General features: G+C 36.6%; 8 protein-coding genes and 2 long non-coding RNA genes across 15 annotated transcripts in view; 4 read left to right on the forward strand and 6 right to left on the reverse strand.

Annotated features, from left to right (window-relative positions):
* The first annotated feature begins 22,470 nt into the window (after positions 1-22,470).
* LOC140135615 (uncharacterized) lies at positions 22,471-58,108 on the forward strand. Its single transcript, XM_072157173.1, has 4 exons — positions 22,471-22,488; positions 32,174-32,316; positions 54,622-54,763; positions 57,767-58,108. Exons 2-4 carry the CDS (start codon positions 32,174-32,176, stop codon positions 57,947-57,949), a joined length of 468 nt encoding a protein of 155 aa, XP_072013274.1. The 5' UTR covers positions 22,471-22,488; the 3' UTR covers positions 57,950-58,108.
* A 5,810-nt stretch (positions 58,109-63,918) lies between these two features.
* LOC140145984 (tetratricopeptide repeat protein 4-like) lies at positions 63,919-96,852 on the reverse strand. Its single transcript, XM_072167719.1, has 10 exons — positions 96,676-96,852; positions 95,524-95,641; positions 94,220-94,381; positions 93,111-93,256; positions 82,115-82,171; positions 81,479-81,565; positions 79,665-79,903; positions 75,520-75,607; positions 69,746-69,828; positions 63,919-66,179 (listed from the first exon to the last, which is right to left on the reverse strand). The coding sequence occupies exons 1-10, from the start codon at positions 96,805-96,807 to the stop codon at positions 66,089-66,091; spliced, it is 1,203 nt and encodes a 400-aa protein (XP_072023820.1). The 5' UTR covers positions 96,808-96,852; the 3' UTR covers positions 63,919-66,088.
* A 2,804-nt stretch (positions 96,853-99,656) lies between these two features.
* On the forward strand, positions 99,657-111,796 carry LOC140145986 (peroxiredoxin-like 2C). The gene is made up of 7 exons (XM_072167720.1): positions 99,657-99,860; positions 102,695-102,731; positions 102,981-103,012; positions 104,676-104,729; positions 107,381-107,483; positions 108,211-108,333; positions 110,055-111,796. Exons 1-7 carry the CDS (start codon positions 99,675-99,677, stop codon positions 110,180-110,182), a joined length of 663 nt encoding a protein of 220 aa, XP_072023821.1. The 5' UTR covers positions 99,657-99,674; the 3' UTR covers positions 110,183-111,796.
* Positions 111,797-113,144: 1,348 nt separating this feature from the next.
* LOC140145987 (uncharacterized) lies at positions 113,145-174,564 on the reverse strand. Of its 2 annotated transcripts, none has more exons than XM_072167721.1 (20): positions 138,807-138,921; positions 138,274-138,418; positions 134,700-134,849; positions 133,791-134,081; positions 133,114-133,217; positions 131,719-131,941; positions 131,212-131,317; positions 129,693-129,845; positions 129,119-129,314; positions 128,765-128,819; positions 128,155-128,345; positions 126,396-126,735; positions 125,182-125,307; positions 123,961-124,130; positions 123,497-123,613; positions 120,903-120,973; positions 120,288-120,328; positions 118,501-118,597; positions 116,733-116,832; positions 113,145-116,345 (listed from the first exon to the last, which is right to left on the reverse strand). In XM_072167721.1, the coding sequence occupies exons 2-20, from the start codon at positions 138,338-138,340 to the stop codon at positions 116,283-116,285; spliced, it is 2,661 nt and encodes an 886-aa protein (XP_072023822.1). In that variant the 5' UTR covers positions 138,341-138,418; positions 138,807-138,921; the 3' UTR covers positions 113,145-116,282. The 2 variants fall into 2 exon arrangements, with proteins under 2 accessions (XP_072023822.1, XP_072023823.1); XM_072167722.1 differs by lacking the exons at positions 113,145-116,345; positions 116,733-116,832; positions 118,501-118,597; ... (12 more) ...; positions 133,114-133,217; positions 133,791-134,081 and adding exons at positions 139,116-139,229; positions 140,234-140,344; positions 140,685-140,798; ... (12 more) ...; positions 172,507-172,620; positions 174,460-174,564 and having other exon boundaries at positions 134,721-134,849; positions 138,807-138,941.
* Positions 174,565-174,805: 241 nt separating this feature from the next.
* On the reverse strand, positions 174,806-218,414 carry LOC140138976 (uncharacterized). The gene is made up of 25 exons (XM_072160760.1): positions 218,127-218,414; positions 211,040-211,327; positions 209,023-209,310; positions 207,106-207,225; positions 206,334-206,450; positions 206,010-206,132; positions 204,218-204,334; positions 203,196-203,309; positions 202,086-202,199; positions 201,332-201,445; positions 199,746-199,868; positions 197,663-197,779; positions 197,094-197,207; positions 187,684-187,800; positions 186,740-186,853; positions 185,998-186,102; positions 184,653-184,772; positions 183,993-184,121; positions 183,736-183,852; positions 182,788-182,910; positions 182,175-182,297; positions 178,232-178,357; positions 176,895-177,008; positions 176,604-176,717; positions 174,806-174,810 (listed from the first exon to the last, which is right to left on the reverse strand). Exons 1-25 carry the CDS (start codon positions 218,200-218,202, stop codon positions 174,806-174,808), a joined length of 3,132 nt encoding a protein of 1,043 aa, XP_072016861.1. The 5' UTR covers positions 218,203-218,414.
* Positions 193,145-195,609, reverse strand: LOC140145989 (uncharacterized). The gene is made up of 2 exons (XR_011858164.1): positions 195,153-195,609; positions 193,145-193,454 (listed from the first exon to the last, which is right to left on the reverse strand). It is a non-coding gene; the product is annotated as an uncharacterized lncRNA (long non-coding RNA).
* Positions 218,415-218,454: 40 nt separating the features above from the next.
* On the reverse strand, positions 218,455-228,537 carry LOC140138987 (neogenin-like). Its single transcript, XM_072160770.1, has 5 exons — positions 228,223-228,537; positions 227,206-227,280; positions 222,453-222,767; positions 219,274-219,564; positions 218,455-218,480 (listed from the first exon to the last, which is right to left on the reverse strand). Exons 2-5 carry the CDS (start codon positions 227,267-227,269, stop codon positions 218,455-218,457), a joined length of 696 nt encoding a protein of 231 aa, XP_072016871.1. The 5' UTR covers positions 227,270-227,280; positions 228,223-228,537.
* Positions 228,538-234,958: 6,421 nt separating this feature from the next.
* On the forward strand, positions 234,959-263,613 carry LOC140145990 (extracellular tyrosine-protein kinase PKDCC-like). Of its 4 annotated transcripts, none has more exons than XM_072167723.1 (7): positions 234,959-235,093; positions 250,462-250,514; positions 251,391-251,620; positions 251,909-252,159; positions 259,603-259,737; positions 260,390-260,591; positions 262,680-263,613. In XM_072167723.1, the coding sequence occupies exons 3-7, from the start codon at positions 251,452-251,454 to the stop codon at positions 262,904-262,906; spliced, it is 984 nt and encodes a 327-aa protein (XP_072023824.1). In that variant the 5' UTR covers positions 234,959-235,093; positions 250,462-250,514; positions 251,391-251,451; the 3' UTR covers positions 262,907-263,613. The 4 variants fall into 4 exon arrangements, with proteins under 4 accessions (XP_072023824.1, XP_072023825.1, XP_072023827.1 ...); XM_072167724.1 differs by lacking the exon at positions 234,959-235,093 and adding an exon at positions 249,380-249,646; XM_072167726.1 differs by lacking the exon at positions 234,959-235,093 and adding an exon at positions 249,683-249,705.
* Positions 263,614-267,021: 3,408 nt separating this feature from the next.
* Positions 267,022-285,137, reverse strand: LOC140145991 (protein SpAN-like). Of its 2 annotated transcripts, none has more exons than XM_072167729.1 (8): positions 284,993-285,137; positions 283,616-283,835; positions 278,885-279,014; positions 274,518-274,584; positions 271,693-271,896; positions 270,726-270,882; positions 269,685-269,794; positions 267,022-268,842 (listed from the first exon to the last, which is right to left on the reverse strand). In XM_072167729.1, the coding sequence occupies exons 1-7, from the start codon at positions 285,065-285,067 to the stop codon at positions 269,688-269,690; spliced, it is 960 nt and encodes a 319-aa protein (XP_072023830.1). In that variant the 5' UTR covers positions 285,068-285,137; the 3' UTR covers positions 267,022-268,842; positions 269,685-269,687. The 2 variants fall into 2 exon arrangements, with proteins under 2 accessions (XP_072023830.1, XP_072023829.1); XM_072167728.1 differs by having other exon boundaries at positions 267,022-268,847; positions 284,993-285,136.
* A 3,160-nt stretch (positions 285,138-288,297) lies between these two features.
* The window catches only part of LOC140135616 (uncharacterized), a 14,453-nt gene continuing 14,392 nt past the window's right edge, over positions 288,298-288,358 (forward strand). The window contains exon 1 of the long non-coding RNA XR_011856547.1: positions 288,298-288,312. This is a non-coding gene — a long non-coding RNA (uncharacterized lncRNA). The remainder of the gene's footprint in view (positions 288,313-288,358) is intronic.

Consider the following 288,358-nt stretch of genomic DNA (forward strand, 5'->3'; position numbering starts at 1 on the left):
AGATGGTGTCAAATAATTGTTTGACAGAAATTTGCTTTCCATTAGTTTACATTATGGCTCTCATAATGTAGTGAATTAGCCTAAAATGGCGGATTTAAGGATACTGAATTTGATTTTTGTGGGGGGAAAATTTTTGAATTTGAGCAACTTTATTCTGATATTATCAACTTTATTAAGGTTTGAGGTGATATTTACTGAAGCTAAATACCAATAAGCGTTCATCAGAACAGAAGTGTACTTGTAATCTACAATTTCTGAAAGTGGGAGGAGCTTTAAAAATATTGCTCTTAAAAGTGGTACGCACTCAAATCAAAAATTTTGAATGCTCCCCTGTGGCCAAATGTTATAAACTTACTGTACACAAAGAAACATCGTGAGTTCATTGGACAACCAGGAATCCGAGCAGTTTGTTTTTATACCATAAGTTTGTACCATTTGACCCCAGGGGGCCATTAAAATGTTCTGAGTACGTATCATTTTAAGAGCCATATTTGAAGCTCCTCCCATGTTCAAAAAATTGGTACATTGCAAGTGTATTTCAGCTGTGATTAATGCCAATTGCTGACGAAGTTTAGGAAATATCACCTCAAACTCCTATAAACTTGATTATAACAGAATAATATTGCATAAAGTCCGAAATTGTGTCCCCAACAAAGCTCAAATTTAGCCTCCCTAAATCCGCCATTTTAGGCAAATTCACTCCATTATGAGCACCATAATCTAAACTAATGGAAAGCACGTTTTATATCAAAAAATTATTTTACACCATCTCCCGACACACCCCAACTAATATTTAGCCCGCACGGTTTATGCAGACCCCTTCCAGACCGGTCTTGGAATTTTGCGAAAAAATATTCCATATTAAATGTCAAGTCTGTAAATGCATTGCATGGATATAGTTATTGCTATCTTCAGTAGATAGCATTATGTCATTATGATGTGTTAAATACATGGATATAATTTATTGCTATCTTCAGTAGAAGATAGCATTATGTCATTATGCTGTGTTAAATACATGAATATTATTGCTATCTTCAGTTGATAGCATTATGTCATTATGTTGTGTTAAATACATAGATATAATTATTGCTATCTTCAGTAGATAGCATTATGTCATTATGCTATGTTAAATGCATGGATATAGGTATTTCTATCTTCAGTAGATAGCATTATGTCATTATGCGGTGTTAAATATATGGATATAATTATTGCTATCTTCAGTGGATAGCATTATGTCATTATGCTGTGTTAAATATATGGATACAATTATTGATATATTCAGTAGATAGCATTATGTTATTATGCTGTGTTAAATACATGGATATAATTATTGATATCTTCAGTAGATATCATAACTTCATTATGCTGTGTTAAATATATGGATATAACTATTGATATCTTCAGTAGATAGCATTATGTTATTATGCTGTGTTAAATACATGAATATAGTTATTGCTATCTTCAGTAGATAGCATTATGTCATTATGCTGTGTTAAATACATAGATACAATTATTGATATCTTCAGTAGATAGCATTATGTTATTATGCTGTGTTAAATACATGGATATAATTATTGATATCTTCAGTAGATAGCATTATGTCATTATGCTGTGTTAAATACATGGATATAACTATCGATATCTTCAGTAGATAACATTATGTCATTATGCGGTGTTAAATATGTGGATATAATTATTGCTATCTTCAGTAGATAGCATTATGTCATTATGCTGTGTTAAATATATGGATACAATTATTGATATCTTCAGTAGATAGCATTATGTTATTATGCTGTGTTAAATACATGGATATAATTATTGATATCTTCAGTAGATAGTATTATGTCATTATGCTATGTTAAATGCATTAATATAATTATTGATATCTTCAGTAGATAGCATTATGTCATTATGCTGTGTTAAATACATGGATATAATTATTGATATCTTCAGTAGATAGCATTATGTCATTATGCTGTGTTAAATACATGGATGTAACTATTGATATTTTCAGTAGATAGCATTATGTCATTATGCTGTGTGTGTATGGATATAATTATTGATATCTTCAGTAGATAGTATTATGTCATTATGCTGTGTGTGTTAAATACATGGATATAATTATTGATATCTTCAGTAGATAGTATTATGTCATTATGCTGTGTTAAATACATGGATATAATTATTGATCTTCAGTAGATAGCATTTTGTCATTATGCTTTGTTAAATACGTGGATATAGTTATTGCTATCTTCAGTAGATATCATTATGTCATTATGCTGTGTTAAATACATGGATATAATTATTGATCTTCAGTAGATAGCATTATATAGGCCTAATTATGCTGTGTTAAATACATGGATATAATTATTGATATCTTCAGTAGATAGCATTTTGTTATTATGCTGTGTTAAATACATGGATATAATTATTGATATCTTCAGTAGATAGCATTTTGTCATTATGATGTCACTGAACAGGCCTTTAAAGTAAAAATTTGGTACCTATTTTTTGATTTACTTGTAGATACTTAAGTTTTACTATAGGATCAAAATAGACTGAGTTGCATTCCCTTCTATAAACAACCACACCAATTAGGCCTATGCCAACCCATAAAAACGAACACATCCACAATGACCACTCGTTCTGCTTTTTTCGGATGGGGCGGTTCTCGTTCTGAACGTGTAAGCATTGTGAGATGAGTTGATATTGAAGTATGAATTTAAAAAGGGCTATGAAGTAGACTAGGATCAAAAGTGGTGTAATGCAACACAAGTCATATTCCCATATAAACAAAAATCAGTAGGACAATATTTCTATTGACGAACATATATCGGACAAAGAGGACAAAATGTGTTTTGGTCCAAAACTTAAATGCACTAAAAGTACTTGGGTTTGTTCAAATTAAATTAGACCAGTTATTTTTAAACGAAGAAAGTTTCCCTGTATGAAGTCATCTATATATAGGCCCACGTCTTCTATTTTGCAATTATTTACCGGCTGCATATTCTTTTGTCTTATTCACTATGTAGTGTAGGTTACTATGTCTAAAAGTCGCGTGCTTTGCATGTATATGTAAGGAATATACGAGCAGTCATGGTCGCTCAACTAAAAAAAAATCAAGTTTCATTGTTTAGATTAGGGGATAATGAAAAAGTTAAACCTTGAAGATTGGAATGGGTATGAATTGCAAACATTACTAAGTTACTAATGAGCCAATATAGTCTCATATCAAATGGCATATTACAATAACCCCTATTCAATTATCATAGCTCGAAAGTTGACCTCAACATACATCAGAGATTCCAATTTTAGGTATGACGTAATGTCTGGAAGTTCAAACACTAAATTCCAGATCGAGTAAAAAAAATGTAATAATTTGTTTTTTATGCAGCAATGTGTGACAGGTACCCGTAAACAATAACAAGATCACGATACTTATCGTATCACCTGATCGATTGATTGGGCCTATACAAAAAGGAACACGCGAGACTGAAATATGTCATTTTGTATTTGCTAATTGTATAGAGTAAACCTACCGTGAAGAAGGCTGAAACAGCAGAATCAGAATTGCGTTTACAGGTAGGAATTTAATTCACTTAATATATTGTAACATCACCAATTTTCTGTACAGCTCCCCAAATTCCATTGGGTGAAGGAAGCTTTTGATAACCAAACAACTGATCACCGATTTTTGAAATGCCATGTGCATTAAATATATATTTTTAGTGTGTTTTATATTCATAGATGTAAATTCAGCAACCGGTTCCTATTTTTTTGCTTTGTTTGAATCAACAAAACTGTAAATAATTTTAATATTCCTAATAATCAAAATAAACGTTGTGGTGTTGTCAATCGTTTAAAACATCGGGCCATTTGACACCACCTATATGGAAGACATCACCTTATCCCCCACACTGACAGATGGGTGACTCCATTTGAAATCTACACACCCTGTGTATGTGGGACATTAACGACACATCTTCCACAGGGGATGAGGTGTATGTATTTCAACTGGAACAGCACAGGAATTTGATCTTGAATCTCTCTTTATAATTTGTAGCGTTTATTTTTAATCATTTATTTATTTATTATGCTTCATCACTGGCTCATATACAATTACCATGATTACATATACAAATATATTAAATATAAATATTGCACATACTAAGTTAATAGAATAAAATGCCAGCGAAAAGAATGAGACAAACAGGTACAAAATCACCTCTAGGACCATCCCGCCTTTAGATTTTTGAAAACAATTTATGGAAAAAAAACAAGCCCCATCCCAAGTTGAATTAATAATAATCTAGTCCCATTCTATTTCCAGTAATGTTGAAGTTCTAACGTAGATATGTTACATCAAATAGCCTATTTTACGGCGAATAACAAGTCTGTAGGGTCACTATAATATTCGTACGTTCAAACTTCGAGTTTTTTACTACTTCACGCTGCCATGTCATGGTTTCGATAGTTTTTTCTTCATTGTTTTGTTTTTATTGTTAATAATTTTGGTCAAATTTTGTAGTATTGCTCTCTGCTTTGCTCTCTGTGTTTGAGTTTTACACATAAACACACTTAAAACATACATACATTACATACATTATAAATATTTATATAGCGCTGCTACATTTAGAACGTAGCGCTCAAAACAAAAAACACAAAACAAAGCAAAAGAAGAACATGAAGAAAAAATAAAAATAAATGAGAACTGCCTGTGAAGGCTACAAAATCTATGGAAAACACCTTGTTATACTTCTGAATTATAAAGATATCAATACAAAATTTAATTTTCGTAAATAGGTACCGTATAGTTTCTTTCAAATTCAATCATAACCATAGTACATGTATTTGTTTAAATGTTACCCTGTAGAATGGGTAATACGTGTTGTATCAATATAATCGTATCTCTTTAAACGTATATCGAGGCTCTGAAATCGAACTGTTTTAACCATCCGTGTATTTTCAGATTTATATTTACTCTGTCTTTGTATGTTGTTTTTCATTTTTTTCTTTTCATCCATCAAGGGTTAATACGTAGACATACACTAAAACTATTGAAATTCATAGCATTTATTCCAAAATGATTTGAATTGATTTGATTGTAAAACTCACCAGTGCGTGAATTCAATATGCTTTGCTGATGATGTTTTTCTGTTACCCTTAGAGATTTAGTTCAAATCCTGAACGGTATAGAAATATTGAAGTAAGTTACCAATTTTCAATACATAACACGAGCATTGTGTTATATGCTGAATGCAGTTAAACCTACGTACCAAGACTATTTAATTATTATTGCAATTGTTAGTAAGATCAAAGCAGTTCGGGTGGTTCTTAACTTAACCTTCTTTCCACGGTGACAGAAAGTATGACTCACGAACAGCCAATTATTCTTATGCCAATAGTTTCCATGTCAGAATATTCTTAATCACAAATTTACAAAATGTCAGTAATATATTTTCACGCAGTAGTCTTGTTAAAATCAATAATACTGACGAGGATCGCATCATTCGCAGGTAAAAAAAAAGGGGGGGCTCAACCTACCGGCTTCGGGAAGGGGCCTATCGCCTGTAAATGACGTCATTCGGTATAAACAGATGAGAAACGGGTTATTTGGGTATAAAATTCATAAACAATGGGGCCATTTGTGAAAAATTGGTTATTTAGGTCGAACATTTTGAGCCAAATTATACTATTTTTCCAAATTTACAGGGCGTCCCAAAAAAAGAGGTCCCTCATTGCGCCCTCTTTTTCTCCTATTTTCTAAAAAGTTGATCAAATGTATTTTGGTATGTGAAGAAATCTTAAATCGTTAGCTTTAATAAACCAAAACAATTATTTCAATTGGCTCACATTTTTTGAAGATATGCCCTCTTTGAGAAATGTACCCGTTTTTCACTCTGTCCACAGATGAGGTTTGGCTACATCAAATATTTAAATGAAAAACACGGTTAATGACATGGATAGATAATAGCATTAGGTTTGGGAAAGCATTCACTATAAGCGAGGATCACCAGCTAGCTTCAAACATCTTTGCAACCCCGTATTACTGCTGCATTCGCAAGGATGGTACGCAACGCAAAATTATTGATACAATGAGGACTAGGGCTGAAACCTGTATTCGTCAAGGAGACAACCAGGTAGAGGGCAGAGCAGCAGAGTAAATTCACTTCAAAAGAAACAAAGACAAACTAAACAGCCCTTTTCAGGGCTACCTTTTATTCTAAAAAGAGAAATGACTTATGTTGTCAATAAAAAGAAAGCAAGAAACAATAAAGTAGGAATTAATAAAACAAAAAGGCATACAATAACCGAGAAAAAAAGAAGTCCAATCCCACAACAGTTTCGCCCAAATTATAATGACACCTAACAAAATCCATAACCCATAAGCCCACCGGTAAAGCCCATTCCCTAAAATAAAGTTGTTATTTTATAAAGTTATCATCGAGTATTGAGTAATGTTTTATATTCATGCATGGTATGTGCACCTTTCAATCTTTGAAGTAGCCAAACCTCCTCCGTGGACAGAGTCAAACACGGATACATTTCTTAAAAAGGGCATATCTTCAAAAGTTATGAGCCAATTAAAATAATTGTTTCGTTTATTAAAGCTAACGGGCAAAGGCTTCTTTACATACCAACATAATTATACTTGATCATCTTTTCTAAAATAAGAGAAAAAGAGGGCGCAATGAGGGGCCTCTGTTTTGGGACACCCTGTACTATACAAATTTACTGGAATAAGAGAATTTGAAAGTTTTTACATTATGTTATCGCATTTTGATGAAAAAATTCTAAAAAGGGGGTCATTGGGTGGCTGAAAATGAAAGATGGGGGTCAACGGGTAGGACTTTAAAAAGGGGATCAGGTATATTCGACTTCGACATATTGACAGGCACAAACCGGTCACTTTATAATGTGAGTGCCCCCGGGTTTTAACCATTATATTTTAGTTTTTCAATATTGTCACAATCCAGGAAAAATAAATTAAAAATTGCACTGAGTTTTTAGTACTGAACAGACTATATTTTTTTAAGGTAGAAAACCCCAGAAAAAAATGGCATATTTTGACCAATTTGACATATTTTTATATAATAAAGCTGCAAATCTGAGCTTTCCTTTTTACCCCATGTGTATATGTTGTTCTTAAATCTTATCAAAAGTTATCACATATTTGGTGAGCAAAGATTCGGTCAAATTTGAAAAGACTTCATTCAATTCCAATACGCTTATGTTATTAGAACTTCTTTGTATTTTATTGTGTTTCAACCAGCTATTTTGAATAAATTTGACTTAAAAATAAAAACTGAGAACTGTAATTATTAGTTTTGATAATTATATAACATATCTAAATATTTTGATACATTATCGGGTGGATAATGGGAATTTGAAGGGGACTATTTGATAGAATGAAAGTAAGTTTTTGCGTTTTTCTCGAGATTGAATTTTGCACGACATGACTAACTGTTAGACATCATTTTGTGTACACTGTTTATTCAAATGTCATGAAATTTAGCGTGATGACTGTATTGTTTCTGAACCCATCTATTTTTGGGCCACCGGCCAATCTCTGATTGACCATATTTACACCAACGATTCCAGCTTAATTTGTGATGTTAACAACCTTTCCCCCCTTGGTGCCTGCCACCATAGTGTAATATTAGGTGTATGCCAACTTCACCTTATCAGATCCTAAAGCTGCTGTGGGCAGATCCTTTTGGTTATATAACAAAGCCAACTGGAATGCTGTCAACACCAAGTTAGCTATGTATAGATTTGATGACAGTGTCAATGTTGACACTGCTTGGGATAATTTTCTCAAATTTTTCATGGAAACCATGTCTGAATGTATTCCTCAAAAGTTTGTCCGTTGTAAGTCTAAGGATCCTCCATGGCTAAATTCTGACCTCAGGTATCTAATTAAGAAAAACCATGCCTTGTTTAATAAGTGGAAGAAAACATCTAAAGCCGACATTTATACCAAATATAAAGCTGCTAGGAATGCCCTTTCAAATCAGTTGAAATTTGCCAAGCAATATTTCTTTGCTGGCCTTTTGAACAATAACTCTCCCACTAAATCCTTCTATGTCAAGTCTCGGTCTGGCCAATCCTCCATTCCCGATACCATTAATTACAAGGGAACCTGCACCTCTACTCCTCTTGAGATTGCCAATACTAATAACCAGGTGATTGAAAGAGTTTCCTCTATCAAGTTCCTTGGTATTCATATTTCTGACAACTTATCTTGGAATGAGCATGTCAATTTTATCTCTAAGAAAGCCAGAAAAACCATATAGGCTACATTCACAGAGCATTCAATTGTGCCTCACCAACTATCCGGCGTTTGCTCTACTTAGCCCTTGTCCAACCAATTCTGGAATATGGCAGCATCACCTTCCATCCATTAAATGTCACATTAACCAACAGGCTCGAGTCCACTCAGAGATTTGCTTGCAGAGTCATTCTCCAATCCTGGAATCTCTCACGCAGACCTTCTCTGTAAATGCAATCTCCCAAGCCTGTCTAAGCGTCGTGACATTGCTGCCCTTTAGCCATCTTTTTAAGATCCTCAACCAGCTTTGCTCTTCTCCCAACCCATTCAAGCCCCACCCCAAGACCACTCTCCGCAATCTCAATAGCCTCTCTCTCTTGATACACCTTTCCGAAGGCTCACACTCTGCCAAAGGTCTTTTTACCCATATGTTCCCACTTTGTGGAACTACCTGCCCGAGGATGTTGTCAAAAGCACCTCCCTACCAGCCTTTATATCTGCTGTTTGTCTCCACCTCGTGTAGCCATTTCGTTTGGTCTCCTTTTATTTCTCCATTCCACCTGTCCTTGTCGTAATTATGTTTTTTTATTTTGTTTTTGTTTTTGATGTAATGGGCATCCCTTTAATTTAGTGTTTTCACTATTGGGTTTGTCCAGGCTTTCTAGCCTACCGTAAAACCCCGTCTACAAGCATATAGTGTGCTTCTGATGAAAGCTACATTAATCAGTCGCCATTATGGAGTTTGTGTAAATAAATTACGGATCCAAGCATATACAAACAAGTGTTATTTTAAGACCGATCTATTGTATTGGTATATTAACGCTTGCTTCGAATAAATTAAGGTTTTATAAAAAACACTATATATGCTTGTAGACGGGGTTTTACGGTATTGTTATAAATAAATAAATAAATAAATGATGTTGATGTAAGCATCATGTCACAACGGAATTTTCTTATTGCCAAAGCTGGCGCTTTCCACATGCAAAATCTCTTTTGAGACAGACTGTATGTGTGTACTACTTGTGCATGGTGAAGAAACAAGTATTATGTTGCCCCAATCTGCCTGTTGACGTTGCCACTATTGTTAGTAGTATATAAACATGCGTTGGCAATTTTAAATTTGCCCCGCAAAACCACCCCACCTACCACACACACAACAATCCCCATTATAAGATTTCTGCGCGCACTGGGGCCAAATAAATGGGGTCAACAATTAACAACTTCCGTCGGTCAAAAATAATATTTACGAAGGTACATTAGTAAACCGGGGCTACGCCACTGGTCCCCTGGCAATTCTTTATGAACTGTTGATATCAAACTGGTTAAAGGAGTATCATTTTCCAAAAATCCTTAGATTCAGGTGAGATTCCTTCATCATGGCTTGGCGCTGGCGCTAATATAAGACCTCTTTTCAAAATATGGGGAACGTACCTGCGCTTCCAATTATCGCCATATTTCGCTTACATGCATTATGTTCCTAATTATGTGAACATGTTATTCATTCTAGTGTCATGGCTCATTTGGATAAATATGCAATTCTCACGGACAAACAGCGCGGTTTTGTGAAAGTCAACTCATCCTTACCGTTCATGATTTAGCTCAAGGTTTGAATTAGAAATCCCAAATTGACGTGGCAATAATGGACTTTTCAAAAGCTTTCGATAGCGTATCCCACAACCGGCTTTTAGTTAAACTCAAAAGATATAGTATCCATAACAATACACATAGATGAATCGGCAACTTTCTCAAACGCCGTGTCCAGAGGGTCGTCGCCGGTGGCGAACACTCGACCTGGGCTGATGTTGTTTCAGGCGTCCCTCAGGGCACGGTGCTTGGTCCGTTGCTGTTCCTCATTTACATAAATGATTTGCCCGACAACTTGCATTCATCTGTTCGTCTATTTGCAGACGACTGCTTCTTGTATTATGAAATTCAAAACGATCTTGACGCTGAGGAGCTCCAAGAAGAATTAGACACCCTGGTTAAATGTGAAAAAGACTGAGAGTTGTGTTTTAACCCCTCAAAGTGTTTCATCATGCGTCTAACTCATGTTAGATTCCCCACACACGTTGATTATAAACTTTGAGACACAATACTGTACTAAGTGAAGCTGATAGCCACCCCTATACATCACAAACAAACTCGCATGGAATAGTCATGTCCGGGGGTCACTCCCATTGTGGCCTGTACACCATCCGCGATAATGAAAACGCGTAAAAGGGTAGTTTTTCGTGGGTAAGCACGATACGCGCGTAACGCGTTTAGGGTGTCAAAAACATGAAATATTGGGAAAAAGGGTAGCAAAATTGCAATTGCTAATATACGCGGAAATGAAATTTAGGGTATGAAATTTGATGCAAGGAATAAAATCCCTGTTTAGGGTATTGTTTTAGCCAAGGGTTAAATCCTTGTTTAGGGTGCTTTTCATGTTAACCAAAGCTAACCGTACTCTCGGGTTCATAAAGAGGAATTTATATTCGTGCCCACAATCCACCAAGGAAGCAGCTTATAAAAGTCTTATGAGACCATTGTTAAAATACTCATCTGCCGTATGGGACCCGTATACCAAAGATCTTTCCAACAAGATCGAAATGAAACTGGATATCACTGAGCGACAGACGCATTAAGGTACACAGACTCACCACCCTACAACAAGCACGTCTAGTTCACTTTTTCCCGTCAATCGGAAAACTCCTACAGCCCGTCAAGCGTCAATCACGGCATCTTCATTCAAACGCCTTCACAATAATATCAACAAACAAAGACTGTATGAAATACTCATACTTTCCACGCACAGTAATCGACTGGAACTCACTACAAGAACATAACCAACATATCATCCATACCTCAATTCAAAGAAGCCGTAACCATCTACATCCAAGAATCAGCCAAGCAACAACAACAACAACAGAATACATGCACACACACTTCCTGACCGTCTGACTCCATCAGGAGTGTTGGCCAGTATTCGAACAAAGACAAAGACAAAGTATTTCTTGATCCTAGCATCCTCTTTTTATGACATTTTTCAGTAGATATCCACAAAAAAAGATTATTCCAAAAATGTCAGTTGATTCCGATTTTGCGTTTGCGAGTTATGCATGATTTATGTATAATGTGTTGTAATTTTATTTTGGTGTACCAGAACGTAATTCAAATTTGACGATATTTTTGCTAAAATCTGTAAAAGATTTGGTTTGTACATAAACATTATGTAGCCAAAGGTTTCCAGTGGTATAAAAATCTCAACAAGTGGGGGATGATGCATGATGTTGTGGATCACGAAATGCCCTTTTAATACATTGGTGGCCGTGCATTAATGCTTTCTTACAGAGCGTTCCATACAGACGTATTTTTCGGGATCATACCGTGCAGCAGTAGGAAACCTCTTAATTCTTTGAGTGCTGAATCTGATATACGATGAAAATGAAGATTACAGGGAGTTTGGTGATACTGCTATGCAGCATTGTATTGCATATTCATGCCTTCGGTAAGAATATTTCTATAATTGTGTTATGTAAAAATTGAATATATGAATACAAAAGCCACCTAAGTCCATACTTAAACCAAATTGAGTTAAGCATGGGAAAGTGTTCCTTTACATAGGCCTGTCATATGTATGAAAGAACAACTCAAATTCATCCTCTGTGTCTATTGAGCATGTGAAAAATAGCATGTATGAAAGAATCACCCAATTCCATGATTTGAGTCTTGTAACACATTGATTAAAATCCAGTATGTATAAAAGTCCACTTGTAACACATTCATTGCTAGAGAGTGACTTTTGAAAAAAAAAAATGGGTTTAATAAAGGAAAGTGTGTGGTTTATATTACATGGCAGAATGCTTATCAACATTATACATACCTGTGCGCTTTATTTTGTATTATCTTACTAGTGGTAATCTCATTCTAACATTGTTGTCTTTGTATATGATTCAAACAACCACCTAAGTCCAAAATTTAAAATGAACCCCACGAAGTCCCTGAAATGCTAATCGTCATACCTAATACAGGTTAATCCACTCATTTGCACGTAAAACTTACCATATTGACCAGGTAAATCTAACTGAAGGAATTAAAATGATACACAGGTTTTTCTCTCAAAATCACTTCCCATGGACTTAGGTGGCTTTTGTATTCATGTATTCAATTGTTAAAATCATTATACGTTTATGGGACTTATGTCGTCACCACCACACAAAAATATATAACCCATCCTATCATTCCTATGGGAAAGTCTCGAAAAAGATTTTCACTCTATCTTGAATGATACAGCTGGCACAGTATTTTGTAAGACATGAGAGCACATCAGACATATTGGATTGCATTCAGAATACGAGGAATGTCCTGATATCAAATACATGTAATTTACATTTTTTGAAATTCGCGATATAATACACATTTTATGGCAGATTATTAAAAATTGAAATTTTTGACATTTAACAATTGAATTTAATTTTTGAACTTTCGTGTTGAAGATATAGACGACTAAACAATTTTAGGGTTTTTTTTGGAAAAAATGTGTATCTTCAACGCAAAATGTCAAAATTGTCAAATGATCGTCGGCCTTTCCTCCCAGCTACATACACTTTAAGTACATATCATTAGATTTATACATTTTACTTTGAGGCCTCTTAAATATGAAAAATATATAAAAAATTAACAATTTGCCATAACATTTATATAATATCGCCAATTTCAAAAATTTGATAATCTTCACAATCGTGATATCAGAAGGACATTTCTCGTATTCAGAATACAATTCGATATGTCTGATGTGCTCTCATGCCTACACAAATACTGTGGAAACGTTGCTACCATAGCCCTTCAATTCTAAACATAATTTTGGTTTGAATAAGTTGTACCAGGTGGTCTAAAACAACTTCATGACTTAACCCAATTTCAAATGTTAATTTCTCTGAGTTTAGAATAGCTTTTCACAATTTTGTTACATTATTCTAACGATATATCTTTCTAAAAATATGTAGTGAAAAAGCGAATAAAAATAAATTAACATAATGGTGCTATGATGCTATTTTTAAGTCAGCGGGTCCACAGGTTCAATGTTTCGATTACCATCAGTATTGCGTTAGGCACGCATATAATTGGTAAACACCCTCGGCCTGTCCTTCGAGTAAAGTACTCGTACATATATGGCATGAAAATAATCATGCATGTAAAATATTTATCGCTTTCGAATGCCATCTATATCTATAATAATACTGGTAGTCTGTCTGTCTGTCTGTCTGTCTGTGACTCTGTCTGTCTGTCCGCCTATTTTTATCGGAGACTAGGGGTCGCACGTTCCTCAAACTTGGTGGGTGGGTGCAGCTTGACCCCACATAGAACAAGTTTGATTGGTTAGTGGGTCAAAGTCACCCAAGGTCATCCAGGGGTCAAATTAGTAAAAACTGTTTTTCTCAGGGACTGTGGTCGCAAACTTGACGGGTGGGTGCGTCTTGACCCGGGACAGAACAAGTTTGTATTGGTTAGTGGGTCAAGGTCACCAGAGGTCATCTAAGGGTCAAATTAGTAAAAACTGTCATATGGTCATGCAACTTGGTGGGTAGGTGCATCTTGACCCAAGACGGAACAAGTTTGTATTGGTTAGTGGGTCAAGCTCACCCAGGGGTCATCTGAGGTCAAATTAGTAAAAACTGTTTTCCGCCTATTTTCTCGGAGACTAGGGGTCGCACGTTCCTCAAACTTGGTGGGTGGGTGCATCTGGACCTCAGACAGAACAAATTTGTTTCGGTTAGTGGGTCAAGATCACCCGAGGTCATTTAGGGGTCATCTGAGGTCAAATTAGTAAAAACTGTCGTATGGGCATGAAACTTGGTGGGTATAATCAACTTTTAGAGTTAAATTTTTGGACGACCATTTTGGGGTCATCCAGGGGTCATCTGAGGTCAAATTAGCAAAACCTGTCATATGGGCATGAAACTGGATGGGTACAGTCAACTTTTAGAGTCAAATTTTTGGACGGTCATTTTGGGGTCATTAAAGGTCAAATTACTAAAACTGTCGTATGGGCATTGTTACGAGTCGTACTTGACTCAAGGCCAAAATCACCTTTTACCCGAACTCACACGAATGCACAACACAAATACACTGTTCGTTTAAGCTAACAAAATCTAAGTCTTTAATTGAAAGCAAGTTTCGTTTGGTACAATATAATGACTACAAATGCACATATACATTAATCAAATATAATCACTCTTTATCTATTTTGTACTTAGCCAGCATTCTTCTTCTTGGTGATCATAAAGTTCTTGTAATGTTCTGGACGACTGATGTAATATATCCCTATTCACTTGTCCTGCGACAATCAGCGAAGTCCTTTGTACACTTGCATTGATAACTCCTTGCGTATAAAATCCTTACACGAAAATGGTGTTCTCCAAACACGTTTACAACTCCTTGTGCAATTCTCCTATACTAAACTCCTTGCGCCGTCCTCCTATGCTAAACTCCTTGCGCCGTTCTCCTATGCTAAACTCCTTGCGCAGTTCTCCAAATTTAACTCCTTGCGCTGCTTTCTCCAAACTTGGTGCTATTTCCACCTTTCACACAATATCTTCAGGAAGCAGGACTGCGATGCAGTTGTCCCCACTTATTTTGACAGTTGCGTTGAATCAAAATACCAGACTTCAGCAAGTCGACAGAAGAACATATTTCCTTTCTTGGAAGAATAACGTTCTTTGACGTATTCTAGATCTTCTCCGACAACACTGGTAAATAGTAGTACTTTGACTACATGAAATATTTCTGGTTTGTAATTTCCTTTCTTTCAAGGAATTGGACTGTAAGCATAGCCCAGATCAACACTATCAACTGTGACAATAATTGTGTTTACATTTCTTATATATCAAGCATGGGAAAAACCCCATTCTATTATGGGCCATTTACTACCTTCACATTATGCTCAATCTGGGAAATTCCAAAGTCTTAATTATAACATTAACCTTTCACATGACATCACTTCCTGAGGGGAAATCCCATTACATCACTTCCTGGGGGGGAATCCCATATATGATGTCATCTCTTTACAATCTGAAGGGGTTTCCAAATATTCCAAATTAGATATGATTCAACTTGTTTTGCTCAATTTGAGAGGGAATTCCCTAAAATGTCATCACTCATGTAACTTTGTAAACAAAGATAAATCATCAAATTAAATTACTCAGGGCACATCACAGCATGAAACGTGGTTGGTATAGTCAACATTTAGAGCCAAATTTTAGAAGGTCATTTCAAGGTCACAAGGGGTCATCTGAGGTCAAATTAGTAAAAACTGTCCTATGGGCATCAGTCACCATCAGCCAGGTAACCGCGACAGCCGAGAACCGCCAAATACGGGTTACCGCCTAGTATATAATAATGTACGAGTACTTTACTCCCGTCATTGACAATGAATTATTAAAATTAACATAACAATTACATTTTATTTTTAAATATTTTTTTTCATCAAACACTCTCAAGGTTAGACGATCCTGTGTCATATACTGGGGTACCTTGTTACATTTTGATGTGCAGCTTGGATTTCAAAACATTGTCTCTTGATTATTCCTTCACTTTAGGTCTTAAATTGAGATAAATTTAATCTATATTACTCATGTTTTTAACCTGTTTTAAAATAATTCTAAATTATTTTCTCATGCGCGTATTTTGGCGGGGGGGGGGCTTTGGGGGCGCCAGCCCCCCTGGGGTAAAAGCATGGGGCGGCCAAAATGAAGGGGCGGCGGAAGAAGAAGGACAAAAACGAAGGGGCGGCAAAAAGAATTAGTAAATAAAAAGGGCGGAAAATTTGATAAAGCATAAAATTTTTGAACAACTGGTACTATACGTCGTACATCAAAATTTGCTGCTTTTAGGGCGCTAGCGCCTGAAACCGTTTTTTTTGTTGTTTTTTTTTTGTTTGTTTTTTTTTGCTCTTCACTTTTTCAAACGACCGAGAACAAAATTGGGTCAACCTTTTCGGGCTGTTGAGGAAGGGGACGGCCAAATTGAATTTTCTTCAGCCCCCCAGGGGTTGGGGCGGCCACGGTACGCCCACTGTTTCTTATGACGTTTGGCATGAAATGTGCCAAGGGTGGTTGAGGATTAGGAGGAGGAGGATTAGGGGAGAGATTCGTATCGTAAATTTGACCCAAACCCCCATTAAAAATTTGAATCTAGTAAAAAATGTCTAAATGAACTCCCAGACATCTAAACCAAGTAAATAAATACAGAAGGTCATTTCAAAGATTAATACTTGCTCAGAATGATTGTTAATGTGAAAAAAATCCCACCTACTTTGTGATTGTTTTTGCCCGCACTTTCTCATTTTTTAACCGATTTCCATTTAAAAAAAGGTGTCAAAATGCTCAGGAGGATGAACCACTTCAAATGAGACGTGTAGGTAAAATGTTTGAAACATTTAATTTTTTTTACTATGTAACACAAAGGTACCCCAGGTCCAGACACTATTTTATACTGGTAGTTTACAGTATCTTTCGGATGGTAGTGAGCTTTGGCGAAAATTGCATTGAATATTGACCATTTCATAGCGAGCGTGTAGAAGAATTGAAATATCACAAGCGTACGGCGTGTAGCGTGTAGAAGAATTCAAATATCACAGATATTCTTTTGTAAGTCCTGTCGTTCTTGAGTTAATGTCGTAAAGAAGGCTGAAACAACAACACTTTTGTAAAACGTACATATAAACTCATTTACAACAATAAATCAAGTAAGTTTTCAAAGTATATGATTAATGTAGAACGACCTTTTGTAAAACATCAATGTGTTCTTTTTCAATAATATATTGATTTATATAATGAAAATCGATTTTTTTTTTTTCTGCTTCGACCAACAATACCTAGTCTACCCTTAAAGAGATGTTCTTCAAAAATTATGTAAAAACAAACGTCACGCGTCATTCGTGGTATGTGAGGCAAACTGTTGCATCCATACGAGGGGGTATCCAAAAGTTTTTGACATCACCCAGAAGCGAAGGAGCTATATCGATGAAATTTGGTCAGTGTAATTACTGATCCTTCTCTACATTATGGTCCAAAAATGGTCTCATAAGTATGTTTACTTTTTTTACAGGTGGCGCTAGATGGGCAGTAGGCGCATAACCTGTAAAATGAAAAAGATGATTAAGTTCCTGAGGGTTACCACTTGATTGAAGTTCCTGCATTTGAAGGCACTGTTGGCCTACAATGTCTCAGAAAATCTATGATGAAATGAAATTCAAGAAAGCTATCTGCAGTGATGATTGTCATCATATGGCACTGTTGTTTACTTTTTTACAGGTGGCGCTAAAGTCGCAAACCTTTCATGATAAGATCCTCCACTTTCTTGAATTTCTTCACTGTGGCCAAATGATGGACGTCCACTTCTCATTTGTGAGGGACATGTGGCCAGTTTGAAATTCCTTTTACAAAAAGCAACAGCCATATGATGAGCAATCATCACCGTAGCGGATAGCTTTCATTTCATCATAGATTTTCTGAGCATTGTAGGCCTAACTCTTCAATGCAGGAACTTAATCACGCTGCGTGCCTCAATTTTCACCATTTTACAGGTTATGCGCCTACTGCCCATCTAGCGCCACCTGTAAAAAGTAAACATACTTATGAGACCATTTTTGGACCATAATGTAGAGAAGGACCAGTAATTGCACTGACAAAATTTCATCGATATAGCTCCTTCTTTCTTGGTGATGTCAAAACTTTTGGATACCCCTCGTAACTGACTCTGGGGTTGGCAGGTGTTTGGCCAGTTCTATGACATCCAGTCCGCTCCGTCCTTTACATCAGTATTCAATATTGGACTTCTACCGTAGACTTATGGTTTGGGCGCGGGATTCTTACATTCTGACGAATTTGAATTCTCCCAAAGAGGCTCCAAAGCTCCCGGTTCTTAAATATTTACGCCGAAACAAAACTTCTTGTCTTGTGTTATAAATTGCCTTATCTTGACACATTAAAATCCTGTCTAGAAATCCACGCGAAAAAGAAACATTTCAAATTCAACAAGAATTGTCTTTAAAAAAGACAAAGTTCACGGACCAGGTGTATTTGTTCAACTTTAAATTTTCACATCATAACCTACTCTGCACTTATTTGACAATATTGATTTGAGGCATAATGATACCTACATCCTGACTCTGGAAATACCTACAACAATAAATTTTTTAAGTCATTTTGTATTTAGGTTTTTAAGCCATCTGCAGGGAACAAATTTTACATTACTCATGGTGTGCTACAGGTCCAGATTGATACATTATGTATCTATATTACACCAATGATGCACATAAAGCTTAAGTTATATAACTCGCCAGCCAGAAACTTTAGAAATATGCAGTAGCCTAAGTATGCAAAAGGTATCCTTCAAACAAGATAAGCTTTAAAACAAATACCACTACAATATTCGATTAGCAAGTAGACTTCTCCGTAGTTCACTTGCCAATTGTGCCTACTCTGGCTATTGCATTTAAGCTTAAAACTCTGATTCAATTAATTTGTGCACAATTGATAGATTTTCACATCTGATCTTTTCAGTCACCGTACTCCCTCTGTTTGTTAGCTTCCCAAGTGGACTACTTACTTTGGGTTGCGGTTAAAATTCTTAACACGGGACTCTATGGAGATATAGGCCAATTTCTGGCCTACTGAACTAAAATTGGCCATGATGTAATGCATCTTTAAATGGATCTGGCTTGTGATTGGTCGCCCAGATCTCGTTAGGGCTTAAATCCTCCGGGCACCTGCCATTACCATTAATAACTACATGGTACACAACTATGCCGCCCTTTGTGTTGGCGGGAACATTAAACTCTCAGTAGGTGCATGAGCGCGTCTTGTACTTGCTAGCGGTTTAACATGTTTAATTGGATTGATAAACAAGTATGATTGACAGTGTGTGTGTTAGGGGACTTTGCCCGTTCAAAGTCCCGTTTAAAATTCAAAGTACATAGTCGATTTTTAACTCGGGCTTTCGCGATTAATAAACTGGCAGATTCTAAAATTAGAATTGTTCAGTATTGAAGTACCATTATAGTTATGCCATTATGATATGTCGCATTCACTAATATAAGCCTACGTATACTTCACTTTTGCTGTCACAAACCATTTTAACTAGTATTTTGATGTAATAAATACCAGTATAATTTCGAGTTCAACTGAATGCGTTCATCATGATTAATAACATATTTTTGGGCGGGTGCGGCGTGCCGCACCCGCCCTGTATTCTCTGACTATTGACCTACTTTCTCACATGCCGCAGTGTTGAGAAAATATTCGTGCCGGTCATATCCCAAACACCCACAGAGGTAATAGTTTACGGCGAGTTTTGTAATTATTACTTGATATTGATATTTAAGTAATACGATAAAGTCATCATAAAAAATAGGCAGTAATGTGTTTGTATTAAAAGAAATAACAAAAATAATTATTTAAGTAATAGAAATACTATTTGGAAATTGCAGCAAGATTTGCAGATGTTTTTATTTGAACAGTACCAGTTCACCAGTTTTGCTAGTTTTCCTAATCTTTGGGCTAAATTAATAGCATCGTGAAGGTCATATATATATCATTTTATACTGATAGCTTCGGCATGTACTTTTAAAATACAGCTTGTATGTGCATTGTATTCAGTGTGTACATAGGCTCTTTACTTTTCAAATCTTGTGACAAATAGTGCTTGCTGATGCTTGTATAAGGTATTATAGACAAATTATTAGAATGCATGTGCACCAGTAGAAATGGCCCAGGTTGAATAAAATAAATAAACATATGAATGAATATTTTATTCCCTGGATTATTTTTGTTGGGACAAAATAATGATATAGTTTGACGCTTTGAAATACAGTTATGTTAATCATAATAAAGTTACAAAGTTAAAAAATAATATCGAAATATTGTACAATCAAACTTTTCCCCTCATATGTTGTTGAGGAAATTGATATGACAGATTTTTAAACTTTGATATGGAAAGATACCCCAGCTCTGTTGTCTCACCAGAGAAGATGAGCAGAAGTCTTTCTATGTGATGATAAAAAAAACTCTAGGTATGATTACGAAAATGTTTTAAATAACTATTATCTACAAAAGTTTTATAACAATGTTTTATATAAAATGTTAACATAAAACGTCTTCTGTTATGATGTGAAGAGTTAATATAAAAACAGGGAAAATCTGTTCCAACTGATCAGCAGAGAACAAAGGATAAGCAATAGATAAGATTAAAATCAAGGAAAATATGACACAACCTCCAATGGGGGAATAACAAACGTATAAACGTATAATGTTAAAAACTCTTTTAACTTTGTTTATACGTTTTGTGTTATTCCCCCATTGGAAATCGATGTTGTGTCATATTTTCCCTGTTTTTAATTGTGAACTTGACTTACTCATTCTTTCCTTTCTCTTGACAATTTTTCATTTGCCCGCCTTATTCCTTTTAAAGGAATTTTTATTATTTATCAAAATTTATCAAAAATCGACCATGGCATAGTCTAGCAGGTAAAATCTTGATAAGATAATTAATAAATTCACCAGGAACACAGTGGACATCAGGAGCAGTAAATCGGCTCTTTGAAATATCCAGTGTATTTTTCCTATGCTCAGCGACCTCATCACTATGTAAACAATTGTAATAATCTTACTCACCAATCAGTGAAGCATAATTATTATAATCATGTGATGGCTGGTAGCCAACTGTAAACATGCTTAGAAAAAAGGCTAAAAAAGTCCCGGCAGCCACTGTCTCATTACAAGATTAGATGTGCTAAATAGTCATTGTTATGTAGGGCAGGGTTAGGAAAAGGCATACAAACGAAGGTATGAGATATAATGAATACTTCCTGGCCTCTTAACCACGGGGTTGGTGGGCTACATAAGCTATTCTAGACACAGGGAATGTAAGGGATAAACTAAGCATTTGAGATGTGTTTACATGCGTGAACAAAAATCGCACCAGGTGAAACCAATGTAATTGTGTAATTTACTAATTAGCTCTAAATGTTATATAAATTACTGTTAATTTCTGGTACATTGATTCATCTGGTATGACAAGTGAGGATAAAGATCCTAGATTGTAATTCATTCATGCATGTAAATTTTGAATGACACGCCGAAAGGGTGTTTCTGTTTACCAATATGCATGCCTAAATAAATACTGTTGGAGATAGGATACAAAGTACGTGTGGACAAAGTAATTTTTGGCCCTCTGGCGTAAAACTACTGCTATTTTCGTTAATTTAGCTTCTTTTCTTTCATATTTTCACCACATATTCCTAGAAAGCTGTATATTTAGAACATGTAACAATGTCGGGAATAGATGCTCTAAACTCCGAGTTAGGTAAAGTCCTTTTTGGACTACCTTGTATGTTGTGCATCTTCCTTTGGCCCAGTTTTAGGCCACAATTGTCCTAATTTTGTCCCATTTTAGCACCAAATGCTTCTCACGCATTTTTATTTGAGGACACTCAAGCAACTCAAGTTGAAGAACTAGTGATGACCTTCCTAGGAACTTGTAAGTTATGTGCAGAATCTCTGCCTTTCTACCATTTCGAGATGTCTTTCTACCATTTCGAGTTGTGAAATGGCGGCAGCTCTTTCAGAGGTACACCCTAATGCACGGGGTAACAACCCGGGGTAACAAGAACTGGTCACTAAAAGTAGTGGCGTAGCGTGAGTCATCCTACTGGGGGCACCGACAGTGGCGTAGCGACGGGGGCAGTATGGGCACCACCTTAGGGGGCCGGCGAATTGACCGATTCAGCATCGACTCTGCGCCTCCTCCAAGGGTCAAAAGTCTAATTGTTCGTGCGTTTTGCGCGCATTTCAGCACAATAGTCATTTGAAAGAACGACTTCATTATAATCAAAATTAATTAGTGGTGTTTGTGCAAATTTTAATTTGATGAAGGGGGGGGGTGGCATTATGTATTCTTTGCCCCGGGCACCAAAACCCCGACCTACGCCACTGGGCACCGCACCTGATGGGGGTAGGTCATGTAGGTTGGAGCACAACCCGTTTTTCGGCAATTGTCCGACAGGATTTTCTAAATTTTCAAATCGATTGGGGGTACGTGCCCACATGCCCGTATGACGCTACGCCACTAACTAGAAGTATAATTATATTGGAAAAAGTCCAGCAGTTTTACTCATCATTTTATATGTCACATTATTGTTGTATTTTACAGAGTTACAACTGAACTCTTTGCAGGTAAACTATCGGCCAAAGTGCCATTAATAATTAATAGCTTGTTTTGGTGGTAGGGCCTACTCTCAGCTAATAAAGGATGCACAGTGTTATCGCCCCGATATCTTCATGGCAGAAATCGCCATGGTAGGCCCCTAGGTTGAATCCACCCTGAAATTCACTTTGCCCCCCCCCTGAAAAAAATCCTGGTGCCGCCACTGCATGTGTATGCCCATTGCGCTTCCAGGATAACATTTCTAGGGGTGGCGGGTGCCGGGTTCCTTGTATTCCAAAAGGAGCGTTATTCCGATTTTAGCAGAAATGGTCGTCAGTTATTCCGGATTGCCCAAATTAAACCCTGAGCACAACTCTACCCGCGTAAGCTACCCGTACTCCAAATCCATTCTTTTTTTTATCAACGTCCCTTCGGAATAAACGGGTCAACCCTGGTGGTGACACCCACCATGCCCACTGTGTTGCTTTTATAAGCTTTTATATTCATAGGGAGCTTTAATTAATGCTTTGGTGAAAGGGTGGGCTGCTGGTCTTTCTCAATGTTTTTGCTCTAAACTGTATCCACCTCTAAACTTTGAATGTAATTCTGGTGGTTCTGGTAGAAACATACCCAGCAGTTCTCTAGAGGCTTGCTTTCAATAGAGTCTCAATCATACAATGTCAAAGCCTAGTTTTAGGCCTAGGCCTAGCCTAGGTGCCTGTGAGCTGTGTCAGTCTCTAGACTCTACTGCTAGCATGGGTAAGTCCTTCAAATCCCGTGGTTAAAATACAAAATCTGGTGTCATGTCCAATTGCAACAATTTAATATTATGTTTTGATGAATCCAAATGTGGGACAATATTGGATCCAAAACATAATAATGATAAAAGTGGATGCTTTCTCTATGAGTTTTAGAATACTCGACTACTCGAAAAACGGGTCAACGAGTACCTATTGTACTCGACTACGTCTCGTCTCATATATATCGACCAATAAATATGGGCTCAAGTGTTCCAATTTTATATCAAACTTGAGCTAAATCTGCAATATGGGAACTTTCATGTAATGGTGGTGTTCAATTAAGGTTACTTACTAAGGTTAAGGGTCATTTGAGGCTGAAAGGCTAAAATGCTGATAGGCTGAAATGCAAAACCTGGTCTCGCATGAATAGTTGACATACAATTGCAACAATATATTTATTTCTAGTGCTGTGGTCGGCACCGTTTTTTAATGTCGACATGTCGATATAATTCGAATACCGACGTCGACAGTATGTCGACATAAAAAAATTCTTAAAAAAAAAAAAAAAAAAAAAAAAATTTAAAAAAGGTCAATTATTAGCCAGAAAAGCAAAATAGGCCCAAAATGACTTGTTATTATTGCAGGAGAAATGGCTAATCAAAAAAAAAAAAAAAAAAAAAAATACAGTTGTATATTTTAATTACTTTTTGCTTCTATTGAACAGCTAGCAATGCATACTAATTCAATGTGTCCCTGACTGTTCAATAGAAGCAAAGGTAATCAAAATATGATGTCGACATGTCGGGATACGTGCCGACGTCGACATTAATGTCGACATAAGGCATGTCGACCACAGCACTATTTATTTCACAAATTTTCGGGCATCGCCCTTCATGTGATTGTATAGGGGAGAGCGCGGAGTGTTCGCCCTAGGGACAGGTTCGCCCACCATGCGATTCTCAGCATTACGGCCATCGGCGGATTTTTTTCTTGCATTAATAATGTTACTATTATCATTGATACATAAAAACAGATGGTTTTAATGGAAATCTGTATTGGGATTATAGGCCTATGGGATTTGCAATGCAGTTATAAACTCCGCATTCGATTTGTATTTTGAATACCCTGAAGAAAATACAAAAATGTTTACAAGGGGCACATTCGCCCTTTTGAGGATGGGGCATGTTCGCCTTATATCTTCCCCAGGCGAACTTACCCCAACCTGGAGGGCGGACCTGTCTCATCAGCGTATTTTACCCTGACCCGACCCCTGCAATAAATTTAGTGACTCCCCAGAAGAAAATGAATGCCCTGTATCAAGGGGGTGACACTAAACTCACGGTTGTTCTATTAAACACGCAAAGCAATGACAAATCCCGCTGGTTTGCTTGGTAGAAAATGAGTCCAGTTATTGATCGGTTATGAATATTCATGTTCGACCCTTTGATCATGTTAAATTACGGCTGACAAATAAAGCCGCCATTCAGTATGCGAACTTTGTCTGTTCAATGCGAGTACCAAGCTTGAAAGTGCGCCCGCTATACGGTCTGAGACCACTGACCTCTGCACCCGTAATGGCGGATTGGTATTTCCATTAGGCACCAGAGATATGTTTTTATTGAAAGTCTGCTAATTTGAGAAGGAATGACTTTTTACAATAGCAATGTCGAAATTAGGACCTGCTGTCAATAATGCGATGGAAATTCGAGAAGGTATGAAATACAAGTAGTATTTTAAGTCAAAATCTTTTACACCACATCTGACCGATCAGAAATGAAGACCACTTCATCCCTTATTCATATTTCTATCACCAAACGCCGTGTGGAAATTACGTAACCAGGGTCCTTGAACATTTTAAGCTCTACGGCTGTTTTGACATAATATAATGACATTGTTATACTCGATTATATATCTTTGGGAATTAACATTTCTTTTCAAGAGCAGACCAATGGTGTTTGCTTGAAATGAATCTGATATAATTCAATATTATTGGAATTGAATTCTACATATGCAGCCAGGGACGGCCACGCTGGCACCATCTATAGCTTCAAGCTGCTTCAGTCGGCGGAGCTCTGCACTACAGACAATAAAAAAGCACGTAAATGTCACATTTGATAAACTTAATACATTTAATATCACCCCCATTGTTGTATAAAGAAATCGTGTACAAAATATACCTATATACAGAACGGTGATTTATGCATCAATTAAACATGCCTGTACACTTCCACTGGTTCGAACAGGCTCCGTCTGCATGCCATGACTAGCGCCATCTATACGGTCTGAGGCCAAATTTAAATAACAATACGCTATTTAAATAACAGTGCAGCTCATGCTAATGAGATAGTGCCGTTTCCTACCAATTATTCCATGCCTGTATACTCTTGCGAAATGTTTGCATTGAATATGTTATTGTTATGCAATGTTTTAACCTTTTTTGTGATTAGGGCGAGCCAAAAGGGGGGGCAAGCAATTTTGGCAAGCTGAGAGAGGGGGGCAAGCGATTTTTGGCACACATTCATGGGGCGCCTTTTTAATAAAATGCTCTAAAAAGGCTTAGGAAAACAGTACGGAAACGCTTAAATATGCAAATTTTCCTGCTCGCTGCGCTCGCAACAGGTATAGGGCCTATAGACCATTTAAGGTTTGTAAATTGGGATCCCAAAAATTTGGCATGCGCAAGGGGGGGGGGGCAAAGGATTTTTGGCGGGCCGAGAGGGGGGGGGGCAAGCGATTTTTGGCAGGCCGAGAGGGGGGGGGGGCAAGCGACTTTTTGTGAGCCATTTGGAAATTTTACTACCCCCGGGGCTCATAATTATTGCACAGCCCCTAATATGGGGCAAGTTCGCCACTTTGCAAAACTTTTTTTGTTTGCTCTATCCTGTTGCTACTGTAAGGCCTATAGTTCTGGGATTGTGGTCGTATATAGCCAAGACATTGGGCTTTCACATGGGCTAATCAGGTCATCCCTAACCTTAAAATTGACATCGCTAGGCGAACAAAAATAGGGCGAACACTCCCCGCTTTCCCCTACGTAAATGTTAAAACATACATCAAACGCGAACGCACGGATTGTTCAGAAATAATTTGGTGTTGGGGGGGGGGGCGGGGGGCTTGGCCATAAGAAATATTGGCGTTATAAAATTACCGGAAGTAAATTGTTTTCCTTTGTTTATGGTCACGGCCACAATGCTTTGTGGGTAAAATGACGTCATTCTGCTTAGAAGTCGCGATAACGGTGGTTCATAACCGGCCAAGCTCAATAGATAAGAAGCTTAGCAAATCGATAGTGCACCATTCATACCTGATTGCTCAGTATCGACTCATAACGATCATAGTGCAAAGGGAACTGCATGGGTTCGTGAATTCTCCTTTGATAATACCTACCATGGTTAAACTTTTCTGTAGTCAACAAAAGACTAGAATAAAAGGATTGTTCACACGTACCATGCTAACACTTCAAAATAACAATGAGATCCGAAACCGAAACCGGAAACCGAAACAGAAACAGAAAAGATAAAACGAGGGCTAGTTTACAGGCCCCTATGGAACGCCTATTAATTTTGAATAGCACCATACATCAGATAAATAGGCCCATGGAGCTCAACGCACTGAATGGTCTATTGTTCTATTGTGTCCGATTTGAGCGCTGACATATTGGAAAATGATGCCAATCAATATTCATGAGAGTGTACATTCAACGTCCAATTTTCGAAATTGGATGACTTGTGCTTGGCAGGTGTAAAATACATCTGATTGGGCGTTTTAAATACGTAACGCATAAAGGAATTGGCATTATCGAATGGCTGCCTATAGTGCTGTTAGTGTTAGGCCGGGGTGTGTGTGTGTGTGTGTGTGTGTGGGCGGGGGGCTGTGTTTAGTTTCTATAATAATTATTATAAGGCCTACATTTATTTGTCATTCATTTCTTTTCCTTTCTCTGTACTTGCTAAAGTATCACTCCCTCTTCTTATCTCCCTTCCCTTCTCCATCCCCTCTTACCTTTTGTCTCCTCTCATTCCTATCATTTTCCTTACCTTTCTATTTATTTGCGTCTATTTATTTATTTCTCTTTATTTCTTCCTCTTTCTCTCTTCCTCCAGTCCCCTCTCATTCTTCATATCCCCTCCTTCAACCTCATCCCCTCCCAAGACCTCTCACAGAAGAGCTGCCCCCCCTCAGTACGCCACTGATTATGACATTCTCCTTCTTAAAATAAAATAAAATAAAATCTCAATTTGTAAAACAACTTTTATATAGGCCTATACCGGTATACTTATCATATGTTACATGTATACGTAGCTCCCGGGACGTGGCTATTTAATACCATTATAGACATGGCAGCCATGATGTGTAATCATTCAGCAGGCGCATTCAATTTATTTAAATGAAGCACCTAATGTCAGTGGGGTGACAACGAACTATGCATTAGCGGCTAATGTGTGCCTTTTGTGCTTACGGCTACTCAATCACACCCTTGGGTTTCATCGTAACAATAGGTACTTTTCGTTCCATTGGGCGCTTTCACGCGACTTTCGTTTGATCACTTATTGACAGTGCTCTGCTAGGTAAAGCGTTAATACACTGTCGGGTCAGCTTACCGATTTAATGGCGGAAGCCCTTTGTCCCAAACAAAAGGTACCTTTCGATGAATAGCTTGTCAGATTTCAAATCGGCACAAGGTTTCAATGCGTTACGTAATCTCTTTCTTCTCCATCTTTTAATAGCTCCATCATGGAGCTATTATAACCCCACTGACATTAGGTGCTTCATTTAAATAAATTGAATGCGCTTGCTGAATGATTACATATCAAGGCTGCCATGTAGGCATTTCTATATATAGTACAATAATGGTATTAAATAGCTACGTATACATGTAACATATAATAAGTATACCGGTATAGGCCTATATAAAAGTTGTTTCACAAATTGACATTTTATTATATTTTATTTTAAGAAGGAGAATGTCATAAACAGTGGCGTACTGAAGGGGGGCAGCTCTTCTGTGAGAGGTCTTGGGAGGGGATGAGGGTGGACGAGGGGATACGAAGAATGAGAGGGGACTGGAGGATGAGAGAAAGAGGAAGAAATAAAGAGAAATAAATAAATCGACGTAAATAAATAGAAAGGTAAGGAAAATGATAGGAATGAGAGGGGACAAAACGTAAGAGGGGATGGAGAAGGGAAGGGAGATAAGAAGAGGGAGTGATACTTTAGCAAGTACAGAGAAAGGAAAAGAAAGGAATGACAAATAAATGTAGGCCTTATAATAATTATTATAGAAACTAAACACCCCCCCCACACACACACACACATAGGCCTAACACTAGCAGCACTATAGGCAGCCATTCGATGATGTCAATGCCTTTATGCGTTACGTATTTAAAACGCAAAGTCAGATGTATTTCACACCTGCCAAGCACACCCCACCCAATTTCGAAAATTGGACGTTGAATGCACACTCTCATGAATATTGATTGGCAACATTTTCCAATATGTCAGCGCTCAAATCGGACACAGTAGAACAATAGACCATTCAGTGCGTTGAATTGGCCTATTAGTATTGATTTATTCTATATATTCAGCAATATCAAGGATTACTTTCAAACTGCTCATAGCTAATTATCAGTTGGCTCAGTGGTAACGCACTAGGTTTTACAACACGGAGGTCCCGGGTTCGATCCCCAGCTCTGCCTATTTTTTTCAAGGCTGAGAAAAAAATTAGATTTCTCGACTGCAAACTTATTTTGCGCGCGATCTGAGCTGGTTCTTTTCTGGTGGCTGTGTCTGTTACAGGCACACCCCCTGTGGAATCCAAAAACCAGCTTCACGCTCATTACACCTCCCTTAATAAACCATACATTTATGATTGGAATCAGTGGCGACGGAAGCATTACAATTTAGGGGGGGGGGGTCGGGGGACGAGTATTGGTTCTAGTTTTGGACTTTTTGTTGCGGCGAAGCGCGCAAAAATCTTAGACTCTATTTTAGCCCCAAATACAGGGGCGTAGCCAGTTTTCTTGGTCAGGGGGGAATAAAATTTCGGGGGCACAAACGAGAAAAGATATTGCAGTTGCAAATACATATACCGGTGGTTTTTTTTACAGAGATTGTACATGTATTTGAGCTTCCAAAAAGGCATTATTGGGACAAATAGCGTGCAAAAAGTGTGTATTTCGCCCATGATGGGTTGAAAATGCCTTTGTGTGTCAATATGCGCACACAGCGTGCAAACATTTTGTATTTTACACTATTTTGGCCCATGATCGGGGTGAATTTGGATGGAAAATGCGTTCCTTGCTCATTTCTTTGCCCTCCAGATATTCTCATTTTTGTCAGAGGGGCACTTTTTTCTTTCATTTTGTGTCAGGGGGACATTCCGCCCCCTATCTACGCTACTGCTGAAATAGTGTGTTTTGATAATTGATGGGCCAGTTCGCGTGATCGTTTGCATGATTTTTTCTTCTATTAGGCATTTTAGGGAATGTCCCCCATGGAAAAATTAGGGGGGGGGGGCGTGTATCCCGGTTCTCCGAGCTTTATACGCCTATTCCAATGCAACATGATTTAGTTACTATATATCAGTGATAATAAATTAATAATCTGTGCTACATGAAACGTTATTGTAAAAATTGTCAAAAGAAGGGCAAAGATATTGCAGCTTTTAATGTTTTAAAGAGCTGACCAGAAAGAACTGACACAAACCTCAAAATTAAGTTATAGACAAGACAATTTTTCACACTGGATCAAATGTACTTTCGTTCTGTTTTAATACTGTAACATTTGCGCGCGCAGCGAGTGAAAAGTTTTTACCCCCCTACGTGCCGAAAAACTTTTTACCCCCCATGTTCATACACCCAAAACCTTTTACCTCCCCTATTCAGAACTCCTAATATTTTATGACCCCCTTACATATTTTCCACCGCCCACCCCACCAGAGTATTTCTGAACACTCCCTAAGGCATTACGAAAGCAAGCGCTTTGTTGTACATGCTTTACCAAGTTTAGTTTTTCGGGTTAATTTTCTGTTTTTGCCACCGAGTAACACTAAAGGTTCGTTCATACTACCACCGCATTTGCGATGCGTGGCTTTGCGATGCCGATATATAGATTACTTTTTGCCGCAACTCGACGCAACTCGTCGCAATTAAAAGTTAAAATGTATTTAACTTCATTGCGATATATCGCAATGCAGTAGTTTGCAGTAGGCCTACGATTCAGTGCGGCACCGCACCGCATCGCAAAGCAACGCATCGCAAATGCGGTGGTAGTATGAACGAACCTTAAGGTTTGAGCACAGCCCCGGGGGGGCACTTACATTACGTGATGGACACCATGCTCATGTATGGACTCTCGAAACGCACCCTAAACGAGTATTACTCAGCGCATGCAAAACATACCCTAAACAAAATTCATGTTCAGGTTCTTGTTTAATATAAGTAGTTTGATGTTTCTTAATGTTTTACCCTACGATTTGTTCTGATAGAACACATAGCCTATTTCACCCTTTTTTATTTTGCCATTAAACTTTGGTAGGCCCTACCCTAAAAAGGCCCAAGCAAGTATTTTACTTGGAAAAATATACCCTTTTTCCTGATTTTTGGCGTTTTTGACACCCTAAACAGGTGCAGCGCTGTACTTGCCCAATGCAGAAAAACAACGTTACCCTTTTTACTTGTTTTTTTACACGAGCATGGTGTCCACCTTGAAATACAAGTGCCCACCCCCGGGAGCACAGCACTTTCCCATGTTGGTACACTACATTAGCTAACGTACCAACATGGGAATCTGCGCAAAAACCTTAAGCTGAATTTATACTCGATCGCCGAGCGATGCGATTAATCGCTTTTGAAAAAGCGATTTGCAATCGCCGGATTTTGCAATACCGCTCGTCGCTTTTGCACTTAAGCTGAATTTATACTCGATCGCCGAGCGATGCGATTAATCGCTTTTGAAAAAGCGATTTGCAATCGCTGAATTTTGCGATGCATCGCCCGTCGCTTTTGCATTTATACTTATCACGGCGATAGCGATTGCAGACGACAATTAAAATATTCTAAATGCCACAAAATACATTTTTAAAACATGAGTTGCTGTCAATAATTATTGCTTTGAATTAATTTATCACCAAAAGTTAAAAATCGAGAAAGGTAAATTAATTAGCAAAATAATAGATCCAGATGGTTGTATATGATTGGTCGACACATTCACATGTCAAGCGATATCGCAGGGAAGTTGAGATTTCTTGAATTTATACTCGATCGCTTTTGCAGAAAAGCGATTTTCACGCATGCTCAATGTTTACTTGCATTTCCAGAGCGTCAAGCCGATCAATCGATTCAAATCGCGGAGGCAAAAACGACGTCGCTTTTGCAAGTTGAAGAAATTTCAACTTCCCAGCGATATCGCTTGACACGTGAATGCGTCAACCAATCATATATACAACCAACTGGATCTATTATTTGGCTAATTAATTTACCTTTCTCGATTTTTAACTTTTGGTGATGAATTAATTCAAAGCAATAATTATTGACAGCAACTGATATTTTTAAAATGTATTTTGTGGCATTTAGAATATTTTAATTGTCGTCTGCAATCGCTATCGCCGTGATAAGCATAAATGCAAAAGCGACGGGCGATGCATCGCAAAATTCGGCGATTGCAAATCGCTTTTTCAAAAGCGATTAATCGCATCGCTCGGCGATCGAGTATAAATTCAGCTTTAGTGTTGCTCGGTGACAAAAACAGAAAAAATCAATCCGAAAAACAAAACTCGGTAAAGCGCGTATATATACGTACGTGTACATAAACAAAGCGCGAGCTCAAAGCGCAATTGATAGGTAAAACTCGCAAAATCAGTTGATTGTAGCACGCAAAACATAAATAATCAAAATATAAGCGGGACTCGAATCAGTGACCCTGCGCAGTGCTGTGACCAACTGATGAGCAATATTATTATATGGACTTTCAACAGATGATGGAGCTGGATAGAAACCGCAATCAGTTGATTGCTGATATGGGAAATACATACGATCCAGACAAATTAAAAGAAGAAGGGTTTTACAGCCGAACTTTGGTCACCTTGACGGAAGATCAAGTGGGTCTTATTTTAAACAGGTAGGTCTAAATTGTTAAAGCAATTACGTGTTCTAAATTGTGCTATCTAATTCATGATAAGAGGGTCATTCAAAATATCTGCTTCCACCCTCATATTTCATCTTTTGCAAAATAGGCCTAGTCGCCCTTTCACATTTTCCATGATCATAACCAGGGTCAAATCTAGCCTATTTGAAAATCTTGTTTTAATATCTTTTTCATTTGTTGTAGACGAAGTAAAAACGAAAACGGTGTCAGGGAAATGGAGATTATCTCCATACCCAGCTAACAATTTTTCGTTGCAACAACATCGTATAAGAGCTATAAAGTCGTATAAACGTAATATATAGACGTTGTAAGTACGTAAATCTGTGAACTCGTGTTGTGACAACGTTATTCCCGAACGTTTATGCAACGTCATTATGTGGCGTTGTTTCGACGTCAAGTTGTGAACGTCGAAACATCGTCACTATGACGTTATATCAACGTCCGAAAATAACGTTGTCACAACACGAATAGGCCTGCTAGTTCACAAATTAACGTAATTACGATGTCCGTAGATTACGTTGTATCGGGGTCAGACCATGACATTTATACGGCGTTGTAAACAACGTCATAAATTTGCATACTAACGACGTCGTATCTGGGTCAGTTTATGACTTTTAAACCACGTTTTAACAACGTGCTTTATACGTCGAGACAACGTGATTATGATATATATAGTATGGCAAGCCACATCATTCATAAATGCGAGTTTTGCCCGCTATACTGGTCGAGAAGCCCGCTATACTGGTCGAGGAGCCCGCTATACTGGTCGAGCAGCACGCTGTACTGGTCGAGCAGCACGCTATACTGGTCGAGTTTCACCACGCCGAATGGCGAGTTTCACAACGCCGAACGGCGAGTTTTCACCACGCCGAACGGCGAGTTTTTCTGACGTCGATCTAAAATACTTATAGTTCACGAAAAAATACTACATGTAGGATTATAATAATGTTTAAAAACAATTTTGGTAAACTTTTTTCGGGGTGGGTCTTTTATCTAGTTTTTTCGGTATATATCTCTCTCAATGTGCCCGGAAGTTTTAAAAGCGGGGTTCTCTTGCTCTCGTTTCTGATTGGACTTAAGCCGTTAAGTCTACACAGGGCATTTAAACAAGCTGCGTCACGCAGAGTTTTAACCCAATTAACGCGATCCACGATTTGCTAGTTTTGCGTAGGCCTACACGCGCATGTATTATTTGTATTGCTACTTGAACAATGTTCAGAATGTTGTATGAACGGGGTTCATTCATAGGATTCCGGGCATGATCGTTGATTTATACGAGTGTTTAAGCGATCATGCCCGAAATCCTATGAATGAACCCCTAATTCAATGTTAGTTGCAAATTCAATCAGTCAGGTTATTTATTAATGTTATTTATTGAAGATCGGGTTAAGTGTCAACCGGTATTCTCTGAAATTTGTTCATTTTTCGTGCGCACTCTTTTGCCCTTTAAACACCCCCCCCCCCCGGGTACTCACATGTATACGGGGATGTGCCGCCCATGGTTTTAATCTTTTCCCCGGATAGTACTGCAGCATTATAAAGAAAGCCGCATTCAAAGACCACAAAAAAATGTTTGGTTGTAGGCTACTTGTAGGGCCTACTCCACCGACCGATCCTAATGTGCAGGGCCGACCCATAACAGGCCTATACGTAGGCCCATTACGCCTATTTTTTTTAATCCAAAAATTAAAAGAGTCTATTTTTCTTTTCAAAAAAGAAAAATCCAGATTTCCCACAAAATTAGTTTTCCTTCAATAATTCAAAGCACATTCCTGACAAGCACTTTTTATTGTGTAATAAACATTTAGACCATATCAGAGAGGATGCCAACAATTAAGAATTAAAAATAAAATAATGAAACATCGTAAAAAAGTGAAATGTATATGATGATATTATATGATGTTATATAGGCCTACACTTAAAACCAAAATAAAGAAATACTTAAAGGGCCACATAAATAAAAATCACGAGCTATCTGGTCAAGAATGATAAGAGGAATACCGGTAACTAGAAAAGAGCGGGAACATGTTTACGTTAATTTATAGGCCTAATACGAAAAAGAAGAGATCAGATCCTTTAAACACAATTTTCCTTTAATTTCATTTATGATATTTCCAATTTATTTTCCATTTTTACACATTAAACAGAACTTTTTCAAAGGGCAACACCTGATATATATACATGTAGGGCCTGTCATTTTTCATAGAGCGACCAATTTTCAGTAAGCTAGTGAGTCCAACTTTGGAGCCAAAAACAGTGGATTGTAAAACACGATATTGCAAAATTGTTTTTAAACATTATTATACTACGTGTAGGCCTATTATTATTATACTACGTGAATATTTTAGATTGACGTCAGAAAAACTCGCCGTTCGGCGTGGTGAAAACTCGCCGTTCGGCGTTGTGAAACTCGCCGTTCGGCGTGGTGAAACTCGACCAGTATAGCGTGCTGCTCGACCAGTATAGCGTGTTGCTCGACCAGTATAGCGTGCTCCTCGACCAGTATAGCGGGCTCCTCGACCAGTATAGCGGGCTCCTCGACCAGTATAGCGGGCAAAACTCGCATTTATGAATGATGTGGCTTGCCATAATATAGGTTTTCCTGGCCAATTTCGCAACTTGTTCGATTTAATAAAAGTGTCATTCGTTTTCGCGCAAGATTGAATGATCGCAACGAATCCCGATTTCTTTTTCGCATTATGAGCAATCGATTTCATTTTAGTTCAATCAAATTAATGTATGATCAGAACAATTCATTATTGTGAATTCAATTTCGTTCTCGAATGTTTCAATTTCACCATTAGACGTCTAATTTAAAGAAATAGACAATCAATTTCGCCAAAGATGCACGGGGGACTGCGAAACGTTGTTAATCCTATTTTCAATTTCATGCATTGAAAATCTAATTAGCGAAAAGGAATTCAATTTGAAATTATGCGCATTTTCAAGTTTACTGACATAGGCCTATTATATTATAGGCCCTACGTCTACCTTGCAGCAGAAAAAAGTGAGTAGGCTTATAGCCCTATGTAACACAGAATAAACACACAAATGTTTTAATGGGTAATGCTTGTAGTATACTTTAGGTACAGTGTTCGTTTACAAACAATTCGAATACGAATGTAACATGTTAATATTGTTTTAAACACACGAACGCATTAAAATATGTTTAAAACGTCGCTGCACGTTCCGGTGTTAGGAATACCCGTATTAACACTTTAACATGTCAGTTAATCCAGTAGGCGTAAGGGATCTAAAATGAGCGTTTATTGCGTTTCGACAGTATTTTTGGTGGGACATGAGAGCACCTCAGACCTATCGAATTGCATTCTGAATACGACGCATGTCTTTCTGATATCAAATAATTTTCATTTTTGAAAATCACAATATAATACAAATTTTATGACAAATTATAAAAATTTGATATTTTTCAAATTTTTGATATATAACAGTCCTCGAAGTAAATTATATAAATCTAATGACATATTCTTAAAGTGTATGTAGCAGGGAGGAAAAGCCGACGGTCAATTGAACATTTTGACCTTTCATATTGAAGATATGGATTTTTTCCCAAAAAGACCTAATTTTTTTTGGTGTTTTGGGAAAAAAATCCATATCTTCAATACGAAAGTCAAAATTTTCAATTGATCGTCGGCTTTTCATCCCACCTACATACACTTTAAGTATAAATCATCAGATTTATAAAGTTTACTTCAAGTACTGTTAAATATCAAAAATATCAATTTTAATGATTTGCCATAAAATGTGTATTACATTGCAAATTTCAAAAATCAAAATTATTTGATATCAGAATGACATTCTTCGTATTCAGAATGCAATTCGATATGTCTGATGTGCTCTAATGTCCCATAATAAATACTGTCCATACGTTCATACCCCAGCCCTTAAAGGAAGAGTTTCATTATATTTTTATAATTTATATGATTAACTAGACTGAGCTTGATTGAACTTTGGGACATACATCACTTTGGTTTCTGAACTAAACCGGGGAAAATGCTTTTAAATATATTATAATTAGTTATAATTCATTTTCTTTTTTACTACTACTAGGCCTATGCATACGGCAATTTTAAACATTACTTAAAAATATGTTTTCCTTCACATTTAATATAGCAACGTGCTTGTTTGAACAATGTTGACGATACATGTATCTAATGTTCAATATAAACACGATAAATAGCATTTTTATATTTGACCATTGTAAAATATTTAAGAACTTTTGGATTTTGCGAATTCGATTGAACATTTTTCCATTTTGTTTCCGCGTAATGAATTTGAATTTCCAAATAGGCTCTGAATTCAAGGCCACGTGAATTTGGTTGCGCAATTTGCAAAATTTGCTGCACAATGTGCGAAATTGGGTGCACTATTTAGAATTTTAAATGCGTATTAAATGAAATAGATTGCACATTTGCTAAATTGAAATCGAGAAATTATGTAAGCGTTCATTCAATTTCGCGCGAAAAGGAATGACACTTATACTAAACTGAACGACCAAAGTTTGAAATTGGACGGGAAACCTATATTATATTAACATCCGGCAACAATGTTGCTCAATCCCAAAAAGGGAGAGCATAATCTTAATACTAATTATGGCGTGTCCGTCCGTCCGTCCCTCTGTCCGCGCGGTGCGTTATCGCGGTGCGAAATCGCGTACGCGCGGTGTGCTATCGCGTATCGGAAAGCATTACAGTGTACAGGTGCATAGTCTCATCGGACCAATATAGGCCTTTTTTCAAGACATGATTAACATAAAATCATCAGTTATGGTAAGGCCTATATAACCCGTTTGCGTTCACATTTCTCCCGATTGAATTGACGGCCTACATCCAGATACTATTAGAATCTCTGGGTATTTTTGGGTCCTCCAATGTGGTAGCAGGACAGGGCTTGAAAGAGGCGAACGATGGGTTTTCAGATTATGGGTACCGAAGTAAAGCGCCACAGCTACAAAACAGAGTTGATTAAGTTGTGAGAGACGTATATCGTAGTTTGAAAGGTCAGGACGACGATTATGGCAAGCCAAGGGGTCCAAAAGCGTGGACTTGCTACGCGTAGCTTCTTTCTCGTTACGTGCAGCGTGCGATCAGGCGTGACAGGCAATTCCCGATATCATGTTAAGTTCCCTGTGTGTATATAACTAGATTTCGCGGTTCTCGGGTTGGGCGGTTCTCCCGCCAACACTCCGCGTTGATACTACGCAATAGCGCCCCGCGAGCACGCGATTGTGCACCGCGCGAACGCGAACCGCGCGGACGCACGGAGAGAGACGGACGGACGGACGGACACGCCATAATTAGTATTATGATGATGGTAACAAATATTCTCTAGCAAATTGGTTATACGATCGAACTGGTAGGCATAGTATAAATTCTAGATATTAAATAGGCCCTATCTTCCTGACCAGCCAGATCTGCGCATGGTTAAAGACGATTCCTTACTAGCCACAGACCGACCGCTGGAATTAGTTAGAACATGAACAATTCGTTATAATAAACAAAATGGCTGTTGGTCAGACCCACAGAATTAGTTCTGTGGTCAGACCTCATCTCTTCGCATCGACTGTGACGTCATGACCTTTAGTCTCCGACATTGCCCTTATGAACTCACATCCTCCTAATACAAATTCAAAGTTTGGACTTAGGAATAGAAGTCATATACTCTGAGTTACACGCCTAAAAGGCGATCGTCAGACGACTAGACACCATGGACAGAAAATTGGCTGGATATCTCCTTGGAATGGGAGAATTTACATTCTATGGTTTCAACATCCCAACTATTCCATGTCGTTTCAGATATGTATTTGTGTGACGTTTTCTGATCGTATTATTCAAACGTTGTCACCAGATTTGGTCAAACAATGCTTCAACTTCGAAACAACGTCACAATGACGTCATATCAACTTCCAAAAATCTACGTCGAAAGTAACGTTGTCACAACACGAATACGAGTTCACAGATTTACGTGTTTACAACGTAAATGACAACACAAGTCCAACGTAAGCGAACGTCGTGAAAAGTAGTGTGTTACTTAAAGGAGTATTTCGTGATCCTAGCATCCTCTTTTTATGACATTTTTCAGTACATATCCACGAAAAAAGCATATTCCCAAAATTTCAGTTGATTCCGATTTTGTGTTTGCGAGTTATGCATGATCATGTGTATTACACTGCTCCATAGAAAATACGTTGTAATTTCGTTCTGGTCCAGAACGAAATTCAAATTTCGCGATATCTTTGCTAAACGAATTAATCTGCAAGAAATATTTTGTACATAAACATGATGTAGCCAGAGTATTCCAGTGATATAAAAATCTCAACTTTTTTTGAGAAAAGTGGGGGGGGGGGATGAGGCTGTGGATCACGAAATGCCCTTTTAAATAGCTGGGTATATTATGCAGAAGACATAATTAGACCAAATTAAAGTGACTATAAAATACCATGTGGTTACTTCAGATGGCTTAAATTTTGCAAATTAATGTAAAATGAAAAACAAAACTACTTTACTAAAAAAAAACCCTAAAAACCCCCCCAAAAAAACACCAAAACACCACACAACCAACAAAAAAACAAAACTGTACTGTTGCTTTTTAGCAAAGAAAAGATAAGAACAGATAAGAAATGTGATCAAATTTTTTTCCGTTTTCCGTTAAAATGCCTAAAAGGCATTAATGCAGAAATTGTTTCAATTAGATAAAAAGGTCTAACTGGAAACATTTTAAATCTGCTATGGAAATTGCACTTGGTAACTGAACACCAAGGAAACTAATTTGAAAATAGCAAGTGTTTTTATTTTTAACTTTCAGTTCTGAGACGGTACTTAAAAGTCATTTCATACAGCCTACGATGGCTCTAAGCAGATTATCATGGTCTGAAAGCCCATGAGACATACTAGTAAAAATTGGATGCTGGTATAAATTTTTTTAAAGTTAAAATGCATTTTTATTACTAGTCATGTAAACTCAACCCAGAAAGTATCGAAACGATTATAGGTGGTCAGATATATCCGTCGGTAACTGAAAAATATAGCAAAAACTTATTTAATGAATATAGCCTAAAGCGCAGCTTTCTCAGGCGATATCATTTGGATGAGTTATGGGCGCTTGAGTGGCTTCAAGTCGGATTTTGAAAGTTACAATTAGCACAAAATTAATAGCCAGGTGCCTAAGCACTTTTTACAAATTGCATAAATAGCCACAGATAGTTGCAATTTATGTTGGACAAGTTGTTTAAATAGCCACAGGTGTTGCAATATGTGCCATTTATGTCAGTCAATTGCACGAATAGCCTACAGTTGCAAGAAAGTGTGCAATTTGTACAAATAGCACAAACAGCCACGTACGTAAGCACGTACTGCCCCATTGCTGTCAAGAACCGCCTTGTTACAAACCGAGAAAACTTAAGTTAGAATGATACGGGCGAGGATGTTTAGAAAGAAAAAACAAGCATGATGCAGTCATGTCTACAGTAGAATTCAATTCGACCTTTGCAGGACTTAAACCCCATTAAAAGCTATTAAACCAAGATAACACTCATTGAAAACAGCTCAACTGATTAAATCATATCTTCTCTGGTTAAATACATACATCATATGTTTCTGCTTTTACACGTACAATGGAGCAATGCGCTGGGATTATAGTTTCAGTTGGGTGAACGATTATAAAGCGAGCGCTAGAGAACAATTGTGTGTGGTCTTTGTTTACGAAATGAGACAATACGTGCTTATTGTTAACCAGCGTTCTTGAAAATGAGAAACATGGTGGTTTGCAGACTTAACACGGTTTGGAAATAATTTCTTCATATTTTTTGGTGTTATCTGTCGTTTACATATCCTTCCTAAAACTCCAAAGTACGCATATTTCCAAACATCTAAATTAGCTAAAAATTTAGCACATGTTACAAAACTATATTGTCTAGAATATTAGAAGAGTACTTTTAATATTGGCCGGTTATTTTTCACACAGCGACGTTAACTAGGCAATGTACTATTACCTATAACATTAACTAAAACACCAAAGTGCGAATATTTCCAAACATCTAAATTAGCTAAAAATTTAGGACATGTTACAAAACTATATTTTCTAGAACTCTAGAAGAGTACTTTTAATATTGGCCGGTTATTTTTCACACAGCGACGTTAACTAGGCATATCCCCATACTTTTAACGTAGGCTATTTGTAGAGGTCACGCGGAAATGGGAAAGAGCACTGTGTATTATGTATAGGAAAACGGACAGTAACTGCAGTATGGTCCGAAAACCGCCCTAACTATAAGGAACTTGGTAAACTATGCGGGCCGCCCGATTTTGTAGGCGTTGTAGACGAGCAAGATATTTAACGTTGCATCCAAACAGGAGCGCATTCAGAGCTCTCTGGGAGCGCATTGCCATAGTCTAATTTAGATAAGATAAGTGCCCGCATAGCATTCGAGGAAGCATCTTGGTCGATAAATCTGCGTATCTTAGCCAAGTTCAACAGTAAGTTAATTGATTTGCACATGGATGTGATTTGGTTTGACACGGTCATAGCAGAGTCAGAAGTGACTGAGCCAGTCTCAAGAACCTTGTCAAACGGAAGAACTTCCGTCCATGTTGCAGTCCATGTTTGGAATGGACTCCCAGACAGTGTAGTTGGAGAGACCACTGATTATGGAGCTCAATCCTTCAAGAGCCGTGTACATCAACATCTTTCGAGATTATGATTTAGCAGAGGGTTCTTGTCACTCTCCTAAGCTGCTGTGAACCATTGATTAGCCCATAAAGATTACTAATATAGTGCCCTGTTGCCTATATAAGTGCTTGACATGGTCATTCCTATTGGGCTATTGTTCACCTTGCATTTTATAAAAAAAAAAAAGAAAGACGGATATGTATTGGTTTCAGCAAGATTTTCCTTCTGTTGTCATCTGTTCCCATAAGCATGGTTGTCTGAAGACCAAGAACCATAAGGACCATAACATCTGTATCCCGGTCATGATATGGACATTCCAGCTTCAGAGATCTCTGCTGCATGTAGCATGATTAAAGTGTCTACTTGCTCTTGTGTGCTAACACCTGTCGATGGCTGAACATCATTCATGTTGCTTTTCACATGCAGACGTACGTGTTACAGTGACTATGAAGGTTGCCGTGTCATCTTTGATAATTATGGAAGAGAAAACTCAATCAAAGATATAATGAGACGCCGCAAGTTAGGAGTCCAATCATCAGCGAGAGCCTACATTGTTGCTGACACAACCCACATCCATGACTCAAAGCTATTTTGGCTAACAGTGAAACTAAGGAGTCAGGCTCCCTCACAATCTACCAGGCAAACAATGTTTTGCAGCTTTTTTTTTTAAATTTTATTTGATTTGTTCGGGTTTTGACAACCCTGGATAACCCAAGAAAGCCTCTATTGAAGCTTATTTCCATTGGGGTCCATCTGAACACCGGGACGGGTTGAGAACAGTCAGGGGTTAACACCCTACTCTTTTCGAAACTGGCTGCGAGATACATGTACAGGTATGACTCTCTGCACACGGGACCGACAGCTTAACGTCCCCTACGAAGGACGGAGTACTTTCATGATTCATTTACCCAATTCTAAATGAACCATGGGGAGAGCGGAAGTCTGAATTTAATCTACAGATGTTGCCAATTAATTTCAGACTTTTTTCCAAGTCAATATCCCAGCAAATCGCCAATATCCCAGCAAATCGCCACCGCCGGGAATCGAACCCGGACCTCATGCACTAAAGGCAAGTACCCTAACCATTGCGCCACGCTCTCCCAGCTGAAGATTCCAGTAGTCACTGTAACACGTCTGCATGTCAAAAGCAACATGAATGATGTTCAGCCATCGATAGGTGTTAGTACACAAGAGGAAGTAGACACTCTAATCATGCTACATGCAGCAGAGATCCCTGAAGCTGAAAAGAATGTCCATATCATGACACAAGATACAGATGTTGTGGTCCTTGTGCTTCGAAGACTCAGGGTTCTAGGTCTTCAGACAACCATACATACATACATATACAATTTATACCGCGCATATTATCTAATTAAAGGTCAAAGCGCCAACCATGCTTTATGGGAACAGGTGACAAAATGATAATCTTGCTGAAACCAATACATATCCATCTTTGGGACATAAAAAGCAGCAGCGCTTCCGGGATTTCATTGTTTAGCAGGATGCGACACATGTGGAAATATCAGAGGTATAGGCATTCATTGAAACAACACCTGAAGAACTCACAGCACTGAGTCAACTTGGTGATGCAAAAATGCCTTCTCAAAGTGTTGTTTCAGGCTTTGAGAGGTTTTTGTGCAGGCTCATGGGCACAAAAAATGACCTACAGGCCAACACAGCTGAAAAACTGAGATGGAAACGCTTCAAGGGCCAACCAGAGGGGATTCATAAAATCCCTCCAACTTCTGGTGCGTGGCATCAAAACATTCTGTGGGCGCATATGTGTGGAGTCCTAGACCTTGTGGTAAATCCAAATATTGCAGACCCATTCAAGCTAGGATGGTCGAGTGATACAGATAACATTCCAGTACCTATCCTGTCAGACATTGCAATAGCTCCTGAGTCTGTTGTCGAGCTTGTTAGGTGCGGGTGTGGAATAAGCAAATGCTCCAGAAGATGTTCTTGTGGAGTAGATGAAGACTGTACCAATACAAATGTGCACCAAACTGAGGAACTTGAAAATGCTGATAACATAGATGATGACAACTAGGTATTTAAATACCTCAATGTCAGCTCTATCATAAATGTCTTAAGTTGAAATACAATATTGAAATTTCAACTTTTAAAAACACGATTTACTTAAATAATAGAAAGGATGGAATTACATTATAAACTGAAAAATAGGAATTTCCAATGAGACGTCTCCCAGATCTACTAACAGAATGGGTTTGCTAAAATAAATGCATTTTAATACTAAATATTCTTAGACCAAATAGAAGATGCACATTTTGCCACAACATTTCAGTAGAATGAGCAGGGGGAGCAGGGGAGGGGACTTACTTGCCACCCTGCCCTGTAGATTTCTTTTTAACATGAGGGTGGGGTTGGAAAATATTTCTTGAAGTAAATTCAGCATAGCACCTTTTGGGGACAAAATCAGTCCCCTCCCGGGGGGGTGCACTCACATGTTAAGGTGGTACGGGTATGTGCGGCGCTCAAGGGTCCCTTTTTCAGGCTCTCCGGCAGTTCCTTAAGCCCCACATTTGGATCTGCTCCAGTTCTTTGAGCCTCAAACTCTTGACAATTGTAGCTCTTTAAGCTCAAATTTGGAAATAATTTAGAAATTTTTAGCTCAACAGCCTATAATTTGGACCTAATTTCAGTTCTTCAAGGCCCTATTTTGCCCGAAAATCAGTTCTTAGTTCCCAAAGTTCGAGCGCCGCGCCGCACACCCCTACCAAAATTTAAGTTGAGTGCCCCCCGGGGGTAGCCTACAAATGTGCGCGTCTATGGTAGCCTACAAATGTGCGCGAAGCGTGCGAAAAATTTAGCATGGTACAAAAGTTGAATAAATTTGCGCACTTACAAATAACAAGGCGGTTCTCGAACCACGAGTCTCGCCTCCTTCGCGATCGCCTGCTTTTACGATTACTTTTGGTAGAAGTAAATGAACCTGCAACAACCCATGGTGATTTGCCTGTTCAATTTGAGCTTGATTGGACCAATATTGGAATTTGACCTTTGATCCCTAAATTTTGGTGGGTCTCGGCTGGGCACAATTACCTGGCTGATGGTGACTGTACCCACCAAGTCTCATGCCCATCCGACAATTTTTACTAATTTGACCTCAAATGATCCCTACTGACCCCAAAATGACCTTCCAAAAATTGGGCTCTAAATGTTGACTGTACCAATCAAGTTTCATGCCCATACAACAGTTTTTAGTCATTTGACTGCAGATGACCTCTGAGTGACCTCAGATGACCTTGCAATGACTGTCCAAAAATTTGGCTCTAAATGATGACTGTACCCACCAAGTTTCATGCCCCTGTGACAGTTTTTAGAAATTTGACCACAGATGACCCAAGGGTGACCTCAGATGTCCCTAAATTGACCTTCCAAAAATTTGACTTTAAATGTTGACTGTAACCACCAGGTGTCATGTCCATATAACAGGTTTTAGTAATTTGACCTCAGATGACCCCTGGGTGACCCCGAAATGCGCTTCCAAAAATTGGACTCTTAATGTTGACTGTAACCACTAAGTGTCATGCCCATACGACAGTTTTAGTAATTTGACCTCAGATGACCCCTGGGTGACCTTGGATGACCCTAAATTACCTTCCGAAACTTTGACTATAAATGTTGACTGTACCCACCAAGTTTCATGCCCATCCGATAGTATTTAGTAATGTGACCTCAGATGACCCCTGTGTGACCTTGGATGACCCCGACATTACCTTCCGAAACTTTGACTCTAAATGTTGACTGTACCCACCAAGTTTCATGCCCATATGACAGTTTTTAGTAATTTGACCTCAGATGACCCTTGGGTGACCTCGGATGAACCCGAAATGACCTTCCGAAAATTTTACTCGAAATTTTGACTGTACCCACCAAGTGTCATGCCCATACAACTGTTTTTAGTGATTTGCCCTCAGATGACCCCTGGGTGACCTTGGATGACCCTGAAATAAACGTCCGAACATTTGACTCTAAATGTTGACTGTACCCACCAAGTTTCATGCCCATACGACAGTTTTAGTAGTTTGACCTTAGATGACCCCTGGGTGAACTCGGATGACCCCGAAATAATCTTCCGAACATTTGACTCTAAATGTTGATTGTACCCACCAAGTTTCATGCCCATAGGACAGTTTTTAGTAATTTGACCTTAGATGAACCCTGGGTGACCTCGGATGACCCCGAAATAATCTTCTGAACATTTGACTCGATGTAGCACCCCAAGAGACCATTTTTGACATAAAAACCCGTTTTAGACATTTTTTGAAAAAATGCTTCCTTCACCCTAAAAAGGTGGTTTTAAGTGGCATATTTTCTTAGCACCATGTGGCCTGTACACAAAGCTGAAAGATGAAGGTCAGCCAAATCCAATGGTATTTGGTACTTAGTCTAGTTAGGTCAGATGGTTCACAACTATGATAGTAAAAAATCAGGTGACCCCCTGGGGAAATTCCATGACCCCCTAAAATTGGTCCTCTTTTGACCTGCCTCAGAATTGATATAGCTTAAAAATGCCCAACATTTGACATCATGAAAATGTACTTTGAAATAACCTGGGTCTGACAGAAAGTTGAACATATTGGAATTGAACCATGCTTTATTTCAGTAGAATGAGCAGGGGGAGCAGGGGAGGGGACTTACTTGCCACCCTGCCCTGTAGATTTCTTTTTAACATGAGGGTGGGGTTGGAAAATATTTCTTGAAGTAAATTCAGCATAGCACCTTTTGGGGACAAATCAGTCCCCTCCCGGGGGGGTGCACTCACATGTTAAGGTGGTACGGGTATGTGCGGCGCTCAAGGGTCCCTTTTTCAGGCTCTCCGGCAGTTCCTTAAGCCCCACATTTGGATCTGCTCCAGTTCTTTGAGCCTCAAACTCTTGACAATTGTAGCTCTTTAAGCTCAAATTTGGAAATAATTTAGAAATTTTAGCTCAACAGCCTATAATTTGGACCTAATTTCAGTTCTTCAAGGCCCTATTTTGCCCGAAAATCAGTTCTTAGTTCCCAAAGTTCGGCGCTCCGCGCCGCACACCCCTACCAAAATTTAAGTTGAGTGCCCCCCGGGGGTAGCCTACAAATGTGCGCGTCTATGGTAGCCTACAAATGTGCGCGAAGCGTGCGAAAAATTTAGCATGGTACAAAAGTTGAATAAATTTGCGCACTTACAAATAACAAGGCGGTTCTCGAACCACGAGTCTCGCCTCCTTCGCGATCGCCTGCTTTTACGATTACTTTTGGTAGAAGTAAATGAACCTGCAACAACCCATGGTGATTTGCCTGTTCAATTTGAGCTTGATTGGACCAATATTGGAATTTGACCTTTGATCCCTAAATTTTGGTGGGTCTCGGCTGGGCACAATTACCTGGCTGATGGTGACTGTACCCACCAAGTCTCATGCCCATCCGACAATTTTTACTAATTTGACCTCAAATGATCCCTACTGACCCCAAAATGACCTTCCAAAAATTGGGCTCTAAATGTTGACTGTACCAATCAAGTTTCATGCCCATACAACAGTTTTTAGTCATTTGACTGCAGATGACCTCTGAGTGACCTCAGATGACCTTGCAATGACTGTCCAAAAATTTGGCTCTAAATGATGACTGTACCCACCAAGTTTCATGCCCCTGTGACAGTTTTTAGAAATTTGACCACAGATGACCCAAGGGTGACCTCAGATGTCCCTAAATTGACCTTCCAAAAATTTGACTTTAAATGTTGACTGTAACCACCAGGTGTCATGTCCATATAACAGGTTTTAGTAATTTGACCTCAGATGACCCCTGGGTGACCCCGAAATGCGCTTCCAAAAATTGGACTCTTAATGTTGACTGTAACCACTAAGTGTCATGCCCATACGACAGTTTTTAGTAATTTGACCTCAGATGACCCCTGGGTGACCTTGGATGACCCCTAAATTACCTTCCGAAACTTTGACTATAAATGTTGACTGTACCCACCAAGTTTCATGCCCATATGACAGTTTTTAGTAATGTGACCTCAGATGACCCCTGTGTGACCTTGGATGACCCCGACATTACCTTCCGAAACTTTGACTCTAAATGTTGACTGTACCCACCAAGTTTCATGCCCATATGACAGTTTTTAGTAATTTGACCTCAGATGACCCTTGGGTGACCTCGGATGAACCCGAAATGACCTTCCGAAAATTTTACTCGAAATGTTGACTGTACCCACCAAGTGTCATGCCCATACGACAGTTTTAGTAATTTGACCTCAGATGACCCCTGGGTGACCTTGGATGACCCTGAAATAATCTTCCGAACATTTGACTCTAAATGTTGACTGTACCCACCAAGTTTCATGCCCATACGACAGTTTTAGTAGTTTGACCTTAGATGACCCCTGGGTGAACTCGGATGACCCTGAAATAATCTTCCGAACATTTGACTCTAAATGTTGATTGTACCTACCAAGTTTCATGCCCATAGGACAGTTTTTAGTAATTTGACCTTAGATGGACCCTGGGGGACCTCGGATGACCAAGCAATAATCTTCTGCACATGTCCCTCGATGTAGCACCCCAAGAGACCATTTTGACATAAAAACCTGTTTTAGACATTTTTGAAAAATGCTTCCTTCACCCTAAAAAGGTGGTTTTAAGTGGCATATTTTCTTAGCACCATGTGGCCTGTACACAAAGCTGAAAGATGAAGGTCAGCCAAATCCAATGGTATTTGGTACTTAGTCTAGTTAGGTCAGATGGTTCACAACTATGATAGTAAAAAAATCAGGTGACCCCCCTGGGGGAAATTCCATGACCCCCCTAAAATTGGCCCTCTTTTGACCTGCCTCAGAATTGATATAGCTTAAAAATGCCCAACATTTGACATCATGAAAATGTACTTTGAAATAACCTGGGTCTGACAGAAAGTTGAACATATTGGAATTGAACCATGCTTTATAAGATGATCTATTCAGAAAAAAATAATTCTTTTGATATAATTACGTAAAATCATGGTGGAATTTGGGCAAAAACGGGATGTTTCATAATTTTGAAAGTAGCGAAAAAGAACATTTTCAAATCACATTTTCTGCTATATTCAGGCTAACATTGGATCAAACCTTTTGGATAATATAACCAACATGTTGTACTTCTGAAATATGTTTAAATTAGCGTGGTACTTTTTTCCTATACTGCAGGGGAGTTTGTTGATTTTGGTGGATTTTCCGTTTTTTGCTTGTTTTTTTGTAGACTTAATTAACGTTTTCCAATGTATAAACATACTAATTATTTTACATTCACAATACGGCTTCAATTCTCAACCAAGGTTATTATTGATTTGAGTTTGATAACTATTTTCATGTGGATTTTGCTCTTTTATTATAGTGGAATTTGTTAATTTTCATGGAATTTGCATATGAATCTCCCTGCAAACTAATGATATGAAACTTGGGTTTCCTAGATTGATATGATAATTATTTTGATTGCTGATTTTAGAAATATGTTTCCAATAACACAATGTGTTTGTTTTGTGTTAATGGAATTTGTTTTTTCCAAGGAATTTGTGTCTTTTAACATATTTTCAAAAGTGGAATTTGCAACCAACATTACACTGTTTAGGTAATAAATCATATTTTAAATAAAATAGACTAATCTTTAGTTACAAAAACATTTATAACAAAACAAAACAAACACCACACCATACTTCATATTATCTACTATCAATGCAATGGAATTTTCATTTCTTTTCAAAGGTGAATTTACCAAATAACAAGTACAGGTACTTTAAGCATGGTCTAAAATTGAATGTGAATATGTACATGTAATGATGTACGTTTACAATATCTCAACATCTCATTGAGCGTGAAACTCACGCATTCAGGGACTTTATCAGGTATCAGGTCTATTGCCATTTGGTCTAATACCATTTGGTCTAATACCCATTTTATCTACAGACTTGACATTTAGTACCGTATGGAATATTTTCTCACAAAATTCAAGGACTGGGCTGGAATTTCGGACTTTATGCAAAATTGTTCTGTTATTGTCCAATGAACTCACGCTGCTTCTTTGTGTACAGTAAGATTATAACATTTCATCTGGCCCCAGAGGGCCATTCAAACTTTCTGAGTGCGTACCACTTTTAAGAGCTCCTCCCAATTTCAAAACGGGTAAATTACAAGTGCATTTCAGTTCTGATGAACACTTATTGGTATTAAATTTCAGTAAACATCACCTTAAACCTCAATAAATTTGACAATAATGTTGCTCAAATTCAGAAATTTTACCCCCACAAAAATCCAATTCAGTCTCCTTAAACCGCCATTTTAGACTAATTCACTACATTATGAGCGGATTGAGCGCCATAATGTAAACAAATGGAATTTGGAAAGCACATTTTCTGTCAAAAAAAATATGTTACGAGGGGCAGTCAGTATGTTTAAAGAGTTGACTCGTGACGTCATTTGTGGATCGTTTTCATGGCATTTCTCAATGATTACATAAACACTGTACCTTTGTCTTTCAAACAACACATGTAAAAATTCTATCACACACATGATTACGTAACAGCATTAGCATAAAATCAATGGTCTAGAGTCACCTGGTGAAATTGAGGCGTTTTTGTTAAGGGAAATAAGAGGCTGAAATGAGGTATTGTTGTATTTTCTATATTTTCTCGGGAATTAAAGAATGGAGAATGCTGCCTTTTGGAACAGTAATAGAACACAAACTACCAGTTCATTAAACCATGTTTGTTGGGCTGTAAAGGTTTTAATTTATTTAAAATGCGTGGTCAAATATGTCTTATTTTTGACAAAAACAAGGCTCTTTCTTTAAAAATCTTGATATTGCCAAAAATAGCAAACGTGGAAATTTAAATTTTTTTGCCAGTTCTGTTGACTAATCTCCAAACATTTAAACGGGAGTCTCCCTAGAAAATATTTGAATCCGTGATTAAAATGTAACTGTTATTGTACCATTGTTACATTTATACAAAAAGTAGTGGTACAAAAAGAGATACCATCGTTTGAATGAGAAATAAATTATTAAAACTTTTCTGTTCATTTCAGGTTGAGATCATCCATAAAAATTCATATGAATATTTAAATTACAATTTTCATAGCATTTTGTAATATTTATCATCGCACTGAGTACCAGCTCTCACACGTGACCAGTCATTATATTTTAGTCTGTTTCATTTTGGAGATAATTAATGTCATTTGTAATAACTGCTTTTTCATTTTCGCCATTTTTGCAGAATAATTTTGCTTGCATTCAAGCCCTAAAGTTGTTGAAGTTTCCAGACGTCCCATTTCCACCAAAGTTTAATAGCCATATGCACCTTGTACTTTTGCTGTTTTCGGACATTGTAAACACGTGTTTTTTCTGTAATTTAAAAGGCCCGCCTTTTTGCGTGATTTGGCAGTGTCCCTAGTATATTGATTATATGCTAATGCTGTTACGTAATCATGCGTATGATATCATTTTTACATGTGTTGTTTGAAAGACAAAGGTACAGTGTTTATGTAATCATAGAGAAATGCCATGAAAACAATCCACATATGACGTCACGAGTCAACTCTTAAAACATACTGACTGCCCCTCGTACACCATCTCCCGACACACCCCGATTAATATTTAGTCTGTGCGGTTTATGCATACCCCTTCCAGACCAGTCTTGGAATTTTGCAAAAAAATATTCCATATGCCTACTAAATATCAATTCTGTATTATACAAAAGGTAGAGTACCAGAAAGGCTAATTACCACGTCTAATAATCATATAGTCTATAGTCATTTAGTATAATATTGTTTGGTCCAATAACCAGTAGGTCTACTGACAATATAGACTAATAACCATTTGGTCTAATATTTTATTATGAACAATTTGGCCTAATTACCTTCTGATCTAATAACTGTTTGGTCTATTAACCGTATGGTCTAATAACCAGTTAGTCTAATACTATGTCGTGCATTTGCCAAAACATTCGTCTACAACTGGTTACGGGCTGTAAATATATGTAAATGAGACGAGCATGTGTATAAACATACTACATTCATCAAAACTTATGCATTATTCCTCGGAATTCTCAGAATTAATATTGTTTATTATTGTTTATAATGTACCAAAAAAATTAAGAAGAAGACATGCGGTCTGCATGTATTGAAAGTGACATTTTGCCGGGCTATTTGTTCTTCTTTTCCGGTCTTTACAAGGTATATAAATAATATAACCGACACTAGGCTCATCATGCATCACCGGGGGTGCCACAGGCATGGGACATGGGCCAGTACGAGTTACCTGCAACTCCAAACATTAAAACGAAATAGGTTTGGCTGTTTATGTCATTTGCATAGAGTTGGAATACTACATGTATTATAGGCCTGTTTATATAATCCCTGTTTATGAAACAAGCAAAGGCATCCTGCTTTTTTATACGACCACGGTAACCCCGGTCTATGACCTCATCATGTGTAGTAGCATCATTGCGCCTACATAGCCTCATACGTGCTATTAGACCAATCGGTTAGTAGACCAATTAATTAGTAGACTAAATGCTTGTTAGACCAAATGGTTTATACCAAAAGGGTAATATTAGACCAAATGGCTATTAGACTTAATGGTTATAGACCAGATGGGTATTAGACCAAATGGTTCATTGGAATAAATGGTTTTAGACTTTTTGGTTATTAGGGACCGTTCACAAACACTTGAAGTTGGGCGGGTGGGCTGATGCAAAAAGGGTGGGGGCCTGAAAATTTTGATCCTCCTGGGGGGGGCTTGAAACAATGACCACAAATTTTCCCGGAAAATTGAATTTATATGCTTTTCTATGGGGTTGACCCATAATTTTCATGTCAAAAGGGGGAGGGAGGGCTGAAATTTGTGAGGTCTGTAAAGGCGGGCCTCTACTATTGGGTTTTGGTCGAAATGGTAAATAGGACCAAATGGTTATTGTACCAAATGATAATGGGACCAAGTGGATGTAGTAAAATCTAACAAATGCTCACACATCAAATTTAATTTATTAGGGATTCATTCATGAAAACCACGCTTATACCAGAACATTTTGTGATACTATACTATTTCTTCATCATATACCATTATTTCTCCAACTGAAATCCTCACGCAAATCAGCCGGTCCTAAACGCTGGGCCATCGCCGTTGTTTAGTCTCAAACAATCAAGCGCGCCGTTAGGTAGCGCGTATGTATGTACTAGTATATATGAATGTAAATTATTGACCAAATACAGCCAAAAATGGGATATTTGGACATTAAAAAGTCACTTCTAGGTAAAAACTTGTAGTACTCAATTGTTATTAATAATCTACATACTGATGTTATATAATATTTTCTTTCTGAATAATACAGATTGTAAATAGTATTAGACAATATTAATATGCTCCTTTTGAGTTTTGTTGATTTACGAACTAATGCAAAATGCAATATTTTAAAGACCCCTGGCTTCTGCAAATTTGTGAGGAGATTCACCAATATATGTATTTTCAATACCAATTTGTTTGGGACCTGTTGAATTATGGAGTTTCCTACAATATTTCCTGGAAATTCGATGAAAAACTGCTTTTAAAAACATATTTTAGGTGATTTTGGAGCGATTTTTAGGGGGTGGTCATATATTTTAACGGGGGGCGCCAGAGAAATTTTTAGTGTTGTGATTGAAAAGTGTTATCAAAACCTATCCATGTCCCAAAATATTATTAATGGCGGCCGACCTTCATCTTTCACGTCTGCAGGAAATTAGAAAATATGCCACTTAAATGTTCAGTTTCCTATCCTTTTGTACATGAGAGACATTCTTCAAAGTCTTTTTTTGGCCTAATAACTTGGCCTACATGACCGAAATTGATATATGTAATGCGCAATATAAAACAATATTTCATTAAATTTTGACCCCCTCAACTTCGAGTGTGTGGGAGGGGGGCCACATGGGGGGGGTACTAGTGTGCATGAAGACTACATTGTATGATAGACCATGTTTGACATAAAAACCTGTTTTAGACATTTTTTTGAAAAAATGCTTCCTTCACCCTAAAAAGGTGGTTTTAAATGTTCAGTTTCCTATACTTTTGTACATGAGAGACATTCTTCAAAGTCTTTTTTTGGCCTAATAACTTGGCCTACTATTCTACGTTTTTACAATTTGCGCATAATAAGTTCCCCATATGATGTTGCTATTACAAGAAAATTCGATTTGTTTTCAGGTAAAACCCAGGTTTTGTTTTCAATACACTAACTGGAAATTCAATACACTAATAGGCGATTGCTGTTGTCGTTATACGCATATAGTTTACTGCATTTTATACATTAACATTTTGAAATCGTACATTAAAATTGTGATATATTCAACTGTTTGAGAATTAAAATCATATAAAGCTCAGATCCACCTGCTCTATAAAATATTAAATCACAAGTCTATAATACAATGCACTATATCGAGACACTGTGCAAGTCTCTTTATCTGCGTCAATAATAGAATTATATTGATTTTTATCGAATTAAATACATCTCTACATTTTGACTTTGTACTTCAGCACTGAGCGATCTAGCGATCGATTCCTAGCCAATCAAGATATGACTCCTTTTCTTGAGTTCGGTGAAATACCAATCGCCCGTCGCTCACCAACGGAGTATTAAGTTGCAGGGAAAAAATCTTTATAATACAGGGTGTCGACACTGCGTCGTTGATAAGGGGATTAAAAGAATCATCGATGGTATAAAGGCACCGTCTGAACATGACTAATTAAGTAATACTGTTTCATTGCTTGAGGTATAATAAATAGATAATTCAGTGATCGGATTCCAGACTACAGGCACATGATCTTCAGACAGATTATAGGACATAAGTCTTAGGTCAACATCATTTTATTGTGTTGGTGTGAAAATATTTAGTTTGCAGAAAACATTCAGTGCATTTGAAATTAATTAACGTAATTTCACACCCATAACGTAAACAAAAACAAAATTTGATGTTTTATTGGGGTGCGGACAACCTTATTCTTCGCATCGCAGAAATCCGTTTTCAAAAATAATGTATAAACCGTAGAAGTTTTTAGTGTTATAAATTTGCCAAACTGCCAAATTTATAATATACAGATGATGGGTCGCCGCTATCCAGTGATACAAAGTAACTACCAACAATCCCCACATAATGTCAGTATTGGGGTTTCAAACCCCCTAAATTTCAATATTAAGGGACCGTTCACAAACACTTGTTAGGGGGGTCTGATGCAAAAACATTTCATCACAAATTTTTTTGAGCCCCCCCTCCCTTTTTGACATGAAAATTATGGGTCAACCCCATAGAAAAGCATATAAACCCAGGAAATTGTGGTCATTTTTTTCAGGCCCCCCTATGAGAGTCAAAACTTTTTAGGGTTCCCCTTTTTCCATCAGCCCCCCTAACAATAGTTTGCGAATGGTCCCTAAACTGTTAGGAAATATACCGTTATCGTATAATATACCTTTATATGTATAGCTATGGGTCTCCTCTATCCAGTGATTGCCCCAGGTGATTGCACCCATGGCTTTGATAGAAAGTCACACCAAAAATCAGGAGCCATATCTGCTTTTTTACAGTTGCATCGGTGCCGCTGTCGTCGGGTCAAATGAGTTGGAGGAGCCTGGTCGCAAAAGACGAAGTACTTCCAGCTTATGCCCGCTTAAGACACCCCATCCGCAGACTTCTTTGGTGATGTTTACAGGAGGTTACGGGCAGCTAGTAAGTCTAAACTCAATTAAGCACTGAGGGAAAACATCTACATTGTAGTTTAGTTAAAAACATAGTTTATCACAGAGATAAACTATGTTGACCACAGAAAAACATTGTATTTCACTAGAGAAAAAAACTACAATTTTTATCTGAGAGTTAGTTTTTCACCTGTTTTTGATCAGAAAACTAGGTTTATCTGAAAAACAGGGTTCATTAGTGTTTATCAGATAAGCAGTGTACTTCCAGATTGCCCTGTTTTCTGATGAACCATGTTTATCTATGGTTTATATGATAATAATAATAAAAATATTAATGTACATTTATAAAGCGCACTCACGGAGCAAGAACAGCTCAAGCAAAGAGCAATGAAACCAAACAACAACATTAGGGTGGTTCTTATTTTACAAAAGTCTGAAATACCATGCTCCTAACCCCTAGAATGGTTCAGTTGGTTGAAAAACTTATCCTGTAAAATTTTCAGAAATATTGAACAATATTTACTGGTAGCTCAAGAGCCTCCAATATGGTCGTGACTATCCGGAACATTGGCCGTCGGACATTTTGGAGCATTTTTAGGGGGGTATATTTTCAAATACTCAATCTTTGTAATTACATTAACAGTAACTAGTTTAATATATATATAACAAAAAGTTTCATGTATTTACTTCCATTGTTGTTTTAAGCTCAACCAGATATGGCACTTTGTGCCGCGAATACTCCAGATACTGGTCGTCAGCCATTTTTGAGCAATTGTAAATGGTTCTAATTTCAAAATAGGGTGTCTCTTAATACTCAATCTTTGTAATTGCATTAACAGTAACTAGTTTAATAAATATATAACAAAAGATGTCTTGTATTCACTTCCATTGCTGTTTTAAACTCAACCAAATATGGTAGTTTGTGCCGTGAGTAGTTCTAAATACCGGTCGTCAGCCATTATGAGCATGCACTTATAAGGGGGTCTATTTTCAAAATAGAGTGTCTTTTGATACTTTATCTTTGTAATTGCATTAACAACAACTGGTTTAACATTTATATAACAAAAGATGTATTGTATTCACTTCCTTTGTTGTTTTATTCTCAATCAGATATATGGTAGTTTGCGGCGGCGAATATGCCTAAATATGGCCAGTTGTCAGCCATTTTGGAGCAATTATAAAGGGGTCTATTTTCAAAACAGAGTGTCTCTTGATACTCAATCTTTGTAGTGGCATTAACAGCAACTAGTTTAACATACATTATAAAAATATCTTGTTTTCACTTGCATTGTTGTCTTCAACTCATCCAAATATGGTAGTATGTGCTATGCTGTGAGTACTCCTAAATACCGGTCGTCAGCAATTTTTGAGCAATTTTAGGGCGGTATATTTTCAAAATAGAGTGTCTCTTGATACTCAATTGTTGTATTTGCATTAACAGTAACTAGTTTAACACATATATAACTAAAGATGTCCTGTATTCACTTCCATTGTTGTTTTTTTAAATCTCAACCAGAGATAGAAAGACATTCAGGAATTTTCTGTGGCTGTAGGCCTTTATTCATTGCACTGCTAACACCAGCCTGTGCTCCACATAATGACCTCCAGTTGCTTAAAGGACCTGGTCTTATCAAGACAGCCATGCAATTGTCTAGAAGGCAACATCCCCCCGGCCCATCTGCCAAGTTTTAACTTGAGTATAAGTAGACCCTCTTAATTATAATTGCTTGAAAATGGTCGACGACCGGTATTTGCGCAAACTACCATATTTGGTTGAGTTCAAAACAACAATAGAAGTGAATACAAGACATCTTTTGTTATATATCTGTACTTAAACTAGTTACTGAAATGCAATTACAAAGATTGAATGTCAATTAGAGATTCTCTATTTTGAAATTAGACCACCTTAAATATTACAATTGCTCGAAAATGGCTGATGATGACCGGTATTTTGTGTACCCATATCATGTTCAGTTAAAACATCACTGGAAGTAAATACAAGACACCTTTTGTTATATTATATGTTTTAAAACTAGTTACTGTTAATGTAATTGCAAAGATATGAGTATCAAGAGACACTCTATTTTGAAAATAGACCCCTTTGCTCGAAAATGGCTGACGACCGATATTTAGGAGTACTTCGCACAAACTAGTGAAACTACCATATTTGGTTAAGTTCAAAACAGCAATGGAAGTGAATACAAGACATCTTTTGTTATATATCTGTTAAACTAGTTACTGTTAATGCAATTACAAAGATAGAGTATCAGGAGGTACTCTATTTTGAAATTAGACCCCTTACAATTGCTCAAAAATGGCTGACGACCAGTATTTAGGAGTATTCACGGCACGAAATGCCATATCTGGTTGAGCTTAAAACAACAATGGAAGTAAATACATGAAAACTTATTGTTATATATATATTAAACTAGTTACTGTTAATGTAATTACAAAGATTGAGTATCAAGAGACACTCTATTTTGAAAATATACCTCCCTAAAAATGCTCCAAAATGTCCGACGACCAATGTTCCGGATAGTCACGACAATATTGGAGGCTCTTGAGCTACCAGTAAATATTGTTCAATATTTATGAAAATTTTACAGGATAAGTTTTTCAACCAACTGAACCATTCTAGGGGTTAGGAGCAGGGTATTTCAGACTTTTGTAAAATAAGAACCACCCTAAACAACATATATGCAAACAAGTAATAACTAAACAAGAACTTAACTATAGGCAACAAACAAAATAATGATACAAGCACGAGAATACATTTCAATGAAAAGACATGAAAATTCCGAACAAAAATGTAGAGAAGTGCGTAAAATCTGGAAAAATGCTCCAAAATGGGCTAAAAATAAATAAAAACACAAAATTATGGCAACTGAATGATAATCTTTTACAGGTTTTTCTGATTGTATAGAAAGGTAGTGTACTGCTTTTATTAAAGGTGAATACATGTATGTATAAAGTTTGTAGGCAAATTCAAAGTTTGTTTCTTCTTTTTCTTCTTATAACTGCTTTTTTATTTTAGCCAATCCAATGGGAGTTCAACGAGGAATGCAAGAACAATAATTGTAATGCGTGTCCAGGTTGCAAATGTTGCGAGGTATCCCGTACAGTTCCAGCCACGGTGCTGGTCATTCCACAGAGTGGTTACATTACAAACGTGGCAATTCAGAATGTTAAGATCAACAGTTGCACATGCTGCAAGTAAGATTGGTGACAGACTCCCTTCAGAATATCCTTGTGTCTGAAGGGCCATACATACATGTACGAATATTTGACATAGAATATTCGTTCAACAAGTATTTGTTATTCAAATTTTTTTTCAGATTATGTTTATCTTCTAACGAATGTGTGCTGAAAATATATTATGTCATCGATATCTGTTCTAAAGAAGTTAAACATTACTGGAAATAGAATAGATTTAAAAATAACAGAGACATGTTGCATCAAATATTCTATGTCCATTAAAAAGTATGTAACAGGCTTTATACTCAGTTTTGAAATTATAAAATATATATGTACATAACCTAGTATAGCGGTTGGCATTAAGCTTTGTATGTGTGAGGTAGAACGAGTTGTCGGGCGATTCATGCAGCCCCGGGCATAATGTTTTGGTCATGCATGTGTACATGTCTTTTATAGTATGTCTCAAAGATTTTCAAATCCATTGAGGAACGTTTTTCCCCGGACTAAATAGCTTGAGATGTTTGAAACTTTCAAAATAAACATTCTTATACATATTATGAAAATTTTTACTAATTTACAGTGTTAATCAAAACATTCTTCGACCAAATGCAATTTATTTTCAACATAATTGTACTGATATATATATTTTTTTAACAATTAGGGAATTGAAACTAATAAATTAGCCAATTTATTGGCGCACAGAGCAGCTTTGATGCATACAATTTTATGTTTTGCCTATCAGGTCAAAAAAATTAACAAAACAATATTTGCGAATGAGGAAAAACATTTGTTTTAATTTAAAAAAAATCAACGAACTCTCAGTAAAAACTTTTTGTTTGTTTGTTTGTATGACACCTAGTCTATAATTGACTTTACCATCAATATACAGGGTGTCCCAAAAAAAAGAGGCCCCACATTGCGCCCTCTTTTTCTCCTATTTCTGAAAAAGTTGATCAAATATATTTTGGTATGTAAAGAAACCTTCAATCGTTAGCTTTAATAAACCAAAACAATTATTTCAATCGGCTCATAACTTTTGAAGATATGTTCTTTTGAAGAAATGTATCCGTTTTTCACTCTGTCCACGGAGGAGGTTTGGCTACTTCAAAGATTGAAAAGTGCATATACCATGCATAAATATAAAACATTCCTCGATGATAACTTTATAAAATAACAACTTTATTTAAAGGCATGGGCTTTACCGGTGGGCCTATGGGTTATGGATTTTGTTAAGTGTCATTAATTTGGGCGAAATTGATGTGGGATGGGACCTGTCCCTGGTCATGGATGAATTTTACATTTGTAAGCAAAGATAAGTCAAAAGTGGGTTAACCCATTTATTTTTCAGAGTGTATTATATGGGACTTTCAAATTCACAATTTTAGGCTCTCAAATCAAAACAAATTATACCTACGGTATGAAACTGTACGCAAAGTGAGGGTCAAGGCCATGCATGTTAAAGGAAATCTGTACCATAAACCAATCAATGGCTAATATAGTTATATACCCCTAAATTAAACATACCAGATAGATCCTTTCTGCCACAAGCGGTTAACCTTTCACACAGACCCGCGACGAGCGTGTGTTGCTATGGCATTCGCGACCCCCACAGTGAATATTGGTTTTTAGTGCTGTTTTTACTTTTCGTTCTCAAAAGACATTGTTGATCATAAATATTACTTAAAATACATTTTTTTATGTTCTTCTGTAGTTTTATGGGTAAAAATTGTCGCGTTTTCTTTTGAACGAATGTTGAATCTGAATTTTGGTAGTATTCGCTTTGTGTCACCAAAGTTCACGAGGGACGAGGCTGGTGGCACGGATTTCGCTGGTTTCAAAATCGGGGTACCGTTACAGCGTAATAAAATATATCAGGTATCAATATGGCCACCACCATGGATTACAAAATGATCGCTGATTGTCGTAAGGAATTAAGAATTTCTCCTTTATTTGGACGCATATAAGCTTGGGACTTTTACTGTTTGTCGTTTTCATTATTACTGCAACTATATAGCCATTGATTAGTTTATGGTACAGATTTCCTTTAAGTGATGAAATCGAATCATCCCCCTTTAAGTTCACATTGTCTTTATCACTATCAGTTATAGTTCTTTTAATTCATTTGAACACAAATTTGTGCTACACCCCGTGATAAATTTGTGACTATTTTTGCATTTTTCTCAAAAAATAATAACACATGGTAACAAAAGTTACATGTAATATAGGGCAAGGAATCCAGTTACTACACTGGAATTTCAGTGACTGAAGACAAGTGGTACATTATTTATGATAAGAAAAGAGGTACCACTAGAATGTACCTCATTTCTTAACATATATAATGAACCACTTGTCTTGAATCATTGGAATTTCAGTGAAGTTCCTTGCCCCTATAATATACATAACTTTTGTTCCCAGTGTGTAGTTATTTTTGAGAAAATGCACAATTAGTCAAAATTGATCAGGGGTGTAGTACCCCTAAGCAGATGTTTTGGTCATATGAGATGGTATTTAAATCATGATACCGTAGAACGATCTGTTGGTCAGCATAGATATTGAATAAAATTGAATCCCATCACATCAAACTACATCAATTCAAAGCTACGCCCTTTTTTGAAATACTGGTTACCCTCGACTTAAAACTTGGTTTTTGGCTAAAAGGGACTTTCAAGAAATTGCACTTTTACTAGTTGGTTAAGAAACAAATATGTTGGTAGTTTAAGGAAAACTACATGCATATGCCAGCAAACACAAAATGTTTAACAGAAAAAGTTTAAATTTCTGGTTTTAAAAAGGGTATAAAACATTTTAATAACATTCAAAAACTTTTTTTTTAACTTGCTGCAAAAACATTCTAACATAATGTTATTTAAAGGAGTATTTTGTGATCCTAGCATCCTCTATTTATGTCATTTTTCATTAGATATCCACGAAAAAAACCTATTCCCAAAATTTCAGTTGATTCCGATTTTGCGTTCACGAGTTATGCTTGATTATGTGTATTACACTGCTCCATAGACAATGCGTTGTAATTTCGTTCTGGTGCACCAGAATGAAATTCAAATTTCACGATATCTTTGCTAAACGAATTAATCTGCAAGAAATATTTTGTATATAAAGATTATGTAGCCAGAGGTTTCCAGTGATATAAAAATCTCAACTTGTTTTGAGAAAAGTGGGGGGATGAGGCTGTGGATCACGAAATGCCCTTTAAGTGTCGACCGGTAAGAAATCGATGAACATATACAATTATTCTTAAATGGCATGTTCGCTTTTAAACTGCTGACAAATCTGTAAGGGCTCGGATAGCAACGTTTTCACATATTTATTGTGGGACCTGAGAGCACATCTGACATATCGAATTGCATTTTGAAAACGAGGAATGTCCTTCTGATATCAAATAATAATTGTGATTTTTTTTTAATGTCGTGATATATATAATACAAATTGTTTTTATTAAAATTTGATATTTTTGATATTGAACCATCCTAGAAGTAAACTTTATTAATCTAATGATATGTACTTAAAGGGCATATAGCTGGGATGAAAAACCGACCGTCAATTGAAAATTTTTACCCTTTCATATTGAAGATATACATTTCTTCCCCAAAAGACCTATTTTTTGGTGTTTTGGGGGAAAAATCTACATCTTCAATACAAAAGCTCAAAACATTCATATGATGGACGGCTTTTAATCCCAGATACATACACTTTAAGGGGGTACTACACCCCTCCATAAATTTGTGTCTATTTTTGCATTTTTCTCAAAAACTAATAACACAGTGGTAACAAAAGTTATGTATATTATAGGGGCAAGGAATCCAATTACTACACTGGAATTTCAGTGACTCAAGACAAGCGGTTTGTTATTTATGATAAAAAATAAGGTACCGTTAGGATGTACCTCATTTCCTATCATATAAACTGAACCGCTTGTCTTGAGTCACTGAAATTTCAGTGTAGTAATTGGATTCCTTGCCCCAATAATATAAATACTTTTTGTTACCAGTGTGTTATTTTTTTTTTGAGAAAATGCAAAAATAGTCACAAATTTACCACAGGGGTGTTAGTAGTACCCCTTAAAGACCCATTCAGTGATTTGCTCATCCGGACGATCGTAAAAATCATCAAAATTCAGATTTTGGTACCTTTGTAATTGGCATAGATGTGCTAACATAGCCTGCTAGTGGTTCAGTCGAAAGTCGTGTATTTTAGACAAAATAAAGCATTTGCATGATTCTGGACTTTTGATACTGACAGTACAAAAAGTCCGACTCGAGATCGAAAGAAGCTCACTCTCCACGTACCAACACGCGTTGCGTATTGTTTCTACTACTTATTACTTCAGTAGCTACTATTTTAAACAAAATACACAATTTTAACTGTTTTTCATATTTGAATTGACCGTTAGTTTGCCTCGGTGACCTTTAATTGCTTATTTTGTTTTCTACTACAAAAATTAAGCGCCTGTTTTAAATCAATTTAGACTCTACTTCCCCGTGTTAGAAACACTGGACTAGGAAGTTTTTCCAGTCGATTGGTGGCGAACTGTAGGAAAATCTCGATTTTCTTGAGTTTGTCTGAGTTGAAGTAGAAAACCTTTCTAAAACTTCTGTTTTTTTGACTAATTTGTCGATGTATTCAGGGGAAAAGTGGTTGAATGAAATTCTGTAGACTTATTCTTTATTTCTAAGCAACTCTGACAAATTTCCATTTTTTTTAATGTTCCTGTGAAATCACTGAAAGGGCCTTTAAGTACATATCATTAGATTTATACAATTTACTTTGAGGACATTCCTCGCTTTCAAAATGCAATTCGATATGTCTGATGTGCTCTCAGGTTCCACAATAAATATGTGAAAACGTCGCTATCACAGCATTATTATATTAATTGGCAATTGTCACTTGTTTGATCAAAATAGTTTGTGAAAAGACTGACATGAATCTGAGACGAAAATATCTTTTTGTCTCAGCATGATGAAGAAAAATAAATGCTTATATATCTTTTGCAAAAAATTTAGTAGTTTTTTTTTTGTTTTTTTTTTGAGCACATCTACATTTTGTTTTCACCTTGTGTTTGATACTGCAGTGTTGTCCGTGCTTTTGTCCATCCGATTGTTCTGCAAGTACGCAGACAGACCCCACCTTTTGTTTGTATACCATAAAGATGGCGCAATAGGCTCCCTTGACATTACTGGAATTCTAGGCAGAAGCTGAAAGTGTTCTGCCAGAGAAATCTCAGCTTCAAATAAGGGCACAGACCCTGAATTCTAGTGGAGATTTTCTGAGGAATTTTCTCTGTGTATGCATGTACCTGAAGGCAAAGCACCCATGTGCGCCATTAGGCGAATCTTTACGGTATATGTGACACAATCTAGTCCATGGGGGCCAAAGGAGGCAAATTTGAAAATGAGATAAAGGTAAAAATATGGAGTAAAAAACAATGTAACACTTAAGAAAATAGACATCAAAAAACTACATAACTTTAGAACCAAGTGTGCTAGACCTTTGGTGTTTTTCAGTAAATGATAGCCTATTGTATGTATAATCTAATAATTACAGTAACTCAATTTTCAAAAATACCTCCTTTGGCCCCATGGACCAGATCGTGTGACGGTGTCACATATATAGCCTTATGGGCATTTTCAATTGTGACAGACGCAGTGACTTATTGTCTGCAGCTTTTTTCCTCAGCCAGAAACATCGAGAGGAAAAAAGCCCAAAACGAAGTTACAATCATTTGAGCGGAAAATCACAGCCGAAAACAAAAACGTGCTGCGCGGAGAACCCAAAACGCAATGTCTGTCGCAGCAGAACAACATCTGGAAATACTTAGGACTATACACTGGCCTGAATGTGCTCTGTTCATTGAGGTATATTTCGTCACTATCGACACATGTTGCACTAGATAGCAAATCAGTGTAAGCACAGATATTGTTCCAATATCTGTGGTGTAAGAAACTGAAATGGGAGAAATCACAGATATTGGAACACATATGTGTTCCAATATCTGTGGAGAAATGCAATATGGGAAGTGTAAGATGTCTGGATTGAACAAATTCATCAGGATCGGTATAGTAAACTGGTTAACAAAGTTCTTTTAATCTGATCCAGAATGTTCACTTACTTGTGTACATTTCAACAACACCTGTTGTCTTTATCAACACTTGGTACTGTCCTTCGTCTCTGTTCATGGTGGTGCCCCTCCTCTTTCTTATTTCTAAGACTAAGATGAAGGACAGTACCAACTATCTCACATATTTGATGAGTTTCTGAAACAGGGATCTAAAAAATCCCTTGGAGGAAAACTAAGTGGCAACTCTAAGATCAACGCTGGAACTACTTCTAGCGTCGGTTGTCAGTAGCAGTCACTACCCATCAAGTGTTGATAAAGACAACAGGTGTTGTTGAAACGTACACAAGTAAGTGAACATATCTTCTCTGCCTTCACATCATGCATTATTTTAGTGCCTTTAAAAATTGCACATAGTTTGTAATTTCAATAATCTATGACAATTCTTGGAATAAGAGTTTTTACCTAAGCTAATAGTTTCAAAACCTAAAACTGACCTTGTTGATGTACAATGAGAAATGAGTAATAAGTGACTTATGTTCGAATGTGTGAACACAACTTAATTCAGCAGCAACAAAGTGATTGTCTTGTTCGTGCCTTGAACTGCCACTATTACAATGCTGTTCAACAAAGCCATCCTCCCATGGATGAACGAACAGTAAGAAATTGATGAACAATTATTCTTAAATGGCGTGTTTGTTTTTATGCTGCTGAAAAATCTTTAAGGGCACAGATAGCGTATTTATTGTGGGACCTGGGAGCACATCAGACATATCAAATTGCATTTTAGAAACGAGGAATGTCCTTCTGAAGTCAAATAATTTTGAATTTTTGAAAAATATATAATACAAATTTTATGGCTCTATTTTACCACTCTATGAAGCAAAGTGTATCATGGTTCTTGAGCCCTAAACAAGAATTGCCTGGTTCCTACGATTTCCGGGTATGCGATTAAGATCATCAAGCACGGAAAATAGTAAAAGTCTCCGCCACTTCTGCAGTTGATGACCAATTAAAGAATGTCTCCGGCAATCACACCATTATGCCTATGTTAGAAAATTAATTATCAAGCACGAATCACATGGTTTTACTTGAATCAAACTCATGTTGACCATAAAAACGAATTAATACAACCGTATCTCAACACGCTATATTCAAAATTCCCGGGCGCCGAAATTGTCCAATGCAAATGATGTTACAGTAATACAATGAAGGCTGACAACAATTGAGTACAAAGAACCATGATGTCACTGCACTTGACAATTTCAGCATGTGAATTTTGAATATCGCATGTTGAGAGCTGACTGTTTTTATTTGTTTTTATGGTCAATATGAGCTTGTTTTGAATAAAACCATGTGATTCATGCATAATGTTGTGATTGCTGGAGACACCCTTTTAAAAATGGGTAAACCTTCATGTTGTCATGACTGTTGATCAGCCAATCGGCGTGACTGGTTATGACTTCTGCGTTCACACTTAAAAAATTTTGACGCACGTTACATAACTCTGAAGAACTAGTAATTTAGTTTTTGAGTAATCTAGTTCAATTTCATGCTGTTGTCGAGACCTACATGGTATATGATTCCTTACTATCCCGAGGACTCAGAAATACAATGACTCATTACATGTCCAAGTTGTTCAAAAATTAAATTTTGGTATCTTATAATTATCAGAATAAAATTCTCTTTCCATAACAAAGCTTTTTCAAAGTTATTAGCATAACAAGCTCTCATCATGATGTGGTAATGTAATACGACTATACCTCAATCGCCTTTTTCTCATAATGGACAAAATGGACATAAGGCCTTGTGTTTCTGAGCCCTCAATCTCTTTACAGAGTCATTTGGCTGGTGCTGATCTATAGTTTACCCCACATATTTGTTCATACAATGAGAATCAATTATGAACCTTTCATCATTATGGTTATAAAGTATGGCCAAATATAGTATGACCAAATCGTCAAACGCCTTTTTGCTCAAAATGAACATACGGCCTTGTGTTTCTGAGCTGGGGTGATTCATGGGTTATCTCACATATTTGTTCATACGACCGTACAACAAGAGTAAATTCTGAAGTTGATGATCCACATGCTACCTGCCATATCGCTTCAAATAGTCATCAGAAAATGGTGATCCTTTTGATAAAATGAGAAAGGTCGGTGTATTGCCTACTACCTGATACCTGTAGAAATAAAATTAAAAAAGGATATTTAAGAGTCAGAATAAAGCATGTGCATATATACATGTACCCTAATGTTACAGGATTTGACCTAAGGTGCTTGAAGAATATACATTCATTTTGCCAGCAAAACAGATTTAAATTTTGACATCCATTTAATGAATACCAAACCTTAGTCCAAAACAAGTTCAACGGAAGGAGAAAGCCAGAAAGGTGAACAAATAATTGGTCATTTATGATCAAAGCCCTATAGGACTAAAGGGTATTCTATTTCACCTATAGAATATATGAAAAAAACAGTGGACACAAGCAACACCCATCAACTATGTTTCGAATCATGACACTCCCGGCAAATCATGGACTGACCCTGTACAACCCCCATATCATCACCCTGCTACAATAACTTTTTTTTGGTAATTTTAAGAACAAGTACAAAACATGGTTGAATGATACATTTAAACATATTTATTCACCAATCTTTGCACACAAACAAACAACAATGAGACAAATTAAATGGAATAATCAGAAATAATTAGGGTGATCAGCCCTTGAATTAACCCATGGCACCCATGGCATTTTGCCGTGGGTGCCCATCCCCACTGCCCACTAAATTCGAGGGCTGAGGGTGATTATGTAACTGATGCATGCTTGAACCATATTTTGTACTTATTCTCAAAATTACAAATAAATGAGTTATAAAATTTTTATAGCAGGGTAACGGTATGGTATATCACAGGGAGGTTGTGAAAATCCCCCCAAACACATGAAACATAAAACTGACATCACACACAAAATTAAACCTTCTGTTTTAACAGGAATCAGCAGCCATTCATCACAGATTTCAATGTTAACTTTCAAGTTAAGAGAGTCAAGTTACCCTGATACTACACCAGCTTGCAAAGTTGCAGTTATATTTTAACGGTTTGTGTGTGACATCACTTTCACATCTTGCCTCTCCCGGAGACAATTTGCGAAACCTCTTATGCTCGATGCATTGTTAGCCTACTTGAGATTTCTTGAGGTAAGTGCCACACCGTGAGTGGACATCGTCGTCCAGAATTAGTTGTGTGTACACAGTTTATTAGAATGTAACAGGAAAAAATCCATGTCTTACCAACTCACCAATTCACTTTCTTTCAAAAGATGTACTCCCTATTGCAGAAAAATGCAGCACTAATTTCTTTGAATTAAAAAGATTAATTACACTGTTTTGCAATATGAAACATGATACATCCTAATCTTTTAGTTAATTCTAACTGGCAAATTTAATATTTTTGCAATTTATATTTTTTTTTTACAATTGACTCATCTTCAAAGTGGAGGTCACTTCAAATCATCCCAAGTCACATGGTTTAGGAATACAGAGAACATTCCTTACACAATTTCACTTAGGGATGATTTGAAGTGACCTACACTTGATATGAGTCTGGTATTTACAATGTATTCCTAGCTATTATGTGAAATGAGACACATGTAGCAGCCGACAAGTGCATCGTTTTGATATGGATGTACACATATTGAGTATAGGCTAAGAGTTAGAACATGCTTTGAATATTTTATGTTATATTCTTGATTAATATATTCTCATTTCATTAATCGGTTAAACGAGTATCATGTGACCAAAAATAGTTTTAACCATTTTGCAAAGTAGTCAAAAAGCTGATTGATGAAGGGACAGGGTACTTATTGGAAGTACTATTTCCCCGGGAAATAGTACTACTATTTCCCTCTGAGCATGTACCCTCATTGCCGTGTCGCCTGTCGCAGTTCCTAGTGGTCGGTGCAACTCGCCACGTACGCGGAATTTCAGTACCGGTTTCTGAGTATTCATGTGTAGCAGGTCATGTTGTCCGTGAGCCTACTATTTTCCCTCGACCTGGTGGTCTCTGAAAAATAGTAGGCCCACGGTCTCCAATTCACCTCGGGGACCAATAGATTTTACCATATCCCACATGAGCAGTAAATATTTTTATATTATATTTGATAATTGGTTCTTAAAAAGATATGAAAATGCGTTTTCCTTATTTACAAAAATTGACCAAATTTGACTTTGATTGGCAGTTAAAACTAACTACAGTGGAAACTCAATATAACGAAGTTGTCAAGGACAGAGAAATTAGTTCTTTATATCCAAATTTCGTTATATCAGTGTTGTAAAAACAATGAATAACAAAAGAATTTTGTATCTTGGTTCTGGAAAAATACTTCTTTATAACAGGGTTTTTCTTGTATCAGATTTCGTTATAATGAGGTTTTACTGTAACAGATTAGGATTTAGCTACATGTTTTATTTGGCAAAACAGAATAATACTTTTTTATCCCAAAAAATTAGTGCTGTATTTTTCTGGTTTAGGGAGGTGAACAGTGGCATGTTTTCGAAACGATGAAATTGCGGACATCAATAATCTTCATCATAGGTACACCTACCCCCAACCCACTCACCATTCACATGCCATCCTTGGATGCGTAGAATTCATATTTAGTTTGTATGTGCTTACTATATAATAGCTGATAATGCCTCTAGCATCATCTTTATAATTATTTGATACTGTTGTCAAATGGGGATATTTTGCGGGAGTATCCCTGATTTTAAAGTTACAATGTAGTAAATAAATGTGTATTCTCGCATATTAAAGCTTCCCTGCTAGTTTTAAAACAAAATCATTGTTCCTTTAATGCCGGAAATACCCTAGTACCCTTATTTTCAAGCATGCGAACGCCACTGTCACGATATGCATGTGTGTGACCATTGTTTTAACCATGTTTACAGTATTCCATTTTGTTTGTGAGCACCACTGTTGACTGCCAGGCAGTAATACAGATGGGATTTATCATTGCAAAAAATAGATTCAATTAACGACCCTGTTTTGGAAAATGCGACCCAGGGGGGTTAATTAGAGAGAATATGGCAAATAAATTCTATGATCTCTCCATCTCTGTGACGTTCAAGAGGAGCTTATCATGCAGATTATCAAACTGTGAAAACCGTGCGTACATGTATCCCTGTTTTACATACTTTATGCACACATACATGTACTACATAGTAGAAATTTCATTTGAATGAACACAGCTGCTAAACACCATGACAATTGTCCACGTACAATGTGTGATGAAAGCTTGCATGTGCATAACGTGGAAGTGAATTCAACCATGCCAACTCACTTATGATTGGTTAGTATTTGCGACACGATCTGGTCCATAGACCAAAGGCGGCAAATTTGAAATTGAGATTAAAGCAAAAGTATGAAGTAAAAAACAATAAAATACAGAAGAAAATAAACATCACAACACTTTAGAACTTCAGAACTAAGTATGTTAGGCCATTAGTGTTTTCAGTATATGATAGCCTAATGCTTGTATACGGTACATTTGTAATGATTAGAGACCTCCTTTGGCCTCTATGGACCAGATTGTGTCACATTTTTATTATTGTATCCAAAACCATGTGTTCCCATTGTATTTTGAAATAAATATGTGGCATATGTTCATGGTCGGAACACATACAGCTGCTGTAATGTTGGCAACTGTGTTCATTCAAATGAAACATTTACTACAAGCTATACCTTTACCTTTCATTCTGTAAAACTTTTTTCACAGTCATTTTGGGGTTCACTCTAACCAGCTCTCGTTTGGCTATATCTTCAAAGTACACCTGCAACAGAATAAGAACACATAAAAATTACTTTATGTTTATTTATGCTCCTAAATGAGATAGTGAAACTGGAAATCACACTGAAACTGCAGAGTAACACTGAAAAAGTATACATTAGATAATGTACCACTAAAAAGCACTTCAAAGGTTTCTGTTGATTCAGATCATTCCTCGATCACACTGAAAAATGGACTGAACACTTCTGAAAACGAGTGGCTATTTATCCCACTGAAATGGTGCTAATCGTACTGAAATATATTGCACAATACTATTGTTATGGAGATGAATACCCTGGTCTATGCTCATTGCGCAGAAAATAGCCATACTGAAAATTGCCAAGAGTAATGATGAAAATGGTTTTCACTTTCAGTGTGATTTTCTGTCTCAAAACACAATAGTGTGCTATACCAGACTGCTGAGGGCTATGCATAATGTCTACTGGAAACAACATATGACAAACAAAGAGCTGTATGGTGACCTTCCAAAGTTATCAGAAAAATCGTCGGCTGTATTCCATAGTGGCGTATAGTGATTTTTGGTCATTTTTTTGAAAATCAGTCATAATTAGCTAATTAATTAATTAAATGTGGCGTATGGTTACAAAGTGACATTTTTTGTATTCCATAGTGGCGTATCGACTATACGCCACTTTTTACACACATTTTATAATTATGAAATATCGGCAAAAATGAAAAACATCGTATGTCATAGTGGCGTACGCGTATCGGACCTATACGCCACTATGGAATACTGAACGACGAAAAAGTAACGCCATAGGGATTACACGGCGACCGAGGTGGCGTCACGGTTAACGTAAGGTTAGGGTATTGCGTTTTGTTCGCTTTTCCATAGTGACGATAGTTTTATTGTCAGTTTGCCAGCAATAGTATGTATTTATTTCTTTTGAAAATATATAACAATAAAATCTATTTAGTTTACTACAGAAATTTCACATCATTTACAAAATATAATGAATGTCTGATTTACACAACTCGATTTTAAATTGGCATTTCTTCAAACCCGATTTTCTCGAAAAGTTGTTTATTCGCGGCGCCCACACTATACGCCACTATGGAATACGGACGACGAAATGTTGTTGGCCAAATTTAGCTTTGAAATGAAATTTAGACACAGAAAAAGTAATAACTAGACTTAGCTGTGGTCTAAGACCACGAACACAGCCGTGTTGTGGCCCTTTAATGACCTTTGACCCCAAAATATATGAAAACCCCATATGTGTGCACGTGGCATCTATTTGCCATGTTACTTGTGGCAGAAGGGGCATTTTGAAGGTACCGGAAGTGACCCCTTAATGACATTTGACCCCAAATAAAAAATACCACACATGAATTGGGTAACCACAATTCATGTGTGAGCATACCGTTACTTTCCTATGTTTTTCTTAGGAAATAAAAAAACTGAAAGTTTTTCATTTTATACCGGAAGTGACCCCTTAATGACCTTTGACCCGAAATCTGTGTACACCCCATAGACACTGGGTAATAAAAATACATGTGTGCAAGTGTCATCACTGTCCTCACGTAATTTGTGGGAGAAGATGCATTTTAAAGGTATTTCATTTTATACGGAAATGACCCCTTAATGACCTTTGACCACAAATAAAAAATGTCATATATACATTGGGTAAACACAATTCATGTGTGAACATACCATCACTCTCCTATGTTTTTCTTAGCTAAGAAATTTTCTTGAAGATATTTCGATTTATACCGGAAGTGACCCAGAGATGCCAATGGGTTGTGAAAAAAAATCTGAAAGTTGCGAACGTAGGGAGCGAAGCGACCGAAGTCTCGCCCCCACGGCCGGGGGTCCAGGGGCCCGCTTAAGGGGCCCCTGGTGGGGTCCAGGGGCAAAGCCCCGGTGGGGGTCGAGGGGGCGAAGCCCGTGGAAGCCAGAGGGTTTGTACACATTTTACACTGCAGGAGACACCATTTCTGAGGGTAAAATTACATTCAAATGGATTAAAAAATAAGGTTATTTTGAGAAAACAAGCCTAGATAACAAGCCTTGAAGACTATCTATTATACATGTAATATTCTTCAAGGCTCGTTTTCTCATTATTATGTTTTGATGGATCCAAGTTGTGATAATATTGGATCCAAAACATAATAATGATAAAATTGATGCTTTACGCCCAATATTTATTGGTCTAAGCTATGAGTTTTAAAATATTGGACTCGACTACGCCTCGTCCCAATATTTTAAAACTCATAGCTCGACTCAATAAATATGGGCTCAACCGATCCAATTTTATATCAAAATTATACCATGAAATATGCAAATTAGGTACTTAGGCCCAGGCAATTTTAGCAGAATTAGCACCCCAAAAGGCCATTTCTAACATAAAAAACTGTTTTAGACTTTTTTGAAAAAATGCTTCCTTCATCCCAAAAAAGTGGTTTTAAATGTTCAGTTTCCTATACTTTTGTACATGAGAGACATTCTCCTAAGTATGTTTTTGGCCTAATAACATGGCCTACATGGCTGAAATGGATATATATAATGCGCAATATAAAAACGATGATTCATCAAATTTTTGACCCCCCCCCCTATTTTTTTTTTAAATTTTCAAAAAAACATTTTTGGCCAAAAAAGAAGTTTATGCCTAAATTACTTGTTATTTAATGTTGAAACCATAGAAATACTGCTACTTAAAATAAATTGCCAATTTATGTTTACAAAGTTGGATCAAGTTGTACATTTTAATTACTTTTACTTCTACTGAACAGCTAGCAATGTATACTAATTCAATGTGTTCCTGACTGTTCAATAGAAGCAAAAGTAATCAAAATGTACAACTTTATCCAACTTTGTAAAATAAAATTGGCAATTTTTTTTAAGTAGCAGTATTTCTATGGTTTTCAACCTTGAATAACAAGTAATTTAGAACCTATAACTTTATAAGCTTTTTTGGCCAAAGATATTTTTGAAAATTAAAAAAAAAACAAAAAACAATTTTTTTTTTTTTTTTTTAGAAAATCTGATTTTTTGGGAAAAATACAAAAAAAATCGGAGGATTGGCATCTCTGTGACCCCTTAATGACCTTTGACCCCAAATCTGTGTACACCCCGTAGACACTGGGTAATGACAATGCATGTGTGCAAGTGGCGTCACTGTCCTACGTAATTTGTGGGAGAAGATGCATTTTAAAGGTATTTCGTTTTATACCGGAAGTGACCCCTTAATGACCTTTGACCCAAAATTTTTAAAAATACCACATATACACTGGGTAACCACAATTAATGTGTGAGCATACCGTTACTGTCCTGTTTTGTTTAGCTAATAAAAATTTTTGAACGTATTTCGTTTTATACCGGAAGTGACCCCTTAATGACCTTTGACCCCAAATCTGTGTACACCACATAGACACTGGGTAATAACAATGCATGTGTGCAAGTGGCGTCGCTGTCATACGTAAGTTGTGGGAGAAGATGCATTTTTAGTTGAAATCACGTTTTTGACCCCTATGACCCCTGCGTCACCTTCGAGTTACATGTGATATGTAGGGGCACGGTCAATGATCATTGTGGCCAAGATAGGTCAAAATCGATGTAAGCATGTGAGTGCTAGAGCAAATGTAATGGTTGACAGAAGAAAGAAAGAAAGAAAGAAAGAACTAGACTTAGCTGTGGTCTAAGACCACGAACACAGCCGTGTTGTGACCCCTTAATGACCTTTGAACCCAAAATATATGAAAACCCCATAGACATTGGCTAATGTCAATGTATGTGTGCATGTGGCATCACTTTGCCATGTTATTTGTGGCAGAAGGGGCATTTTGAAGGTTTTTCGTCTCAGACCGGAAGTGACCCCTTAATGACATTTGACCCCAAATAAAAAATACCACATATGAATTGGGTAACCACAATTCATGTGTGAACATACTGTTACTGTCCTATGTTTTTCTTATCAAATAAAAAATTGTGAAGGTTTTTCGTTTTATACCGGAAGTGACCCCTTAATGACCTTTGACCCCAAATCTGTGTACACCCCATAGACACTGGGTAATAACAATGCATGTGTGCAAGTGGCGTCACTGTCGTACAGAATCTGTGGAAGAAGATGCATTTTAAAGGTATTTCGTTTTATACCGGAAGTGACCCCTTAAAATACCACATATACATTGGGTGACTGCAGATCACGTGTGAACATACCGTTACTGTCCGTGTTTTACTTAGCTTATAATTTTTTTAAAGATATTTCGTTTTTTACCGGAAATGACCCCTTAATGACCTTTGACCCCAAATCTGTGTACACCCCATAGACACTGGGTAATAACAATACATGTGTGCAAGTGGTGTTTCTGTCCCACATAATTTGTGGAAGAAGATGCATTTTTAAAAGTATGTCTTTTTATACCGGAAGTGACCCCTTAATGAGCTTTGACCCCAAGTAAAAAAAATACCACATATACATTGGGTGACTGCAGATCATATGTGAACATACCGTTACTGTGCTATGTTTTAAAGCTAATAAAAATTTTTGAAGGTTTTTCGTTTTATACCGGAAGTGACCCCTTAATGACCTTTGACCCCCAATCTGTGTACACCACATAGACTCTGGGTAATATCAATGCATGTGTGCAAGTGGGGTCGCTTGTCCCACGAAGTTGTGGGAGAAGATGCATTTTAATTGGAATCACATTTTGACCCCTGTGACCCCTATGTGACCTTTGACCCCATGAGTTTCATGTGACATGTAGGGGCATGGTCAATAATTATTGTGACCAAGTTAGGTCAAAATCGATGTAAGCATGTGAGTGCTAGAGCAAATGTAATGGTTGACAGAAGAAAGAAAGAAGAAAGAACCTGTAAGAAAAAAGACACAGCTGTGACTAACGTCACGGCTGTGTAAAGAACCTGTAAGAAAAAAGACACAGCCGTGACTAACGTCACGGCTTCACGGCTGTGTAAAAAACCATTAAAATTATAAACTAAAACTAAAAAAATGTTTTTAAAAAGGGCCAATTTTGGGTCGGTTGATGGAGTACAAGTAAACAATTTGTTTTTGGCCTAACCCAACATTTCTTTAAATATTTCAACATCTTTACCAAAACCAAAACCCAAAATATTTAATATGTTTAAAACGTTTTAATATTGTCTTGTGTTTGCTGGTTAAATAGAGTTCTTGTTTTTCATGTTGGCACTGGCATAGACCAGAGGATGATTTAAGGAAGCCCCATCATGCACTGTAAAAGTATTATCACTAGAGTTTCAACTGCTACTTTACTTTCCAAATCCTATTGAATTCTGTGCAAAAGATGTTGTTTTAGAATTGTGTGTGTGGCATTATTACTTGGTCGATTTCAGATCTAAAGTGATGTATGCATAAAGGATAATTCACACCTTCTGTAGATAACATAAAATGTGAAATCGACCAACTTTTTGAAGGTGTTTTTATTGTAAATATATCTGCCCAAATTCAAATTTAAGCATGCACTTGTGTATGCAGTGGGCCGGCAGTGGTGTCATGTTCACTCACACAGCTGTGCTAACCGCAAGACTTGCTGGGAAGTGCTTAAATCATCCTTTGGGCATAGACACAGTTGAAAATAAAGTTGGCCTATAGGTCCATAATGCAAGTATGATGTAAGTAACAGTGTGCATCGATGGGAAATTGAACATGCATAATCAAACAATCACACAATACTAGGACCTAATTAGTCATACCTGTAAATTCTCTAGAGTGTAGACCTTATCTTCATCCCATGGCACAGATTCATCCACCCCAAACATTATTTCAAAATGATCTAAAAACCTATAAATAAAGAAAGATAAAGTTCTTGGAATTACTGCATAAGCTGCATAAACAAAGAAAGAAAACAACAAATATAAATAAACAAAGGGAACAAAATAAAACAAAACAAAACAAACCTACGACAAATAGAGAGCAGCAACAACAGTTACACAACTGTTAAAGATAATGACAAACAAAATCTGCTATTCCAATTGAAATCCATACACTCGTATTGAAGACTTGACCTTACTGATACTCTTTCACACATGGAGTTTGTATTATAAATAGCCAATGACTCCATTTCAAGTCTACACTCCTTGCGGGAAAGATTAAGGTCATGTCTTTCATAGGGGGTGTATGGATTTCTACTGGAATAGCACATTTAGAGATGTAACACTCAGTAACTTTTAGTGAACCATTTTTGCACATACCTGTACTTTGTTTTATGAAGACCCATAACATAGTTTGTAACTCATTTTTGAGGCAAAATCATGTTACATACAGACAGCTACATCACATTGCCTCATATACACCAGGCACAAAAAGAAACTCGTCAGTTATATTCATCCTTGCTGTTCAATAACATTGTTGTCTTCAATGGGAAACATTCCTCCACCAATACCATCCATTGTGGAGTTCCACAGGGTTCGATCCTGGGTCCCTTACTTTTCCTCCTTTACATAAATGATTTGCCCAATTGCTCCTCTAAACTTAAATTTATTTTATTCGCAGATGATACTAATATAATTTGTACCAATAAAGACCCGAATACCCTTGAAACCCTGCTAAATAAAGATCTTGAAATAATTTCTAACTGGTTTAAATTAAACAAGCTGTCATTAAATGTAAATAAAACTAATTACATGATATTTAAAAGTAAATATAGTCGGAATCCTAACATTGATATTAAAGTTAAGATTGATAATAAACAATTAGATCAAGTTAATACTACTAAATTCTTAGGGATCCTAATTGATGATAATTTAAGTTGGAAGTCCCACACTACTCACGTCTGTAGTATCATCTCTAAATATAATGGCATCATCAGAAAAGTTAAGCCATTTCTTCCAATTGAGTCCTTGCCAACCTTATACAACTCGTTGGTTTATCCTTACTTAAACTATTGTGCAATTATCTGGGCTGATAATAATAATTCACACCGTGACTCTGTTCTCCTGTTGCAAAAGAAACTCGTCAGAACCTGCACTAACTCACTCTGGTTAGCACATTCTGACCCACTTTTTTCATCACTTAAAACATTAAAAATTCATGATTTGTACATCCTTCAAATTGTAATTTTTATGTATCAATTTTATCATTGTCTCCTTCCTAACGACCTACTTGATCAAAATTATTTTACTATCAACAGTGATGTGCATAAATACAACACTCGTCATGCAGGTGATATCCATATTGAGCAAACTAACACATGCCTTGCATATAACACCATCAGAATCCAAGGTGCATTACTTTGGAATAATTTACCACCAATTCTGAAAAGCGCACCTTCGGTAGCTGTTTTAAACAACACATGAAAAAACATCTCCTTGGAAAATATTTGCCAAGTTAATCGTAATTACATTCATGTTTCATTGCTACTTTAAAACGGTTTCTCATTTTTTGCTATCAGATCAGCTTTATGTCGGCACCCTAATTTTTGGTACATTATTTAGTTTACCATCAATTTTATATTTTCCAATTATGTATCACTTCACTCCAATTTGTGTGCTCAGTGCATGGACAGCCTTGTGGCCATAACTGCTTGCTTTCTCTATCTCGTCCATAGGCACTCAGTGCACGATTTTTAGTGAAAACTGTTAACTGTACCGAGTGTATTTTATTTTTTGGTAATGTTGTTTATGTATGTTGTAACTTTAGGCCGAGGGCACTGCACCTCACGCTCTGCGTTTAGCAGTGTCCTCATCCATCTCATTGACGTTTTTCATAAAAAAATTAGTTGCTTTTTTCCATTATATTATTGTATATAAATACATCATTTTTGTAACTCACTGTATCATAATTATATTGTTGTATATGAATGGATGGATGAAATAAAAATTGATTGAAATAACGTGATAATTTTGGATTATTCTGAAATATACATTTTGTTAATTGGACTTTGCTTTCTCATCTGACACCCTGTTCGTGAACATTGAGCAAGAATTGACCAAGATATGCGCCTCCAAACTCTCAAACCCCAAAATGAAAAGTTGCAATTTTAACGATTCAATTGTGCCTGTTACACTGTGTGCTTTATTGATTGGCCTGTGGTGCTTGTGTGCAATTCATTTGACACCCTGTTCATGAAAAACAAACAAGAATTGACCAAGATATGTGCTTCCAAAGCCTCAAACCCCAAAATCAAAAGTTGCATTTTCAACGATTTTCAATGGGAACGCATCGTTGAATTGCACACAAGCACCACAGGCCAATCAATAAAGCACACAGTGTAACAGGCACAATTGAATCGTTAAAATTGCAACTTTTCATTTTGGGGTTTGAGAGTTTGGAGGCGCATATCTTGGTCAATTCTTGCTCAATGTTCACGAACAGGGTGTCAGATGAGAAAGAAAAGTCCAATTAACAAAATGTATATTTCAGAATAATCCAAAATTATCAAGTTATTGAACAGCAAGGATGAATATAACTGACGAGTTTCTTTTTGTGCCTGGTGTAGTAGTCATATTACACCTCAAGAATATTCATGAGCAAATCATGTCAATTTATTGGTCAATCGCAAACGATATAACCTATTTCACCATGCGGTAGTTAACATCTACATGACAAACGCCTATGTTTGATGTAATAAAACAAATACTACATGGTTTATATCGGGAAATAGGGCAACTATTTTCCCTCGTTTGACAGTATTGTATACTGTCAAAATGTATTTCAGCATTCAATTTACCTGGTTTCGCATCACAAAATGCTCCTCATTTTTTAATTGCAACACAAATTTACGTACCCATGTGATGTAAAACTAAATGGTTTAAAGTCATGTTATAACATTTCCATATTTCTTTTCCACAAAATGTTAGTTTTCATAGTCAGATATGTCCATTTTTAATTTTGACTCTAATAGATGAGGCAAAACAAAGAAAATTGCTATAAAAATATGTATAGCCCTATTTGGTTTCCACATGTGGATCAATTTATAGCATCACAGATCATTGCATTCAGTCACAATGGTTGATTGTATAAGAAAAGAGGCTGTTTTAAAAGTTGCACCCGAGTCCATAGCAGTCAGGTTTTCCTTAACAAACACATGAATAAGCCTGGCCTACTGTATTGTTTGAGAGTTGACTCCGATGGACTCAGATGCAAGTACGTTAACACTGTTTAAAACTGTCTCTTTTTTACATATTGAACCATTGTGACTAAACACAATAATGTGTGACACTATAATTTAGTCCATATGTGTAAAACAAATAAGGCTACCTATACCTTTTTACATTTCGTAAAATATTTTTCGACTTATTTTAAAAAGTATTAGGGGGGAACTTATAACTTGTAGACCTTATATTTAATACCAGCATAAATGTTGCCAATGTACGTTACTCAGTCTATCGTGACTGAGTTCAGTTCTTTTGATGTGTTAAGGCCTGTGAATTAGGTTAATAAATGCGTATCACTTATTGTTCGAGAAATTATACAAAACACTGCACTTGAACTGAGATGTTGATGTGTCTAATGCACTCCCCTTGCTTATATTGTACAATTTCACTCCCAACAAGTGATACACAATTTTATTAACCCTAACCCGCCAGGGGCTTTTTGGCGACAGGAAAGGAAAGAAGGAAGGAATAAAGAGAGAAAAGAAAGAAAGAAGTTGTTTGCTCTGGGTGGGATTCGAACCCGAGACCCCTTGCATGCCAAGCACGGGATCGGCGACACTTTGCCACGGGTCTATCGAAACTGTGTGATGCGTGCACGAACAGCGCATTTATCAAGTAGTATTTTGTAGTACTTGGGCAGGTTAGGGTTATAGTTTTAACCTACAAGCTGGACAAGGATTTTGGTCTGAGTGGATCAAATCATGTCACATAAACGGTCCCCACAACTTCTCCCTGCTACAAACCTTGAATTTTCATGAAATGCTTCAATCAAATCACTCTGACTGTACTCTGGATACAAGAATCTTACTGGCCAACTGAGGGCGCCCTCTTCATCCAACTCAACTGATGCCCCAGATACATGGTTGGTTGCTAAGGCAGCCATTATGCGAGCCTCATATAATTTCTCTTCACTTGTGGGTCCTTCTTCGTCAACATTGTCCCCATCTTCAGTCGGCAATGCAGCAAATCTGATGTTTCTTTCCTGAGAATAGTTAAGATTTAATTCCAGTCAATTCAAGAAACATTCATTTTTTAGTTCATAGATAAGAAACAAGTACTGTAATTTGAAGTTTCATTTAAGGGGGTACTACACCCCTCAATAAATTTGTGACTATTTTTGCATTTTTCTCAAAAACTAATAACACCCTGGTAACAAAAGTTATGTATATTATAGGGGCAAGGAATCCGATTACTACACTGGAAGTTCAGTGACCCAAGACAAGCGGTTCGACACTTCTGATAGAAAATGAGGTACCGCTAGGATGTACCTCATTTCCTATCATATTTACTGAACCGCTTGTCTTGATTCACTGAAATTTCAGTGTAGTAATTGGATTCCTTGCCCCAATAATATACATAACTTTTGTTACCAGTGTAGTATTAGTTTTTGAGAAAAATGTAAAAATAGTCACAAATTTACCACAGGGGTGTAGTACCCCTTAATAGAGGTAAATGCTTTTGATTGCTATTGTCTGTATAATTAATTTTTGGACAGAAACTATACATTTGAATGCAACAAGTACATATCCCAAAAGCATGGTGCTGTAATATTATGCACACACAACATGGCTATTCCAGTTGAAATTGATACAGCCTCTATGGAAGACACGACCTTAATCTCCCACACAGGAAGTGTAGATCTCAAACGGAGTCACCCATTCAGGTAACCCACTTGAAATTTGCACTCCGTGTGGAAGATTAAGGTCATGTCTTCCATAAGGGGTGTATGGATTTCAACTGGAATAGCTCAATCTGTGATATTGACCAATCACATAACATCATGTTGTATCCAGGCAGTGGGTGTACGCTTTTGCAAAGCAACCCAACTCATTGCTAGCAGCCCTACAAATCTGTCCAACAATTAAATACACCAACAGTAGTATTTGTGAGACAGTTCCTGATAAACTGATCTGAATAGAGTTAAAATGGATGTTTTTATGATATGGTGAACTGGGCACTCATGTTTTGAAAGATTTCAGTTTTCTCCTCCAAAATTCACAGCAGCAGTGCCAAATCAGTACTGATATAGAACCACAGCACACTGCATACATCCCACATGATGGAATGATGCAATCACTTTAAGTACAGGGCAGCGACATACCAGTGACTACTGGTAGGCGATGCACTGTTTGGCATGTGAGAGGTCGAAACACGGGGATACCAAACAACTTCTTTTTTGTTCATCTCCTCTGCTTTTTCAATTCCTTCTTTCTTTTTCAATAGCCAAAAACAACTTGAAGGGTTAGGGTTAAGGTGGCAAAAATTTCTTTTCCGAAAATATGACTGAACGTCACAAATTTTTGCTTTTGCACAAGAGGAGAATTCTCTGTGATTCTAAATCACAAATGCATCAAAAATATTAATATTACACACATTGATTTGGGAGGCAAATATTTGTATCGGTCTGCCACCAAAATTAAAGGCAGTATCTGATTGCATCAAACAGAGCAGATCCTGTGCAGATATGGTTTAACCATGGTTTGAGCCATATTAATCCTGGTTTAAACCAGGTTAACCCTTGTTTTTTTACTTGGGAGGGCAGACATATGTAAATTACCTTTATAGCCATCATAATCTTCTCCAGTCTGGCGAGTTCTTTCTTCTCAGAAGCTTTCTTTTTCCTTCGGTCTTTCTCCAACGTTTTCTGTGTGATGAAAGAGAAAGACATAAAGAGACAAAGAAATCAGATTTTAAAATAATTTAGGTTCAACATGGATGGGATGATGATCATAATAATGATGATGTCACTAATCATATTGATACAAGGGTTCTAGGCTTTATAATGTGTAGCAGGGTGTTTTAACTCGCTTCTGGTTCAAACAAAATTGACCTCAACCAGGCTAACTGAGTAATTACCGAGTATTTCTACCTCAGCTTCGCTACATGCAGATGTCTTTTTACTGACTTGGAACTTTTGCTGTGTTATGTCTGACAGCATTATATTTCAAGGCCTATGGCCTTATTTTGCGGTATGTCTCCAAATCAGTGGAATAAACTCTATTCGAAACCTTACTAATTTAACTTTTCATGCCGACAATGCGTAGCCCCCTCTACTTTACGGGATCTAACATTGCAATTTACTCTTGCATTGTTAATGATAATGATACTAATGATAATGATGATGATGACATTGACAATGACCATTATGACAATGATGATGAGTTTACTATTGGAGACAGCTGCTAATACCAACCTTTTCTTTGACTGCTTGTGCTCTGACATCCAGGAACTTCTTATCATTGGAATCTATGTGTAAGGCATTAAGGAAAAACAAAATTTACAAAACAGACTAGCAATTGAATTCCGTACACCTCTCTATGGAAGACATGACCTTAATCTTCTACACACAGAATATGAATTTCAAATAGCTTACCTGAATGGGGCGACTTCATTTGAAATCAACACCCCCTGTGTGGTAGATTAAGGTCATATGTCTTCTATAGAAGGTGTATGGATTTCAACTGGAACAGCCAAATATGTCTTTATCAACTTAATATTAATTTATGCTTCAGTGTAAATACTGTACAGTGTAACATTTTACCAATATTAGGGCAATCAGGTTTTGTCTCCGGAAGCTAGCATATAGCTTTTAAATCTTGCCTTTCATGTTCACACAAAAGTGACCAAAAATAAAACAAGGAGGTTGTCAACCAATAGTCTCACCTGCTTTTATGACCACTTGCTTTTGATAACAGAGGTAAAACAAAGGGGATTCTCTAACTACAAAGCTGCACCCTGGGGCTTTGAGACACAAATTAAAACTTACCCCCATGCAAAAGAAAATCTGATAAGGTCGAGAACCTCTCCCAACCATGTTATGTCACTGTAACCCAGTACTGATCTCCAGGTAATCTGTTCACAAGGTTATTTTCCTTGATATTCATAATGCAAATAACCTACTTAATTATCATATTTGGCACTCAAAATCTAAATAACCTCTGGTAATGCTACCCCCCACCAAGTTTTCTTCCCGTAGCCCTTACAATTTTCAAGATACCTTGTTCACAAGTTTTCAACACAAACACCCTGGACACACAACTCAGTATGGATGGACACCCCCATACCATATTGACCTCAACGCCAATAAAAGGATTAGGGATTAATCTAATGTGATAATCACAACCAGGCACATGTAGCTTCCACGAGTGCAGAGACAGAGAGAGAGAGCCCATCCAGGCTCAGTGCACCTTAAGGGCACACAACTATGAATCAACTGGCGTAACTACCTCTTTCTCTCTTTTTTTTTTTTTTTTTTAAAAACAAAATCACTTTCCTCACAAGGAAGTGAGGATAACACTGCTAAACAACTACTACTAACAACTGACTTGCAGAAACCAATCTAACAGCTTATGTGAATGAAGACACTGTTGGTTAGAACACTCAAAATAGGCAATGTGCCAACAGTCAATAACATCAACAGTTCAAGAGTCTTTTTGTCTGCAATGACAAACTGACATTCAACATGAATGTAAAATGGTTCAAAGTTCAATGAAGTAAACGTCAGTTCCAGAGTTTTCTTTTAGAATTCCAAATGACATACGTAAATCAGTTCAAAGTTCAATGAAGTGACCATAGGAGGACACCGGTGATGGATTAAAATGTGATAGTACACAGTGACCTGTCCATTTAGTTTAACACATAGTCTTTCAGGTGCTCAGGAAGTTTGTGAGGGCGCGCGGAACGCCTTTGTGTGAGCAATTGTGGCATGATCTCAGGGCCAACCATACTAGCTTGGGGGATACTTTCACTAACCTCACTGCTGTTACCGGTACATGGATTAGACTGTGCAACCAAACCGGAGGTATTGCTGGAGCTATGACCGCTATCGCGCAAGGATCGCGAGGATCTGACTCAGAACTGGGTTGCGAGTGATTAGCATTCCTGGGCAGGGGGTCACAAGTAGCAGGTGTGGACAACTCGCCAGGTATGAAAGGAGGCTCTGGAGGAGTACATTCAGGGACCACTTCAACAAACGCGGAAGCCTCGGGGGGTGGAGACGACTTGGGAAAGGGACGAGAATCCAGGTCAGGATAATACTGGACCTTAAAGCACTCAGATTTCTTGATACGGTAAGAAGTATTCCGAAGCTGGGAACCCACAAATTTGCGGATGTTGCACCATGGGCCTTCGATACATGTAGTAGTGACTAAGTAGCGATCTCTAGCATGAGATTTCTTGCGATCTAAGTAGAGGTAGACAAGATCACCAACCTCCAACTCTGCTGCTGGGGAGGCAGAGGCTAATGGGGCCTTTGAATGAGCACTGTGTGGGTGGTTGGCTTTTCATAAGGCATGCTGGGCCTGAATCATTTGACAATCAGTGAAAGGAACCTGCTCATTGGTAAACTGGTCTCGCTGAAACCACATCACACGGGCTGAAAGACCTCGGGATCTGATGCGAGTATTAAGGGCTGCAGTAGCAATGGCAAGTGATAATGCTGTAGCCGTACCACCTGTAGAATCTTGTCTGAGCAACTCATCTTCAAGCTCACGAATGGCTTTCTCAGCAACAGGATTCTTGTTATTATTTTTAATATGACCGATCTCAACCGATAGATGGTAACGTGTGAGAAGTTTGTCATTGGCGAGTCGAACAAACCCTGGTGCTGGGTCAGTACGAATGACTGCAGGGGGGCCATCAAGTGGACGAAGTTCAATGCACAATTGAATCAGGGCATCACGCAATGTGCCATGTTGTTCATTCTCGACAATGCAAGAAGCTGTGTAGGACGTTGAGGTTTCGCGCAGCACAAGGACTAGCTGGCGGCTACGCTTCAGGATATCAGCTGCAAAAGAAATGCCAACTGCATCGGGAGGGTCACTTGAGGACTGCTCGATCAATGCCTTAGGGGCATTGGACAGAGAAGCACACTGGTGACAAGTTGATGTCACTTGATCAATGGCCTTGTCCATATCAAGAGCATAAAAGTAACGCTGGGTCACCAAACTGAGCTGATGTTTGGAGGGATGGTCAAGTTGGATGTGCAGGGCAGTGAGAAGACCATTTAATTGTCCATGCCAGAGAGATCCAGGTGATATGACAAAATCTGGGAACATGAAGGTTGGCCAAATCGGTTCATACTTTGTAAGATTGATGTACTGGATGACATATTTCCACATGCCAGACTAGACCCACCTGACCCCCCTGGGTAGGGAGATATGGGTACCCCCTAATTTGGAGCTTTTGACACAGGAAAATTGCTGTGAAAACAATTGAAAAATTGCAAAGTTTATGAAGTTATTTTTCTATCAGCAACTTCTCGATTGGATTTTATTTTGAAATATTTGTCAAGAGCATAGTTTATTTGTAATACAGAACTTAACATTGCAATGATTGGGGTCTTAGGTTTTCAGGAGGGGGTCATCAATGTTACCCCTCTTTAGCACTTTTAAAAAATGTAAAAAAAGGGCAATTTTTAAAGCCCTTTTATGAAAATATACATCTTAAATATTGATTTTTTTTAATGTCAACATTTTGAGGCTATATTGGTCTACTCCAAACAATAAATAGTAGATTCGGGCGGTGTAACGAATTTGCATAAAATTGGTGTTTCTAGAGAGTATTTTCGCCTAATAAATTTCTTTAAAATGATATTGTAAGTCTAAAAAGTGGAGGAAACTGACTGTGACAATTCTATTTTTAGTCTTAAAATGCTTAAAATGTTTTCATATGGTGACATTGTTTTATATTTTTCTAAACAGAATCATGTCAAGTCTGCAGAAGTGTTTCTAAATACAAAACAATTCATATTTAGCTATCTGAGTAAAATGCAAAACAGAAATACTGAATACAAGACTACCTTGTGATAAACCATGATGAACAAAATTGCAATATAAATGTAGGTCCATTATGTAGGCCTATTGTGTATGCATTTTTTAATTATGTCATATATATTGTTTTTATATATTAATAAAATTATGCCTAAAAGCCCTCAATGTTTATGAGTAAGAAACTAGGATATTAGTTGGCTACTGTGATAATAGCTGGTAACTAACATAAATCACAAGAGTCTATAAAGGAGTAAGTTAATCATTTCAAATAAATTGGATCACAGTTTACATTCACAAATAAATATTCTAGAAACACTATACTGCAAGTGCCCAAGAATCTTAGCCATAGGATGTAGTTCCAGTAGGCCTTTCTAGTAGCTGGGGCAGATAATGGTCTTTTATTTTATGATCGTCAATTCCATGCTATACTGCTTGAACTGCAACTGCCTTATAAATCCTGAAGTATTCGCTAAATCAAACCATGATTTTATTCAATTACTACAATCGCAAATTTCCAATTTGCGATTGTACTGTTTTTGGTCAGTTCTTCTTTCTTTCTTCTGTCAAACTTGTAACGAGCCATCATAGCAATATGCCTTAGGTCAATGTAATCATATTTGGTCACAAGGACCAATGGGTGGGGGCACAAATGTTACATGACCAACTCGGGGTCAAAGGTCATCCAAAGGTCATTATGGCCAAAATGTGATTTTCACTAAAAATGCTTCTTCCACAAATTACATGACACAATGACGTCACTTGCATACCTGCATCGGATTTAGCCAATGTCTAAAGGTTGTACAAAGAATTGGGGTCAAAGGTCATTAAGGGGGTAAAATCTTACAATTGCATTATGTCGACATCCGTATGGGGTATAGGGCTCAAACTCGTTGACAACAAATCTCATGACCAGGGGAACAATTTACAGGGGTCAGGTCAAAGGTCATGCAGAGGTCAAATTTTAGAAATGCATTTTCTGGACATCTGTTAGGGGTAAAGGGCTGAAACTCTGTGACAACAAACTTAATGACCAGGGAATATTTTGGAACACTTTGCAAGGGTCAGGTCAAAGGTTATCTGGGGTCAAATCTTATAATTGCTTTTTCTGGACATCTATAAGGGGTATGGGGCTCAAACTCAGTGAAAACAAATCTCATGACCAGGGGAACATTGTGCACGGGTCAGGTCAAAGGTCATGCAGAGGTCAAATGTTAGAAATGTATTTTTTGGACATCTGTCTGGAATGTAATTCATAGGCCCTACGTTTATATCACGAGATATACAGGCTGTATCAAAGCGATTGGTACCAATACATATTTTGTTTATTAAAAAGCAAACTTCTTGGAACATCATGATATCAGACATGTTGTGTTATTTGTTCCTGAGAATAAAACAACCTATAGATAACTTGCACAGTCATAAAGTGATCTTTGAATGCTTTTGCATGCATCTTTGAACTGGAAATAATATTACAGCAAGCCATCATAAATACTTTAGAAGTCAAACATGTTTGATGTATATATGATTGAATCAAAGTATCTATTCTGGCTGGAATACTTAGATTGTGCTTGAAATATGTGAGTTATAAAATGGTATACTTTTCAATAACATATTGGATAAGTTGGGATGAGTTGTTCTATATTATCATGATTATCAGTATCAGAAATATCAATGGACGATTGAGAGTAAAATCCAAGAATCTTGTCTTATTTGCAATGTCCAACAAAAAGTGACAGATTTCCATTTGAGATACCCAAATATTGCGAGTATCCTGCTTTGTTATTTTCTTTAGTGGTTACTTTGTAACTTGTTAATAGACATTTTCAACAATGCCACGATAATTGTATTTCAAACACCAGTATGAGGTAACAATATGTATTCTTACATTATAATTATTATCTATAGGCTGATTGTGATATTTTGAAACAAAGCAAATAAGTGCACAGCCAATCTACGTTGTGACAATATGTAGATGGCTTAGAGGAATGTAACTTTGTACTTTCAGCTCCAAACAAGATCTTTAGATGTCAAGTCAACTTGAAAATAATGTTGACACTTGTTGCTGAAGCAAATGAACCTCAAGATCTACATAAGAATATTTATTCTTATGATACTATTCTTGCATAAGATTCTGGCATACATCATGTTCATTCGATTTTAGTATGCATGCAACATGGCATAATGCATGAAAGACATACGATATCTTTCAGCTTTATGATTGTTTAATCAAATGAGATATAGAAACATCTACATTTTAAAGGTTTAGTATAATGTTTATATTCCATTTATTATCAGCTTGGTAACTTTAGTCAACTTTATAATGAAGAAATACCTTAAAAGACATGTGCTTCCTTAACAGAGATTTTCAGTTTTGTGATCTTGCTAAAATACCATATAGAAACACTGAATTTTCTATTAAACCAAGCAACACCATCCAAAGATAATCCGATTTGTTTCCCACAGACTAGGCCTACAGCCTAAGGTTGGTTCATTTGGAGGAAGATCAAAACAAAACAAAATTAGGATGTATATTCAATATATAGAATGCTTGTGAATTCATTTAATAAAAATGAAAATTTTAAAGAAGTTCTGAGGGAGGCCAAATGATAGGGATTACTTGAATTATTATTTGTTAGCTATAATGTTCACTAGAATGAATGAGGTATAATGAGGTAATAATTTTTGTATTACAATTATTGTATATTACAATCGTTAAAAACAAAGCAAATAAGGCATGGTCTACATTGTGACAATTTGAGAAGGCTCCGATCGTTATCAATATTTCCAAAAGCAGCGTGAAATCAACAATACATGGATCTTAATGTAGTGATTCCTCAAAGCAATGTAAAACATTGCAATTTCAGTTCAATATAACTTCTTATGTGTAAGCTAGAATATCATTTTGACACTTGTCTGTCCTCAGCTACATGTAGTACAATTAGGCGTCGAAAAGAACGGTAACATGCAAAGTGTCACCATGTGTACTAATAAAAAAAACTGAATTGCTAGGTCTATAATAACTCATATTTATATGTTGATGCTAAGTAATGTTGTATGATCATGATTTAAATCCTAAGGGAGTGCTGCTTGAGTGTTTGACCAAGTATTTTAGGTTTTTCTCATTTTAGATCAAATAAAATCTAGAAACACTTAAATTTTAGTAACATTTTGCTTTTGTTATCCATGATATTAAAGTTTAAAACCTTACACAACTTAATAACCAGCTCTAAATAAAGTATTTAGTTGAAATAATCACATATTTCATTAATATTACAATATTTTCAGTTTGTAATATTGCTAAAAATACCACATAGAAACACTGTATTTTCTAAAAAAAGCAACACCGCCCCAAGATATTCTAATTTGTTTCTCACAGCCACATGTTGGGTCACTCTAGGGACACCAACAAAAATTTAAAATTTTGATGTACATTTTTTATATTTGCATTTGAATTCATCAACTAAAAATTCCATTTTTTAAGACATTTTGAGGGGGGTATGTTTAGACACCCCCTAGAGCCAAATGATAGGGGTTGGTTGAATGTCAATTGTTCCCTGTAATGCCCAGGGTAGATGTTTCCTACAAATACTTAATTTACTTAAATAACTTCAACCACTTGTGAAAAAATGAGAATACAAAATTGGCTTAAATTCAGGAAAAATTCATCCATTTTTAAGGGTGTAGATTGTACCAAAACATATAAGGGCTATAAACCCTTAACAAGGGGGGTCAGAATCCTGAAAAAGTTTCAGTGAGAATGTTTCATCAAACACCCCTACTACACTAAATATGGGCAAATTCGGACAACCTTGATGTTCCTGCCACTGCCTGGCTTTCTCCGGCATGATCAATTAAGACCTGTCTGGGAACAACAATACAATCGCGAGTTGGGGACAATGGTTGATTACGACGAACAACAAGTAGGCCATCTCTAGCGATAGATGCAACCTGCAAATAGCGCTTCACATCTTTGACAGAAGTAGCTTTCTTTGAAGGGCGAATGCCCTGAACTAGATGAGCATGTGTTCGTCGCAGATCCGGGCATTCCTGCTGAATAGCATGCCAGGCTGCTTTGCTGGCAAAGGGAGCTTAGCTTTCCCGGACAGAATGTCATGTCGGAAACACGAAGGACAGTTGCTTCCTCTTCACGTTTGATAAAGGAGCATATTTGACAAGTGGGCTCAGTGCAGTCAGGGGCATTATTACGACTAGCAAAGTCTGAGGGGGAGTTAGCTGATCCTGCAAGATGACGAACAGATGCTTGGAAACGACTGACAGTGGAGAGGAATGTGGATACTGCCGAGGACTGGCTGAAAACTCACCCGGCAGAGCTTTTCATATGCCTGAACACAAGGTTTGCTGTCAGTGAGGATACATGTCTTGTGTTTGGACTGGATAACATAGGGACTGAAGTGCTTGGTGGAGGCAGAAATAGACAGCGCCTCAATTTCACAGGGTAACCATGTTGGCTGTCAATCACGCAATTTAGCACTGAAGAACCCGGCGAGGAAGAGTTTGTCATTGCGGGAAATATACAATGTCGACCCAATGCTATGTTTCATCACGGATCCATCAGTAATGATCCAAAGCTGATCATTGGGATGGGGAAGTGTGACTGCCCTAGCGGAAGACAGTGCTGCTTGAGCCTTGTGAAAAGCAGTATGCAGACTATCAGACCATGTAAGCTCTTCAGTTGATTGGTGCCCTGCAATAGCATCATCTAATGGGGCTACCAGACTGGCACAATTCTGAATGACACGGGCCAGAACCTTGTATGCACCGATGAAGGACCGCATGCCACCAACTTTGCTTGGAGGCGAGCAGCTGGAAAGTGTGGCGATGCTATGGGGGCTAGCACAAAGGGTTCCATTTGACCAAATCCAACCCAGAATTACTGTCTTTTGGGGGCAAATGACTGTTTTGGAAGCAGAAAGACGTAACCCAGACTTAGACAAAGCTTGCAAAACTTGGCGCCAATTCTCAACAAGTTCATCCACAGTATTACCACCACAGTACAAGTCATCAGCGAGTTTCGCTTTCGACACCTTTCTCTAAGAGGTCACCAAGGACACGACACATCAGTTCCTCAAGGGCTGTTTCAGAACCTGGCATACCCATGGCACACCGTGTATACACACGCACCCCACGAAAGGGAGTTGCAACACCACAGTATTTCATGGACTCATGGGATAAAGGGATTTGGTAGAAAGCACTAGTCAAGTCAGTGGCAATCAAATACTTCCATTTGGCAATTGAGCATAATGTTGAGTCCACATTGGGCATTAGAGAGGGTTGTGGCTTGCTATATCTACCGACATCAGCAAATGCAGTAACCAGACGAAAGCCTCCATTAGGCTTCTTGACAAGAAAGGACGGGTTAAGGTATTCGCCACACACACCGACAGCTGCAGGTCTAGCAAAGGACGCCTGCTTTGTCAAGCTGATCAAACTTTGATTGCAACCCTTGGAGTTTATCCTGTGCATACAATGGGAGACGACCTTTGCGTTGGGGGGGTTGGACCGGTCCCATATTAACCACAGATTTGAAAGGGCCGACAGCACCATTGTAACCTGGGAAACTAGGGTCAAAAACCTCATCGTACTCATCGAGAAGACTGCGGAAGTTGGATTGCTCACAAGTGCCAAGTATACCATCTGGGTCAAGGGCAACAGCAGCTGAGTAGTTAACCGGTGAACTGGGCTTTGGGACATTGACTGATGCTGCTGCAGCAGTGTGTGATGGCTTAGAAGTTAGTGATGGTGAATACACAGTGTGTATCTGGCCAAGATGTTCATGCTTTCTGATGACAAGTGGCACACCAGTATTGTTGGGAATGTGAACCCTGCCTGCAATACTTGTGATTACATCAGGCTTGGGCCAGGCTTGTTTGGGCGGTAGGAACCTACCGAGCGGGGTATCAACACGGGGCTCAATGGCAAAAGTAGCATCTGATTCAACAATGTCTGCAGGGAGATTTACCTCAACGTATGAGCCTGGCCATATGGTAGTGTTTTGAGAAGGTCCACGAAGTATATGGGCACGACGAACAGTGTGCTGGGATTTGGGGCTCTTGTTGGCGCCATAAGTGATAATTGTACCATCTTTCAAGATGATTTGGTTCTTAGCAGGGCGAATTGCGACATCATTGCATTTCATGAAGGGAATACCTGCAAGGATTTCTTCGTCAAGGTCTCTAACAACTAGACCTTTAAAGACAAAGGAGTGTCTGTCACGAGTAAAAGTGAGGGTTGTTTCCCCAACTACCTTAAGAGGGGATGGCCCATCAGCTTGACGGGCAGACTGCGAACTCTGATGAATGGGGCATCCTAATCGTTGGACAGTGTTTTCGCGAATGAGATTACCAGTGGACCCACTGTCAATGGTGATGCGGAACGCATGGTGCTTGTGGAATGCATCTACATAAGGAGACTGATCGACGGGAATTCGTAGCGCTGTCTGAACATTGGGCTGCGCACTAAGGTCAGATTGGTCAACAAAGGCACATGCTAAATCTGAGTCGCTGTCACAATCATCAAGGATGTTAAGCTGACCAGCGCGGGCCAGGTAGTTTCTGTCCTTTTCAGGGAGGTACGAGCACTCGCTTAAGAAATGCGCATGGTCATGCCGACCAGCTTGCTCACACAGAGGGCAGGATTTACCAAATGATTTCTTAGCTTTCAATTTAGGCATCGGTCTACGTTGACTACAAGTGCGCATGCTGCGAGCAGCATCGTTTGAGCTCAGCTCATCCAGGAAGCGAATCAGAGCTTGAGAAATTTCGGCTTTGATAGAAGCCAAGGTGCGGATCTTAGCTCTGTACCGTGCCGCTGCTTTACTAATCGGGGCAGCTCAGGGTTTATAAGGCGCCTAACCACGTTAACACTACAAAGTTTTCTAGTGTAGGCGTAATCTCCTCATCTTCATCGATGACTTGGTCATGGTGACTGATGCCGCCTCCTTCACGCATGAGGTTGTCTTCGGTGAATGCTACTAGACGCTGGTACAAGTCCTCGGGGCGTTCATCAGGGCCAAGGCTAATATTGTTGAACTCCAGGAAGTGGCCACCTGTTGTTTGGAAGCCAAAATGGAGACGGATGGCTTGCCATATCTTGTTCAGGCTGGTGCAGTTTTTGAGTATTGTATTTCCGCCAATAAAAGGATTAGGGATTAATCTAATGTGATAATCACAACCAGGCACATGTAGCTTCCACGAGTGCAGAGACAGAGAGAGAGAGCCCATCCAGGCTCAGTGCACCTTAAGGGCACACAACTATGAATCAACTGGCGCAAAGTCCCCATTTGAACATAGTTCAGGTGATACATAACTCTGCATTTTGATTCACCATTTTCTAATTTATAATATTAAGGTGAAAGGAAGTGTATGAATCAACTGACTACACATACAAGTAAAAGGATATTTTCAAGCCTTTATCACACCATTGTATACATTGTGTGTATTCCTGTAGCTTCAGACAGCATTGTGCAGCACGTAATAAAGCCTTGACGTGAGATGGTTTGAGTTTTATAGCTTCTGTTGCATCATTTAAAGATGACCGATGATTGCCTGCGGAAAAAAAAAAGGTGGTATGAAATTAAGTTCGTTATTTTTCCCCAATTTAAAGTATTTAATTGTCCAATTGTCAGAGTTCCAAATACATGTATGATCACCAGATCATCAAGCATGTACAAATTCTCTGCCCAGACTTGCTCGATCATCAATGGGCCAACCGTCTTGATGTCATGCTTGCTGATAATTTTTGAGTAAAACAAGTGTTATTCTGTATTAAGCACTGGACCATTCCAATTCAAATCTACACCCCAATGGAAGACGTGACGAAGACATGACTTCAATCTTCCACACATGGAGTGTGAATTTCAAATGGGTTTACCTGAATGGATGACTCCATTTGAAATCTACACCTCCTGTGTGGGAGATTAAGATCATGTCTTCCATTTAAAGGGTGTATGGATCTCAACTGACTTGTTTCATTCGCCACAAGGGATAGTACTTTTTAAAATCGAAAATTTCTTCTCTACTTTTCTGACATTACGAGTACATCATGCAGTCAAGCAAAGTATGTATACAGTGCATAAATAAACAGTGTATACATAAAAATAAATGAAAAAAAAACCACATTATATGGGCTGCCAGATCTTACAAATAAGATCGGTCAGGCATTTTTTCTGGAGGCTAAATTACCCAAAATATCACCAAAAATCTTAAAAAAGATTTTTTGTAAACATATTTTCTAGAAATATTCAGCCAAAAATAATAAAACAGGCTATTCTTGATCAGCCGGGTCCGTAGAATAGGCTTTACAGTTGTCACTTGAAAAATGTTGTATGGGTTGCATCATGCCATGAAAAAATTAGGTGAAAACAAAAAATTAAGCTCATTCCCAGGAAATCTGGCGGGAAATTTTACTTCTCTTAAAATATAGAAATATGTAAGAAATGTTGGAAATTTGTTTCCGTTGCAGGAAAATATTTAATAGGGGTACTGATGCTGTACCCATACCTAACTTACCTAAGTGAAAGTTTGCTGCAGCCCTATTTGTATACAACACTGTGTTAAGATCCACATTGTCACATTTCTGTTGTAAACCCTCTGTGTAGGCCATGATTGCTCTCTTGTAGAGTTTTCTTTTAAAGTGTGCATTACCATCATCCTTGTGGGATACGGCCAGTTCTGAAATCAAAGGTGAAGATGCAAAGCAGTGTAGAATTAAAGGTGCTACATGTATCAGTGAGTTGTTATGACAGAAAATCTAAAATCATTAATAGCCATTGAAATTTGCTTTGATTGCACCCCATGATTACTTTGCTAAATATGGGTTGGGCATAACTGCTGGTTGGCTAATTTCTGCATTGCTAATAATGCAACAGAAATACCTTTTGGTTTGTTATCTTTTGCATATTTGTTCAGAGCCTAAACAGCTTGGAAATCTGATGTCATTGTTATGTTTAGGAGATATTGTTACCGTTACCAAGATTATGCAGGCCTTGCCGTTGCTCGCCACCCCTCGGCCAAACTCAATTTCAAGCGAGTGATTTTCCACTTGCCATATATACACTATATATCACTCCCTGCGAATTGCCCAAAATGGAATCCAATAATAGTTTACGAACAAGTTTCAGCACTTGCAGCAATATAGGCCTATTCGATGTAGGGCATATCGTAATACATTATTCTTATTCCCTGAATACGAAAAAGAGGGTGTCAACAGTGTGTAATGATTTTTCAGACTTATATTCGATTGTAAAAAATCTGGAAGTTACTCGGAGACAATCCAAACAACCACTGGGGTCAAGAGGCCCACCTTAATTTAAATTATAAAATACATAATTTTGTTGTTTTTGTTTTATTTTGTTTTAGGAAAATGTTTTGTATTGTATCACTTGGAACCGGAAGTAAGTTTATAATTATAATGGCAAAATAAAGCTCTGAGAATTAGGACTGAGCTTTTTGGGTGTCAAAAATGCTCTTTTGGTTGTTCCTCTAAATTGTTAACAGTTTTTTTTCTATTCCACTTGACCTATCTCAACATGAAATGACAAAATTTTTGGATATAGACAGAACAAAAAAGTGTGCAGCGCCAATGAATTATGGGGCACTTGAGGGCGCTGCAAACTTTTTTGTTGGGTCTATATCCAAATATTCTGTCATTTCATGGTGAGATTGGCCAAATGGAATACAAAAAAACTGTTAACGGAGCAAAACTAAATTAGACCCACCCAGGCTATATAGCTCACTCCTAATGTAATGAAATTGAAAACTGAATTTTGATTTTGATCGACATCAGATTTGAACTTGATCGCGTATATGCCTACCTTCTGGTGTGTCATCTTCTGCAAACTTGAGAGCTTGTAGAGCTTGAAGATCTGGTGATGCTGCAATGTCTTCTTCTGTTGGAGGTTTGGTCATAAAAATTGGGATCTTCTCTATCTCCTGTAAAATATTTTTTTAAATATGTACATGTATGTATACCGTAAAATTTTCAAAATTTTGTGATGAAACAAAAATTGTGACCCATTCCAACAAAACCTGGAACAAGTTGCCAGACATGTTTTTGAGTTGAAGGACTCTCAAATAAAAATAAAAAATCAATTTTTTAATTTGTAATTTCATGGTACTTTTAAAATTAACTGTGGGACTAAGTGACATTTTAATCCTTGAAAGTAATTATTATGGATTATATTTAATCAATAGTTGAATTAGGATAATCCCTAATGATTCAATCTTGTGTAGGCCTAAAGTGGAAAACTAACTGGCACATTTCTCATTCCCATAGCAGTAAAGGTAAGGTATCAAATTATCCCTATCTTGAAATTTTCTGACTTTCAATGCTTATAATTTTCCCCATAGAGCTGAAAATTGAAATCTAGGCTTACTCTAAAGTTGTCATATTTTCAGAATCTAATATCAAATTTGAGCTAGTTATCTCCTTTACTTTTAATGCTATATGGGCACCCAAATTAGCTATTTTGTTCAACCGATTCAGGTTTCAATTGTCAACACAGTGAGTCACTCATGAGATGGAGAAAATATCAGAAAATATCACTGTCATGACTCGTGATTGTCAAAGAGGGGGGCACAGGGTCACGGTCCATTTCTCGGAAACGACGTGGAGTAAAAGACTAGTTTTTTTTAAGCGTATTGCTTGCCGTCCAGCGCGTATTATTTTCCACAACAATGCAACGTCCAACAATGAAATGCACATGCTTGACGTCGCGCGCAGGATAATACGCGATGGTAAAATGCTGTCAAAGTGACCTTGGAAAAAATTATATGAACAGTGGCTGGAGGACAACCCACCAACCAATTCAGGAGTTTGTTGATTGTGGCAACATCATCAGATTCATGACATGGACAAGTGCAAGGCTGCTGAATTTTGATCCCATGCCATGTAAGCTTACATTACATGCATTACGAAGAAAATCACTTCCAAAATATTACAATCCGAAGATGCAGACACCACCTACCTCTCTCCAATTATCAGGATCTAGACCACCTTTGTACGGTTTCCTTGGTAACGAGTCAATATGTTTATCTATCTTTTCGTCCAGTTCCTTCGCAAGGTCCGAAACATCTTTCTCGATTTGCCGTTCTGCCATTTTCGGGGATGCCCATGTGGATTTGGTTGTTTGCACATGTAGCCAAAAACTCCAGTAAGGGATTTCCCATGTTAAATTGTAAACAATCATCAAAAGTACCAAGTTTTCTTGAATTTTATGTGTGATACATTGCTTTTTCTAGTTGAGTATGCCCTTAGTACAAAAAAAAATATTCTAATACTATCATAATGATCATAATTATAATTAAAGTTTTTGACATAAGGCCAAGTAAAAAATAAAACATGTTTCACGTCCGGGTTTTCAAAAAAAAGGAGGAGGAGGGGGCTTTTTATTTTCTATTTTTTATCACAAAATTGGTGTAAATACCCATACTTAGTGCTGTTTTTAGCGTATACAATAATGCCTGGAAAAAGGAGGAGGCCCTTTTTATTTGTTGTTCTGAGAGTTACACCCCCCTCCAATGATCACAAACCCTCCTAAAATGTTTCTTGTATCTTAACAAGGCTATAGAAAGCATTCCAGCTTCCTAGACATATTGTTTGAAAAGTTATAACTGAATTTCAAAAATAAAAATATATTTGAGGAAACCTCAAAAAAGGAAGCGGGAGGGGACGTGAAACATGTTTATTTTTTTATTTTGCCTAATATGATGATCCAATCAATTATAAATGACCTTTGACCCAGCATCAACAACAAACAAAGTCTCTGCATGCAGTGCACTGATCTGATGATGGCTGCTCATGTGGTTTCAAGAAAGTGATTCATGATTTGCCATTTCAACAGTATTTACATGCATAGTGAACTTGAATTTGAAGTAGTATTGGTGAGTGAGTGTAAAGGTAAATAAACAGACTTTACAGAGAGTGTAACAATAAAAATAAAATTTATACAATTGCATTTTAACTTCTCACAGGAAAAAAACTAAAAGACTAAAGAGTTACATGTACGTCTATGTCTGGTTCCATACAGCAATACGCAGAAAAATGTCATAAAAAGAGGATGCTAGGATCACGAAATACTCCTTTAACATAAACTTTATAATAATTATGATATTTCTTTAAAAGCTTAATAAAATGAAGAACATGAAATTTCTTTCAAATTCAATTAATCTGATAAATAAAGTAATTTCTCATAACCCTGAGATATCATTGGTAAAATTGAGAACAGTTTTGCATCCATAAGTACAAAACAATAAAATTTTAAAATTAGTTCTGCTGGGCTTCTGGCTGTTCTAGGGCGACCACTATTGCCAGCATTTCTGTTAATAAATTCTACATACTTCTCATGTAATTGTATGTCCTGAATCTGATGGAAGACGTAAGTTTGGAAAATGAGCTTTAAACAATCGTATGGTTTCTGGTTGACTCCACGTGCTACCGAATGTCACAACCATAAAGATACCGTATGCTCTTCCAACGTGAATTGGGGTTGAAGTTGTTGAGCTTCAGCTACGATTTTAAGTAAATGAGGTTGTTATGTCAGTGGCAGTGCTTATAGTTGTGACTTTCGTCCAACTGGTCCATGGTTCAACTCTATTCAGTCACTTTTGTCACACTTAGACAAAAGTGGCCCAAGCAGTTTTAAGACTAGGTTACGTAATTGGCCATATCTTGAATTATCTTCACATGTATTCCATCGATTTAATTGGAACAAAGCTTATCTGATGGCCAAAAAAATTATCTTGATAGATGTAAATTCAAACCAAAACATAAGCGGCATACTTGTGTCATTTTATTTTCAAAATTTTACAAATTTTATTGTTACACCCTGTACATGTATATACTTTCAAAAATTCTGTTAAAAAAATAGAAATGTCTAGTTTACTCACTGCAAAATGATATTGGAATTATCATCATGCAGATACGAAATACATATGTACGCACATTCGATCAGGCTGAGTTCACAAGTATACCATGACATGTGTGAACTCAGTCTGATCGAATGAGCGTATTTCGTATAGCGAATAGTCCGAATACCTAATACCGTATACCGTATACTTCTATGTGTATGTGATCGCAGCCTTAGGCAGCGCAGTTTTAACTTGACAACAAATTTCGAACGTTTGAGGACTTTTTCTCAAGTTGTAAAACCTCCGGGACAGTGTCTCCCGGGGTCCACTAAAAACTTTTAACCGTTCGGATAAACTCAAGTGTTTGTATGAAAAGTTACGAATACCCTGACAAATACCCAATACTAGATGTACCGGTACCTTTACGAATGATTCCTGTGTATACATGTATGTAGTAAATCCATATTTGTATATTAATAAATTTATAAAAATAAATTTGTTTTAAAAACTATAGCATAATTCAAATTCAAAACCTCAATATTGACAGTCTAGATATACATTACTTTACATAAAGCATGTTTAGAGCAATTTTAAAATTGAAATGTTTTGAGTTCCTAAATATCTTTACAATTATTATTGTAGGCCTACTTATACATGTATGTATTAGGAGGGGTTGATTCATATATTTTCATGACTAAATTAGGGGTTCATTCATATAATACATTACTAAATGGTTGTTTATACCCGAGGGGCCGCTTGCGGCCCGAAGGATAAAGAACCGGTTTTTTTTCATTATATACCAGAATATTTTGTGATTTTTATTTCATCAAATCAATAACAAAAATTACGAGTAATATTATTAAAAAGCATCATGATTTTCCTTGCATTTTCCCTACTCGGCGATCTCACATTTGGGACTCCGGGTATAAACGCTGGTTACAACCTACCGACCCTTCAAATTTTTGTCTTGGAAGAGCAACCAAACTATTTTTTTTTTTGGCCAAAAGTAAAGATTTTGATTTGTATGAGCTGAAAGGTTTAAAATGCAATCGAGACACTCTATAATATTAAATCATCATTTTATTTTTTTGCAGTAATACATAGTCATACTTGTCTGATGGCATCAATGGACAGAGGCCTGCATGGACCACTAGTACCTCAACCAGATGTTTACATTCCAAGTCCAGACCAAGGTTTTGATTTTGATGCAGTCAAAGACCTCGTAATATGGGATCAATTTGGTAACAGGAAAAGGTTTCACACTTTATATCAAGAAACTAAGACAATCATTATATTTGTTAGGGTGAGTTTGTATGTTTTGTCAGTAAAATTCTTCATCTTGACTACAGTGAAAACCTCCTTCAGAGATGAAATGGTGGTGTATTCTTCTCAAAAAGCTCGTCCCACAGAAAAAAAAATTAGAGTAAAAAAACTCTAGTAAAAAACCAACTGGTTTCCGCATTAGGTTTTTAATTGGGAAAGAGCTTTGAGACAAACTATTAAATTAAGATGGCCGTTTTTAGCAATTATTATTAGCCTTAAGGGTAGACGAGGTATTGTTGGTCGAAGCAACTAAAAAATCAATTTTCATTATCTAGATCCATATATTATTGAAAAATAACACCTTGATGTTTTGCAAAACTTCATTCTACAAATCCTATACCTTGAAAACTTGCTTAATTTATTGTTCTTAATGAGTTATGTACGTTTTACAAAAGTGTTGTTGTTTCAGCCCTCTTTACAACATAACTCAAGAACCACAGGACCTACCAAATATATCTGTGATATTTGAATTCTTTTACACGTTCGCTATGAAATGAGCAATGCAGTTTTTGCCAAAGCTCACTACCATTGGCAAGATGCTGTGAATGACCAAATCGCAACAGTTTAAAATAATTAATAACCTTAAATTAGCAGTGAATTTTAACCTGTATTTACCAGTCAAAATAAGCTTATAAATTATCATTACTTTTGGGGCATTTCGTGATCCACAGCCTCATCCCCCCATTTTTACACCACTGGATAGTGGATACCTCTGGCTACATAATGTTTATGTACCAAATATTTCTTGCAGATTAATTCGCTTTAGCAAAAATATCGCTAAATTTGAATTTCGTTCTGGTGCACCAGAACGAAATTACAACACATTGTCTATGGAGCAGTGTAATACACTCATGCATAACTCGCAAACGCAAAATCAACTGAAATTTTGGAGTTAAGCTTTTTTCGTGGATATCTACTGAAAAATGTCATAAAAAGAGGATGCTAGGATCACGAAATCCTCCTTTAACCTGGAAAAAAAAAGCCCAAAAGATAACCATTCATTATTATTAAACTGTTAAAAATTAATTAAAGTTTAGCCTTTGTCATAATGGATGCAATTTTGAAATATGCACTTTGGTCTATAATGATGCTCTCGCAAAGAATGTAAGTTTGTCAACAATTAACTTTTTGATTTATTTGAAACTTTGAACATGTGAACCCTTTACATGCTGTATCAAAATGACTAATTGGTACTAGAGTTTATGACTTGTTAATGTTATGTATACAATAAATCTACAGATTGTTTGGATCTTATGTTAATTCTATTAATTCTGTCAGACTCATCCATTTTCAATGAAAACTGATGGGTACCGGGGTACTCAAGTTTGGTTTTGATAGGGGTGTGCCGCTGAGAATTTTAAAGTGGACCGATAACTATACCAATTTTTAAAGAAATTTGGACCCATTAATATATTAATATACCAAAAGTCAAAATTTTTGGCCAAATTTAACCAAAATTGTCTTAGTTTATACAAATTTTCCCCAAAATTTCAAAAATGTTGGCTAGATTGAGGCAAAATTGGGCTATTTTCTGAAAAAATTGAGAACATTTTGAAAAAGGACCCATTCATATATCAAAATTGGCCTAGAAAAAGGGGTCATTGATATACCAAAAGGCTGAAAATGCTACCCATATTTGCGGCACGTCCCTGTATGGTCGTTTGCACTGAGTCCCCCCCCCCCCTGGGTGGGTACCAATCATTTTGATACAGCTTGTATGATCTGAGGCATTTCAAATTGAATGTTTTTTTCCTTCCTGGTTCTTTGAAGTTTTTGTTTGAGGTATAGTCAGATGGATCTAATTTTTAACCTTACCAAATGTGATCTAGATGTGCTATGATATTAGGGTGGCCACAATGCTAGCTATTGTGTGTACCCCTGCCTACATACACAAATGTATGGTGGAAATTGTAACAGATTCTGCAGCAGTTGGAAAACTTTTGGGCATTTTGAATTCCATATAATTTGTCTCCTAGTAACTTCTGTGCAAACCTGACTACCTAATTAGATAGAAAATTTTCTGCTCAGTAATGAAGGTGAATATAGCATTTTGTATGCGTCACGCATAAAAAAGTTACGCACAAAATAAATTTTTGTCATCAAATAAAACTATTTTCCCAAAGATGTACAATTATGCTATATTCAGTTTTACAATCTAGACCCTCAGAGCAAAATCCTGTGCAAAAATCAGACAATTTGGTTGTGTAGTTTAGTAAATACAGGCCTTTGAAGGTCATAATTGGCACATAATAGCGCCCTCAATGGTGAAAATCACACATATTTACCTTAAAAGTCCTGGCAAAAGAGTTATTTTTGTGATTTCAGCCGTTTTAAAAATGTTGTAAAGAAGCAAATATAGCAATTATGACCCTGGATTTTTAATATTTGCATAAATGAACATTAAATAAACAAAAACAATACATCGCATGCCTTCTTTGGCTTTATTCCCACAATTATCGCTTCATGAATATGCAAATTTATGACAAAATCAGGATTTAACAAAAAATGGGGTAAAATGGCCAATTTTGTGAATCTTTAAAAGGCTGTATCTTCAAGAACGGATTGTCCGATTGAGTTGATTCAAAAGCTTTTTTAAATCATTTTGCAGAAGGAACAATCCTGACAGAAAAAGTAATTCCAGGGGTGGGTTTGAAATTTTCATGTGACCACCCTATTTTTTTGATAGGCCCCTAGTACTCATAATTTTTATTGCTTTGATATCAAAGTCTTAACATATTTCTCATTTTTGGCATTGATCAGTCTCCATTTGGGTCATCAATAACAGTTAGTTTTTATCTTCATTTTTATCCACAGCATTTTCTGTGCTATGTCTGCAAGGAATATGTTGAAGGTAATGCATTTTGTTTATTCTGTCAGCAACTTGTGTCACTAGAGCACAGTACACTACTATGTAGTCCAATTGTTAATTGTTTTTTGGTGTTTTTCTTCCTTAAATACTCAGTGCTATTAAAGAGGGCACTGTTCATACTATGATACTTATCAAGAGAGGACTCTCTTTATGTTACTGTAAGATTTAATTTGTGGCAATGCTTCCCAATGTAAATTTTAATAGTTCTTTTCCTCCTAATTTTCCCCTCAGATCTTGCCAAGATACCTAGAGATTACCTCCAGGTAAGCTAGCTGCATTGGATCCCTGGGGGCCACTCATGTATAAAATTTGTAAGCATCCACATGAATTGACTTTAAAAATTGACCATAAGCGAGGATGTCAAAATCTTGTCAACCTAAACGAGGATTTACTCAAATAAAAAAACACCATACGTGAGGAATTGGCTTGAAATTTGCCCCTAAACAAGGATAGACATTGCGTGTGTCGGTATGAGTGTCATTCAGTGATGATGATCGGGTATTCAAGCCGCAATTGAAGTCGGCTCCGAATTGTTTTAAATCATTTAGAAACCACACTTTTGTGCTTAATAACTTGATAAATATGTCACCACTAATGGCCGTTAATTGAGTAATTAAAAAAAATACCCTAAGTGAGGGTCGTTCTTTAAAAAAACACCCCTTCTTCCAATAAAATGAGTGTTTTGAGACCCTAATCGCGGATCCGTGTGGATCCTCGTTTTGCTTTTCAAAACCACCCTAAATCCATGTTTTCTTTCACGCGGATGCTTACCAGTATAATTCTGAGTGGCTCCCCCGGGCAATGGAGTGTTCCATTTGATATACACACTCCCTATGTGGAAGAACTAGCTTTTAGCTTATAAGGAATTTTCAACATTTCACATATGTGATGCGATCAAGCCAAATCAGTTGAGAACTTGGAAATATTGATTTTGAGATATAGCCAAACAAAGGAAGTATTTCTTTTTGTTTCCTCTTGTTTTGGAAACTCTTTAATTGCTCATATCTTTAGAACTGGTTTTTCAATTTCAATACAGATTTTTGCAAAATCCAGCTTTGTAAAGGCTTTTTACTTTCCTATAAGAAACTGAACATTTTATATAACCGAGTTCCGACTGATTTTGCTTGATCACATCACATATATTAGGGAGGGAGGGGCCCAGCAAAAACAAAAACGTTTATAATAAGTTATATTTTGGCTTTTTGTTTACATAAAAACGTTTTAGTAACATTAAAATGTCGGGTTATAGAAAGGTCATGAAAACGTTTTAAAACGTTTTGTATGAAAACACACTACAACAATATTTTTAAATGTTTTCAAAAATGTTATTATAAACTATTTTTGCAAACATTTTTTGCCAAATATATTGTCAACACTTTTAACATTATGTTAAAATATTTGCACCCAGCAAACACAGAAATGTTCTTAAAATGTTTTTGTTTTTTTCAAAACGTTTTAAGGTCATGAAAACGTTTTTAAAACGTTATTGCAAATATTTTGGGCAAACATTTTTCGCAAAATATTTTTTCAACCCAAAAATAACATTCTGTTTAGTATCAAGTTTTCAAAAATGTTTTTGGAATGCTATTAAAACGTTTTTATACCCTTTATATAGCCCGACATTTAAACGTTTTTTTGTAAAACATTTTTTGTTTGCTGAGCAGTAGATTATCAAAAAATGATTTTTAATGTTATGAAAACGTTTTATACCCTTAATATACCCTTTATTTAACTCGACATTTAAACGTTTTCTGACAACCTTTTATAACCTTTTGCGAATGATGTCAAAAACGTTTTGTGTTTGCTGGGGGAGGGTTAGCCTCTTACATTTATAGGATGTCATTGAAAGTTTGCATTGCTCCCCCTTTGCAACATGAATGATCTAAAATGTGTTTATGGTATCTATGTCATTTATCTCCTTGACAGGAAGCAAAGGTCAGACTAGTAGTTATTGGATGTGCACCACACACATACATCAGAGTAAGTTTGGTACCAGATGTCTAATGCTGGTTTCATTTGATTCTTTACTACCGCTTTCCGCTTTGCCGCTCTGACAACGATTTTGCTTCACTGCGCAGTCGCACCAGGATATATCAATCACTCCACTGTTTTGCCTAAAGCGGTTAACCGCTTGGAGTTAACTCGAGAGCTTTGCTTTGACGTATGAGAACAGGATATGATTTTTGGCCAATGAGCACAGAGCAGTGCTGGTGAGCGGCAACATTGGCTTTCAGAGTCATGCCGTTGTTGCTCAGCGATGTTGCATGATGAAGCATCACTCCACTCAATGGCAAGCGGCAGAAAGTATGAAACCAGCATAAAACTAAATATTAATGTGCCTAATACAAAATGTGCATGAGGAATGTTGATTGATGCAAATTATCATCATTGTTGTATACTCATAGTCATGTTTGTTGCAACCATACTGGCTGGCATTCTTTAATATGATGATGATAGCATGATGACGATCTTGGATGGCCTCCAACTACCTCAAATTGAATGATTCCAAAACAGAATTCTTCGTTGCCGGCTCTGTCTACAGCCTCACATAAACCACCTCCGCCAAACTATCAATTTTCATATCAAGAATCTGTGGCGCATCCGTAGTTTCATCGACTTTAACACCTGTCATCATGTTGCACGAGCCTTAATAACATCAAGGCTTGACTACTGTAATGCTCTCTTTACTCATCTATCTGCCACAGACATTTGTCGACTTCAGCGTCTCCAAAATGCCGCCGCAAGAGCCATCTTTGCTGTCGGTCGGAGAGTTGACGCTGCCTCACTGCTGGTCAAATTACACTGGCTCCCCATCTCCAACCGCATTACTTTCAAGCTTCTGCTATATGTTTACAAATCTATGCATAAACTCGCTCCAGTGTACTTATCTGACTGTTTCACTCAATATGTTCCTGGCCGGCCTCTCAGATCATTGGGTGATACCACTTGCTTGGCAATTTCCAAAGCAAGTATCACTGCCTTTGGTGAAAAGCGATTTCACATCATTGCTGCCCAAGCCTGGAATGAACTCCCCATTGCCATCAGATCGGCTCCATCCATTGATTCTTTCAAGAGACTGTTGAAATCATATTTATTCTGATGTATTTTGTATTATGTATTATGTTTTATGATATTTTTGTACACGCTATGGTACTTTTGTGTATAGCGTTCTAAATGCAGTGTATTATTATTATTATGATATATGATAATGATGATGATGATGATGATGACATCAACAATGACAATGATTATTTAAATGACAATGACATTATATTTGTGATGATAACAACTATATTGATGCTACATGTATATTGACAGTGGTAATTATATTGCTGATAATGATATTGACAATTGAATATATGACAAAACCACTTAAGTCCATACTTTGGCCAAATTGAGATAAGCATGGGAAAGTGTTGCTATACATAGGCCTGTCATATGTATGAAAGAACAACTCAAATTCATCCTCTGTGTCTATTGAGCATGTGAAAAATAGCATATGTATGAAAGAATCAACCCAAGTCCATGATTTGAGTCTTGTAACACATTGATTGAAATCCAGTATGTATAAAAGTCCACTTGTAACATCTGCATTGCGGGAGAGTGACTTTTGAAAAAAAAAAGGGTTTAATCAAGGAAAGTGTGTGGTTTATATTACATGGCAGAATGCTTATCAACATTATACATAACTGTGTGCTTTATTTTGTATTATCTTACTAGTGGTAATATCATTCCAACATTATTGTCTTTGAATATGATTCAAAAAACCACCCAAGTCCAGAATTTAAAATGGACCCCACAAAGTCCCTGAAATGCTAATCGGCATACCTAATACAGTTTAACCAACCATATTGACCAGGTAAATCTAACTGAAGGAATTAAAATGATACACAGGTTTTTTTTCTCAAAATCACTTCCCATGGACTTGGGTGGGTTTTGGATTCATGTATTCAATGATGAGTTTGATATAGGTGATGATGATGATAACATTGATGATGATGATGATGACAGTGGCGGTGGTGATGATGATGTGATGATAACGGTTGTTGCCACTGATGACAATGACAACATCAATGATTATTTAAATGATTTATGATATCAGTTATTGTCAGTTGATACCCACTAACTTTGAATATTACTGTTGGCAAAGAACTACCACCTGGTGCAGATGCAAGTTGGGTTGAATGGAAATACCTCAATAGGTTAAGGTCTGGTGTAGGAAGATGTAAAGTCAACCTCAGCAAATTGGGGATATCAAAAGAATACAGATGTAACCTGCGATTGTGGAACAGAACCACAAACAATGGATCACCTGCTGTGCTGCCCTCAACTGGAACAAACATGCACAACTGCTAACTTAGCAGTTTACAAAATATGAGAATGCCGAAAAGTGTGTTCAGCACTGGCTGAAACACATTTAATCATGTGCCATGGACATGCTATAAGAAGAAGAATATGCTGATGCTTTTGATGCTGCTGATTTTGATAATGATGGTGGTGGTGGTAGTGGTAACTTTAAAGATGATGATGATGACAAGGACAACAACATTGATACTGGTGATGATGAGAATGATATAATTAATTTAATGATAATAACATTAACCATAATTTCTCTTTATTTCCTTTGGCAGGAATTTCGTCAAGAAACCCGCTTTCCTCATGAATTTTATTGTGATCCAGACAGGGATTTGCATAAAGCACTTGGTCTAAGGTTGGACGGAACACATGGAAAAGGTTAGTGTATTGTGTAACCCTATCAGTGGCACACAATAATCAGTCCCAGAACGATATTAATATATACTGACATAATCATGTTCTGGGTCTGAACCGGTTTGCTTTGAAATCTTGATGGCAAACTGGGCAAAAGAAGCACATGTTAACACTTCACACAGCTTTTTAGCCCCTTATTCGTGCTGCGTGAATCATTGTATTGTGGACCATCCTTCTGATACTTGAGTGTTTGGACAACTGGAACACTTACAATTTTGACAGGTCTTTTGTCTACCTCTGTGTCTTTAAACAGACAAGGATGATAAAATTGTAATCTTCGCAAAATATGAAAGTACCAGGGACTGTAAACCCACTAGCATGCATATTGCCTCTTGGATAAAAAGGAACATCTATCAAACCAAAATTCACCTTGATTATGGGCCAAAATAGTACTTTATTGAATGGGTCCACTTTCAAATTATCATTGGCAAATCTCTACCCAAACCAAATTTATGAGTACCCCTGGGCCCAAGCCATCCACAACTAAGGGCCCATATACCTATTTATGTACCAGTGCGTAGTCTTCCCCAGCCAAGCTTCAACACACTGCTGTCACAATGCTCACATTGCCAAGCTGGGAAAAGCTAGTCTGCGCATCAGTTTTTAGGTATGGGCCTTTTTTTAAACAAGTTTTGCCTGTGTTATGTATCTTCTAATAATGCTTTTGAATTTTGTCTTCTGGATTTTACAGCCAGCCCACATGTGAAGTCATCCGTTATATCTGGTGTGTTACAAAGCACATGGCGAGCTGTTAAAAGTATGCATTATCAAGGCGATATGATGCAGCAAGGAGGACAGTTTATTGTAGGCCCAGGTAAGATGATGTAGACTCTATAGTTACATGTCTTTGGTCAGGTCAGTATGATACAGACTATAGCATGGCATGCCCATAAAATTAGTAAATTAGTATACATTACCAAGGCAATATGGTGCAACAAGGAGGACAGTTTATTGTAGGTCCATGTAATAAGCTATATAACTGAAGAGGTTCATCGATCGGGTCTGTTGATTAATCAGCTATTAAAGTTCTTTGTCAAGACCAAAGGTATGACTTATGATTTCTGCTAATAGTTTTGTCTGAAACCTCTGGCTTTCTCAAAGTGATTGATGTTGTTATTGTCGGATCCATCTGCTTGAATTGAGGATTCGAGGAAGAAAACCGCCTGGCAAGATGGGTCAAGGAATCAGTATGGATTCGCAAGACAGGAGTCAACACCATAAACAGAAACAAGGGGACAGTCTGTATAAATCACATCCTCTACTCAAGAACAAAGTTGGAGATAGGAGTACTTCTGATAAAACAATAACATTTGGTCAGGATTCAATCCCTTTCAAAGTAGATGGATGAATAACAACATTACTTGCTTTGAGAAAGCCAGAATGTATCTGGCGAAACGGTCAGCAGAAAATCTTTGGTCTTGACAATAAATATAGCTAAGCTACATGTAGGTCCTTGGTCAGGTCAGTATGATATACAGATTATAGCATTGTGTGCTGTTAAAAGTATTCATTACCAAGGCGATATGATGCAAAAAAAGAGGACAGTTTATTTGCTTTTATTGAAAGCCCAAGGAAAGATGGTATAGACTGTCATAATATGTAGCCTCTTGGTCATGTTAGTGTAATACAGACTATAGCTGGGGTCGCTTTATGGTAATAACTAATATATAGCTAGATCCTTACTCAGGTCTGTGGGTTGCACACTATATAGGCTGGTAGCATTCACAGTGTTTTTGTTCCACACAGGTTTTCAAAAGCACATTTTGGAACTATTTTTCTTTCTCCAAGGTCTTTAAATAAGGAACTACAATTTAGCTTGAGAATTGATCCCCTTAAAAAACTGATGCATGTTTTAAGGTTAATAAATGTGTATCACTTCTAAGGGGGACCATCCCCGGTTCTGATATCTGCAATCAATCCTAGGTTCCAGGATCGTGCATAGGTAAAAAACTGTGCACGTTAAGCCTGTGCGACAATACTCAATTTGAGGTATGCACGTATATAGGAAGAAGAAGAAGAAAAAGAAGAGTGAAATTGTAGAAAATAATGCACACATGCTGAGATGTTGATGCGTCTAATGCATGAACCCCACATCTAATGTATGTGGTCTGAAAGGGGGAGTGCATTAAACGCATCAACATCTTGATAGAAGTGCATTACTTGGGGCAATATCTCGAGCAACAAGTGATATGCATTTATTAACCTAATTCATACACAAGAAAAAAAACATGATTTTTGCTGTTTTTGTAACAAAATTATCACTAAAAATGTTGAAAAATAGAACCAAATATAAATGCAGCAACCGGCCCCAACAAGAAATCCTCAGTGTTTCCCATAGTAGGTGTTTAGAATTGTTTACACTGTAGGAGCTACATGTAATGCACCACCCAGTGCATTCAAAATTACAAATTGCAACTGGTGGTGTAATTGCACATGTTTTTTATGCCAATAGCCCATATCTATGAGTTGGGGACTGAAGTATGAAGTATCTATCCGTGCATGTTCTTTATTACTCTTTCTATATATTGATTTCAGGTAAGAAACTCCACTATGCATGGAGGGATAGAAATAGTCAGGACCATACCTCAGTCAATCAGCTGCTAGCAGAAGCTGGTGTTCAACAGATTAATCTTCCAAATGATCCCAGGATTATCCAAGTATGATGTTCCTAATGTGATGAAAGGGGTTCTATAAGAGACTTTATTTTGCATGGAGAGATGGGAAAAGTCAGGGCCACACATCAGTCAACCACTGAGTTGCTAGCAGAAGGTGGTGTCCAACAGATTAATCTACCAAGTCGCATATCCCAGGATTATCCAAGTATGATCAGGGCCTTGACAGCCGCTTCAGAAGTACTTTACAGCGTGGCAAGCGGTCATTGATCCTGTCATTGAGTATCCCGGAACTACCGGTCACATACGGCGCACGAGAATGTGCACTAGCTATATATACGCGCTGCTAACCGTGTAGTACGCTAGTGCAGGCCACAAGTTACCAGCGTCTGTTAGCACCCCATTAGTACCCCATGGCAATGCCCATACATGTGTCAAATTTGTGATTTGCTGCACTTTATTGTCAGACTCCGTAGCGTTCAAATTTGGCTGGTCCAAGTTTTACAGTGGGGGGGGGAGCTGGTATGATGTGCATATTATGGTGAAAGGGTGGATCTATTCCACATTATGCATGCAGAGATAGGAATAGTCAAGACAAAGTTCACCTGTATTGAAATACTGTAGCGAGTCCACAGTGTTTATCTCCCAAGCAAGGAATTTTGCGTACACGCAATCAAAATTGCAAAAGGGCTTATTGCAATACCAAAATATAGTTTGATGGCAATCTTGCAGAGACTAAAATGTAATATGTGCAATATTTTATTATGCGGTTTGTAATAATAGGTGATCATGTGCAAAATTATCTTAGTTACAAAGTTTAATATAATTTTGTTTATGAAACCCAATGTGCCTATTTCGTAAGTGCCTTAAATATTCTATGAACCATTGAAATGGATTCAATGCCTCTATGCACTTTTTTGATCAAATCTGACCATCTACTTTTACACCCGACCATGCATGTAAAGCATTGTATAGACTTTACAGCACACTTGTTGCATGATAAGAGTAATCCTTCAAGAAGCACCTCAGCTATTTTTTGGAGGGGGGGGGGAGCTTGGCGAAGCTGAGCAGCGAGGCCAAAGGCTGATTCACTTCGGCTCACTATATAGATTTTAATCTCAGCCGAGAGTCATTCTTGAAGGACTAGATAAGAGCTATGTATTCATTTTTCTAACTGTAAGATACTGGATATTTTAATATATCATTATTTAAAAGCTTTGTGTAAAACTTATACAGGCCCTGTTTTATGTACTTTTGCACTGTAAAACTTCTGTAATGGCATATAAATGCCATCAATCATTACTTACTCTACACTAGAGAACAATATTTTTGGGGCAAAAAAAAAAATGGTTTCATAATTTTGACCCGGTATTAACGGTGGGATACATATGATTTTTTTTCACAGAATTAGAGAAGGAGAACCGGGACTCGACCGCCATCCTGATAGAGCAAAAATTGGGGGTATTTGGTTTCCCTTGGAATGCGCTAGAGGCAATCGTAATTGTCATGCAAGTGCGACATGGCCGGATGATGGGCGCATTTGAGACACACACTTGATGCGTCTTAAAGATGACACACAGAATTGTTTTCGTTCATCTCCGTGCACCATTGGCAAGGACCTGAATACCTCCAATTTTCTCCCCATAGCTGATGACGCGATTGTATGTGGCGGTATAGGGAATCCTGGTTCTTCTTCTCTAATTCTGTGGGTGTTTTTAGAGAGATTGTATAATGTAAAGTATTTGAGCTTCCAGAAAAGAGCTTTATTGGGACAATGTATGCATGTAGCACACACAAGCATTTTATATTTTACAATATTTTGGCTCATGATCTTGGTTAATTTTGGTGGCAAACAGGCTCTTTAGCCCTTTTCTTTTCCTTTGCCTTCCTTATTTTCTCTTTAAATTTTTGTTAGGGGATACTTTTCTCTTTCATTTTTTATGGGGGGCACTCTCTCAGGCCAGACGTGTGTTGCAAATCTTGGCAATAAAGCCTAAAACAAAATTGTTTTATTGGCTTACCCTAAAATAAAGCCCAACCCTATACTTTTTTTTGCAAAAAAAAAAATTTAGGCCTAATTAGAAACTGTCTCTTTAAAGCCTGAAAAGCTTGGAAGGGGCGCTTAAATTTGGCAAATGCATGGTCATCTCAAAACGAAGTTCTACACACAAAGTGCATGTTTGCGTGTACTTACTTATGTCAAATGCATGCTTTAACTGCTGCATATGCTTTGCAAAAGCCTTCTGGCGCATTGCTGGAAAAGCGTGAGAAATAAAAATGCACTTTTTACACATGCATTTGCAGGGAGAACCTCGTTTTGGTAGCAAGATGGCAAATCCGACTAGGTCGAATTCTGTAAATGAGTATTAATACCTGTATATAGTATGTCTAGATGTTATTGATCTATGCAAAAGGAACCAGTGCAGTATTCGGAATAAATTATTCATGTATTGTTTTGATAATGGACTACCAAATCAATGAATTTGAATTGAAATTAGTCAAGAAATTTGTTATTACTGAAGAATGGGAAATATAACTAAGATTTACTTTTAAAATTTCTTAGCTTTACTCATAAAGTTTGACCATCCTTTGCAATGGGGCAAACACCATCATACAAATCACAGGGGGCTGTTTGCGGTGGGAGGGTTGGAATGTCATGTTTTTACAGTAAAACATACTCATTTTTTCATGTTCATAAAGTTAACAGTGTGTACATGCAAAAACATCTGACAGTGGGGGTGGTCTCTCATTTCTGAATGTTTCCTCAAGTTCATTTTAGCAAATAGCAGTCATAAGTTGCACATTGGGATATTCCAAGGGAAATCCATACACCCCCTATGGAAGACACAACCTTAATCTCCCACACAGGGGGTGTAGATTTCAAATGGAGTCACCCATCCTGGCAACCTCCATTTGAAATTCATTCTCTCAGTGTGGAAGAGTAAGGTCATATCTGTCAGGGGTTGTGTGGATTTCAAGTGGAATAACACATTGTTTTAAAATTGTATTCAATACAAAAAGCAAGAAACATCGGTACCAACTATTATCATTGCTGCAATATTTCTTTATTAAATCTGCATAAAAATGAATTCATATAATTGGTTATAATAAACCATGCCTGCATGGTATTTCAGTTGTATATGATGAAAGACAATAAAATGTATAAAATCAAAGCAGTTTGCTGTACATAGAAAGTCAATAATTATTTACAGTAATCTAGAGCCGGTGACCATTATTTATAATTAACATTAAAGGAAGTCTCAGTGATTTTCTAAAATAGAAAATCCAAAAGATCACAATTCAAATATATTTATTGTTGTATGATGTACGTTGAGCGCAAATTAGTAATGAGGTCAAAAGAAACTTTAGAGGATACTGTAAAAACGCCAAAAAATCCCAAACAACTTTATTATGAAAATTTGGAGTTATACACTCCCAAGTAAAAATGCCAAAAAAGTTTAGATTTTTTATTTGGTAAAGTTCTTTGATCAAACTGACAACGTCTAAAATCCTTTAATGATTTGGTATACAATCATCATTTAATGCATTGGGCTATTCTAGATGAAAACCTGTCACTCCTATTATAGTAGACATGACCTCTTAATCTTCCACATAGGGAGTATGAATTTCAAATGGGGTTACCTAAATGAGTGACTCCATGTGAAACTTACACCCCTATTGTGGGAGATTAAGGTTATGTCTTCCATAGGGGGTGTATGGATTTCAACTTGAATAGCCCATTTTTGCACCTTTATCATTATTTGTGTGATCAGCTGAAACTACCTTTTGCATGAATTCAAGTCAAAAAAGACCCTGATTTTAAAATAATTGGTGTTGACACCCTTAAAACGTTTTTAATTGTACTTTAAAGAAGTACACCATACATTTGTACTGTGTCGGTGCTAAAATTATGGATTTCACTTGACAAAAAAAAAAAGAAAAGTTATTTGGTTGTACTCGTCCGACCGACCCTAATCATGGAAATCTGCAAAAAAGTTTTTACTGTTCAATACCACACGCCCTCCACCACCTGTCCAAGGACCAGATGGATTTTCAGGAAATGGATATGTTGCCCACCCTTGCCCATTTACATCCCTGCGCCACTTAACAAAAGGAATGGTTTATACCTGGGGCTCATAATGAGAATAGAAAAAAAGTGACATGTATTACCCATTTCATTTGAATTTAAGATACATGTATTGTACAAAATATTATAGTACTCTTTAATATCATGATATTGAATAATATTTAACATCTATAATGAAACAATATTGCATTCTAGATTTCTGCAGCTCAAATAATTAGAAGCACTGACTGAATTTATTTCTTTATACTTGCCATATTGTATAGTAATTTAGCAAACACAAAAATGCTATCTTAAATGTTATAAATGTGCTTAAAATTTGTTTTAGGCAAAGCGTTTTAATGACGGAAATGTTGGGTTATAGATAAGTCATGAAAACATTTTTAAAACATTTTATATAAAAAAGACACTGTAACAACATTTTAAAAATGTCAAAATGTTATTGCAAAATATTTTTAGCAATAATTCAAAGATGTTTTCTGAATGTTAAAATGTTTTATACCCTTTGAAGAACCTGATATTTAAACTATTTCTGTAAAAAAAATGTTTTACAAAAAATAATGTTAATGTTGTGGTGTTGCAAAACCTTCCCACAAAATGTTATTTAACTGTTGACAATATTTTACAATTATGTTTTAAAAACGTATTCATGACCTTTATATAACCAGACATTGAAATTTGATTACAACATTTTAAGAACATTTTTGTGTTTCATGGGAATCAGCTGCCTTGTTTTTACTGTTTTGAAAAGATCAGCCCATTTCATGGGTCAAAACCTCATCACTTGTCTCTAGCATTGGAGTGATGTCTATTTCTGTGGCGCAGTAATCAACTGTGTATAAGATTCAAGATTCAACCTTTTTTATAGGGTTGTAATTAAAAGGTCATGTCTTCCATAGGGAGTGTATGGATTTCAATGTTACCTTAATGAGTGTGCACAAGTTTGCAATTTTAATGCTAAGATGGCTCAGGGGAACTTGCTGCACTGCCTGGACATCTCAACATGGCCATTCGATCCAAAATGTTTGGTCATTAAAAACTACATCGAAAATTGGTTATTCCAATTGAAATCCATATGCCTCCTGGAAGACATGACCTTAATCATGTTAATCTCCCACACAGGGGTGTTGATCTCAAATGGCGTCACCAATTAATAGGTAACCTCATTTGAGATGCACACTCCGTGTGTGAAAGATTAAGGACATGTACAAATGTATACAAGCAAATATTTACATCTCAGGAGTAATAAAAAATATTTTGTTTTCAGATATAGGCTACACGTTTAAAACATGAGTTATAATAAAATACATAAAAATACTCTAAAAAAGCACCATTTTGTGGTGGTGAATCCTCTTAAAGATATGTTACAAGAAAAGCTTTTAAAATGGTAATCCCCCCACACACACTTAGTTGCCCCACCACCCCATGCTCAAAGCAAAAAAAATCATAAAAGAGTGTGTATGTTGTGGGGAGGGGAGTAAATGCCGGGAGTAAATGTTACACATGCACTCACAGTCAAAATAATAATCATTCTACCTTTTGAGACAAAACTTGCGGTCAGTTTTAAGCAAAATGTCAGCTGATTCATTACAGCCATTCCTGGTGCTGCCATGTGGATATGGGTTATTCCAGTTGATATCCATACACCCAATATGAAAGATAGAGATCTCATCAGTAACCCCATTTAAAACTCGCGCTTCCTGTATGGAAGATTAAAGTCATTATCTTCCAGGAGGTGTATGTATTTTTAATGGAATGGCCCAATTCTAAACTACAGCATCAGTTATTTTGTCATTTTTAAGCTTTAAGGGTCCAGATGCAAGAAAAGATATATCCATTTTCTCTTATTTCAGATGTTGGTAAATATAACTGGTCAAATATGAAGAAAATTATGTGCTACTTTTGATCATATTTTCAAAAAAAAAAAATAATTTAAGGTATAAAGCCAGCATTATAGGGCACAAGTTGGTGGCAATATCCCGATTCTGTTTAAAGTACACATATCTTTTTTTTGCATCTGAATTACTCTTCACTTGTACCACCAAGTTTTGTTCTTGATATGTCCATTTATTCTAGCTCAACGATTGGTTCAAAGGTGAATCCCACGTTTGGTATTGTGCTCAGGTATGTCTGTAGAATTAAAGAACATAATGAAGAAAATATTGGTTACAAAAACTTATTGTGATTAACAGCTATTTTTCACTATAATACTCTGACTGTAATTGACAGGAGTTATAGGAGTTAATGTTTTTTTGCTGTTTTAGTATGCACTCATCATTGATGGTTTGGTGTACTGTCATTTAACATGGATGTAAAGCGTGATCCTAAAAATGCCTTTCACAGTGACCCAAACTAATTACAAGACCTCTTCTACATCGAGGCTGGCTTTCTCTTTTAAAGGGAAATTTTATTCACTATTATACTCTGATTATAACAGTTTGGTCAATTTTGAGTGATCTCACATTTCCCTCATGTGAGATAGGGCTTCCTGAACTCTTCCCCCATGAATAGACTTACTTCTTCATCCTCAAGCATTCTGTAGAGCTTGGGAGTGAGTTCATCAAATGGCGGTCTCTCTTCAGGGTCTTTGTGCCAGCACTGTGTCATGATTGCATACCTGGGAAATAAAAGAAATAAAAGCATTCTTTTATTTTGGGATAAAACAAGAATACATCCTGGGAAACACAAAATGCTTTTATAACATTTTGATTGTTTAAATTATTAAAATTAATATTTTATGTAAAGCCACAAATAGTTGTCCGTATGATACGTATTACATACTGACGTATTTGCAAAATACGCTTTTCGAGAAAATCAAACTTGGAAAAATCTAGCGATTTTCTTTTGCTGCATAATCTTGATTAAAACATCATTGTCAATTAAAACCAGGTTAACGGTATCGCAAATATACCATATTTTCAATATAATTCACTTATCACAATCAGAACATAACTTAATCTGCAAAAAATCAATATGAAATAAAATACGTCACTATGTGAAAAGGACTAATGACAATTCTGCCATTCAAATGTAACACGATCTGGTCCATGGGGGCCAAAGGAGGCATTTTTGAAAATTGAGTTACAGTAATTATTACATTATACAAACAATTGGCTATCATTTACTGAAAACACCAAAGGCCTAGCATACTGGGTTCCAAAGTTATGAAGTTTTTTGATGCCTATTTTCTTATGTATTTTATTGTTTTTTACTCCATATTTTTACCTTTATTTCAGTTTCAAATTTGCCACCTTTGGCCAGATTGTGTCACAAATGACAAATACGTCGTGCAAATACGTCACTATGTGAAACAGTTGTGCAAATATGTCAGTATGTGAAAAGGACAAAACATCAATTTTACCGTGCAATGACAAAGATGCGCAAATACGTCACTATGTGAAACAGACATTTCCAGGTTTTGCAAATACGACATAATAACATTTCAACAGCAGGTTATATAAAGGTTCTGAAAATGTTTCTAACATGTTTATATGAACAATAACCACTACAACATTTTGCAAATGTCAAAATGTATTGCAAAATGCTTTTAGTAAACAATTTTGCAAAATATTTTGTCAACACTTTGGTCTCAGTAATAGAATCCTGTCTAATGGATACTTATATTTCACTGAGATTTATGTGGCCTAGACATGTATCCTGATCGCAGTGATGGAATCATCCCTAATTCAGACAGTTTTGTAATGTTGCTTAGAAATCCTGTATCCGGATATCAGTAATGGAATCGTGTTGGGCATGTGGCTTAGACATCCTGTATCCTGATCTCAGTAATGGAACCATGGGCGTAGTAGCTAGGGGGTGGGGGCAAATCCCCCACAATTTTTTCAGGGAGAAAATGAGGACAGCAAAGAGTAAAGTGTCCTTAAAATCGGACAAAAAATGGACAAATGGGACGAAAATTTGGCTTTCCACCCTCAAACTAATATCCTGGCTATGTTTCTGAGTGGTACCATGTCTAATAATAATAATAATAATAAACAAGCATTTACTATAGCGCCCAATACCCGAAGGCTTCTAGGCGCTTTATTACAAAACAACTATAAGAAAAAAACATATTAAAAACTACCAATACCTTAAACATGCATACAAGTATATACAGCCATGGTAAAGAACAAGAATAAAAGTTAAAAACACATTCATTCAAAAACAATGTCATTATAAAAAGTCACAGAATTGCATTAGTCACTAGGATTATTAAAAAGATGGGTTTTGAGCTGACGTTTAAAACTATACATTTGCAGTTAGACCATAACTAATGGATACTTACATTTCATTGAGACAGTTGTTTGGCTTAGACATCCTGTATCCAGATCTCAGTAATGGAATCATGTACTTCGGGTCTTCATTCGGATATGGAGTACCACCTATTAAATAGGTCCCAATAATAAGATTAATAACCACAAGATCAGAAGGGTGTTATAAACTGTGTTCATCAAGTCATTCAAAGCGAGGACAAGATATAGTTTCCCACATTCAAAGTGAGGACATTTTGGCATAGCGAGGACAAAATCCCAGTCCTCACTTTGTGAACAGGTGCACAGGATGACACTCTTTCTGTAGGGGGTATAGGGGGGTATGGGTGAATTCCTCTCTTTGTATGTGCTATTCGGAGATGTCCTCGCTGTGAAAAATGTCCTCACTTTGAATGTGTGAAACTCACTCTTGTCCTCGCTTTGAATGCTGGGACAGACACATTTTTATACCTATACACACACTTTTACACACACATCCTCTCTTTGAATGCCCGCGTACGTAGGGGTGCGCACATAAGTGTTTGAACACTTAAAACAAAAGCAAGATCTTAAGAAACTTAACCTAAATCACATAAAGTAATCAATAGATGGATAATTCTGCATATTTCGAAACCTGATTTGAAATAATGCAACTTTATTTCCCCACGGTTTACCAATTGAATGGAAAAGGGCATTTCAAAAGTGACCGATTTGGGCTATTTCCACTTTCAGGGCAATTCCTACCAGTTATATTCTAATAGAGGCCTTGCATGTGACGTATCTTCCCGTAAATTTGGCAGATTACTCAAATCCATTCAACAAAAGCATGATTGCAATCTACCGTGACAGTTCGTCTCACACACATAACCCTGCACTACGATCAAATAGGTTGATGACAACATTTGATTGAATGGACTGCACTCCGCCATAACTACGGTGAAGGACACTGGCTCAAATCCTTTGTTTGGAGCCAATCGATAATTTCATGCAGGGCCTTTATATGGGCTCATTTTTAGCATGAGAGATCAGCACTCACTCACGGTACACATAATTAGCGTGTTTCAAGAGATAAGTCTATGTAAATTTTGTCAAACAGTGTGAAAATGACCAGAATGGCCCTAAAACGGGCTGAAAATAAAAGAAATTGCATAAATCTGGACAACAAAAAACCTGAACACTTGCATCACTGTATTGGTATAACTTGGAAAATAAAGTCGCATCGTGCCAAGTTAGGTATCACAAAATGCAGAACAAAATTCTCCATCGACTAATTCTTTTTTGTAAATTAGGTCAGTGTCTTTATGATATTGCTTTTGTTTTTGTGCACAGCATAGTGACTTTAAATATGTTAAAACTGGACTGTTCTGTTATCTACCCGTCTCCTCCTTGTAGTCCTCTTTATTCTCCTCCACCACTACCTATTTTTGTTCTGCTTCTCTTCTTCTACCTTTGCATCTTCTTCCTCTCATACTCTGCCTCCTCCTCCTCTTCTTTTTCTTCAACAACAATTTATGTCCATCTGTAAGGGCACAATTGTTTTGTTTTCTTTTGTCTTTCATTTTCTTCTTGTTCTTTTCCTTCTATTTCTTGTTCTTTTTCTCCATCTTCATAATTTTTGCTCATAAGTCAGGGTAGTTCTTTACCCTTAATGTTTGTACATTCACATAACAAAAGTTTGATATGTCGGGTTCAAAAACTCATACTCAGGGCTCATTCTACAGAATTGCACAACTTGAGGTCAAAGTTTGAGATATGATTGTCAAGTGAAGGTCAATGAACTGTGCCATTAGAGATGAGATTTTGTTTGGCTCATAATACTTACCCAGTGTGGCTATTTCCCACAGCAAGATGCCAAAAGACCATCTATAAAAGAAGGAAACAAGACTGGTGTTATTTTTTAGCTTAGAATAGGCTATTATTTGAAATCCCTACACTCCTGTGGCTTGGCATTGAAAATATTTGCGACCACTGCATGTCATCATGCTGACAATAAAAGGGGTGATAATAGGGCCTATGTCCAGAAGAATTTTCATTATTGACAATCGTCAAATCTCAAGATCCGACGTCTGCAAGTTGTCGAGAAAGCAATACATCAATAAGGTCCACACCCGGGGTCCACATATTAAGTTCAGAGACCACGTTATGGGTTGTTTATTACTGTCAATTACATATTATCATATCGGTAACTTTAATACCATTACAAAATGAAGTCTATTAATCCACCCTATCATTGTCATCTTGTGCTCAATTATTACTTTTTTTTTTATTTCATGATAAATAATTGTGATCTTAAGTTTATCTCTAATATTTTTAATGACTAGCCTTTGTTGACAATTGGTCCATGTTTGTTGGAAAGTTGCTTTGTCGACAATGTTGTCCTAGCTAGATCTAGATGATAATGGAATTATAATGATGATAAATTTGAAATATTTCTTACACGTCAGATTTTGTAGTGTAGACTTTCCGTTCCAATGATTCTGGGGCCATCCATCGAACTGGAACCCGCGCCTGCAAGAAATTGAGAAATTTTATATCAGGCCACTGTCCTTCAACCACAGTAAGTGTGTATGAACTTCTTATAACTGAATGAATAAACTTCGTTGACCACAAATTCAGGTCACTTTTGGCTTTGTCATTGTCAATTTGAGTGTATTTTTAACACATTTGGGTGTATTCCTAATACATTGGCTGTATTCCTAATACACTTGGGTGTATTCCTAATACATTTTGAGTGTATTCCTAATACATTTGGGTGTATATGCCTAATACATTTGGGTGTATTCTTAATACATTTAGGTGTATTCCTAATTTATTTTTGTGTATTCCTAATTTATTTTTGTGTATTACTAATACATCCCGAGTATTGGTAATACATTTGGGTGTATTCCCATAACGTTTGGGCATGATTCCTAATACATGTGGATGTATCCCTAATACATTAGGGTATATTGCTAATACATGTGGATGTATTCCCATTAAGCTACTTGCAGTTCAAGCCATTATGCACTATGTGCGGGAGAGCCTCGAACTGGCAGCATACATGAAAGGAAGACTTATGTAACCCCACACAGAACGTTATGACTAGTTCAATTCCCATTCATGTATGCTGCCAGTTCGAGACTCTCCCCGCACATAGTGCATAATGGCGGAACCGTGCAAGTAGCGAATTACATTTGGGTGTATTACCAGGGCCGTGACACGCGTATTCAATGCCTGTATAAAAAATGAAGTCACTTTGCCGGCAGTTTGAGTGACAGTTGCTATGCCGGTTGCTATGCATCCAAGTGCGCAGCCTAAAACTTACATACTTGTGAACGGCTATGATGCTTTATTGGTCAAAAGGACTTATCCTGTATTTGATTGACAGTTGCTAGGGCATCCGAGTGCGCAAAATTTGATTGATTAATTTAATTAGTCTTAGTTCCTCAATCTTGAACGACTGTCAAGGAAGTCTATTTCGAGCTATTTTTCCAAGATGGCGCACATCGACTGCCAATTATTCGGACCCTTTCCGGCAAAAATATAGCTTATTTAGCCAGTCTCATCATGGGGTCATCGCAGAGAATATTTTTCTAGCATATTGATCTAACTCCTCAGTTATTTGGGTTTTCACAATGTCATAGGAATGGAAAGAAACAAGCAATTGTTCGTTGTTTTTCGCCATTTAATTTTTTTTGAAACAATGATGTAAACATGCATCGCCTCTTCCACAGGTAATACACTCCTACACAACACAAGCCATCACATGCATGATCGTGCATTGGGTGTGTGACTGATTTCATTTGCACAAACATGTGGTTTATCCTATAGTATATTATTACTCGAGAATCCTTAGTATTAGGATATTGTCAAATTGGTCCACTTTTATTGACACTTTTGTTATTTAATATGTTGCTCCTATGATAAGCAATACGTTCCTCGTACTAGTCAATATACATTGAATTTTATGTATTTGGAATACACCCACAATGTATCAGGAAATACACTCAAATGTATTAGGAATACACCCAAATGTAATAAGCATACACCCAGATGTATTAGGAATACACGTCTATTAAGACTAATAATAATAATAATAAAATGACACTTATTAGGCGCCTTATCAAACAAGCGCCTTATCAAGCAGACTACATCCAAATGTATGAGAAACACACCCAAAATGTATTAGGAATACACCCAAATTGTATGAGGAATACACCCAAATATATTGGAAATATATCCAAGTGTTCGTGCACTTGTTACATCTCGCCTGGACTATGGCAACTCACTTTTAACTGGAACTACAGAAACTAATCTTAACAAGCTTCAACGCATTCAAAATCGGGCCGTCCGTCTTATTTGTGGTTTGAAGCGACGTGATCATATTTCTCCTCATCTTACTGAGCTTCATTGGCTTCCAGTTAAAGAACGCATAAAGTTTAAACTTCTCACCATCATATTTCAGTGTGTGCATGGGTTAGCTCCAACTTATTTGCAGGATTATGTTCACCTTTATTCATCTGTTAACACCAGACATCATTTGCTTCGTTCCTCTCTTGATACAACCAAACTCCACATTCCATATACAAACCGCTGCCTAGGGGATCAGGCTTTCCATGTTGCTGGCCCACGGATATGGAATACTCTTCCACAGCATATCCGTGAGGCCCCCACCCTAAACCGGTTCAAAGAACTCCTCAAATCACATTTATTTCCTGTTGCATAATATTGTTTTTGTTTATATTCCATGTTTTTGTAGCGTAAGTCTTTTGTAGTTTAAGTTTACTGTAATGCGCCTTGATATTTGATGATATGGCGCAATATAAATTCGTATGTATGTAAATGTATTTAGAAATACACCCATATGTATTAGAAATATTGTTCTATTGATTCACTGCATATACTCTTCCATCATTGTCCATGGGGCCTCAAACAGAACAGGTGATACATTGTGTTTTTAACTGATTTAGTTTTCCAGGTTAAAGAACAAATAAAATAAACAAACAGACTCTATTATTCCCTTCAACAAACTCTTATCAATGGTGCTCTTACCTTTGATGTCTTCACATAGGTATCCTCACCCTCCTTCGCCATACCAAAATCTGATATTTTAGCCCTCAATGCTTCATTTAATAAGATGTTCCTGGCTGCTAAGTCCCGGTGAATAATCTAGCAAAAGATGAACAGATTGCAGAAATTCTTTACTAATTTCCCCTGTAATATACGTTTTTTTGAAGTATTTAATATAATTAAATAGAAAAACCCAAATTAAAAAAGTGAATATAATGACCCATTTTCGGTCTATATACTTCACTAGAATACTGCAAAAACCAATACCATTTCTATGTAAATTATGTTTAAGTTTTAACCACTTTATGGCTATGCAAAATGACAAAATCATTGCATATAAGGTTTCGTTATTGGACATTTTTTCCTACATAGGTTTCTTTCTTCCCAGTGACTATAGGAATAAAATCTTAGATTATAGGAATAAAAACTCTGCCACAATCCCTCACCCCTTTGCTCGCTAGATGCTCCATCCCTGCAGCTATATCCGTTGCGAATCGAAACAGTTGCTGAGATGGAATAGTAGACGAGTTCTGACCATTAAGTGAACGACGACTCTTACGTAGAAACGCCCGTAAGTTGCCATTGGCGGCTAGTTCGGTGGCTACATACATGAATCCTGAAAGTATGAAATGTTTGAAAATATTAAATAGTTTCTTTATAAAAAAATATTACGACCTCTGCTATTAATCGCAAGTTAGATTAGGTTATAAATCTTTTCAACTGGACTTACTGTTTTTGTTGACTACAGTTTCACGTCATATCTCAGCGTGATACCATGTGATACTGTAGTCAACAAAAACAGTAAGTCCAGTTGAAAAGATTTATAACCTAATCTAACTTTATTCAACTACTTGGATGATTGAGAATATTCATAGATATATTAATCGCAAGGTTGGGTTCGTACCAAGATTCGACAGATCCAAGGGTTACTAGTAAACCAGCGCTGGCACCCCAGCAAACACAGAACATTGGGTTAAACTTTGGGTTTTGGTTTTGATAAAAATGTTTTTATAACATTAAATATCCGGTTTTATAAAGGTCATGAAAACGTTTAAAAACGTTTTGTTTGAAAACACATACTGCAAAAATATTTTTACAATATCAAAATGTTATTGTAAAAAATATTGTGCAAACACTTCCAAAATATTTCAACAGAACATTATGTTAGACTATTTTGCAATAGGTTTTCAGAAAATGTTTTTGTTAGGGAGTATTCATAAATACTTTGGTGGGGAACGCAAAAAGTTTGAAGTTGCACAATTCAGTGGACTACTAAAGTAGAATGGGTCAGAAAAGTTTTAACAAGAAAATAACAAAATAGCAAGAAATACAAGAACATACAAAATCTTGCACACTACGTGCTCACATTGTACCAATAAAGCCTTTTTACCCAGATCATGGACAAATATAGTGTAAAATACAATTTTTTGTGAATATTATTCCAATGAAGCCATTTTTGAAGCTTGAAGACTTTACACAATAAAAAGTGTATATGTATGTATCCCAGGTCAAATACCGGGTCAAAATGATGCAACTTACATTTTTTTTGCACCCCCCCCCCTGCACCCACCCACCAAGAAAGCTGGCTACACGCCTGATAAACAAGTCTTAAGCTTTAAAAATCTTGGGTCATACTTAAATCAAATACATACAATTATGTGACATACCGTCATGATTGCATGTTCCAACTAGTCCTATAATATTTGGATGATAGCCTATTTTCTTCATGACTTCAAATTCTGCAATGAAGTCCTTCCTCATTGCTGCTAATGGAGCTGTATCAGCTTCAGAAACTGCAAATATAAGAAAATAATTAAGTTTTAATTTAATGACATTGATAGCTAATACACAACTTATTGACCTTTCTTGATATCTGTGGACAAAATAAGTCTTCTTGCAAGGTAAATTGAAATAAGTCTTCTTGCCAGGTATATTGATCTTTCTGGATATATATGAAATAAAATTTTATCAAATATCTATTGATCTTTCTGGATATTGAGGACAAAACAAACATTTGCTTTATGGACATTTATTGATCTGTCTGGATATTAAAAGACAAAACATTAGTTTTATGGACATTTATTGATCTTTCTGGATATTACGGGACAAAACATTAGTTTTATGGACATTTATTGATCTTTCTGGATATTAAGGATAAAACATTAGTTTTATGGACATTTATAGACCTTTCTGGACATTTAAGGACAAAACATTAGTTTTATAGACATTTATTGATCTTTCTGGATATTAAGGACAAAACATTAGTTTTATGGACATTTATTGATCTTTCTGGACATTAAAAGACAAAACATTAGTTTTATGGACATTTATAGACCTTTCTGGACATTTAACGACACAACATTAGTTTTATAGACATTTATTGATCTTTCTGGATATTAAGGACAAAACATTAGTTTTATGGACATTTATTGATCTTTCTGGCTATTAAGGACAAAACATTAGTTTTATGGACATTTATTGATCTGTCTGGATATTAAAGGAAAAAACATTTGTTTTATAGACATTTATTAATTTTTCTGGATACTAACATTTGTAGGATTTAATTTGATTAAAATTTCTAATACTTATGATATTTTATTTGAAGTGAATTCTTTTTAAAAGAATGAGAATAACGTTATTGTTTTTAGCTGCTGTCGTGCATATATCGTCTCATATAACACGGGCAACATCATTATTTTGGCGTAAAAATGAATCTTGCTTAAAATAACGGCGTCGTTCCTGTTATATGATACAATATATGCACTCCAGCAGCTAAAAACAATACCCTCATTCTATAAATGCATTTCCATCATGGGAGTGTTACATTTGTATTCATCACAATGTGAATGTTGTTCTACAAAACACTTTCCCATCAACTTACTCTTCCATTTTCTCACAGCAACTTTCGACGTGTCTTTATTTTTCTTAAAGACAACTCCTTGAATAACATCACCAAACACACCAGTGCCTAACACAGTCTGGCCTAGCATAAGCTGATCCCACATGATCCGATAATCCGTCGCTTCATCAGTAATATAAGTGTAATCCTGATCTGGATCGAATCCTTCATTAATGGTTTGCATGTGGACATCAGGTTGATATCGTACACTAGATTGAGAAATCTGACTTTGTATGCTTTGTAAACTTGCTGCTGATCTTCGTTTCTCACTGTCTTCGACACTATGTATTAATTTTGATTTGCTGCCAGTCCTGCGAATATGCTGTGTATGGAGATTTGGACAAAAACAAGGACTATGTCAGACTTTATGACGTGGGGACCTGTGGTTTAGTCAGTCTGATTTGTGTGGGTCACTTCTTGTTCATAATAGCAGGCTCATTACACCAACATTTAAGAGCAATATATTATACCCAGATTATTTTAAAGTGGATGATTGGAATGTCATCTTTTCCAGGGAAAGATCAGCCAGCAGTCCAGACCGTGGCCAGGTAGTAATATGAGTAGGTTTATTTTACCTTGAAGGCATGGATAGTCTTTCAAATATGGGCTAACTTTCCCTAGCCCCCCCCCCCATTATACTACAACTAGTAGGACTACAACTGGTATCTGGTATATACTGGTTAGTTTATACTATTATTTCCACATCTGTTTTTTAAGGTGTAGCTGTAAAGCAGATGTGGAAACGAGAGAATAAACTGACTATACCAGTTCAAATAGTTCATGGCATATTGGATGGCCTGGGGAAAGTTAGCCCATATTTGTAAGAATATCCATGCCTTCATGTTGAAATAAACCTACTCATGTTACCGTGTGGCCATGGTCTGGCCTGCTCTCTGATATTTCCAAGGGCACAGTATCAGGAAATCTTTGTATTTGAAGGGGCATTAAAGAAAATGTTTGGTACATTTCATCTTATTATTGGTTAGAATGTGCTTCAATTTGTGAAGATCACAACTCGTTTTACAAACAATGTGAAAAGATAATGTTAACATGATTTATTTCATAGGGCCACATCTAAAGCTTGATTAAAGAAAAACAAAACTAGCTAGAAAATTATGAGAGCTACCATGGCTCTCTTTACGTTGATGTGTAAGAGGATAACCTTATTGATAGTATGCTGGAAATTTATTCACGCGATTGGTAGGCCTACCATCAGCTTATTCTGTTGCCAAAAGTTGCTGCAGTCAATTAACTTCAAGAAAATGTTCCTAACCCCATCCCTCCATGTCAAAAAGAAATCTGTCACTGTAAAATACTGTGCAGATGTCTTCGAAAACCATTTTGGTGTTATCATGGTTATCTGGAAAGTTAATGGGTTATTACAGTTGAAATTCAGACTACCCCTGTGAAAGATTTAGCTAAAGTCGTCCACAGAGGGAGTATGAGTTTGGAATAGAATAGAGAGTAATGAGAGTTGGGTAACTTCCATTTGAAATACTTACACCTGTGGAAGATATAGGTAAAGCCATAATATAGGGGGATTATGCGTTTAAAATGATTAACCCTGACCAATTACATTTGAAAAAAATACTCCCCATGTGGAAGATATTTCCAAAATCTTCCACAGGGGTAGTGTGGATTTTATCTGGAATAGCCCAATCATTGTATTCAAGCCTGACACTATGGCAACCAAGAGTTTCTAATCCCTTCATTATTTTGATCCCAGTTTATAGATACATACCATTTCATAATCAGGCCCCATAAGTGACGCTTGTCCACGGCTCTTAAAAGGCACATTCTTTTTTCGCCTATGTCTACAGCTGATGCACACAGCAATGAAACACACACAAAAGAGGACTGCTACAACTGCACCAACGGCTACGTAAATTACGAGTGGGTCTAAGGAACTTTGGTTTGGTTGTTGTTCAGGAGCTGGAAATTTCAAACATCCAAAACATAGACAGAAATGTGTGAGCATGCATATGAAGAGTACAGATGAAGAAATATGATCTAAAATAATGGCATTGCTGCATTGAGATTATTACTGAGAGTTTTACTTTATATTTGTATATATATGTAAATGTTTCTTAGTGTATTTAGCCTGTCGAATTAGTCGCCTATTTCCCTATCTTTATTATTTTCCAATATAATCTTTTTACACAACCTGTTAAAAGAATATTTTAGACCAATACTCACATTCCCTTAACCAAGACAATAGTGATAATAAATTTCCAATATTGTCTATTCCTAACTCTGTTTCACTTTCACTGACCTGGAACGAATAACGATTAAGGCCTTATAGTGGAGTTACTAAAACGTTCTTTAAAATAAAGATTAACATGAATACTTACGTTCTGCAGTTGGTATCAAGACAGGATCCATGAAGGAGCTTGACGAATACTGCACCTGTCACGTAAGAGGGGAAACTAAAACATGAATGAGACTCTGAGGTAAAAAGAGAAGAATGGGAGTAAGAAAGAACGAAAGAAAGAAAGAAAAATTAACACAGGAAAGGAAGAAATTATAGAAAGAAAAGAACGAAAGGAAGAAAGAAAGTATCGAAGGAAAGACAGAAAAAAGAAAGAAAAGAAAAATTAATAAAAGAAAGAAAGACAAGCCAGTACATAGATATAAAAAAGAGACATCGGGAAAAAACATGTAACGTGACGATAACAAAACCTTGAGATGAAAGTAAAACCACCAACCTGATTCTCATCCACCATTGCATACGCCCGTATAAACGCTGTAAACGTAAGTCCTGGTGTCAAGGCTCCATTTTCAGCCGTCTTCACTCCTGACTCAAACTGTCTTTTCCTTCTTGCTGTTTCTATAGCGTTCTGGTTACATTGAGATGTGCTTCCATCTCCTATGGTCACTCTCGTTTGCTCAGTAATGGATGACCTGATTCCATGGATTATAAGACATTAGGGATAGGTCAATATTAATAACTGTTTCTATGACGTTTTCTTTGAGATGCGATTCCATCTCCTATGGTCACTCTCTTTGGTGCTTTGGCGCCATATAAGGCATTTGCAAATCGATCAATATTCAAGAGGCAGGTAGAGAGGCTGGATTTTACAGCTTTTCATATGGAAAACTTCTCATCCTCGACGCCCCTTGATTCTTAAATTTCTGCCGACTAAAACAAGGCTTAAAACTTATTCTTTCATGGATTCAATCATGTTATGCACTTAGAACAAAGAAATATCCAAGCAATTTGACATAATGGGCACACAGACACCACCTCGCTCACGAAGACAACCCTACAACCACACTTACCCATCAACAATGAAGGCTGTATATGGTGATCCTGCTACTCCTCCAGACTGTGCGTAAGAGTTGACACGTTCTGGCGGAAATACGTCATCCGGGTGATTTCCAAATTTGACTCCTGATTCTGCATCATACGGGAACAGGACTACTTCGTAACACCTGAAAGAAGTTTTGGCAGCAAACGTTTTTCGCATTGAGAAGATGACAGTATGGCAGCATTTAAGCCATTATTATTACATTTCCATACATACATTTTCCTCTTTTAATTTGGGCCCAAACGGAAAAGGCAACATAAAGAAAATTGCTTTTCAATACCAACGCATATGTTAGTCTTGGTCCCAGCCGATTTGTGCTCCTTCGTCACTTAAACAAACCGTCTGGCGACAACCTCATAGTACGTCTTTTCTGATTGGCTGAAAATCAACGCCATAAATACTGGCGTTAAATTGTGCTGTCAATCAACGCAGGGCTTCGGCGCATGCAGTGGTTGATGGACAGATATGCGGTTACATAAATCCACACAATGTACGTGAGTACGCGCTGCAAGTCGCGTACATGAAAGGCGATATCGGACGATCGGCGCCTCAGTGGCTGCTATTAGCGAGCGTACATTTTTCGTTTGCGGTATCTACAAAGACTACAAATAGTGGAGGGTCTATGATGTTTAGTGTCAATTACACAAGTCACGTCCTATAGCCAATTGAAAACAGTTTTATTTGGAAATCCATTAACCAATCAGCGATTGTCATTTCAGGGTTGTCGCCAGACTGTTTTAGTGACGGAGGAACACAAAGCGGCTGGGACCGAGACAACGCATATGTCGCCAATGCGAGCCACTTATTCAAACGGGAGTCGTGTCGGCTCTTTTGATATGTCACTACTGCCCGCATGCCATGTACGTACTATGTTATGTACATCGTGTACGCGTTCATAATAATAAAACGACGGTTCTTGCGGTTTATTCAAAATTTCGAATTTCGACAAAACTAAGGTACCTAAAGTCTTGATTTTTGCAGGGTATGTTAGTTCACTAAAGTACATAACAATCGTGTAAAAAACAAAATCTAGAGTACAATGAGCAGCTAATGTACAATTTCCACTCCTAGAATCTCCATGTAGCAATGAATACTACTGTTTCGCACTCCCGGATCTATATGCAATGAACACTACAATTATGCAAGGTGGTTTTCCAGAGGGGTTTTCCATGCACAGGATCGTCACATACTGAACCCTTAATGACCATACGGCCATTTGGTATATCAATGACTCCTTTTTATAGTTCAATTTGGGTATATGGGTGTATGATTTCAAAATAATCCTAATTGTGCCTAACTGCAGCAAATATATAAAATTTTGTAAAACATTTCACAATTTGCAATCTCAGCGCCGCGGCACACCCCTCAATGCCCCTAAATGTAGTCTTGCTTTTTAGTATGGAGAGGGATGTGGTTTTAATGTGTTTGTGTGCAATTGACAGTTTGTGTACATATACATTTAATTTTGTAAATGAATCCATTTTACTTACGAGATGGGCCCATTCCGCTTAGATGCTGGTACTAACTCTATCATAAATGTATTTGTTGCTTTGTCAACACCTCCAACTGCTTTAGGAGTAGACACTTCAGATGGAGCTGAAAAAAAAGAAAATGTAGGTACCAGCCAAAGTGACAATAATTCGCACTACACTCATTGCCTCATTAAATTATTGTATTATTATGAAGATTCACATTCACGTGAATCTTCATTAGTATATCATAAAATATCATATCATAAAAAATAATAATCACTTTGGATTGGATATGCTTCATTCAATGACGTCAAATATATTCTTTCTAAACAGAGTTAGCAATGAAAAAAAACCCGTTACTTAGAAAAACGAGAGGGGAATTATTCGTAGGCACTACTTCCACTACGGTCCTCTACAGCTATCGGTGCCCCGATATTATACTGATGGGAATATAGAGCATACTTATGAACATTTGTGTAGTGCACTCTTTTCTTATTTAAACAATAGGACCAAACTCTACTTTACCTGATGGGTTTGTCGTACAGAAAACCTCAACACAGTCGCATGTTTCTCCTTCCCCTACCGATGTACTCGCACTAACAGTAAACACGTATCTTGAATATGGTACCATGTCACTTTTTGTAAAGTTATAGCTCAAGCCATTGGCATTGCTTATAACAACCTGTGACGTTGTCTTGTCGTTGGGATTAACACCATCGGGAGTACGGGCGAGAATCGTAAAGTATAACTACAAGAAACAAAGTACAGTTTGATCAGCTCGTAATCGGCGGGCCTCGTAACATCGCGTATTAATATCAATATATTCTATTTCAAGAATAGCCTTGTGACATATCTCGCCAGAAACATCACAAATTATTCATTCAAGTACTATACTTTTTCTACTTTCTTCAACACACACATTGACACCCACATTATAGACTGTACAGATTAACTAAATTTATATCATTCTTCGCGGGGGTCTATTTTTCGGCGTAGGTGGTAAAAACCTTACAATTCCCGGCGATTATGAGCTGATCAAACTATAGTACGTAATTTAAAAACATATATTTATATCAAGGTCGCAACCAGGGGTTTACCTGGGGTTAATATCTGCTTTACATTGTTGGAAATTGATATATCATCTTAATAATCTTATCTTGTAGAAGTTTCAGATCAGCAGAAATATATAACTGCAAAATTACCTAATAACACTTATAAAAACTTCAATGCGTTTATACTTTACAAATAAAAACTTAGGAGGCGTTGCATAGAAACTACACATGTTATAGATGTATTTATTATTGATGGTATACCGTAAAATCCCCGGTAAAATCCTCGTCTACAAGCATTATAGAGTGTTTTTTGATAAAAACTAAATTGATACTAAACAGCCGTAAATATGCCGATACAATAGTTTGGTCTTACAAAGGTACTAGTTTGTATATGCCTGTATCGGTAATATATTTGCTCAAACTCCACAATGTTAAAATTTTGTCGATGGATGGCACTTGGATTAATTTAGCTTTCATAAAGGCACAATTTATGCGTGTAGACGAGGTTTTGTGGTAATTTATTTACATTTTCAGTGATATGAACACATTGGTCTAGCTCGGTTTATATTCTTATCACAAAAATCCCCTGTGTTATAGTATTAATGGCATGCAACGCCTCCTATACTTTAACGTGTTGAGTATAAAAATTGAAGTGTTTATGAAAATATTATTATTATTTTTTTGCTGTGATGACCACAGTTTGTTACAAAACACGAGGATGCATACATTGAAAAAAAACCTGAATTATTACAATGAGGATATTTTGATATTGGAAAACATTTATAGCCATAAAAACAACGACATTTTTAAGACTGAAAAGCAGAATTATAACAAATATATTTTAATATATTATTATTTGATATCATACCGTATATGACGTAATAATCCCATTCTGCTCTAGTGGTGAATCCCACGATATCTCACAGGTCGACGGCAGATCATTTGAAACAACATTAATAGGTTTGGACGGTGCTGAAAAATAAAAGCGCCTCCTTATGTAAATAACTGATTACAATAATAGTAATAATAATAATAACAATATCAACAACAACAACAATAATAATAACAATAAATAATAATACTAATCACTATGATAGTACCTCATCAAGCTCATATCCACAACATAAATAATTTAATTTGGTCATAATACATTTACTTCATAATGAAAATAGCAAAACCTTAATCTTTTTTTTGTTTTGTTTTGTTTTGAAAATCATTGACTAACCCCTGCATTACCCATCCAAGTTACCTCATACTGTAGATCTGTATGTATATTGAATATTTAATTATGGATTACTTAAAATTATATGGCATTCAACCAACCAACCAACCGTCCGACATATCAATCAACCAAATTACTATATCAATGGCTAATTCATCGTCCACTCGATTTTATATCATTTAATTAAAAATGCATTAGTGAATGTATGAATAAATACACAAAAAAATAGTCAATAAATCAAACAAGTTAAACGAGCAATATATAATCAAGAAAGTAAGCAATATGTCAATTAATAAATCAATCAATCAATCAATCATACTTACGGGCTTCTTTGGTTTGAACTGGTCCTGCTATATTAGGGATATCCCCAAATTGCGATGTGCAAATTAACTGTATGTAATAATCTGTGTTTGGCTCCAGTCCTGTTACAGTGTAACTTAGTACTTCCGGGTCAATGTCAGCCGAGGATTTGAACCAAGGACCTGTTCGTTGAGTCCCATACAGCATCTGGCACTTGTCGAACGGTATTTGCTCATCATACGGTAGCGTCCAAATCACGACGATAGATGTAGGGTCTGGAGATTCAATGTTAGTAATCTCTAGTGCTGGTCGATCTGTGTACAACAAAGACGATCGCAAATTGTTGAATAAGTGAACATTGCCAAGTTGTGCTGTAGTTGCTAGTTCATTGATCAAATTGACCTACTTCTAAGTTCCACTCGTTCATACATAATATAGTATAAGGTTTGAATTAAAATTCTAAAATTTGAGAAAAAAGTTAATAGTGTTGTGTCTTTAGAACATATTAATACTTTCAGTATGCAGTTCTCATCGATTTGGATATTTTAGGTAAGTTGTTTGATGGAAAATCAAATTTGGCACTTTTCTTAAAGACTTATTTTTTTAGATATCTACTGTGCTATTTATATCATTTGGGAAGGGGTTGTGTTTTTTGTCTCTATTTTCATAAATTCAAAAATCGAAAGGTGGGATGGTCCTAGAGGTGATTTTCCACCTGTTTGTCCCATTATTTTCGCTGGCATTTTATTCTATTTACTTTGACTTGATTAGTATGTGGAATATTCATATATAATATATTTGTCTTTGTAATTGTATATGAGCTAGTGATGAAGCATAATAAATAAATAAATAAATAAACACCAAATAAATCTTTATTTTTGGTTGAAAATAATTGATAAACCCTTTCATTACACAAACAAGTTACGTCTTACCATAAATTTGAATATTGATGCTGTCAGTTCGCGTTATGCGGTTATCAGGTGTTAGTTGCGTTTCCGCTTTACACCGATATCTACCGTTGTCGCTAGATGATACATCGTCTAAGACCATTGAATAAGAAAATCCGTCAGTGAGGTCACTTTCTGTAAAAAAACGGTTAATACTATAGGTAAGACACATGTCTAATTTAGTCGTATTTATCTGTGACATGATAAGTACCGATGGTTCTTTCTATTATACCCTGTGAACCGATACTACCGTTTATTGCTAGAAGATACATTTTCTAGGAGCATTGAATAAATTAACCCATCTGCTTGGACGCTACTCTCTACAAAAACATGAATGTAAAATGTATTAGGAATCCACCCAAATGTATTAGGAATACTGAGTACACTCAAATGTACAGACTTGACAATATTATGGAATATTATTTCGTAAAATTCTAAGACTAGTCTGGAAGGAGTCTGCATAAACTGCAGGGGCTAAATATTAATTGGCGTGTGTCGGGAGGTGGTGTAAAATAATTGTTTGATAGAAAATTTGCTTTTCATGAGTTTACATTATGGTGCTCATAATGTAGTGAATTGGCTTAAAATGGCGGATTTAAGGAGACTGAATTTGAGTTATGTGGGGGTACAATTTCCTAAGTTTAGCAAGATTATTGTGATATTGTCAAATTTATCGAGGTTTGAGGTGATATTTTCTGAATCCTAATACCAATAAGTGTTCGTAAGAACTGAAATGCACTTATAATCTACCAGTTTTGAAAGTGGGAGGAGCTTTAAAAATATGTCTCTTAAAGATGGTACGCACTCAGAAAGTTTCAATGACTGTATACAAAGAAATAGTGTGAGTTCATTGGACAACCAGAAATCCGCGCAGTTGTATTTGTACCGCAAGTTTATCGCATTTGGCCCCAGGGGGCTCTTCAAACTTTCTGAGTACGTATCATGTTTAAGCTCCTCCCATTTTCTAAAAATTGGTATATTGAAAGTGTATTTCAGCTGTGACGAATGCCAATTGCTGACAAAGTCTACAAAATATCACTTCAATCCCCCATAAATTTGATAATAACAAAAAATGTTGCATGACGTCCGAAAGTGTGTCTCCCATAAAGCTCAAATGTAGCCTCCCTAAAACCGCCATTTTAGATAAATTCACTACATTATGAGCACCATAAAGTAAACTCATGAAAAGCACATTTTCTATCAAACAATTATTTTGCCCCATCTCCCGACACGCCCCAATTAATATTTAGCCCGTGCGGTTTATGCAGACCCCTTCCAAACCAGTCATGGCATTTTGCGAAAAATTATTCCATACTTAATGTCAAGTCCGTATTAGGTGTTCAAAATGCCCCTTCCCTTGTCATGCTTGTAGTCAATATGTAGAAATGTTAAAAGCCTGAACATTGTCGTCAAATTACCCAAAATGACGTGTTGAATATTATTCCTATTCACAAACTATGGAGAAACTAAATACGTCCAAGTTAATATAAGTACACTTGTTTCTCCTGTGATATATTTGAATGAGTTATTAACCCTTTTCCAGTTAAAGGAGGATTTCGTGGTCCTAGCAACCTCCTTTTATGACATTTTTCAGACAGTAGATATCCACGATAAAAGCCTATTCCCAAAATTTCAGTTGATTCCGATTTGGCGTATGTGTATTGCACTGCTCCATAGACATTGTGTTGTAATTTCGTTCTGGTATACCAGAACGTAATTCAAATTTCACGATATCTTTGCTTAACGAATTCATCTGCAAGAAATTTTTTGTATATACACTTCTAGTGACCGTTTCTATTCATCGTTATGTATTCTTCTCCCGTGCATTATTTTCGCGAACTACCCTTCACAGCCCAAATTATATAAACCTGCACGCTAAACAATGCATTATCTAAAACCTGCACGCTAAACAATAGATTCTAGATAATACGTGCACGCTCAAATACTAGAAATACTACTTTCACATAACCATAAAGTAGAGTTAGGTGGCGCTTTAGACACAGAGATCACATAACTATATAATTGTCTGTTCGATATATATACCAACAAAAAGTACGAATATACATTCTGTGGTGTTAAAATGGTATAGTTACAAACGGTGTTCTATAATAGTGTACAATTACCGAATAAGGTGCAACTCGCTAGACTTGAGTCCAGTCCTCGTTTACGGAGTTTAGGATTAGGGTTTAGGGTTGGGATAGGGCAGTCTTGTAATAAGACTAGTAGAGTTGCACCCTTGCAAATATCATTGTCATAAATTATGATTAATGACCTCAAATAAATCAAACATCAAATGAGAATAATCGAGCTTCTATTAATTAAAAAGGGCCAAAAACATGTGGATCATAATTATACAAGATGACACCATTGCAAAATATTCAGCATTTTACAAATGAAATACATGTAGGCCTATATCTAAAATAACATAGCCGGGCCCGGGAACCGGGAAACACACACTAGCGCATAATATCATGATCATGGTTTATAATACCATAGGCCTTCAAACACATGTGTTTGAAGGCCTATGATAATACTGAACAAATTGTTAAATCCCAATGTCGTGTGTTTTAATATAAGTAGTTCAAATTATAGAGCTATAAAGTCCAGTTGATATTCACCGTAGTACTAGTCTGACATCTAAATCGATCGTTTCCAACTGGTTCAGTGCTCTCTGTGTTCGAAACCACGATATTAAATGATCGCAACATAAAGTCAAGTCAATTAAACCATGCGTGAATAAGTTACCTAAGTATGAAGTATGGCGCAATCGATACCATTGATTACAGGGATTGATTTTCTTTACCAGTTAAATGCTACGTAGCTGGTCAATGTCCTGACGGTGTTTTTAAAATGTATGATATTTTCCCTAATATTAAAACTAATATAATGAATGCAGCAATTAATATTGCCTATTGTTTTAATAGGCCTACACTCAAAGTGTATGACGGATAATGTACTCGTGCAAATGCATTCGTCAAGATAATTGCACTTGCCATGGAGTTATTGCATTTAGCTTTCGAGCCTATCGGCTCTCAAGCTAAATGCAATAACTCCACGGCGCGTGCGATTATCTTGACGAATGCATTGCACTCAGTTCATTATCCTTATCATAAACATTATGTAGCGAGAGGTTTCCAGTGATATAAAATTCCCAACTTTTTTTGAGTAAAGTGAGGTGATGAGGTTGTTTATCACGAAATGCCCTTTTAACACGGATTTGTTCAAGGATCCAATACTGTTATATAGTAATGGCATTTGACGTTTAAACAGGGTAAAATGAAATAATGGGTGAAAGAGGATAACACACTTATTTTATGTTTTTACCAAACAAAAGGGGCTTGAAAATTTGATAACAAAGACATGACCTATGGAAGACAGTGTGGATTTGCGTGTATTTCTAATATATGTTGAGATGTATTCCCAACATATTTGGGTGTATTCGTACTACTTCTTGGTGTATTCCTTATATGTTCGGGTGAATGTATTTCTAATACAGCTGGGTGTATTCCTAATACATTTAGGTGTATTCCAACAGGGTAAACTAAACAATCTATCGTACCTATTTCAACTCCATTCGGCGCAGTCCATATAACCTTACTATTCACAAAGATCTTCTGCTGGCACATTCACCCTACAGGTTAGCTCCAATGTATCACCGGTAACAATTGCACCACTAGGCTCATCAATTGCTACATCTAGGTCACCTAATAAACGAGAAGCAATCATACTATCAGCAAAAAGGTTTGCCTACTAGCTATAGGCCTAGGCTTAGATAGGACTGTATCTTGCAAAGAGCACAAAATAATTGCCTCATTGTCAGTGACAGAGTTCACAAAACGTTCATTTCACAGTAAAGATATATTCAAAAAGTTATTTTAATTTGAACTGTTGCCTGATTATCGTGATGTTCTTACATTGTTCTTACAAGTGGCCATTCTTGAGCACGAGAAAGCAGACTTTCTTGCCCAAAAGTGTGCGGGGTGTGGCAGGGGTGAGGATGTAATGTGGGGGCTGTTTGGGTGTGTACATGTGGTGGGGTGGGATGTTAGAATATCTTCCAGAAATTGTTAATATTCCAAATGGTTTTCTTACGTTTATCACATACAACTTCAGCTGGCAATGTTGCGCATGTACAGTCTCCTCTGACATGATGACAGGAGCTTCCCAAACCCGATACACACGTGCACATATCAGTACACATGTCCCCATAATGCTGTGCATCACATTCTGAAGGAAAAAACAGGTAAATAATATGTTTCACGGTGTTATATACAAATTGGTGAAAAATAAAGCAATAATTACAGTCATTTATACACACAACTACGCGAAAAACGTTTCTTTAGCATTTTTATCTTTCCCTCTCTTAATTTTCTCTCTTGCAATTCTCTCTAAGCTGCTTACCTTGATCGCAGTTTGCTCCTATAAACCCACTGAGACATGTGCATCTATAGCTGTTCACCATGTCTTGACAACGCCCACCATTTTGGCATGGGGAATTGGCACACTCATCGATATCTGGCAAAAGTAGCATTATTTTTTAAAATCATATTAGATATAAAATAATGTATACATACAATAATAAAAAAATTCCCGCCAAGACACATTCAGAGAGTAGGAAATGATATCTTCTCGAGATTATCCGAGTACCAGATGTGACTCACCTGGCAAACGCGTTTTTTTAAACGTTATAAATGTGTCAAAACGTGTTCATAATATTTAAATAACTGGTTATATAAAGGTCATGAAAACATTTTTAAAACGTTATATGTAAAAAAGAACACTACAAACACATTTTTAAAATGTTGTCGAGATTTATTTTGCTAAACATTTTGTCAAAACTTAGTAAATTATGTTAGAATGGTTTGTCTCAAGGTTTCAAAAATGTCTTCTAAATGCTTGCTGTAAATGAAAAATTTTCCCGCCGAATCCTGATTTTGCCACTCGAACAATTTATTATGTCACTTTGTTCGAGTGTAAAGATGTGAAATATCGACACCAATGCATGTGTTGGAGAGCATATTTTCTCACAGAAATGTAAAGTTACATACATAATCATTAAAATACAAATAAAAAACTTGGGCTTTTCCAGCTGAAATCACATCATCCTCTATGTAAGCATGGTAAGACATGTCATTAATCTCCCATTAATCATAGTGGGTGTATATTTAAGGATATGGAGTCCCCCATTTAGGAAAACCCATTTGAAATTCACACTCTCTGTGTGGAAGACTATGGTATAGATATCATTTGGAATGGCCTATTGAGCTATTACAGTTGAAATCCACACTACCCATGTGGAAGATTTTGGAAATATCTTCCACAGGGGGGGGGGTATGAATTTTAAATGGAAATAACACATTAGCAGCTCCATTTGAAACTCACACTCCCTCGGGGGGAAGAGTCGGGTTGAATCAATCTCAAATTCAAATAGAGCCGCCTTATGTTCTCATTCCATTTGAATTTTATACTTCCACAGTAGTAGTGTGGATTTTAAATGGAATAGCCCATTACAGACTCACCCTGATCACAAAGTGTTCCTTCATATCCAGCAGAGCATATACATCGGTATCCATCAATCAGGTCTTCACACTGACCATTGTGACAAGGTGAATTTTCACAGTCGTCTATATCTATATCAACAAGAGCATATTAAATACAAACCAGTTGATCAAAAGTGTAATCTTAACAAGATTTATCATTGTGGATGTTAGATTTAACAATAAAACCGTACTTCGTATAGGAGACTAAGCTTTGCGATCGTTCCGACATATTATCATAATCTGAAAAAGTATGATAATATGTCGGACCAACAGAAAATCATCCCGTTTTACTACAAATAAGACGAATTTGACAGTTAGCTCATATATATTAGCTGGAACATGTATTACAAATATGCCAAAAAATCGGTTTCGAAAAATAAAGGTATAGACCTATTCTGGGAAAAGATCGTACATTAAAGCTTTAACTTACTTGTTTGGCAGCGATCCCCAGAGAAACCCGCTCGACATGTACATGTAAATTCATTCACCAGATTGTTACACGTGCCTTGATTTAAACAAGGGGAACTTCTGCATTCGTTTACATCTGTAAAACATAGCATCAAAATGGTGGTCAATGTGGACAGTAAGGGTTACTATAAAAGATCTAAAAATAACATGATAGGCATATCACACACAATATCACATTTGATCTAACAAAATACGGAGATACATAAAACACTCCCTAGAAACACACCCCATACACCACAAAAACACCCTACACACCCTGGCCTCGTCCCCCATACATCCCTACCACCTACACACCCCACCAATATTGCACCAATATTTTTCTGTTTGTTACACGATTGTAATGTATTAAACTAAAATACCCTGCAAAAATCAAGACTCTAGGGGTGGTACTTTTTTAAAAATCCGAGATTTCGAATAAAACGAACGAACCTTCGTTTAACACGCATATTGCATTGCGGGAAGGAATTTCGTCACAAATTGACTTCCGGTAGAGAAACCCTAAATCCGCGTATTATTAGTCGAACACGTACGCGATGTTCAAAAACACATAGTACGTACATGGCGTGCGGGATGAACGATGATGCATACATATCAAAGAATCGTATGCCTTAGCAGGATCGACGGAGTGACACGTATTGGCGTAATTTGCGCTAGTAGTAAATTCGGGAGTAAATTCCAATTTTCTTTGCTTTGCCTCAGTTGTTCGGCTCAAAATTAAAACAGGACATATCTGACATTAGAAATACTTTCTAATCTATTTTTATAAAAATGTTACAATATGGCTACTTGTGGCGCTAAAGATACACGGAGAGAGCAGCGAGGCGAAGAAGGCAGTGGGATCCACACATGATTTAAAAAGTATACTTCAACATCTTCATAGTGCAGGGACGGTGAGAAAAAATGGACATTTGTATGCCTCGATTTGCTCTTATTTTCTCTACTAAACAAGAGTAGCGGATATGCACAGGTAAAATAAACGGAGCCATAGGAAAGTTTCATATACTAGTGATACTTGTGATTTTAGTATACAACACATACCAATTTCGCAGTTTGATCCTGTGTATCCAGGTGAACAAAGACACTCGTATCTACCCACATCTTCATCGCATGTTCCCCCATTTACGCAAGGGTTAGAATCACACTCATTGATTTCTGAAATAAGTTAGAAAATATCTCAAGGTCACAATAATGCTGCTTTGAAGAAATCAAAACAATTTTTAACTATGTTCAAAGGGTGTTTATTCTCATCCACTGAATGTTTTGTGAAGTTTATGGTTATATTCGTGGCTATAGATTATTAGTGTTAAACTTACAGCTTGTAAAGTATTGCATTTAAGTATCAGAGGACAGACTTATTTTCTATATTGAAGATGTTTGTCTCTAATTATTATTGCTTGGTGTAGGCTCTTTGAGAATTAAATCTATCAAAATATGGCAATGTTTATTAACTAACCTTGTTCGCAGTTTGTTCCATTATACCCAGCCAGACATTGACATGTGTACCCATTGATATTTTCTAAACAGGCTGCTCCATTGAAACAAGGCAGGCTTCTGCACTCTTTTGTTTCTATGACAATTGATTAATATAAAGCATAAATAAAATAAATGATATATCATGATGAAATGATAACATATCATGTTTTGAAAAAAGGGTAAAGTGTGCCGAGCTTGTGAATCAACGTCTAGGCGTTGTGCCTTTTTAAATATTCAGGCATAGCCAAGCACGATTACCCGGTTGATTAAGTTATTGTTAACTTGAAACGCATGGATTGATAAAAATAATGTGTTACCGCTGTATGAAAGTGGATGATGCGATCTATTTTACCAGCAGTCGTTTCGTGCTATTTCGTGGTCACGCTCTTCGATTCACCTCTACAGCTCTGCGTGCTCTTATTTAATTGGGAACTTTTACAAATGTAACAAATTTCATTATACATGGTATCGATCTTTGTCAATTCAGAGCTTTTGGTAGCAAATGTGGTAACAAAATAGAACAAGATGCAGCATTGTGTCAGTCAAATTGTTAAAGCATTTGACATAACATACCGTAAAAACTCGATAGTTAGCATATGTGCTTACTATCGAGCGCTTTTGAAAACATGAAATTATACCAAAGTCCGGCGCTTTACCAACTGAGCTAATGGGTTTGAAACACACATTTGCAGATTTACTTGTTCGTATATAACTATGTATTTCAATAATTTGCTCAAAACCCTTTACACTTTTGTGGATGGGGCTCTTCATGTTTGCATGTTTTAAAAGCGCTCGATAGTTTTTACGGTATGACGGATTATGTGAGGACATTCTTTTTGTGTTGTGTTTATTTTACTCAGGACGTATCTGTTATAATGTGCATTTTTGGTTTTGATAAATATTTTTCTTATTCTTTTCCCTATTTTTTTTCCCTCAAGATAAAGTGGTAGTAGGCCTATCGGGCACACACATTGATACAAAGAATTTTATGTGGAGTAATAAATGATTGCATTTAATATATTATTAAAACATCATATCTTCAAAATTGTCTGCAAACAATGACCTTTATTGCTTTAAATTACTGTAGAAGTTTCCATTTTGCATGCATGTTTCTCCTTCTTTGAATACCATCGCTGCTTTCTTTCCTCTTTGTGCCTAGTTTTTAGTGCCTCAGTGCAAAACGTTCTATAAATGCCAATGATTGATTGATATTACCATAATTATGTAAGTGATATGATTAGAATAAATTTACATACCGTCACATATAATACCCGTTCCTGTATATCCCTCATTGCAAAAGCACGCGTAGCTTCCCTCACCGTTTGCACAGTAGGCATTCATGCTGCAATTGTTCAAGTTGGTAGATTCACACTCATTGATATCTATGGAAAGTATAAGAAGTAGCAAAATGTTGGAAGTGTGGCAGTGTTACTTACAGCATGGAAGTAATATGTATTACTTCCATGCTTACAGATACCCCAATCATCTTCATCAGCTTTCATCATTGAACTGGTGAGCGCAATATTATGTACTTGTATATTAGGAACTTGTGACCATGCATTTACTTACATTTACTCAAAGAAACACAAACCAGAAAAGCACAAAACACACACCTTCACACACCCCCAAACACCCGCATCCACATCACACACACGCTTACCATTGCAATAAGTTCCATCCCCTGTAAATCCAGGTTTACATGAGCATGCGTAGCTCCCACGTGTATTATCACAATTTGCATTCAGGTGACAGGCATGCTGATTAGTTGAGCATTCGTCGATGTCTAAATCATAGTGTGATGTGAAAATGTTAAAATCATTCAAATACTACCAACGGAGATGCTGTACAAATTAATATATAACTTGCAACAACATTAGTCTACTTGATTTCAATATAACATGATAATAACCCTCCAGGGGAGGGGCATTTGGATTTGAAATACTGGCAAAACTAATGATAAATATAAGATAAGAAGCATTTAAAACCAATATATTGAACTTCACAATCACCTTGCTACGCCTTCTCATTTTCTTCTTCTTGCTGTTGCTTCTTATTTTTCTATTTCTTCTTCCTCCTCTTCGTCTTCTTCTTCTTCTTCTTTAAGATTATAAACATTTGTTATAACGTTTTACATACATTTTTTTGTATTTGCTGGGTATGATGCAAGAACAAAAAGAGATATCCACCTTTCGATTAACCTGACTACCCATATTTTATAAGATGATGTGAAATGGGGGCCACCTTACCAATACATATATCAACATCTTTTGTAAACCCATTGTTGCAGATGCATTCATAACTTCCTAGTAGATTATTACATCTAGCATTGGGATCACAAGCTCCCACAAGATCGCACTCATCTATATCTGAAATTCAAGAAAAAGCTTAAGCCACTGTATCAAGTGATATTGAACAAGAACGCGTTCTTTTTAGGCAGTGGCTAGACTATTGTATAGTTTCTGAGCTGAATAGTAATGTAGGTGTAGTTGTTAGTTTGGAATTGTATTGCGCTTTGATGTTTCTGAGAAGACTCTTCAAACCATCAAATTGCCTTGTTTATGTACATGTTCAAAAAAGTAGTTATTTCCGATATTGTACATTGTAAAACGACCTGCCTTGATCACATAGCGTCTAGTTGAATCATTTTCTTACGATCCGTGACCATTCATAGCATACCTTTGTTTCTCTGTGGATTTGACTAGATGGACATATTCTAAGAAAATATAGCTCCTATGTCCCTCCCCAAAATGGCGGGAAAATATATTTAAAACTCATTTTTCAAAATGGCCGCCGGTGACATTTTGAAAAACATGAATATCTATATACCATGTTCTGGATAGGCTATAATGACAAATAATATGCCGTTTTCCACTATCTTTGGCATTCCCAACCTTTTAAGATAAAATTCAAAGTGTTGAGTCGTTTTCAACTATATTTGGCATGCAAAACCGTTTAATATAATATTCAAAGAGTTTGGGGTCACATTGACCCCTAAATCCAAGATGGCTGCCAGCGCCATATTGACAAAAACATGAAAATCTATATACCATGAAGTGGATAGGCTATACTAAAAAACAATGTGTCGTTTTCCACTATTTTTGGCATGCCAGCTCTTTTTTTGCCATATTCAAAGTGTTTGGGGGTCATCTTGAACCCTAAATCCAGGATGGCCGCCAGCGCCATATTGAAAAACATGGAAATCGATATATCATGAAGTGGATTTACTATAATAACCAACAATGTGTCGTTTTTAACTATTTTGGCATGCAAAACTATTTAAGATCATATTCAAAGAGTTTGGGGCCACCTTGACTCCTATATCCAAGATGGCCGCCAGCACCATATTGACAAAAACATGAAGTGGAAAGGCTATACTGACAAATATTCAACTATGCCAAGCCTTTTCATGTCGTATTCAAAATGTTTGGGGGCATCTTGACCCCTAAATCCAAGATGACTGACTAAGCCATGTCGAAAAACATGAACATCGATATTTAAGATGTGACACACATGAGGCCAATACTTATCTTTACTCAATTACTTATACTATAGATTTTGAAAGTGGTACCTTTGTTCTTTCAGGGAAGTTGCACGTTAAGAGCATGTGATGGAGAACAGAACAGAACAGACACTGAAGAGCTATAGAGCAACCAAGAGACTGATACACTAGAATGCATGCTGAAAGATCATTGCCATGTAAAAGACAGTTTAGAAAAAGTAGAGAAATGGGAGAACATTAAGGACATTTTTTTACAATGGAAGGGCCTTGATAAATTTCAACATGTCAATACAACAGTGGAATGGGATAAAGGACCTAAGGGTTATCATATGCGTGCTACTTGTTGTACCACGATGTCTAACACACACGCTCACTGCCAAGCCACAAAACGCAAGCACAAATCTGAGGAATAACAAAAAAAGGCTGGGATGTCCGGTCAGCAATCATCTTTCTCAGGACCTCCTCCCAAGAAACTTCGTTCAAGTACAGGTGTTCTTCATGATAAGGCATTGTGCGTCCACAAAAGTCTGGTAACCGGGACAAAAACACTTTTATTACTTTTGACACAAGATGCATGGAAAAGGGTCAAGGCACACACTATCTTCATTGCAGATGAGAATACAAGGGAGCGGTTAGATATGTTAATACCGTCAATCCCAGACAGGCAAACAGCATTTGGCTTGGAAATCAGATACCACCGTTATTGCTGGCGTCAATATATCAGCAATCATGCGAGGGATAACCTCAGTGAAAATGCAGAGCATCTACAGCATGTTAACCTTCGGGAGGCTCAAGCTTTGTTCTTTCAACATATCCAACAAGTCGTATTTAAAGATCGTGAAATACGCACCCTTGAAGGACTGCTCCAAGATTACATTCGCATTACTTCAAACTACGGGCACTTTTCCCAAGTAAGGTCCAGCTACCTCAAGGAACTTCTGATCAAAGAATTTGGAAAAGTCATAGGATTTCACGAACGTATTCAGAAGAATGTTAGTGAGCTTGTGTATGATACAAGAGCTGCCGGTACATACATTGAGGCCGCGCTGTTATCACTGGGAGTAACGGATGACCAGTTGGTCACGAATGTCGCAACACGACTTAGAGAACAGGTCATCAAAAGAACCACTATTCCTTGGCCCACGTACATGCATGAGTTGGAGCAAGATGAAAACTTTAGTGAGCTCCTACTAAAGCTCATTACCTAGTTGAAAAATCTAACACAGGTTCAGCTGATGACAACCCAAAGGCCTGATCAATTTCGTCAATCTTAGAGAGCAATCGTTATTTACGACAGGGGTTGGCATTTTGAAGGGGGGCCGATTTTTTTTATGGGGGGTCGATTTTTTGTTGAATCAGGAGGGGGATTGTTAAGTTTTAAATAGAGAAATTCGTGAAAACAAGGGAGAAATTTGAAAATTTGCTTTCCCCCCCTCGCATCCCCTCAAAATTCGTCGGCTGTATTCCATAGTGGCGTATAGTGATTTTTGGTCATTTTTTTGAAAATTGGCACATTATGTTTTTAATGATGTTCTCTTTCATTTTTCTAAGTCTCATCAGTCATAATTAGCTAATTAATTAGTAATTAATTAATTAAATGTGGCGTATAGTTACAAAGTGACATTTTTGTATTCCATAGTGGCGTATCGACCATACGCCACTTTTTATACACATTTTATAATTATGAAATATCGGCAAAATGAAAAACATCGTATGTCATAGTGGCGTACGCGTATCGGACCTATACGCCACTATGGAATACGAACGACGAAAAAAAGTAACGCCATAGGGATTACACGGCGACCGAGGTGGCGTACGGTTAACGTAAGGTTAGGGTATTGCGTTTTGTTCGTTTTCCATAGTGACGTATAGTTTTATTGTCAGTTTGCCAGCAATAGTATGTATTTATTTATTTTGAAAATATATAACAATAAAATCTATTTAGTTTACTACAGAAATTTCACATCATTTACAAAATATAATGAATGTCTGATTTACACAACTCGATTTTAAATTGGCATTTCTTCAAACCCGATTTTCTCGAAAAGTTGTTTATTCGCGGCGCCCCACTATACGCCACTATGGAATACGGACGACGAATTGTCAGATTACCCCTTTTAAACTTAACAATCCCCCTCCTGGTTCCACCTCAAGATCAAATAAAAAATTCGGGTTCCACCCTCAAAATGCCCATTCCTCCCTGTCGTAAATTACGATCTCTCCCTAAGATTGACGCAATTGATCGGACCTTTGGGTTGTCATCAGTTTTTTCAACCAGGTAAGGAACTTTAGTAGGAGCTCACTCAAGTTTTCAGCTTGCTCCACCTCATGTATATACGGGGGCCAAGGAACAGTGGTTGTTTCGATGACCTGTTCGCTGAGTCGTGTTGCGACATTCTTGACCAACTGGTCATCCGTTATTCCCAGTGATAACAGCGCGGCCTCGATGTATGTATCGGAAGTGCATGTATCATACACAAGCTCACTAACTTTCTTCTGAATACGTACGTGAAATCCTATGCCCGTAGTTTGAAGTAATGCGAATGTAATCTTGGAGCAGTCCTGCAAGGGTGCGTATTTCACGATCTTTAAATACGACTTGTTGGATATGTTGAAAGAATTAAGCATTTTCACTGATAGTATCTCTCGCTTGATTACTGACATATTGACGCCAGCAATGACGGTGGTTTCTGATTTCCAAGCCAAATGCTGTTTGCCCGTCTGGGATTGACGGTATTAACATATCTAACCGCTCTCTTGTATCCTCATCTGCAATGTAGATAGTGTGTGCCTTGAACCTTTTCCATGCATCTTGTGTCAAAAGTAACAAAAGTGTTTTTGTCCCGGTTACCAGACCTTTGTCCCGGTTACCAGACTTTTATGGACGCTCAATGCCTTATCATGCAGAACACCTATACTTGAACGAAGTTTCTTGGGAGGAGGTCTTGAGAAAGATGATTGCTGACCGGACATCCCAGCCTTTTTTTTTATTTCTCAGATGTGTGCTTGCGTTTTGTGGCTTGGCAGTGAGCGTGTGTGTTAGACATCGTGGTACAACAAGTAGCATGCATATGATCACCTTTAGGTCCTTTATTCCATTACACTGCTGTATTGACATGTTGAAATTTATCAAGGCCCTTCCATTTGTCCTTAATGTTCTCCCATTTCTCTACTTTTTTCAAACTGTCTTTTACAGGGCAATGATCTTTCAGCATGCATACTAGTTTATCAGTCTCACTTTCAAAAGTAACACTTTCAAAATCTATAGTATAAGTAATTGAATAAAAATAAGTATTGGCCTCATGTGTGTCACACCTTAAATATCGATGTTCAAGTTTTTCGACATGGCTTAGACAGTCATCTTGGATTTAGGGGTCAAGATGCCACCAAACACTTTGAATACGACATGAAAAGGCTTGGCATGCCAAAAATAGTGGAATATTTGTCAGTATAGCCTATTCACTTCATTTTTTTGTCAATATGGTGCTGGCGGCCATCTTGGATTTAGGGGTCAAGGAGACCCCAAACTCTTTGAATATGATCTTAAATGGTTTTGCATGCCAAAAATAGTTGAAAACGACATATTGTTGGTTATTATAGTCAATCCACTTCATGATATCTCGATTTTCATGTTTTTCAATATGGCGCTGGCGGCCATCTTGGACTTAGGGTTCATGATGACCCCCAAACACTTTGAATAATGACAAAAAAGATTTGGCATGCCAAAAATAGTGGAAAACGACACATTGTTTGTCAGTATAGCCTATCCACTTCATGGTATATAGATTTTCATGTTTTTGTCAATATGGCGCTGGCGGCCATCTTGGATTTAGGGGTCAATGTGACCCCAAACTCTTTGAATATGATCTTAAACGGTTTTGCATGCCAAATATAGTTGAAAACGACACATTGTTTGTTATTATAGCCTATCCACTTCATGATATATCGATTTTCATGTTTTTCAATATGGAACTGGCGGCCATCTTGGATTTAGGGGTCAAGATAACCTCTCAACACTTTGAATTTTATCTTAAAAGGTTGGGCATGCCAAAGATAATGGAAAACGGCATATTATTTGTCATTATAGCCTATCCAGAACATGGTATACAGATATTCATGTTTTTCAAAATGTCACCGGCGGCCATTTTGAAAAATGAGCTATAAATAGATTTTCCCGCCATTTTTGGGAGGGACATAGGAGCTATTTTTTCTTAGAATATGTCCATCTAGTCAAATCCACAGAGAAACAAAGGTATGCTATGAATGGTCACGGATCGTAAGAAAATGATTCAACTAGTCCCTGCTTATCCTGTTGGACACCGGTATACAATTCATTGATACAATTTGTTACACGAAGTGGAAGCACATTGGTCGATATCTCTAAGTTATAAAGCCTTCTATTTTGATTTTCTTCTAAAAAGTTATGGTGATTATAGAAATGTTTTCATTTAATATGCTTGAAATAAGGTTTTGAATAATAATAATAATTAAAACAATCTAACAAATACTTTTCGATTTTGGTGAAATTAGATCAAGTTTTCAATAAGAGCAAAACTGTTCATATTTGGGACTATAAATCGGGCTTTTATATGACTTTTTTTTTCAAAATTTCTCTCAACGTTTACTAGGCTCAGTTTGTGGCGTATACACAATAGCGGAAGTGTAGTTCTAATTGGCTAATTGAAATACGTCATCATCACATCGGCATCTCATTCGCTGGTCAAGCTATGTAGTAACGCGTGACCAAGTTCTTTTTAGTCACGCGATAATCAGACAGAGCAAACGAAAAAAAAATTATTTAAAAGAATCGTTTTGGATGACTTCCTCACAGGTGGATTTGTAAAGTCTTTGCTATTATTATGTAAACTACAGTAAAATTTAGTATTTCTTGTCCAAACTGGAACATGCGCGTTGCGTCCATATAACGTACTAAGCGTGTACGCAATGTACGGCGCGTGTATGCTTTCTTTTGTACCGCGCTATGTGTGCGTGTGTTTATCGCGGAGCCACTAGCGTTCATAGTGTTCCAGTTTGGCCAAGAAATACTTCATTTACCTGTATTATATACTTTAGCCCAACAATTTAGCATCCATAATTCCAGGGTAAGCAGAATAAATGAAAACATTTTTGTAGCCGCCTTAACTTTTTAGATTAAAGGCAAAACAAACAGGTTATGACCATGACTAACAGATATTGACAGATGTGCTTCTAATTCGTGCAGCAACGGATGTACCAGCGAAGATAGTATCAATGGATTTGTATATCGGTGTCCAGATTGGATATAAAGGAACACGCGCGCGTGTTCATGTGATCAAGGTAGGTCCTCTTTTAATGTAGAATACCGGAAACAACTACTTGAAGAATACTTGGTACATAACATAAACATATCCTACTTACGGACACTCCCGGGTGGGGGCGTACTCAAGTTTGGTTTTTGTAGGGTGTACCGCTGGGAATTTGAAAGTGGACCCATCAATATACCAATTTTTCAAGACATTTGGTCCCATCGATATACAAATTGCCAAAATTTTCGGCCAAATTTAATTCAAATTGTCTTGGTTTTTAACAATTTTCCCCCGAATTTGGGGGAAATTTCAAAAATTTTAGCTAGATTGGGGCAAAATTTGGCTAGATTGAGTGAAAATTGGACTATTTCTGAAAAAATCTGAGAACATTGGAAAGAAACCCTTTCATATACCAACATTGGCCTACAAAAAGGGGTCATTGATATACCAAAAGACAAAGACATCACACACGCTTACCATTACAATACGTTCCGTCTCCCGTAAACCCTCGTCTACATGAGCATGTATAGCTGCCAAATGTATTATCACAAGTAGCATACTGGTGACAGGTATGCCGATTAGTTGAGCATTCATCAGTGTCTAAATCATAGTAGGTAAAATGTTAAAATCATTAATCTGATACCGAAAGTCGGAGATGCTGTAACAAACAAAAATATACAACATGCTACAAAATTAGTTTCCGAAACTTTATCAATAAACAATAACCCTAATTCGTCCAGGGGATGGGCAGTTTTGGATTTGAAACACTTGCAAAATCAAGGATAAATATCAGATAAGGAGTATTTTAAACCAATATAACTTCTTTTTCTTCTTTAACTTTACCAAAAATGGTTGACATTTCTAGATAAAAATTTCTCAAAGTTCGTCAAATCTTTGCAATCTTAATACCTTCATATACTTTAGACCAATAATTTAGTAGTTATGAAGGCCAATATAAGTTTCCATTATACCAGGGTTAAGATATACGTAGGTCTTTATTTGATCAGTACATGTAAATCAGCCAGGTATTGCCATATCAGGTAAGACACCGATAAACATATTCCTCGACTATAGTCATTAGACCTACCGTGATTACAAAATTGCCCTGCATATCCTTCCAGACACTGACATACAAATCTGTTCGTGCCATCATAACAGGCCCCTCCGTTCGTACATGGATCACTGGCACATTCGTCGGTATCTGGATAATTGGATTATAAGAATGGTTATGATGTCAGAATCATGAGCTCATTGAAATGATCTCTTATCAAAAAAAGGTGTTTACAGAATGTTTCTCATTCAATCTGCTTGACAAACACCCACTTGTAGAATTGATTACTGGAAGTATATAAAATATATATGGACTGTATAATAGAGTGCCTGGCAAGCAACTTTATGCTCGTCTTGTGGGAGCTGATCATTGTGAGTTAAAGCTTTCTTGCTCTCAACCCTCAATGTTTTGTTTACTAATAATGATATAGAAATTCGTTGGGCTATTCCAGTTGAAATCCATATACCCTATATGCAAGACATACCCTTTATCTTCCACACAGAGAGTGTGAATTTCATATGAGGTTACCTGCATGGGTGACTCCATAAGGGACATTAAGGTCCACTCTTGCATAGAGGGTGTATGGATTTCAACTAGAACAGCCCACTGCCTATGGTCATAAGACCTACCTTGTTCACAGTGTGTCCCTTCATATCCTGCCGGACACCGACAGGCAAATCCAGCAATATCATCATCGCATGAACCTCCGTTAATACATGGATCACTAGCGCATTCATCGATATCTAGATACATTATTGAACAATAAAAAATGAATGACAGCTAATTAAAGGAATGCTGTGCTTATACCCTTTGACTTCTAATGTTCACACTGGCTACATAGTGAATCCACTTCACACACTGTACATTGCCCTTTACTACAGTGCCTGTAATTGGATAATTACCTGGTTCATCTTAGTCATGTTAGTAGCCAATAACAATAGAACTTTTCCCGCTGATATCTGCATAAAATCTTTATGAAGAGCTTAGTTTCAAAACCCCTTACATCCACTTGAGCAATTTTGAGAACACATCAAAAATCATCAAAAAATCACTGATATAAGGGGTTTTCAACAAAAACCGTTTTTAGCGGGTTGCTTATCCTACCCAAGCATCCCGCCAAAAACTGCTTTTGTTGAAAACCCCCTTATACCAGTGATTTTTTGATGATTTTTTGATGTGTTCTCAAAACTGCTTAAGTAGATGTAAGGGGTTTTGAAACTAAGCTCTTCATATGTTTAGGTGGACATAATTGTTGGCCCCCACAACGTGCTGGCATTAATAATAATAATAATAATAATAATAATAATAATAATAATAATAATAATAACACTAATAATAATAATAATAATAATAATAATAATAAATAAATAAGTATTTATAATGCGCCATTTATCTAGAAAATTAAATCTAATCCAAGGCGCAAAAAACAAGATACACATACAAGTAAACATGAAAACAGAGTTAACAAAAAAGTATAGCTGATTAAAACAAATCAGCTATCCAAATTGTTAGCTCAATATAGTTTCATACAAAATGCAATCAACACGAAACCAACTAATCCTTAATACATGTGAAACAAAAATACCGAACAGTATAAAAGCATGATAAATCAAACACTGACATTATACGCAGCATTGAATAAGAAAGTCTTGAGTCCAGATTTGAACTGATCAACAGAAATTGATTGTCTCAGATTATAGGGAAGCGAGTTCCAAAGTTTTGGTGCAACAGTAGAAAAAGCACGGTCTCCCAGAGAATAATAAGATCGTGGAATTTTTAATAGACATTTGTCTGACGATCTTAGAGTGCGTGCAGGTGTGTATGGAACAAGAAGGTCCGTGATGTAAGAAGGTGCAATGTTGTTCAATCCTTTTCCATTTGAGAAGAGTTTTAAATACAATTCTTTCACGTACGGGGAAGCCAGTGCAGATTCATAATGGGTGTGATATGATCATATTTGCGAGTGTTTGTCAAAACGCGTGCGGCAGAGTTCTGTATAAGTTGAAGTTTTCTAAGCTGTTGTTCAGTAATTCCATTTAGTAGAACATTTCCATTGTCTAAGCGCGAGGTAATGAAGGCGTGGAGCAGATGGCGGCAGTCTGTGCGACTCATCTGGTTCGTTCGCTGGCTTGGTGGAAGCAAAATCATTAATCCACTGTGCAGCTTAAACGCATTAACGGCTCAACTTAGTATGGGTCCGGTGATATGATATGGTGGCTTGGTGTACTGCATTGTTTGTGTCGTTTTGCACATTCATGACTATAAAAACGAGCTTATTTTCATAGGCCTAATTTGCTAAATTTTCAATTATCCACTATGCAGCTTAAACGCAATGACCGATCAACTTGGTATGGTGATAGGATATTGTGGCCTAATGTGCTATATAGTTTTGTGTCACATGACCTTAATTACGAACGGTATAAATTCTAGTTGCACTTTGAACTCGAATGCTTACACCGGTTACAAAGGGTTAGGCATTTGCCCGCTCAGTGTATCCACTTCACGTAGTAGACACTGCTGTCTTTCTTACAGTGCAGCTGATTGATTAATTGTATGATATAATCATCTGAGTAAGCAATCAAAGTACAGATTTTAGATCTTTTGGCACTTACAGGCCTCTTTGTAACCAACTTTGACCTGTAGTGTGCATTAGGTTACTGAAACTCGTAATTGCGCATGTATTTCGGAGCGTGTACGCGCCGTTCACATTCAGGATTGCTCTGTGTCTTATGCACATATCAAATGCATCCCCGGCCCCTGGGGACCCGGGGATGGCCGGGTCGTGGGCCGTGGATTTTGGGTTTAAAAGTTCAAGTCCCGGGTAAACACCCGGCCAGCCCCGGACCCACCCGGGCACCCCTCTCAGCCACTCCCCGGCCCCGGGGGCGAATATCCGATGCAAACCGATGCAAACCGATGCAAACCCCGGGTATTCCTCGGCCCAAGTTCCCGGCCCTGAGCATCGGATATAGGCCTGGATCTTAATATGGTTTTTATTTCGCGGCAATCTTGTCATACGGGTTCAAAATTCGGCGCGGCAGGTATATGTCTCTAATGGACTGCCGAACTCTGGACATGCTGGGTGGATTCAAACGCTTCAAATATAGGCATATGTGTGTTCCATTGCAAATACGTCAGTTACTCACCTTAACAATCTAAAAACGATAACAAAATTAGGCTACCTAGATTCTCGTTACTAGCGCAGAGCAGCGTAATTCTTTCCTTCCTATATATATTTGGTGTAGGCCTACTTGCTTACTTGAGTATCAACGCGCGGGCTTAAACGTTGACAGTTTACATATAGGCATTGAATCAGAAAATTGTTATATATCCCTTTATTGTTGCCACAGTTTCGGGGTACATTTCAGTGATTTTGGTGTATCAATTGGTGGGTTTTCAGTGGAGACTAATGCGCCCAACTGGATGCCCATTTGAGACCAAAATATTGCTGAGTATGTAAGGAACTTAGAAAGGCAAATAATATAGGCTGAAACCATTTCATGGTTCGGCAAAAACGCTGCTTTACAGTGGGAACGGGGCAAGAGAGGATCCCTGTGTGCCATTACTATATAAAATATGCATGCTTGTTTTAAATATATTACGAGGCATGAATGGCGGGTAGGAAAATGCCAGGAATAAACCAGGAATATCGTACATGTAGGTCTATATGATTAAACCATCAAAGATTTGAAAGAAACAGATCACTGCATTTACATCTGTCCAGGATACGGGAGTGGCGAATGTTCGATCTTTGCATAAACATTTTAAGCACGTAATTTTATTTTATTTTTTTATATCAATCCAAAATGCAACTTCAATTATAATGAGGCTATTCTGTAAAGGCCCATACCTCATCCAAATAGGGCTACCTTGTATCCTGTTCAAAATAAAATGATCATCTATCACTATCACTATCTATAACTTTTGGCGCACAAGTTATCAATATTTTGTTTCACGAGGTTGTCATTTTGGATATTATTTAAAATATCCTTTCAACGATTTCTGATTAATGATATTGTTAAACGCTCCAACATGAAAATACAATATAGTTTTGAAAAACATGTATATTAACACAAGACATTGAATTCAATTTTTCTATCACACACCCATAATTATATTCTTAAAGAAGAAAAATACAGCTCGACTGAGAATTTATAAAGAACATGGACACTACTAAGTATTATGGCCATGTAGCAGTCAATCGCAGATGTCACAAAAGTATCATGGATTCTTTTATTGTCACGTTCAGTTTTGTTTTTGAATGTAGGCCTAATAATTTAAAACTTTACTCTCGGCGGGTGGATAAAACTTTTAAAAAATAACGTTAAAAAATAAAAACCAATACATTTGGCATAAGTAAGCGTATAGCAGGCTCTCGTTTGCACGTGCATGTCAAGAAGCCAGTGTGGTCTGGTTTAACATGCTAACTGTAGAGCCCGCGTAATAGCAGATACATGGCCTACTGCAAAATTTGGAAACAACAGACCCCGGGCAACAGCCAAGATTTTGTTTTTTATGAATGGATTTATATCATGTATATGAAAAGTAACATTAATGTGGTGACTTAGTAGATTATTAATATACATCCGCGGCTCAAGTACGGCCAAGTGATAGGATTCCCCGGCCTATAAATGCGGGCATCCTTAGGCCTACTAGTAAACCACGACCATATTCACGGCCCATTTTACTGGTTGGAAAACCCCGGGTAAGTTGCGACATAATCCCGGCCCTCGCCCGGTAAATTTCCCGGGTTTTGGCCGATGTCAAGTCTTATACCAGTCCCGGCCAATACCCGGCTCCCCCCGGGACACATTATGAGTCAAATCCCGGGTCACATGATGTCAAGTCCCGGACCATCCCCGGGTCCCCAGGGGCCGGGGATGCATTTGATATGTGCATTAATGAGTAGTTTACGTCTATCGTGCAAAAATAATTTGCTAGCTGCACATTCATTGTGCGTAACAATAACAGATGTATAAAATAAATAAATTAAGAGTTCACTCAGTAAACAAATATGAACTGTCTAATTTATGTGTTAGTACTTTAAATGGATGACCATATAACAAAAACTACGTGTAAAAGTATATAGAATGGGCTATTCCATTTAAAATCTACTATACCCCTGCAGAAGTCTTCCACAGAAGTATGTTTTAGAAATTCCAGCCAGGTAAATCAGAAAGATGATTTAAACCCGGCTGGTAGATACGGCACGATTTAGGGTCGAAAAAAAACCCGGACATGTTTTGAAAAGAAACCCTAATACCGCATATTCATTTGAGACACTAAACAATATACCGCATATAGGCCTATAGGATAATGCGGGATAAAGTGTATCACAATATACAAAACATAATATAAAGATCTAACTTTTCAATAAATTTTCAATTCTCAATAAAACAAAGTCAAACATAAGAATAACTTTTTAGATGCTTATTTTCAATTCTCATAATTTTCCTCATAATACAATAAAAAACAAAAGAAATATATTTACAAACCCTAATAAAACAAAGTCAAACATAAGAATACCTTTTTATAGATTCTTATTTTCAGTTCTTATAATTTTCCTCATAATACAATGAAAAACGAAAATAAATAGATTTACAAATCCTAATAAAACAAAGTCAAACATAAGAATAACTTTTTTCTAAATGCTAATTTTCGATTCTCATAATATTCCTCATAATACAATGTTAAACAAAATAAATAAATTTGATTTTCAAACCCTAATGAAATAAAGTCAAACATAAGAAAAACTTTTGTAAATGCTTCTTTTCAATTCTCATAAATCCCTCATAATACAATGAAAAACAAAAGAAATAGATTTTTATTCTTTTAAAATTATTCTAATGTTTGACTTTGTTTCATTAGTGTTTCTATTAAGTCTATTGCTTTTGTTTTTCATTGTATTATGAGGGATTTATGAGAATTGAAAAGAAGCATCTAGAAAGAAGTAATTCTTATGTTTGACTTTGTTTTATATGCGGTTGTAAATCTAAATTCTCATTATTTTCCTCATAATACAATGAAAAACAAAAGAAATAGATTTTCAAACCCTAATAAAACAAAGTCAAACATAAGAATTTTTTTTCTAGACTTGACATATATTTCTTCCCAAAATTCCAAGAATAACTTTTTAGATGCTTATTTACAATGAAAAACAAAAGCAATAGATTTGCAGATCCTAATAAAACAAACTCAAGCATAAGAAAAACATTTTTTCTACATGCTTATTTTCAATTCTCATAATTTTCCTCATAATACAATAAAAAACAAAAGAAATATATTTGCAAAGCCTAATGAAACAAAGTCAAACATAAGATTTTTTTCTAAATGGTTATTTTCAATTCTCATAATTTTCCTCATAATACAATGAAAAACAAAAGAAATAGATTTACAGATCCTAATAAAACAAAGTCAAACATAAGAATAACTTTTTTCTAGATGCCTATTTTCAATTCTCATAATTTTCCTCATAATACAATGAAAACAAAAGAAACATATTTACAGATCCTAATAAAAACAAAGTTAAACATAAGAATTTTTTTTCTAGATGCTTATTTTCAATTCTCATAATTTTCCTCATAATACAATGAAAAACAAAAGAAATAGATTTTAAAACCCTAAAATTTTAAGGAATTCAATAGAGGGCGTGAATGTTAGTGAGGCCTGAAAACCACATACTAAATACCCCCTAAATCGTGCCATAGCTGCCGGCTGGCACCTTTGTCTAAAAATGATGCACGGAAACCCCCACTAAAGCAGATAGACCGATGTGGCCTCAGTACTACAAGGGTTAAGAGGAACTATCTGTTATTTTTGAGAATAGAGTTGCCACGGTCAAAAATAGATTTTCTTTATACTTTCATATTTGATGCACCTTGACCTCAAACTAACACACATGGGAAAAATTTCGGGAAAATATCCCCGTTGCCATGGTAACAGGCAAATTTCAATTTTAGGCCTATTTTCACAATTTTTGCATTTTTCAGCAGTCAAATTGTCAAATTTTAAAGCCAGTGTTACTAATATACACAATATATATATACTGTTTTCTTTATAAAGTATGAATAGGTCAAACCTTAGATGCCGCAATGAAAGTATAAAAATAATCACCAGGTGTCAGGGTGGGTTATACCATTTATTTGAAATAGGGGTGTTTTTCAATTTTTTCAAAGTATGAAAATATACCAACTTTGTATAGCTCATAACCCCTATGGTAGTGTTCCAATTTCAACATCGACCACAGCATGTTGAGATGATACATTGGTCTTATGAAAAAGTTACATTTGAGCTTGGGGAAAAAACATCTGTATATACAGTGTTGCCAGACATTTTCCTATTTTTCGAAATTCTACACAAATCTCACCTTAAGTTAAATGATGTGAAAATGAACCATCATCCTTTCAAGGAACATTTATTAGAAAGAGAGTTTTTATTCATATCAAATTTGATCAGTTATAATGGTCAGTGTTGTTTTAAACCACATGGGTGTTGCCATAATTGGGTTTAATTGTGATTTGTGGATATTTTCAACTTTTTACAAGTCATAAAAATACCAAAATGCATTTCTATAATAAAGAAAGAAACATCGACCTTGTCATGTTGAGATGATATATTGGCCTTATGAAAAAGTTATTTTGATGTGGGGGGGGGCGGGGTAAGACATCAGTTTATACAGTGTTGCCAGATAAACCACATGGGTGTTGCCATAACTGGGGTTTAATTGTGAGGTGTGGATATTTTCAACTTTTTACAAGTCATAAAAATACCAAAATGCATTTCTATAATAAAGAAAAAACATCGACCTCGTCATGTTGAGATGATACATTGGCCTTATGAAAAGTTATTTTGATCTGGGGGTAAAACGTCAGTTTATACAGTGTTGCCAGATATTTTCCTATTTTTTAAAAATTCAACACAAGTCTCGCCCTAAGTTAAAAGATATGAAAATGAAACTTCACCTTCATACGGAACATATCTTTTTATAGAAAGAAAGTTAATTTCATATTCAATTTGATCATCTGGGATGGTCAGTGTTATTCTAAGCCATATGGGTGTTGCCATAGCTGGCGTTTAATATGACAATTTAGATATTTCCAGCTTTTTACAAGTCTTAAACATAGTACACATCCTTAAAATTATTGTGGCATGAACACAATATTAAGGTTAAAATTACCCTAAGAACACTTAGTATGTGAATTTAAATTTTAAATATTTCCTTCTATACAGTATTGCCAGTTATTATCACATATATTCAAAATTCAACGTATGTCTCACTTTAGGATTTATATTGTTGAAATCGCTGCCATGAATAAACCACATGGATGATGCCACTATAAATGGAGTTAATAGTGAAAGTTATAGCTATAGTATTTCACTTTTTCACAAAAAACACCCAAAAAGCACACAAATTTGTCCTAATTTGGCGCTTTTATAGGCACTTTGCCTTAATGCACCCAATTTGGCGTATTGTCTCCACTGCAAACCCAGCAAAATTGCTAAGGTACCCCCAAAACCGTGGCACATCCCCGTATACGTTTAACCAGGGAGAACCCCCTCCGGGGTCATGTCATAGGTATACTGTGCCCAGTAGTCCTCTTTTTCTACTTGAAACGGATATTTCCTCAGACAACTCTTATCAACATTTGGTGATTTTTTATTTTGCTTTAACCCTGCAAGTATCTGCAAAAGTGTTCATATAAATCTCCTTCAGTCTTGAAAGCTTAATTTTAGTTAGCTGCTTCCTTTTTACAAGCTCATACAAATTCATGTCATCAATGAATCAATGCTTGAATGATAGAGAATTAGCAACAATATCATGCAACATTTCAATGGTCATTTCTTCTTCAGCATGACTTTAAATGTCATACTTTCGACTCTCCTGCAAGCTCCTCTCGGGAAAAGTAACTGGACATTAATTTGTCTAGCTGTGAAAAGGTTCTGTGCATTATTGTTTTTGACTAGTTTCATATCTTTCGAAACATTTGCTGGATCTATATAGTTTTTTGCCCATTTCTTCCCCATATCTTTTTTGCAAGTATAGTTGGGATGTGTGCTTTAATAATATGGGGTAGGCGTAATTTAAACATTATCTTATACTCTTATATGCATCTTTTTGCAATGTAACAATCTTATGTTATTTTAATTTATTTTAGCCTAGCTAGTATGTGTATATTGTTAAAAAAATTACGGCTTTTATGTATATTTTAAAGTATACATGTTTGATGTTTTCTGTGTTGTATTTTAAGGGGTTGGTCACCCACCTTTGCACAGTATTGTTGTCGGACCTGAGAGCACATCAGACATACCAAATTGCATTTTGAATACGAGGAATGTCCTTCTGATATCAAATAATTTTGATTTTTTTTTAAATTCGCGATACAATACAAATTTTAGGGTAAATTATGTATATTGATTTTTTTGACATATTACAGTCCTCAAAGTTAACTTAATAAATCTAATGATGTGTATTTAAAGTGTATGTAGCCGGGATGAAAAGCCGACCACTAATCAATTAATTAATGTTAATTGAAAAATTTGACCTTCATACTGAAGATGTAGATTTTTTCCCAAAAGACCTACATTTTTAGGTGTTTTGGTGAAAAAATCTATATCTTCAATACGAAAGGTCAAATTTTCATATGGACGGCTTTTCATTCCAGCTACATACACTTTAAGTACATATCACTAGATTTATACAATTTACTTTTGAGATCTGTTAAATTTCAAAAATATCAATTTTTAATCATTTGCCATAAATTTGTATTATATCGCAAATTTCAATATATGTCTGTGTGCTCTCAGGTCCACAAAAAATATGCGAAAACGTCGCTATTTGAACCCTTATGACTCACATCTCACTATTAAACCCTAATTATGGCAACACCCATGTGGTTTGGAACAACACTGACCATTTATACAACTGATCAAATTTAATATGAAAGTAAATTTCATTTAATAAACTTTCCTTGTGAAGGTGAAGTTTCATTTTCGCATCATTTAACTTACGGTGAGACTTGTGTTAAATTTCGAAAAAAAAGGAAAATATCTGGCAACACTGTATAAACATATGTTTTCCCCAAGCTTAAGTGTAAATTTTCCATAAGACCAAATATGTATCATTTCAACATGGTGAAGTTGATGTTTTTCTTTCACATATTTTTTAAGGAATGCATACCATGGTATTTTGGTATTTTTAAAACTTGTACAAAGTTCAAAATATCCACACCTCGCTATTTAACCCTAATTATGGCAACACCCATGTGGTTTGGAACAACATTGACCATTTATACAACTGATCAAATTTAATATGAAAGTACATTTCTTTCTAATAAACTTTCATTTTCAACCTAAGGTGAAACTAGTGCTGAATTTCGAAAAAATAGGAAAATATCTGGCAACACTGTATAAACAGATGTTTTTCCCCAAGCGCAAATGTACATTTTTCATAAAACCAATGTATCATCTCAACATGATGAGGTCGATGATTCATTTTCACATCTTTATTTTAGGAATGCATGCCATTGTATTTTGGCATTTTTAAGACTGAAAAATAGCTGAAAAAGCTGGAAAAAAAAGCTCAACATACGTTGAATTTTGAACATATGTGGCAATACTGTATAGAAGGAAATATTTTCCGAACTCAAATTTAAAATTTAAATTCACATACTAAGTGTTCTTAGGTTAATTTTTAACCTTAATTTTGCGTTTATACATACACGCTATGTAACAGCGCGCGTGATTGGTCGAGAGCCGGGCATAAACAGCGTTTATGCCCGGTATCCCGGATGTTAGATCGCCGGGTAGGGAAAGTGCAGGAAAATCGCGTATTTTAGTAACTTTTTTGTTATTATTTTGATGAAATAAGAATCACAAAATGTTTTGGTATGTATGAACGGGGTTCATTCATATATTTTCATGAGTAAACGGTTGTTTATGCCCTGAAAATATATGAATGAACCCCTAATTCATTCCACAATAATTTTAAGGATGTGTACTATTTTTAAGACTTGTAAAAAGCTGGAAATATCTAAATTGTCATATTAAACGCCAGCTATGGCAACACCCATATGGCTTAGAATAACACTGACCATCCCAGATGATCAAATTGAATAGGAAATTATCTTTCTTTCTAAAAAGATGTTCCGTATGAAGGTGAAGTTTCATTTTCATATCTTTTAACTTAGGGCGAGACTTGTGTTGAATTTTGAAAAAGTAGGAAAATATCTGGCAACACTGTATAAACTGATGCTTTACCCCCCCAGATCAAAATAACTTTTTCATAAGGACAATGTATCATCTCAACATGACGAGGTTGATGTTTCTTTCTTTATTACAGAAATGCATTATGGTATTTTTATGACTTGTATGTAAAAAGTTGAAAATATCCACAAATCACAATTAAACCCCAATTATGGCAACACCCATGTGGTTTAGAACAACACTGACCCTTATAACTGATCAAATTTGATATGAATAAACACTCTCTTTCTAATAAATGTTCCTTGAAAGGATGATGTTTCATTTTCACATCATTTAATTTAAGGTGAGATTTGTGTTGAATTTCGAAAAATAGGAAAATGTCTGGCAACACTGTATATACAGATGTGTTTTCCCCAAGCTCAAATGTAACTTTTTCATAAGACCAATGTATCATCTCAACATGCTGTGGTCGATGTTGAAATCGGAGCACTACCATATGGTTTATGAGCTATACAAAGTTGTTATATTTTCATACTTTGAAAAAATTTAAAAACACCCCTATTTCAAATAAATGGTATAACCCACCCTGACATCTGGTGATTATTTTTATACTTTCAATGCGGCATCTAAGGTTTGACCTATTCATACCTTATACAGAAAATAGTATATATATATTGTGTATATTAGTAACATTGGCTTCAAAACTTGATAAATTGACTGCTGAAAAGTGCAAAAATTGTGAAAATAGGCCTAAAATGAAAATTTGGCTGTTACCATGGCAACGGGGATATTTTTCCCAAATTTATTTCATGTGTGTTTGTTTCAGGTCAAGGTGCATCAAATATGAAAGTTTAAAGGAAATCCATTTTTTGACCGTGGCAAACATTTTAAAAAAATTCTCCAAAATAACAGATAATGCCTCTTAAATATTTTGAGACTAATACTCCACATGTATATTGCTTCTAAAACTTGCTGTATTTTAGATGAACGTTACACAAAATCTATTCTATTCGTAACCCTTATTCCCTCTAAAGGAAGGCTTTATATTTATAAATCAACTACAGGGAATACCACAATAGAAGCACCTACTGTGTTCACATAATATTCCTGTGAATCCTGGTAAGCAAACACAGTCATAACTATTGGTCTTATCTACACATTCAGCTCCGTTTTGGCAGAAATGATTCAAACATTCGTCTATATCTACAACAATACAAGAAACATTATAATGCAAAATTACTCATATTTCAACATTATAAAAGGATTTGCTTTTTAGAAGAAGGGAGTTTAAACTTGTATTATCTATGTGACTTGTGGATATTGCAATATTTGCAATAATATATACAATAATAATGTACCTTAGTGGAAGGTAAAAGGTCGCGGGCAAGAAATTCTTCGCGGTTCAAAGGGGTAGGGTGACAAGCATTTTTCAATCCGGGCAAATTGCCAGATTCGGAAATGTGACAAATCTGGTAATACATTTTCCTGATCTGGAAATAGGTCCTTGTGCATGTATGTAGAATTCGACAACCTTAGGTGGGCCTTATTTTCTTTGATGGAAAGCGCCCACGGGGTTAAGAAGCCATTCAACTTTCACATTATATTTTGGGTTATAGGTGCAGAGATATTTCATCTTCATACGTTAACTATTTACATGTATGGTGGGGTTGATAATGCATATTTCTTACTTGTTTCACATAAGGATCCCGTAAAACCTAGCAGACAGTAACAGATGAATGTGTTCTGGCCGTCAAGACATGCAGCCCCATTCAAACATGGTGAGATTGCACATTCGTTGATATCTAAAACAAATTAGAAGTATTTGTCAGATAACAGAATCCACAGCCAGGGGATGCGTGGCGCGACGCCCCTCCGCCCCACCCCCTCCATGCCAATCCTAATAAAACGTCAACATTTTACTGTAAAAAGCGTTGAAATCAGCCTTTTTTGAGGGAAATCTCCACCAAAGGTCCACTTTTTTCGGATTTGTTTTTTTTTAAATTGCCCTTTATATGGATGCAAAATTCGCAAAAGGTCCCCTTTGAGCCCGCTGCACCCCCCCACCCAATAAAAAAGAAAAATGGATTCCACGTGTGGCGGGTGTGCCGTCAGATTGAACAGGTGTGAATCCTAAAGGTCGATAAAAGCGAGAGCGAGAGAGATCACACACAAGCATAGGGTGTACGGAATAATATATACGTTGTGTGTTTTAGTAATATTTTACTAGTAATTGGTTATGCCATAGTATTAGTACGCACACATGTCATATTAAAGGCTAAAAAACTGCTATGCGGTGTTTTATTTTAAAGATTTGTGTTTATTTTGGTCTAAGATTTCTTTAAAACTTAATTTTTAGTGTAAAAATATGTAATTATCGGGTGTTCAAAAGTACACAGCATAAGATTACGGTTGATATCAATAATGTTTTATACTTAAACAACTCGGGTATCGAATCAAGTAAGTTTTCTACAAAATATGTATCAGAATTTCATAATACTGCAAAAACTAAAAAACTAAAATAAAAAAAAACTTTAAAAAAAAAAAGAAAAAAGAAAAAAAAAAACGAATAAAAAATGGCGGCTTTGAGACAAAGCATATACGTACTGATTTCACACTGGACACCTGTAAATCCTGGAGGGCAGATGCAGCGGAAACCATTGGCACCATCAATACACGTACCACCGTTGTGACATGGTAGGCTCTGGCATTCATCGATATCTATTAGAGGCAAAATATTTAATATAATAGTAGGGGTAGATAGATGTTGATGCTATATTGAAATAAAGCCAATAGTGTAAGAAAGTCATGAATGACTTGATATTTTTGCAGGAAAATTTTTTTGTGTCGTGTCATTTTCTAAAAATGATTTAATTGGAAATTATTCAATTGGTTTTCAGAATGGTCAAAAAGCTTAAAATATGCGCATTTACGAATGTAAACGGGAGCACGGTGGCCCGGAACGGGCTCCGACTCATAATCGGAAGGTAGCGGGTTCGATCCCCGGCGACGCCATCGTGTTGTGTCCTTGAGTAATAATAATAATAATAATAAACAAAGATTTAATATAGCGCCCTATGCAGAAAAGCCTCAAGGCGCTTTACACAGAAAATAATGCAAAACCTAAAACAGCCATATATAACTTAAACGTACACATGATTCAACATAATATAATACACACAAAATATAATAATATTACTAATACATGATAATATAGAAAGCAATTAAATATAGGCACATTTTAAAATCAGTACAACATACTGCAGTTACTGTCCGTTTTCCTATACACAATACACAGTGCTCTTTCCCATTGACGCGTGACCTTTACAAATAGCCCTACGTTAACAGTATGGGGATATGACTAGTTAACGTCGCTGTGTGAAAAATAACCGGCCAATATTAAAAGTACTCTTCTAAAGTTCTAGAAAATATAGTTTTTTAACATGTCCTAAATTTTTAGCTAATTTAGATGTTTGGAAATATTCGTACTTTGGTGTTTTAGTTAATGTTATAGGTAATAGTACATTGCCTAGTTAACGTCGCTGTGTGAAAAATAACCGGCCAATATTAAAAGTACTCTTCTAAAATTCTAGACAATATAGTTTTGTAACATGTCCTAAATTTTTAGCTAATTTAGGTGTTTGGAGAGGGTCGTACTTTTGTGTTTTAGGAAGGACATGTAAACGACAGATAACACCAAAAATATGAAGAAATTATTTCCAAACCGTGTTAAGTCAAAAATCATTATGTTGCTCATTTTCAAGAATGCTGGTTTACAAAAAGCACGACATTGTCTGATTTCGTGAACAAAGCCACACATAACATTGTTTCCTTTCGTTTCCTTTATAATCGGTTACTCAACTGAAGCTATGAATACCAGCTTTATTGCGATATCGCACATGAAAACAGTCACTTGTGCACAACCAGAGAAGATCCGATTTAATCAGTTGAGCTGTTTCAATGAGTGTTATCTTGGTTTAATAGCTTTTAATGGGGTTAAGTCCTGCAAAGGTCGAGATGAATTCTACTGCAGACATGACTGCATCATGAGTAGCAAGTATATATAATTAATACAATGTACAAAGTAAAATACAAAATAAGATATCATGAAAACACAATTGGTGATGTGACCGGCACAATAACATGAAAAGCGTGATAACCCAGGAGAGGAGAGGTTGCCAGCACTTACACTCTCAGCGAAGATCAACAGCATCTTGCTCCCATTGAATGGTAAGTTGGGCTGGGTGTTAATTGAAGTAACATATGAATTAAACAATAATATAAAGTATGAAAGTTAAGCGAATGTGACCGGCACATGAGGCGAAGAAATAACCCAGGAGAGGAGAGGTTACTAGCACGTGCACTCTCAGCAAGATAAAGGCAACAGCATCTTGCTCCCATTGAATGGTAAAGTTGGGCTGGGTGTTAATTGCACATTATGAAGTAACAATAAAGCACGAGGGTTAAGCGAATGTGACCGGCACATAGGCCTACAAGCGAGAAAATAACCCAGGAGAGGAGAGGTTACTAGCACGTGCACTCTTCAGCAAGATGAAGGCAACAGCATCTTGCTCCCAAGGATGGTAAAGTGGGCTGGGTTTAAATAATTGCACAAAGCGAATGGATACACAAAAATACAGCATTACTGATCCTGATGAAAATACATGGTAAAAAGATGCGTCTTGAGCTTGGACTTGAAAACGTCGACGGATGATGATTGACGGATTGCATCTGGAATCTGGTTCCATAAATTAGCAGCAGCGAATGAGAAAGACCTAGCACCGTATGATTTTGTAGATGGATTCGTTGTTACCAAACGACATTCAGAAGCTGATCTTAGCGTTCTGGTGGGTACGTAATGGTGGACAAGATCTGAGATAAACTCAGGGGCCAAACCGTGCAGGGCCTTGTAGCAGAGAAGCAATATCTTGAACGCTATCCGCTGTTGAATTGGTAGCCAGTGTAACTTTTCAAGCACAGGTGTGATATGCTCACGACGAGGTAGTCGAACAACAAGACGCGCGGCCGTATTCTGCACTCGCTGAATTTTCGCGATTTCCCGTTCTGGTAATCCGAAGAGCAGTGAGTTGCAGCAATCTAGCCTAGATGTAACAAACGCATGGATTAGTTTGACTGTTGAATCCTGATCAACATAATGGCGGATTTACCGATCTTTCTTATGCCATGAAGAGCGGATTTACACAGGTTGTCGACGTGCTGGCTCATAATCAGCGATGAATCAAAAGTGACACCAAGATTGCGAGCTTTGTTGGAGGGATAGACGACAGAATCTCCAATCCGTACAGAAGGTACCCAAGTAGTGTTGACAAACCTTGAAGAGAAGTATAACAACTCTGTTTTGCTGTCATTTAGCACCAGCGCATTGCCTCTACACCATGATCTAATATCGGCAATGCAATTTTCGATCTTCCGCACAGCACTTTCGCGATCTTTGGGCGAGAAAGTAACATACAGCTGGGTGTCATCAGCGTAAATTACTGTGGAAATACCATGTGCAGTGATGATATCTTGCAGGGGTGCACTGAATAATATAAATGCGATGGGTCCTGCAACCGAGCCCTGGGGAACTCCACATTTAAGATCAACAGGATCAGAAAGCACATCATTTATCGCGACTGACTGTGTTCTACTTCCAAGATACGACGAAAACCACTGGAGTGCATTTCCTTGGATTCCATAACGAACAGAGAGACGATTGAGCAGTTGACTATGATCAATTAAATCAAAAGCCGCGCTGAAGTCGAGTAAAATCAGTGAAGCTTCTTTCCGTTGGTCGAGCGATGTCAAAATATCATTTTGAACCTTTAAAAGTGCAGACTCAGTACTATGGCACGGTCTGTATGCGGACTGCATAGGTGCATGGAGATGATTCTGGCTAAGATAGGTCTGCAGTTGATTCACGGCGATTCGTTCGATGATCTTGCCAAGAAAGGCCAAATTAGAAATAGGACGATAATTAGACAAGACATCAGCATCCAAGGATGGTTTCTTTAGGAGTGGAATGATGCGAGCATGTTTAAGATGTGATGGAAACATGCCAGATGACAGTGAAAGGTTAACAATCTTTGTTATCACAGGAAGTAAGTCACCCAAACAGGTCTTGAACAGGTTGACAGGCAGCGGATCAAGTGCACATGATGTCACAGACGCCGACTTGATGGATTTAAGAACTTCCTCTTCAGAAACTTCACAAAATTCGCTGAAAGTATTGCTACATGTTTCAGAAGGCGATACAGATGCGGGTGGTGTGATGTTGATTTTCAGACCATCACAAGCATCGTTACTTTCTCGTCGAAGAATGTTGCAGAAGAATCAGCTAAAGCTTTGGGACTATCGTTGTGAGGAAGAACTTTTGCAGACGTTTGAGATGACAACTTTTCTACAATGCGAAAGAGATCACGATCATTTGATCCTGCTATTTGGTGGCTGTGATATTCGGTCTTACTCTTATCAAGAAGCGACTTGTATTTCTCACAGTGATGTTTATAAGATTCCTTATCCACTGTGAGTCCAGAATGCAACCACCTGCGCTCGCTCTGGCGACGTTCTTGTTTAGCTCTTCGGAGGGATTCATTGTACCAAGGAGCGTGTGGGCGAAGCACAATATTCTTCTCTAGTAAAGGCGCATGTTTATCAAGTGTCTTTTTCAGAGCCTCGTTATAACCATTGGTTAGGGAATCTAAATCACCAGTTGTTGCCAACGGCTCCAACGCAGACTGAATGTCATCGGAGAAAACCGCGTGATCAATGGACCGAATCATGCGAGTTTTAATGCGCTTTATTGACGGTCCAGGACGGAAGATATTCACCAAACATTTAACTGCGAAGTGATCAGATGGTAAACCGGTCTGTACCGAGGTACGACTAACAAGATCATCATCTTTTCTTGATATCAGCAGATCAAGTGTATGACCGCTAATATGGGTAGGTTCATGAACATGTTGTTGTAAATTATGACGATCCAGAATATTGCGCAACATTGAACTGTCGTGGTCTTCGTCATCATCTACATGAACATTGAAATCACCAGCTAGTAATATATGATTGGCGCCAAGTGTCAAAGTTTCCAAAAGAGAAGAGAACTCTTCAAAGAACATAGGTGAGGTGAGTTTCTTTTTGCTGTCTTTTGAGGGCGGTATATGGTTACAAGTTCAAATGATGTAGGCCCTGAAGAAACAGAAATAATCATATGTTCCATGGACTTGAACTCGAAGCTGTCCTTCATGCGTATACGGAGGCCATCGCGAACGAGAACGGCGACACCACCTCCTGTACGTTGTTGACGATGAATATGATGAAGCTGATAGTTAGGTAATGTATTTTTGATATTTGCCATCGCATGGTTGTCTCTATCATCTCCTGTTAGCCACGTTTCAGTAACAGCAAGAATATCCAACTTATTATTGATCACGTAGTCGCAAAGGGCAGTTGACTTCCCCTTTTTGTTAACGGATCTGGCGTTCCAAGTGGCGAAACGAATACCCAGGGCATTATGGTTTGAATTTATGTTGCTCCGAGGAACGTAGATAAGATTACTCTTATTGATGGCAGGTTTGACAATTGACGCATTGCATTTCGGGATTCTGATTGTGTTCACTGTTGATATCAGTTTCTTCTTATGTCGTCCCGCTCGACATCCTCTTGGAGGATCATAATCAGAAAGTTTTATTGATGTTGCATTCGTGAAGTACTTGTTTATCACACCTTTCCATTTAGTTTGAAAGGGAGCTGATTTAATCGAGAGTAAGGTACTTTATCTCGATTACTCCTCTCCACCCAGGTGTATTTATGTACTGGTCGACCAGTGATATTTGCTCCTCGTTAAAATGTTCATGGCATGAAGTAAATGAAACTTTTTCCATGATTTATAATAAGTGGTCTCTATTATGTTCAGTTCACAATCTACAAGCACGTGAAAAATTCCTCCCGATCTCAAACACTTAGCCTATAATTTAGACTATGCAAAACGAGCAGCTGAATTTAGGCTCGCTACCAATTTTAATTCAAAAGGGTATTTGTTAATAAATGTTCGCAAATTTTAGATCGTTGAAATGTCCCATTTTAATTTCAAGAGGGCTAAGGGACCTTTCAAACATATCTAGATCGAGAAAGCAGAATTAAAATGCATTCGTAAAATGGCAGCTTTACCAGAGCAAGGATTTAGTGCCTATAGAATAAATATTTTGCGCTTAGCCTATCGGTTACTCACACCGTTCGCGCCATTTGCTACGTTATTAACCATAAAATACGTAACAAGACACGAAGTCAATTTTCGCCGGCACAGCAGAGGAAGACCTGCGAGATACAATAATTTTGTAGGAGATGCAAATGCATTATATTCCGCCTGGGAGGAGCTGATGAGATTCGAACCCGCTACTTCTTTCAGTTCATTGGACAGAACTACCACGCTAAACCACTCTCCCATATTGATGAACAATATTAAAAGCAAAAAATTCATCTTACCCATATCACAACGGGTACCAGTATATCCAGGCGCGCATGTGCAGTAGTGTCCATTAACAGTATCTGTACACGTGCCTCCATGTTGACATGGCAAACTTTCACATTCATTTATATCTGTAAATAAACACCATGATGACAAAATAATTGATTATAGGTTGGGATAAAGGATAGCAGGCTATAACTCACCCGATTACTGATATCGGAATATTTAAGTAAATAATATTAAATAAATACATAATTATAAGAAGGAAACAATAAACAAACAAATAAATAAATAAATAAATAAATAAATAAATAAATAAATAAATAAATAAATAAATAAATAAATAAATAAATAAATAAGTATATAATCATCGGTTTAGAAAATATGGGACGCAGTGGTCAACCACTAGTAATGAGAATTCTTTCAGAGCGATGAGAATTGGACAAAAAGGATGAGAATTAAAATTGTCTCGTACTATGGACCTTTCTCATCCAAATGAAGGAGAAATGCCAATTAACGTTTCAACCACCTGTCGCATTGTTTTAAATGACGAAATTATTCATTGTTTTAAAATGTGTATATGTTTGCTCCAACATTGGTTGGGGAGGGTGGGAGTTGATTCGAAATTGGTTGGAAACTATACAAATAAAAAAAATCAATTCTCATAGTTTTGTCCAATTCTCATCGGTTTGAAAGAATTCTAATTTTAAATTTCCACTAATGAACGAAGCCGCGCCTAAAATAGGAATACAATATAATTGTTTGAATTTATTTCCGTAGAAGGAATAAAAAACACAAAATAATACTTACCCACGTCACAAAACTTCCCAGTATATCCACTGACACATGTACACTGAACATCGTTGATACCGTCAATGCACATTGCTCCATTTTGACATGGAGAGCTCTCGCATTCGTTCGTGTCTGTTGAAATGATATATAAAAGCAATTAACACATATAATACTGGTATATATATATATATATATTTAATTTATTTTTAAAATCTAGCACTTAAGCTTCGTACTCCATGTTACCATGTATAAAACAGGGAACAAGATTTTCTACATAATTATATTAGCATACTGCCTTTATTACAAAAAAACACATCAAAAACAAACAGACACCAGACAACGATTTACACACTCAGTACAGAACCCCAAGCATATCAGTACAAAAAGCAATGCAACATTCTTTATTATACATTATGAGTAATCTAAATAGCATGTAGGTCTACATAAAGTACACACAAGGCGTTTTCCATAAAACTATTCAAACTTCAACCAGTCAACATCATTTAATTTATTGATTAATATTTGGGGAACAAATTGTCAAAAATAGAACTCTTTCACTTTTCTGAGAAGAACTCATAATCTGTTTACTCTAAAGTTAAGCTGAATTTATACTCAATCGCTTTTGCAGAAAAGTGATTTTCGCGCATGCTAAATGTTTACTTACATTTCCAGAGCGTCAAGCCGATCAATCGATTCAAATCGTCGAGGCAAAAACGACGTCGCTTTTGCAAGTTGAAGAAATTTCAACTTCCCAGCGATATCGCTTGACACGTGAATGCGTCAACCAATCATATACAACCATCTGAATATATTATTTTGCTAATTAATTTACCTTTCTCGATTATTAATTTTTGGTGATGAATTAATTCAAAGCAATAATTATTGACAGCAACTGATGTTTTAAAAATGTATTTTGTGGCATTTGGAATATTTTAATTGCCAATCGAAACCAAAATCAAGCTGTTTGAGACAACTTGTGTTACTGTCTTTCTGTACGGGTGTGAGTCATGGGTTATCACCAAGGACATGGAAAACAAAATCAATGCCATTGCAACAATTTGCTACAGAGTCATGTTAAACATCAAGCGTGTGGATCGGATTCTAAATGAAACCATCTACAATCTGACCAACACCACTTCACTGGTTGCCAGAGTCAAGATTCATCAACTCAAATTTCTCGGCCATATACTGCGTCTTGAAGACGACGAGCCTGTGAAAGAATATGCCCTTTATATTCCAATACATGGGAAGAGGAAACAGGGACGGCCGCGCACACTGTACTTAAAGTATGTCCAGTACCTCCTGGGATATACTGAAGGGATGTTGCAGCCAAACAAAATTGTTTCGCTTGCCCAAGATCGCAATAGTTGGAGAAAGCTTGTAGTCGCCTGCTCCGCAGCCGACTGATGATGATGATGATGATGATTGTCGTTTGCAATCGCTATCGCCGTGATAAGTATAAATGCAAAAGCGACGAGCGATGCATCGTAAAATTCGGCGATTGCCCGTCGCTTTCCAAAAGCGTTTCATCGTAATCGCTCGGCGATTAAGTATAAATTCAGCTTTAATCTTTTATCTCTAATGTCTTAAGATATTTTGGTAACTATCTGTGTCATTTTTTTCTTCTCATTTTTAAAAATTTTTATCAACTAGGTGAAATTTACAGCCAAAAGGGTTAAAAAATGTGTTAATTTTTCGTGAAGTTGATCAAAATTAAAAGCATTTCTTAAATATTTATATCTATTTTTTTAAATAAATAAAAACATGTTTGTTTTTTAATTTGGGTAAAAACAAGGAGTTTCTTTGGATTTTTTTCCAAACCTAAGCATTATTGGTGAATTCGTCAAGCTTTTGCCTGTACATTTTTATACTTTAGACCAACAATTCAGCAGTTATGATGCCCAAAAGTTTCCATAATTCCATGTTTGGGCCACCCTTAATTATGACTTTTAGCATGATTTATACGCTTACTTTGATTACATGTAGATCCTTCAAAACCATCTCTGCAGTCGCAATAGTACATGTTGATAGAATCATGACATGTTCCACCAAACGCACATGGGCTACTTGAACACTCATCTAGGGGAGAGCGGGGAGTGTTCGCCCTATTTTTTTCTGACCAGCCTAGCGATGCCAATTTTAAGGTTAGGGTTGACCTGATTAGCCCATGTGAAAGCCCTATGTCTTAGCTATATACGGCCACAATCCCAGAACTATAGACCTTACAATAGCAACAGGATAGATCAAACAAAAAAGTTTTGCAAAGTGGCGCACTTGCCCCATATTGGGGCAGGTTCACCCATAGGGTGGGGTAAGTTCACCCTAATCACAAAAAAGGTTTAAACATTGCATAACAATAACATATTAATGCAAACATTTAGCAAGAGTATACAGGGCATTCATTCTCTTCTGGGGAGTAACTAAATTTGTTGCAGGGGTCGGGTCAGGGTAAAATGTAGGGGTCCAAAGTGAGCTTAAACGTATCATGTTTACAACTTCGGGGAGATTATGGATTAGGACATAAAAGGTGGTATGAGTAAGACTGATACCACATAACTTTAAAAAACATGCTTTTCAGTAGTTTTACCTTGTTTAATGGTATAATTATAAATATTTTGCATAATACGCCGATGGGGCAGGTCCGCCCTCCAGTTTGGGGTAAGTCCGCCCGGGAAAGATATAGGGTGAACATGCCCCATTCTCAAAAGGGCGAACGTGCCCCTTGTGCATATTTTTGTATTTTCTTCAGAGTATGCAAAATACAAATTGAATAAGGAGTTTATAACTGCATTAAATCTTTGACAAATCCCATATGTTCCCAATACAGATTTCCATTAAAACCATCTGTATTTATGTATCAATGATAATACAACATTATTAATGCAAGAAAAAATTACGTTTTGGTGTAATTTTTTTGTTTTGGCTGCAGTTCGATGAACACGTCCCTATATGTTGCGTAGCTAACATGAGAAGTTTATAATGACCTATGTCACCTAAATTTGCCATCACCAAATTCCCCAATAGCCGTAGTGCTGAGAAACAAGGGGTGGGCGAACCTACCCCTAGGGCGAACACTCCCCGCTCTCCCCCTACATCTAATTCGGTTTAAACAAAAATTGTAGATTTAAAGTAATAATGTACGACCTTTATATAACATGAAATTGGTAATTTTTTTCCAGAACAACTGGAGCTCGACATACAGTCATGTTTTTTATTACGACTTTATGTTCTCCCATAGAACTGCATGTTAATTGGCCAAAATAACTAGTGGGATTTCTTTCACTTTACATTGTTATTTCAACATTTTGAATAAAGAATAGCAAAATTAAAATTGGAAGAAAATCGTACCTTACGGGGTCCATCGCATGTCTTTCGCATTATGTGTTAATGTTGCGCTAGTCATGGGTAGGACAACTAAGGGATGTTATAAACCCTTATCCTTACCCCACCCTTACCTTAAACTATAACCTATAACCCTAATCTATAACCTGCATATAAGCATAATTCTTAAACACTTGAGAACGTTCCTGCAATCTTATTGTTTCTTACCCGTGTAATATGACACGATATCACACGGGTCAGCGTGTGTGCATCAATGCGATACGAGTACTCGCTATTTGAACCAACCGGAGGCGCATAGCAGCAACGCGACTGATCGATTTTAAGCCCAAGGTAGTTGATTTTAAGCCCTAGGTTGTTAAATGTAGGATTTAATTTGATTATAATTTGTAATACTTATGATATTTCTATTTGAATTGAAGTGTTGTTTTACTTACAATAATGATGTCGCCCGTGTTATATGAGACGATAGATGCATTCTAGTGGCTAAAACCAATACCTTTATTCTCTTACTCTAACTTAAAATGCCCTAATCCCTAACTTAATGGACCAATGACTCTTCGAAATATGGCTATTGCAGTTCCATACACTTCCTATGTAAGACAAGTATATGACCTTCTACAAAGAGAGTCGCAATTTCAAATGGGGTTATCTGAATGGGTGTTTCCATTTGAAATCTACACCCCTGTGTGGAAGATTAAGGCCATGTCTTCCATATGGGATGTATGGATTTCAACTGCAATAACCCAATAGTCTATAATAATTGCATGTCTTACTTGTTTCGCAACGTATCCCTATAAATCCAGGTGCGCATGTGCATTGATATCTGCTAACCTGATCACTGCAAGTTCCATCATTTAGACACGGTGAACTAGAGCATTCGTTGATTTCTATTTGAGAAACAAAACCCAATAAAAGTATAGTCAACGTATGGTTAGCTAATTTATGATATTGATAGTTTAGCCAATATGTACACATACAATAATTGCTATCATTTTTATGGATGTTACAACGTGGTTTTAATTGCAATACGGGAATTTACAGAATATACACCACTATACTGTTACCTAGTTCGCAATTAGTTCCCATGAAGCCATCGGCACATTCGCATTCATAGTAGCCTATTTGCTCAAGACATGAACCACCATTCATGCACGGCATATTAGCACATTCTGCTATTTCTATACAAGTAAAAAGAGTAACAAATTACTGTAATTTCTACAGACTTTGAATTGGGCTATTCCAGTTGAACTTCATACACTGACCCCTATGAAATAACATTTATCTCCCAGAGGGGGTGTAGATTTAAAATCGAGTTACCCTTGCAGGCAATTCACACTCCTTTTGTGGAAGATTAAGGTCGTCTCACGGTTGTTTGATGTGATCCTGTGATCATTTATTAATGTTTTTAACAAAAAAAGTATAATTTTAAATTCTAGACCTTCATAGTACCAACAGCTATCACACTAGTAATATACGCTCGTACATACATATTTTAGCTCTTTGTAGTTTTCTTAATCATTTTTTAAATATTTTTCTGCTTTTTGTAGTAAATTTTATTCAATAAATTGTATATTTGTATGCAAATTGAGAGGGCTATACACATTTATTTTAATATAATTTAGCCCAATAATATGAGTTATTCCTTTTATTTTATGATAAAAAGTAGTTTGAAATTTTCTTTGCTATTTTTTATTAATTTTTATGATGTTTTAATGTCATTATACAAATGTCTATCCTTGTAAAACATTTCTTTGCTATATGTTACTAATTTTTATGATGTTTTAATGTCACCATACAAGTGTAGATCCCTTTGCTTTAAAATGGATACGGTTCTACATGCCATCAAACAACCATAGTCTTTCTAGGAGGTGTATTGATTTCAACTGAAATATAGCCAATTAGACATCTTATTCTTACGCAAGGTTCAATATAAGAGGGCTACCTAGTAGTAACAGGTTTACCTAGTAGTATTTAATTGGCTAACCGATTCAATGACTAGGTGTGGGACATTCTGTGAAATGTGATTGTTTTTAATGATTATTTGTTTTATTGTTTTCAGGTTATTGCTTATAATTTTTCATTTTCCATTCATCAAAAGGTATGTCCAATAACCAGCATACTCATTGTTACATAATACTAGTGGATTTAAAACATGTAGCAACAAACTTCACGCAATCGATACGCCCATTGCCCGTATACCCAGTACGAATATAGCAAATCTCGAGCAATCGTCTAATGAATACCATTGCCCGTACACCATGTTACACGTGAAGGTTAAAATACCAATGGTGTTATAACATGTTGTAAATAACATAACGCAATCGGTATTTCCATTGCCCATGTACCCAGCGTTACATGGTGTTAGTACATGTAGCAAATATCACGCAATAGTTTGACTTACCATTGCAAATGACACGCCCATTGCCCGTATACCCACTGTTACACGTGCAGGTAAAACTACCAAGGGCGTTAGTACACGTAGAAAACATCACGCAATCGTTTTGCTGGAGTGCACATTCATCTATATCTGTATGAAAATAATAATGAAATAATTGATGAGGTAAACACTTACCATAATGCCAACAATATGCATAGGATACTGAAGGTAGTTTTCGACGCTAAGGGAAATCAAGATTTTAGTCAAGTAAATAAAAATGCAACAATTCAATCAAGTGATAATCGCAAAATGTAGACATATTTGGAATTTGAAGAACTAAAAATTGAAGGATAAGTCTATACAATCAAGATGTTGCGTGTACGAAGATAATGTCTCAAATAATACCTGGTTAGGATAAGTTTAACTGCAGAGTTGTATGTTGGCACCACAGTGATTGGCACATCTAAACCTCTCTCAAAAAAGCCGATTTATTTTTTGTTTAGATTTTCTGAGTGAGCAAATAGGTCTACTTAGTCATTATGCTTCAAGACAAATGCAAATTTATTCTATCTATCCCGTTAAGTGGATCCTTCATTCTGAGGGTTGTTGTATTTGGGTGCAAAGGTGCTGGATGACGGGAACATTATTATTAACGAAGGATACCGTCCCCGGCCCGGGTACCCTCCTGAACAAAAGTGGTGCTGGAGGGTGCGAGTAAAGCACGGAGGAGCTAGTTAACGGGGATTCAGCGGCTCCTGTAGATCTCCAGTGACTGTGACTGGGCATTGACCACTGATGCTGGTAGTGTGTTACAGATGACACTTGGAAAGTAGCTGTGCTGGAAAGATAGAGTCCTACAGTGCTGTTGTTTGAACTGATACAGATGACCGCTGGTTGATGGGAAGAGATGTGGTGGAACTGCCGGTGTTACTGTATGCCGTGGATGATTCTGTACAGTATGATCACTTTACTGTGTGCCCGACGTTCATGCAGGGATTATCATTGGAGACAAGCTAACATCTAGGTTACGTTGTGTCTTTGGTTGAGGTCTTTGGTTGAGGTCATGTGGGGTTTGATCCGCGACTGGAGCTTCTGCACAATTTCACATTTGATTTCTGAGGATGGAACAGCAGGGTGAAGACTTCCGATGAGGTTAGGTAGGGAAGACGCATTAGTAAAGACCGATGGATGGGACTACACCAGATTTATCACAGCTTGTGATGAAAGACCAAAATCTCTTTGGATTACTGTCCAAACACATCATCACCCAACATATCACCGCTGTAATTAAATTGTATGTTGACCTGCAGTCTCTTTCCATTGTTTTCTTCTACTCTTTATTTTGAGTCCATACACTGCACTTTTTTTACTTACAAGCTAGGCATGACTAGACAAGGTTTTGAGTGACAATTGATCATATGGCTGACTAAATCTGATGGTGAACAAATTAGATGGGATCACAGTGTCCAAGATTTGGTGCAGCTAAGTAATGATACGAGCAAGTAATGAGTAATGATATGATTATTAACTGGTGTGTCAACAGAGCCGGGCAACAGAGTTTGAAGAGAGGAACATGTTACAACTATTTTCACCACAAACGAGATCAAATGTGGTGGCAAGTAAGCCACCTCATCCATCAGGGCGATCCTTCCTGATTCTTTTTAGCTGATTTTGTCTAGCTACAATATTTCCCAGGTACTTTTACTCAGTCTCAACGCAGGACTATCGATTCTTATTGTTCTGCAAGGCTCACTCAGTCATTTAATGAGGCAATACAAACGATCGAATTTAGTATTCAAATGAACAAAAAAAAATTTCTCGGCCAAATGAAAAGCAATAATTTTCATTTTTTCAGTAAATGTCAGGAAAAACTGTAATGCTTGATACTGTATTTTTTTTCAAATCTTAGTGTTAAACTTAGGCGTGAAATTCAATCATTTAGTGTAAGATTTTCGATTTTGATAGGCTTCAACTCTGCCTTGGATCAACCTTTTAGCTTTTCAAAGTAATATAGTTGGCTAACGAAGGATTTTTCCCAACTTTCTAACGCACATCACCGTGAGCGATATATCATAGTTTTGTCAGAATTTCCGTTTTGATTCCACCTTTTTTCACTGCCGGCTGAAAATGTTTCAAAATCAACGCGTGAAATCCAAGGCATTGTAAATCGATATCCCCGGGTGCCATATGCAGTGATATGAAGACCGGCCTGGCTACAGTGTTGCTAGAACTTCAATATAGCAAAGAAATTCCCAGGCCTAGCGGACCAATGTGTTGAAATTAGGTTCTCCTCAAAACAACTTTGCCCAGCATTTGGTAAAAAACAATCAACAATCTTACATGCAATTGGGCAATATTTTAAACAAAACTTTTATTTACAAAACATAAATAGGCCCTACTACGCTGTATATTTTATAAACTGTTTGGAACACACTTCCAAATACCCGGGTCCAAATAACCTTCGTATTAACATCCCCAGACTTTCGTTACCGTATTTAAACGCCAGCTCAAAACCAATTTTTGTAAATTGATGGTTTTTATGTTTGTTTGTCAATTTCGTGCTTTACGCGCTTTGAGTTCCTCATCGGAAGATATTGTGCCTTATAAGAACCATTCATTATCATTGTTAACTTAAACCTGTTCAAGCAATTAATTAAAAGTGCTTGCCTAAAAACAGAATAACTTGGATGTTAATACTTGACCTAGTGTTTCAATTGTCATGAAGGTGACTGGGTATGGTGCCTTTTGTTTGTGTTTGTTTGAAACTGCTTTTGGAATAACAATACAAGGTTAAACATGGAAGTTTATAAAAAAAACCCTATTAAATAACCTAAAGGAAAGTCATATTTAAAATGTGTTGAGTACCACCCCAAAGTTTCCCTATATACACCCCCTACTACCCACTTCACACACCTCTGCACCCACCCCACGCCCGATAGGCCTATAGGGCCTACATAATATTACATACCGGTATAATAATATTTATATAGCACGTTATAGCTATACATTTAAAAAGTATAGCCCTATTATGACAAATAGGCCTACATGTCAAATTAAAAACAAACCCGAACACAAGCCTGAAGGGTGTAATGAAAATGCCAACCCGCGATGGGGGGGGGGTCATACAAAATTCACCTGGAGATAGGAGGGACAGAAAAATAAAATCCCCTATAATAACACACTCATTTTTCTAGGTTTGGACAGTACAACGTGCGTCTCTTAATACGGACTAACCTAGGTAAACAAACAAACAGACAAAATGGTCGACATAATCATGGAAACCATATTTGCCATTGCAGGCTATCACCATGATCAAGGAAGCAAATATCCAAAATTCACTTTAATTTACCAAAGCACCCAAATGGGAGATTTGGGCAACAAAGTCGCCCGTCGAGTAATCCTGCTTTCAATGCAGAAGAGACCTGGATTAGATCAATGGACTTATCGACTATTTATGCTGCTTGCTTTCGAGATAAAGTACTGAGTTTGAGATTTTAGGAGCATGACGTGAAAAAAGGTCAAATTAAAACGGAAATTCTGACAAAACAATAATAGATAGACCCACACGATGTGCTTTACAGAGGTGGGAAATATCTTTCCGTAGCGAAATTAATTCCGAAAAAAGCTCGTGGACGGATGTAAGGCCTATAAAATTCATAAATCTTACACTAAACGACACAATTTCATACCTAATTTTAACACCAGGATTTTTAAAAAAAATGTATATCCAAGCAATGTTTTAACTGACATTACTGAAGAAAAAAAATATTGCTTTATATTTGACCGAGAAAATTAATTTCGTAGCAAAAAGGTGTATATCTGAATTGTGCTGATTTTAACATGTATCGATCGACTTTTAGCGCGACTATGCATTTCTAAAGAATCGGTAGTCCAGCGTTATAGCTGTACTATTAGTAAAACAACATAAACAAATCTATATCATGTATATAACAAAAGTATTACTTACCAGAACACGTTACTCCATCCCTGTCAAAGCCTTCATTACACTGGCATGTAAAGCTGCCCGGTGTATTCGCACACGTGGCGTATTGATTACAATCAGATAAACCCTCTACGCACTCATCGATATCTGAATAATCAGCATATTAACAAGTTCATGTTTTAACCATATACGAACAGAAAGTATGGTAGAAGGAAATTAAGAAAGAAAGAAAGAAAGAAAGAAAGAAAGAAAGAAAGAAAGAAAGAAAGAAAGAAAGAAAGAAAGAAAGAAAGAAAGAAAGAAAGAAAGAAAGAAAGAAAGAAAGAAAGAAAGAAAGAAAGAAACTAGATATATCTAAGACCATGAAGTCCAGCCGTGACCTTGAAATGACCTCTGAGGATCTTCAAATGACCTAGGACAAAATTGTGTTTTCGTGCAGAATGCATGTACTAAGAGTCTCATAACAATCCATCATACGAAGAAGAAAAGAAATTCAATTTAAGAAAACAAAGGGCAAAAAAGCATAAAAGAACAAAGAAGGAAAGAATATAAGATAGAAGGGGAAAAGGGAAAGAAAGTGAAAGAAACAAAAACATTTTAAATACAAATAGCTTCAAGAACCTTTATATACTTTTACCTTGACACTGTCGTCCATTACCCTGATATCCATCTTCACATATGCAATCAAAACTTCCCATGGTGTTCTGGCATCTAGCGTTTACATCGCAACCTGCCACGCCCTGTGAGCATTCATTTGTATCTATAAACAATCAAAATGAAAGTAGGGCCCAAATAAAAGTAGCAATAAAATATCAATAAATAAACTTTTAATGTTGTCTTTTAATTTACTTTTTCAAATTAATATTTTTTGTGGCCTGTAATTGACTTACAGAAAGAAACATTACCATTACCGTGCCTTTTCAGATCATACCATTATGTTAATAGTAAGCTCTTTGTCAAACACACGGGCCTACCCATACCCTCCACACATCATCCCTCCACACTCACAACACACACACACCCTTATCGTATAATAACCAAATAGATGAAACAACAAAAATGATGATAGAGGGCGATTCCAGATCCTAGGTGTACCATGAGAACGATCATACAACATGTAATGATACTAAAACACCTTTGTTTCCAATGGACATTTTATTGTGAAATGTCATTGTACAAGGAATACATAAAAAAAATTCCACATAGCCCCCGAATGAAAAGTATTTAATTATCTTTGTAATCACTCAAAAAGCATTTGGTGTGAATTTTACATCCGAACTAGAGGCTATTAAATTTTTACATGTAAAGCCTATGGGGGTGACGATTAGAAATCGACGGCAATATTGAAAAACCCTCATTGGCCATTTTAGACACTAAAATGCCCATAAAAAGAATAGTTCGGATGTAAAATTCACACACAATGCTACCTGAGTGAGTACAAACATAATTAAATACATTTCATTCGGGGGCTATATCAAAAATAAAAAATGTCCTATACTTATGGTTATGGAACAAAGGTGAAAAGTATCCACCACCACATACACTCCCCAACACACAATATACACCACAAACATAAACAACCTACCTTCACAAACGATTCCATCCCCATACCAGCCTTCCAAACATGAGCATACATAGGTTCCCTCAGTGTTAACACATGTGGCATATGCATGACATGGATCAGATGAACATTCGTCATTATCTGTAATTCAAAATTCAAAGCTAGAAAGTATAATATATTCCAAATCACTCTTTCTGTTAAGACACCGTGCATAATATGCATGTAAGAACTTATGGCAACTTAATAATTTTTGCTAGTGAAAGAATTGCAGAAGTCTCTACCTTGGCATGTGTTGACGCCATCTCCAGTCAGACCTTCATTACAGGTGCATTCAAAACTTCCTGGTGGTGTGTTGGTACATTCTGCATTTGGATGACAGTTGTGGCTTCCGATGAGGCATTCATTGTTATCTACAAAATAAAGAAACATAATTTTGTTTGACCCAGTATGTAATTACAACAATAAAATATTACTGTAATTGTATATGACCCAGATGGGGATCATAACCTTGTCAAATGTCTGGGTAACGTGTGTGTTTCTCGGTGTATTCCTAATAGATTTGGGCAGTATTCGAAGACATTTGGGCTATTTTCAATGCATTTGTGTGTAATTTTAATAATACATTTTGTTGCATTTCTAATACATTTTGGTATAGGGTCATGTTGGAAGTATAGTATAAACTCGAGTATGGCTCGGTGCAATAAAGCATTGTTAAAAGTGTTACACTTGTTAATTCAAATATAATCAATACATTAAAAATCAGATTTTCCTTGTTCTAATATATAACCGCAAAAAGAAATATTTCCCAAATGGGGCGATATCATGATCATGGTAATTGCTACTTATATACAACGGTATGTGGCAATTACAGATGACAGAGTAGAGCCGAAGTTGCCAATTCAGTAAGACACATTATTTAGCATCTATCTTACCAAACTTACCATAACACATATTTCCAACCCCAGCAAATCCACTTCTACATCTACACGTGTAATCTCCATTTGTATTGACACAATCAGCATTAGCTTGGCAATCATTTGTCGAGGTGCACTCTTTCACATCTGAAATTTCAATATAAATACAAAGAAAAAAGGACAGTAATTATAAACACCTGTATGTGGAATCATGTTGGTTGATTGGGCTATTCAGTTTGAAATCCGAACACCTCTTATGGAAGACATGGCCTTAATCTTCCACACAGGGAGTGTGAATTTCAAATAGGGTTACCTGTTAATGAGTGACTTCATTTAAAATTTACGCCCCTTTGTGTGGGATATTAAGAACACGACTTCCATAGACGCGGTATGGATATAAACTGTTGTATGTAATTACGTTACTTCTGCCACAGACCATGTTTACATTTTCACTACTCAACTTGAGTGCCCCTGAGACTTTGTGTCTGTCAATGAGGTGACCACAGAAACCAGTTTCATGTAACCAGGGGCATTAGAAGTCATGATCCAGATGGGTTAATGAGTTGTGTATTCAAGCACTCCCTATTCCAGAAAAATACAGCACTAATTTTTTTTTGGATTAAAAAAAATATTAACACATTTTGCCAATTGAGCCACTAAATCCTAATCTTTTAGTTAGTTCTAGCTGGCACTGAAAGTCGAATTTCAAAGTTTGGTCAAATTTTCGAAATAAAGGCCAAAAGCATGCATTATTATGCCATTTGCTGTGAAAATCAAGCCCAAGACTTTTACAAAGACTAATTGCAAGTTATGTAACTTATGAAAAACACATTTTCTAATCATTTTCATAGCCAATGATCAAAACTAACAAAATAATATTAAACTTTCGAGTTAAATCGTAGCCAATACTAAAGATTTTGAATGCTTAGACTTATGCAAAGTTATAGAATTTGGTGACAATAATTGTAAGGAAACATGCAAAATTGCATGTTATTGCACATTTTCCCTCACATTGCAAAAACATTTAAATGTAACTTTTATTGCCAGTTAGATCTAAGTCATTTAGCAAACAAGATAATATTTTTTATTCCCAAAAAAGTGCTGTATTTTTCTGAAATGGGGAGTAGTGAAGTGACAATTGCTTGACTGAAGTGACCTGGCTACATGACAGCGCATGAGGTATTACGCTGAAGGCTTTGCTTCATTGAATCAAACAAGATGAAGAAATATTACATAGTTGAGTGTAATGTGATTCATTTTGATTATTACTTAAACGACCGGATGCAACTCATTACACAATTTTGATATTTTATATTATAAAACAGGTAACATCCTTTGGTAGCAAATATTATCATAAAATGCTGTTACTAACTTTCGCAACGGGTTCCAGCACGGTCATCTGGGCACACACAGTGAAATCCGACATCATGAGAATAACACGTACCACCAAAATAACATGGCGACGATGAACAGGCATCTGCCAAAAGGGGAGAAAAACATCGACTTAAAAAGGAGAATAATGGAATATTCTTGATTTCACCCATCCACTGATTTTAATCTATATGTATGCCTCTCCAAATAAATAATGACAATGTAAGACATATAAAGAAATAAAGAAATGAAGACATTTAATAAATAAAGGAGGAAAGAAACAAAAGGAATACAAATTAAAAAACAAAAAGACAGAGAAAGAAACATCATGCATCCGATTATTACAACCGAATCTGTAAGAAAGGTGATGTACACAAATATTATTTAGTCACAATTTTCTTTTTGGAGTAAGTTGTGGATGATGTGGCTGTAGATTGCGAAGTACGCTTTTAAATGACCTTTCACTATTAGGCCTAAAAATATTTGATTGGACGAAACGCGACCGACCCTAAAAATATGCCCGACCACGACTTTTTTTTTTTTTTAAATTTATTTTAAAAATTTAAAAAAAAAAGAAAATAAATTTAATAAATACATCTACAAAAAAGAAAAAGAAAGAAGTTCCTTTATCAAACGCAAAAATTACGCAATTTACAACTTTAAAAGGAAAAAAATCCCTACCTGCCTACGCTATTTTTTTAAATGTTACGCCAATCAAACAAAACAATTTTTTTAGGCCTTACCTTGTTCACAATTGGCTCCTGAGTAGACACCCGGACAGTTACATCTATATCCGTTTACAAGATCGACACACGTACCCCCGTTGAAACATGGGTTACTAGCACACTCGTTGATATCTGAAATTTGAGATGGATAAAAATGTTAAACTACAGTCTAATTGATTTCCTCGAGACAGCAACGTCCGGATGTGACACGCGCGCGATCAAAGGCAAAATAGAATATATATGATAGTAAACATTTCATTGTGAATCTCGTCAATTAAAAATAATTGAATCAATGAATAACGAGAAGTTTTTAGAAACCCACCCGCTGCTGTAGTTGACCGTCGCGTCCTTTGAGTTTAACGGCGGTTTATTGAAACCAGGCCTAATGGCCAGTTCTGCCAAAACGTCGCTGGTCGACCAGTGGTTACCGGTTGCGTTTTTAATCAATTCCAAATACGTTTCTGTATACTTTAGGCAGGGCATCTTCTGTATTATATGAATCAAGGAATTTAATGTCGGGTGTATTTTTTATTGAATGTGTGTAAGAATGATCGGGAGTATATTAACATTATGCATATATTGTGGGGAAATTGTTTTGGAAAGCTGTGTAACTAATATCCCCGGTTGCAGACTGATATTCGTTGTCTCTTTTATTTTATAATGCAATGTTTACATATGTAACGGAATTGCCCAAAGTGTAGTTGACGAAATACTGATGTTTTGGTTGAAGTGTGGAGAGCGACTAGTCATACAGGAGTAATCCATGAGGGAGAAATTCAAGGGGAATGTTCCCACCACGCTTTGTATGTGGATTTGTGCGGGGAGAGGTAAAGGTCATGAAGATGAAGTGATGCTGCTGCTGCTGCTGCTGCTGCTGCTGCTGCTGCTGGGTGTGTGTGTGTGTGTGTGGGGGTGTGTGTGAAGAGGGGTGTCGGGGTGTGTGCGCGTGTTGCAATACATACTCTGTTCACAGTCCATTCCAGTATAACCTGGTACACAGACGCAGTAATATGAATTGAAGATGAATTGAAGACAGGTCGCTGCATTCTGACACGGGTTACTGAAACACTCATCAATATCTGAAAAAGAAAAACAAATTGATGTTACTTTGTTGGTTTCGGTTTCTCATCCGTTTTCGTCCGAAAAACACGTTGATAGCCCAATTTAACTCGAGGGGCAATAATTATATTGTGGTTTGTATTCAACTTATCAGCTATTCCGTATGTTTGGTATTATGCATGCCCTAACCCGAAGAAGAAGAGGAATAAGGAAACAAATAAGAAAGAAGAAGATGATAACCAGACGAAAGAAGGAAAAAAGAATAATTATGCTATAAAAATAAAAATAAAAATAATAATAATAAAAAATAATAATAATAATAATAATAATAATAATAATAATAATAATAATAATAATAATAATAATAATAATAATCTCTTAATGTAAAAGAGTGAGAAGAGTGAAAATCACACCAAAGGGAGTGAAAATCACTCCTAAAGGACTCCTGAATTTGGTATACAAGGGACATTGCTTCTTTTTGAAAGAAATATGTTCACTCCCTTTGGAGTGATTTGCAATCTTCACATTCTTTTAGCGAATGAGTTTGTAACTCTAACAATAACAGACAAGATCATGGAATGATAAGATATAAGGCCCCGAACAATCGATTTTGAGTTTCCCGTCACATAATTTTTGAAAACAAGTGAGGTAACTTTTTCATTATTCATTATTCATTATTTTCGTGACTTTCATTATATGACAAAATGCGAGTGTAAAACACGTTGTTATTTACCGCTCACTCACTCAAAGGATGTTTAACCAAAGATATAAACTTGCAAAGAGGCTGCATGGTCACTATTATTCTTATTTATTTATAAATTTTGTGTGATTTAAGTACAAATTATCCAGTTGACGTTGACATGCGATATCGTCCACTGCATGACAGTACGACCACTGTCGCATATCTTAATTGATATGTACATGACAAATCTTTAATACAAACGTCAGCAAAGTCCCATCAAATTGAAATCAAAATACGAAACAATTGCAATTCATGAATTGGTAAGTTTTTACAACTCCATATCGAATCTTGCGCCAACAAAATTAAAGGGAAACCCCCACAGCGTGTTTTGTTGATGTTGAATACCGCATAGTTCTTGCAGCAATGTCATAAACACAACGGAGCTGAAATATATAATAGTTTGCTCTTTTTGTTTATTAAATTTAATTTAAAACTATGTCGAATACTATTTAAAAATAAATAATTGATCAATCTGGACAACAAATATAAAATTAACAGTATTAATATATTTCTTTAATTACCAAAAACAACGATATTGTGCAAAGTCACAAACAGCACTGTAGAATAAAAACTCAGACATTGAAAAATATTTTTGTTCGACCGCATATTTCGCGCAACAGTGTCACAATAGAGCAGAGTTGAAATATATAAATTTTGCCATTTTTGTACAGTAAAATTAATGTAAAACGATACCAAGTACTATTTTAAAATATATGATTGATATTTATGAAAAGAAATCCAAAAATACCAGAATCAATATATTTTTTTTAAATTCGCACAAACATCACTATTCATTGTGCGATTTCGCGAACAGCACTGTAGAATCATTGATCTGTCAATGACAGCATTAGTTTTTCAGTCCAGTATATGATACGCACGTGGAAAAGGACTGCGACGTCAACATTTTACAAAGCGTTGCGAACCGGGCCTACAGGATCTAGGCTATCACTATCACACGCCAATCAACCGGCCGCAATGAGTTTACTGCCGGTAGCGAAATCGATGTTTTGAATTTGATTTTTCCACTAAAAATGCACGGCTTTTCATCGTTTTTTTGGTAAAAATGATAAGTTTTTATTTTTATTTTTCGAAAATCGCAATAATGAATTCAAGTGCGGGCCCGAAAATGAAGTGCGGGCGGGCGACGGGAAACTCAAAATCGACTTTGCCACGCCTAATGACTATGAAAAAGAATGGGTATCTGTAAATCTGGTAGCGTATCGAAACCTATGGAAACGGGTGGAAATGGATGAAAAAGGATGGAAATTGGTAGGAACGGATGGAAATGGGTAAGAATGGATGGTAACGGGTCAAAATATTCCAACATGGATCGAAATTGATGCAAAGGTACTCGCAAAAACGTACAAAATAAACGAAGAAATTTTCAAATCACCGGCGCATAGGGAGAGCACGTCACCCAAGCAGTACAGAGCATTGAGCCCTATCCCGTGACCCTTTGCGTGGGCCTTTGCGGTCGCTACTCTTGAGTTGTGAAATCACATGATACACACGTGATACGTTGTTCACTTGTTATCGGGTATCGATTGATCAGTGCATGCAATCTCTGGTGCCGTAAACAGTAGTGCCGTACTACTGTACTGACTTGTGCAGTGTTCAGTTCACGGCCGGCCGGGATAGCAATCTGAAAACATCATGAGCGAAGGACCACGAAATGTGCTCATTTTTCAATAGCAAACAACATACCAATAAATATTCCACGGTATGCAAGGTCCAAATGTTGCACAATAAAGCAAAATTGCCATCTGAAGTTTTGATTCCGTCCGCGATACCTGCCGAATTCCACTACCGTATCGCCATGCATTAATACTTACGAATCTCACAGTGGCACAAACAAGTACACGATACATGCAATAATATTTCATATCTCAGACAGAAGTAGGGACCTACTTGAAAAATGCAGGCTATGCACGTTTCTGATTGAAAATTATGTAAACAAATCTTCTGGATATGATATAGCATCAAAACACATGAATACAAGCAAAGTGGTCCCATCAACTGACTATCATCATGATTGCATGGGAAATTACTTTATAGTATACCCTCCCCAGGTGGATAATTGTTGCACAGACCTCCTCCCATTTATATGGTATTAATGCAGCTGTAAATTGTAACCCTGCCTCCCCCCACGCCACCGGGCAATAGCGGGGACCTGGTTTGGCTGTCAACTTTTAGAAAAGGCCTAGTACTGGGACGAAATTATTGGTCGTCAAATAAATTTGATTTTGACGGTTGATTATTTTTACCCGTTACGGTGCTCAAAAATCTTAGAAAAAAAGTGGACCGGATTTACCTTTTTGGAGCCTTGGGCCAGGCCAAAATTTGGAGGGTCCCAAACGCACTGCGAAGAAGGCATGTACACTCAAGTTTCATATCCTAGTGGGCGCAAAGCGCGCACAATTTTGCAATTTTTGTACAATATTTTGGCCAAATACTGGTGTTTTCCGGCTAAAATGGAAGAAGCACACTGCACAGATCAATTTTGGGGGCCCCAAAATTTGGGGGCCCTAGGCCCGGGCCATCTGGCCCTATGGTAAATCCGGCCCTGTGTGTAGGGGGTGTGGACAATATTTATTTTGACAATGTATGACATTGACAGCCCTGTGTAGCCGCTCAATGTGCCCCCCACCCCCACTGCCTGGTTATAGCCGGGACTGTTGCGGGGAAGTAATGCACCTCAAAAGGGCCGGGGATCTACACGAGATGTTACAAAACAGTTAATCTCAACAGTGTCAGGTCATATGCGGGGGAGCACAGTACCAAAGAAATCCAGGTTCGATCTGAGAAGTCGATTATGCATGCTTTGTGATCTTTCCGGCAGTTACCGGGGGTTAGGGGTGAAAACTGGGGGGGGGGGTTGTACAAGAGAATAGTGTCCCGTCCTGCCAGGTCTTAGCCAAGACTGTAACATGTTCGTAAAATTCCCAAAATAGTTAGTTACAGGGCTGTGCAATATACTTATTTGTATGGGTGAGGAGGATAATTCTCAAAATGGTTTGCCAAATAGTCTACCCACCCCACCCACGTTGGTACTCCCTTAACCCCACCCCCCCAACTAAGTTCTCATTTTCCCATTTTTAATCATTTTCTCCTTGAAAGTTGTCTTGCCCCCTCTAAAAAAACTCAAGCTACACGACCAGGAGGGGGGCAACAGTCACTCAGAAAACCCGTCAAATTCTAAATAGCGGGCTTGTTTTCATTTAAAATGACCCGCTAACTAGAAGACCAGCTAATCAGAAAACCCATTCATCAGAAGGCCCGCTACTCTGAAAATATTTTCTGAGTATAGCTGTTATTTTCTGAGTTGTGGGCCTTCTGATTACCGGGCCCTTTGCAGGGTTAGGGTTGGATACAGCCCGCTAGCGGGCCTTCTGAATAATGGGTTTTCTGAATAGTGGGTCTTCTAACTACCGGGTCTTCCGATTGACAAGCTGCAGCTACACTACTAATTGCACCACACAGAAAGACACAATGATTCAATTGCATTTTTTTTTTGCAAATGTACATGAGTGTGTGTTTTATTCAACAATGTTTACAATGAATAATTTTGTAAGAAGTGTTAAAATACAAAATTGAGCAAATCAGTACCGTATTTAAAAGAGAGTTTGTTCCTAGAAATTGCAAAATAGGCTCAATATTTTAGGGATTCTTTCTGAACTTTCTAAACTTTCCCTTCCCCACCTGTGTATACATTTTATACACTCTAAGAAATAAAGGTTCTAAATAGAATAAAATAAATTTTGTCCTCTTAGAAAAACCCTCTCAAAAGGGTTCTTTAATTTTTTAAAGGTTCTCTAAAGAACCGAAAACGGTTCTGTATCACATTTTTGGAGCCATTTTCGAAGGGTTTGGAACCATTTTTGGTTCTTTAAAGAACCTCAAAGGGTTCTCGTGAGAGGACAACTTTAGAACCTTTTTAGAACCTTTACTTCTTAGAGTGTACAAATAATACATGAAAATTTAAAAAAAAATCCCAAGTGCAAAAAAAAAAAAAAAAAAAATCTGCCCGACCCCAACTTCCAGCCCAGTATTCCTTTGCACTGGGATGTTTTACCAGTACAAGTCGTGGAGGGCAACAAAACAATATTTTTACCTATTCAATGTTCCATCTACATGCACAGCATGGTACGTTGTTGTTTGGCGCCTTAATAAATATTTGTAACAAGGCTATTCTGTGAAATTTCAGGGTTGTTGACGGTATTTTAAGCTCTGCCATTAAATGCAAGATGCAAAACTTTGAAAATTTGATTTTAAAGTTGATAATGCCAAGTAAAAAAATGCTAGTTTCTCGTCCCCACCCGTTTCTTTTTCCCACCTGTCTCCTTTTTTTTCTTTTTTATAATTTTTGTTCAGGCTTGCTTGTGTTTTTTAAAACTCCTGACACATCACAATACATTTTGTAAGGCTATTGAACAGTGTAGTGGTTGCATGGGGTTCACTCAAGCATATAGGTATACCAGTCCCTTGCCTTTGTTGATAAACATTGAGGTCACTCAACTCATCTATACTGTCTTGAAACTTGGCCATCTTGGAAAAATCTGTCATCTTAAAAGAAGGGCTTCCTTCCTTTTTCAAAGAAGGGTGGACGAGAAACTAGGTTTAAATCACTTGGCTTAAGCTTGTGATGGAATGCAGCAGTTTTCCATGGAAGTTAAAATGTATAAGAGAGCAAGTTCCAGTTGTGCAGTGCAGTCTTCGAGAAGAATACCTACTGGAAGCAATTCATTCTGGTATATGGTACTTTCGAGGGAGAGTGGATTGTGATTTCTGGTATTAACATTGTTGAAGGTAAGATAGTTTGCAAGCTGAGGGCATAGAACTGGATGTATCCATTCTTCGGTTTTCGGGGCTCATCTGAAACCTCTTTAGGTCGCGTCGTTTCATGGTTGGGTCATCTTCTCGAATCTTGATTATCTGTTTATATAGAGCAAAAATAAACAAAGAACAAAAATTAGGCTTGTTAAAAGTATAATTTTAAATCAGAATCCTGATGTAAAAAGAAAAATTCACATTTTTAGAGCCCATTTTGGATCCAAAATTATTTTCAGGGCCACCCCTGACCCCCCTCTTTTGACCGTGAAAATGTCCGTCAACTCCTTAGAAAATAGTATGAACCCAAGTTCTACGAGAAAAATAAAGGTTTATTTTTAAGTCACCACCCCCCTGTTCAGAGGGATACAAAATTTCAAGCCCCCTTTTTTGCATCTTGTCCCCCTTTACAGTGTTTTTGAACGGTCCCTTATTTATGATGACATGAGATGGGGACCATTCACAAACACTTGTAAGGGGGGAGCTGATGCAAAAAGGGGGGGGCCTGAATGAAACTTTTTTATCCCTCTGAAGGGGTACGTGGCCTTTAAAATATCACCTTAATTTTTCTCGTAGAACTTAGGTTCACACTATTTTCTATGGGTTGAAATACTTTTTTCACGGCCAAAAGGGGGGGTTGCTGAAAATAATTTTAGGTCCGAAAGGGGCCCTGAAAAAGTATGTGATTTTTTTTTCTTTTTACATCAGGCCCACCTCTAACAAGTGGTTGTGAACAGGCCCTGAATGTAGCCTACATAATTCACATTATTATTTATTTCGGAACATCATCTCTGAATAACATGAGCCCTGGGGGAGGATAAAATTGGGGGCAAGCAATTTTTGGCAAGCCAAGGGGGGAAGCAATTTTGGCACACATTCATGGGGCACCTGTTAAATAAAACGCTCTAAAAAGGCTTAGGAAAACAGTACTGAAACGCTTAAATATGAATTTAATTTTCCTGCGTGCTGCACTCGTAACACATAGGCCTATGGTTTGTTTTGGAATCCCGAAAAATATGCGCAAGGGCAAAGAATTTTTGGCAGGCCGAGAGGGGGGCTAGCGATTTTTGGCGGGTCGAGAGGGGGGGGGGCAAGCAATTTTTGGCGAGCCGTTTGAAAATCCCCCCCCGGGCTCACAATCATTGCAGAACCCCAAAGTCCGAGTCAAAAACGATCCCTGAATGTAGCCTACATACATGTATAAATTCACATTATAATATTTTGTTGGGACATCATCATGAGACATTATCATCTCAGAGTCAAAACCTGTATAAGTGATTTGTCAAGCATACCTCCCTCTTCAGAATCAAAAACCAAACCACTTACCAATTTCTAATTCGGAAAATCTTTCCTTGAAAAAATATTACGATCAACATGCATGTTTGTAAAAACTCAAATACAAAAGCCTGAATATCACACGTACAGTACTGTTTACGTGCAATCAGCCATGCAGCTTAGCTTTTTGATCATGTTTTTTACTGGGGTGACATCTCACATGTCGACATCTCAGAAGCTGTAAAAGTTATATTATCAAACATCCCTCCCTCTTCAGAATTAAAAACCAAACCCCCAATTCAAATATTTCTTCGGAAAATCTTCCTTGAAGAAGAAATATTATGATGTCTCGTTTGCTTGGAAATATTACTGAACACTCGATACACATCACATCATGTACATTGTATTACAACACACGTGGGATCGTAACACTTTCCAAACCAGTTTTCACATGCAAAAAATACTATAAGAACGAACGTGTCAAGCTCATTTTACTAAAAACATCCATTGTACATATGATTTACTCACCGAAAAATGGGAAATTTTGATTTGAACTGGGTATTTCCTTGCAAAATACATGCATAAAATATCACGGCGACGTCCGACAAACAGCTGACTGTGGTTTGTTTATCATCTGCGCCAGGTCAAATCGATCGATCGGTTACGTCAGTTCGTTGATCAGAAATTTTCGCTGGCTTCCATTATTGCATGTTTCGTAGCACGATTTCATTTGCTCTTCCTGTTGTTATTTCTGGGTCGTTAGTGAAAAAAAAGATACCGGGGACAGGGGAAAACCCATAATACAGGGATCTTCTCATAAAATCACTAACGACCCATGTTTACCCTCTCGTTCAGGACCTCAAAGTTGGAGTATCTGAACGGGGACACACGCTAAAAGATAGGATGTAATCTGATGCCATGACGTCATACATCTTGCTGTAGCGTTCACGTGCTGTATGCAGGGATAGTCACGATCTCTTCTCTTGAGCCCTAATATGCATCGAGTAATTGTAGCTAATTGCATGGAGGAGAGTGTGTTGATTGTGACCGGAGGATTTTCATTATGCAAAAGTTTGTTTTGGTTAGTGGGGCAAGGTCACCGAGGTCATCATTTTATGATTTTAGACTTGGGCGGTAAAAGAATGCGTGGAGTTTATTAAAAGGGCATTTCGTGATCCACAGCCTCATCCCCCCACTTTTCTCAAAAAAAGTTGAGATTTTTATATCACTGGAAACCTAATGGCTACATAATGTTTATGTACAAAATGTCATTGAGAAAAATGAAGTACAACTGTTTATTTAATTAATTAATTAATATATTTTAATATTAATTAAAGAAGAATAATTTGTTCTTTCTTTCTTTTCCTTCATGCGTTAATTGATTAATTAAAAGAAAATTGATTCTTTCTTTCTTTCTATTAAGTTTCTTATTGTTCTTTTTTTCCTTCCATTATTTGAATTTTATTTGCATGAAAAGAAAAAGCAAGAAAGAAAGAAATTCAAAAATAGGGAAGACAAAAAAAATAAATGAAGACACAGGATAAGAAAAGAAAGAAAACGAAAAATGAAAGAAAAAAAACCAAAGATAAGAAAAAAAAACAAAAAAAGAAAGAGAAAGAAAGAAAAAGGAAAAGGACAAAAAAAAAAAAGCAATAAGAATCAAAATTTAATGAGAGAGAGAGAAAGAATGAGAAAGAAATTAACGTAGGTATTACCCCCATGAAATAAAGAAAGAAAGAAAGAAAGAAAGAAAGAAAAAAAAAGAAAGAAGAAAAAAAAAGAAAGAAAGGAAGAAAGAAAGAAAAGAAAGAAAGAAAGAAAGAAAAGAAAAAAAAAAAGAAAGAAAGAAAAAAAAGAAAGAAAAAAAAAAAAAAAAAGAAAGAAAGAAAGAAAGAAAGAAAGAAAGTAATAAAGAAATAAAGAAAGAAAGAAAAAAAATAAAGAGGGAGAAACAGGGGACAAGAGTTCTGACTGGGGGTCATTCCCCCCCCCCCTGGTGCCGCCACTGGAAAGAGAGTTTATTGATTGAATAATTAAATGAAGTTGAAGAAACTTGGTAGTGTTTTCCATGCCGCTTAAAGCATGCGAGAAGCTATTGGTATCACGTATCGCCTAGCACTAGCTAGTGGTGAAGTCTTCGGAGACGAGCTTTGTTTTTGACCGACGGGTGAAACACATTTTGACGAATTTGAGCTCTTATTGTACTCATTTTGAGATGTTCGAGTCATATTTTGATTTATTCCGACCCATTTTCATCCTTTTTGATCCGTTCCTGTCCTATTTCCATCCATTTCCATCCTTTTTCATCCATTTCCATACGTTTCCATACGTTTCGATACGTTACTAGATTTACAACTACCCGAAAAAGAATAGTAAAAGATGTAGATGACAATGACAGCTAATGACAATGATGATAATGATGTTCAAAACTAGACAGGGACAAACACAAACAGGCTGGTAAAACATTACCTAGTTCACAATTTATTCCGTTGAAGCCGTCACTGCAACGGCACACATAACCATTTTCCCCATCAACACAGCTACCTCCATTCATACACGGAGTACTATCACACTCGTTTATATCTGAAACATTTTAAGAAACAGCGATAAGAAATAAAGAACTGTGTATAAGGTGTTATGTGGGGGTGAGTGTGTGAGTAGGTGGTGTGAGCGTTTATAAAAACCTGCAAACGTGGACCTTGATCTGAGATTTTACGGTGACTGCAACCACAGTGTCGGTTGTCGGAATCGGCCAAAATGCAAAACAGCGCACGATTCGCCGTTTGTCCACATTTGTTAGGGTAGGGGGACCCTTTGAATGTTATGTTATGTTATGTGCATTCGGTGTGTATCTTTGGTTTGTCGGGTAATATTAGTTTGTGGTTGCATGGTTGGGTATTTCCTGTTCCAAAAAGATCCACGGTCGCATTTCTTTACAAGTAGGTGTAGGGGTGAGTGCGGTGATGATTGGTTGGGTATATTTTAGGGAAGGTGGCTGGGGTGTGTGCGTAGGGGTTCGTGTGTGTCGGGGAACATACTCTGTTCACAATTGGTTCCAATATAACCCGATACACAGTCACAAAAATATGAGTCCATAACTCCTTGATAACAAGTCGCTCCATTCTGACACGGGTCACTACCACACTCATTTATATCTGAAATAATGACAGAAACCAGGCAACATTTGGTATTGAAATATGTTCCGATATGGTCTTAATATATGTGTACTATTAAAGGGACCTTACACAAACACTTGTTGGGGGGCTGATGCAAAAAGGGGACCTTAAAAGTTTTTGGGGGCCTTGAAAAAATTGACCACAAATTTTCCTGGAAAATTGAGTTTATATGATTTTCTATGGAGTTGACCACTAATTTTTATGTCAAAAAAGGGTGCCATGATAATTTTGAGATCTAAAGGAAAATTGTGTGCATCAGCCCCCCCTGCCTAACAAGTGTTTGTGAACGGTCCCTAACTTTTATCAACGTAAACAGCCATATTAGCCCAACTTATGTACAATGTTGACCCCACTTTTTTCACCAAGGCCGGTCGTGTACCGACGGCCTATTTGATCTACCGACGGTCATGTTGAGCCTCTGAGGCCACGGTCCATCACCGTCAGTCAGAATATTAGAAGCAAAAACGTGTATCATTTATTTGAGATTCCATTATTATACAGGGTAGCCACATCAATAATAAAATTAAAATAAAATAAAATAATAGGCAACGCTATCCTAAGTGCCCGGTTATATAAATAAATAAAATTATATACATTTAATGGCATACACTTTAGAGGTACAAAGGTGTTAATGCATTTATATTTAAAGGGACAAACTTGAAAATTCATAAGTACAAAACATTTTAGCTTACCATGGGAAAATATATAATTACAAATTTTAATGAACAAAGGCATTAAATACTGCTATAAACTAAGACCGAATTAAAAATACTAGTTTGCGTCTGGCGTCACTGTCAATCAATCTGGCGTCACTGTCAATCAATCTGGCGTTACTGTCAATCAATCGCCCCGTGGTTTTGATATTAGCAGATTGGATTATTCTGGCCAAATTGTTTCAGTTTCAGTTATTTCACCATGCTTAATATACATATACAATAATTGTATTGAAGAACTTAGAATAATTAATATAATGGTGGTTTTATACTGTTATTGCAGACAAAGGGACACAATCAAGGCTTGTCATTGGCTGATACGTCATACAGCACATCGACATCGCCTGATAAATAATTACATTGTACAGCGGGGAAACTAAATCAATACCCGGGATCGATACACGTGTATCCTGTATTGCCCCCTGGGCACCCATGGAAAACATTGTTATTACTGATTGGGTATCCCCAGGCTAAAGAAGATGTAATAAATAAATAAATATGTGCTATGCACGATTTGATATTCAGACGATAAATCTTTGGATACCGGGGTAGAAAATGATGAATATCTCTCGTAATTTTTACTTTCTAAAAAATCCAATTTTAAGGCTTGCACTTGAATATATGTGTTGAAAGAACATGATAGTCGTTAGCGAGCGTATTGACAAACAACTCTGCGTTTTGAAATCAAAAACTGACAAAACTTCAAATCTGATATGTGCAGAACAGAAAGACAGCTGCACTCATTCGTAAACAATCGGGGTAACGAAACATATCACGTTACAACCGCAATGTGGACCACTGGTGGAGGCAGTCTAATGCAGATGACGTACCAGGCTCACTGAGATCTACAGAGGTCAGTCACCGGTCTATTGTCAATAGCCTTAGTCGGATGTCACTCGGCCCACTATGCGTCTCAAAGCTATTAAACAGGTCGGAACAAAATGCGTGGCTATTGAAGAACAAGTGGATTCGATCTACCATCATGGCGATTTCTGTCATGAGGATATGTGGGCGATGACACTGTGTACCGCTTGCTGAAGTGGCAAATGGCAAGAAAGTTTTTCAGGGGCATAAGAGTGAAGGAAATATTTCGCCAAACAAGACTATAATAAGCAAAATGAGGTAAGCAGTCCTGGAATTCAGATTTTTTTCTTGGAGCTGACTTTTCAAGTTGGGGTGCAATTAATTTTCATTAGGTGCAATTTCCAGAGTAGATTTATGGTAATAGCTACCTGTGCATGTAAAACCATCTCCCGAATAACCCTGTATACATGTGCAGTCATATCCTCCATTTGTATTAGTACAATAAGCATTTATGTCACATGCATGATCCCCAGTATTGCACTCGTGGATATCTGTAGGAAAAAGAACATTATTAAATTAAGAGTTATCCAAAAGTGCTTCATGTTTACTGATTTTGAACGGCTGAAGAAAAATAACTAGACATGAGGTTGTCCGGTGACCAAGAAGACAGTCGTTCGTTGTAGTCGACTGGTGGCGATCCATTAATGACCTTTGACCTTAAATTTGTGAACATCCTAAAGACACGGGCTAATATTAATTCATGTGTGCAATTAGCGTCACTCGGCTATGTTGTTTGTGGCATATGCAGTTTGAAGGTATTTCGTCTCCGACCTGAAGTGACCCCTTAATGAACTTTCACCCCAAATAAAAGATACCACATATATATACACTGTATAACAACAATTCATGTCTGAAAACCGGCTTTCTGATATGTTTTTCCTGGCTAATAAAAAGTCTTGACGGTATTTGGTATTAGACCGCAAATAACCCCTTAATGTCATATTTACACTTTATAACAACAATTTGGGTGTGAATTTAGTATTTGGCTTCTGACGGGAAGGAAACCCTCGATGAACTCTGACCCCAAATAAAAAAAATACCATATATACACTGGGTAACCACAACTCGGGTGTGAACATACCGGTTCTCTGTTATGTTTTCCTTGTTAATAATATTGTTGACGGTATTTGGTTTAAACCGAAAGTAAACCCTTAATGACCTTTGACCTCAAATAAAAAATACCACATATACAATAATTGGTCACAGCAATTCAAGTGTGAACATACCGTTACTGTGGTATGTTCTTCTTGGCTAATAAAAATTGTTGGAAGTATTTGGTTTTAGACTGAAAGTGACCCTTGATGACCTTTAACCCCGAATCTGTGAACACCCTATAGACATTGGCTATTGTCAATGCATGTGGAGTCCCTCTGCTATGTCGTTTGTGGCAGAAGTATTTTGAAGATTTTTTTGTATTGGACCGGATGTGACCCCTTAATGACCTTTTACCCCAAATTTGTTAACAGCTAATAGACATTGACTAATAACAATGCTTTTGTACAAGTGTCGTCATTGTAATGTGTAACTTTAGACAGAATTTTTTTTTTAAATTTTTTTTTCAGACCGGAAATGACTCCTTTAATGAAATTTGACCCCAAATCTGAAGAAGAATTCGTTTTGTTTGACACAAAAGAATGATTGTAAAGATTTTCATTGGAATAAAACTATTTCGATAATTGAATACACCACATTTTCTAAGTTCTGCTTTTTCCACGCCCCTTTTACTTAAAACTGGTATGCTTTGTAATGTACCACTTTTCGCAATGATGTGACAGTGACGCAGATGTTTAGCATGTTTAGCGCGCACATCTGCGTATTGTCTTTAAGCGAGTGCGAGTTTACGCCAGAGCGAACGCTAGCGATTTGGAGTTGGCCCAATGAAATGCGCACTGACGTCACTGCCAAATCAGATTGAAAATTTTTTTTTAATACTTTAGTACGCAAGCTTACGTACCATGCTCGCAGTTACGTCCATTGAATCCATTGGCACATGCGCATTGGTAGTCGCCAACTAAATCATCACAAGTTCCTTGATTTTGACATGGGTTCGGGTTGCAATCGTTTATATCTACAACAAGATATGTTATACTTAGTATATCAGAATCAATATTCATTTACACAATGTAATTAATGCAACAACACAATCTCACCGTGACACTTAAAGATAGCAGTACACACACAAAATAGAACAGTGTTGGACATGATTCGAACAGTTAATACTGTTGTCGTTCTGAATGCTTTCAGCTGATATCTCTATGCTGGCTGTTATTTCAATTATTATAACCGTTCATGATGGTATATTGCAATTGATTTAACAAATGTGCACTGGAATTCAGTACACTGTTAAGATTGTGAAAGGACATAAAACGTTTACATAAAACGTTTAAACGTTTGGTTATAGGGTATAAAATGCTTAAAAACATTCAGAAAACATTTCTGAAAACTTACTGCAAAACATTGTAACATAATATCAGTTAAGTGTTGATAAAATATTTTGCAATAACATTTACTAACAATGTTTTGCAATAACATTTGATAACATTTTTCAAATATTGTTCTACTATTTCTTCTTGTAAAACGTTTTCATCACCTTTAAATGTTATTTCATTAAAATGCGTTTTGACCAAAACCAAGTCGCGTTTATAACACGTTTACAACGTTTTAAAAACACTATTGTTTTTGCTTGCTGGGATATCATTTCAACTCACTTGTTTCACAAATAGGGCCGGTATAGCCAGGTAAACACGTGCACCCGTAGCCGTTGACTGCATCAACACAAGTACCCCCGTTCGTACAAGGGGTACTTTGACACTCGTTTATATCTGAAATAAATAAACAGACAAGATATCATCACAGCACCTGCTGAAGACGCTAGACGAACTAGTGAAAACGTTCCAGGTGAACGAAAAATAGTATAGTGTTGAAGTAAAACTCTTTAATCATTTATTGCATGGTTCGGCAACAAAGTTTAATGCCACATTACAATTCGGCATACGCAATCATGTTAATGGATATTAAAATTAACGATTAAAATCTAAAACCACTGGTTTATAATTATTATAGAATTATAAATCAATAATAGTGGTATTCACATGATAGGAACTATTTATTTTTGATCGCACATATCATTTTACAGAAAGGCCTCATATAGGCTATTGTATTCTTGCCACGAGAATATATCAATAACGTATTATTTTTATGAGGAAAACTTAATTTTTACAAGAAAAGAAAATAACCTACAAATAATACGCGGTTGGTCGGTTGGGCAACTGAATATAAATTAGGGAAATATTTAACAGTTAAACAAATTATAATCTAAATCACTATTTGAAAATTTTAGAAAATGACTTTTGTCGCCTGAAAATTCACATCACAAGGTACATAGTACATTTCAGGGGGAAGTCATATCATACATTAAAATAATGATGTTGGTTTGAATGTGTATGTTTTGTTTTGTTTTTTGTTTTTTCCTTCTTTTCTTTTTTGTGTGTAGAAGTTAGTGATACCCAAAACCAGATTGCACTAAATTATTTTGTATACCATATGTATTGTACGGCTAAATTTTGAAACTCGAAGGGTCGTTTTACAAACGAGTGCTCATATTTCATGAACTTTGGCTATTAGAGTATCAAATAATTAATGTACTGATGTCTTTGGGTTTTGGTGTCAATTTTCATTCTCCCTCATTTTACTTTTGGATTACACTGATATGACAGGGTTTTCTGTTACAAATTCTATACTTAAGTCAGCCTTCGTAAGTAAAAAATTGGTTCAAGCTTACTCTAGATGTGATTAAAAAAATTGTTTAATTATCTTACTAGTGTCGCAACGAACACCTTCAAATCCGTCCATACAGTCACATCTATATCCATTGACTAAGTCCACACAAGTACCAGAGTTTTGACAAGGCTGACTTGAGCACTCACTGGTGTCTGTCAAATAGGTGAAAATAAGAGAACTTGAATAATGACGTAATGTCACTGTTTTATAAATCAATTATGAATGTCAATGCCTGTTCTCCAAAACCAATATCTACAGAAAACAACTAAGACTATTGTTGAAAGTATGTTAGATATTAAGTTTTAAGACATTAGATTTTCCCTTCTTTTTGCAATTAAGAGTCACGATTTCATGAAGGATAACAGGTCTATTTTTAGCGAGTAAGTAATACATAAAAGAAAACTGACTGTTTTGTTACATATAAAATCGCAATATTCTTAAAATGCAATACCGTAAAGATTCGCCCGTTGGCGCACTTGGGCTCCTTTGCTTGAGGTAAATTTCACGTGCAAATAGAGAGCTCCTTCCTCTGACCTTATTTGCTGGTGGGAATTTTACGAGAGGGCACTTTTAGGTTGTGCCTGAAATTCAACATATATCAAGGGAGCCCATAGCCCTATTAGGCGAACGTTTACGGTATCTATTTTTCGAAAATTACTAGCAACAACTTTTGCATTTGCTTATGAGAAAAATGAAACCTACAAATGCTGTATATGCTGTATGGGTTTACGTATAGGTACTACATTTGCCTTTGGAGGCAGACTGATTCAAAACCCTTCAAGTTTAATGCAGTATTTGCGTATTTCTGGTCGAATATCGGTATCTAAGAACTATGTTGACTATATGTAATTATTGAGCCAATCAGAGATATGGTAAGAATAGTCAGTAGCCTGAAATGGATTAAGCTTAAAATTATAAATCTAACATGTCTATAAAAGCTCTCTTTTTATTGGTTACTCATATGTGTATGCGATGTAATTAACCATTTAGAGGCATGTAAGAAAGTCGGTTATGCACATAGGATGATTATTTGCAGATACTGCGTCTTTGCTACACCTACCTGTACAACTAGTTCCATTCCATGTGTATCCAATATCGCATGTACACGTATAACTGTTTATATTGTCGGTACATACAGAATTTGAACCACATGGACTGCTCTCACATTCATTAATATCTAAAATCATAAAAGCAAAAACCGATATTAAGTAGTCTTATACCCAAATATATCCCAGATACACCAAAATGTCTCCCAGGTACACCCAAATATCTAACAAGTACATCCACATTATCCCAAATATACCCAAATGTATCCCAAGTATACACCCGAATATCCAAATGTGTCCCAAATGTATGTTCTATAACAGTCACTATCATTAATAATATTACAATGATGTGTGGATCATTGATGGCAGAGGTTCAAGTTGAAATACACCCACTATGGCAAGCATGGCCTTAATCTTATGCACAGGGAGTGTGAATATGAAATGGAGCTACCTGAATGGGAGACTCCAATTTAAATCTACACCCCCTGTGCCATGTGTAAGGAAGATTAAGATCATAATTTCAAATGGAATAGTCCAATACACAACAAGTTCCCCCGTTTCCACTGTACCCTGCTCTACAGGTACACGATAAACCACCATCTTCATTCGAACAATCTGCGTTCACGTGGCAATTGTGCGTTCCCTCCGTACATTCATTAATATCTGCAGGAACATTTATAAATTGAAAATAGTGTTAACTACTCCTGAGCAACATAAAGGATGACAAAACGGATTTACACCACGAGTTGGAAATGACAAATAGACATGATAGAGAGGACATTGGACATTATTAAGCTTCCATTTTTTATTCTGGACGAAGATAATCTTTCCATAATTTTCGATCTCCTTCTATAATGGACTATCCCAGCTGAAATCCATACACCTCCTATGGAAGGCATGGATTGAATATTCCACACACAGGCAAGAGTAAATGTCACCTTTTTTAAATTCTACACCCCTTTGTGGGAGATTATGGGCATGCATTTCTTCCATACGGGGGTACGGAACCCACCCCACCCCCCAACTCAACACAAAAATTGACAACCATGAGAGTTACCAAATAGCGCGGAGAAGGGGTAATTTTTTACCAGTATCGAAATTGGGAGAATAGGGGGTATTTAATTTGGACTGTACGCGAAATTTGACCGTGAAATCAGCAAAATAGGGGGTACTTAATTTGCACTGTCCGCGAAATTTGGATAACAGGGGGACTTGGGAAAATCCGGTAATTTTATGTCAATATTTAGAGTCACTGAAAAGAGGTGTTGGAAATTCTAGTTATTGAAAAGTGGTGTTGGAAATTCTAGTCATTGAAAACCACAAAAAACGGGTTGTTTTGGGCCAAATTTTGTCCTCCATTTTGCATGAAAAAGGGGGTAAATTTGATGAAAAATCATTTCAAAGGGGGTCTTTAAAAGATTTGGTAACTCTCATGATTGCCAACTTTTGTGTTGAGTAGGGGTACGGAATAGCCTAATGAATGTGGTCAAGCTTTTCCCAAATTGTCATTTGTCGCTAACATATATGCCTAATAGTATTCTAAAAACATTGTATTTTAATTGTTCACAGCAAAACTCAATGACCGTATCTTTCAACAACAAAATTGTAAAATGCATAGATAACAACCCATCATCCCATTTCTACACACCCTTATTATAAACAATACAGAGCACACAAGCAATCAAAATCGCGTATTATCAAATAGCATATGTGCGGCACAATCACGCGCCACGCACCCAACCCAACCACCCCAACACACCCTACACCCCCATGCACACGTACATGTATAAACATATAGGATCTTACCATCGCACGTCAACCCATCGCCAGTAAACCCATCATTGCATGCACATAAATAGCTTCCATCCGTATTAGTACATCCTGCATTTGGATCACAGCTATGCAGATTCATATCGCATTCGTTGATATCTAATAAACAGAGATGATGAAAACTATGATCTTATCAGGTGTTGCAGATAAAGATGCGGTTTCAATTTGAAGATATTATCTATCCTGCTATATGGTGCAATTGAAAATGTTATTGAAATCTTGAAAATGATCTAGACATCAAAAGAGGTGTTATACAGGGGGATACAATATCTCCAAATCTCTCTAACTCCAAATACATACCTTTACATTTTCTTCCACCAAACCCTGCTCTACACGTACACGTAAAGCTACCATCTTGATTAGCACACTCTTCGTTGACGTCGCAATCATGCGTTCCATCCGTACATTCATTAATATCTACAGCAAAATACAGATCGCAAAAGAATTAAGGTACTAATTATGTTCACCCCTGTACATCCCAAATAAAGACACTATTATGTCAAAATTAATTAATTGATAATTAAAGAAACGGTGATCCAAATCCCAAGGAAGGAAAATCAATGTTGCATGTTCTAATCAGTGGAAAGCAGTTCTTTTGTTCGAGGACGCTTTGGGTACAAATCAATGAAGCATCCAAATGAGCAAACAGCAACTTTTGAATTTGCATCTTTCTTAGGATTTCAGATCATCGCATTTCTTGACCGATTTCAACGAATGAGGTGCTAAAAACATTGTTTGAAATCGGTCAAGAAATAAAAACACGGTGAATCAAATTCCCAAGGAAGATTCAAATTCAAAAGTTTCAGAATACTCCATTGGGTGTTCTGTTGAATTGTACAAAGACGTTTAGAACATGTAAATGCAACTTTTGATTTCTTTCTTTTCGTGGGGTTTTTAATCAGCGTTTCATTAAACTCTAAACCGATTTCAATAAATGGGGTTCAGGTTATTTTGTCTTTGTTTATGATAAATTACACATGGGTGAACATAACTGGTACATTAAACTGTTTTGCTGTCTGTTTCATATGCTTTTTTTTGCACTTGTCATTTTGAAGCCTAACGGGGGTCATACCTGTCTCACAATTAGTACCCTCATACCCATCTTCACATTGGCATTGATAGCTATCTGTTTGGTCCATACACGTAGCCCCGTTTCGACACGGGGAACTGGAACATTCATCAACTTCGGCATCTAAATCAAAATATGAAATTAATACAGAAAAACCAATATCTTCAATTGAAAACTATAAAAAGCTGCGATATTCTAATCTAATGTTCCAAATCAATTCTAAATAATACGCAACTATAAGGCCATATACCTTGAAGTAAAATCATATACAGGGTGTATCAAAATGATTGGTACCGGACTATGTGACATTTTCAAAAATATATCAAAAATATAAAATTGCTAATTAATATAGTTTTTGTACTATAAATAGAAAGGGGCATATGTTAACTTATTGATCTATTAATCTGAAGTTGATAGGTTGATGCATCTGGGAGCTATTGTCATTTAAACGAAGATCGACGTAATCATGGTTTGACTTACACAACACAAGATGAATAGGTTCACTGCTTGAACCATTTATTGCATACATATTCTTCAATATCTCACCTCAGTATACATAACATACAATTGCTTTACAAGATAGTTCCTGAAGCCCCTGCCTTACGACTCTGGCAGTGTGAGGTGAAGCCCTATCTTGAAAAAACTTAACAACTGGGATGGGTCCATTTTGTAACTGCCCATATCAAATTTTGAAGCATTGCAAGTTATTGCATGTTTGCATGGGATACGCCTTGCTCTTAGAAACTGTCTCCTAAATCTTCTACAGGGTGAGTCAAAAAAAGTGCAATAGAGCAAAGAATCGATATTTATGTAAGAACCAAGTTGAATTTTCCCATTATTGAAAGTTTTTATAAATGGCACACTCAATTGTAACCTTCTGTGAAAAAATAAAGTAAATCTCAACTACCGTTTAATTTTTATGAGTCATTTTGCTGCGATACCCAATTTCATTATTTGTCCACGAGGTACCATGTATTTTGAATGAGAGCACACAATGCACGATAAAGGCACCAGCTCTGAAACTGACGTTAATTTAAATAAGGTTGATTGTTGCGTTATTTTAATTTCTTTTCTTTTTCTGTTCAAACAAACTTTCTAACATTACTGTAAGTCCTTCATACCTCACTCGACTCCAACTCCAGTTTTTTTTAATCCCAATATGTCCAACTAACTGGATATTTTGCAATTCTCTCCACTTCAAATTGCGCGCATTTCATTTCGACATTTGAAAAAACCCGCCTAAAAATGTGTATGTTTTTGATAGAGAATAAACATCTTTAAAGTAAAGGTAAAATGAAAATAACAACAAATAATGTTTCTTCTCCTTAAACAAGACCAAGGGCAATAACACTTTGGGTGCTCCATTTTATTTCAATGCCAATGAGGTTGAGAAAATGGCAGTTGTTCCAAATCTACCTTACACAGAGTGGGCTGACATTCAAATTTTAGCTGTCTCGTGGACAAACATTAAAATTGGGCATCGCTATAAAATGTGTCATAAAAACAAAACGGTAAATGCTAATTCCTTGAATTTTTTACACAAGGTCACTAATGGATATATCATTTATAAAATGTTTTAAAACCCAAAAGGTTCAACTCGGTTCTTAAATAAAAATGGATTATTTTCTCTATTGCACTTTTTTTGACTCACCCTGTATGTACTTCCCCATAGCTTCGTGTCGACCAGTGATTCTTAACTATGAATGCACTGACGTGTGGAATACTATTTTTGTTGAAACCTATTGAACTTGGTGTTTTCCGATCGCCTAAAATAAATGAGGCACCGTTTAATATATTGAATGACATACCATTCCAGCAGCCGAAAAGTGCATCCTTTTGATATGGATCTACACAAATGGGGTACACAAACGCCAGTGAAATGCTCTTAATGCGCCATTAACTTTGTATAATTATACTCACCACATTCAACGCCAGATTTCTTATTACCACTGCAAGATGAACCATAATTCAACTGGCAATCAATAAGCACATTCTCAGACCCCGAACATTGCAATCCACTCGCCACAATCTGTCCACGCCCTTTACTCTTTCTATCCAGGATTTGAACCCGGGTCTCGTCGGTGAATCCGAGTTGTCGACAGATGACAATCGCATCGTTTTGATCCCATTGGGTGTCGTGACAAAGAAACCCCCATTGGCTGTTAGCAAAAAATTCTAGGTATCCCTCTGAGTCCTGTCGTATTGCACCTAGTGTAATGATAAACGGTTGTTAGCGTAAAATTGTAGGTATCCATTTGAGTCATGTCGCAATGCTAGGTGTAGTTCACTAAGGGCAAAAATACTCCCAATATTCGACGTAGAATATTCGTTCAATAAGTATTCGTTATTCAGTCTATTTCAATTTATTTCCATCTTCTAACGTATGTTTGTTGACGGCAAAATATGGAAAAATGAATTATGTGTGATGTCGAATGTCCTTTGAACATAGCAATCGATCTTACGTCATGAAACATTCGTAAATATAATGGTAAAAGATTATATGACAAAGACGTGTTGCAACGAATATTCTACGTCGAATAAAAAGTATGCAATTGGCCTATGACTATTAGCGGTAGTCACGCCTTTCGACTATGACTTGATTGACGATGGCGACTATTTATTGTGTCTCCATAAAGCATAAATACAGAACGCTAACTTTATACTATATGTTTGATGTGATCATTTATTAGTTTTTCAAACAAAACATCATGTACAACCCATTTTTAGGCGTAAATAGCTAAAAGCGGTAACATGTTTATGTATACAGATGCTTTTGAGTAATTTTCAACTTTAATTTCCCCTTATTTACAACATTATTCACTTTCACAGCAATTTTTAATGCTTTTTCTGATATAAAATGAATCTATTTATGACAAGTTTGGTGGCGCTATTTAGTTACTGGAAATTACTCTTCCAAGCTTTTAATACAAATAATTCCTTTTATTTTTTAATGGAATATGTTTTAAAAATTTCTTTGTTGCTTGCTACACATATTCGATCTGTTTTAATGGCAGTATTGATTACATACCCCTTGCAAATTAAGAAATACGATTTACGATAAATAGCGCCACCTATTGTTTGAATTTTCTTAATAATGAAGCAAATTCTATATACATGAAACAACCGTGACTAAAATTGCTTTGCATCGTTGTAAATTTGGTTGAAATTGGTCTACTTAAAATGTGGTGTTTGCGGGGTGGTGGTAGGTTTAAGAGAGTTAAACTCCCATGAGTTGGTTTGCTAACTCAACCACCCCCCGAAAATGTCAACCCCCCCTAAATCAGCCGCCAAAGAAAATTTCAACCCAACCCCCTCCATAGTGTAAAATAAAATTTAACATTTGCCCGGTAAACACACAATTTCACCAGGGGAAATAGTGTAACAGTAAAAAAAAAGCCTGGTAAACACAATTTCACATTAGCATTAGGCTAAAAATAGTGCAACGTTGAAATTTGGCCTGCTAAACATAACATTTCATGTAGATACCTTGCGTATCCGTTGACGCACGAAGATCCGTGCTATACGTCCCCATGTTTTAATCTAACAGTATTTTGTGGTTTTATGTGTTTCTTTACATGTTGCTTGCACTGCACCATCCGTTGTTTACACTTGTCACTTAGTTACCACGAGTTTTTAATTGTCCTTTTCGGTAAATCCCATAAGCCTTTGCGAGAAGACTTGAAATGTCGTCATTTGACGTCACGCCGCCGCGCCGATGCGTACATATCGTTATTGCGCACTTCACGACTTTGAGATGCGCAGTACCGATGTTCACTAAACGATGTGCGCATCATGTCAAAAGACGACATCTTAGGTCTACTCGCACAGGCTTATGGGATTTACCGAAAAGGTCAATAGATTTCGACCTCAAAATAGTCGTCGTAGTCTTGACTATTTGGTGCCGCTAGTCGACTACTAACAAAGCTGAATTCAGTACCTTGCATATCCGTTGACGCCCGTAGATCCGTGCTATACGTCCCCACGCCAATCATGGTCACACCTGCCACGCGAAACCTGTATTCCATACCAGGAATCAGCTGATCAATTACAATCGAGGTCCTTGGTTCGGACCCAGATGCAACAAGGCCATTAGAGTCATACAGTTGGTAAGAGTAGCTAGTAATTCGACCCTTCCGATCTCCGCATGATATTGGTGACCATTGGAATGTTATACTGGTGCTTGCTGTCGACGAGAATTGTACTCCCAACGGTGACGCAGATGGCTCTATGGGTGCAATACAAATACACTGCTCAAATAGTATCGTTACATTTAAAGTCAGCATGATTTAAAATTCAAACGAGTATTGATCAAATCAATAAACACTAGTGGAAATATATAATGAGATTTTTTTTTAAAAAGCGATGAGAATATTAGACAAAACGATTAGAATTGAAAATTGTCTCATATATGAAACTTTAAGGTGGTACTACACCCCTTGATAAAATTTGTGACTATTTTTGCATTTTTCTCAAAAACTAATAAAACACTGGTAACAAAAGTTATGTATATTATAGGGGCAAGGAATCCAGTTACTACACTGAAATTTCAGTGACTCAAGACTAGTAGTTATTGATTTCTTGATCAAATATTGGTTCCCCCATTTTGACTGTAACTCCACAACTGTTGTCTGTACTGAAATAAAATTTTCAGTGCAGTTGTTGTAGTCCTTGCCCCTATAATATACATATCTTGCTTGTCACCAATGCGCTTTAATTTTTGAGAAAAATACCAAAATAGGCAAAAAATTGGCCAGGGGTGTAGTACCACCTTAAACCATGTGGGACTGATCGGAGCAGGCTTTCTCATCCAAATTGATGAGAAATGCTAATTATTATGTAAGCAACCTGTCACATTGTCTCAAATTTAAAAAAACAACACTATAATATACCCGAAACATACCCGATCAGTCCCACAGCGTATAAAGTTCCATTTTCAATTCTCATCGTTTTCTCAAATTCTCATCGCTTTTTGAAAGAATTCTCATTTTAAATTTCTCATTTTAGTGAAATTCGCCGAATGCAGCATTTCATATTGCGAATTTTGTTGAAATCATTTACTAGCATTGCAACGGTAAAGGGTCCGAAATGTTGCAGAAGTCCCTATACAAAGATTACTGGATGAGTATCAATGCGGTTCACAAAGCTCAAATTCTAGGCAAATTCGCTACATTATGACTTATGAGCACCATAATGCAAACTCATGGAAAGCACATTCTCTGTCAAACAATTACTTTACACCATCTCCCGACACACCCCAATTAATATTTACCCCGTGCGGTTATGCAGACCCTTCCAGACCAGTCTTGGAATTTTGCAATAATAATAATAATAATAATAATAATAATAATAATAATAATAATAATAATAATAATAATAATAATAATAATAATAATAATAATAATAATAATACTACTAATAATAATAATAACACTAATACTACTACTACTACTACTACTACTACTACTAATAATAATAATGTTAATAATAATAATAATAATAATAATAATAATAACAACAACAACAACAACAACAACAACAACAACAACAACAACAACAACAACAACAACAACAACAACAACAACAACAACAACAACAACAACAATAATAATAATAATAATAACACTTATATAATAATGATAATAATTATGATGATGATGATGATGATGTTAAATTGAATAATAATAATAAAAAGAAGAAAAAGATGAAGAAAATATTAATACAAAAAAGAATTAATGATTTAAAAGGTAAAATACATTTGAATTGATGAATTCATTTTAAGGGGTACTACGCCCCTGTGGTAAATTTGTGACTATTTTTGCATTTTCTCAAAAATAATAACACACTGGTAACAAAAGTTATGTATATTATTGGGGCAAGGAATCCAATTACTACACTGAAATTTCAGTGATTCAAGATAAGCGGTTCAGTATGATAGGAAATGGGGTACATCTTAGCGGTACCTTATTTCTTATCATTAATAAGGAACCGCTTGCCGTGGATCACTGAAATCACAAGTGTAGTAATTGGATTCCTTGCCCCTATAATATACATAAATTTTGTTACCATTGTGTCATTAGTTTTTGAGAAAAAAGAGTGTAAAAATAGACACAAATTTATCAAGGGGTGTAGTACCCCCTTAAAGTGTTGCAATTGTCATTTACATGTGCAGTATTAAAACTTGCATTGAAAGCATAAAATATTTTGATTTTCTCAGTCGTTATTGTTCTCAATCCTATGTGGGCATGTTTACTTGCCAGTTCATTTGTTATCGTTCGTAAGGGTCGACTGAATATCACGGTCTATCAAGTTATAACTAAAGTAACACGTAGAGATTATTTTGAGAATATTATGTGCATTTTACATGAAAGTGTGTCGATTTGACATTTTCTTCAAACAATTCAGAATTGTACATTGCCAAGACCATAATTATTTGGATTCATCATGAAATATGCATCAAGTACAACAAGCATGTTATAAATTCAGTGGCTCGTGAGATAGCTCCTGATATTTTAAGTTAAACAATCACAAAACTTGGGACTCTTAATGTTGAAGGCCAGGCCCATACGCAGGAGGGGGGGGGGGGGGGCGGGGGGTGCGACCGCACCTCCCCAAATTTGCAAAAGTATACAAAAAGTCCCACAATTGCAGAATTTGCGGGCGTAGCGAGCAAAAAAATCAAGTTTTGTACGCTTTTTTGGTCAAAAAAGTCCAAATTTGGAGAAGAAAGTCCACTTTTCACAAAATCGCACCCCCCCTGGGAAAAAAAGTCCACTTTTTCAAAATCAGCACCCCCCCAAAAAAAAAATCCTGCGTACGGGCCTGTTGAAGGCTATAGCCAGCATGCTGAGCATTAACAAGTGTGTATGTACAAAATGATGTAGGGCTAAAAAATATTATGATTGTCATTTCTAAAGATCTAAACTACTGTGAATAATGTTACAATTTGTATTTGTTAAAAATTTAAGTTTGGTCTGTGACTGCGACTTTGTGCTCAGTACAATAGTAATAATAATAATGATAAACAAAGATTTAATATAGCGCCCTATGCAACAAAGCCTCAGGGCGCTTTACAGAGAAAACATGCAAAGCTAAACCTATAAATATACCTTAAACTTTCACATGAAAGTCAACATAATAACATAAACAAGTATTTAATATTATTACTACAACATGGTAAAATAAAAAGCAAATAATAGAGGCAGAATTTAAAAATCAGTACAAGAAGGAAGTATAATTATTACAATGTACCAAGTAAAATACAAATTAAGTTTAAAAAATATCATAAAAACACATTGGTGATGTGACCGGAACATAAACATAAAAATGCGTGATAACCCAGGAGAGGAGAGGTTGCCAGCACTTAAACACTCTCAGCGAAGATCAACAGCATCTTGCTCCCATTGAATGTAATGTTGGGCTGGGTGATAAATGCACATTAATAATTTTGTAATACAGATGAACGGTATGCTTTATCATAAACTCATTAAATTTAGTTATGTAAAGCATATCAGGAACAAAGTTTTCGTAAAAAAGACAATAAATTGCTTTTTGAACTAAAAATATGACCGATAAATACGCCTATAGCTTCAGAACTATTAATCATGTCCACACTATTTTATTTAAAGAAAAAAAAGGAATTTAAAAGTTGCAGTTATTTCTATTGGTTTGAATCAGCGCGAAGATAAATGGCGGGTGTTTGCTTGTTTTTGCAACAATGTTTGCTTAATATTCCACTGATTGCTGTAAACTGCAACTTTTAACTTCAGGTAGTTTTCTTTAAAAAAAAAACCATTACTTTCTTGACACATATGGGCCTTAATGTTGACCTTCGACCTTTTTGCTATTAAACAGCTATTGGTAAGTAATCCCCCATTAATGAATGACCACTGTTCCAAAACGGTTGCTCGTATACCTTATTTTGGATAATGCATTCGAAGCAATATATATTTCTGCGCACTATGACACCTCATTTGTTGGAATGGTCCCAATATTGATTTGTTGTCGATGTCGCAGCATACATTTAAAAAAGTAATTACCCCTTTAAATAATGGCCATTGTTCTTAAACCGTTTATTGTATGCCATTTGGAATATGTAAAATGTGTAGCCGAAGCAGAATTTATATCTGCGCATTATGACACCTTACTTGTTCCAATGGTCCCAATATTGATGTCGGAGCGTACATTTTAATAAAAGTAACCCAAGAGTTGAAAGTTGCAGCAAAATCCTATTTACTGGTACACACCGACATCGCCTGGCTAATAATTATTTGATGCAGCAGAGATATTCAAATAAATACACGGGATCGATACACGTGAATTGCTATGCACGATTTTGATATCAGACGAAAATCTTCGGATACCGGGTTGGAAAATGATGAATATCTCCCGTAAATGATTTTTACACAAGAAACCAGATGTGGTCTCATAAGCTTGAAAATACGTGTTGAACAGATATGATAGTCGTTAGTTTGCGCTTTGAGAGAGTAGCTTGCGTCTTGAGCTGAAAAAGTGACCAAAATTCAAGATTTTAAATAGCGCAGCGTAGAACCTCGTGGAGGTAGTCTCAGGCCAGACTATATGTGGCTACCACGAACATACAGGATCGACTAGTGTCAGACCGACTGACACAAACTGGCTGTGTAGGAGACTATCGTAGAGACAGTCTATAAGCATATGACAATGGCGAATGTATGCTCGCTGACCGTACAGAGGTCAGTCACAGGCTAATGTCATATATTAGCCTTAGTCGGATGTCCTTCAGCCTACTATGCATTTAAAAACTATTAAACAGGTGGGAATACAATGGCCATCCGTGGCTGTGGATTCAACCTACCATGGCATTTTCTGCCATGAAGATATCGGCCGATGACACTGTGTGGTATTCAGTGTCCATTGAAGGAAATCTTTCAGTGGTAAAGTTAGATTCAAATTTTACTGATTGGGAGGTGTTCACAACAGACTGATGTAACCCTTGATCTTCTATTTCTTGTGACCTTCTTGGTCACAGAAAACATTGAATTTGTCATGTTTTAATAATTTATGGGATTAAGTAAACAATGACCACTTATGTGAATAATTTCCTCAAGAAAACTAATTCTATGAGAGCAGAAATATTTTCTTCTATGGACATTGAATACACGGCAATAGGACTTAGCTACAACTTTCAAATCTTGAGTTAATTTCATTTAAATGTACGCTGCGACTGTAGTATTGGGACCATCGCAACAAATGAGGCATCATAATTATCATAATTATAATTTGTACTGCATATTCCAAATTCGACATACAATCCACCGTTTAGAAATAATGACCATTATCTAAAGGGGGTAATTACTTTTTGGCAGATGTTTAACTCAAGCAACTCAAATTCCTATTGCCTTCAGTATCCATGGAAGGAAATGTTTTTGGCTCTGATTGGATTATTCTTCTTGTTTCATGAATTTGCAGGAGGTCAAAACATGTGATAATAAAAAAAATGTCATTTTTCACACCAATGGTCATTGTTTATTTAATTCCGTATTAAAACATGACAAATTCAATGTTTTCTTGGACCAAGAAGATCATAAGAAGTGGAAGACCAATAGAATTACATCTGTTTGTAAAACCTTCCAATCATGAAATTTGAATCTTGCTTTACCGTTGAAACTTACAATTGTAGGTTGTAAGTACCTTGCTGGTCTAAAATCATATTGAAATCTTCATGTTTCAATAATTATTTAAAATTACCTGAATAATGATCACTGATGTCCTTGGAAAGTGATTTTGAGAAATCTAATTTTTTAATTCCTTCAGTTAGATTTACCTTGTGAATAGGGCAAGTTTTACATGCAAATGAGTTGGTTAAAATATTAGGTATGATGATTAACATTTCAGAGGGCAATTTTATATGCCAGAATTGGGTTGTTTTTTGAATCACAATGTTGGAATGGGAATAATACAACCTACAATTCACCTGGGAACCTGGGAACCAAGGGAGAACAGTGCCAGTGCATTGATTGGTCACCCCAGGTTAAATAAGAAATAAATAAAATAAATAATAGAATACCACTAGTAAGATAATATAAAATAAAGCACAGAGGTATGTATGTTGATAAGCACATTGCCATATAATATAAACCACACATTTTCCTTGATTAACCCCATTTTATTTTCAAAGGTCACTCTCCAGCAATCTCTCCAGGTGTTTCAAGTAATGGACTTGGTTTGTTCTTTCATACATACTGGATCTCAATGATATGTGTTACAAGTCTCAAGTCCTGGGCTTGGGTTGTCCTTTCATACATGCTGGATTTCACTCAATAGACGCATGTTGAGGTTGGATTTTAGTTGTTCTTATATACATGTGATATTTCCATGCTTAACTCAATTTGGCCGAAGTATGAACTTGGGTGGGTTTTGTATTCATGTATTCTATTGTTATTGATTATCACATGTTTTGATTCCCTCCAAATGCATGAAACAAAAAAGAGAGTGAGCAGATTTTCTTCAATGAATGCTGAATACAAGGAAATAGGATTTCACTGCAACTTTCATATTGAGACCATTGCTGCAAACGAGGTGTCATAATGCGCAGAAATTAATTTTGCTTCGACTGGGGGAATTACTTGTTGGCAGGTTTCTATTTTCTTCATCCTTATGATTGCTTACTACCTTGGGCTTAATTGATTCACAAATCTAGGAGTTTGTTACGTAATGCTTTAGGTTCTAAAAATTAATGTTTGCAAAGTGAAAACAAGAATGAGTTCAGTCGGCTACATACACTTTTAGTAGTGTAGAGATACTTTTGTGCGCGGTATACAATACAATAAACCAACCGGTATTTCAGACTGACAGTTGAATATCCTATTCGAATTTTGTTTGCATGGAGAACTTTGTGCGTAATTATTAAATCATAATTAATTAATCCTCTCACACTGATGTCGACTCGTTCCAACAAATTGTCTTTAAAAATTTTAGATTTGTACATTGGTATCTTGAGATTTTTATGTTGGGCATTTAAGCACATCATATTCCCATAAACTTACCGGATTCATTCGTTGTTGCTGTAACATTGACTTCCAAGCTAGCACCTAAGGTATTGACAGCGTCTACGTAAAACATGTACGTGGAATATGGCAGCAGATTATCTACTGTTATAGATGTCTCTGTTGTACCGGCATAGAGGTTCTTGGGAGAGTTGTCCGTATGCAAACACTGGTCTTGTGTGACGAGTCTTGTATGGATGTTGAAGGTATCAACTCTGGCAGGTGGAGATTGCCAGGTGACATGAATTGATGTTGCAGAGAGAGCAGAGTGAGGTGAAGCAGATAAGTTGGTAACTTCACCTGGAACTGTAAATTACACACAATCTGGTTAAACATTTTGAAGAACAAGTCTGGCTGGAGAAGGAGGAGCATATATATGGAAAGGTTTCTATACAAAAACGATTCTCTTATAAACCATCTATGCGTAGTTTCCACCCGATACACATGGGCACACATCTTCGTCCAAGAGCTTCCAAGCAAGCAGTAAATTGTCTCTACACAGTCTTTGATTACACTACGCGGGTGAGTGCATAGCATCGTAAGAGCTATGTGAGCTTCTAGCTCGAAAATGGGCCTCTGTGATTGGTGTTTGTCAAAACCTGGAGTGTTCCCTTCATTTTTTATATCGAATGAATTTCTCAATTGGTCAACAGATTCGCAATTCAATGTTATAATGCGAATGTGGTAAATCAGTTGAAAACGACCTATCCCAGCAAAAAACCTCAAGTCTTCCTTGCAATATTTTTTCAAATAATATTTTATGTCATTAAATGAAAGAGCACACGTATATTGTCCATATACTAGCCTCATTAGAATGAGCATTGGTCAATTCTCTTTAAATTGCGAATCTTGTGCAAAAAGTCACTATTTTTTTCTGTTTTGTCATACGGTAGTAAATTCTATGAACTATGACTTTGCTAAAGATAATGAAGAAGACTAAGAAGAGAAGAAAGAAGCCAAAGATGGATACGAAGGAAGAGGAGGAGGAGGAGACAATGCGAAGGTGATGGTGAAAGAAGAATATAGAGGAGAAGAAGAAGATAGAGAAAAAGAATAAGGATATGACGATGATGATGAGGCCTAAAACGATTTGTATTGCCCTATGGTTGATAAATTTGAAAATTATTATAACTAACTTCATACGTACTTGTTAATATTGTTGAAACTGTGACGTCATTACTATATACTCCGACTCCTGCGCTTGTTTTAGCAGCGACGCGAAATCTGTATTCAATTCCTGCACTTAGGTTACTGATGGATCCACTACGGCCTGTAACATCGGCTGCGATTACGTCACTACTCCCATCATGCCTTAATTCATAATGATAGCCATTGATGTGGCCTCGTCTATCACCACAAAGAACTTCGCTCCAACTAAAATCCAGGGATGTAGTGCCTACTGCTGTGGATAGCACTGATTGGGGTGAACCTGTGGGCACTATTGAAAGTAAGGAAAGAACAAGGACCATGAACCATGATGATCTGATGTAGTTCATTATGCTGTGGATTGCACTGATTATTTTTACCTTTTTTATTTACATTTTTGGGCATCCGTTTAAAAACAGTTTTTAAAACTCATTTGAGTGGAATTTTTATTCTTGTATTTTAATGCCAAACATTTTTTTATTTAGATGGTATTCTGAAACAAACAAACAAAAAACTCGCTGTAAAGAGTACTTGGTTATGATATGTAACTACTTATCTTGATATACCTTAAAAAAGGGCCCTATACATATTTTTACATTTGCTTGAATAAACATGGTAACTCCTAGCTACGGTAACTCGTGGTACAGTTTATGCGCGTAAAAAGATGGAAACGAATTAAGTAATAAACACATTTACAAATTTTCAATATTCCTGTAGCAATTTAAATCAACAACAAAAAACATGAAACAAAACCTTAATGAAGCTGTGCAAAGAAGATCCAAAATGTAGATTTGCCTTTCATAGTTTGCAAAAAAAATGGTAACTAGTAGCTACGGTAACTCGTGCTACAGTTTGTCCGTCCACAAAGATGAAAATGAATTAAGTAATAAATACATTTACAATTTTAAAAAGCATCATAGAATATATAACTTTAGATATTCCTGTAGCAATTGTAGGTTTTTTTCTCTCAAAAAGTAACAAAATTAGTATTTTTCAAAGAAAATTCCTGGTAAATATTAACTAACGTAACTGCAAAACAACATACAGTCGTCTTAGGGCATTTAAATAAAGGCACTTAATTTAATGCCCACGTTACCAGATGGGCGCTGACATTACAGCGTCTGGGCAGGATGTCAGAAGACCACCCTTGGCACAGCGGGTGGTCTTCCTGTGTATTTCAATTGGAAACGCGGGATGCATGTCCAAATTTTCGAGCAAATTTGTCGTTTTTTTGCAACTCAAGTTGTAGTATTATTGTAAGAATTTCCATCGATAACTATTTCTTCCGTCGATCAAAACTTTCAAAATTTAGTTCTTGAAAACATACTAAAAAAAACAGAATCCCCCAATGTATAATTAAGTTGCCTTCAAATTTTCAGCAATTATTTGTCTGAAAAATTACTGTCTCTTAGCATTGTAGCACATCTACTGATCACTTGGTGGTCTTGGTATGCCAGCGCCCATGGGTCACGTGGGCATTAAATTTAGTGCCTTTTATTTAATACCCTAACTGACATAATTTAAATTCACCTCTTTTTCGTTTGCTACTGTAGCAAGAACAACAATATACATGAAGCAATAAATAACAAACAAAAAATACTACAAATTAATCCAGCTCATAAGCCAGCTCGAAGAAATGTTTCTTGAGCAAGGATTTGAATGACTTGTCACTTGATCGACAAGCAACTGCGAATAAAATTGGGCAGACTGTTTCATTATGCGTGGGGCTGCCATAGAGAAGGCACGATCACCCATGACCGAGATGATTTAGGTTGAACAAGCAGCATTTTATTTGTAGAACGAAATCGGGGCGAGAAGGGTTGTAAAAGTCAAGACGTTCATATATGGGAGAGCAGCATAAGTTTGTATTGGAGCCAGAAGGAGAGATGTGCTCAGAATGTTTTGTGCGAGTGACCAGTCTTGCAGCGGTATTTTGTTTAAGTTGCAATCTGTGATTATGATCTTTTGGCAGTCCAAACAGAATGGCATTACCCATGTCCAAGCGAGATGACACAAAAGTGTGGACCAATTGTTCTGTGGCTTGTGGGCTTAGGTATCTTCGAATCTTTGTTTATTTGGAATTCCCCATTTACAGAGTGACTTTTTAATAATGTTGGTAATTAACCCTAACGCCCCAGTTGCTTTTTGGCGAGGGGAAGGAAAGAGGGAGGAAAGAAAGAAAGAAGAAGGAGATAATTTTTTTCTCGGGTGCGGTTTTGAACCCCCGACCCTTCGGGTGCCACGCCCGTGCACGGGCCTACCTTGCCACGGGGGTGTAGCTTGCCCGGCCAAGCTTTCCGTCGCCATATGACTGTTAGCATGATGACGCAATAGCATCACGTGGGATACCTGCTTATGCCTACGCTTTCTGAATTGATGTTTTTTTGATGTTTGGTACGGTTAGGGTTAAAGGTGGGTGCCCTGATTGACAGCCTTATCACCCACATTACCCCTTCATCTGTTGAAAGTTCATAATTTTCTCATTAACTTATTGAAATTAGGTGTTCCACATCGGTATATTTCCAGAGTAGGCATTATTCGTTGAAATCAGTCAAAAAATAAAGACACGGTAATCCAAATCTCAAGGAGGATGGATGCAAAATCAACAGTTGCAGATTACTCCATCGGATGACCTATTGATTTAGGTACACAAAGTATTTTCGAACAAGCGAAATATAGCGCCGTGCTTTCCATTGTTTAGAGGTTCATTCTCCGATAAAGTGTTCAAGTTTTGTCTCAGAAATGACAAAATATCAACCATGAAAATTATTCTGAATTGTATAAGCTTTAATAGTTTCAGAACACGAAACGATGCATGGGCGATTTTTTAACAATAGGTGTTTGAGCAAAATAACCTGTCGGCCTACGTATTGATTGTAACGTATCAGTGGTAACGTATCTGTTAATATCGTTCCCTCTCTCTCGATCATTCCTCTCCTTTCCCATAACTGGTGCTCGCGATCATATTTCAAATACGCATACAAAGAGGGCTACATCATTTATATTGAGCCAATCAGAGATGGGGTAAGACGCTACTGGATGTAGATTGGACATGACCGTGATTGGATGTTCATTGGGAACGTAGCATATGGTAGCCCCAATTGATTGTCGAAAGATTCAATGTATTCATAGGCAGAACCTTATGATTTTCAGCCCTTATAATTAATAATTATAGCTTACCAGCAGCTCTTGTCGTTCCCTCTCTCGACCGCTCCTCTCCTCTCACATGGCTACTGCTGCTCGTGGTCACAAACACATTATATTTCGAAAACGCTTGAAGACCACTGATAGTAACTTCGGTGACAGTGTGGGGGTAGGCCCCATAGCCTTGGCGTACAAAATCAGTGCTGTAACAACCGTCTTCTTCAAGTGGGATATATTCCACGATATAATTATGTACAGCGGTCTGGGGTGTGGTCCATGTAACTTTGAGTTCAGAGGAAGATATGCCTCGTACCACCTCCAGATTACTGACAGGTCCTGGCTGAGAGTGTACTGCAATTAAACATACGAAAGGCAAATGATGAAACAAGACAACAATCATAAACAATACGAACAAAAAATAATTTCGTGCAAGGCTCTTTTCCCGGGGGGGGGGGTACTCAAGTTTGGTTTTGGTAGGGACGTGCCGCTGAGATTTTGGAAGTAGACCCATAAATATACCAATTTTTCAAGAAATTTGGACCCATTGATATACCAAAAGTCAAAATTTTCGGCCGAATTTACCCAAAATTTTCTTAGTTTTTACAAATTTTCCCAAAATTTTGGGGAAATTTTGGCTAGATTAAGGAAAAATGGGGCTGTTTTCTGAAACAATTGAGAAATTTATTAAAAAGGACCCATTCATATACCAAAATAGGCTTTGAAAAAGGGGTCATTGATATACCAGAAGGCTGAAAATGCTACCCATGTTTGCGGCACGTCCCCGTATGGTCATTTGTACTGAGTACCCCCCGGGGCTCTTTTACCCTAAATTGGCTATTCGGTATGGCAAATAGATGCAATTTGAAAAGTTTCGATTTGTAATTTATGTATTGACACTTAATTTTCATCCTAAAATTCTCAAACGGTTCAACAATTAAACCCAAATTTTATTATGTTCACAAGAAAGAACAATGATAGTATTATAAGCATGATAGGTGAAGGGATTTTTAATTGGCAAAACTATAGCTAAACCTGCAGCCAGGCTATTACGGCGTCATCGATGTCTTGCTTTCTTCTTAACATAATGCACTAAACCGACCCACCGGAACCACATTCACATGTTGCAAACACACCCCTACGTGCACAAACCCTTTACATCACATTCACATGTTAGCAGCTCGGTCCTCTGTTGGTCAGATTGCTTACTTTAATTATCGACAATCCTACCGACAAAAGTCCTCGAAAAATCATTGTAGCTCTAAACGGTGTTTATTCAGGATCTCGAATTGTTCTTGAATGTATTAAACATGTTCTAAATAAATGTTGTCAGCTATGGCACGATTTATAGGGGTGGGGTGGGGTTAGTATTCAGCTTTTCAGGCTTCGCACACATTCACGTCCTCTATAGAATTCCTTAAAATTTTACTCTGGGGCAATTATTGAGAGCATGTGGGATATTTTGCCTAAACTGCACAATTCAAGCGTTTAGATTCTAAACACTTTTTTGTAACACTTATGAAACGTGTCACAGTATTTATTTTATAACAGTCAACACCATGTTTAGAAACCTGTAACACTTATTACACACTGTGACACGTTTAGTTTCTACCGCAGTCAACACCATGTTTAGAAACTAAACACTATAAAGTTTAGTTGACCTGGACACTATAGTGTTTAGTTTCTAAACATGCTGTTCAACACATGACATGTTTAGGACAATGTGTTTAGCCAAGAAGTGTTTAGGAATTTCAATCACATACCTAATCTTGAACATGTGACATTTAATGTGATTTTCATTCCTACACCATTTTTCGTAAACTATGATCATGTCATTAATACACTGCCTAGTGCTAATTGCTGTAAACAAACATACAAAAACTTACATTTTCTTTGTCATTTTAATAATTAACCAAATTTCAGAAAACACATTACTTCCTTCAACCATTTCCATGTTTTACCACATTTGTTTTCAGAATTTTTACCATAAAACAGTGGTAAAAATTGTTACAATGTATCAAATATGAATGTCATTAAATAAGGAACACTATGCCACCATACAATTTATCTGACAATATCCTTACAATATGCTAACATGCATAATTAAATATCCACAAACATGCTCATGAAAATATCAGAATAGTCACAATTTCAAAAATGCAATACTTAATTCACAAAATCAACTTTAGGCCAGGTGACCCCAAATTTTCTCATTTTGAAGGGTAAATGAAATCAGTTATATTAAGGAGGCTGTGTACTCTCAGACATACATGTAGTAAAAGTGCAATAACTTTGTAATTATTCGCGCAAGACATAAAAGTATACATTTTTATGAAGGCAAGACATCAATAAATCCTAATATAAATACAGATTTGGGGTAAAAACAACAATTATGAAGAAAATCACACAAAAAGTGAGTTTTTGGCAATATTTGTTAGGTACATCATGACAAAAAAAACACTCTTTCCAAAATATTTTATTTTGTTTTTAGCTCAATCTTGAGGCTCCATTCCAAAAACAGTTTTTTATTTTTTTTGATATTGGCCTTATTTTTTGAGATATTGACCATATAAGGCATCAAATTGAACTTTTTAAAATTCACAAACGCCTATTTGCACAAAATGATGCCTAAAATCGGAAATAGACCAAAATATAAAAACATGAGAAAACCGTTTCTTGAGTCGATCATGCTTTTTACGATGATCATATTTGCTTACCTATAGATGCTGTATTTATTGAGTTATCGTGTACCTAAATCGTCATTTTACCGAGAAAATGAACATTGAAATAATGGCCGCTGAAGTTTAAAGTGGTAACATTTTGCACTTTCATCGAATCTCGCAGGAGAATGCGGCAGTTTTTATTTTTCTACCTTACATTACATAAACATCGAGTAAATTCACGGCCCCTTGAGAAGCTAAAACGGAGCCATTTGACCACTAGGTCTTTGTGCTTTTAAAATCTGTTTTTGTTTTACATTGTATTACGAGTTCAAAATAAGCTTCTAAAACATTTGTTCTTATGTTTGACTTTTTTTATTATGGTTTGAAATCTGTTTGGTTTACGGTGTATTATGAGAAAAATTATGAGAATTAATAATAATGATCTACAAAAAAGGTTAACTTTAATTGATGAGGATTTTAAAATGTATTTTATTTTGTTATATAGTGTATAATATGAGGGAAATTGTGATAATTGAAAATAAAGATCAAGAAAAAAAGTAAATCTTATGTTTGACATTAATTTATGAGACCTTTAAAGTCTACTTCTTTTGTTTTTCATTGTATTATGATGACAATTGTGGGAATTGAAAATAATCATCTAAAAAACTTATACTTTTGTTTGACTTGTTTTATTAGGGTTTGAAAATATGTTCTTTTGGTTTACGTTGTATTATGAGAAAAACCTATGAGAATTAAACATAAGGATCTAGAAAAAAAGTTATTCGTATGTTTGACATTGTTTTAAGAAGGTTTTAAAATCTATTTCTGTTGTTTTTCATTGTATTATGAGAGACGTTTTGAGGAATTAACATAAGTATTTAAAAAGTTTTTCGTATGTTGTATTATGAGAAACATATGAGAATTAAAAATAAGGATCTGTGTTCTTATGTTTAACTTCGTTTTATGACGGTATTTAAAACCTATTTCTTTTATTTTACATTGAATTATGGGGAAAATTATGAGAATTGAAAATAAGCATTTAAAAAGTTATTCTTATGTTAGACTTGGTTTTATTAGGCTTTGAAAATCTATTTATTTTGATTTATATTGCATTATGAGGGAAATTCTGAGGATTGAAAATAAGGATGTAGAACAAACAAACTTATTCTTTTGTTTGATTTTGTTTTATTAGGGTCTATAAATCTAATATTTAGTTTTACATTGTATTATCAGATAATTGTTATACGAATTGAAAATAAGCATCTAAAAATATATCGTATTTTTGACTTTGTTTTATTAGGGTTTGAATAACTATTTCTTTTGTTTTACATTGTATTATGAGGGAAATTATAAGAATTAAAAATAAGCATTTAAAAAAGTTATTCTCATGTTTGACCTGGTTTATGAGGGTTTCAAAATATATTTCATTTGTTTTACATTGCATTATGAGGGAAATCATGAGCTTTGGAAATACGCATGTAGAACAAAGTTATTCTTATGTTTGAATCTGTTTTATGAGGGTTTCAAAATCTATTTCTTCTGTTTTACATTGTATTATGAGCAAAATTATGAGTATCCGAAATAATTATAGGAGAAAATCTTTGTTTTTTGTAACTTTCAAAGTCGGTTTTTAATTACGAGAGAAATTATGAGGAGTTGAAGGAAGCATGCAACTCAAAAGAAATTTTGTTTCAATTTGTTTTTTGATGCTTTCAAAAGGTAGACTTTCAAACGCTAGATCTTATATTATTATGAATTGTGTATTGTGTGTTATGGAAATGAACTATTGACCGGTCACGTGCGTCCTGATCACACTGCGCAATCGCAACATTCCACGTAGATCCATTCTGTATATAAAACAAATATTGACTGTTTTATGTCCGGGACATGGTTAAAATTAGAGGCCCGCGATCATCTTAAAACCATGCTATGACCCTTGGCTGCACCTCGGGTCATTGCATGGTTTTGAGATCACCTTGGGCCTAAAATTTAAACATGCCCCTCATAGCAGTCAATATTTGTATTAATGGCTCACATTATTATGATGCATTAGAGTTTCTTTTCAAAACACGTCGGTGTTTTTGTGTGTTTTTTTGGGGGGGTCATAACATACAGTAACTTTTTCTTACCTTGTATTGCCACTGCCATAATCAGACTGGCTACAAACGACAACCTTGCCCGCCATCTCACCATGGTTGTATGCACTGAAATAAACACAATTAAGATACAATCTAGTTATGAAAAATATTTTGAATCATTTTAATACGATGCTTTTTTCTTGGGAAGACACTCCAACATTTTTTGTATTGAAAATCAAAAGGGGTTTTAAGGTAATAATTTCTTTAAATGCACTGGGTGTGGGCATCTTTTGAATTTGTTCGTGGTACATTTGTGCATAATTTGTCATTTTTTATATTGTTATGTGATGCTATGTTAAATTATGTTATGTTATGTTATGTTATGTTATGTTATGTTATGTTATGTTATCAACATGTTTAACTCAAATGTTCAAAGTTACCCGGAAGTGTTAACATTCATAATTATGTTGAACGCGTTAAGAAATAGTGTGCAAGTGTAACAAGAGTGCCAAAAATGTAACATTTCATAGTAGGCCTACGTGTTAATAAAACTGTTAACTGTTAAGATTTCAACAAGTGTTTGAACAGTGTTGCCCAATGTGGTTTATATTATTTATTACTTTGTGCAGTATATGTCCCATGGCTATACCCCATGGTGAAATTTTTATTTCTTTTTTGACTAAGTTTATAGTAATTTTTATATACAAAATTTATACATAAATTAATTATGTCCTCACATATGATATAGCACTGAAAGATTTCCTCATGATGATATGAATATATAGCCTGCTTATATGTGTAGGCCTACACATGCGCATGTCCTCGTTTTGGTATAGGTATATAGGCCTGTACCAAGTAGGCATATCTATGTACGGAGTGTGAAGGCCTATGTTATAGGGGTGTGTGAGTAGTGTGTTTGCTTAACTAAAGAATGTGTATTTGTAATTGGTGGTTTGGTAGTATTTGTGAACAGCACGCTGTAATGTTGATGATGTTATTTTGAATTACGAGTTTATTCATACCGTATAGAATATAGTATAATAATAATAACAAGTATCACCAACTCACCCGGTACGTCTTCCCTTAGTCTTATATTATTTTATCCAACAACTTTAGCAAATAGTTTTTGTTAATTCCCGTAAACAGAACATTCCAATTATTAAAATATCCAAATATATCCCATGATATATTCCTCAGCAGTAATTAAGCGACCATGTTGATTTTATTTTCTACACTTGAAGTTAACCACTACAATGCATGGGCGTCTGATGTAAGTATTACCAATACCAAGTACAATTACCAAGTTTAAACCAAGTACTTTTTATTAATAGCTGCCGCGTATTGAAGTCAATGCGTATCAAATGCGGCAATCTCGTGTTAGACGACTTGTGACGTCATACAAGCTGTATACTAACGTAACCGTTGTATTTATTCCGTAAAACCTACCTGTCACAGTGTCACTGGTGGTATAAGACGAGAATGAAACTATTTGCGCTAATAGTACATACACTTTTAAACCATTTTTATACCAACTTGGTCAACAGTTAGACCACAAGAATGTAATTTGTACACCTTTTTGACCACAAAATGGGTAAAATTGTTAACTTCTTTTGTTATTCGGTGCAAACATTACAGCAGTGCCTCGGGATCAAGAATTATCCAGTTTAGATTTTATAATAATCAGATACCATGGATACAGTCTACAGTTTAAATCATAAGCTTATACAATTATGTACAATGTTACTTGTTACTTTTAGTATTATGTATGACATACATTTAAATATTAAACTCCATTTCTTTAAAAAAATATTAATATCGTACATGTCGTAAGTCATTGTTATTGAAAATCTCTATTGTTTTTCTTTTATTCTCAATTGTTGCATGGTGCCTTTAATTATTTTCATAGTGCAGTGGGGAAAATGTTTGGTTTTTTTTTCAGGTGAAGTCCAACCCCTCCCCCTCTCCCTATAGAAGTCATGACTTTAATCCCACACACAGAGATGTAGATTCCAAATGGAGTCACCCATTCAGGTAATCCCATCTGAAATTCACACTCCCTGTTTAGAAGATTAAGGTCGTAGGCATGATAGGGGTAATATATTTACTTTTTTAAAGTGTTTGTGCCAATGGTTGTGGGGAAATTAGCCGTAGGCCCCCGGTTCCGGCAATCCGTGTATCGGCGGGTAGGCCTACTCATCATGCTCATGCTCGGTGAATTTTAAGAATACCCCCTTTATCGCCCATCAACAATGCCCTTTTTTTCGCTAAAACACGAACGACATTTTTAATAACATACTCCTTTCTGACTATTAAACGTATATAATAATCAATAGATGTGATGTGATGTGATGTGATGTGATCATGTGATGTGATATGCGCCTATAACGGAATAATGAAACTCATATGGGCTTGTATATACATGGGATTCGTAAATGAAAATAATGAAACTACGATGACATGTGAAATAAAAGCACCGTTTTTCAGCTTGACGAACAAGTGATATAAAAATTACCCTTTCTGTGTTTCGCGAATCGCGTTTCTTTATCTAAAGATAACCCCTAATTTCGCGAAATGTCCGACGAGCATGGGTACCGTACCCGCGGATACACGAAGTGCCAGAACCAGGCGTAAGCAGCGAAGGTACAATTCTCGCCCGGCAAAACAGGAATCACCCAGAAACAAAACAGGGGGAAGTGATTGTAACCCTGGATTGTAACACTTACAGCTTCCTGGATCTCATCTGGAAAAGCCCAACGTCTGGACCCTGTCTGGACCCTGTCTGGACCCTGTCTGGACTAGTCTTGTATAAGGCCAAGAAAACTTCCTGACTCCATCTATTCACCTCTTTCTTCCTCTTGCCCTAGTTCCAATAACCTTAATTAGTATACTCAAATTTAATTAAAGAGTGAAAATTGATATTGTAACCTTTGGTATGCGTATCTACAAGATATCTTTTTAAGGTTAGCAGCTATATAAACTGTTGCGATTTGGTAGTTCACAGCATCTTGCGAATGGTGTTGAATCTTTGGCAAAAATTGCATTGCTCATTTCATAGTGAGTGTGTAGAAGAATTCAAATATCACAGATACTTTTGTAGGTCCTGTGGTTCTTGAGTTATATGTTGTAAAGAGGGCTGAAACAACAACACTTTTGTAAAACGTTATGCATAACTCATTAACAACAATAGATCAAGCAAGTTTTGATTTCTAGAATGAACTTTTGCAAAACATCAAATTCTAATTTTTTGATCATTTTGTTTTAGATAATGACAATCGATTTTTTTTTGGCTGCTGCGACCAAAAATACCTCGTCTATCCTTAAGATATAATCAAGAGGAATCAGGAAGCGCTATAATCACATAACCAAAGTTTTGTTTCTGCGCCATTCCTTGCCGGCCGAGCATTAAACTTTTACTGCTTATAATGCATACAGTTCACTTCACCACAACCCCTGACACAAACATTGAAGGAAAAAAAGTATATAGATGAATACATTAAATATAACTACGGTGTTTGGTATACATGTTATTACTTAGCCGATCTTATAACGTACCGTTGCTAACTAGTTTAGGCACAAGGATTTAGTTGATTTATATTTATTGAAAATTGCATTTTAAATAATAAATATTGAATTGCATTTTTTTTTATAAAAAAATAAAAATAGTCCTGAAAGAATAACGCTTTTACATGCTAGGATTTTTATGTATTCCAATTTTTTGCATCGATGATATTTCTTATTTCAATTCCACTCTAGGCCTATAGCTTGAGAAATATTAAAACTGGATTTCTGTCAGACAGGTAACAACTAATTTAAAAAAATAAAACTACGGAAAATACAACGGCATTGTGGCACCTAATTTGCAAATTGAACAATTAATATAATCACAGATTTTGTTACATTTAAATATAATTCTTTATCTAAAAAACGTGCTGGGTCTAACAATATGAGATCTTTTCTTTGACTATTCTTTCATCGTCAAATCATTTTCAAATTAACAATTAAAACTTTTAGCCAAAGTTAATTTAACACATTTTTCCTGAAAGCAGCTATGAATTCACTACACTTTTTCTTTCAATAAAAATGTATTTATACTAAATCGCCTTTTCAGAAAATCGAATCGCTCACACGCTCAGTGTGTAAAAACGACGCTATTGTTTACATACTGAGCATGCGTGCGATTCGTTTTTCGACAAAAGCGATCGAGTATGAATTCAGCTTTATTCATATTATAGGGAGGTCATAGAATGCCAATTATTGAATGCAACTAGACGTAGGATGTGTTTGTGGTTACGGTTCAAGAAATTTATTGAAAAGTTTTAAAATTTTTCACTTAGTTGAGTTTCTTTTCTTTACCTTAGGCTATGTCGACCCCATTGAGTGCTGTGACGTAAGATAATGACTTAATAAGGAAAATATTTAACATTTGCGCCCTCTCATTTAATATATATTTTAACTTTTAGGGGGGGGGGGTGTCACACCGCTTGCCATATCCCTTTTTTCGGTTGCGTGATTTTTTTTTCTCATGCAAAAATTTGATCTTGCGAGTACTACATTTTAAGCATTTTTTCAACCTTAGGCCTGAACAAAATACAAGTTCTTGACTTCATTCTAATAATTGAGGTTTACTGGGTGGTAGCTTCTTTTTATTATTGTGATTATTTTATTTCAGAGTAAATGTGGGTATTAACTGAGTTATTATTATTAATTAATTAATTAATTATTTTTTTAATTAATTAATTAATTAACTAATTAATTAATTAATTAATTAATTAATTAATTAATTAATTAATGATTAATTAATTAATTATATTAAAGCCTTTTATTTCCAGGTTTGACGACATGTTCCGGGTTTGTTGGAAAAGGGGCACATGCTCGATTATATACCTATATAACATGCACTGTTTGTTAATTGATCCAAGCCACCCTAAATGCAAACACGGTATATAAAGTATGTGACTTTATTCAACAAACTATTATTTGTTATTAATTGTATTCGCAAATCCAACAAAATGTATTGTAGCATGTTTTATTAAACCTGTTAACTGTGTATGTGCTCTGTGCGTGTATTGGGCTATTCCAGAAATTAGGTGCACACCCCCTATAGAGGAGTAACTTTTCAATCTAAGAAATGTCCGGATTTCCAAGTCTGCTTTCTGAAAACGACTGGAATTCCAGTTGCCAATGTTACTGGAAAAAGCTTGGAAATCCAATCAAATGCAGGAAAAATCACGGAAATGTTGAAAAATCGCGGATTTCTGATTTTGAAAAAAAAATTTGCCGGATTTTTTTGCCTTTGGGCACTTTAAAAGTCTGGATTTCCAAAAGTCACGACTGGACAAAAAGTTTGGATATCCGAACTCCTCTATAGGGGGTGTGCATCTATTTTCTGGAATAGCCCATTTTAGTTTCAAATCCCTTGGTTTCAAATTTAAATTGGTGCTAGATATGCTCTGTGTAATATTGCCTTAAACATGTTAAATGCTTTTTCTGATACTGGTAGGCCTATATAGTTTTAAAAAACCCGATCTGCTCAGCGCTTGTTCTTTGCCTTTTTGACTATTCAATCTCTTCATGGTATGCAGGCATCTCCAAATATCACGCGCAAAGACTTCAATGTGCTCAAAACAAAATCATTCGTTTCATCCTGAATAAGGATTTCGGTATCACATCAGTCACTCTCACTTTCAAAATCTTGGCATTTTAAATATAAATAACAGAGCTGAGCAGCTCCGTTTAAATCATGTTTTTTTTGCAATATTTGTCCTGACTACATGAATGAGAATTTTACTAGACTATCAAGTGTGCATCATTACAGCACAAGGGGAAGGGACTTTAATTTTCAAGTTCCACGGATCAAGTCTTTTAGTTTTGGTTCTTTTTATTTTAATGCTATCAAAAACTGGAATAGCTCACCTTTTAAATCAAATGAATGTTGTTTTTTGCTCCAATGCTTTGATATTGGTTTTTGGTGTTTTTTACTTTAACTTTTACCTTGTCATAACTTTTATTATCTTTTTTCTGTAATATAAGTACCCCTTTGGAAATAAGTTTTTAAGCTTAAAGGGCTATCCTTGGCATGGTGTTATGGATTCTGTATGTAAACAAATTTGTATTTTTATAATATGTATTTTACCTGTAAGTGCAATATAATGTTTGTAATGTGTATCTATTTTAACATGCTGAATCAAATCAAATCAAATCATCAAATCAAATCAAATCAAATCAAATCAAATCAACATTATGTTGTATTTTTAAGGTGTTTTTGTAAAGCGCATTGAAAGGTTTCGGTTGCTGTTATAATAGTATCCAATATACTGCTGGTCCCCATTATAGTTGCTTTCCATAACTGTGACCATATTCACAATATCCAGACAATATAAATAGTATTATAAACACAATAGTACAATATAGGATGTAAATATTTATATAACATTATAGCAGAGTGGCATTTAAGCTTAAATGCTACACTCGGCATTTTATATTTATGTTTTAAAATGAACTTTGTGTTCCATTGGTTAATATAAAAATGGTTTAACTGTCGCACTGTTTACATACTGCAATAAGCACACACTGCCAGAGTTCATGCATAGGTAAGGCAAGGTGTTGCCTGAGTAGTTGGTAACCCGCCTAATATGTCGCTTACGATCTGAATCAGATTTGGTTCAAAAGTCGTTTATAATATTAAGACCTGGACATTCTTTGTGATAATGTAAGGGAACGGGGAGCGCGGCAGATTTGGGTGCATTTTCAGAAAATTGGTTTACATGTTTAGAGATGTGATGTTTTTCCCAATTTGTCTTATAAAATCTGGAAAAGGTGCAGATTCGTCTTTTTTTTTAAAAGAATCCAGAATATGGCAAACCAAAATTTACAGAAAAAACAACAGAAGTAATAGAAAATGTGTATATTTTTTGTTTTCATTCTGTCTTTCGTCAAATTTGGCATATTTTGGGATATGTTTTTGGAATCCCAGCCACATGATACCCTCCTAAATCAAGAAGGGGGGAACACAAATTTGAACTTATCCAACATTAATATAGATAACATTCTTTTAATCATTGTGTTGTTCTCCTGATAATTGGTTCAAATGATTTGGATAACACCAGAATTTTTAACCAATTGTTGGTTATCACGGGCAGGTGAATTGTGTGTTAAATTACGTTTATGGTCTTTACTAACATATCGGTTAATCTTGATTAAATTGGACCGTCGTTGAGTTCCATTTAATGCATTTTGTTTCCTTATGACTCAACATGAGTAATTTTCACTATTTCTTTATTTTGAGTGTAAAGCGTTATTTAAAGTTTGCCAGTGTTTTCAATTTAGAGTGTGCAATTAAACGTTTTATAGTATTTCCGTTTTTGTCAAAACATTTTAATAACTTTCAGATTTCGGATTATACAAAGGTCATGGTGTTTTATAAAAAGCAAAATAATCCAGTAAAGCAACATTTTAAATATGTCACAGTAGTTTCAGTAAAATATTTTTTGGCAAACATTTTTGCTAAATATTTTGTCAACACTTCAATAACATCACGATACTCTTTTGGAATACGTTTTCAAAAAAGACCTGCAATATAGTGTATCTTTGATATTTGAATTCTTCTACAGACTCGCTATGAAATGATCAATGCAATGTTTGCCAAAGCTCACTACCTTTCGTAAGATGCTGTGAACTAAATCGCAACAGTTTAAAATAGTCGCTAACCTTAAAAACCGGTATTCGTTCCTGACATTGGGTGCCTCTTTGTTGTCGAGCCTCGCATCTTCTCGACAAGCAACTGCTGGCAACACTGGATTATCACGTTGATTACTGGCATGCTGGAATAAAGACGAACCGTGATAGACTTTGGTATATCCTGACTGGTTTTGGTGATGTGAAATATCCAGCTTATACAATATGGTTTACATATAAATGTACAATAATCTACATGAATAAGGTCAGTATTGATATTTTATTTTGCAGAGATTATGGAGAGAAACAATTTATGATTTTAATTGCTTTAATCAAAACGCGGACACCTCAAATGTTTTAGTCTTGTTTTCAGAACCTTTTGCAAATCTAAATAGTTATTTCTGGCCTGCATTTAAGCCTGACATTCTACATTATCATGATTATACATGACTTTTTATGTTCTACTTTGACCTTTTTTTTTTTTTATAGGACTAGGAGTATAAAAAGTGCCCGAAAAAGTGTACGATTATCATGTATTTAAGACTTTAGTGCCACTATCCGGCTTGAAATATGAATTGTCAGATAGTGGCTGAAAAGAACCAAAAATGGGTAATTTTGCCGAAAGGTGGGGGTGTGTGGGGGGGGGGGGGGGAGTCACGTCCCCTGATCATGAACACGATCATGAACAATTATGTAATAGGCCTAATCAAAACTTTTTAAAGCAACTCCAAGTGTGTGAAAATATAGTCCCAAACATAATAATGGTCAAATAGGATGCTTTATGCCTGATTTTATATTGTCTCACTTAGATTTTCCCTTTTTTTTTTAAATATTGGACTCGACTAGACGTCTCGTCCAATATTTTTAAAACTCATAGCTCGGCTAATAACTATGGGCTCAATCGATCTAATTTTATATCAAAATAGGCGCAGACGTGTGTAAAATTCGATTGATGTATTTTCGTCAAAATGTTCGTTTCTCAAATATTTTAAAAATCAAATCGTCATGCATACATGTACAGATTGCTTTCCAAACAGTAATCATCTTAATTTTAAGTATAGTGGTATATTATTATAATATTTTTGCATAATAATAATATAATTCTAAATTTCAGCTGGTGATTAATCCTTTGAGCTGTATTATAGGAATATGAACTGCCTCATTTCACATTAATTTTCCTCACATGTAGGCTACATGTTGAATAGAAATATAATTGTCAATCCATCAATATGGTGACAATAATGACTCAAAAATAATTTGATAAAAAACATGCAATCATTTACATAGAATACATGTACTACACTCTTAAGGGGGTACTACACCCCTGGCCAATTTTGTGCCTATTTTTCTATTTTTCTCAAAACTTTTAGCGCATTGGTGGTAAGTAAGATATGTATATTATAGGGGCAAGGACTACAAATACTGCACTGAAAATTCAGTAACTCAAGGCAAGTAGTGATTGATTTATTGATCAAATATTGGTTTTCCCTCATTTTTGACTGTAACTCCACAACTGTTGCCTGTGCTGAAATAAAATTTACAGTGCAGTAGTTCTAGTCCTTGCCCCTATAATATACATATCTTACTTGTCACCAATGCACTATAATTTGTGAGAAAAACACAAAAATAGGCACAAAATTGGGCAGGGGTGTAGTACCCCCTTAAAAGACAAGTATGACTATTCGGAGCTGGGGGCATAACATATTTCTCTTTAAAATTAACAGATTTCCCTTCAATATGAATTGGGGGAAGGCAGATATTTCAAAGGCACCAAAAACGGGTGAAGAACTGCCAAGTGAATGGAGAAAAAACAAACATCCTCACTTCTCTAAAAACGATGGACGTGAAGTTCGGTCTGCATAGTAGCCCTACTAGTATAGGGCCTCTTGACTGTGATGATCCAAAACCATGCTATATCATAAATCCTGGTTATGTCCAGAGAGCTGCTGCCAGTGACTGCTATTGATTAATTCCCCTCTCGGGGACAGCGGTTAGTGGGTTGTGAGCTGTCACTGGGTTTTTTGCAGTTCTCAGTATATAGCATGGTGTATAGTATATAATGTGTAATAAAAAAGGCCCTGTGGTAGGGCTACTGCATAGTGGCGTTTCGCAAATAAAAATTCTTTTAAAAGGAATAGGGCGAGCAAATGAATTGTCAAGATAAAGGTGTAGTTCCATATTGATAATGCAGTATATTTGCACTTGTCATCATTAGCAGAGGAGTGAATTTCTCGCCCAAAAAACCAGAGTGGCGTTTCGCAAATTTGAAGTAAATTATTATTCATTAGCAAATTCTGAAAACCTCTAAAATTGACTTTCCAACCAAAGTGTGCTTGGACATGATGGAGTCGCCTCTATTCCTAAAATGTTTTTATATTAAATTTATTTGAAGCTTACATTAACAAAATAATTTGAACGTGATATACTCTAACGTTGAACGATATGTATGAAATTATAAATGCGGATTTGCATAAAAATTTAAAATAGACATTTAATAGTACCAGCAATATGTAAAATGAACGAGGTCTATTGAAAACAGTGCAGTATACAACGTCAGAAATAGAAACGATAAAAGATGTAATACTTGTTTTCATTTAAAACAGAATAATGACTATTATACAGGCTGATGTTCAAAAAATCTGAACACTGGCATGATGAATTATTTTAGCAAAATGGTTAGCAAACTTACGAGTTATCTTAAAATTTTATTTCAAAAAGGAATAACCAATATTTAATAATATTAATTATATTTGATACAATCGGTGGTATAGAATAAAAGTTTAAAATATGATGCTATAGAGCTTCATCCAAGGGGTCAAAAATCGACATCGGGAGATTTAGCCAAAATATTTTAATACACCAAATTTGTGTTTATATTTAAATTTCTAGACTAATATTCTTTCGAAAAATACGTGCAACATTTTTAATTAAGGCATTTCTGAAAATGTACAGTCCCAAAATTTGGCAATGATTATTGACCCCTTTGTTTGCTGAAGTATAATCTTTAAACCTGCATCGTGATCATAGCATCCTCGACCTCTTTTTATGACATTTTTCAGTAGATATCCACGAAAAAAGCTTAGTCCTACTGCTCCATAGGCCACTGTGTTGAATTACGTTACTAGAATTAAACGAATTAATCTGCAAGACTTTGTTTTGTACATAAACTTTATGTAGCCAGTAGCATAAAAATCTCAACTTTTTTTAGAAAAGTGGGGATGCGGCTGTGGATCACGATATACCCTTTTACTGGAGTTTTAAAAATAATTATAATACCCTATTGTTTCACCCCACTTTCACGGCTTTTCATCAGAGTGCTCCGATCTTTTTAGACAATCTGTATATTCCTTACAGTACCATTGGTATATATATGTAAAGTGAAGAGTGAAAAACGGGTACATTTCTTTAAAAGAGCATATCTTCAAAAGTTGTGAGCCGATTGAAATAATTGTTTTGGTTTATTAAAGCTAACGACTCAAGGTGTCTTTACATACCAAACTATATTTGATCAACTTTTCAGAAATGGGAGAAAAGGAGGGCGCAATGAGGGGTCTCTTTTTTTTGGGACACCCTGTAGTATATCGAAAACAGTATAGTATAGAACAAGAATAGCAACGACAAAAGATGAGATTTTCTTTGTTTCAATTTCAAACAAAATAATGACTATCAAAATATACGGCAGGCTTTAGCATGCAGCAGGTGACACGCGCGGAGTACAGTTTACTGCAGACAGATGAGTTAATAACACGCACGGCTTTAGGATGACCGAATTTACCCTGTTAGAATAAACTCCCTTGTAGATTTCTAAAAGCGAACGGAAGAAAATAGTGCTACTATCATTACTTTTTCCTAGAACTTAGAAGAGACAGGTAAAATGAAAATCACAATAATTTCCCGTTCAGCTATAGCTGTTTATCATGTTGGGCTATTTCAACTTCATTTTGTTGATTGGTTTAATAGTTATACAATAATCAGGACAGACAGATGGGATGCTATAAAGAACATTAGGCGAAGGCGCCCTATTTAGTGTTATCTTTGGATATTTACTTTCTTCGTCTTTCACCCGACTTATCCGGGTAAAAAATCAATTAAATAATTAAATGTCCAAATTTGGGCGCCTCAGCCTATTAATGAATAAGGATAAAGGAAAAAAAAACAGAAAGAAAAATCTAAATGAACATATTTTAATTCTTTAGAACAAGACAGTCATATTCTATTCTGATGATGAAAAACAAGAACAAAATAGAAAGAAAGAAAGAACAAAAGAAAGAAAGAAAAACTAAGAAAGAAAGAAAGAAACAAAGAAAGAAAACTAACTAAAGAAAGAAAGAAAGAAAGAAAGAAAGAAAGAAAGAAAGAAAGAAAGAAAGAAAGAAAACTAACTAACTAAAGAAAGAAAGAAAACTAACTAAAGAAAGAAAGAAAGAAAGAATTGATAAGGAAATTGTTGTAAGAACAAAATATTCCCCTTCATAAGTCGACAATGACCTTATAGACGGGGGAATATACGGTTTGACCCCAAAAAAATTGCAACAAAAGGTTTTTAACTGATTTTGGTACTATGGGACCTCAGGAATAACAGAAAAAAAGTCCCAAAAAATCGGGCTACCGGAAAGTGGTTTTCCAAGATGGCGTCCAAAATGGCCGCCAAAAAATCTTAAAATTACTATAATTCATTTATTTTTCACCACAGAGTTGGAATTTTGGTGTCTAAACCCATGTTTTGGGGGTCAATGATTCTATTATGATCAACAAAAATATTACAGAGTGATCAGATAACCTAGAAATCCAAGATGGCGTCCAAAATGGCCGCCGATACCCTTAAAATTGCTATAAATCACTTATTTCTTGTCATAGAGCTATAATTTTAGTGTCTATCCCTATGTTTGTGAGTTCAACAAATCCAATTAGGCCATTAAAACTTTCACCAAGTAATAGCATCCATCATGAATTTCAAAATGGCTGCCATTTCTGATATATTTTGCCAAAATGTCAATTTTTTGAAAATAACAGAAGCTATACATTATATTTTTAATGTTTTATAAAACTGTTTTATTAAACAATTATAAAAATGATACAAAACAAATAAAATGGAATCATTAATTTTATCAATAAATGATTTATTCAATATATTTCCATCAATAAGGATATTGATATCTTATGAGAGCTCTCGATCAACTTCAAACAAGCAACTCCTAATTGGCCAGGAATGATGCACACTATCCATAGAGGAAACGAGCACCCGGGCCAGTCTTCGGTTGTGTTTTTGCCTATGAGTATGATAGACATGTATTCAGGGGATAAGACCTGTATTCTTTCCACATTGTAGTTCCTTTGCAGTTTGGCAATGAAATATAACCTGTCACCAATAGTCATATTTGACCAGCCCCTATGCTGAGATCATCCATGATGCACTGGAGAACAGCCCATTGAAAAGGATCGTCTTGCTGCTGGGTTGTTTTCATACATTCATGAATTTACTTGGAGCAATAGGTACTCTAATGCAAGGGACAGGATTTAAAGACATCATAGAATCTGTGTATGGTGAAAATGTTGTGCTTAAGTTCACTTGAAAGTCTGTCCAAAGAGCATTCCAGGGCCACCTGCTGGTAGACAAGTGTCTAAACCAAATGCATCAGATGTGCTGCATGATAATCCCCAATTTCAGACATTGATGGATGAATCTGAAGATGTGTACTCTTCTTTGATGGTAGGGGGAACAACATTGGAGAGTATTGAGACATCTGATATTGGGCAAGATCAAGCTAGAACTTGAAGATGTTGAGAGTGGCCAGAGCGTTGATCATGGAAGATCGCACCGGATGTTGGTCCATGTACCTAAGTGCTGTTGCTGACTGCCATCCAATTTTTGCTGCAGCTGGACATTACAACTACTTGACATCGGCATATCTCTACATTCAGGAGATGAGTGAGCTTGAGACCAAACATCCAGACGTTTTCCAGAAACTCTCCAATGACTTCCATATCATTCGCCGCAGTAATCAGTTTTGGGCAGGCCTAAGTTCAGATCTAGTAATCGAACAGACGTTAATGAGATCACTGAAGAGTACTGGAGGCTTAACATGTGAAGCGGTAGGCCAATGAACGAAGAGCAGCGATCACCATGGATGATGTCAACACCCATAACATCTGAGTATAACAATGCCATGCAGGAATTCAATCGCCTCTCCTACTCTACAAGTGAACAGCATAAAGAGTCAGCTGAATCAAGGATCAATAGAGATACATTAGACTTATCCAAATTAAGTTCAAAGTTGGATACTTACTCACACTTCTCTTCAGACCCTTCCTTAAGAAATGTTGCGAATGGTGTAGTGGCCGATGCCGATGTTAATGTAATAATGTTCATGAGTATGAGTCAGTTGGTATGGCAATTGTAGCCAAAATGCATGACCAACCAGTCTTTAAAGTATCATTCAAGCGCAAAGACAAGGCAAAAACCCTTGGAGATTCGTCTGCTGTACCAATTGCTCCAGATCAGACCATTGACCCCGCCCTCTTATTTCAACGGTTTGTAGTAGTGTCGCAAACAGGAGAGCTTTCAATGCAAGAGGTTATGGATTACGACCTCATTACATTTCCTCCCACCTTGTTTGATGCTAGAAACATTTTCCGAGAAGCAGATGAGCCTCAAATAGCTACCATTATCACTGAACATTCAAGCAACGTGACGTCAGGTGATTACGAAGTCCTCAAAGAGTCTTATCCAATTACTGATCATTACGTCCTTGATGGCGGTTCCTTGTTGCATCGAGTACCATGGAAAACTGGAGACAGTTATGGGTTGATTACACAGTCATATGCAGACTGTTTTCCATTATATGGATTGGCAACTGTGGTCTTTGATGGGTATGGTGGAGGTCCATCCATCAAAGACAATACACACCAACGACTCAACAACCATTCTTCCAAACCAGCCAAGGCAAATCATTGAGGAGTTTGGTAGCAAAGCTATATCTGTTATGTTTGGCAGCAATGGGGAGAGTTCACTTGCAACCCTGCGCTACAAAAAATATTTGTCAAGAAGATGATCTGCAAAATAGTTTGTCACTCCTGAACGTTTGCTCCTACTGCATCGGCCACCAAATGTCACTGCCTCGGAGTTTACTACCAGATTATGGTCTGGATATGGGGACTAACAATGGTATGGATGTCTTGGACTGGGGGTGGAAAATAGACAGCAATCAGATTGTTCCGATCATGACTGACATGAAGGCTGCCCCTGATAACCTACTCAAAATGATCCACTGTAATTGCAAAAACTGCCCACCTCGCTGCAGCTGCCAAAGATATACGGACTACCATGTCATGCTGGATGTGGTCCCTGCCAAATTGACTCATGTAACAACCCACACAGCAATCAAATAGTTATGAAAGATGAGATGGAGAGTGAAAATGATGTACTATAGCCAATTAACTCAATTAAAATGATCAGCATTTTAGTCCTGCCTGAGTAAGGGACGTCATATGATATTGACAATGAAGGCTTCTAGTAAAACATCATCATCATGTGCCTATATGTATGACTGAGTATACAAAAAATTGTATGAACTCTTTATGCCTATTATGTCAGAGTCTACATAATATTGTATGAACTCTCTATACCAATTATGTCTGAGTCTACATAATATTGTATGAACTCTTTTCCAAATTAGACTCTTTGTAAGCCAATGGGATTACGCCTCTACCTAATTTTGACTAGCCAATTTATGACAGCCAACATTTGACCTGCCTATTGTGTCTCACCAATATTGACTTTTATATTATCACTGCTGAAATTGGGCAATCAATTTCAGCTTAACTAGGAGACTTGTCTCAGTACTCCTGCATAGGGATGGTAGGGATATCAACCAACCAACCAACCATCGCACTGCATTTTTTTCCGACTCCATCAGTGCTGGCAACTTTGTAGCTGTTGTCTTTACCCACTGGGAAGTACTTGTAAGATAATATAAATACAGTTCAAGTCATTTTAAGGTTTTTCTCACTTTACCAACCAATCACACGTCACTACCAACCTCAAACGACAGGTAATATATACAGTATAAAACAATTTTGGCGAGCATATTGGATGCCAAATTTACTAGTAATTTTTTGGCTGGACCTCCAAACATGGGTGTAGATACTAAAATGTCAACTTTCAATAGATCATTATTGCGTTAAAAACTATTACCTAAATTCCAGATTTTAGGCAGCCATTTTGGATTTATAGCTTGCTTATCTGATTAATCTGAAATATTTTTGTTAGTCAAAGAGGAATCCTTGACCCCCAAAACATGGGTGTAGACACCAAAATTGCAACTCATGGGTGAAAAATAAGTAAATTTCTCACTTTACCAACCAATCACACGTCACTACCAACCTCAAACGACAGGTAATATATACAGTATAAAACAATTTTGGCGAGCATATTGATGCCAAATTTACTAGTAATTTTTGGTTGGACCTCCAAACATGGGTGTAGATACTAAAATGTCAACTTTCAATAGATCATTATTGCGTTAAAAACTATTACCTAAATTCCAGATTTTAGGCAGCCATTTTGGATTTATAGCTTGCTTATCTGATTAATCTGAAATATTTTTGTTAGTCAAAGAGGAATCCTTGACCCCAAAACATGGGTGTAGACACCAAAATTGCAACTCATGGGTGAAAAATAAGTAAATTTCTCACTTTACCAACCAATCACACGTCACTACCAACCTCAAACGACAGGTAATATATACAGTATAAAACAATTTTATGAGCATATTGGATGCCAAATTTACTAGTAATTTTTGGTTGGACCTCCAAACATGGGTGTAGATACTAAAATGTCAACTTTCAATAGATCATTATTGCGTTAAAAACTATTACCTAAATTCCAGATTTTAGGCAGCCATTTTGGATTTATAGCTTGCTTATCTGATTAATCTGAAATATTTTTGTTAGTCAAAGAGGAATCCTTGACCCCAAAAACATGGGTGTAGACACCAAAATTGCAACTCATGGGTGAAAAATAAGTAAATTTCTCACTTTACCAACCAATCACACGTCACTACCAACCTCAAACGACAGGTAATATATACAGTATAAAACAATTTTGGCGAGCATATTGGATGCCAAATTTACTAGTAATTTTTTGGTTGGACCTCCAAACATGGGTGTAGATACTAAAATGTCAACTTTCAATAGATCATTATTGCGTTAAAAACTATTACCTAAATTCCAGATTTTAGGCAGCCATTTTGGATTTATAGCTTGCTTATCTGATTAATCTGAAATATTTTTGTTAGTCAAAGAGGAATCCTTGACCCCCAAAACATGGGTGTAGACACCAAAATTGCAACTCATGGGTGAAAAATAAGTAAATTATAAGGTGTTTTTTTTTTGCGGCCACTTTGGACGCCATCTTGGATTTCTAGGTTATCTGATCACTCTGCAATATTGGATGATCTCAGCATAGGGGCTGGTCAAATATGACTATTGGTGACAGGTTATATTTCATTGCCAAAGAAACTCCAATGCCCTGGCTCCAATGTGGAAAGAATACAGGTCTTATCCCCTGATTACATGTCTATCATAGGCAAAAACACAACAACCAGCGGGAGAGCGTGGCGCAATGGTTAGGGTACTTGCCTTTAGTGCATGAGGTAATGGGTTCGATTCCCGGCGGTGGTGATTTGCTGGGATATTGACTTGGAGAAAAAAGTCTGAAATTAATTGGCAACATCTGTAGATTAAATTCAGACTTCCGCTCTCCCCATGGTTCATTTAGAATTGGGTAAATAAATCATGAAAGTACTCCGTCCTTCGGAGGGAACGTCAAGCCGTTGGTCCCGTGTGCAGAGAGCCATACCTGTACATATATCTCGCAGCCAGTTTCAAAAAGAGTAGGGTGTTAACCCCTGACTGTTCCCAACCCGTCCCGGTGTTCAAATAGACCCCAATGGAAATAAGCTTCAATAGAGGCTTTCTTGGGTTATCCAGGGTTGTCCAAACCCGAACAAATCAAATCAAATCAAATCAAATCAACCGAAGACTGACCCGGGTGCTTGTTTCCTCTATGGATAGTGTGCATCATTCCTGGCCAATTAGGAGTTGCTTGTTTGAAGTTGATCAAGAGCTCCCATAAGATATCAATATCCTTATTGATGGAAATATATTGAATAAATCATTTATTAATAAAATAATGATTCCATTTTATTTGTTTTGTTTTTTTAATTGTTTTTAAAATAAAACAGTTTTATAAAACATTAAAAAAAATTGCAATTTTGGCAAAATATATCAGAAATGGCAGCCATTTTGAAATTCAAGATGGATGCTATCACTTGGTGAAAGTTTTAATGGTCTCAATGGATTTGTTGAACTCACAAACATAGGGATAGACACCAAAATTATAGCTCTATGACAAGAAATAAGTGATTTATACCAATTTTAAGGGTATCGGCGGCCATTTTGGACGCCATCTTGGATTTCTAGGTTATCTGATCACTCTGCAATATTTTTGTTGATCATAATAAAATCATTGACCCCCAAAACATGGGTTTAGACACCAAAATTCCAACTCTGTGGTGAAAAATAAATGAATTATAGTAATTTTAAGATTTTTTGGCGGCCATTTTGGACGCCATCTTGAAAACCACTTTCCGGTAGCCCGATTTTTGGGACTTTTTTCTGTTATTCCTGAGGTCCCATAGTACCAAAATCAGTTTAAAAACCTTTTGTTGCAATTTTTTTGACGTAACCCCCCTTATTTTCATATATTCCCCCGTCTATTAATCACATGATCACATCACGTATCATGAATATCAACATGATATTGTTTTCCATATCGATACCACCAGTTTAAGTCAGATTTTCGGCTCTAGGGGTGATTCCCTATAAACCGGTGCACCTGCTGAGAAGGATTTTAATCAAGCAACGATTTGTAACGTTCTCACACCTTACACCGGGTATACATGTTATATTGATGTGTTTATAAAAACAAATTAATGGCATTGAAACGAGGCAGTCATTTTTGACATGGTAATGTACTTCAATTAATTTTTGACAAAAATTCCATTCATTCTAAAATAATTAACAACATCGCCATTTTAAATGGAAAGGCAACTTATCAAATCTGAAGAGCTTGTGGTTTTGATGAGAATATCCGAATCATTTTGAAGAGAATTATGTTATGTCCCCATATATCTGAATAGTTTCCATGGTCAAATTTGACAAGTTTCTGTTCAGAAAATTATTAGTAAATCGTTATAAAAGTGTACTGTCTTTTTTAGTGTTTATTATTATCAAATTTATCGCAGTTTTAATTATTTTTGGGGCGCTCGCCTTAAGCGGGCGCACTTATATAGGCATGACTTTGTGAAAGCTTCTAATTTCACTCTTGCTAGATTTACTTCGCAATTATTGTTTTGCTAAAATTATGCCCATATATGCCCAACTCAGAAATAAAACCACAATTTGCTTGGATTTTATTTTATTATTGTTTTCTGATATGCACGGGATAAAATGTTGAGCGTACCTCTCTAAATGTAAAAGAGTGAAAAACTCACTCCCAAAAAGAGTGATTCACTTATAAGACCACTCAAAAAGAGTGAAATGTGTTTTTTTAAACTTTAGAACCACTCAAAAAAGAGTGAAAACCACTCTTTAAGAGTGAATTTTAACTCTTTCAAGGAGTTAAATGAAGGACAACTCTAAAAATGTGTTGTCCTTCATTTAACTCCTTGAACGAGTTGACATTCACTCTTTTAGAGTGGTTATCACTCTTGTTTGAGTGGTTGTGAAGTTTAAAAAACACATTTCACTCATTTTTTTGTGGTTTTATAAGTGAATCACTCTTTTGGGGAGTGAGTTTTTCACTCTTTTACATTTAGAGAGATATATATTATGTGTTTAAAATACAAAATTAATGGACTTAATAATAAAAATTCCTTTAAAAAAGGAATGGGCGCCCAATGTGAGCTTGAACGTGATATGGTGAATTCCATGGCATGGTGTTTAGATTTGATATTATAATGATTTTTTCTAGGGAAGAGTAGAAGATGATCAAATGCAAATGTGTTTGATGGGGAAGGTGTATCACAGGACCGCTTGGATGAAATAAATTGAATTGGAATGAAGCTGTCGTGTCAATTTGCGATTATGTGGGGTGGGGGAGTTCTGTTTTGGGGGCATATTGTAGTGATGATATTGCTTTGGATATTGAATATTGTTGAATTTCGTTATGCATGGGGGTATATGATGGATAGTATAGAAGACACAAGTAAGTAAGCTCCCCCTGGCAAAATATTGGGGGGGGGGGTTATCCCCCACCCTGGATCTACGCCTATGTTGACCAAAAGAAAAGTTTTTATGAATGTATAACGTCTGTGATACATATACATCATCTACTTGCTAATACACTGAAAATCTAATAAGTAATAGAGATGAAGGATAAAAAACAATTACAGAACATTCATTCTTCATAAAAGTAGCTATGGGTATACAATGTTTACAAGATAAGAACGTTAATGTTTTGTACATGAACGTAACGTCTTTGATACATAGTTGTTAACACACTGAAAAGCTGACTAGAGATTTACAATTTGATGATATCCAAAAGAATACTTAGCATTGAAGAATTTAAAAAAGTTACAGAACTTTCATTTGTTAACATACACGTAGCAACAAATTGAAAATACAAACGTAACGTTTTGTTCATACACGTAACATCCTCGACACATCTAGGATCCGCATAATTTGTTGATTAATGTCATAAACAGTCACAAAAGATTTATGGTCTGATCATTTTATCATTTTAAGGGGGACCCGATATTGCATAAATTTGGAAGAACCAGCCTTTTCAATAACTATCAAAACTGCTGGGTACCAAACTTTTTGATACAGCCTGTACATGTTGTATAGTAATTTCAATTACACCATGCAGATAGATAAGACCTTGGTAAGATAAGCATGTTAATTGTTATGTCACTATCACTATCTTGATCTTGATAAGAGGCCTACTCATACACTGTACCCTGCTGCCTGCTTATTAAACAAGGACAACTATACAACATACATGTGTACATTCATTGAATGACTTTGAAACTTTGGGTACAAAAACTCATACTCTGCAAGTTAGGTCAACTTTTGCACTATGATTGTTTATTTGAGGTTATTGGATTATGCCATTGAGATTAGGCTATTGTGGTCCATAGTGTTGGTCACCGTCTATCGGGTTCTAAGAGGCGGTAAACTAGTTTAAGCCCGTACAAAGGTCACGGGTTATTTGGTGTTTTATAAGTCCATTAATTTTGTATTTTAAACAAAGAATATACGCACAAGATTTTATCCCATCCATATCAGAAAACAATAATAAAATAAAATCCAAGCAAATTGTGGTTTTATTTCTGAGCTGGGCATAATTTTAGCAAAACAATTGCGAAGTAAATCTAGCAAGACCGAAACCTAATAAATCCAGACCTTTGACCTTTGTATGCCTTCAACCAGTTTACCGTGTGTCTTACAACCCGATAGACGGTGACATTTGACCATACACTAGGATCCACAACATGTTCATCTATACCAGTAATGTTTGCTTAATTAGATGTTATCTTAATTAGAGCTCTAGTAGGCCAAAGGTTATTATTTGCATGGTATAATTGACTTGGAAAGTTTGTTTGCTGGGGTGTTAATAGGCCTATATGTCAGAGTCAGGATGTGGGTATGATTATGCCTCAAATCACGAATTATTGTAAGATTAGTGCAGAGTAGGTTAGATATGAAAATGGAAAGTTACAACAAATGACTATACACCTGATTCGTGAACTGTGTCTTTCCTGTTTATCCTTCATCTCTATTTGATTTTCAGTGTATTAGCAAGTAGATGATGTATATGTATCACAGACGTTATACATTTATAAAAACTTAAACGTTTTCTATTGGTCAACATAGGCGTAGATCCCGGGTGGGGGATAACCCCCCCCCCCCATATTTTGCCAGGGGAGCTTACTTATTTGTGTCTCCTATACTATTCATCATATACCCCTGCATAACGAAATTCAACAATATTCAATATCCAAAGCAATATCCTCACTACAATAGGTTCCAAAAACAGAAATCCCCCACCCCACATAATCGCAAATTGACACGAAAGCTTCATTCCCATTTATTTCATCCAAAACGGTCCTGTGATACACCTTCCCCAATCAAACACATTTCTCTTGCATTTGATCATCTTCTACTCTTCCCTAAAAAATCATTACAATACCAAATCTACACACCATGGAATTCACCATCACGTCCAAGCTCACATTGGGCGCCAGTCCGCGCCACATTCCTTTTTTAAAGGAATTTTTATTTATGTTGTGATAATAAGAATTTAGTGAACCGTAACTATATGCACCGGCGAACATACACTATTTGTTTTGTATCAAAGTTCAAAAGATTTCAATTAATTACCTTGAACTCTGAATGCCAACAATCATATTACCTACAATTTCAAAAGAATATTCAATTGAATTTGGTTCCTGCTTTGGTTGCATTTTAGGCTATTCCATATAAAATCCATACACCCCGTATAGAAGACATGTCATTAATCTCCTACACAGGGGGTGTAGATTTTAAATGGAGTCACCCATTTAGGTAACCCAATTTGAAATTCACATGGATTTTAAATGGAATATCCCAATACGGACTCTGACCTCAAAGTACTACTGAGTGTACCTTTTCGTGAAACATTTCGTCTTTAACCAGGAAAATGATGCAAACAGTGTCATGGTGTAAATAGATCTGAATAATATCAAGACGATTGACGGCAGCAAATAGTCACACGGTAAATAGTGTCAATATGCATTGACATTGGATTCATATAGGAATATGACTTTTGTTGAAGTAGGTCAATAGTATGCAGTGTGTATTAATATAGAGTGTCATCATGATCTGATTAATGATGGTACACGCAAAGGTCGGATAATTTGAATAATTTTAAATATTGGCAAATAATTTAAGTAGCCTACCAAGTATCACGAGCTAACAAATATGGAAAATATAAGGGGTTTTCAGCTTCATCATGTTCATGTCATAAACGGTAAGTCAAAATACCAGTTTTAATCATGATCTGAATTATTTTAACCAACGGGTTAGGACGCATGGTTAATACCATGACCCGGGTTAGCATGGTTACCGTCCAATCACCCGGGTTACGGGTTAGTATGGTTAGCGTGTTGCGTAATACCATCACCAGCAACAATGGTTAGCATAATACTAACACCCGAGTTAGCATATAGCGTAATACAATAACCAGGGTTAACACGGTTTATGTCATGTATGTCTACATGAATGGTAGACAGACAGGTATTAAAACAATGCAGAATATTCACCGGATCGCATCAACGTGCTTGATTTTTAAGCCTCATTAACTCGCTGTAATTCCAAGAGTTCATACAGAAGGCGTACATGATGTTGATGAGATCATTGCTTGCTGAGATGAGACCTTGCTACGGATTTATCAGTCTGATAAATTATTATTATTACTATTATTTCTTATAGTTAGATATTAAGATTACATTCGTACTTATGTTGTTAGAGTGTTAATCGGATTTCATTATATTTTTCTACATTTCTGAAATTGACGGGTGTGGAATACAGTGATATTTTGAAATACCAGACACGAGACGATAATGTGAATTTACGTTTTATAGGTAAGTGAATAGTATGTTTCATATTTTGTTTACTCTGAAGTAGTATGCAGAAATGATGACGCGATGACAAAATTATGGGATATAACCAAATTCTCGGGATGTAGGCCTAATGTTTGCATTGGTATTAAACATATATACATTCGCACATATGGATTGTCATTTTCTTTTGAAGAGAATACCGAAATTTATAAGGGGGTTACGTATTAACAACATGTCACACTTGCAGAAAAGTTTTAATTAAAATGATTGCAAAAATGTGCGAGGATAGCTCTCCTCATGCCTTCAATAACACTCTTAAGTTAACTTCAAATAGACGGAGGGGTATTACAGGCCCATCCATGAAATGACAGCCTATATTCTATATATTATTTTGATTTTATTATTATTTATGAGGCCACACTTCCGGTTACTCTTTCAAAATTGATACACCCAGTGTTAGATGTTGAACACCATCACAGACCGATGTTTCAGAAATTTGACACATGATGTTATAGCTGATAAACGGGTTTACAAAGTGAAGGGAAAATTGTGTTTAGAAAAGTGTTTAATTTCCAAACGCTTTTTTTTTGCAGTGTAGCAATAATGCGTGTCCCCAATATGTACGCGCATGTCCTAAATTCAAGCTCATATCGCCATTTCTATTTTGAATAGACCTACTCATTATACACCCTGCTGCAGGAATGACTCAAATAAACCAGGTTTATCATTGTTTTGAATAGGTTTGCGGATACGGGTTGTGGTGGCTTCGATCTGCTTCGAAATCGCAACGCGCATCTTCTTGTATTGTTGTTTGTTTGTTGTTGTTGTTGTTGTTGTTGTTATGGTTTATTTATTAGGTATGTTAAGTCTGATGCCTATTTTTTTTCTTTGCAATAGGTGACCCATTGATATAACCGTACTCACACAAACGTTATACGGCCACACTGAGTCGACTCAAATGCCACGAAGATCACGGAATTGTTTCCGTTCGCGTATTGCCATCCTATGGTTTGTCATCGGCTTTATTACAGTCATTGGTGTACTCTCTATGATTCTTCGTGGGGAATTTAGCGACGAACCCGTTAATTGGACATTTCGTGGTATACCATTACGTGATGCACCGTACGGTAGGCAACAACATGACCATCTCATAAACAAAAATATCACAAATCTTGATAAAACATTGGGAAGAAAACTTACTAGAAATACCGCAGTTGATAATGGTGGTGGTGTGGTTAACATTGCAGGTGGTGGTGCAATTGTGGACTCTTTAAAAATTGCTTTAAAAGACGCTTCCCTACTTAAATCTCGCTCCAGTAAACTCATTCCCACACCACATGAGCTGGATATTATTAGGGATTTACCGGATGTAATGTTACTACCTGATGTGCCTCCTGACTTTAATCCCCGACTAGGTTGTGAGGAAATAGCTAGTTTACAACTTGTCCGTCGCGTCGGGCGAGGAACCACCAAGGACGTCTATGTCAGCGTCTACAGGAATATGCGTATAGCTGTCAAGATGGTGTCCCCTAAAGTACCTGATATCAAGGCATGTTTGAGGAGGAAAATGTTTCGTGATCGAGAAGAATGTTATGTGTATGCGAACTATAAGATGATGAAGGAAATAGCGTTGTTTCAGCAGCTTGAACATCCCAACATAGCTAAGGTTAGTATCCCCTGGTATTGACATGTCAGGAAAAATAATGATGTTCTCATTATTTCGTTCTGCATAGGTCTGAACCATGTCGTCGTTGGGCGGGAAAAACCTCCTATGTCAATGTATGTGTCATTGACCCCTGAACATGTTTAAAGTAAAACCTCCTTTGTAACCTATCGGCAGTTTTGTCTTTACAGCGTGTTTATACTGAGCACCTCGCATTACCGCGAATTCACCTTCACCCGCATTTCAATCCTCTCGCATTCACCGGGTCGTTTCTACTGGGCTGAAAATGCAGGGTAACGATTCTCTACGCACGTTAATACGAGGGAAGGCGGAAGTCTCAAAAAACTTTTTGTGACCTTAGGGTCAGATTCATGTCACTCGCTGAGATATTTCATGTTGTTCTTTAGGGATTTTTGCAGTTGCTGCATCAGCATTGCGTCTAGTCTTCCCATCTATATAAAACCTTCCTCACGACCATGTCTTGCCACTGATAAAATTAGACAAACGCAACCATAGGCATATCGTTCGACCAAATAATGGACGCTGTATCAGACCCCATTTCCTTTTCAGACATGATTTAGGAGCTACCACGGTCAAGTAGAAATTATAGCAATTAGGCCCTATAGCAAGACGAAATTTAAAATATATTATCGGTGTCAGATCGTGAGAATGAACCACACACTCCACGCGAAATATTCGATCTGGTATGACATTTCGCTTACGAGACTTCCGGTATCACTCGCAAATCGTCACCCGATCTGTTTCCACTGCAAACGTTACCTCGTATTCCCCACTATTAACCACCTCAAAAGGTGGTTGACGGATTCACTCGCATCACCGCGCAATCACCTTCACCCGTACTGTTTCTGCTGGGGCCGTTACCGCGTATCCCCTCGCATCACCCCGAATTCACTCGAATTAACCCGCAACCGCTTGCTCAGTAGAAACAGGCTGGAAGTTTTTCCTGCCCAACGACGGTATTTTCCATGAACCCAAGCGTGTGTCCCTTTCAGACCAACCATTAACTAACAAACATATACACAAACAAACAAACAAAACTTCTTCCTTCAAGATCCCCAATTTGCATACGATTAACACTATAACACGTTTATAGAAGGATTTATTAATGGATAAGTAACACTTTAACATGTTTATATCGGTGATATAAACGTGTTGGAATGTTTATATTTTTGTCACAAATCATTCTATAAACGTGTAAAATATATAAAAAAAATAAGTGTTTATTTAGTGTTATCAGTTATTTTTACAGTGTCTTTTAAGCGGTGTTAACTTGTTGAAGACATACAACTTGTCTACAATGATACAACCACAACAGGTTTTACGGATGTAAACATTCAGACATTGGTCATTGCATACGAGCGATTGGTTTCTAGCCAATGAGCCGGGCCAATGAGATTGCGCCCTTTTTGTTGTGTTTGGAAAAGCGGGCTACCTCATTGGTGAAATGCCATTGGTCATTGTACGAGTTAACGATTAAAAAGATTGGTCAAAATAGTGAATGAAAATTAACGAGAAAAAATAAGTCCTGCAACTGGGAATAAAAGTTTAAATAAGGAAAGTGAACCTTCAAGTTCATTAGTAAAAGACCCAAAAACAATTGTCCAAGTTTATAATCAATTTATTAACTACCGGTATGTCTAGCTTTCCTATATCATACGAGGTCATTACCATTAAGAAAAATTAATTAATTAATTTGTTAACACTGTCTGATACGAAGCAGCTGAAATGGATAACACGTCTGGTAAAGGTGATCTGTCAGATTTTAATGGTGCTAATCTCTGGATTGGACAAAGTACAGCCTGTCTCAAAAAAAATTGTGCAAGTGAAAAGCACCCTCTTTGGCAATTACAGAAAACCGTTGTTACGCGATGCTTACATCAATGTCAAGGGCGCAGTCTTAGCTCTCAAATACCGTTTGTTCTGTTCAATTTGCTTGTTTTAATATCGAGATAGGTTTAGTTAACAGCGAAAGGGTAAAAAAACAATTGTGCCACTTTTACTAGGGAAGAGGGCTGTACATGTAATTCAATGATAGCTGACGTTGATGCGTCTAATGCACACCCGCATCGGGGCTCGTGCATTAGACTCATTAACATCAGTGCGCGTGCATTGTTTTGTCTAATTTCTATCCCAACAAGTAATATAACAATATTAACCCATAAGTGTGCAATATTTGTTTGTCTTTTGACATGTCTTGAGTGACAACGAGAACAGTATTTACCATGGTAAAATCATTGACATGCATATGGTCGAATCCAACCAAAAGTGTCCACGGGCCAAAAATAAAAGTCCGAAATAAAAATGTCTCCACAATTTTTTCCTTTTGCCCATTGATTGGTGACATATTGGCCTTATAGGAACCAAAAGTGCCATTACTAATCTTGAAAAATAAATCCAGGACGTGTGATAGTAAATGTGATATCAAAACCCAATGTTACCTACGAATACCACTAGGATGCTTTCACTATCGCAATACTAATCAACCTAAAACAAATGGAATATTCCCATTAACGCTTTTTTCGTGTAATGTATACCACAGGGTGTCAGGAAAATGCTAGCTCAGCCAGAAAATATTTGTTTTTATTTTTATAATGCGATCAATATGATCTTAGTCAATTTATGCTAGTTTATTTTTGAAAACGAAGTTTAGGTCAGTTTCTGTATTTTATTTATCAAATGAGTATGAATCAATTTACACATTGTATAAGAACGAGTAGGATATATGTTTTCAAGAATATTAGGAATTATACGCATACACCTAACGCTTTATACAATGAAAAGGTGAAGAAACCCGGGTATTCGTAGGTAACATGAGCGATTTAACAATATCTATATTGAGTTTAGAGGTTTAAATTTTGCTATTATGGTAATGAATTAATAAAATGGTAGTTTTAGATCTCTTTCAGATGGTACGTCCAAATGAATAAATGCTATTACCTTAGATCAAAAATTTTTGATGCTTTTAGCAAGATTTTGACCACTTCATTTTGATATACAAGTAGTTAATCAGCAATTATACATAATAAATAATTGTTGAATGAATCCGTATATGGGTAATAATAGTGTCCTGGGGTACCGCTTAAAGTTTTTGACAATTAATTTCCATTGGTAGGGACACTTCATTACACATGTCATGTATTATGCTGTATTCGTAAGTAACATTTCAGTATTTGTAGGTAAGAATTAGACTTTTGGTGGATATCGCAATCAAAACTTCATTTTATAAAGTACTTTGAATGTATTATTTTCTTTATGTGCGTTTATTGATACTTTAGACCCTATCATGTATTAATAATGTCGGTTCACAGCGGTTGAAAGAGGATTGAAGTAAGAAACAAAGCCACTAAAGTGACTTTAATTTGCTTAATTGCACACAAATCGCTTAAAACCGTTATTGCAGACTTGTGAAGTCCATCTTGGAGTCAGTTACGTCTTGTGGCCTTTCGTTTGAGGGCAACTACAATTAGCTTTATACCAGGGTCCATCACTGTGTTGTCTAGATCATGAAACAATGAGAACAGTCGTTTTTTCCATGGTATTCGTAGGTAACCTTAGCGAAAACGTCAAAAGTTACCTTCGAATAAATCAATTTGGACACAAATTACTCAGAAACCAGAAGGTCGGTAAACATTTAAAATGAAGCACACATGACAGTTGACAAATCCAAGTATTTATCCCTTCTAATCTTCTTTGAATCTGATTTTTCTTTCAAATGAGCAGACCGTCGTCTATTTCAGTACATATTTTTCAACAATTAAGCCGTATTCACTTTTGCGTGGTGGGCATGTATGTGAATTCGCAACTTTCATTGACATATGATTTGATAGCAAACACACAAGCCTTCGTTATGTACCAATATGGGCATTGGCATGAATGGCGGTGTTTCGCAATACTGTCATGATGTCAAATTGTATTCGTAGGTAACATTCGGTTACCGAAATTTACCTACGAATACTTGCTTTTTGTTGACATCTCAGAAATATTTAAACGCAGGCTATTGAAACTTGGTAGAAATAAAGAGTGTATTACCCTGCACCTATTGCTTAACTAGTATTGTTTACTATTCTCTCACTTTGTGGAAATGACACGGCTTTTAACATGTATTCGGAGGTAATGCATATTTTTTACCAAACCTACCTTTGTGCCATTTAGAATTTCTGGCAGCTAAACACAATAATAAAGATGTCCGAATGCAATGCATTTCAGTATTGGACATATCAAAGCTTGTATCGATTGCGCATTTATCAGTGATTTCCATTTTTTAAAGATATATCTAGTGCTATGAAAAATTGTATTCGTAGGTAATGTAAAAAAATACCACTCAAAAAATTATCACAAAAAATTCATAATTATGTACAAATATGTGAAAAATTGAACAGGCAATCTTTGAATACACACCTTTCAGAAAATCAATTTAGATTCAATCCAATGACTTCTTTTCATAACTGATTTAGATGTTTTTAAAATACCTTAAGAAATATTTTGAAAAAATTGGTAAAAATAGCATGTTTTGGGGTCTCTGTGTCTAAGTTTTTCACAGAATGGGGTCTTATTATATATGGCGCGAAGCGTATGATCAAGGCGAATAAACACAATACAAAAACGAATGCCAATTGATTAATACTTTTAAGTTATGGCCCTGAACATGCCGTGTACACTTTTCGTTGGATTCGACCATATGTATACTAGTATTTAGGCCTAATTTTACAGCAGAATGTGAAATATTTATTTATATTTTAATCTGTTTTAAGTTGGAAAAATAGAATCATTATATCTGTATCATGATAAAATAGTAAAAACAGTCTTGTATTGTTGTTTGATGCATTCTTTTGACATCACGAAGGAACTCTCGATAAACTTGATGCTATCATTGCTTTACATGTACAGCCCTCTTCCCTAGTAAAAGTGGCACAATTGTGATTTTACCCTTTCGTTGTTAACTAAACATATCTCGAGATTAAAACAAGCAAATTGAACAGAACAAACGGCGTATGAGAGCTAAAACTACGCCCGTGACGCTGATGTAAGCATCATGTCACAGCGGTATTTTCTAGTTGCCAAAGAGGGCGCTTTTCACTTGCACAATTTTTCAGAGACAGGCTGTATATATACTGTAGATCGAAACTTTGCACACCGTCAAATGCATGTTAATTAAGGTGTGTTCAGAATTTATATCGGTGCTGGCAGTATGTGGACTTTTGTTTAGACTTTGTTTGGACAAAATGGACTTTTGTCTCGTTTGGGCGTTGTTAATTCTGCAAATCTCACTTAATTAAGTTAATTGAGACGATTCTATTTTGAGATTGTAATATATCTGATAAAGTTGGTAGAGATGTCGGAAGGATATTTTCAATCTTTGATATGGCTAAATGGAACTTAAAACTATATTTGACTACAAAGCCTGGGGGTCACTCCCATTGTGGCCTGTACACCATCCGCGATAATCAACTTTTGAAATGCACCCTAAACAAGGATTTAACCCATGGCTAAAACGATACCCTAAACAGGTGTTTTCACACCCTAAACAGGGATTTTATTCCTTGCCTCAAATTTCATACCCTAAATTTCATTTCCGCGCATTAGAAATTGCAATTTTGCTACCCTTTCTTCCAATATTTCATGTTTCATTTGACACCCTAAACGCGTTACGCGCGTATCGTGCCTACCCACGAAAAACTACCCTTTTTACGCGTTTTCATTATCGCGGATGGTGTACAGGCCACGATGGGAGTGACCCCCCCGGACTACAAAGTAGGTAGGCCTAATGATGTCTCCAATGGACGAAATACACAAACACCAAGGATCAAAGGATGATATGAGAGAATTATAAAAATAGAAAGATTCGAGCCAGCTAGGCTAGGCATACCAAGACAAGAACAAAATTAGATAAAACCATAAATTATCGTAGAGTAAACCATGGAGGTGTACACAGACACTACATTAGTAAAATCCAAAACCACATGGATCGTAAAAAAAGTTAAAAAATTACAACCAACGGTTGTAATTTAATACAGCGGTTGTGATTTTGTAAACTTTTGTCTACCATCCCTGTGGTGTTGGATATTTACTGGTGCAGTTGCAGTGAACACCTCCATGGTTTACATACTGCATTAGTTTATCTAGACTAATTTTGTCTTTGTCTTGTCTTGCATCAAGTTGGTACATGCATACCTGGCTCGTAACTTTCTATATTTGAATAACTATTGTCGCAAACTTGTCCTTTTGTATTTCGGTCTGCTCACTTTTAGCGCTTGCATTAAATTGGGTGTATCATATTTATATTTATGACGTCTATGAAAACTGTAATTTTTGTGATTAAGATTAATTAGTTAATCAGTGGCTGTATATTCTCAAAATCTGATACAACGTGGTAATTAATAGTAGGAGTGGTCTAGCATATAATCTAAAAAGTCGGATTGGACAGTCGCATGATTTCAGGTGTCATCTATCAGACCAGATCATCTATGTCGTTGTGGACGTGCTGATTATTTTAACAAGGGTGTGCTATTTTCATATGGCGGTAAAATATTGTGTATGCTAATATTTCCCTCAAAAGGTATAATTATTTTCATAAACACCGACAAGAAAGTTACTCTCATCTATCATGTGATAGAGGATAGGCATGTCCAATACCGTAAACTGTCGCCTAATGGCGCCCTGGGCTCCTTTGCCTTGGGGGTAAAAATCATGTAAAAATAGAGAGCTCCCTCCTCTCAAAATCCCAACAAGAATGTGCTCTTATTTGCTTGTGGGATTTTTATGGGAGGGCACTTTTAGTTTGTGTCTAAAATTCCAGTTATTTCAAGGGAGCCCATAGCGCCATTGGACGAACGTTTACGGTATTTTATCGTATACTGGGTATACTGCCATAATAATATTGTTTAGTCTAAATAGTTAATATTTAAAAAAAGTATAAGCAGGGTTTTAAGGAGCCGCCAAAATGTCAAGTCATTTGATCGAATTTTAGCTGAGATGTCGTCATTTGACGTCACGCCGATGTGCAAATCATTTAGCGAACATCGTTAGTGGGTATTTCATAGACTTGAAAGTGCGTAGTAACGATGTGCTCATCGGCGTGATGACATCACTGGTCTACCCATAAATGCTCATGGGATTTACCGAAACGGCAAATTCACCTTTTCGGCTATTCCTTTGCACTCGATACACACTTCGAGTAAAGACCTATAATTGAAGACCGAATTCAAAGACTAGTTTGCGTCTGACGTCCTGTCAACCAGACCAAAAATGCCGTACTGCGCAGATCAGTAACCAATCACACCGCGCCGTTGCCCTGACGTCAGACGGAAACTAGTCTTTTTAATTCGGTCTTCAATCATAACGATTTGCCCATCGAAGTGACGTATTTTTGGTTAAATGTTCAAAGGTTTTTTTTTAAATTACCGATGGTGTTTTGTCTTTCTGCAGTTAATCGGTTATTGTATACAAAGCGACCCGTTATATTCCCGTGAGAGAGACCATGGTGTAATTTCTGTAGTTGAGTTTGGATCCAAGGCTTCGTTACATCGAATTTCTGACATGAGCTGGCAACATAAACTACAGGTAAATGTTAAGTGTATCTTTACATAAATACATCCCGTGTACCAGATATCTGGGCATGTAAAAGTTGCAGACAATTTCGTAAAGAGCAGGGAATCAGTTCGGGCCTGTTGTCTGTCACACAACTTAAAATACCATTACCATGATTACGGGCTTGGCCCCACTCCTACCCCAGCATCCAGTTCCACCATCAAAGCAATTATTACAACAGTAATTACATCCAGTTGGTTAATACGCGTCTGAAAGTCACCGTGCAACCGTCTTGTGCAACCCGACCAGGAACCAATGAATTTAGTTAGAATTTGATCTGAAAAAGTATTTGACTTTTGACAACTACTCAACTGTATTTTATCTGTTTTCACACAGTAGAATCTCTTAGAAACTCTTTATAGACAACTTGACATCATTGTTTATCAACAAAGGCGAGGACTGGTCTATCGATATTCTTGAACGTACCGCTACACTGTTCAATGGCTTTCTTGTACTGCATAAAATGTGGTGGGCGATTTAAAATGCACGTTCCCTGACGAAACTACGATGCGTACGCACACTGCAGGGCAAAGAACAATGGAAATTGCCGTCGCTCGCATTCTGCGGGACAATGACGTCAAATGTCAAGTGGTCTATAGTGTTTTATGGGGTTTTTAAATTTCAGGCTAGCATAGCATTAGCTGATTTACTGGACTACTTGGAGAATTCTCCTCTCGGATCTCTGGCCATATGGGACTATAAACACAGTCAGTTTATCTTGACTAGTGATAATAAGATCAAGTATAGTGATCTAGATGACTTGTCAGCTGACGAACCACAATGTGAAACACAGGAAGATTGTATCATTCCTAAAAGTAATAGAATAAGTAAGTGGAATAACAGATTAATACTATACATGTTCTTAAAAAAAATCCATTTTTTTCTTTGGAGAGAGTCAAAAACCACAAAGGTTGCTGCAATTTAGTGTCATGCAACAATGGATTTGGCACAAACAATAATATCTATTCAGTATTGACTTTTAGAAATTAAGTTCTGAAACACCAAACTACAGACTCTGAAGTACAAAGTGACAACGCGCGCGTATACAGCGCGTAAACAGTTCGCAGTGCTGCGTCTCTGCTGCGGGTATGCGTTCCTTCAAAGTCGGCACAATGTGTGCGTCCGCGTCTGTACTTTGTACTTCAGAGTAGACTGACTACACACCTATGAATAATTGGATGGTTGATTATAATCTTAAAGGGATATTTTGTGCTTTTATCATGCTCATTAGGTATGGCTCAATTATGAAGAGCTTATTTCCAAACCGTGTTAAGTCCACAAACACATGTTTCTGATTTACCTGACCGATATTGCAATGGGTTGTGATGCTATAGGTATTATAATTTCAGTTGGATGCACCATTACAAAGCAACCAGTGGATATATGCACAGTAACAATACTGTGTGAGGCCTTTGGTTCCCAAATGAGGAGAACAATATTCTGCATAATGCAGCATTGTTATTATGGTAAATAATGGCTTATTGGTGGTACAACTCATTGTTGCTAATGTCAAACTTGTCAAGGTAGTTGTGATTGTATCATACAAGTAAATGAGAAACATGTGGTTGTGGACTTAAACACGGTTTAGATATAAGCTCTTCATATATCTACGAAAGAATGTCCGTTGATTCGGACATTTAATTTGACATTTTGATACTTTTGGTATAGAGGTTGTGCATATGACGTATCATACCGTAAATATGGCGGACTACTTAAATGCATTCAACATAAGCATGGTTGCAATCTACCGCGATAGTTCGTCTCACACGCATAACAAACTTTCTTTGGAGCCAATCGATAAAAGCATGCAGGGCCTCTGTTAAATTGGAGCTAACAAGATGTTGCACACGACCGTGTGAATATAATTGTCATAACATTAGCAGGTTTAGATTTATGACGGGTTATGTAAGCGCGGAGTTTCATTTTGCGTTGTGTTTATCACAGGCTAATGTATTGTATGTTCCTGCTTTCTACAGCCCGAATGACATGAAAGCTTAGGCACATAATTATGATGTAGGCCCAGGTTTCTGATGGTATTGGTATAAATATCTTAACATTTTTGGAGTAAATTGGGGGAAGGTGCAAGGGATGAGGGTGTGGATCACGAAGATCCCGGTTACAACAAATAAGTGCATTGATATTGTTCATGGTATGAATAACAAGTATAGGAATTGACTATTTCAGTGTCGATTTAAAGCCATATTATAACATTTGCTGAGGAGGACGCCATCACTGACTTTTTAAAAATTCCTTTTTTACACGATTATAATTATTGTACTTTATTAAACCAATATACCCTGCAAAAATCAAGACTCTAGGTGCTGTAATTTTGTCAAAATCCGAGGTTTTGTATAAAACACCAGAACCGGCGTCTTATTATTACGATGGAATTATTAGTCGAACGCATACACGATGTAACACACACGTACTACATACACGGCGTGTGGGACAGTGATCTACACAACAAAGGGTCGTACCATAGCATGACCGAAGGAGTGGTACGTGTTGGCGACATATGCACTGGTAGTAAATTCCAATTTTCTTTGCTTTGCCGTGGTTGTTCTGCTCAAAAATAAAAGGGGGTATATCTGACAGTAAAAACTAACATTTTATGGCAAAGAAATGATAATCTATTTTGTATGAAAATGTTATAATATGGCTTTAAGCTGAACTGGTGTCATTGGCGCATTGGCCAAACAGGATGCTGACTCCGCTCTGAAACTGGCGCATTTTTTTGGTATTATTTTTACCATGTTTGTGTATCAAACATCATTAGACAGATACACACAGTTTGATCTTAGTGTGTGAATCTGATAAACATGATAAAGCGAAGACTTTGTATAATGTTCACCTTTTTATATTTTCTCTGTTATTCTATTACTGAATCTGTCCTTGTTCTCATTGTTTTCTTACAGAAGTACTATGTACACATTCAAGATGTGACGGATTCAACGCCAAATTTAATTTACTAAGAACTACAAAAGAATTTTTAAAACCATTGCTGAAAGAAACTCCCGAAGAATATCAAACTGAACTTGATGAAATATTTGCAAAGCTGAACAAGTTAGAAATGAACGCCAAAGATGTGAAAACAATGCTTACTGAAATGAATGATAGACACATTAATTATGAGGGTTTATGACAAATATGACGATTTTAATCATTCACCAAATATAATGATCACCCTGAGTAAAATTCATCGAACTTAAAATTGAGAATTCGGACTCTTTATTGCCACGGAAACGTCATGTTGGTACTACTGATTTTTTTACCCTTTTTAGTTTTCCTCTCAATCTCAATCTCATTTCGCCAATATGCTGATTTTCCTGTTCATGAGCGGCATAATGATGATGGCGCTAAAATAATAAACAAAAAAATGTTGGCATACAGCTCCTTTCAAGTGAATCAAATCGCTTTTCAAATTCGACGTGAACTTTGCTGTTGCGTATGATGCTACAAGATCAAAAATGTTGAATAACTCATTGAACAATGAAGATTCGCAATTTCAGTCAAATGGTGTCATTTTAAGGTAGGTTTATTATAAGTGCGCATTTATAAATAAGAACATATGTCTGAAAAAAGATAACAGAAACTCTTGTAATATGATTTGATATACCTAAAAATGCTTTAGACTTTCGTGTAAATTAGACATTTTATTTCAAAGCAACCCTACAAAGGGATCGTGTCACCCTAGCGTGTTGTAGTTTATGTGTTGTGAGGCTCAAATCAAATTAAGTGCGCAAGTTAAATAGTTCTACAGAAAATGTCTCATAATTTATTTTATTATTTTTTGAATAAATATGAAAAGTATTCACACAATAACACTGTTCTTTATGTACATCTTGCATTCATTTCGAGCCCTTTTCCGACAAAATACATAAGATTACCTAAACATTTGGCGAGGAGTCTTGATTCTCCTTTATCTGTTTCTGTGATAAAAAAAATAAGTCCATTAGTTAAGTCAAAAACTTCAATTTGGTGACCACTCTCTGGCTAGTAAGGTTTGACGATTGATTCGACTTTTATGGACCATTTAGAAAAAAAATAGCCACCATGTCCCTCGCGAAAATCCCGCCATTTTTCGCTAGAGGCCAAAATCCAAAATGGCTGCCGCCACCATTTTGAAAATTTATTATATATATTATGAATGAAGAAATAGGCAAGGAAAATATTAAACATTTCCATGATTTTCAACATATATCATCCTCAAACGGTAGGCTATTTGCAGTAAAATAGAGCTTTGAAAATGGTGCGCTACTGATCCAGCGTTACGTCGAAAAGTGTAAAAACACCTACTTTCCTTTAGAATCATGTAACTTCTGAATAGAATGCGCTATCTTTATGATCTAAAATTCTTAAAGAAGATAAAACTACTATAATTACAAATATTTAAACAATTAACCCCAAATTGGCACAAAAAATAGTAAAAAAAAATCGGCAAAAAATGAGAAGTCTTCGGTACCAATCATTTTGATACACAGGAAATCACGCTTTCCCATGAAGCAATTATGAAAATCAATACATACCACAGAGGTCGGAATAAAACATCTTTGATACATACACACTAAAGCCTCCAGCATACTTCCCTGCCGCTTGCCGGTTGCAACCAATGACAAGCCTTTATTGTGTCCGTTTGTCTGCAATGCGCGTGGGGTAGTATGAAACCAGCATAAGGCTATGCGTGTGTAAATGCTTCTTTGACGCGCCAACTGATGTGTGATCACCGAAGTCTATAATATCGATGTGTGTGATTTGTACTTGCCGAGCGCACCACGCACTTTACGCGTCGCGTTTTTAACACGCAGTGCGTGCGATTCAAAGCATCGACCTCCGATGCCACAGATTTGGTTTGTACTTCTATGTGTACAGACCATCGATGTTAAATGTTATTCAATAGACTTCCGTGGTACAGACTGTAGTCAGGTTTCTACTGATGGTGCAATAATGGTGAATATTTGTGCCCGGTGGTAAATTTTGAAATATGTCATATTGGGGTAAAACTTAGATCAAATAACCGTTGATATGAGGGGATCATGAAATATTCATCCGCGGTCATCCAAAGGTCAAATGTTAAAATTACTCTTATAGGGCTGTAACTCGGGCAAAACAATCCCCTGAACTTGGAAAGTATGAAACCGCAAAGGTCATCTGAGGTCAAAGGTCAGGTCAAATTTAAAGTTGCTCCGATTGGGCTGTAACTTGGGTGAAATGATCCCTGACACTTGGGGCTTATGAAACCGCAAAGGTCTTCCGAGGTTAAAGGTCAGGTCAGATTTAAAGCTACTCTGGTTGGGCTGTAACTAGGGGAAATGATCCCTGACTCTTGAAGAGTATAAAACCGCAAAGGTCATCTGAGGGCAAAGGTTAGGTCAAATTTGAAGTTATATCAACTGGGCTGAAACTTGCGGAAAATAATTCTTGACACTTTGGGAGTATGAAACCGTAAAGGTCAGTGATGCTCAAATGAGGTCAAATGTTAAATTGGGTCCCATTGGGCTTAAATGTGATGCAAATTATCCTTAATTTGAGGGAGCATGAGTAGTAGGGGATCATACTATTTTTGATGACCAAAATTTAGGGTGTTACAAGATGACCACAGATAGGCCTACACTGAAAAAATATAGGGGTGTAAAATGACACTTTTCACGTGTATATTTTTTCTTGACACACTTAGCTACTGAAAATGACACCATGAAATGCTGAAATTGAGTACCGCATAAGATTGGAGGTGTTATTTGACACCTTTAAAGTGTTTTGATAATAGTACCAAAATGCATTGACACCAGTGTGTTGTTAATTGACACGCCAGCAGTGTATTCAAGGGTGTCATTTAACACTCCGAATTGCTCCAGTAGTAGAACATGTCAATTACACTCCAAGGGAGTATGTCACTACACCCCAAGGGAGTGTGCTTCTACTACATACTCTTCTTCAGTGTCAACAAGCTTGACACCTTTGAGTGTTAATTTGAGCTTGCCGTGCTGTGCGCATGCGTATTTTGATTTTATAGCACTGATCGTCTGCGCAGCGAAGTGGTCGTGTGAAATCGAGAGTTCCGTCTAAAATGTGAGTATTATCATTAATTTCATGTTTTTGGTATAATAAAAAAGGTACAATGACAAATATGGATATTATAGATTATACAGTATTCGTATAAATTCATGAAAACGTGTAAACTACGGCGTTATAGTATACTTTTAGTCCCCATCAATTGCACGTAGGCCTATGCCCAGTAAGCTTATTCTACATGTAATGTTCATGTAGGCATACGACTCTTGAGTCACGACGGTCCATGTAGCAACAGTAGCATGCAGTCTGTTATTGTCTAATCACTCTGTTCTTGTCTGATTTTTTCAGCATCATACAGTTGAGTGTGGTATCTACAACCCTACAGTATACCTGACAATGTGTGATTTCACATATCAACCAACGTGACACTTTTACTTGGTCTCTCAACCCTTGGAAAGCGTCATTTTGACACCTTTCAAAATGGGTCCTGAGACGAGACCCCAATGGTGTCAATTTAAATTGACACCCTAAAGGTGTCAATCATGACACCATTAAGGTGTCAAGATTACACCACATAATTGTCAAAATGACACTCTTAAGGTGTCAAGATTACACCACATAGTTGTCAAAATGACACCATAGCATGCTCATGTGGGGACCCATATGCGACACCTCTAGTGGTGTAAAATGACACCTTTATTTTTTTCAGTGTAGTGTGTTTATTTTATTCAAAAAAACTGATTTTAATACAATTTTTGCCTGTTTAGGGTGGTGGTGGTGGTAGGGGGGTCATAAAACTTGTGTTGCCGAAATGGGGGGGAGGGGGTTGCAATTTTATTGAGCCGACTTTTGGAAAATTTGGGACCCCTTCCGACGAAAATGATAGCCCCCTATATTATTGGGCTATTTAGTTCCTTTTGAAACCCACACTACCCCTGTGGAAGATTTTGGAAGATTTAGGAAATATCTTCCCTTGGGGGAGTATGAATTTCAAATGAAATGAACTCATTAGGTAGCTCCATTTGAATTGTAAACGCCCTTTTAGGCAGGTTTTAAATATGGAGCTGCTAATATGTTCATTCCATTTGAAATTCATACAACTCCACGGGGGGGGTTGTCTTCTACAAGGGTATTATGGATTTTAAATGGAATAACCTGCAATATTACTGTGTTTCCCCCGGTGTTTCCCTTTTTCCTGGAACACAATAAACGACCTTAACAAAATTCACACGCCATATTCTTTTATCATGCATGATAATATTTTATTAGTATAATTTCGAAGCTTGAATGCATAAAGGTCGTTAAGTGCTTTATTATTTTAGCGTTTGCAATATACACATGTTTTTATAGCAATTAATATTATTTATACGAACTGGTACCATACTTTCAGGCTAGATGCAGAAGTCATAGGTTGGTCAGTTTCCATAGCAACCCCATTTCCATGATTATCTTTTTTGATACACACATACATCAGTGGCGTAGCTAGAGGTAGTCGCGCCCGGGGCCAAGGATACACAATGCCCCCCCCCCCCCTCCCCCCATTCATAAAACAATTTCACGCGTGGAGCGCGCGAGTATTTAAATGAGTATTTGTGTTGAAAATTAAATAGATCTCAGTAATCTTACCCCATGTGAAACTTTTTTGATGAAATTACAAATTTCCTTTTATCCGATGTTCAAAGTGAGGTGCAAAATATGAAAACTATGGGCTATTCCATTTGAAATCTACGCTTCCCCTGTAGAAGATTTTGGAAATATCTTATACAGGGAGAGAATGAATTTCAAATCGAATGAACAGATTATACAGCCCGGGGGTCACTCTCACACAAAAGTGCTTCCCACCCGCGTCCAAACACCTCTGAAATGCACCCTTAATGGCGAATTATCACATAACCAAATTGCACCCCTTAATTCCGAAACACATGCAAAATCCTACCCTAAATGGCGCAGCACATGCAAAAACCATACCCTAAATGGCGTCAACTTGGAAATACCTGTATATATATAGGTCCCTACCCGAAGTGGGGTAAACAGGGAAATGAGCTAATTTGATACCCAAGGTGTCTTTTTGATGTTGCAGACATATTACTGAAGAAAACATGCACAAAAGTAACAAGAATCAATTAAAAAATGGTGATTTTTAGTGCAAACTCACTCAAACAATAATATTACTAACCCTAAACGTCTAAGGATTTGGCTGAAAAAGGACCCCTAAATGGCGATGCCTTCTGAAAAATTACCCCTTTTTCAAAAAGACGTCGACGCCGCTGTGTGGTGAAAAACATACCCTTTTAGACGTTTTTCTTGGACACGGGTGTATAGCAAGTCAAGTAGTGAGTGACCCCCGGGTTATACAGCTCCCTTTACATTTCATACACCCCATGAGAAAGATTTAACCTGAATCTTCCACAGAGGTAGAGTCAAATAGAGTCGGTTATTGTGCTAATTCCATTTGAAATTCATACTCCCCCAGTGGATGATATTTCCAAAAATATTCCACAGGGGGAGTGTGAAATTTAAATAGAATGGCCCTATTCACCCAGTCATTTTACGCTATAAAAAAACGGTGTGATGTACACTTACCTCCACGACAAAAGGGCCTAACTGACATATTGAATTTTTTGAGATAATTGATTAAAACGGTGCTCAGCCTGCATAGACGTGTACAAGGTAACCCATCCTAATTTGGGTATTTATTAGTGTTAACGGGTAAGAATAGAAGTGTTTTATGTTTTAATAGGTTTAGATAAAGCATCCGTTGAGCTTCCTGAGGTGAAAACCACATTTCTCCAAAAATGTTAGTTAGGCGCCCTTTTGCCGTGGAGGGGTAGTATTGTTATCCCATAATTGTGAAATGAAACTAAATCTGCTTCCATTGGCGGTTTCAGCTAACATGGCTAAGGGTTTTGCGTGCTGTAAATCCACGCCCTTTACCATGTTTACCTGATCGGTTACTTTTGAAAAACAGTTTCATTTCAATTCTGGTGTAGTTGGTTGTGTTGCGTGTTTGGTAACTCCAAGTCAAGGGAAGGGGAAGTCTTCCGGCAGTCCTGCACAGCTACGCCAACACTACACTGGGAAGAATTTAACAAATTAAAAATTCTTTATTGCATATTGAAATATTTATCATTCAAGATAAAACTGTTGAAATGTGCTTGGGATGTCAAGAAAACAATTTATAGCATTTCAAATTAATTTTCATTATTACAAATATTTTCACGACTTATATAAATATTCGTTTTGTAATGACGAATTAATGAATAATCTGTAAAATGACAAATTAATGAATGACAAATATATAATAGGCTATGACAAATATTTTAGTAGGCTACATGACAAATTAAATGAAATTAAATGACTTCATAATCCATCATCAATTTGTCATGCACTAACCATTTGTAGTGCATCATGAATTATGAATTAAAAACTAGTCATTTAATTTGTCTTGCATTAAAATATTTGTCATACTACATATTTATCATTCATTATTTGTCATTTTACAAATGAGGAATTTGGTGGGGAAGCCGGTTTTATATATGGCTGCTTGAAGAAGCCCACTGCAGGCTAAGCCACTCCAGCTAAATAGCCATAACGATAGAAGCGGAGACGCTGTGTCAACAATTAAGCGGTATAGGAGCTTCTGCACATAATTTGAACCCTTTTGTACCATTTTCGTGATGTCATTTCGTGATGTGAAAAGGTGCGTGCCACAATCGGTGTGCCAGAACCATGATTTTATAATGCTACCCTTTTGATTGCCGACACTTAATATTGTTTCCTTGCCAACATTAACCATACCATGGACACATTTTGTTGCACGTCCCATGTACACAAAATATCAATCACTCGATAATGAATTTGGTTGGATATCAGCATTACCACAAAAAGTTACCAACAGGGGGTATACTCACCTGTTAAACCTCGCACATCGTACCAGAATGTCCCGGTGGGCATACACATGTGCATCGGGGTCCTAAGTACCCACCGTGTTGACATTTAATGGAGACTTCATCACAGTCGTCTAGATGGGAGAAATTAAAGAACGGTAAAATTGATTACTACCTGCACGTATGAACTTACACAACTGGGTAAAACAAGAGTTTGGTCGATTATGTTTTGGACATACTAATGGTCCTAATCAGTTTAATAAACCGATGAAGATAAAGACATTACATATTACCTAGCAGGTAGGCCTAAACGTTAAAAAAACCAAGGTCATATCTTAAAATCTTATCCATAAAAATGAACCAAAGTTGCTCACTTTCAATACTCTACTCTAAACACTTCTACTCTAAACACTGGTCAGTAACCAAACAATTGTCCAAGTGACACAATCGCAGAATGCACTGACATGGAACAGCTTCCTGGACCACATTCGCAGCCCAATAATTGGCACCCAGCACAGGAAATCTGTGAGTACGTAGAGTAGTGTGGCACAAGACATGTCTCTTGAAGAAAGTGTGTGAAAAGCAGGAAGCAGTCCGTTCCACGCTATTCCACTTTAACTCTTTAGAAATTATCACCTCTGTAAGGATCTTGTATGCATTCTCACATAATTCTTTTGGTGTGTGCCAATTATTCGCCTGTGAATATGGTCCAGGAAGCTGTACCGTGTCAGTTCATTTTGCTGTTGTGTCAATTGAACTATTGCTTTGCTACCGACAATGTGTTAAGAGTAAAGTATCGAAGTAATCCTGTGTGTAATTTTGGTTCATTTTTATGGACATGATTTTAAGATATGACCTTGTGACAAATTATAAGTTTCTCTTTAAGCCCAATTTACATAACAATTCCAAACCGTAACCATTGCCACATTATGATAAACAAATGTAAAGCGATGCAGGTTGACAACTACTAGCCTTATAGGCCTACATTTTATTAGTCACTGCCTAGTGCCAACCCTTTTTATTCCGGCTTTTAATCCATTTATAGTTATAAAATGTAACTGTTACCGCCAAATTCACCACACGAGTAAATATTGTTTGCAAGTTTAACATCCGCAAATGAAAGGCCATTAAATCTATCCTCCATCTGAAAGAAATGTTCATGGTAACGTGGAGAGTCGGGTATCGGCGTAATTGTTGGGATTAGGGGGTTTATGGCGAAAGCCTGAAATTAAAAAGGAAGAAAATAGGAACAATTTTAAGCTTGTTAAGATGTTACCGCGTGCACCGTAGAGTGGAAAAGTAATACGCATACGCAACGGGATTACACATAACGGTAAAACTACATTAGCAGCTTTGTTGTATGTACTTCTTGTTATTTAATGTGTAATGACGTGTGTGTATACTGACTCATACGGTTTGTGGATATTATGATAGTGTATAGGCCGAATATAAAAATGACTTTGACATGTGTGCTGCATCGTTTTCCCAATTTTACTAGACTTCTCCGTAGTCCACTTGCCCATGTTGCTTACTTTGGCTATTAGTAAGCATAAAACGCTGATTTGTATTAATTTGTGTGCAATTGATAGATTTTTACATCTGATATTTTCAGTCACCGTACTCCCTCTGTTTGTTAGCTTCCATTTTTTATTCGGGCTTTTGCGATCAATAAACTGGTAGATTCCAAAATCAGAATTGTTCAGTATTGTAGTGAGCTATTATAATTATGCAAGATATGTTGCATTCAATAACTTTTATTGTCATTAATCATCTAATCATATAAATTCTTTATGACTATTTTACTATTGAACACTTTAATTTTAATAAACATCAGTATAATTTTGAGTTCAACGGAATGCGTTCATCATGATTAGTAATAACATTTTTTTAATTCGACTATGGCATAGTCTACCATTTTACCAGCTTAGCCACAAACGTATTTTCTAATGTGCTGAAAATATAAACTTTGAATGTACCAATGTCATTAACCATATAAAAGTAACGAAATCAGTAATATTATAGGTGTTCTTACGTAAGGACCGTAGTGCATCACTGAATTGTAATCATACGGTATTTCATGGGTAACGATGTGGAACCAGTCGTATTTATTGAAATTGTATTCCATTCCTGGTGAAATATTCTCATTATGAACTTTCACGTAATCATCACGGTCCGGCCTGCTTTGCTCATGGTGAAATCCAAGTGCGTGACCAATCTCGTGAACTATTATACTAAACTAGAATTATAACAACAACATCACCATCATCATCGTCGTCGTCGTCATCACCATCATCATCATCATCATCATCTTCATCATCATCATCATCATCATCATCATCATCATCATCATCATCATCATCATCATCATCATCATCATCATCACCATCATCACCATCATTATCATCATCATCATCATCATCATCATCATCATCATCATCATCATCGTCGTCATCATCATCGTCATCTTCTGTCATCGTAATCATTATCACCGTCATCATCATCTTCGACACCATCATCGTCATCTTCATCATCATCATCATCATCATCATTATTATTAATTTCGTCATTGTCATCTTTTGTCATCAACATCATTATCATCATCGTCGTCATCATCATCATAATCATCATCATCGTCGTCATCATCATCTTATCATCATCTTCGTCGTCATCATCGTCATCTTCTTTGTCATCAACTTCATTATCATCGTCATCTACATCGTCGTCGTCATTATCGTCATCATCATCATCACCATCATCATCATCATCATCATCATCATCATCATCATCATCATCATCATTATATTGTATGTTGAAACTCGTTGAGTCCAAGTTTTTTGTAGTACAGTTTCCTGTTCAGGCGCACGCACGGTGTCATATTTCTTGGACATCGCTAATTACGAGACATTATGGTGTTAAGCCGCCTCAACTTTATAGACGTAGTTGTCTTAAAAACTGGTCAAACTTTTTGAGCGTATGAACAGATCGGCCATTAAAAACCTCGGTCGAGGTTTTCCAAAGTTTAAAAAATAACGATTAAATAATGAAAAAGAAGAAGTGTAAATTAGCAACGTGACGATGTTTATATTTACCCGAAATAGAGTTCTACTGATTACTGAATCAACTATTGTATCCGATATTGTATTCTATTCATAAAAACTAATGTAAGAATCACGAAAATTGCTGAGATACGCATAATTATATTGCTTGTCACTAAAACCAATGTCCTTGAACAGTTGAAGATCCATTGTTCCTTTGACATAACTAGATGACACTGCGCACACTCAATTATATATCTTTGTGAATTAACATGTCTTTCAAATGCAGACGAGCATTGTTCGCTTCAAATGTATTTGATAAAATTCCATATTATTGGGATAGGATTCTGTGATGCAGCCGGGTGCGACCATCGTTGTATCACCAACTAGCTTTTAGCTGTAGTTTCATTCGCTGGAGCTCCGCACTTCAGACCATAAAAAGGCATGGAAATCTCAAAGTGTGTACACTTGATATATTTAATACCGTATTAGGCCTTTTTTAAATAACGAAACGGTATACGAAATACACCAGGCACAAAAAGAAACTCGTCAGTTATATTCATCATTTCTGTTCAATACCTTGATAATTTTGGATTATTCTGAAATATACATTTTGTTAATTGGACTTTGCTTTCTCATTTGACACCCTGTTCGTGAATAACGAACAAGAATTGACCAAGATATGCGCCTCCAAAGCCTCAAACCCCAAAATCAAAAGTTGCATTTTCAACGATTTTCAATGGGAACGCATCGCTGTATTGCACACAAGCACCACGGGCCAATCAATAAAGCACACAGTGAAGCAGTGTAACAGGCACAATTGAATCGCTAAAATTGCAACTTTTCATTTTGGGGTTTGAGAGTTTGGAGGCGCATATCTTGGTCAATTCTTGCTCAATGATCACGAACAGGGTATCAAATGAGAAAGAAAAGTCCAATTACCAAAATGTATTATTTCAGAATAATCCAAAATTATCAAGTTATTGATCAGCAAGGATGAATATAATGTGCCTGGTGTATACCAGCTTATAGTTCACACAGAAAGCTGATTATACGTATTCAATGATCAATTTGGAATGGATGCAGGCCCCGTCTGCATAACATGACTACCGCCCGTAATAAGTCAGGGCGCAAGTTTGAATGACAATACGCTATTTAGATATCAATGCGCCTTATGCTAAGTATTTAAGCCCTCTCCAGGAACTTACTCTATGGTAAGAGTCGGCAGCTATCCTAAACGTTCAGTTTCTACCCTCTCTATTAAAATGAATATTGGCGAGGACCTCATGATGTTTCATGATGTTTCTGTAAAACTGATATGGCCAATCTGTTCATACGCCAAAAAAGTTTGACCAGTTTTGAAGACAACTACGTAGGCCTATATAGTATAAAGTTGAGACGTCTTAACACTGTAGTTTATATCCCGTAATTAACGATGTCCAGGAAATGTGACATCATGCATGCGCCTGAACAGGAAACGGGTCACCTCTATAGACGATTCAAATTTCAAATCCAAATCCTGACCATGACTTGGCTCGTTGGATTCGTCTATAATTGTAGTACTCATGTTGATGTAATTGACAGTTTTAACAAGTTTTTAAGAAAATGCTGAATTCTGAATAGCCGAATACCCAGTGACGTGGCCATGATTTTAGTGTGGGGTAAAGCCAAATTTTTGTCCCCATTTGTCAATTTTTTGTACGAATTTTGGTCATTTTAATGACACTTTCTTCTTTGCCATTCCCATTTATCCCTGTAAAAAAATCGGGTGGAGGGCCAGCCCATCTTCCATGGCTACGCCCCTGCGAAAAGCTATACGTACATATGTGCATCCGTCACCGATAGATATATCTTGAGACCCATTAATTCGACCGACATTAGACCAACATCTGCGAAATGTTATTATCATTAATGTATCATTTTCGTTTAAGGCGAGTCGGATGGCAGGAAAAACGGTATACTTATACGTATATATAAGTCAAGGAAGCCAATAATTGCATTTATATTTCCCTAAGTCTAGTTGTTCTTGAGTTACGGCCACTATATGAAGAGCTTATGTCCAAACCGTGTTAAAGGCCCTTTCAGTGATTTCACAGGAACATAAAAAAAAATGGAATTTGTCAGAGTTGCTTAGAAATAAAGAATAAGTCTACAGAATTTCATTAAACCACTTTTCCCCTGAATGCATCGACAAATTAGTCAAAAAACAGAAGCTTTAGAAAGGTTTTCTACTTCAACTCAGATCGACTCGAGAAAATCGAGATTTTCGTACAGTGCGCCACCAATCGACTGGAAAAACTTCCTAGTCCAGTGTTTCTAACACGGGGAAGTAGAGTCTAAATTGATTTAAAACAGACGCTTAATTTTTGTACTAGAAAACAAAATAAGCAATTAAAGGTCACCGAGGCAAACTAACGGTCAATTCAAATATGAAAAACAGTTAAAATTGTGTATTTTGTTTAAAATAGTAGCTACTGATGTAATAAGTAGTAGAAACAATACGCAACGTGCATGGTACGGTGGAGAGTGAGCTTCTTTCGATCTCGAGTCGGACTTTTTGTACTGTCAGTATCAAAAGTCCAGAATCATGCAAATGCTTTATTTTGTCTAAAATACACGGCTTTCGACCGAACCACTAGCAGGCTATGTTAGCACATCTATGCCAATTACAAAGGTACCAAAATCTGAATTTTGATGATTTTTACGATCGTCCGGATGAGCAAATCACTGAATGGGCCTTTAAGTCCACATGATTCACTTTGAAGAAAATCAGGAATTTTCTTTATGGCAATGAAAAAATGTTAGATTTGTATAAAATTACAGTGAATGTGACATATATTGCACCATAAAAACAAAATTATTCCCGTAATTATTATCTTAAGACTTTTGATTTTTTTTTTATGAATTAATTTGTTTTAAAAATAGCATGGACTTAACACGTTTTGACATAAAACGCAATTTCTGACAGGAAAATTTTGACACAAAACACAGTATCTGTAACACAGAACTAACCACATTTTTCTCAAACTAGTCTTAAACGATACCAAATTTATTCAAAAACCGCTATCATTCACACCTTGCAGAGTCTCAAATTAGTTCAAAAAGTGATATTTGGCACTTGGCAGGTATAAATCCTCTGGTTTGGTCAGAAAATTTGATAATTTTTGATGTCCGAGTATTGTGAGATTGCCGAATTCTGCAGCTTTTACGTAGTGGTTTAGCACCGGTTTTTACTAGTTTTTTGTACTTTCCAAGGATATTTCAACAAACCACATTAAGGGAGTGTTCAGAAATACTCTGGTGGGGGGCTGGAAAATATGTAGGGGGGTCAAAAATTTTTAGGAGTTCTGAATAGGGGGGTTAAAAAGTTTTGGGTGTATGAACAGGGGGGTTAAAAGTTTTTCGGCACATAGAGGGGGGGGGGGGTAAAAATTTTCCCATGTTAAACCAGAACAAAAGTACATTTGATCCAGTGTTAAAAATTGTTATCTATAACTTAATTTTGATGTTTGTGTCAGTTCTTTCTGGTCAGCTCTTTAAATCAATAAAAGCTGCAATATCTTTGCTCTTCTTTAGTGTTGACAATTTTTACAATAATGTTTCATGTACTAGTAGTACAGATTATTCATTTATTGTCACTGATATATACAACTAAATCATGTTGCATTACAATTATAGGCGGAGGAAGCTTGGAGAACCGGGGTACACGTCCTCCCCCCTAATTTTTTCCATGGGGACATCCCCTAAAAATCCTTAAAGAAGAAAAAATAAGCAATAATTGCCATGTGCAACTTTCTTTTGGCCCAAATAGGGTAAAATTGCACAATTTTGCGCTTCGCGATCACACGAACTGGCCCATCAATTCAATAGCAAAACACACCATTTCGGCAGTAGTGTAGACAGGGGGCGGAAAGGCCCCTGACCAAAAATGAAAGAGAAAAGTGCCCCTCTGACAAAAATGAAAGAGAAAATCTGGAGGGCAAAGAAAAGGAGCAAGGAGACCCTTTTCCATATAAATTCAGCCCGATCATGGGCCAAAATAGTGTAAAATACAAAATGTTTGCACGCTGTGTGTGCACATTGTCACAATAAAGGCATTTTCATCCTATCATGGGCGAAATACACAATTTTTGCACGCGTTTTGTCCCAATAAAGCCTTTTTTGAAGCTCAAATACATGGCAGTCTCTCTAAAACACAAAACCGGTATATGTATAATTTGCAACTGCAATTTATTTATCACGTCTGTGCCCCCAAAATTGTATTCACCCCATACCAAGAAAACTGGCTACGCCCCTGTATTTTGAGCTAAAATAGTCTTGTTTTTGCGCGCTTCGCCGCAACAAAAAGTCCCAGTAAGCATAGGCGTAGATCCGGGGGGGGGATGGCACATTCAATCATCCCCCCAATGTTGACGCCTGTATGTGTGTTTCTGACCAAATTAAGCTCATATTTGGCCATTTTAGCCCCCAAAGTACAAATTTTTGCGCGCTTCGCGCGTATGTAATCCACTTTTACATCAAATTTTAGCGTACTACTTTAAAACATTTCCACAATGACATGCGTACAATTTCATTTGCACTTGAATACAAATTTTAGTATCATTAGTGTCATTTGAATGGTAGTAGAATTGAATTAGTAGTAGAATGGTACATTATGATGGGGGGGGTCAAAATAGTTTTGAACCTATATGAGGGGGGGGTCAAAAAAGTTTTAGGTCCATTAAGAGGGGGGGGTCAACAAAGTTTTGAGTTCGCGAAGAGAGGGGGGGTTAAAAAAAATTTCGACATGAAAAAAAAAAATTTTCCAGCCCCCCCACCAAAGTATTTATGAACACTCCCTAATTTCTTCATTTCTTAACAGCTGAAACATGCATTTAGTACACCACAACGTTGATTTTCAAGCCTAGAATCATGAAATTAAACATCTCTTTCCGCGTCGTCCGTAGAAAATCAAATTCTCCCGGTTTGACAGCAAAATAAACAAAATCGAGTTCGTGAATGAATAGTCTCATACAGTGCGTTTGTGTTCTCTCTTGATCACATACGATCGGTCTATTTACAATATGTTAAAATTGGCGGCAAAATCGAAGATTTTAAAAATCACGGGGGATTGGGATCCAGGTGGCGCTAAAATTGGATGCAAAATGGATCCAATATGCTATTTTTTTGACGTTTTAAATTGTGTGGAGAGGTATAGGAAGCAAGATTCTGAAAACATAATAATGTATGATATTGGGGTCCAGTATTCGAGTCATCAGCACCCAAACGCAATTACCGCGCCGGCGCGCGCGATCAACTTTGCGCCACTCTAGGCGTCCTGCGCGGAATTGCCAGCTCGCAGTACGCGTTTAGTTCTTCACGGTGTAAAAAGTAAACAAAATTGTGAAACAAAACAAAGATTGAATTTTAAATAGCATCGCGGTTTTTCCGTATCTTTTGTATTTTATGGCATCAAAACTAACTGGAACAAAGGTAACTAGTATACGGATTTTATGGAAGCTAACGTGAAATATGACAAAACAGAGGAGAAATACGCAATATTTCGTGTTTTTACATCGTGGACACGTGAGAAACGCACATGTTGTTTGTTTACATCTCAGATCCCAATATCGATTAGGTGACGTCATCAGAAAAAGGTCTATACAACAAGTAATACGCGTTCATTAACCTATAGACCTTTTTCTGATGACGTCACCTAATCGATATTGGGGTCTGAGATGTAAACAAACAACACGTGCGTTTCTCACGTGTCCACGGTGTAAAAACACCAAATACTGCATATTTTCTCCTCTGTTTTGTCATATGTCACTTTAGCTTCCATAAAATATCTGTACCAAATAACCTATACTAGTGGTATGTCTATGGGTACAACAAGGATTTGTTTTCCTTTCAAATTGTAAACATACGAGTAAAATGGTGAAGTAAAATCCATAAAATAATGCAATTAGAGTTTACAAATCTGGATTTTCTTTCCTTGTATTTATAAAAAATAAAAAACATTATAAAGTACATACATATCAAAAAAGCCCCATTTTGTGAAAGAAACAACGCTTAGAGTACACAGCCGCGTTAAATATTTTAGAGCTGGCAAAATTTCAAGTTCGAGTTCATTCCGACACCCCATTATTATGATGACCGTAAAAACAAGTTTATATTCTATATAGCGGAGACTTCGGACAACTGACTTACCCGTTTCCTTTTTTGAAATTAATGAAGTCTGTGTTTAAGCCTTTTATAAAGCGGATACAGGTATGTTCCTCCCAGTGATTAATGGCACTATATATCCCATGAACCGCATTAGCATTATAAGGATCTTCAACTATAATAAAAAAATTTATGGAGAAAGTATTATTAATAACCAAGTTCTCACGACTTACATTGTGGAGGTTGGTGGCCTGCGACCAGCATCCACTGGTCTTCAATGCCCACTGATGTTGGTTTTGATGATAGTGGGAAAATACCATAAGAATTATGTTTCGACGTCAGCATGGTCAAAAGACCTATGAACATATGTCACATGCAAAATATTAATATTGATATTGATGAGAGGCCTACGAGGGGGATAAGTTTGACCACTCTGACGGATGCATTTGTGTCCGGGCATTAAGTACTGCATATTTCTTATACATGTACCTGACATATGGCCAGCACATCCCCAGTGTTCGAAATATGCCTCAAAAAGTTACAGGCCAGGCGGCCCTGTAACTCTGAAAAGTTACAGGCCCGGGTGAAAAGTTACCGGCCAAAACTTTTTAGAGCTTTGTAACGGGAAATTATATGCTGGGACACATATCAACATATTTCCGTCAAGTTACACAAGTTCAATATCCAACTAACACAAAATGTTTTTAAAACGTTTTAAACAGGTTATATTTTGGGTTTTGGTAAAAACGTTTTTTACATTAAATGTCGGGTTATATAAAGTTCATGAAAACGATTTAAAATGTTTAGTATGAAAACATACTACAGTATTTTCAAAATGTTTCAAAATGTTATTGAAAATATTTTTTGCAAACAAGTTATCAAAAAATGTTTATGAATGTTATGAAAAGGTTTTATACCCTTTATATAACCCGACACATTTTAACCATTTTCTGATAACCTATTCTAACCTTTTGCGAATGATGTCGAAAACGTTTTGTGTTTGCTGGGTAGTGATGTCTTAAACCAAGGAATTATTTGTCATGCATATTTAAAATGAACTGTATAATTATAATTCTGAATAGGTACTTTAGGGACGTGTCTACTACACTGCAAATGTTCCCGAACATGTGACGCCTCTCAGACGCGTCCGAGGTGTTCATAATTGTCTCTTTCTTTAGAACACTAGTGTATTTGAAAATATGATAAGCCTTGCACATTAGTGTTCTTTTAGTATAATGTAGAACACATAGTATTGATCAGACGTGTCACAAGTGTTCTGAATGATTATATTGAATACTGGTGTTCAAAAATGGAACGCATGAGCAGATAGAGGCGTTGGAGAGCTGCGACGTGTCAGCGAGAAATACACGGTGCTCCTTTGAAGGAGGGATATAAGTAACAACAACAACAACAACAATGGCCGATGCAACGTGGAAACGCTTCCGGGAAATGCTATAACAAACTGTCTTTTCCAAGACAAATGGGATGATAGTGAGAGTAAATTCGGAGGATTTAGAGAAGAATGAAATTCAGGGCAACTTTGGGAGCGACTCGGAGCCCGTATATCTGTTGACAGCGATGAACAAGCATAGGAGAGATACAAGAGGGTGACTATGGCCGAGCGATTTTAATCGCATTAAAATGCGTTGCGCTGCCAGCCGGGAGATACGATCGGCGAGGGTTCGAGCCTTGGGCTTGCCTCAGGTGAAAACTCTCTGATTTCATCGGAATTCTTCGGAACACCGCCATTATCTTGTTTATACTACCATGCATTTGTTTATTGTCGAGAAATAAGATTTTGAAAATGTATAAATAAAGGTTGAACACCAGCATTCTGAAAATCAATGTTTGAACACGTGTCATGTGTTAAAAAACCGTTACATTTCTTTCATGTGTCCGAGGTGTTCAAATATAGTAATTTTGAACACCAGAGTTTAAAGGATTAGAACATGTTACACTAGTGTTCTGAGGTAATAACACCCGTGTTCTCTACATTAACACTAGTGTTCTCTAAATAAGTTGAACACGTGTCATGTGTTAAAAAACCGTTACATTAATGAACGTGTTCCATGTGTTCTGGCCAATTTACAGTGTACGGGTAGTTTTACCCCAGTTCCCGGGAACTTGTCCCATGCAGCTGTAAGTTTTGGGAGTCTGAACTAAAGTGGCAACTGAAACAAATCTTTAAACATGGGTCCCGATTTGAGAAAAAAATCCCTAAACATTGGTCCTGATTTGAGAAAATTTGGTCAAAAACTGTCTAATCAGCCATTTTTAGGTAAAAAAAAGATCAAACATGGGTCCAGATTTGAGAAATAAGATGGTCAAAAACGGTCGAATGAGCCATTTTTTTAGGTTTAAAAATCCGTATAAATACTGGTAGAAGTTTCAGAGTTCCATCGGCACACCCTGTCAAATGTCAAAATGTAGTTCAGGTAAGCCCCTCCATCGTTAACTTCTTACATAATTAAGTTATGATCAATATTTCTGATGTCAGAGACTGTAGCGTCCAACTCAGGCTGTTCAAAACGGGCATCTCGTTACTATGACGAAATACGTTGGTACTAATTCAAAATGCACAGAATAAAACTTAGACTGGTAGAAGCGGTGGTTAAACCGTTGAAATGTTTCTGGCAAGACCGGGACTGAATTGTTTCGGGTTGAAACTTCGTAACTGATTTAATAAATAATGACAGATATACGATACATTATTCACGAATCATGAAAAACTAAAACTTTGAGCTTTAAAAAGTTACCGGCCAGCCTGGCCGGCAACTCGACCGCTAGTCAGGAAAGTTACCGGCCAGGCCAAAAAGTTACAGGCCAATGGCCGGCTGACCGGCCCTATTTCGAACGCTGACATCCCCATCATTGACCCACACATCCCACGTCTTTATCCAGACCCCACAACACACCCGACACCCAGGTTCGCCACTCCCCAACAGTCCCATATATTACTACTCAAACTAGGCTTACTCGGCATATTAGATATGCCTACATTCTTATCCCAGAAGTTAAGATTGCTGTTTACGACAAAAAGTTTACGATTTTAATCAATATCTGTTTAAATCCATACATTTTCTTTTAAACAAGTTTGTTTAACAGGTTAACACAAGGGTTAAACTGAAAAGATTAAGATCCGTTAAAGCATCGCGTGTCGCGTAATTTAACCAATTATTGTTTAAAATGACATAAAGCAATGGCGTACTACAGTACGTGTATCAGTCAATGCATAATGTGTGTACATGTCGAGATAGCGATGTTCAGTGTATACAACGGTATAATTATGTCTATGTACAATGTAGACGTGATCGTGATGCATTGAAAAAAACTAACTTGGGCTGTACAGAGTTTTGTAATTTAGGCTTGAAACCCTCGTTGAAGCCGTGAGCCGACGAAGCACTGTACCTTGGCAATGTATCGTAATGCATGCGATAGAGAAAAGCATACATTGGACATTTAAGTAGATTTTAATTTTTTACTCGGATACATATCGGGTTTTAAAAAAAAGAAAAGAAACATTTTAACGCTTGTCCATAAATTTATATTTGTTGAACGAATCTCACAGTTGACCACGCTCTGATGACTCGAAATCTATCATGACTTTTGTTTCAGCATGATAAAACAAAACAAAAGAAAACAAAAAGAAAAAAAGAAAGAAAGAAAGAAAGAAAGAAAGAAAGAAAGAAAGAAAGAAAGAAAGAAAGAAAGAAAGAAAGAAAGAAAGAAAGAAAGAAAGAAAGAAAAAAGAAAGAAAGAAAGCCCCATTCCTATTGACCCACTCATATTTTTAAGCAATTATTGTTTAGGTCGAGCGCATTTTAAACAAAAAACGTTTAAGGGGGTACTACACCCCTGGCCAATTTTGTGCCTATTTTTGCAATTTTCTCAAAAATTATAGCACATTGGTGACAAGTAAGATATGTATATTATAGGGGCAAGGACTACAACTACTGTACTGAAAATACAGCAACTCAAAGCAAGTAGTTATTGATTTAATGATCAAATAGTGGTTTTCCCTCATTTTTGAATGTAACTCCACAGACTGGCAGTCTGTGCTGAGATAAAACTTCCAGTGCAGTAGTTGTAGTCCTTGCTCTTATGATATACATATCTTATGTACGTGTGGCACGTGTGGCCGAGTGGATAAGGCACCCGACTCCTAATGCGTAGGTTGTGAGTTCGAGCCTTGCTCGTGCCAACGTGTTGTGTCCTTGGGCAAGGCACTTTATCCTCATTGCCTAACTGGGGGATGTGGTTGGGTTGGATTGGATGTTTGTATAGGTGTTTGTTTCAATGTTGCAATATTGGCGCTGATTTAGCTGCTGCCTGCAAATTGCCTTGTGTCTGTTTAGGTGTGTTTAATGTACAATTCTAGCAATTTGACCTGCGGGTCACCATTAGAGTTTGAAATAAAACCTTCCTTTAAAAACCTTCCTTTCTTACTTGTCCCCAATGCACTATAAATGTTGAGAAAAATGCAAAAATAAGCTTAAAATTGGGCAGGGGTGTAGTACCCCCTTAAAACCTTTTGAACAGCTACTGGTTTAAAGTCTTAAACAGGCAGTTGTTTAAGGCATTAGAGCATTTTATTGGTTAAAAGGTTGTAAACATTGGCATTGTTTAAGGCCTTTAACCAATTATTAGAAGAGAGGGCCACGTAACCAACTCCTGTTTAAGATTGTTTAAGATTTTTTATACCGCGAGGATAAGAGTGTACATGATCAATGAATTTTATCCATTTCTGCCGATGAGTAATTCATCTTTATTACTTACCCGGTAAATCTGATGTGCTGTAATACACCGTAGCATGTGGCCACCGATAATGTAACATTTTCCAAGCTTTTCTTTTGTTGAGCTCCATTCCGTTCAATTGCAGTTTCATTGCCTCCTCTATTTCAATGCGCTGTTTTGAAGTAAGTTTCATATCTCCTTGAAACATCTCAGGAGATACCGTTTCTTCTAGCAGTTCTTTTTTGTTGAATGGATCCTGAAACTATATTTGAGCAGGCGATAATGAGGAAAACAAAAATAAAAAGCGAAGTTAAAAATATCTCTCAAAATTCGCACTATCAATCATAGGAAAGTTAAGTTATATTTTGAATAGAAAGCGTTTGTGCAAATTACATGGTTTAAGCCTATTACATTTTGAAAACACTATGTTTGTTGGGAACATATGGCTGCATCAAATTTGAATTAAAGTCGCATACGACCCTAGGATTACGGTTTTAAGTCACAAATGGAGGAGATGTTTTGGCGAATAATTGGCTGGGGTAAGCAATTTTTACAGATTCCCAGCAAACACAAAACGTTTTCGACATCATTCGCAAAAGGTTATAAAAGGTTGTCAGAAAACGTTTAAATGTCGGGTTATATAAAGGGTATATTAAGAGTATAAAACGTTTTCATAACCTTTAAAAACATTTTTGATAATCTACTGCTCAGCAAACAAAATGTTTTACAGAAAACGTTTAAATGTCGGGTTATATAAAGGGTATAAAAACGTTTTAATAACATTCCAAAAACATTCTTGAAAACTTGATACAAAACATTCTAAACAGAATGTTATTTTGGGAGTTGAAAAAATATTTTGCGAAAAATGTTTGGCCAAAATATTTTCAATAACGTTTTAAAAATGTTTTCATGACCTTTATATAACCCGACATTTAAATGATATTAAAAGGTTTTGAAAAAACATTTTAAGAACATTTCTGTGTTTGCTGGGTTCAAACATTTTAACATAATGTTATTTAAATATTGTCACAATATTTGGCAAAAATGTTTTGCAAAAATAGTTTTCAATAACATTTTTGAAAACATTTAAAAATATTGTTGTAGTGTGTTTTCATACAAAACGTTTTAAAACGTTATCATGACCTTTATATAACCCGACATTTTAATGTTATTAAAACGTTATTACCTAAACCAAAAGCCTAAATATAACTTATTTAAAACGTTTTTAAAACGTTTTTGTGTTTGCTGGGTTAGTGCCGACTGCCGATATTCAAAATAAGCCTATATGAAATCGGTGAATTTCACACGCGCTCTGTCACGTCTCTCTTGGCTTTGTATTTAAAATGATTCTTTTCTTAAATACAAAATGTTTTAAAAACTAATTTCAGTTCGCTTCAGTCTTTCAGCTATACTTCTTACCTTTCCCTTCGGAACTGGACTAGCATTTGCCATGCTGAAGATCGCCAACACCATAGAGAATACTAACAAACGCATGTTTTATTACGTTTTTATCTTAACTGCATCAGTTGATTTGAGGATATCACCCAATAAGTTGCGCAAAATAATCTTGGTATTGCTTATATATATCCCAACGAGTTGAATCATGCGTATCACCAGGTGGTTGCCGCATTACATTCTCTAAATTCAGTAAATTTTCATCGTCAACCGTGTAATTGAATGGGATTATTTTGAAATTTTAAAACGCTTGAAATATCACAAACAAATTGGCCTATGTTGATAAATAATATAAATACAAGCTAAAACCGTTGGGGTTCGATAATGAACGCCACAAAACTAACCGACTATATTGGAAAATGCCATACGGCCGGGCGGTTTCACAAGTTGCCGGCTCGATCATGTCATCCGCCGCCTGCGTATCACAGCGTCAATACCAGGCCAATAACAGGCGGGAAACTAACCAATAGAAATACGCCCTGCATCGAATCACGTGTATCTAGTGCTATCACACTTCTGCACTAATTGCCAGTTACAAAATAGAGCTGACTTTCCCATTCGCTCCTAAACAGATATACACCAATCTAAATCCAAGGTCAGGTTTTGCAAGGATCCGCCTACATCAAAATTTGAAATGTAAGCGCACAACAAAAATTATATACCTTACACCGAAATAGCCTGCAGAATGAACTTTGTGCCAAGTTAAATTCAATGACTTATTATGCTCTCCCATTCCTATCCTATTTCCTGAACAATATTTCTTTAGCCCAGGAACTGACAAACAACAAGTCTGGAATTCTATGGGTGTGTGTCCTTAGTATAAAGTAGACAAAAACATATGACAAAACAACGTTAGATCAAACTTAATTTTTCTTAATATTTATCTCCTCAAAGGTATCTGTTCCTGAAAGAGTATATAATTTGCTTGATGCATCAGCAAAGACTTTAAAATACAAAGAGTTGTGGGATACTTAGCAAACTCTGATCAAAAACTGCATCTTACATTGTATAGATTTTTCCATGTGCCATAGTATCCCAGCATGCACTATTCCAGAGCTGACTTTCACAAGTTGAATCAAACATCAAATTTTTGTGTTAAATTCTTTGTACAGACAAATAATAAAAAGAATAAAGCAAATTATTAAGGGAATTTTTGAACCCTTTGGCATTTTGAAGGAGGGATCGAGGGTGGTGACAGGCAATAAATTGTAGCACACATTTTTGATAATACACCCTAAAATGGCATGTCCATTATTGGACGTTGTTTCGAAATTTCCCGATGAACAAGCTTTCCGACTATTTATTTTACCGATTACCGATTGACATCCTTACGGTTCCTTAACTAATAAGAGGATGTGTGGTATAATTAAAAGCCCCCCCATTTGCAAGTGCCAAATTTTTGTGATCCAAATTTACAGACCTTAAATGGTTTAAATACAGCGAACAGAAAATTTGTATTAAGCTTTTCTGTAGTTTTCCTGAACTTTTTAGAGCGTTTTATTTAAATGGCGCCCATAAATGTGTGCCAAAATTCGCTTGCCCCCGCTGCTTGCCAAAATCCCCTTCCCCTCGGCTTGCTAAAATGTATCCCCCCCCTACGGGCTCATAATTATTGCACAGCCTCAAAAACGAACCATTAATTTGCTGATATTCGACATCAAGTTATCCAAATGTTCAACTTCCTTTGACCCAGTTTTAGGCCACAATTGTCCTCACTATGACCCATAACAGCATTACTATTGTCAAATGTGTGCGCTCTCAGTACATTTTGTCCATGTTTTAAGGGGTTGTCTGCAATGGCAGGTGGGTCATGGGTAAAAAAAAAAACAATTGTTACTTTTTTGACCACAGCACATGTGTGTGTATGATGTGCCATACAGAAACTAACAAAACATTTTAACATTCAAAACTATTAAAGTATCATTTTAAAATGGTTTTTTTTTGCCATAATCGCGCATTTTCACAAGTTACAATTGGGTATACCGTGGGCGTGTCTGTTGTCAGGTCGATGACAGAATAGAGTCCTTGTATGCTTTTATCGATTGGCTTTAGACAGAGGATTTGAATCGGTGTCCTTTACCGTAATCTTGGCGCAGTGCAGTCCATTCAATCAAATCTTATGATCAACCTATTTGATCGTAGAGCGTGTTTATAGTGAGCCAGATTATCCGGTATTTAGAGTATAAGTACATCTTATACGGTATTGGTCGCCACTATAAACAGACCAATAGCGCTATTTGCCGCACATATTATACGGAACTGATATCCTTCGATATCGATGGATATTGCAGTATATTCATTCCGTATACGGCCACTATAAACAGACAGGGATTAACGATACCGTTATTCAAGGAAGTGGAACAGGGTTGTATAACTCTCCCAGCTCAAATTTATCACTGTATTAACACATCACCTACAAATATGGTACAGTACTGTAGCAATAATGTTAAAAAATAGGCCGGTATCGTTCCGACGGCAAACTATTTGAAACTGTGAAAATATTTGTGCCTCCCACATTGCATTGCGGTGACCTCGAACACGCAGAGTTCAACCACCTCGGATTCAAAATAGCGCTATTGGTTGCCACTATAAACAGCCGAGATAACGGATAAGTCACATTCCATCCTAATCCCATATGCGTATAAGGATACCGTATAAATACCGTACACCACTATAAACACGCTCGTAGTGCATTTGCTTTGTGTGTGAGACGAATTGTCGCGGTAGATTGAAATCATGTTTTTGTTGAATGCATTTGAGCATTCCGCCACATTTACGGGATGATACGTCATATGCACAACTTCTATTGACATAACCTTGAATAATAAATATTCCGTAGTGCTTAAGGGAAGTAGAATGGGCTAGGTCCAAGACCCCTCCAATAATTTTTCCAAAAAAATTGTTTGCCTTATTTTGTTTAAGTGGATCATAAACTATCAGGTCAGCCAGATAAAATTATAAATTTCCTTTTTGAAATGCGAATTTGAGGGAATTTCATCTCTTTCAATTAAAACGAAATTTATGGCAGCATTGGCTTTCTATACATAGTCTCCTCTGCAACCAGTTTGGTTACGCTCCCTCATGCTCCCTCTGCTTGTCGCTGATGTAGAGACTATAAGCAAAAATTCAGCTGTGCTGTGGCTGTACGTATTACTGATACCCGTATTAGCATCATCGGCTATATTCTGTCTAAATTCTAGTGAAATTCATCCACCAATATATTACTTTTCGATCACGGAGAAAGAAAGAGGCGTCTTTAGCAGCTAGGCCTATATCCTTTTGAAGTAAGTACTCAAGTTCTACAAATATCAAAGTGTGACGTGTTTTCAG

This window comes from Amphiura filiformis, chromosome 2 (assembly GCF_039555335.1).
Source record: "Amphiura filiformis chromosome 2, Afil_fr2py, whole genome shotgun sequence".
NCBI lineage: Eukaryota > Metazoa > Echinodermata > Ophiuroidea > Amphilepidida > Amphiuridae > Amphiura > Amphiura filiformis.

What these genes read in the sequence shown, in the direction of transcription:
- LOC140145986 (XM_072167720.1), top strand. Translation starts at nt 99,675, where the DNA reads ATGGCATCAATGGACAGAGGCCTGCATGGACCACTAGTACCTCAACCA. An exon ending in CAATCATTATATTTGTTAGG is followed by an intron (nt 99,861 to 102,694) that starts GTGAGTTTGTAT and finishes TTTTATCCACAG; the next exon opens with CATTTTCTGTGCTATGTCTG. An exon ending in TACCTAGAGATTACCTCCAG is followed by an intron (nt 103,013 to 104,675) that starts GTAAGCTAGCTG and finishes TCTCCTTGACAG; the next exon opens with GAAGCAAAGGTCAGACTAGT.
- LOC140145990 (XM_072167723.1), top strand. Translation starts at nt 251,452, where the DNA reads ATGCCACGAAGATCACGGAATTGTTTCCGTTCGCGTATTGCCATCCTA. An exon ending in AACATCCCAACATAGCTAAG is followed by an intron (nt 252,160 to 259,602) that starts GTTAGTATCCCC and finishes GTCTTTCTGCAG; the next exon opens with TTAATCGGTTATTGTATACA. An exon ending in TCCTAAAAGTAATAGAATAA is followed by an intron (nt 260,592 to 262,679) that starts GTAAGTGGAATA and finishes GTTTTCTTACAG; the next exon opens with AAGTACTATGTACACATTCA.
- LOC140145984 (XM_072167719.1), bottom strand. Translation starts at nt 96,807, where the DNA reads ATGGCAGAACGGCAAATCGAGAAAGATGTTTCGGACCTTGCGAAGGAA. An exon ending in AGAAGATGACACACCAGAAG is followed by an intron (nt 94,382 to 95,523) that starts GTAGGCATATAC and finishes CTTTGATTTCAG; the next exon opens with AACTGGCCGTATCCCACAAG. An exon ending in GCATTTCATGAAAATTCAAG is followed by an intron (nt 75,608 to 79,664) that starts GTTTGTAGCAGG and finishes CTTTATTTATAG; the next exon opens with GTTTTTAGATCATTTTGAAA.
- LOC140145987 (XM_072167721.1), bottom strand. Translation starts at nt 138,340, where the DNA reads ATGTGCCAGCAGAAGATCTTTGTGAATAGTAAGGTTATATGGACTGCG. An exon ending in CTGTACGACAAACCCATCAG is followed by an intron (nt 131,318 to 131,718) that starts GTAAAGTAGAGT and finishes CTTTTTTTTCAG; the next exon opens with CTCCATCTGAAGTGTCTACT. An exon ending in TGCTGTGAGAAAATGGAAGA is followed by an intron (nt 125,308 to 126,395) that starts GTAAGTTGATGG and finishes TTATATTTGCAG; the next exon opens with TTTCTGAAGCTGATACAGCT.
- LOC140145991 (XM_072167729.1), bottom strand. Translation starts at nt 285,067, where the DNA reads ATGCGTTTGTTAGTATTCTCTATGGTGTTGGCGATCTTCAGCATGGCA. An exon ending in AATTTCAAAAAAGGAAACGG is followed by an intron (nt 274,585 to 278,884) that starts GTAAGTCAGTTG and finishes AACATTTCGCAG; the next exon opens with ATGTTGGTCTAATGTCGGTC. An exon ending in TGATGCACTACGGTCCTTAC is followed by an intron (nt 270,883 to 271,692) that starts GTAAGAACACCT and finishes TTTTAATTTCAG; the next exon opens with GCTTTCGCCATAAACCCCCT.
- LOC140138987 (XM_072160770.1), bottom strand. Translation starts at nt 227,269, where the DNA reads ATGGTGAGATGGCGGGCAAGGTTGTCGTTTGTAGCCAGTCTGATTATG. An exon ending in GGGAACGACAAGAGCTGCTG is followed by an intron (nt 219,565 to 222,452) that starts GTAAGCTATAAT and finishes TACTTTCAATAG; the next exon opens with TGCCCACAGGTTCACCCCAA. An exon ending in AGTTTCAACAATATTAACAA is followed by an intron (nt 218,481 to 219,273) that starts GTACGTATGAAG and finishes CTCCTTCTCCAG; the next exon opens with CCAGACTTGTTCTTCAAAAT.
- LOC140135615 (XM_072157173.1), top strand. Translation starts at nt 32,174, where the DNA reads ATGATGGAGCTGGATAGAAACCGCAATCAGTTGATTGCTGATATGGGA. An exon ending in GTGGGTCTTATTTTAAACAG is followed by an intron (nt 32,317 to 54,621) that starts GTAGGTCTAAAT and finishes GCTTTTTTACAG; the next exon opens with TTGCATCGGTGCCGCTGTCG. An exon ending in CAGGAGGTTACGGGCAGCTA is followed by an intron (nt 54,764 to 57,766) that starts GTAAGTCTAAAC and finishes TTTTTATTTTAG; the next exon opens with CCAATCCAATGGGAGTTCAA.
- LOC140138976 (XM_072160760.1), bottom strand. Translation starts at nt 218,202, where the DNA reads ATGTTTTACGTAGACGCTGTCAATACCTTAGGTGCTAGCTTGGAAGTC. An exon ending in CGGCCCTATTTGTGAAACAA is followed by an intron (nt 201,446 to 202,085) that starts GTGAGTTGAAAT and finishes ATCTTGTTGTAG; the next exon opens with ATATAAACGATTGCAACCCG. An exon ending in AGGAGCCAATTGTGAACAAG is followed by an intron (nt 186,103 to 186,739) that starts GTAAGGCCTAAA and finishes CCCTTTTGGCAG; the next exon opens with ATGCCTGTTCATCGTCGCCA.